Below are 243793 nucleotides of genomic sequence, written 5' to 3' on the forward strand. Positions count from 1 at the left end.
CAGCCCAGCCATCCATCGTTGCTCCATGGCGCCTAACTTGGCCGTTTCTAGATGAGTCAAGGGGTTATTATCAGTGAAGGCAGTGAACCTACTGGAGGCTAGGTAGTACTTGAACCATTCAGTGATGGCCCAGACCAGGGCCAGGAACTCCAACTTAAAGCTGCTATAGTTCTCTGGGTTCCTCTCGGTCGGGCGGAGCTTCCTGCTTGCATAGGCGATCACCTTCTCTCGGCCATCCTGCTTCTGACTCAGTACAGCTCCTAATCCTTCGTTGATGTAGCAGAAGCAAGAGAGCTTGTAAGGGAACTTCTACATGATGTTTCAAGGATGGAGAGAGACTGCCATCTGCTGGCCAGACACGGTCGAGTGGAACCAAGATATGCAAGGGAAGTTGCAGGGAGAGCAGATTTAGACGCTGGACCCGATCAGGTGACTTCCAGGAAGGAGTTCCGGAAGATAAGAGGCCAGCGTGCCAAACCTGAGGGGTCTTTGGCGCCAAGCAGCAGAAAGGAGCAGGCGTGTTCCCTGCGTGCTGAGAAACCCCGCTTGACAGGCCTAAGCCAGAGGCCTGTGAGGTGCCACAGCCGGGCACCGGTAGAAGAGCTCCGGATCCCGCACAGATGTGACCCGAGTGCTGTGCCTGATGAGGAGACTTGGAATCTGATTGCGGTGCTGAGTGAGTTCTTGGAACCCGACGTCACCCGCCGACAGACGAGGTCTGGACCCCCCTACGCAAGGCTTGAGAGATTGCCTCCAACAGCCAAGCAGAGAGGAGTCGAGAGACGGCTGCCCCAGGAAAGTCACGCCAGCGGAAGCAGAGGAGCTGCATACATGAACAGGGCCGTCACTTCTACTGTTCACCCACGGTACCGGGGACAATTGGGTTTAGGTACTCAGGTTGGGAGGGGAACGGTTGGGGCTAAAGAAGCTCAACGTGATCTAATTGAATTTATCCGAAAAAGACTTTCGGCCTAGCGGGAATAATCGGTGACCCCCGCTAGGGCCATATGCAGAGTTAAAGAACTCACGTGGTTTCCCCCATGACTGAGGGCACCACATTACCTTGAGAGACTTCGCATTTTGCTAATATTTCAAATTACTGTTTATTACCCTTGTTGCCAACCCTTTGTTCAGCGTACCTGTTATATATATATATATATATATATATATATATATATATATATATATATATATATATATATAAACTGTTTATATTCTACTCTTACTGTTCTCGCCTTGTGTCTCTGTGCATTGCATTCTGGCACCTGCATTACAGCTGGCATCAGTGTACAGCAGGAACGGTTGGCTGTAGTCAGGGTAGGCTAGGATCTCTTCGCCGGTCAGGATCTCCTTCACCCCCTTAAAGGATTCAGATTGCTCCTTACCCCACTGGAACGGGGGATTTCTGCCTCTGGGGGACTGTCCTACCAGGAGGTCTGGCAGAGGCACCTCTTTCTTAGTATAGTCCTTCACAAACCTCCGGTAATACCCGACTAGTCCCAGGAACTGACGTACCTCCTTGAGGCTCTTCGGCTCCGGCCATTTCTGGATGGCAGTGACCTTCTCCGGGTCTGGTGCTACTCCCTCTGGACTAAAGATGTGCCCCAGGTACTGTACCTTTCGCTTGAGCAGGTGGCACTTTGAGGGCTTCAGCTTCATCCCATACCGGGACAGCGACTCAAATACCTCCTCCAGGTGCTTTAAGTGGTCCTCATACGTCTTGGAGTACACTATCACGTCATCCAGGTATAGTAGTACGGTCTCGAAGTTGCGGTGTCCCAGGCAGCACTCCATCAATCTCTGGAACGTTCCTGGGGCTTTGCAGAGGCCAAACGGCATACTGTTGAACTCGCAGAGTCCCATCGCGGTAGTGAAGGCCGTCTTCTCCCGATCCTCCTCAGCAACAGCTACTTGCCAGTATCCACTAGTGAGGTCAAGGGTGGAGAAGTAATTTGTAGACTTTAAGGCAGCCAGGGATTCCTCTATACATGGTAAAGGGTATGCATCTTTATGTGTAATGCGATTTACTTGTCTGTAATCTACACACATTCTCATGCTTCCGTCATTTTTCCAGACTAGAACTAGGGGAGCTGCCCAGGGACTACAACTATCCCTTACTATCCCTGCCTTCTTCATGTCATGCAACATCTCCTTCGCCTTCTGGTAGTGTGCTGGTGGTATAGGCCTGTAACGTTCTTTGATGGGTGGATGGTCACCTGTGGGGATACGGTGTTGTAACCCTTTAATCCTCCCAAAGTCAAGTGGGTGCTTACTGAATACCTGCGCGTATTCCTGAAACACCCGGTGTACCCCCTTTTTTTGATGGACAGGGGTGGTGTCTGTCCCAACATGGAACTGTTGACACCAATCCTCCACCTGGGTTGCCGGGTCATTATCCTCTACTTCGTCTGGTGAGGTTAAGGACTCCGCCGTGTGTATGGAGTTGTTATTTACTGTGTACAATTTGGCAACAGTGGCATAGCGTGGTAATCTAACCTCGTCCTCCTCATAGTTCAGAAGACGGACGGGCACCCTCCCATTGCGTACATCCACTACCCCTCTGGCAGTTAAGAGTGTAGGTCTATGCTCTGAGCTAAGGGGCTCTACTACCGCCTGGTAGCTTCGTCCTTTGAGACCTTTTGCTGCTCTACACCAAATCAGCATTTTACTCATCGGGGGAATCACAATGGGTATCGGGTCTGTCACCCGTACATTACCAATTTCACCGCCTGTTAGCTTTACCTGTTGTTGATACATAAGGGCTCGGATCTCTTTCTGCAGCGCCCTTCTCTGCCCTGGTCTGGCAGTGTCCGCTATCTGTTGGAACAAGAACAACACTTCTCCCAAACAGTTACTAACAATATTTGTGCCAAGTACCATATACAAGTCTGTATCATCAGGATTAGTCTCTACTACAATTAGTCCCTGGTCCTTCAGTTCCACTCTTCCCACCTTTACTGCCACATCCTTAACCCCGTCCTGCTCTCCTCTTGAGACCTCAGTCCCCGGATAAACTGTTTCTTCAGCATTCTATTTTCATTATTGATGCTGGTTGGACTAACCTGTTTCAGAACTCCCAGGGCCCCTTGTAAACACCAGGCATAGTCCCGAACACTGTCCTCCGGTTTCTGAGAGCAGTTGTAGAACCTCATACGGAGGTCTGTCTCAGTACGATTCTCAAAGACAGTCTGTAACTTTTTAAAGATTGCGGACACTGACTCCTGGTCTGCGGCCGACCAGGTTTCTACTTCTCGCTCCGCAGCACCAGTCAATTGTCCCAATACAAGAGCGGCTCTTTGCTTGCCTGTCATAGAGTACATGTCCAGTATACCGCATATTTTCCTTTTGAATCCAGACAGGGTATCTGGTTTGCCGCTGTACTGGGGGAGTCACTTCGCTCCAGGGATGTACGGTAGGGCCATGGGTATGATAGGGGTTACAGGCCCTGCTGGTGGAGCCGCTGCTCTGGCCTGCTCGGCGCCGGGCGCGGGTTGATCATCAGGGCCGTTAACCGGTACTCTGGCGTTGTGCTGTTCTTCGGACATTCTGGCGCCCCCCTAGCGAACCGTGGCCTACCTTCTTTTCTTTTCTTCCGGTAGGCCGCAGCTCCGCAGGTGACGGTCTTCTTTCAGGACCTTGCGTCGCTTGCGTCCTACGTCAGAGCGCTCACCGGGGCTCCTTCCAGGACCTGGCGCTTCCTGGTTTGACGTCGAGGCGTGGGGCGTGTCCGGGGCTTCGCGCGCTTCAGCAGGTACGCCTCTCAGTTTCCCACGGTTACGCCCTTCTTTCCGCTCGGCGGCACAACAATGGCGGCGATCTTCGCCACAGTTAAATACACAGTTCTGATTAAAGGCGCACAGTACCCGGTGGCAACGGGCACAACACTCCGTCGTTGCAGCGGGCACGGAATCCTGTTCGCGACGCCAGGAAGAGATGACGCGCCCAGGGGATGGGGACGACTCGGTGCCCTGGCCTTGTTGTTGCCTGATCTTGGGGGATGTCACGGTGGTCGGCTCCCGGGCCCGTACCCTGGGGTCACTCTTAAAGGAAGGGGGGAAGTTGTATGGGATAGGGATGTTTGTGACGCCACCTGTGGTGTCTGGTGAGGATCACCAGCGCTGCGACAGTCCTCTGAGGCCAATGTTTAGGCAGCTTAGTTGGTGCGGCTCCCCACAGGTGGAGCGGGGCCTCAGGGCAGCGTAAGTGAGGGGATGCAGCACAGAGGGGACCCAGCCAGGTCAGAAGAAGAATAGGCACACACACGACTGTTCACTTCAGTACCTTTACTGGTGGTGTTTCAGGCACGATCCAGGGCACTTTAGGGTGAAGGGTGCATATCAGGACTCTCCCCAGTGAGCGGGTGTAGGGCCTCCTGTTCCTTGCCTTTCCTTGATAAGTTTCTGACCTGCCTGGAGCTAGGCCTAACTTGGTCTCTGTCTTGCACCTGCTGACCTGGTGGTAGGGCCTTCTGTTGGAGTTCACACTCCCTGGTGTCTGGGGCCTCCGTGACTCCTGACCCTGGTACGTAATCAGCTTTTGGTGTTCCTGGGACATATAGTTCGCCAGGGGTTCCGGTTGTTTCTGCTGGGTGTAAGGAATCCCCGCAGACGCGGACCCGGTGTACGGTAAATGGTTTTGGGGTGAGCTGGTTAAGCTCCTCTGCCCCCTATGTTACTCTCCTTCCACTCGCCTTTGGCCACGCTCGAGGCCCTCACTAGGCTTCACACTGCAGCAGGCAAGCTGCGCTTCGCCGCTCTTTTGGCGTCGGCACGCCCTAGGCTCACTAACTCGAGCTCTCTGAGTCTGGACTGAACTGACTGGGCTCCACTGCAGTCTAGCTTCTGCAGGAGCTCCTCTCAACAGCCTAACTCCACCCTCCAGTATATATATCCCTATCCGGGCTCCCTCTGGTGGTCTGAGGTGGTAGTGTGGAGGTGTGTGAATGTTATGAGGGCCTCTTGTGGAGAAGTCTATGCATGCACCCCTCTGGGATCTGTGGCACCAATGCGCAGCAGGGCGCCACACAGGCACAGCTGGAGACGGGCAGGAGCCTCTAGGTAGGCTGTCAGATGGTCACGGCAAGTGACGGGCAGGAGCCTCTAGGTAGGCTGTCAGGCAGGAACATCTGGAGACGGGCAGGAGCCTCTAGGTAGGCTGTCAGATGGTCACGGCAAGTGACGGGCAGGAGCCTCTAGGTAGGCTGTCAGGTATACACGGCAGGTGCAGGCTGGAGCCTCCAGGTGACAGGCAAGTTCTCCAGGTAGGCAGGCTAGCCTAGCCCATAGACAGACTGGCGGGTTTGACCGTAGGCAGACCGTCGGGCTGGAGAGTGTCCTTGGCAGGCGGAGACAGGCAGCAGGTGAAGGCTCCGGATAAGCGGACTGGCCAAGCCCATAGACAGACTAGCGGACTGGGCTGTAAGCAGACTGTCGGGCTGGACTGGTAATCAGGCTGGCAGACTGGACTGATAGTCAGACGGACTGGACTGGTAGTCAGACAGGCAGCAGGACCTGTGGGCCGAAGCAGAGTTTAGCATACACAGCAACAACCTTGCACGGGCACCTCCATATTGGAGGAGGTGCCTTTTATAGGGGAAGCCCTCCAGCCATTGGCTGGGGACTTTTTAGGACGGCGCGCGCGGCCCCTTTAAGAGGGAGGGAGCGCGCGCGCCCTAAGCACGGAACCTGAGTGCACCAGCAGCAGCTGCAGGGAGGCCAGAGGATGCTGGAGCAGGACCGCGGCGGTAAGGGGAACGGCGTCTCTGCTGGGCAGGAGGCAGAGACGCCGATGCTACAGTATCCCCCCCTTTACGCCCCCTCTTTTTCAGGCCAGCAAGACATTTTTTAAGGAGAGGCGGGGTGTGGATGTTCTCCCTGGGTTCCCAAGTTCTCTCCTCCGGGCCAATCCCCTTCCAATCCACCAGAAAAAAGGTTTTTCCTCTTACCCTCTTGGTGGCCAGAATGTTCTCTACCTCATAGATGTCCTCAGCGGAGACCGGAGCTGGGGAGGTACCTGGATTGTCGGTAAAAGAATTAAGCACAACTGGTTTGAGGAGAGATACGTGGAAGGAGTGGGGAATCCGTAAGTTGGCCGGGAGTTTTAACTTGTAGGCTTCTGGGTTGATTTGCTTGAGGACTTCAAATGGACCGATGAACCGTGGGCCCAACTTATAGGAGGGTATTTTGAGACGAACATGTTTGGAGGAGAGCCAAACCTTGTCTCCCGGACGGAATAGAGGTGGATCCAGACGTCTCTTATCAGCATGCTTCTTTATCCGCTCGGAGGTTTGAAGAAATGTGGATCTAGTGTCCTCCCAAATAGTGGAAAATTCACTGACCAGAGACTCCGCGTCCTGGTTGTCTACTGAAGTGGAAACAGGAAACGGAATCCGGGGATGTTGACCGTAGACCACAAAGAACGGGGACTTGAAAGAAGATTCGCTCTCATGGTTGTTGTAGGAGAACTCGGCCCATGGTAGGAGCTCCACCCAATCCGTATGGTGAGCGTTGACGAAGTGCCGGAGATAGCTGGTAAGGATCTGGTTGATACTCTCCACTTGGCCATTGGACTGCGGATGGTAAGCAGAGGAGAAATCCAGGGTGACATCCAGCAGCTTACACGTAGCTCTCCAGAAGCGCAAAGTGAACTGGACCCCTCGATCAGACACAATGTGGAGGGGTAAGCCGTGGAGGCGAAAGATGTGATCGATGAAGTCCTTAAACAGCACAGACGCAGACGGGAGACCAGGCAGCGGAATGAAGTGGGCCATTTTAGAAAAGTGGTCAGCGCCCACCCAAATGATTGTACAACCAGCAGAAGCAGGGAGATCCGTAATAAAGTCCATAGCAATGTGTTGCCACGGGGCAGCAGGTACAGGAAGAGGCAGGAGACGGTCGGCAGTAAGATGTCTGGGAACTTTGTTGCGGGTACAGGATGAACAGGCTATCTCATCCTGGCGCAGGGTAGGCCACCAGTAATGCCGGGTAATGAGCAGGAAGGTCTTCTTCTGGCCAGCATGGCCGGCTACTTTGGATGAATGACCCCAGAGAAGAACCTTTTTACGATCCGGAACTGCTACAAACGTCTTACCGGGTGGGAGACGAGACAGATCCAAGGGGGCCACATTCATTACTTTGGAGGGATCGATGATATGCATAGGCTCCTCCTCTTGATCGGAAGACAGGAAGGATTGGGACAAGTCGTCTGCTTTAACGTTCTTGTCCGCCGAGCGATAATGTAGGGTAAAGTTAAAGCAGGCGAAGAACAAAGACCACCAGGCCTTGAGTCTTTGGGCATTCTGTAGATATGCCAGGTTTTTGTGGTCAGTATAGATGACCACCGGGTGCAGAGTGCCCTCGAGCAGGTAACGCCAATCCTCCAGCGCCAATTTGATGGCTAGCAGTTCTCGGTCTCCTATGGAGTAGTTGCGCTCAGATGAGGAGAAGAGCTTGGAGAAGAAGCTGCAGGTTACCATTCTCCCGGATGGAGATTTCTGGGTGAGCACCGCTCCGGCTCCGGAAGAGGAAGCATCAACCTCCAGAAAGAATTGTTTGTTGTTATCCGGACGGTGCAGCACAGGGGCAGAAGAGAAGGCTTGTTTTAAAGAGCGGAAGGCCTCCTCCGCTTCGGACGGCCATTCCTTAGGATTTTCTCCCTTTCGGGTGAGCGCAGAGATGGGAGCAGTCCGGGAAGAGAAATGTGGGATGAAGAGACGGTAATAGTTGGCGAAGCCCAGGGATCGCTGAATCGCCTTCAACCCCTCCGGACGGAGCCATTTTAAGACGGCAGAGACCTTATCGGGGTCCATCCGTAGACCTGTCTTAGAGATAATATAGCCCAGGAATGGAAGAGAGGACTGCTCGAAGAGGCATTTCTCAAATTTTGCATAAAGGTGATTCTGCCTGAGCCTAAGCAGGACCTGACGAACATCCCTCCGATGTGTGGGAAGATCCGGAGAGAAGACTAAGATGTCATCCAGGTACACCACCACGCAAGAATATAAGAGGTCATGGAAGATGTCATTAACAAATTCTTGGAAGACGGCGGGAGCATTACAGAGACCAAAGGGCAACACAGGGTATTCATAGTGACCGTCCCGGGTATTGAATGCAGTCTTACACTCGTCTCCTTGGTGGATCCGGACCAGGTTATACGCCCCACGAAGATCGAGCTTGGTGAAGATATTCGCGCCTTTAAGATGGTCGAACAGCTCAGAGATGAGCGGCAGGGGATATTTGTTTTTGACAGTGATTTGGTGGAGTCCTCTATAATCGATACATGGACGTAGTGAACCGTCTTTCTTTTTAACGAAGAAGAATCCGGCTCCAGCCGGGGAGGAAGATTTCCGGATGAATCCCCTAGCCAGATTTTCTTCGATCTACTCCGACATGGCCCGGGTTTCGGCCAATGACAACGGGTAGATACGCCCACGGGGTGGAGTGGCACGGGGTATCAGGTTGATAGGGCAATCATATGGCCTATGGGGTGGCAGAGTCTCTGCCTCCTTCTTGTCAAAGACATCAGCATAGGACTAGTAGGGTGCCGGTAGACCAGGTAAATTAGTCGGAGTAGATTGGGGTCGAGCCGGGCGAACCGGAATCAGACAGGTCTCATGGCAATCCTGCCCCCAATGGAACACCTCACCGGATTGCCAATTCAGAACGGGTTCATGTTTCTGTAGCCAGGGTAGACCAAGCAAAAGGGGGTGAGAGAGTCCGGAGAGCACATGGAAGGAGATCCTCTCTGAGTGCAGCATTCCCACCTGCAGGGTTACGGCCTCTGTGACGAGCAAGATGGTCACCGGAAGGAGTCTTCCATCCACGGAAGCTACTGCCAATGGTTCTGCCAGAGGTTTGGTAGGAATCTGATACTTCTCTACAAGGGACTGGGATATGAGATTCCCAGCGGCTCCGGAATCCATATGTGCGGTTTCAAAGAAGCAGTTCTCTCCACAGGAAATGGAGACGAATAAAGTCAAGGACGGAGAGGATTTACTTTTGCCTAGGACGACCTCTCCGAGCGGTCCTAGACACTGGAGTTTCCCGGCTTCACCGGGCAGGAACGAATCAGGTGCTCCTTACTGCCGCAGTAGAAACAGCTCCCCTCGGCTCGGCGTGTCTCTTGGCGAGATTTAACCATCTTGGTCTGGTCGATCTGCATAGGTTCAGGCGAGCGTGCCCCGGGAGTTGCAGGTTGGGAAGCAGGTCTCTGGAAAGCAGGAGCAAGACGAGGAAATCTTCTCTCCCGGGTAGTCTCCTTAGCACGTTCCAGGAAACGGATGTCAATCCGGGTTGCTAGTGACACCAGGTCATCCAGGGTGGTAGGAACGTCCCGGCCGGCTAACTCGTTCTTGATCCGACCGGAAAGACCCTCCCAGAAGATGGATACCTGGGCCTCGTTGTTCCAGGCAAGCTCAGAAGCGAGGGTACGGAACTGGATGGCATATTGGCCCACGGTGAGACTCCCTTGGCGGAGATGTAGCAGAGAGGAGGCAGTAGAGGATTTTCGTCCAGGTTCATCGAAGACTTTCCGGAAAGCAGCGAGGAAAGACGACAGATCGGACACCAGGGGATCCCCTCTCTCCCACAGGGGGTTTAGCCAGGCCAATGCTTCTCCAGTGAGATGAGACATGATAAATGCCACCTTGGCCCGGTCAGAGATAAACTGGTGTGCCAGGAGTTCAAAGTGCAGGGAGCACTGGTTTATGAAACCCCGAGCTAAAGCGGGGTCGCCAGCAAAACGTGGGGGTGCCGAGAGCCGGGGTCCATAGCCGGATGCTATAATACGACAGGGTTGCGGTGCCGCGGGAGCTGGCGCCGCTTGGCCTGAGGCGGACACAGACGGGGCGGACAATGCGCCTAGGCGAGAGTTAACAGACCGCAGAAAGGACAGGACAGTCTTCTGTTGAACTCTCTGACGTAAGACCTCCTGGTGCAGGTCGAAGATCGCGGGGGTCTGCAGGTCACCGGGTTCCATGGCTCGTGCAAACTGTTACGGATCCGGGTGGTGGAACCTCTGTGCTGCGGTGCAAGGAGGGACCAGAGGGGCGTAACTAGGTATCAACTCGGACCGACCGAGGCCGTACGGCGGCTCAATCGACTCCGTGACCAGGGAAGGACCGAGCAGAGGGACCAGGTGCTACTCTGGGGACCGACCTTGTATGAGAGCAGGTGACTCCCACGGGTCAGAAGGCAGGGACTGACCGGTACAGCAGATGAGCATGGCAGGCAACAGGCAGGAGCCTCTAGGTAGGCTGTCAGGCAGGTACGGCAAGTGACAGGGAGGAGCCTCTAGGTAGGCTGTCAGGTGGTCACGGCAAGTGACGGGCAGGAGCTTCTAGGTAGGCTGTCAGGCAGGCACGGCTGGAGACGGGCAGGAGCCTCTAGGTAGGCTGTCAGATGGTCACGGCAAGTGACGGGCAGGAGCCTCTAGGTAGGCTGTCAGGCAGGAACGGCTGGAGATGGGCAGGAGCCTCTAGGTAGGCTGTCAGATGGTCACGGCAAGTGACGGGCAGGAGCCTCTAGGTAGGCTGTCAAGTATACACGGCAGGTGCAGGCAGGAGCCTACAGGTGACAGGCAAGTTCTCCAGGTAGGCACGCTACCCTAGCCCATAGACAGACTGGCGGGTTTGACCGTAGGCAGACCGTCGGGCTGGAGAGTGTCCTTGGCAGGCGGAGACCGGTAGCAGGTGAAGGCTCCGGATAAGCGGACTGGCCAAGACCATAGACAGACTAGCGGACTGGGCTGTAAGCAGACTGTCAGGCTGGACTGGTAATCAGGCTGGCAGACTGGACTGATAGTCAGACGGACTGGACTGGTAGTCAGACAGGCAGCAGGACCTGTGGGCTGAAGCAGAGTTTAGCATACAGAGCAACAACCTTGCACGGGCACCTCCATATTGGAGGAGGTGCCTTTTATAGGGGAAGCCCTCCAGCCATTGGCCGGTTACTTTTTAGGACGGCGCGCGCGGCCCCTTTAAGAGGGAGGGAGCACGCGCCCTTAGCACAGAGCCAGGGAAACTGCGTGCACCAGCAGCAGCTGCAGGGATGCCAGAGGACGCCGGAGCAGGACCGCGGCGATAAGGGGAACGGCGTCTCTGCCGGGCAGGAGGCAGAGACGCCGATGCTACACTCACAAGCGATATCTGCGCCATTTGGAAGTCATCGAACTGCTGAAGCCTGTGAATGGCTGCAGTGGTCAGAAGACTAGAATAGCGCATTATCAGAAGAACATCCGAGAACACCCTCTTCTAGAGATCTGATCGCTGCAGCCAATCAAAGGTTTCGGCGGTCCTGTGACTTCTGAATGGAGCGGATATTGCTTCCTGAGCCGGTGAGCACCTATGGAGTCAGGAAAGTAATTTAGACCGCTTTTTTACTCTTTTAGGGAATTCCCCTGGACAGTTCCCCTTGGCATACAGCTCTATCGTCTCACTGCTCTTACAGTAGAGAATATCCGTCTATGCCAGTGTAGGAACCTTCTTTCCATCGCATATAGGAAATGCTCCCTTGTTATAAATACAGTCCTGGGTGTAAAAAAGATTATTATTCAGTTCTCTATACTGACCAGTGATATACTGTATTCATTCACTCATTCATCCATCAAGTCACCATGGCTCGAGATAATGCTGAAGGCTGTTGAAAAAGAAAACAGATGTAAGGTAACTCCTCAGCCATCTTTTTTATATACAGTACATATATATGTATATATATATATATATATATATATATATATATATATATATACTGTACATGTATGTATATATGTGTGTTCTCACATAAATTCATATTACCTGTACATACACACAAAGGTATGAACCAATACAAATCCATGGACGGCTATATGTATATACTCCATATGTAGATGTATATGTACACAGGGGATTAGTATTTGCTCGGAGGAGAATATAGTTCCTGGATATAAGGGCATCTTTTAGCAGAGCCCCAGGGGGATTGTGGGAAGTTGTTTACGGTCTGGCTGGAGCCGAAGAGAAAGGTGGTGTGCGTGTTCTGTATCTCACAGAAGCGCCCCTGCAAGTGAAAAGGATTCAAGTCAGGAGTGATGCTAAGCACAGGTCAAGTAGAGTTCCTGAACTAGCAGCACAGAGTATTGTCAGTCAGAAAGATAGGGACTGGAAGAAATGGTGTCACAGGGATCATCTCCCTCAGCAAACCCTTCCCCCCTCCTCCATCTCACTGTGCTGTAAAGAATGCTGTGTTTATTAATGTGCCTTTGCATCATAACTGTGCTGTCCTGTACTAGTGGGAAGACTGTGAACTGCTGTGCCGCTAAGGAAATTGTACTGCTTGTCACTGGAGCCTGTTGCTCATAAGACTTAACTTACACTGGCTGTGCGGCTTCTTATTAAATGCTACTGTTGTACCGTTTATGAGGACTCTTGTCAAGTGTGTCTGGTCAGCAAGTGAAACAACCTACGTGTCTGTGCCTGAGGGTCAATACCCCTGTGTGCCTGAGAGAAGCTGCAGCACATGGTCTATGGTCGCCCTGAGTAATGGTTCCCCTAGGATTCCAAAGAATTCATGTAACCTGTCTCATCCCTATCTGAACCTAGCGGCATGCGTGTAACATTGGTGGCCTGTACGGGGAGTCCTGAGTGGGAATTAGCGTGTAGAGGGAGAAGAGGAAAAGTGTCTGGAAAAACACAGCAGCACAGCACTTCAACTCAACTCTGCTACACCAGTTAAAGAAAGGCTCTGCTCCTAAAATCACCAAAATTAGTCAGCTGAAGTTGGAGACCCCCAGTGGCCAGTCCGAAGATCATTATGGAGACCCTCCAGTGTCACCTCCGAGAGGGAACCTTAAATCACCAACAAAAGAGAGAACCGCCAGCGCTGACTGGGAGGAAGTAATAGGATAACTGTGAGCCGAGTTGATTGAGGTGAAAAAGTTAATTCATTCCAGGCCAGAACTTGTATCCCTCAGACCCAGGAGTGGGTTCCAAAACAGAAGATACCCGGCTTGTGAAGCGTGCCGTTCATCAAATCAGAGTGCGGTGTGTGTCCACTGTCTAAGATGTGGTGAGGAAGGATATTATGCCAAGGAATGCCAATGGTCAAGGTCATTTGGGTTAAAAGACAGGAGGTTGCCAGCGCGGGGCGACTGGCAACCGCGACACGGAGGAGGCCCCAGAAGCAAATCCAAATCTCATCAAACCCCAGAACGACGCATTAGGTAAAACGGCTGTGTCAGTACTATCCCCAAGTGTGTTCCTGTCTACAACAGCTGCAAGAGAGACAGGGGCATCAGTTACTTAATGCCCAGTGCGGAGGTCAAACGATGTACTCCTGGAAGGAGGATTCCTCGATCAGTAAAGATAGCCTCATCAGCCTAATCGGTGAAAGGTGCTTTATACAGTGCCAGCTAGATGGACTCCTGGTAAAAGCACTGTGGGACACAGGAGCCCAAGTGAGCCTTTTAAATGAAGAATGGAGAAGGCGCTACCTGACACATACCTGCCTTCGGTCGCTAAAAGAACTCTTAGGACCAGTGGAACTCCACGGCAAAGCCGTCAACCAGACCGAAATCCCTTTCATAGGCTGAGTGAAAGTGACTTTCCAACTCAGGGCCACGAAGAACAGCAACACCATTGAGCTTTTGGTACCTTTTCTCATGACCAGTGATCAGAACGTGGCAGAGGATCCTATCCTGGGTTATAATGTAATTAGTGAGGTCATCACGAAACACAAGTCAGGGACACTGGTGGTGGATGCAATTGCCACATCACTTGCCATACCCAACGTCGTGGTGGAAAATGTGATTCATAGAGTAAAGAAAGCACAGAATACAAAGGACCTAAAAGAAGTCAAGATAGGCTGGCGCCCAACCATCATCCCTGCAAACCAAATGGTGGGGGTGAGGTGTGGAGTCCAGGTAGAACCGGGAAGAAAAGTCCAGAAAAGACTGTTCTTGCCAAAAGACTCCTCAGAACTTCCGGAAGGCCTAGATCAAAGTGAGACTGTGCTTACGATTCCTACTGGTGGGTTTGTTTGAGTGACAGTACCGGTGATGAATACTACGAAACATGAAATTAGACTGCATTCAAATACTGTGTTAGGTCACATTGAAACCGTTAAAATGGTATATCCTGCCAGTGTGAGACCCGCCCAGGGGTCTACAGTGAATTCAGTCTCCCCACTAAGGAACAGGAGTTGCCCAAAGGAAGAAATTGCATGACCCACCTCGGAGTCCTGGGATCCCCCAGTACCCCTGGAACACTTGTGACGCGCCCCCTGGGCCGTGGGATATTCGGCAGCCCGGCCTCTTACGGATGACGGTATGGGGAATATCACGGTGGCTGGCCCGGTCCGTGACCCAGGGCGGTCAGTAAAAAGGGGGGGCTTCTATTTATATGGGGTTTTTGGAATAGTGTTCGTGACGACACCTGTGGAATGCGGCTAAAGGGTGCCGCCGCTGCGGAGCAGTCCTCTGGAGCTGGTGTTACGGCAGCAGAGATGGTGTGGCTCTCCACAGGTAGAGCTAGCTCCAGGGCAGCGTAGGTAGTATAGGTTGCGCTGGGCGTTGTAGTGCTGGGAGGGAGAGATGGTGCAGATGAAAGAAGGGACGGAGGCAGTGCGGTGCAGTCATCCGAGTTTTTACTCACAGTTCTTATGACAGTTCCACTGGTGCACTGTACAGGTGTCAGCCTCCCACGTTGCGCTGCGTTCACCAGGCAGGGGTTCAGCACTTCCTCAGGCAGATTAGGAGTACCTGACAGAACCCCACTTTCTTGTGTTCCTAGCTAGACCGTCTTCACGCTGGGTCTTTCTCCCTCCTGCCCTGCGCTTCCCACTCTCAATCCCGCTCGGGTGCTCTGAAGTCCCTCCTGTCTCGTCGGAGTTCCCAGACCTGCTTGACCCTCACGGAGATTAGAATGGGGCTTCGGCGACTGACTATAGAAGCCAGAAGCCTCCGGTTTTCCCAGCCGAGACCTGGAGCAACAAGGCTGGACCAGGGGCCAGTCCCCTTCTTGCGGCCTACGATCCCTCTGCCTTCTGACAGATTCGGGGCGTACGGGTGCCGTCCTGCACTCGCCGTACCCCCTGGGATCCCTTCTGTAGATCGGAGCCTACTCCTCTGCTCCCCACCTGGGCCTCTAGGACTGGGCCCTACTTGTGGAGCAGAGCTCCTAGAGAGACTCTGCTCCCTGACTGACTTGTCCTACTTACTAGCCTTACTGTCCTGTCACCCTAAGATGGCTTCCCTTTATATACCTCAATCTATAGTGCTCCCCTAAAATGCTTCCTCCACCGAAACCCACTACTAGTTCCCCCTACCTTTGGGTTCCCCCTACTCCAGCCAGGGACAGGGCTCAGCAGGAAAACACATTGCATCTTGCCCTTCCAGCCAGCCTGGAGCAGTGTAGTGTTGGATGCAGGTGTTGGGGTTCCGGGCAGCACTCCCTCCTTACCTGAGAGAAGGGGATACCACACCTCTGGGTGAGGTGCAGTACCTCTGTGGCGACTGAACCATCAGGGGCGCCACACTTGTGTGCTGAAGATCGAGCGGAAGCAAAACAGATGCTAAGAGAAGAGTGTCATGCATTCCCCAAAGATGACTCTGATATAGGCTGTATCCCATCGTTGCATTTGAAAATCAATTTGAAAGACACGACCCCAGTAACCAGAAGTTACATGTCTGTGCCGAAACCATTACACCGTGAAGTGAAAGAGTATTTACAAGACCTAATCAACAGAGGTTGAGTCCAAAAGTCAAAGTCGTGTTATTCCTCTCTTATTGTTTGTGTTAGGAAGAAGGACGGTACATTGAGACTCGGCTGTGATTACCGGGAACTAAACAGAAAGTCAGTACCTGATCGGCACCCAATACCAAAGATCCAAGATATGCTGGATAGCTTATCAGGAGATACCTGGTTCTCTGTCCTCGATCAGGGTAAGGCATACCACCAAGGGTTTGTCAAAGAGTCCAGTAGACCCTTGACAGCATTCATCACACCGTGGGGATTATATGAGTGGATCCGCATACCGTTTGGGCTCTGTTCAGCTCCAGCAGAATTCCAGAGGAGCATGGAGACATGTTTAGAAGGATTGAGGGATGATATCTGCCAGCTGTACTTGGATGACAATGTAGTACACAGCAAAACCTTCCGGTAGCATGTTAAACACGTGAGGACCGTATTACAGCGGTATCAACAACACAGAGTTAAGTTGACCCTAAACAAGTGTTAACTGTTCAAAAGACAAGTCCGATTTCTAGGGAAAATTGTGTCCGGAGAAGGATATACCATGGACCCAGCAGAAATCGCTCCGGTACTGGCCTTAAAAGACAAGCGGCCATCTACTGTCGGGAAGTTGAGGCAGATATTAGAATTCCTCTCCTACTATTGTACTTACCTTCAAAACTTCTCCAGGATTGCCGCCCCACTATACCTCCTCTTGGGGGGGACGACAGAGACAACAACACCCATGGAGAAAAAGAAGAACGCGGGTAGGACCGGGCTTAAAAGAAACAATGCCGTTTCATCCCAACAGCCCATTCTCTGGACAGCAGACCACCAGGAGGTATTGGAAGAACTAGTAGACTACCTGGTAAAACCACCCATCTTGGGATATCCTGATTTCAGTTTACCATTTGTTCTTCATTGTGACGCTTCTCAAGTTGGATTGGGAGCTGCCCTGTATCAGCATCAAGATGGAAAAATGAGAGTCATCGGTTACGGTTCTAGAATGTTGACAGACGCCGAGAAGAATTACCATCTACATTCCGGAAAATTGACGTTCTTGGCATTGAAATGGGCTATCTGTGAACGATTTAGAGATTATCTCTACTACAGCAAAGAGTTTGAGGTATACACTGACAACAACCCTTTGATCTATGTCCTTACTACAGCCAAACTGAATGCAACGGGTCAGAGAAGGGTCGCTGAACTAGCTGACTTCAATTTCAGCATCAAGTACAGGCCAGGAAAATGCAATGCGGATGCTAACGGATTGTCAAGAATGACACTAGAGCCTGAGGAGTTCATGCAAGAATGCTCGGAGGAAGTCAGTCTGGAAGCAATTGAGAGTACTACCCAAGCAGTACAAGCTCATCAGGAGGAAGACACGCCATTGTGGTGTCCGTTGACGTTGGAAACCACCGTGAAAGCGAGAGAACAAGATCACCCCCGGTCTATTCAATAACAGTTGGTACTACCCAGAGTATTCCGTAGGTTGGTCTTCAAAGAACTCCATAAAAACATGGGACACCTGGGAGTGGAAAGGACAACAAATTTGATCCATGAACCTTTCTTCTGGCCATACATGCAGAGAGATATTGAGAGGTACAGTACAGACCAAAAGTTTGGACACATCTCATTTAAAGATTTTTCTGTATTTTCATGACTATGAAAATTGTACATTCACACTGAAGGCATCAAAACTATGAATTAACACATGTGGAATTATATACTTAACAAAAAAGTGTGAAACAAATGAAAATATGTCTTATACTAGATGGTGGCCCGATTCTAACACATCGGGTATTCTAGAATATGTACAGTACAGACCAAAAGTTTGGACACACCTTCTCATTTAAAGATTTTTCTGTATTTTCCTGACTATGAAAATTGTACATTCACACTGAAGGCATCAAAACTATGAATTAACACATGTGGAATTATATACTTAACAAAAAAGTGTGAAACGACTGAAAATATGTCTTATATTCTAGGTTCTTCAAAGTAGCCACCTTTTGCTTTGATGACTGCTTTGCACACTCTTGGCATTCTCTTGATGAGCTTCAAGAGGTAGTCACCAGAAATGCTCTTCCAACAATCTTGAAGGAGTTCCCAGAGATGCTTAGCATTTGTTGGCCCTTTTCCTTCACTCTGCGGTCCAGCTCACCCCAAACCATCTCGATTGGGTTCAGGTCTGGCGACTGTGGAGGCCAGGTCATCTGGCGTAGCACCTCATCACTCACCTTCTTGGTCAAATAGCCCTTACACAGCCTGGAGGTATGTTTGGGGTCATTGTCCTGTTGAAAAATAAATGATGGTCCAACTAAACGCAAACCAGATGGAATAGCATGCCGCTGCATGATGCTGTGGTAGCTATGCTGGTTCAGTATGCCTTCAATTTTGAATAAATCAGTGTCACTAGCAAAGCACCCCCACACCATCACACCTCCTCCTCCGTGCTTCACGGTGGGAACCAGGCATGTAGAGTCCATCCGTTCACCTTTTCTGCGTCGCACAAAGACACGGTGGTTGGAACCAAAGATCTCAAATTTGGACTCATCAGACCAAAGCACAGATTTCCACTGGTCTAATGTCCACTCCTTGTTTTCTTTAGCCCAAACAAGTCTCTTCTACTTGTTGCCTGTCCTTAGCAGTGGTTTCCTAGCAGCTATTTTACCATCAAGGCCTGCTGCACAAAGTCTCCTCTTAACAGTCGTTGAAGAGATTTGTCTGCTGCTAGAACTCTGTGTGGCATTGACCTGGTCTCTAATCTGAGCTGCTGTTAACCTGCGATTTCTGAGGCTGGTGACTCGGATAAACTTATCCTCAGAAGCAGAGGTGACTCTTGGTCTTCCATTCCTGGGGCGGTCCTAATGTGAGCCAGTTTCTTTGTAGACACTTGGGGACACTTTCAAAGTTTTCCCAATTTTTCGCACTGACTGACCTTCATTTCTTAAAGTAATGATGGCCACTCGTTTTTCTTTACTTAGCTGCTTTTTTCTTGCCATAATACAAATTCTAACAGTTTATTCAGTAGGACTATCAGCTGTGTATCCACCAGACTACTGCACAACACAACTGATGGTCCCAACCCCATTTATAAGGCAAGAAATCACACTTATTAAACCTGACAGGGCACACCTGTGAAGTGAAAACCATTTCCGGTGACTACCTCGTGAAGCTCATCAAGAGAATGGCAAGAGAGTGCAAAGCAGTCATCAAAGCAAAAGGTGGCTACTTTGAAGAACCTAGAATATAAGACATATTTTCAGTTGTTTCACACTTTTTTGCTAAGTATATAATTCCACATGTGTTAATTCATAGTTTTGATGCCTTCAGTGTGAATGTACAATTTTCATAGTCATGAAAATACAGAAAAATCTTTAAATTAGAAGGTGTGTCCAGACTTTTGGTCTGTACTGTATGCGGCAGACCGGGCGCAATCAGCAAAGCTGTGTTGAAATTTGGCGACTATATCGCTGATTGGTCATGGCCGGCGGTCGCGACTAATCAGCAGAGCGGGGTTTAAATTTTGCGCCAATAATGCTGATTGGTTGCGGCCAGCGAACGTGACCAATCAGCAGAGCGGGGTTTAAATTTTGCGCCAATAATGCTGATTGGTTGCGGCCGGCGGTCGCGACCAATCAGCAAAGCGGTGTTTAAATTTGGTGCCAATAATGGTGTTTGGTCACGGCCACGACCATTCAGCAGAGCGGTGTTTAAATTTGGCGGCAATAATGCTGATTAGTCGCGGCCGGCAATTTGGCGCCAACAATGCTGATTAGTTGCGGCCGGCAACCGCGACCAATCAGCAGAGCGGGGTTTAAATTTGGCACCAAAATTGCTGATTGGTGGCGGCCGGCGGTCGCGACCAATCAGCAGAGCGGGGTTTAAATTTGGCGCCAATACTGCTGATTGGTCGCGGCCGGCAACCGAGACCAATCAGCAGAGCGGGGTTTAAATTTGGCGCCAATACTGCTGATTGGTCACGACCGGCAAATGCGACCAATCAGCAGAGCGGGGTTTAAATTTGGCGCCAATACTGCTGATTGGTCGCGGTCAGCGACCACGATCAATCAGCAGAGCGGGGTTTAAATTTGGTGCCAATAATGCTGATTGGTCGCAATCGCCGGCCGCGACCAATCAGCAGAGCGGTGTTTAAATTTGCGCCAAAATCGCTGATTGGTCGCGGCTTGCCACCGCGACCAATCAGCAGAGCGGTGTTTAAATTTGGCGCCAATACTGCTGATTGGTTGTGGTCGGCAACCGCGACCAATCAGCAGAGCGGGGTTTAAATTTGGCGCCAATACTGCTGATTGGTCACGACCGGCAAACGCGACCAATCAACAGAGCGGGGTTTAAATTTGGCGCCAATACTGCTGATTGGTCGCGATCAGCGACCACGATCAATTAGCAGAGCGGGGTTTAAATTTGGCGCCAATCTCGCTGATTGGTCGTGGCTGGAGTCCGCGACCAATCAGCAGAGCGTTGTTTAAATTTGGCGCCAATCTCGCTGATTGGACGCTTCTGGCGTCCGCGACCAATCGGCAGAGCGTTGTTTAAATTTGACGCCAAGCTCGCTGATTGGTCGTGGTCTGGCGTCCGCGACCAATCGGCACAGCAGTGTTTAAATGTGGTGGCAAGATCGGTGATTGGTCGCGGCCGCTATTTAAATGTGGCGCCCAAATCGGTGATTGGTCGCAGGCAGCGGCCGCGATCAATCAGCAGAGCGGTGTTTAACTTTAGCGCCAAGATCACTGATTGGTCGCGTGCGGAGAGCGCGACCAATCAGCGAATCGTATTGTTGAGGACCGGGGAGCAGAATCGTATTAGTGAGGACCGGGGAGCGCCGCTGCCTGTGCGGCTACTTCTGCTGCGAGAAGCCGGGAGATGAGCGACTGCTCGCAGCAGAAGTATCCCGACCCGCAGCGCCGCTCCCCGGTCCTCCCTTGACACCCTAGCCGCTGATGTCCCCACAGTATCCGCATGGTGTTACTAAGGTCCGGACATTTGTGTTAAAAATCGCTGATTGGTCGCTGGCGCTGCCCGCGACCAATCACCGATTTGGGCGCCAAATTTAAATATCGGCCGCGACCAATCACCGATCTTGGCTCCACATTTAAACACTGCTGTGCTGATTGGTCGCCGACGCTGGGCGCGACCAATCACCGATTTTGGCGCCACATTTAAATAGCGTCCGCGACCAATCAGTACAGCGGTGTTTAAATGTGGAGCCAAGATCGGTGATTGGTCGCGGCCGATATTTAAATTTGGCGGCCAAATCGGTGATTGGTCACGGGCAGCGTCCGCGACCAATCAGCACAGTGGTGTTTAACTTTTGCGGCAAGATCAGTGATTGGTCGCGGGCCAAGACCGCGACCAATCACCGATTTGTGCGGCACATTTAAATAGTGGCCGCGACCAATTGGATGTCAGCGCCACTCCCCGGTCCTCCCTTCACACCTTAGCCACATGGATGTCAGCGGTGCTGCCTGTGCGGATATTTCCACTGCGAGAACCCGGGACATGAGCGGGCGCTCGCAGCAGAAGTATCCTGACATGCAGCGCCGCTCCGCGGTCCTCCCTTCACACCCTAGCCGCATGGATGTTAGCGCCGCTCCCCGGTCCTCCCTTCACACCCTAGCCGCTGATGTCCCCACAGTATCCGCATGATGTTACAAAGGTCCGGACATTTGTGTTAAAAATCGCTGATTGGTCGCCGACGCTGGGCGCGACCAATCACCGATTTTGGCGCCACATTTAAATAGCGTTGGCGACCAATCAGCGATTTTTAACACAAATGTCCGGACCTTTGTAACATCATGCGGATACTGTGGGGACATCAGCGGCTAGGGTGTGAAGGGAGGACCGGGGAGCGGCGCTGACATCCAATTGGTCGCGGCCGCTATTTAAATGTGCCGCACAAATCGGTGATTGGTCACGGTCTTGGCCCGCGACCAATTACTGATCTTGCCGCAAAAGTTAAACACTACTGTGCTGATTGGTCGCGGACGCTGCCCAGACGCTATTTAAATGTGGCGCCAAAATCGGTGATTGGTCGCGCCCAGCGTCGGCGACCAATCAGTACAGCGGTGTTTAAATGTGGAGCCAAGATCGGTGATTGGTTGCGGCCGATATTTAAATTTGGCGCCCAAATCGGTGATTGGTCGCGGGCAGCGTCCGCGACCAATCAGCACAGTAGTGTTTACCTTTTGTGGCAAAATCAGTGATTGGTCGCGCGCCGGTCATCTCCCGGCTGCATCTCCGTCCCTCAGATGGGTCGCCCGAGCATCTCACTACTCGGAATGTTCTGCGAGCACCGAGCATTTCCGGATTACTCGAGCGGGAGCTCGGGTCTCCGCCCTGCATGTTTGGCGCTCTTTACAGAGCCAATGAACATGCAGGGATTGCCAGCCAGTCACTGTAATGCCGCAGCCATGTTGTTTGTGGGCATTACAGTGATTGGCTGGCCGCACAGCGTCACCTCGAGTATTTAAAACCGGGCGCCGCCATCTTGGACACAGTCGCTCCGGATTAGACAGTGTAGGGACAGCGCTGCTGAGCTAGGGAGAGATTTATCCTGCAAAATAGTTAGTGTAGGGTCTGTAAAGGCTGCCAGATCAAACAAACAGTCCTTCTCAGGACGAATATCCATCCCAGATATCAGGCAGACAGGCAGGCTGTATAGGAGACGCAGTGGGGTTATACCAGCAAACGCTGCATTACAGTCCTGTGTGCTCCTGTTACTGAAATTGCTGGACTTAGCTCCAGGTCTCGGGAGCCCGGAAAAATCAATTTTTTTCATCTAAATCCTCTTTTTTTTTTCCTCCTTCACACTGTCCAAATACCCGTCTTATTAACCTATTGGTGTCCCCCCCTCCCCCCAAAAAAAAGTGTGTCTCTGATTTTTCAGACACAAATATATCTGTTGAAAAGAGTCTGGTATAGACCACAGTAACAGAAGTGTGGTTTTGCAGTTCCACGGGTGAAATCTCTGTATTATCCAGTTTTGTGCCTTTTGTATCTAAAAAAAAACAGTTTGAGTGTGTCGCTCACTGTTCAGCCGCAAATATATATATATATTTTAAAAAGTCTGGTATACACCAGTAAATTATAACTGTGGTTTTACTGTTCCACGGTAAAAAATCTCTATTATCCTGCTTTTGGCATTTTTTGCCGTAAAAAATAAATAATAGTGTCTCCTGATTGTTCAGACACAAATAGATCTGTTGAAAATAGTCTGGTGTAGGCCCGAGAAATACAAGTGTGGTTTTGCAGTTCCACGGGTCAAATCTCTGTATTATCCTGCTTTTCGCAATCTTTGGCCGTAAAAAATAAATAATATTGTCTACTGATTGTTCAGACACAAATATATCTGTTGAAAATAGTCTGGTATACACCAGTAAATTATAACTGTGGTTTTGCTGTTCCACTGTAAAAAATCTCTATTATCCTGCTTTTGGCACTTTTTGCCGTAAAAAATAAATAGTGTCTCCTGATTGTTCAGACACAAATATATCTGTTGAAAATAGTCTGGTGTAGGCCCGAGAAATACAAGTGTGGTTTTGCAGTTCCACGGTTCAAACCTCTGTATTATCCACTTTTGGGCCATTTGTATCTAAAAAAAACAGTTTGAGTGTGTCGCTCACTGTTCAGCCGCAAATATATATATATTTAAAAAAGTCTGGTATACATACACCAGTAAATTATAACTGTGGTTTTGCTGTTCCATGGTAAAAAATCTCTATTATTCAGCTTTTGCTATTTTTTCCGTAAAGAAAAACAGTAATATTTTCTCCCTGATTGTTCAGATTGTTTAAAAGAGTCGGGTGTAGGCCAGAGAAATAGAACTGTGGTTTTCCTCTTCCACGGTTCTAATCTACTTTTTCTTACCCTTTTTCCATTGATAGTGCGAGTGTAAGCTATTTACAATGGGCAAGACGCGTGGCAAGGGACTTGGAAGTGGACGTTCTGGTGATGGTGCGTGCAGAGGACGGGGCCGTGGCCAAGGTGAAAATGTGCCACAACCAACAGCCACATCTTCTCGCTCCCACTTCTTGACTGAATTACTAGGGAAGCACAGAACAACACCAGTATTGCGAACTGATCAGTGTGAACAGGTTATTAATTGGATAGCAGATAATACTTCCAGTTACCTGGGCACCACCACCTCTGGCCTGTCTTCCACACGGTCGACTCTTAGTAGCCGTGAGTCTCGACCGCATACTCCTCCTCACCCTGATGCTCCTTCCTCCCACCATGCCGAGTGTCGTCAGACAGCAACTGATCCCACAGTTGGACACTCTGAAGAGCTGTTCACTGGTCCATTTCCAGATTTGTGCCCCTCGCCTGTTCCGCTTGAAGTGGTGGCAGAGGAGATCCCATGTAGCGATGCACAAATATTTGAACAGCCACGGCCACAGGAAGTCGACGCTGGCAATTTGTCACAAGAGGTGGACGATGACGAGACACAATTGCCAGGAAGTGAGGAGGAGGATCGTGGTGCGCAAGTGGAAGAGGAGGAGGTGGTGGATGATCTAGTAACTGACCCAACGTGGCAGGAGGACATGCAGAGTGAGGCCAGCAGCACACAGGGGGAGGGAGGCAGGAAGAAGCAGTGTGGTAGCCGCAGACAGAAGGCGGGCAACCGTTCCCCGTAACACCAACAACGAGGGACGTTGCCAGTACAAGCGGTAGGTCTTCCAGAGTCTGGAATTTTTTTAAAGACTCTGCTGATAACCCCAAAAAGGCCATTTGTACCACCTGCCATGCCAGCATCGGCAGGGGTGACAAAACTACCAGCCTGACCACCACCAGCATGATCAGGCACATGGCAGCAAAGCACCCCACTTTGTGGGGCGAACCCCAGGGTCCACGACCAGTGTCAGCGGGTGTCACCACTGCTTCTTCCACTGTTGTGCGTGCAATAGAACCCCCTATTGTGTGTGCAAGGCAATCCCCTGTCCATACTGCATGCAAAGATGCCCCCTCCACTCCGTCTTCACTTGTTATGGCAGTTTCTCAAGAAACAGCATCAACGTCCACGTCCCTCCGCAGCGTTCAATTGTCCATATCCCAGACCTTTGAACGAAAGCGCAAATTCGCAGCTAACTCCCCACAGGCCACAGTCCTAAATTCGCACATTTCACGACTGCTTGCGTTGGAAATGCTGCCTTTTAGGCTGGTGGAGACGGACTCCTTCCGCAGCCTTATGGCGGTGGCCGTCCCTCGGTACTCGGTCCCCAGCCGACACTATTTTGCCCGGTGTGCCATCCCCGCACTACACAAGCACGTGTCCCAAAACATCTGCCGTGCCCTCAACAACGCAGTTACTGGGAGAGTCCACCTGACAACGGACACGTGGACAAGTGCTTGTGGCCAGGGACAGTACATCTCCCTGACGGCACACTGGGTAAACATAGTGGAAGCCGTGACCCAGTCGGACTTTGGGACGGCACACATCCTCCCCACACCGAGGATTGCGGGCCCTATGTCAGTCAGAGTTGCCCCCACAGTGTACAGCTCCTGCGCATCATCCTCCTCCTCCTCCTCATGTTCAGCCTCCATCTCAGATATCAACACATCAGTTACAAGCTGGAAGCACTGCAGTACTGCCTCCGCCAAGCGGCAACAGGCTATGCTGAAACTCATAAGCTTAGGTTAGAAACCTCACACTGCTTGTGAGTTGTGGACAGCTGTGAAAGAGCAGGCAGATCTGTGGCTGAGACCGCTGAACCTACATCCAGGCATGGTCGTGTGTGACAATGGCCGTAACCTGGTGGCGGCTCTGAGGCGAGGCGAGATCACACACGTACCATGCCTGGCTCATGTGCTTAACCTCGTGGTTCAGCGGTTTCTTAAATCGTACCCCGAGTTGCCAGATCTGCTCGTCAAAGTACGCCGCCTGTCAGCTCATTTTCGCAAGTCGGCTACAGCTTCCGCCGCCCTTGCTGTGTTGCAGCAGTATTTGCAGCTTCCGTCACACCGACTGGTGTGTGATGTCCCCACACGTTGGAACTCTACCCTCCACATGTTGCAAAGGATTTGTGAGCAGAAGAGAGTAGTTGTGGAGTACCAGCTGCAACAAGGCCATCGATAATCAGGTCAGACTCCACACATAAGACCTCAGGAGTGGACCTGGATGTCTGACATCTGTACCATCTTGACAAACTTTGAGGAGTCCACCCAGATGGTGATTGGCGATGATGCCATCATTAGCGTCAGCATTCCACTTGTCTGTCTTTTGCAACGCTCTCTGCAGAGAATTAAAGATGAGGCATTGCAGCCAGAGTATGATGAGATGGATCAAGAAGCCGTAGCGGGCGATTACACACTGCCCAGCCTCATCTCATCCCAACGTGCATTGGGGGACAATGAGGGAGAGGAGGAGAAGGAAGAAGAACAGGAGCTTGTGTCATGCGCTGTAGACGGTAGTACCTGTACAACTGTCATACTGTCGGTTCAGCGTGGGTGGCCTGAGGACAGGGGGGAGGAGGAGGAGGAGGAGGAGAGCATGATCAGTCGTCATCTTGGTGAGGACATGGAAGTCTTGCCCGTTACCAGTCTGGCACGCATGGCTGACTTTATGTTACGCTGCCTTAACCGTGACCCTCGCGTTGTCAAAATGTTGGGTGACAGTCATTACTGGTTGGTGACACTTTTAGACCCCCTCTACAAGGAGAACTTTCACTCTCTTATTCCTGAGGTGGAGAGGTCTACAAAAATGGGGCAGTACCAGAAGGTCCTTGCTGCAGAACTGTTAAAAAAGTTCCCATCTGAACACGCTAGCGGCAGAGGTCACAGTTCGTTGACCAACCAAGGCGTACAAGCGAGAGAGAGGCAACTCCAATCCAGCAGAGGCAGGGGAACACTGTCAACGTTCTGGGACAGTTTTCTGAGACCCGCCCAGCTTACAGGCCCTGAGGCTCGGGGTACTCTCACAAGGAGTGGAAAGTTTCAAAAGATGGTGAGGGAGTACCTTGCCGACTGTACCAGCGTCCTCCGTGATTCCTCTGTGCCTTTTAATTATTGGGTATCCAAGCTGGACACTTGGAATGAACTTGCTCTGTAAGCCTTGGAGGTCCTGGCCTGCCCTGCCGCTAGCGTGTTATCGGAGCATGTTTTTAGTGCCGCTGGGGGAATTATAACTGATAAGCGCACTCGCCTGTCAACTGACAATACTGACAAGCTGACCCTTATCTAAATGAACAAGGGCTGGATTGGGTCAGACTTCTCATCACCACCAGATAACAGCAGAGTAACATAAAGTCAAATCCACTGTGTTTTTTCGGGAGGTGTATTCACATGCACCGCTTCACACCCACACATGGGTATACGCTTCCTCATTTCGGCTGTTTTATGTTCTTCTCCTTATCCTCAGCCTCCACCACCACTATACCACCAGGGTGACCGTGGTCCGTGTTGCCATTATTGAAAGTTCCTCCGTCCTTATTTTTGTCAGCTTTTTCTTGGAAGGCATAAGCAAAGACTGTGGGAGACCCACTCCCCAATAATGGGAATAATATTTTTAAGATGCTGTACTGTATGGCTCTTGTAAGGGGCATTGCAAGTTCCTCCATCCTAATTTTTGGCAGCTTTTGCTTGGAAGACATAAGCAAATACTATGGGAGACCCACTCCCCAATCATGGGAATAATGTTTGTAATATGCTGTACTGCATGGCTCTTGTAAGGGGCATTGCAAGTTCCTTCATCCTAATTTTTGGCAGCTTTTGCTTGGAAGACATAAGCAAATACTATGGGAGACCCACTCCCCAATCATGGGAATAATGTTTGTAATATGCTGTACTGCATGGCTCTTGTAAGGGGCATTGCAAGTTCCTCCGTCCTAATTTTTGGCAGCTTTTGCTTGGAAGACATAAGCAAAGACTATGGGAGACCCACTCTCCAATAATGGGAATAATGTTTTTAATATGCTGTACTGCATGGCTCTTGTAAGGGACATTGCAAGTTCCTCCGTCCTAATTTTTGGCAGCTTTTGCTTGGAAGGCATAAGCAAATACTATGGGAGACCCACTCCCCAATCATGGGAATAATGTTTGTAATATGCTGTATTGCATGGCTCTTGTAAGGGGCATTGCAAGTTCCTCCGTCCTAATTTTTGGCAGCTTTTGCTTGGAAGACATAAGCAAAGACTATGGGAGACCCACTCCCCAATAATGGGAATAATGTTTGTAATATGCTGTACTGCATGGCTCTTGTAAGGGGCATTGCAAGTTCCTCCGTCCTAATTTTTGGCAGCTTTTGCTTGGAAGGCATAAGCAAAGACTATAGGAGACCCACTCCCCAATAATGGGAATAATGTTTGTAATATGCTGTACTGCATGGCTCTTGTATGGGGCATTGCAAGTTCCTCCGTCCTAATTTTTGGCAGCTTTTTCTTGGAAGGCATAAGCAAAGACTATGGGAGACCCACTCCCCAATAATGGGAATAATGTTTGTAATATGCTGTACTGTATGGCTCATGTAAGGGGCATTAAAACCGTCTTGTTAAGCTACTGCGACCTCCACGTCTCTTCTGAGGGGCATTAAAAGCGTCTTGTTAAGCTACTGGGACCTCCACGTCTCTTCTGAGGGGCATTAAAAGCGTGTTGTTTTACCACTTTGACCTCCACGTCTCTTCCAAGGGGCATTAAAACCGTCTTGTTATACCACTCTGACCTCCACGTCTCTTCTGAGGGGCATTAAAACCGTCTTGTTAAGCTACTGCGACCTCCACCCCTTTTCCAAGGGGCATTAAAACCGTCTTATTAAGTTACTATGACCTCCACGACTCTTCCAACTGGCATTGCATTTCCTCCTAATTTTAGTCAGCTTTTGCTTTTCAATGCAAAGGCGAAAACTAACGGAGACCCACTCCCCAATAATGGGTAGAAGGTTTTTAGTACGCTGTATATCCACGTCTGTTTCAAGGGGCACTGCAGTTCCTCATAATTTTTGGAAAGCCTTCCATTCACTGCTTAGGCCAACAGTGTACAGGAGACCCAGTTGCTATAAATGGAAAAAACGGTTTAGTTAAGGCCCTCTGACCTCCATGTCACTTCCAAGGGGCATTTGAGTGCCTTGAAATGTTTGGTAGGCATTGCACTCACTGTATGCCCTATAACTATGTAGCAGAACCGCTCCTTTTGTTACAGAAACATATCCTACAAGACATGCGTGGTTGACTGGCCTGATATTGATGTGAATGGTCCCTGTTCCTCCTGCTCTTTCTCCTTTGCCACCACCTCATCCATCATTTATCACCTGAAGCTTTGTTTTAACAGGAGTCATAGAACTGGGATAGTAGCAGGAAAACATCCAGCAATCCTCGTAGGAGGTAGGATATGCGCCAAAACGCTGACCACCTCAGGCCTAGCCGCTACTACATACATGTGCTTGCATTCCAAGAAAACAAAGCAGATGCTAACTTCTATCATCATCATGCTCCTCACCTTGGCACTCTCAACTCCCCTGATGGAGAAGCCAGGGCCCACCGGAGGAATCTGGTTCTCTGGTGGGCTCGTCCAATGCTGCCCTAAAGCAGGCCAATCTAAGAAAAGTGTGTGGGTCGGTAACAGGAGAAATTGGGGCGGCTGGGAACTGAGTATGGATACCAGGCCGCCGACGCAGCCATGACATGGTGGCCGGCATCTGCCTCCACAAGCCTAAAAGGCCTCATTTCAAGTGCAAGCAAGCTAGCAGTATGGTATTGCAGCCTGGGGGGTGGGTGGGTGGCAGGCTGCACACTTACGTTTGCATTCCAAGAAAACAAAGCAGATGCTAACTTCTATCATCATCATCATGCTCCTCACCTTGGCACTCTCAACTGCCCTGATGGAGAAGCCAGGGCCCACCGGAGGAGTCTGGTTCTCTGGTGGGCTCGTCCAATGCTGCCCTAAAGTAGGCCGGGCTAAGAAAAGTCTGTGGGGATGTCCCGCGGAGAAATAGGGGCGGCTGGGGACCGTTTATGGACACCCGGCCGCCCCCATGCGGCTGGGGACCGTGTGTGGACAAGCGGGGCGGCTGGGGACCGAGTGTGGACACCTGGCCGCCGGGCGGCTGGGGACTGAGTATGGATAAAAGGGCCGCCAACGCAGCCATGACATGGTGGCCGGCGTCTGCCTCCACATACCTAAAAGGCCCAATTTCAAGTGCAAGCAAGCTAGCAGTATGGTATTGCAGCCTGGGGGTGGGTGGGTGGCAGGTTGCACACTTATGCTTGCATTCCAACAAAACAAAGCAGATGCTAACTTCTATCATCATCATCATGCTCCTCACCTTGGCACTCTCAACTGCCCTGATGGAGAAGCCAGGGCCCACCAGAGGAGTCTGGTTCTCTGGTGGGCTCGTCCAATGCTGCCCTAAAGTAGGCCGGGCTAAGAAAAGTCTGTGGGGATGTTCCGCGGAGAAATCGGCTGGGGACCGTTTATGGATACTCGGCCGCCCCCATGCGGCTGGGGACCGTGTGTGGACACCCGGCCGCGGGGCGGCTGGGGACCGAGTGTGGACACCTGGCCGCCCCCTGGCAGCTGGGGACTGAGTATGGATACCTCGCTGCCGAAGCAGCCATGAGGTAGTGGCCAGCTTCGGCCTCCTCAAAACTAAAAGGCCCCATTTCAAGTGCAAGCTAGCAGTATGGTATTGCAGCCTGCGGGTGGGTAGGTGGTTGGCTGCATATTTACGCTTGCATTGCAAGGAATGGGGGAGGTACAATTGAACACTGCCCGGGGACAAGGACTTGCATGGAGATAATTGCAAGTCTGCATCTTCTGATGCGGCAAGGATCACTTCTGATGGGCACACTTTTAGGCAGTGACCTGGGAGTCAGAGATGCTTCCAGGGGTCTTCCTCATGCTGTCCCCATGTCTTTTCAGCACTGTATGCATGTGTCACACAGCACATGGCCAGATAAGGTTGTAAAATGTTAAAATGACATTTCCTGTTGAATGCATTTGTCACAGTTGAAAGCAATACAAAAGTGCAAAAACACATAAAAAATGCTACTTGTGAACATAGCCCAAGGTGTGGAGGAGTATTTTTGTTTTTGGTTATTTATTTTACCTTATACACAAGTCTTTAACCTGGAAAAGAAATTCCTTAACATATTTCACAGGAAAAAAGTTTCACTTTCGTTTTTGAATGTTTTATTATGAGCCTGTAAAAGTGGCTTAATACCTCTGACCACGTTGTTGACAACAGTGACCTGGGGGTCAGAAATGCTTCCTGGGGCGATCCCCATGCTGTTCCCATGTCATTTGAGCACTGTCACTATCGTTTTGGGCACTTGTTAGGCTTTTAAAAGACTGCCGGGGGTGCCGCCACAAAAATGCTCGGGTCTCCGATAGACTAACATTGGGCTCGTTGCTCGGGTCGAGCACCCAAGTATCACGGCGAGCTCGGCCCGAGCTTCGAGCACCCGAGCAGTTTAGTGCTCGCTCAACACTAGTAGTCACCGGAAATGGTTTTCACTTCACAGATGTGCCCTGGCAGGTTTAATAAGTGGGATTTGTTGCCTTATAAATGGGGTTGGGACCATCAGTTGCGTTGTGCAGAAGTCTGGTGGATACACAGCTGATAGTCCTACTGAATAGACTGTTAGAATTTTTATTATGGCAAGAAAAAAGCAGCTAAGTAAAGAAAAACGAGTGGCCATCATTACTTTAAGAAATGAAGGTCAGTCAGTGCGAAAAATTGGGAAAACTTTGAAAGTGTCCCCAAGTGCAGTTGCAAAAACCATCCAGCGCTACAAAGAAACTGGCTCACATGAGGACCGCCCCAGGAAAGGAAGACCAAGAGTCACCTCTGCTTCTGAGGATAAGTTTATACGAGTCACCAGCCTCAGAAATCGCAGGTTAACAGCAGCTCAGATTAGAGACCAGGTCAATGCCACACAGAGTTCTAGCAGCAGACACATCTCTTCAACAACTGTTAAGAGGAGACTTTGTGCAGCAGGCCTTCATGGTAAATTAGCTGCTACGAAACCCCTGCTAAGGACAGGCAACAAGCAGAAAAGACTTGTTTGGGCTAAAGAACACAAGGAATGGACATTAGACTAGTGGAAATCTGTGCTTTGGTCTGATGAGTCCAAATTTGAGATCTTTGGTTCCAACCACCTTGTCTTTGTGAGACGCAGAAAAGGTGAACGGATGGACTCCACATGCCTGGTTCCCACCGTGAAGCATGGAGGAGGAGGTGTGATGGTGTGGGGGTGCTTTGCTGGTGACACTGTTGGGGATTTATTCAAAGTTGAAGGCATACCGAACCAGCATGGCTACAACAGCATCTTGCAGCGGCATGCTATTCCATCTGGTTTGTGTTTAGTTGGACCATCATTTATTTTTCAACAGGACAATGACCCGAAACACACCTCCAGGCTGTGTAAGGGCTATTTGACCAAGAAGGAGAGTGATGGGGTGCTACGCCAGATGACCTGGCCTCCACAGTCACCAGACCTGAACACAATCGAGATGGTTTGGGGTGAGCTGGAGCGCAGAGTGAAGGCAAAAGGGCCAACAAGTGCTAAGCATCTCTGGAAACTCCTTGAAGATTGTTGGAAGACCATTTCCGGTGACTACCTCTTGAAGCTCATCAAGAGAATGCCAAGAGTGTGCAAAGCAGTCATCAAAGCAAAAGGTGGCTACTTTGAAGAACCTAGTGTTACGCACACACCCGGACTAACTGGTGTGAGTATGATTAGTGATCCCACTGGACCATGAACCGAGGAGTGCCTGGAGGGGCGTGACTAAGTATCAACTCGGTCCGACCAAGGTCGCACGGCGGCTCAGTCGACTCCGTGAACCAGGGAGGAACCGAGCAGAGGGACCAGGTGCTACTCCAGGTCAGACCCTGGTCACAGCTGTTTACCCACACCGAGGAATGCAGGAACAGGCAAGTTAGGCTGGCATACTGACAGGTGGATACTGGCAGGCACGGCTGGTATGCAGACAGGTGGGTACTGACAAGCATGGCTGTTATGCAGACAGGTGGGTAGTGGCAGGTAGGAACACAGGTACGATAGGGACCAGTACAGACTGGGATACAGGAACAGAGCCGCAGGTGCGGCAGACAAGCAGAGCAGAGCAAAACCCGCAGATGCGGTAGACAAGCAGAGCAGAGCAAAACCCGCAGGTGTGGTAGACAAGCAGAGCAGAGCAAAATCCGCAGGTTCGGTAGACAAGCAGAGCAGAGCAAAACCCGCAGGTGCGGTAGACAAGCAGAGCAGAGCAAAAACTGCAAGTGCTTTAGACAAGCAGAGCAGAGCAAAACCCGCAGATGCGGTAGACAGGCTGAGCATAGCAAAACCGCAGGTGTGGTAGACAAGCAGGACAGAGCAATATCCGCAGGTGCGGTAGACAAGCAGAGCAGATGCACACTAGGTACTTACAATGAAGTAGCGAGTAAACACTAAACTCAAAAACAGAAGTACAGAGACAACAAATTGGAGTTAGGTGAAGGTTCAGACACTGCAGGAAAAGGGAAGATACGAACATAGAGACAAACAAGTAACGGGCTAGGACACTGTTCAGACAGGAACTGAACCAGGAACAAGATACAGGAACGAGCCTGGGAACTCAGCCAACAGGGTGGCGGAAACAGACTAGAAGTCACAGATACAGGTAACGGGCCTGGGTATACAGCCCCCAGGGTGGCGGAACAGACTAGAAGTCACAGATACATGTAACAGGCCTGGGTACTCAGCCCCCAGGGTGGCGGAAACAGACAAGATACAGGACAGGACCTGGCAACTCAGTTGCACAGAACACACTGAAAGAAAGTGTTGCTCAGGCACCTCCTACTGGGTGGAGGGGGTTTAAGTATCCAGTGACTCACAACAATAGGCTGGGGACGCATTAGGAGTGCGCACACAGTAGCTATAAGAATCAGACAGTAACGGCGCCGCCGCCCTAAGCAATCAGACAAGAGACATGCACACAGCAGGTACTGGAGCAAAGTGTGCAGTCAGGACACATAGGTAAGATGGCGGTCTTGCATGGTGGAAGGTGGTAAGCCATGCCAGCACGCCGCCAGGGATGTTACACCTAGAATATAAGACATATTTTCAGTTGTTTCACTCTTTTTTGTTAACTATATAATTCCACATGTGTTAATTCATAGTTTTGATGCCTTCAGTGTGAATGTACAATTTTCATAGTCATGAAAATATAGAAAAATCTTTAAGTGAGAAGGAGTGTCCAAACTTTTGGTCTGTACTGTACGTGACCAGGGAGTGTGGGTGTCTGAAAGATAAACATCCCAACACATCAACCCTGTCACCTATGGGCAACATCCAAACTACGTATTCATTTGAGATGGTCTCAATAGACTTTCTACATCTTGAGACGTGCATCTTTGTGGTGATGAACCATTTCACTCGATTTGCTCAAGCATATGCCACCACCAATAAATCAGGTCAAACTGCAGAAGAAGATTTTCAATGATTTTGCTTTGACCACGTTGTTGACAACAGTGACCTGGGGGTCAGAAATGCTTCCTGGGGCGATTCCCATGCTGTCCCCATGTCATTTGAGCACTGTCACTATCGTTTTGGGCACTTGTTAGGCTTTTAAAAGACTGCCAGGGGTGCCGCCGCAAAAATGCTCGGGTCTCCCATAGACTAACATTGGGCTCGTTGCTCGGGTCGAGCACCCGAGTATCACGGCGAGCTCGGCCCGAGCTTCGAGCACCCGAGCATTTTAGTGCTCGCTCAACACTAGTAGTCACCGGAAATGGTTTTCACTTCACAGATGTGCCCTGGCAGGTTTAATAAGTGGGATTTGTTGCCTTATAAATGGGGTGGGACCATCAGTTGTGTTGTGCAGAAGTCTGGTGGATACACAGCTGATAGTCCTACTGAATAGACTGTTAGAATTTGTATTATGGCAAGAAAAAAGCAGCTAAGTAAAGAAAAACGAGTGGCCATCATTACTTTAAGAAATGAAGGTCAGTCAGTGCAAAAAATTGGGAAAACTTTGAAAGTGTCCCCAAGTGCAGTTGCAAAAACTATCAAGCGCTACAAAGAAACTGGCTCACATGAGGACCGCCCCAGGAAAGGAAGACCAAGAGTCACCTCTGCTTCTGAGGATAAGTTTATACGAGTCACCAGCCTCAGAAATCGCAGGTTAACAGCAGCTCAGATTAGAGACCAGGTCAATGCCACACAAAGTTCGAGCAGCAGACACATCTCTTCAACAACTGTTAAGAGGAGACTTTGTGCAGCAGACCTTCATGGTAAATTAGCTGCTACGAAACCCCTGCTAAGGACAGGCAACAAGCAGAAGAGACTTGTTTGGGCTAAAGAACACAAGGAATGGACATTAGACTAGTGGAAATCTGTGCTTTGGTCTGATGAGTCCAAATTTGAGATCTTTGGTTCCCACCACCTTGTCTTTGTGCGACGCAGAAAAGGTGAACGGATGGACTCTACATGCCTGGTTCCCACCGTGAAGCATGGAGGAGGAGGTGTGATGGTGTGGGGGTGCTTTGCTGCTGACACTGTTGGGGATTTATTCAAAATTGAAGGCATACTGAACCAGCATGGCTACCACAGCATCTTGCAGCGGCATGCTATTCCATCCGGTTTGCGTTTAGTTGGACCATCATTTATTTTTTAACAGGACAATGACCCCAAACACACCTCCAGGCTGTGTAAGGGCTATTTGACCAAGGAGGAGAGTGATGGGGTGCTACGCCAGATGACCTGGCCTCCACAGTCACCAGACCTGAACCCAATCGAGATGGTTTGGGTTGAGCTGGAGCACAGAGTGAAGGCAAAAGGGCCAACAAGTGCTAAGCATCTCTGGAAACTCCTTGAAGATTGTTGGAAGACCATTTCCGGTGACTACCTCTTGAAGCTCATCAAGAGAATGCCAAGAGTGTGCAAAGCAGTCATCAAAGCAAAAGGTGGCTACTTTGAAGAACCTAGTGTTACGCACACGCCCGGACTGACTGGTGTGAGCATGATTAGTGATCCCACTGGACCATGAACCGAGGAGTGCCTGGAGGGGCGTGACTAAGTATCAACTTAGTCCGACCAAGGTCGCACGGCGGCTCAGTCGACTCCGTGAACCAGGGAGGAACCGAGCAGAGGGACCAGGTGCTACTCCAGGTCAGACCCCGGTCACAGCTGTTTACCCACACCGAGGAATGCAGGAACACGCAAGTTAGGCTGGCATACTGACAGGTGGATACTGGCAGGCACGGCTGGTATGCAGACAGGTGGGTACTGACAGGCACGGCTGGTATGCAGACAGGTGGGTAGTGGCAGGTAGGAACGCAGGCAGGATAGGGACCAGTACAGACTGGGATACAGGAACAGAGCTGCAGGTGTGGCAGACAAGCAGAGCAGAGCAAAACCCGCAGGCGCGGTAAACGAGCAGAGCAGAGCAAAACCCGCAGGTGTGGTACACAACCAGAGCAGAGCAAAACCCGCAGATGCGGTAGACAAGCAGAGCAGAGCAAAACCCGCAGGTGTGGTAGACAAGCAGAGCTGAGCAAAACCCGCAGGTACGGTAGACAAGCAGGACAGAGCAAAATCCGCAGGTGCGGTAGACAAGCAGAGCAGATACACACTAGGTACTTACAATGAAGTAGCGAGTGTAACGGGTCTGGGAGGTGGAACCTCTGAGCAACTATACAAAGGGGCAGTCCTTGTAAGGAAGCGGGTGGCTCCCAGGGAAGGCGGGCAGGTAGTCACGGCAAGTGACAGGGACAGTCTCTGGGTAGAAGGGCAGGAGGTCACGGCAAGTGACAGCAGGGAAAGAGTCTCTAGACGGGCAGGTGGTCACGGCAAGTGACAGCAGGGAAAGAGTCTCTAGATAGGCTACCAGGTAGGTAGCAGGTGAGCGCTCCCAGGTGAGCGGGCAAGAGTTTCTGGACAGGCAGGTGGTCACGGCAAGTGACGGCAGAGCCTCCAGGTAGGCTAGCAGGCATGTAGCAGGTGAGCGCTCCCAGGTGAGCGGGCAAGTGTCTCTGGACAGGCAGGTGGTCACGGCAAGTGACGGCAGAGCCTCCAGGTAGGCTAGCAGGCAGGTAGCAGATGAGCGCTCCCAGGTGAGCGGGCAAGAGTCTCTGGACAGGCAGGTGGTCACGGCAAGTGACTGCAGAGCCTCCAGGCAGGCTAGCAGGCAGGTAGCAGGTGAGCGCTCCCAGGTGAGCGGGCAAGAGTCTCTGGACAGGCAGGTGGTCACAGCAAGTGACGGCTAAGCCTCCAGGTAGGCTAGCAGGCAGGTAGCAGGTGAATGCTCCCAGGTGAGCGAGTAAGAGTCTCTGGACAGGCAGGCAGGTATCAGGCAGGTATCTGGCAGGTACTTCCTGGTCCGCAGGCGGACTGATCCATAGACAGACTGGCAGGTGCTGGTAGGCAGACTGTCGGACCACAGGATAGCAAGCAGGTAAGCAGATATCAGGCAGGTATCAGTCAGGTATCAAGCAGGAATCTGGCAGGTGACTGGCAGGTAACTGGTAACGGGACCTGAGGGCTGAAGCAGAGTTGAAAGGCTTTGCAACAACATTGCTCGGGCACCTCTATTTTGGAGGAGGTGCCTTATATATGGTGAGGTCCTCCGGCCATTGGCCGGGGACTCCTTAGGACGGCGCGCGCGGCCCCTTTAAGAGAGGGGGAGCGCGCGCGCGCCCTAAGCACAGAGGCCGGGAAGCAGCGCGCGCTGCCAGCAGAGCGATAGGAAGCCGCCGGGCACGGAGCGGAGAGGTGAGGGGAACGGCGTCCCTGTCTGGCAGGAGGCAGGGACGCCGACGCTACAGCGAGTAAACATTAAACTCAAAAACAGAAGTACAGAGACAACAAATTGGAGTTAGGTGCAGGTTCAGACACTGCAGGAAAAGGGAAGATACGACCATAGAGACAAACAAGTAGCGGGCTAGGACACTGTTCAGACAGGAACTGAACCAGGAACAAGATACAGGAACGATCCTGGGAACTCAGCCCACTGTGTGGCGGAAACAGACTAGAAGTCACAGATACAGGTAACGGGCCTGGGTATACAGCCCCCAGGGTGGCGGAACAGACTAGAAGTCACAGATACAGGTAACAGGCCTGGGTACTCAGCCCCCAGGGTGGCGGAAACAGACAAGATGCAGGACAGGATCTGGCAATTCAGTTGCACAGAACACACTGAAAGAAAGTGTTGCTCAGGCACCTCCTACTGGGTGAAGGGGGTTTAAGTATCCAGTGACTCACAACAATAGGCTGGGGACGCATTAGGAGTGCGCACACAGTAACTATAAGAATCAGACAGTAACGGTGCCGCCGCCCTAAGCAATCAGACAAGAGACATGCACACAGCAGGTACTGGAGCAAAGTGTGCAGCCAGGACTGATAGGTAAGATGGCGGTCTTGCATGGTGGAAGGTGGTAAGCCAGGGATGTTACACCGAGAATATAAGACATATTTTCAGTTGTTTCACACTTTTTTGTTAACTATATAATTCCACATGTGTTAATTCATAGTTTTGATGCCTTCAGTGTGAATGTACAATTTTCATAGTCATGAAAATATAGAAAAATCTTTAAGTGAGAAGGAGTGTCCAAACTTTTGGTCTGTACTGTACGTGACCAGGGAGTGTGGGTGTCTGAAAGATAAACATCCCAACACATCAACCCTGTCACCTATGGGCAACATCCAAACTACGTATTCATTTGAGATGGTCTCAATAGACTTTCTACATCTTGAGACGTGCATCTTTGTGGTGATGAACCATTTCACTCGATTTGCTCAAGCATATGCCACCACTAATAAATTAGGTCGAACAGCAGAAGAAGATCTTCAATGATTTTGCTTTGAGGTTTGGGTTCCCTATGAGGTTACACCACGACCAAAGAAGGGAATTTGAGAACCAGCTTTTTGCCAAGCTAGGAAAGTACTGTAGAATTCAGAGATTCCACACAACGCCCTATCACCCAGAGGGTAATGGACAAGTGGAACGTTTTAACCGGACATTATTGTCGATGTTGTGCACTTTAACCCTAGAACGCATGACCATAAAAATCTACACTTTCACATACCTGGCGCCTTTTAGGCCCGTGTGCAAATAATAAATAAATGACCAACTGGAAATGACAAACAACTATATACCTGAGGAATACCTAGAGTTTCAAAATTTTAACTAAAGAAATCTTGCAGAAAATAGAAAACAATTAACAGGGCGGGCCTGCGAGGCCCCAGGTATGCGTTCTAGCGTTAACAGCTGAGGAGAAGAAAGACTGGAAGAGTTCTCTGTCAAAAGTGGTACATGCCTATAACTGTACAAAGAGTGATGCAACGGGTCACTCACCCTTTTTCCTATTGTATGAACGATCGCCAAGACTGCCAATTGACATCATGTTCGATACTCCGATGTTAGAGACTTACAGAACGTATCTGGAGTACGTTCGGAAATGGAAGGAATGGATGGCAGAGGCATAAAACATAGCGTCCAAAGTGGTTACGCAAGGACAGAGCAAAAGTAAGTAGTACTATGATCGAAAATGTTATGCAGCATTATTGACACCGGGAAGCCGGGTGCTAGTCAAGAACGTACGTGAGAAAGGAGGTCCAAGAAAACTTTGGTCATACTGGAAAGACAAGGTGTATGTGCCCGCTCTGTCTGCAACAAGCTCCATTTTGTCCACGACCTCTTTACCTCTTTCAATCTCTTCTTCCTGGGCATCACAGAGACATGGCTGACACACTCCGACACTGCCTCCCCTGCTGCGCTGTGTTACGGTGGCTTGCACTTCACCCACACTCCTCGCCCTGGTAACAGACATAGTGGAGGAGTGGGTATTCTCCTCTCTAACAACTGCACCTTTAGCCCTACTCCTCCTCTACCCTTCCTTATTCTCCCTTCTTTTGAAGTCCACTCTGTCCGCATTTACTCTCCCTCCAACCTCCAAGTGGCTGTCATATACCGACCCCCGGGCCCGATCACTGCCTTTATTGACCAATTCTCCACCTGGCTTCTTTACTTTCTCTGTGCTGACATTCCCACAATCATCATGGTCGATTTCAACATCCCCACTGACACTCGCCAGTCAGCAGCATCCAAACTTTTGTCGATTACTTCATCCTTTGGACTTACTCAGTGGTCCTCCTCAGCCACCCACACTGACGGACACACACTTGAACTCATCTTCACCCGACTCTGCTCCCTATCTAACCTCACAGCCTCCCCCTATCTGACCACCATCTACTCACTTTCTCATCCCTGTCCTCCTCACCTGTCACCCATGTCCAGCAACTAGCACACCCCCACAGAAACCTTGCACATCTAGACACCCACACACTCCCTGACTCTATTCTACCACTGACATCCATATCTTCACTCCATGACACGGACAGCGCCACTGCTTTCTACAATGCCACTCTGGCATCAGCTATTGACTCGGTCGCCCCTCTTATGCATGACAGAGCACGTCGAGTCAATAGGCAACCCTGGCACAACAACCTCACTAAACAGCTTCGACAAACGTCCAGGGTTGCGGAGAGGCGTTGGAAGAAAACACATTCTCAAGATGACTTCACTGCATTCAAACAAGCAACACTCACATTCAAATCAGCACTCACCTCTGCTAAACAGGCCTACTACACAACCCTCATATCTTTCCTATCCTACAACCCCAAACAGCTATTCAACACTTTTAACTCTCTCCTCCACCCTCCACTACCCCCTCCGACCTCAGTCATCTCTGCTGAGGAGTTTGCCACACACTTCAAAAACAAGATTGACCAAACACGGCAAGTCTTTACTGCCCAACCACCACAACCCCTTTGTTTTCCACAGCATTGCCCTTCCCCATAACCTCCCTTCCCAACATCACGGAAAGAGACCTTACTCGTCTTCTCTCCAAATCACACCTCACCACTTGTGCACTCGAGCCCATCCCATCTCACCTCCTCCACAACCTCACCCCCACACTCATCCCATCCCTAACCCATCTCTTCAACCTATCACTAACTTCTGGTACCTTCCCCGCTGCCTTCACACATGCCATAATCACACTCATCCTCAAAAAGCCATCCCTCGACCCAACCACCTTGTCCAGCTATCACCCCATATCGCTGCTCCCATTTGCCTCCAAACTCATTGAGCAACATGTTCACGCTGAACTTTCCTCCCACTTCCCATCTAACTCTCTCTTCTACAACCGACAATCTGGCTTCCGCCCCGACCATTCCACCGAAACTGCCCTTACCAAAATCACCAATGACTTACTTACAGACAAAGCTAACTGACAATTCTCTGTACTCCTTCTTTTTGACCTGTCCTATGCTTTCGATACAGTTGACCACTGCCTCCTACTACAGATCCTCTCTTCCTTTGGCGTCAAAGACCTTGCTGTTATGCACACGCCCGGACAGACTGGCGTGTGCATGTTTAGTGATCCCACTGGACCATGAACCGGAGAGTGCCTGGAGGGGCGTAACTATGTATCTGCCCGAACCGACCAAGGTCGCATGACGGCATACGACGCCAGTGCACCAAGGAGGAACCGAGCAGGGGGACCAGGTGCTACTCCAGGTCAGACCCCGGACACGGCTGTTGACCCACACCGGGGAATACAGGAACAGGCACACTGACTGGTGGGTATAGGCAGGCAAGAGCAAAGCAGGGTGAGACAGCCGGAGCAGTGAGCAAGAGCAGAGCAAGACCGCCTGGAGCGGTGAGCAAAGGCAGAGCAGAGCGAGGCCACCTGGAGCGGTGAGCAAAGGCAGAGCAGAGCGAGACCGCCTGGAGCGGTGAGCAAAGGCAGAGCAGAGCGAGACCGCCTGGAGCGGTGAGCAAAGGCAGAGCAGAGCGAGACCACCTGGAGCGGTGAGCAAAGGCAGAGCAGGCAGAAACCGTGGGAGTGGTGTGCAAGGCAGAGCAGGCAAGAACCGCCAGAGCGGTGAGCAAAGGCAGAGCAGGCAGAAACCGCGGGAGCAGTGAGCAAGGCAGAGCAGGCAATAACCGCCGGAGCGGTGAGCAAGGTAGAGCAGGCAAGAACCGCCGGAGCGGAGAGCAAGGCAGAGCAGGCAAGAACCGCCGGAGCGGTGAGCAAGGCAGAGCATGCAAGAACCACCGGAGTAGTGAGCAAGGCAGAACAGGCAAGAACCACTGGAGCGGCGAACAAGGCAGAGCGGGCAGAAACCGCCGGAGCGGCGAACAAGGCAGAGCGGGCAGAAACCGCCGGAGCGGCGAACAAGGCAGAGCGGGCAGAAACCGCCGGAGCGGCGAGCAAGGCAGAGCAGAGGGGACAGGGCTCTGTTCACACGGAACAGACTGGAAGGGAAAGGCAGAACCAGATACACACAAGATACTTGCAATGAAGTAGCGAGTGGACTCTAAACTCACAAACGGAAGTACAGCGACAACGAGTAGGAGTTAGGAGCAGGTTCAGACTCTGCAGAAAAAGGGAAGGTACGGACATAGAGACAAACAGGAAACAGGGTAGGAGACAGTTCAGACAGGAACTGTTACTGCAACAAATACAGGAACGAGCCAAGGTAAAGCCAAGTGCTGGTTCAGACAATGCAGGAGAAAGGGAAGGTACGGACATAGAGAGAAACAGGAAGCAGGTTAGGAGACAGTTCAGACAGGAACTGTTACTGCAACAAAATACAGGAACGAGCCAAGGTAAAGCCAAGTGCTGGTTCAGACAATGCAGGAGAAAGGGAAGGTACGGACATAGAGAAAAACAGGAAGCAGGTTAGGAGACAGTTCAGACAGGAACTGTTACTGCAGCGAGATACAGGAGCGAGTCTGGGTATGCGGCCCCCAGAGGGCGGGACGAACAGGCTAGGAGTGTGTTCAGACAGGCCTGGAAATACAGCCTCCAGGAAGGCAGACAGGCAGGCAAGAAAACACAGAATAGGACCTGGCACATTCAGAGTGAAAGAGCACACTGTATTAACACATTGCTCAGGCCCCAGCTTCCAGGTGAAGCTGGTTTAAATATCCAGTGACGAACAGCAATAGGCTGAGGACGCATTAGGGGTGTGCCCACAGCAGCTACAAGAAGTAGGAAGAGATCGGGCGCCGCCCTTAAGCAGCCAGAACAGAGGCAAGCAGACAGCATGGAAAGAAGCCAGGCTAGCAGACTGGACTGGTGATCAAGTTTGCGATCTTGCATAGTGGGGGATGGAGCACTATGCAAGAACGCCACCAGGTATGTTACACTTGCCCTATCTTGGATCTCCTCATCCCTTTCTAACCGCACATTTAGCGTCTCCCACTTCCACAGTACCCTCACCCCGCCCCCCTCTCTGTTGGAGTCCCTCAAGGCTCTGTCCTAGGGCCCCTACTCTTCTCAATCTATACCCTTGAAAAACCTACGAGAAGCAAAATGAACAAAAACCCTGCTGTAAATAAATAAATAGCAAGTGCATTTAAATAACATAGGGTTCTTAGTAACACTGTTTTTGATCAAAATAGTATATAAGCCATCCTACCATCGACAAGGTGAACCTGTTTGGGACGGTCCTACGCTGTCTAATATTAAAAACCTTACCATGTGTCAAAGTTGACTTCAATGTGTAAATAAGGGCAGACAAAGGACTGAGTCCCAAACTGTGAGCACCAGCCTAGGGAAGCTTTAAATGTATTATCCAGCTCTAGACAGGAAGGCCACACCCAGGCTTGTACAGAAAAAAAACACAAAATCCTTGGCCTGGGACAGCTCATAAAATCCCATGGCTTAAAGTACCATCGGTACGCTGATGACACCCAGATCTACCTCTCTGGCCCAGATGTCACCTCTCTGCTGTCCTGAATCCCAGCATGTCTAGCCTCCTTCTTCTCCTCCTGCTTCCTCAAACTCAATGTGGACAAAACTGAACTGATCATCTTTCCCCCATTTCGCATATCTTTCCTGCCTGATCTTTCTATCACAATAAATGACATCACTCTTTCCCCTGTACCGACAATCCGCTGCCTCAGAGTAACCCTTATACTCTTCCCTGTCCTTCAAACCCCACATCCAAGCTCTCACCACCTCCTGTCGCCTCCAGCTCAAAAATATTTCCAGAATCCGTACTTTCCTCAACCCTCAATCTACTAAGCTGCTTGTGCATGCCCTCATCATCTCCCGCCTCGACTACTGCAACATCCTCCTGTGTGGCCTACCTGCTAACTCTCTCACACCCCTCCAGCCCATGCTTAACTCTGCTGCGCGACTGGTTCATCTCTTGTCTCGTTACTCCGCTACTACCCCCCTTTGCAAAACCCTTCACTGGCTCCCAATTGCTCAGCGTATCCAGTTCAAACTACTAACACTGACCTACAAAGCCATCCATAACCTCTCTCTTCCGTACATCTCTGAACTAATCTCCCGATACATTCCCTTACATAATCTCCGGTCTTCCCAAGACCTCCTTCTCGCCTCCACACTTATTCGTTTCTCGCCCAATCGCCTCCAAGATTTCTCCCGAATATCCCCCATCCTATGGAATTCTGTGCCTCAACACATCCGATTATCCGCCACACTTGGATCCTTCAGACGGAACCTGAAAACCCATCTCTTCAAACAAGCTTACAGCCTGTCATGACCTTGCCTGCTGCCACCTCAACAACACAGGTGCTACTGCAACTCCCCCAACCTACTGCCTCCTCCCCTGTTCCAGCAGAATGTAAGCCCGCAAGGGCAGGGTCCTCTTCCTTCTGTACCAGTCTATCATTGTTAGTTTGTTTACTGTAAGTGATATCTGTATTTGGTATGTAACCCCTTCTTATGTACAGCACGATGGAATCAATGGCGCTATATGAATAAATAATAATAATGTGGTCATAAGGAGGAAAGCTGATGACAGTCCAGTGTATGAAATCCGATTGGAAATGGGAGACAAGAAACTAGAATAGTCCATCAGAATTTACTGCTACCGTGTGATTATCTCCCACCACAACAAGACTTCCAAGAAGTAGACCAACATCGTTCGAGATCAACTAAGAGACAACCACAGACTGAATCTCCGGAGGTGTATACTGACCTTGAAAGTTCCGATGGAGAAGAACACACCGTTGTATTTCTGGGACCGGCAAGGAGAGGGATGTACCATCCTCAGGAGAGTGAACTAAGTCCTGAGGCTCCAGAGTTCGTACCAAGGAGTACATATGAAGTCTAATTCAGATATGATGATTGAACACTGGCCCCTGAAGAGACTGATTGACATTCAGGAGGAGCGGAATTACCAGACCGTGGGGAAACAAGCGACTCAGGAGAAGTACAGGAACTTACAGAGGCCGGTCCAAGAGCATCTGAGGAAGCATGGGAAATGAGTGCGGCAGAAGAAACTTCTGTGACCGAAGAACCCGTGGTCTCTGAGGAACAATCCACCAGGAGGATGTCGACTCGAGAAGTGAGGAGGCCCGTGATGCTAAAGTATGAGACACGTGGTGAACCGAGTCAAGTGCCAAGTTCTGGCGACTGGAAACAGGTATCTCTCCCTGTGTACCAGGTAAGCCCACTTGAGTGGTATTCACCACCAAGAGGCAGTATGGAAGATGTTGCCTGGTGAAAAGACTTGTTTTAATGCTTTTATTTTCCTTAAAAGACTTTGTAGAAACAAAGAACTGTTAAAGCATAGAGAGAGAAAGCTGGTTGAAGATGTATGAAAAGCTCCAACTGAAGAGATGCTAATTGTTTAAATTGTGTTAATTGTTTATTTCTTACAGGCATCCTCCAAGAAAAAGGTCATAAGATTAGGTTGTTATCAATGTTTATGAACGTTATACCAATTTCACAATGCCAATTTGTATATAAAGTTAGCCAACTTTCACCACTGTCTCAGAATTGGTTAGATTGACCAATTAAGATGAATGTCGAGGACGACATTCAAAAAGGAGGGAAGAGTGTGACATGCAGAAGTAGTGCTGTTGCTTTAATAGCATTCAGCAACTATTAGAAGTAACACAAGCACATGAGACAGGAAGTGTTGTGCTCCAGAAGCATCCAGCAACTAGAGGGGTTAACACAGTCACAGGAGAAGAGGAGTGTTTTAGCAGAGCCCCAGGGGGATTGTGGGGAAGTTGTTTACAGTCTGTCTGGAGCCGAAGAGAAAGGTGGTGTGTGTGTTCTGTATCTCACAGAAGCACCCCTGCAAGTGAAAAGGATTCAAGTCAGGAGTGACGCTAAGCACAGGTCAGGTAGAGTTCCTGAACTAGCAGTGCAAAGTATTGTCAGGCAGAAAGATAAGGACTGGAAGAAATTGTGTCACAGGGATCATCTACCTCAGCAAACCCTTCCCCCCTCCTCCATCTCACTGTGCTGTAAAGAATTCTGTGTACATTAATGTGACTTTGCATTATAACTGTGCTGTCCTGTACTACTGGGAAGACTGTGAACTCCTGTGCTGCTAAGGAAACTGTACTGTTTGCCACTGGAGCCTGTTGCTCATAAGACTTAACTTGCACTGACTGTGCGGCTTCTTATTAAATGCTACTGTTCTACCGTTTATGAGGACTCTTGTCAAGTGTGTCTGGTCAGCAAGTGAAACAACCTATGTGTCTGTGCCTGAGGGTCAATACCCCTGTGTGCCTAAGAGAAGTTGCAGCACAAAGTAATGAGTAATGGTTCCCCCAGGATTCCAAAGAATTCATGTAACCTGTCTCGCCCCTATCTGAACCTAGCGGCGGGCGTGTAACAAGAGTACACCCTGAGAATTTAGTGCATGAGGTCTGACCCGAGAGAGAGAATGAGGCACCAGGAAGAGTGCTACACCGCAATATGCTTTGTCCCTGTGTGTCTGATGGGAAGAAAGTAACAGAGTTTCCACCAGAACAGAAGAACCCTGCACCACCAGTATTTTGCGGATGATGAAGGAGAGGGGTGGGTAGTACAGGCTGTCCCAAGAGAGGTGACACTACCACCTCCAATTGATCCAGGGATTAGATCAGGGGTTGAACCCAGGAAAGGAGTATCAGAAGGCCAAAGTGCTTTGGAAGAGACAAGCCAAAAGGGGCCTCGCAGAACTGAGTGTGCCAACGATGGTGTCCCACCCACGAGTTATGCAGAAGATGATTTCATCTGGCAATATATTATGTGATAGACACAGGAGTGTGCACGTATATTAGCAACGCTGGCGCTGCCCCCAAGGAACATATAAAATCTAAAGTTATCCTTCTCACCCGAGGACCGGCAAGTTTAAAGAAGAGAGGAATGTAAGGAGATGGACAGATGGAAGATTTCCACAGTTAATGCATAACACAACATCTGCAAGTAAGCACCACCACCTACTTGTCAAAGATTGTAGGACAAGAGAAAGTGGAAAGAACTGCATCAGCAGGAACTGTATAATGAAGAGCATTGGTTCCTGAGGGGTAGAGATTGGAGGAGGTGATAGCTGTGTCACAGATAGTAATTATAAAAGGCCCTGGAGTGCAGTGGAGGGGATGAGTAGGCGCCTGAACCTGTAGCAGGACAGATGTGTGGTGCAGCGAGGTAGGCTTACAGCCACCATTACGAGTGACCAGATACAAGTGGAGAACCGAGTGACTAGACCAGAACCGAGTGAGGGATCAAGTGACCGGATCCTAGTGAAGGATCAAGTGACCAGATCTGAGTGGAGAACTGAGTTACCAGATAGGAACCAGAACCGAAAGAAAAACTGAGTGACCAGACCCGAGTGAAGGATCGAGTGACCAGATCCGACAGAAGGATCGAGTGACCAGATCCGAGTGAAGAACGGAGGGACCGAGACTGGAGCTAAGTGAACGGAGCCAGAACCGAGTTAGTGGGACCAGGGCCACGAGAAGCAAGTAGACCGTGTTAGAGGGATATTTGTGAGATCTGTGAAATGAGGTGCAGAAGTATGGTATACAGGGTGCCAGGGCCACACTTCAGGGGACAGAGGCAGCCAGCGTAACGTGTGCTAGAAGTGACTCACCAAGAAGGGACTTGCGGCCTAATGGTGTAGTAGCATAGACTCCCATTAGGGCCTGGACGGCGTGTGTCATTACCACCAGAGTGACAGGGTAACAACGGTGACGGGTACAAGGCTGACTGTGACGCACCATAGGACAGAGTAATAGAATAGAGACGCTTGTATCTATTGTAAATGTTTAGTGCTTTGTATGATAGAATTTAATTGTTATAACTGCTACCGCTGCTTCTATACAAAGAAGTGACCTATGTTTAAATTGTAAAACATTTTATTGCACTCTAATAATCTGCTAACCTTGTTCAATTATGTATCCGAATCGTTCAAATTGCTGTGATAGAGTAATAAATAATCTTTGGTTAAGTTACCGCTGTGTCCTTGTCTTCTGCGCTGTTGCATCCCAAGCACCTGTTTATGCAATCTTGAGAACGTGACCTCAGAACTGGCCTCTGCAGAGTCCCCATTTTGAAGGGAGCAGAGGTGCACTGTTTCCGGCAATCACATAGACAATTAATGGAGCGGAGGCTGAACTGGATTTCAGAGCCCTGTTCTCAAGGATCACTGGGGGTCTCAGCTAATGATGGGTTGTTCGTGAACAAGTTGGCTCGAAAACTATTGTGTTGACCTGTGTGAATAGGGATCCACTTGTGATCTAAAAAAGCCATCGCTTTTTAGTGAGTGGAGTCAAATGATCCAGATCAGATTTTTCAACTGTAACAGTTTTGTGGGGCTACCTCAACGGTGGCTCAAAAATGATAGTGTTGCCCCCCTCAAAAATAATCTGGGTGAAATGGTGGAAGAGGATGAAAGGACAATATTTAAAAAGCCTTTTTCTCTGCAATATTTACACAATAAAATCCCATGACAGACAACATGATGTGGGATACCATAAATTCTCGATGAAATGCCACCTGCTTAACCCAGTTGCAACTACCTCAAAATCACTTACCGTAAGTAGACAAATCACTGGGCCTGGATGGCATACACCCCAAAATACTGAAGGAATTGTGCTGTGATAGACAGACCATGATTTCTAATATTCAAGGATTTCATAACAACAGGGTCTGTACCACAGGACTTGGGGCATAGCAAATGTGGTGCCAATATTCAAAAATGGGACAAAATCTGAGCCTGGAAATTATAGGTCAGTAAATGTAATTCTTCTGTGGGCAAAATCCTTTCAGGTTTTCTTAGAGATGGTGTGCTGGAGTATCTTGATGAGAATAACCTCAGGACTAGTGATGAGCGAGCACTAAAATGCTCGGGTGCTCGTTATTCGGGTTGAGCACATTCGAATACTCCGGCGCTCGACCCGAGCAACGAGCCCAATGTAAGTCTATGGGAAATTCGAGCATTTTTCAGGCGGCTCCCCCCGGTGGTCTGCAGAGGGCCTAAAAATTCCCCAAGTAGATGGGAACAGTGCTCAAATGACATGGGAACAGCATGGGGAAGACCCCTGGAAGCATCTCTGACTCCCAGGTCACTGCTGTCTACAACATTGTCAGAGGTATTACGCCACTTTTACAGACTCACAATAAAACATACAAAAACTAAACCAAAATGGATTTTCCTGGGAAATATGTTAAGGAACACCCTTTCCAGGGTAATGACTTGTATATAAGGCAAAATAAATAACCAAAAACAAAAATGCTCCTTCGCACCTTGGGCTATGTTCACACGTAGCGTTTTTGATGCGTTTTTGCACTTTTGCATTGCTTTCAACCAAGACAAATGCATTCACTGGGAAATGTCATTTTAACATTTTACAACCTTATCTGGCCATGTGGTGTGTGACACATCATCAGACACATGCATAGAGTGCTGAAAAGACATGGGAACAGCATGGGGAAGACCCCTGGAAGCATCTCTGACTCCCAGGTCACTGCCTAAAAGTGTGCCCATCATAAGTGATCCTTGGCACATGCGAAGATGCCTCCCGCCATGCAACTGTCATTGCAGACTTGCAGCAATCACCGTCCACGTCCTCGTCCCAGTGCAGCGTTCAGTTGTCCCTACCCCATTCATTGGAATTCAATACTATACTGCCAATTTTTTTACAGCTGCTTGCACTTGAAAGGCAGTGCTGCAGTGCTTTCAGCTTGAGACTGATGTGGTCATTTCGGAGATGGAGGAGGAGGTGCAGGAGCTGAACAATGTAATTACATTGAAGTTACATTGGTGACTCTGTTTTTTATACTGAAGAAAGATCCTATTTTTTTTTTTTTTTTTTAACGTTATTTCTTAAGACAAATGCATTCACCGGGAAATGTAATTTTAACATTTTACAACCTTATCTGGTCATGTGGTGTGTGACACATCATCAGACACATCCTGTTTCATTTATGAAGGAAGGACTCTGAAAGTCACAAAGCCTATTTTTATAGGGCCATCAGGCGGCCCTTACTATTCTTAAAGGGCCAGCAGTCGGCCCTCGCTATTGTTAGAGAGCCATCAGCCGGCTATGCTTTGTTGCTCTCATTATTAACGAGTGGGTCTCTTATACTGTTATTGTGTATGTAGTGACTGCAAGGGCTGCCAAAAATTCGGACGCAACCCAATACCCCTTTGAAGAGACATAGAGGAGGGTCTCAGTAAACAAAATGTTCCCATTATAAAGGAGCGGGTCTCCTATAGTGGTAATGCCCATGCTGTGACTGCAAGGGCTGGCAAAATTTGGGAAAAACCCCACTAACAATTTAAAGACACATAGAGGGTCTCCCATACTGTTTGCTTATGCAGTGAAGCAACGGCTGCCAAAAATTTGAAGGAACTCCAATGCCCCTTGCAAGAGATGTAGAAGTCGGAGAGCCTCCTAAAAACAATGTTCCCATTATTAGGAAGTGGGTCTCCCATAGCGTTGGCCTATGCAATGAATGCATAAGCTGCCAAAAATTTGGAGGCACTCCAATTCCCCTTGGAAGAGACGTAGAGGTCAGAGAGCCTCCTAAAAACAATGTTCTCATTATTAGAAAGTGGGTCTCCCATAGTGTTTGCCTATGCAGTGAATGCAAGGGCTGCCAAAAATTGGGAGGCACTCCAATGCCCCTTGGAAGTGACGTGGAGGAGGGCCTCATAAAAAATTGTTCCCATTAGAAAGTAGCGTGTCTCCTATACTTGTAATGCCCATGCACTAAGTGTATAGGCTGACAAACATTTACCCCTGGGGGTATACATGAACATACTGTATAAATTTTTTTTTTTTTACGGGCATCATAAACACCCTTTAAAAAAATTATGTGGATGTTGCATCACGGACCACGGTCACCCTGGTGATATGGTGGTGGAGGATGAGGAAGAGGAGAAGGAGGAGGACAAGAGCAAATAGCCAAAATCAGGAAACGTATACCCATGTGTGGGTGTGAAAAGGTGCAGGGGAATACACCTCCCAAAAAAAGACACTGGATTTGAGTTTATGTTACACTGCTATCATTCGGTGGTGTTTGGCCCAATCCAGCCCTTGTTCATTTTTATAAGAGTCAGCTTGTCAGCATTTTCAGTTGACAGCCGGATGCACTTATCAGTTATAATTCCACCAGCGGCACTAAAAACCCGCTGTGATAAAACGCTAGCGGCAGGGCAGGCCAGGACCTCCAAGGAATAGCGAGCCAGTTCTTTCCATGTATCCAGCTTGGATACCCAATAATTCTAAGGCATAGAGGAATCACGGAGGACGTTGGTACGGTCGGCAAGGTACTCCCTCAGCATCTTCCCAAACTTTGCACTCCTTGCGAGAGTACCCTGCGCTTCAGGGCCTGTGCGATGGGAGGGGCTGAGAAAATTCTCCCAGAACTTTGACAGTGTTCCCTTGCCTCTGCTGGATTGGAGTTGTGTCTCTCTCGCCTGTACTCCTTGGTTGTACAACGAATTGTGACCTCTGCCGCAAGCGTTTTTGATGCGCCCCCTGGGCCCTGGGGTACTCGGTGCCGGGCCGGTCATTGCTAGTGGAGATGTCACAGTGGCGGTGATCCGGTCCGTGACCCAGGGCGGTCAATAAAAGGGGAAATTTACAGGGGGTTATAGTTTTTATGAAATGTTTGTGACGCCACCTGTGGTATGCGGCTAAAGGGAACTGCCGCTGCGGAGCAGGTCCTCTGGACCTGGTATTAATGCAGCAGAGTTGCTCTAGCTCTCCACAGGTAGAGCTTAGCTCCAGGGCAGAGTAATGGGGATGTAATAAATGTTGTTGTTACAATGTAGTGCAGGCAGGTGATGGCGCAGCCATTCACAGAGACAGTGAGGTGCAGTCGTCAGGATTTTACTAACAGTTTGCCAAGATTCCAGGTTACAGTTACCGGTGTATAACCTCCCACGTCGTCCTGTGTCTACTCAGGGAGGGGTACAGCATACCTTCAGGTAATTCAAGAGCACTTAGCGGGACCCCGTTCTGTGTGCCTTTTCTGGTCTACTTCCTGCGCTGGCTCTCACCTTCCTGCCCTGCGCTTCACACCCAGCGTCCCAAGCCAGTGACCGCGGACCGTGTCAGGACCGCGGACGTCTTCTCTCTCCCCTGGGCCCTCTATGGCCTCCTTTTTCGCGATTAGGTGTGGCTGTTGGCTGCAGCACCTGAAATGCTGCACCCTCCGGTTATCTAGTTGAGACTTGAAGAACTCTGCTAGTTTAGGGGCCGGTCCCCTCTCTGTTGCCTGATCCTTCCACTCCTGGTGGGTTCGGGCGCACGGGTGGCATCCGCACTGCCCGTGCCCCTGGGATCCTTTCTGTTCTGGAGCCTTCCTTCCTGCTCCTCTCCTCTCTTCAGTCTGTCCTGGGCCTCTCTCACTAGGCCCTCCTCCCTGAGCAGAGCTCCTGCTCCACACACTCTCTGAATGAACACACTCCACTCACTGACTTGCCAAGATGGCTTCCCTTTTTATATCCTCCTTCTCAAGTGCTCCCCTGATCTTCTTCCTCCACCCACACCCACTACATGGTTCCCCCTCTCTTGGTTCCCAACACTCCAGCCAGGGTCAGGGCTCAGCAGCGCAGCAATGCATCTTGCCCCTCCTACTGATCTGGAGTAGTGTAGTGTTGGATGCAGGTGTTTGGGTCCTGGGTAGTACTCCATCCTTACCTGAGAGTGAGATACCACACCTCTGGGTGAGATGCAGTACCTATGTAGCGACTGAACCCGCAGGGGCGCCACATAGCCCCCTAGTAAAACACAGCACGTCCGCGGGCTGGAACAGAGTAAAAAACACAGCAATTTAAAGACATGCAAAATTTTTAGATGCATCACTTAGAAGAATTTTCAAACAACTTTTCTTCCCTTTATGGGAGGCACATTTCTTAAACGTTACAGGTTTCTTATTAACTTATAAAACATTTTAACGCTTTCTCCAATAAAATTCTCTTTACATTTATAAAACACTTTTTCTCATAAAATACATCTTTCAACTCAACACAGTGAGATCCATAACTGGGTGTACATCTCACTGGAGAAGGTGCAATCTGATGAACATGAGGGACCCGCCCGAAAACCCTCAACGTAGGCCCTGGGAGTGGCTGCAGGACATAGGTGATCCAGCTGTTGGACCACGTCTTCGGCCACGCCAAATGGGTTTTGGTTCAGTGATCTTTTTTTAATATAAAACCAATAAGAGGCACTTTAATAACTACATACAGTTTAAACGTTTTTGGCTACTCACAGTCCTCAGCCTGTCAGTTTGTATACCCTTACCGGGTAATTATGCACACAAAACTTTTTAGTTAACTCAAACAAGGATGTACCCTTCCGGGTAACTATATGTAACGGGGCCGGGTGGTGGAACCTCTGTGCCTTGGAACAAGGAGGGACCCCGAGGGGCAGGTGTTATACTGGGGACGACCTTGTAATAGAGCAGGTGGCTCCCACGGGTCAGGTAGCTGGGACTGACCGGAGTAGCGGGTGAACACAACAGGTAGGTAGCAGTCTCTGGGTGAGTAGGCGGGTGGTCACGGGAAGTGACGGAAGAGCAGGTAAGAGTCTCTTGGCTGGCAGGCAGGTGGTCACGGCAAGTGACGGCTGAGCGGGTAAAAGTCTCTTGGCTGGCAGGCAGGCGTTCACGGCAAGTGACGGCTGAGCGGGTAAGAGTCTCTTGGCTGGCAGGCAGGCGGTCACAGCAAGTGACGGCTGAGCGGGTAAGAGTCTCTTGGCTGGCAGGCAGGCGGTCACGGCAAGTGACGGCTGAGCGGGTAAGAGCCTCTTGGCTGGCAGGCAGGCGGTCAGGGCAAGTGACGGCTGAGCGGGTAAGAGTCTCTTGGCTGGCAGGCAGGTGGTCACGGAAAGTGACGGCAGAGCCTCCAGGTAGGCTAGCAGGCGGGTAGCAGGTGAGCGCTCCCAGGTGAGCGGGCTAGCAGGTACGGCAGGTAGCAGGCAGGTAACTGGCAGGTTCTTCCTGGTCCGCAGGTGGACTTGCCCATAGACAGACTGGCGGAAGCAGGAGACATACTGTCGGGCTGAAGAGAAGACAAGCAGGCAGACAGGACTGGTAGTCAGGCTGGCAACGGGACCTGAGGGCTGAAGCAGAGGTGAGTATGCTTTGCAACAACTTTGCTCGGGCACCTCCATTTTGGAGGAGGTGCCTTAAATATGGGAAGTCCTCCGGCTATTGGCCGGGGACTCCTTAGGACGGCGCGCGCGGTCCCTTTAAGAGAGGGGGAGCATGCACGCGCCCTAAGCACAGTGCCTGGGAAGGAGCGCGCCGGCAGCAGCGAGGGAAGGAGCGCTGGAGGACGCCGTGCGATGAACAGGAAGGTGAGAAGGACGGCGTTTCTGCCTAGCAGGAGGCAGAGACGCCGATGCTACAGTACCCCCCCCCCCCTTTAGGCCCCCCCTTTTTTAGGCCAGAGAGAAATTTCTCAAGTAGAAGCAGAGCGTTGATGTTCTCCCTGGGTTCCCAAGTTCTTTCCTCAGGACCAAACCCCTTCCAATCCACCAGAAAAAAGGTTCTCCCTCTTACCCTCTTGGTGGCCAGGATACTCTCCACTTCAAAGACGTCCTCAGCAGAAACTGGAGTAGGAGGAGTACCTGGATTGTCGGAAAAAGTGTTAAGGACAACGGGTTTGAGGAGGGATACGTGGAAGGAGTTGGGAATGCGTAGGGTGGCCGGGAGTTTTAATTTGTAGGCCACTGGGTTAATTTGCCTGAGGACTTCGAAGGGTCCGATGAATCGAGGGCCCAACTTGTAGGAGGGTACTTTGAGCCGCACATGTTTGGAAGAGAGCCAAACCTTGTCTCCCGGACGGAATTGAGGCGGATCCAGACGTCTCTTATCAGCATATCTCTTCATCCGTTCGGAAGACAGAAGAAGAGCGGACCTGGTACAAGAGACTCCGCGGCAGGGTTGTCCACAGAAGCGGAGACAGGAACTGGAATCCGGGGATGTTGGCCACCGACTATAAAGAACGGGGATTTGGAAGAGGATTCGCTCTCATGGTTATTATAAGAGAATTCGGCCCATAGTAGGAGATCCACCCAATCCGAATGGTAGGCATTAACGAAGTGCCGGAGGTAGCTGGTCAGGATCTGATTGATCCGCTCCACTTGAACATTGGACTGTGGGTGGTAAGCGGAGGAGAAATCCAGGGTGACGTCTAGTAGCTTACATGTGGCTCTCCAGAAGCGTGAGGTGAACTGAACCCCACGATCCGTCAGGATGCGGAGGGGTAGGCCATGGAGACGGAAGATGTGGCGGATAAAGTCTTTAGCCAGCTCGGGTGCAGGTGGGAGACCAGGCAGGGGAATGAAGTGGGCCATTTTAGAAAAGCGGCCAGCGACCACCCAAATGACTGTACAACCGGCAGAAACAGGAAGATCGGTGATAAAGTCCATAGCAATGTGCTGCCATGGAGCAGCAGGTACGGGAAGGGGCAGGAGATGGCCAGCTGGTAGATGTCTGGGAACTTTGTTACGGGCACAGGATGAACAGGCCGCGACGAAGTCTACAACGTCCTTACGCAGGGTAGGCCACCAGTAATGCCGGGTAATGAGCTGGAAGGTCTTCTTTTGGCCAGCATGGCCAGCCAGTTTAGAAGAATGTCCCCAGCGAAGAACCCTCTCCCGATCTGGTACTGCTACAAACGTCTTACCGGGTGGAAGACGAGTCAGATCCAAGGGGGCCACATTCATCACCTTGGAGGGGTCAATGATGTGCGTAGGCTGCTCCTCTTGATCGGAGGACAAGAAGGACCGGGACAAGGCATCAGCTTTGACGTTCTTGTCCGCCGGGCGGAAATGAAGTATGAAGTCGAAGCGGGCAAAAAACGACGACCACCCGGCCTGGCGAGGATTAAGTCTTTGAGCATTTTGAAGATATGCCAGGTTTTTGTGATCCGTGTAGATGGTCACCGGGTAAAGAGCCCCTTCAAGCAGATAGCGCCACTCCCCCAGTGCCAATTTGACGGCTAGTAATTCACGGTCTCCTATGGAGTAGTTGCGCTCAGACGAGGAGAAGATTTTGGAAAAGAAGCCGCAGGTTACCATTCTCCCGGTAGAAGATTTTTGGCTGAGTACCGCTCCGGCTCCGGAGGAGGAGGCATCAAACTCCAGGTAGAATTGTTTATTGCAGTCCAGATGGTGCAGGACGTGGGCAGAGGCGAAGGCTCTCTTTAAGGAAAGGAATGCCTCCTCGGCTTCAGGCGACCATACCTTGGGATTTGCCCCCTTACGGGTAAGCGCAGATATGGGAGCAGTCCGGGACGAGAAGTGTGGGATGAAAAGACGATAGTAATTGGCGAAGCCCAGGAATCGCTGTATCGCCTTCAATCCCTCTGGACGGGGCCATTTTAGGACGGTAGAGAGCTTCTCGAGATCCATTTGCAGACCAGTCTGGGAGATAACATAGCCCAAGAATGGAAGGGAGGTCTGGTCGAAGAGGCACTTCTCGTATTTGGCATAGAGGTGGTTCTGCAGGAGCCTAAGCAGGACCTGACGAACATCCCTCCGGTGTTTGGGGAGATCCGGAGAGAAGACCAAGATATCGTCCAGGTATACCACTACGCAGGAGTACAGGAGGTCACGGAAGATGTCGTTGACCAGCTCTTGAAAGACAGCGGGGGCATTACAGAGACCAAAGGGCATCACAAGGTAGTCATAGTGACCGTCCCGGGTATTGCATGCTGTCTTCCACTCGTCTCCTTGACGGATAAGGACCAGGTTATATGCTCCTCGTAGATCCAGCTTGGAGAAGATCCTGGCGCCCTTGAGACGGTCAAACAATTCGGAGATGAGCGGCAGGGGGTATTTGTTTTTTACAGTGATTAGATTGAGTCCTCTGTAGTCAATACAGGGACGTAGCGAGCCATCTTTTTTTTTGACAAAGAAGATCCGGCTCCAGCCGGGGAGGTAGATTTTCTTCAATGTATTCAGACATGGCCCGGGTTTCGGCCGCAGACAACGGGTAGATACGCCCACGGGGAGGAGTGGCGCCAGGTACCAGGTCGATCGGGCAGTCATATGGCCTATGGGGTGGCAACGTCTCTGCTTCCTTTTTACCGAAGACGTCTGCATAGGGCCAGTATGGAGCCAGGAGACCGGGTAGATTAGCTGGAGTAGGCGGAGGGCGAGCTGGGCTGACCGGAACCAGGCAGGTCTTATGGCAGTCTGGACCCCACCGGAGTACTTCACCGGATCGCCAGTTCAATACGGGTTCATGTGTCTGGAGCCAAGGTAGACCTAGCAACAGGGAGTGAGAGAGTCTGGATAGCACATGGAAGGAGATCTTCTCTGAGTGCAGCATTCCCACCAGCAGAGTTAAGGGTTCAGTGACGAGCAGGATGGGTACTGGAAGGAGTCTACCATCCACGGAGGCAACTGACAAAGGTTCAGTGAGAGGCAGTGGCGTACCGCCAATGGCGGCAGACCATGCCACTGCTATGGGGCCCGCTGCCGGAGGGGGCCCGTGAGGGCCCCAAGCAGCGTGGGAACGAGGAGGATAGGTGAGTAGGAGGTTGCGGCGGCAGAGGAGCGGGTTGCGGCAGTGCAGGAGCGGGGCACACGCTGTAGCCGTTGCTGCAGCTACCACGTGTGCCCGCTGCTAAAGGGACATGAATATTCCCTCTGAGGCCACTCCCATGGGCGTGGAGAAGACGGAATATTCATTCTCTTTAGTAGCGGCACGGAGGAGCGCTGAGCTCCAGCTCCTGCTGTCAGTGCAGAGGAGTGAATGTGCTGGCAGCAGCTCACCTCTGTGTCTGAGAGCGCGTGCTGCTCAGATGCCGACATGAGCTGCTGCAGACAGGACTCAGCGCTGGAGCAGAGGTGAGGAAGGAAGGTGAGTATACGTGTTTATTGTTTTATGTGTGCAGTGATTGGGGGGATGAGGAGGCCACACATACCAGGAATGGGGGATTGAGGAGGCCACACATACCAGGATTTGGGGATTGAGGAGGCCACACATACCAGGATTTGGGGATTGAGGAGGCCACACATACCAGGATTTGGGGATTGAGGAGGCCACACATATCAGGATTTGGGGATTGAGGAGGCCACACATACCAGGATTTGGGGATTGAGGAGGCCACACATACCAGGATTTGGGGATTGAGGAGGCCTCACATACCAGGATTTGGGGATTGAGGAGGCCACACATACCAGGATTTGGGGATTGAGGAGGCCACACATACCAGGATTGTGGGATTGAGGAGGCCACACGTACCAGGATACTTGGATTGAGGAGGCCACACGTACCAGGATTGGGGGATTGAGGAGGCCACACGTACCAGGATTGGGGGATTGAGGAGGCCACACGTACCAGGATTGGGGGATAGAGGAGGCCACACGTACCAGGATTGGGGGATTGAGGAGGCCACACGTACCAGGATTGGGGGATTGAGGAGGCCACACGTACCAGGATTGGGGGATTGAGGAGGCGACACATGCCAGGGATTGTGGGATTGAGGAGGCCACACATGCCATGGATTGTGGGATTGAGGAGGCCACACATACCAGGATTGGGGGATTGAGGAGGCCACACGTACCAGGATTGGGGGATTGAGGAGGCCACACGTACCAGGATTGGGGGATTGAGGAGGCCACACATACCAGGGATTGTGGGATTGAGGGGGCCACACATACCAGGGATTGTGGGGGCCACACATACTAAGGATTGTGGGATTGTGGGGGCCACACATACCAGGGATTGGGGGATTGAGGAGGCTACACATACCAGGGATTGTGGGGGCCACACATACCAGGGATTGAGGGGGCCACACATACGAGGATGGGGAAATTTACCAGTAGCTGCTGCATTTCCCACCCTAGGCTTATACTCAAGTCAATAGGTTTTCCCATTTTTATGTGGTAAAATTAGGGGCCTCGGTTTATATTCGGGTCGGCTTATTTAAAATATACGGTATTTTAAAATCAGTGAGTACGTGGTGCTCATAATACTGCAGGACTGTGGCGTGCATTATACTATATGGGGGCTGCATTTTACCCTATGGGGTGTGTAATATACTGTATGGAGGACTATGGGGAGTGCATTATATTCTATGGAGGACCATGGGAAGTTCATTATACTATATGGAGGATTATGGGGGGCGCATTATACTATATGGAGGTTTATGGGGGGAGCATTATACTATATGGAGGATTATGGGGGCGCATTATACTATATGGAAGATTATTGGTGGTGCATTATACTATATGGAAGGCTATGTGGTGTAGCGCCGGCGTCCCTGCCCTCTGCTAGGCAGGGACGCTGTTCCCCTCACCTCTCTGCTCCGTGCCCGGCGTCCTCCTCCCGCTCTGCTGGCAGCGCGCGCTCCTTCCCGGCCACTGTGCTTAGGGCGCGCGCGCGCGCTCTCCCTCCCTCTTAAAGGGGCCGCAAGCGCCGTCCGAAGGAATCCCCGGCCAATGGCCGGAGGACTTCACAATATATAAAAGCACCTCCTCCAAAATGGAGGTGCCCGAGCAATGTTGTTGCACTGTTCACTACTCTGCTTCAGCCCTCAGGTCCCGTTGCCAGTTACCTGCCAGATACCTGCCAGATTCCTGCCAGCTTGCTGTCTTATTCCTGCCTGATTATCTGCTACCTGCCTGCTAGTCTGAGGTCCGACGGTCTGCCTTACTACTCCTGTCAGTCTGTCTAAGGACCAGCCTGTCCGCTCACCTGGGAGCGCACTTCAGCCACCTGCCTGCTTGCCTGAGGTCCGACGGTCTGCCTTCCAACTCCTGTCAGTCTGTCTATGGACCTGCTTGCCTGCTCACCTGGGAGCACACATCTGCTACCTGCCTGCTAGCCTACCTGGAGGCTCCGCCGTCACGTGCTGTGACCACCTGCCTGTCCAGTGACTCCTGCCCGCTCACCTGGGAGCGCTCATCTGCTGCCTGTCTGCTAGCCTACCTGGAGGCTCTGCCGTCACGTGCTGTGACCACCCGCCTGTCCAGAGACTTCTGCCCGCTCACCTGGGAGCGCTCATCTGCCGCCTGTCTGTTGGTCTTCCTGGAGGCTCCGCCGTCACATGCTGTGACCACCCGTTCATCCAGAGACTCTCGCCTGCTCACCTGGGAGTTCACGTCTATCATCTGCCGCCACAGGTCGTACCAACCCTTTACCCAGAGACTGCCCCGGTCACTTGCCGTGACCATCTGCCCGTTCATTCAGAGACTGCCCCGGTCACTTGCCGTGACCGTCTGCCCGTTCATTCAGAGACTGCCCCGGTCACTTGCCGTGACCATCTGCCCGTTCATCCAGAGACTGCCCCGGTCACTTGCCGTGACCTCCAGCCCGTTCACTCAGAGACTGTCCCGGTCACCTGCTGTGACTTCCTGCCCGTCTTCCCTGGTCGCCACCCGCTCCCTTACAAGGACCGCCCCCTTGTATAGTAGCTCAGAGGTTCCGCCTCCCAGACCCGTTACAGTTTGCTCGGGCCATGGAACCCGGTGGCACCCAAGCTCCCTCGCTCTCGGACCTGTGTCATGAACTGTCCCATCAAAGGTCCCAACAGGAGTCCATCCTGGGTCACCTGCGGAATGTCAATACTCGCCTGGACACTCTGACTGCTCCACCAGCAACCTCCGCCAGTGCCATGTCTCGCAATCCGGCAGCTCCGCTGCCCACTAATACCATGGTATCCTACCCCGGACCCCGGCTTTCTGCACCTCCTCGCTTCGGAGGCGACTCCGCCCAGGCTCGGGGCTTCATAAATCAGTGCACCCTGCACTTTGAACTATTGTCCCACCAGATTAACTCCGACCGAGCCAAAATTGCATTCATCATGTCCCATCTCACCGGGGAGGCTCTGGCCTGGCTAAATCCTCTATGGGAGAGAGGAGACCCCCTGGTGTCCAACTTGCCTGCTTTTCTCACGGCTTTCCGGAAAGTCTTCGACGAACCCGGACGGAAGACCTCATCCGCATCATCACTGCTACGCCTCCGTCAGGGAAGTCTCACCGTGGGCCAATATGCCATACGGTTCCGTACCCTTGCCTCGGAGCTGGCCTGGGATAACGACGCTCTGGTATCCGTCTTCTGGGAGGGTCTGTCCGGCCGTATTAAAGATGAACTTGCCAGTCGGGACATCCCTACCACTCTCGATGACCTAATAACTCTTGCCACTCGGATTGACCTACGGTTCCAGGAGCGTGCCAAAGAGGTCACCCGTGAGAGGAGGTTACCACGTCTAGCTCCTACTTTTCAGAAACCCGTCACTCCCTCCGTCTCTACCCAGGTACACTCTCCTGAGCCTATGCAGGTCGACCAGACCAAGATGGTCAAAACCCGTCAGGACTTACGCCGTGCCGAGGGGAGCTGCTTCTACTGTGGCAGTAAGGAGCACCGGATCCGTACCTGCCCGGAGAGGTCGGGAAACGCCTGTGTCTAGGTTCGCTCAGAGAGGTCGACCTAGACAAGAATAAATCCTCTCCATCTCTGCTGTTGTCAGTCTCAATCGTCTGCGGGGAGAACCGTTATTTCGAACTAGCTCAACTTGACTCTGGAGCAGCCGGGAATCTTATTTCACAGTCCCTGGTAGAGAAATACCGCATCCCCACCAAACCTCTGGCTGTACCCTTGTCTGTTGCTGCCGTGGATGGGGGTCTCTTACCACGCCCCATCCAACTCATCACCGAATCCATTACTCTGCAGGTGGGAATGCTGCATTCTGAGAGTATCTCCTTTCATGTTCTGCCTGGACTCTCCCACGCCCTCTTGCTAGGTCTACCTTGGCTCCAGAGACATGCACCCGTGCTTGACTGGCAGACCGGAGAAGTCCTTCGCTGGGGACAGGACTGCCATAAGACCTGTCTGGTTCCCGTCCATCCCGTCCGTCCTTCTCCTACCCCAGCTAATCTACCTGGACTTCCGATTCCTTATTGGTCTTATGCTGATGTCTTTAATAAAAAGGAAGCAGAGACACTACCCCCTCATAGACCATACGACTGCCCTATCGACCTGTTACCTGGTACTACTCCTCCCCGTGGGCGTATTTATCCATTATCCGCTGCTGAGACCCGGTCGATGTCCGAATATATTGAGGAGAATCTGGCCAGGGGATTCATCCGGAAATCTACCTCCCCGGCGGGAGCAGGCTTCTTTTTCGTCAAAAAGAAGGACGGCTCTCTCCGTCCCTGTATAGACTATAGAGGCCTTAACCAGATCACGGTGAAGAATAAGTACCCCCTTCCGCTCATTCCGGAGTTATTTGATCGTCTGAGGGGGGCTAGAATCTTCACCAAACTGGACCTCCGTGGGGCGTACAACCTGGTTCGTATCCGTCAGGGGGATGAATGGAAGACGGCATTCAACACCCGGGACGGCCACTATGAATATCTGGTAATGCCCTTTGGTCTCTGTAACGCTCCTGCCGTCTTTCAAGAGTTGGTCAATGACATCTTCCGGGACCTTCTCTACTCCTGCGTAGTGGTGTACCTGGACGACATCTTGGTCTTCTCTCCGGATCTCCAGACTCACCGGAGGGACGTTCGTCAGGTCCTGCTCAGGCTCAGGCAGAATCACCTCTTCGCTAAATACGAGAAGTGCCTCTTTGAGCAGACCTCGCTTCCGTTTTTGGGCTACATTATTTCTCAGACCGGCCTACGAATGGATCCAGAGAAACTGTCTGCCATCGAGAAATGGCCTCGACCGGAGGGGTTGAAGGCCATTCAGCGATTCCTGGGCTTCGCTAACTACTACCGCCTCTTCATACCACACTTCTCTTCCCGGACTGCCCCAATTTCCGCGCTCACCTGTAAGGGTACTAATCCCAAAGAGTGGCCGCCCGAAGCAGAGGAGGCCTTTCTTTCCCTAAAACAGGCCTTCTCTTCCGCCCCGGTGCTGCATCGCCCGGACGGCAACAAGCAGTTCTTCCTGGAAGTTGACGCCTCCTCCTCTGGAGCCGGAGCGGTACTTACTCAAAAATCATCTTCCGGGAGAATGGTAACTTGTGGCTTCTTCTCCAAACTCTTCTCCTCTTCTGAGCGCAACTATTCCATAGGAGACCGAGAGTTATTGGCCATCAAGCTGGCGTTGGAGGAGTGGCGTTACCTACTCGAGGGGGCTCTTCACCCGGTAATAATTTACACTGACCACAAGAACTTGGCTTACCTCCAGCATGCCCAGAGACTTAACCCGCGCCAAGCCCGGTGGTCCTTGTTTTTTGCTCGCTTTGATTTTGTTCTTCATTTTCGCCCGGCTGACAAAAACGTCAAAGCAGACGCCTTGTCCCGATCCTTTCTGGTGTCTGATCTTGAGGAGGAACCGAAACACATCATCGATCCCGCCAGAGTAATGCAGGTGGCTCCCGTGAGTCTAAATCGTCTCCCTCCCGGTAAGACGTTTGTTTCAGTACCTGATCGGAAGAAGATCCTACACTGGGGCCATTCGTCTAAACTAGCTGGCCACGCCGGTCAGAAAAAGACCCTCCAGCTTATTGCCCGGCACTACTGGTGGCCTACCCTACACAAGGACGTAATAGACTTTGTTTCTGCCTGTGTGTCCTGCGCCCGCAACAAAGTCCCGAGACACCTGCCAGCCGGTCGCCTCCTTCCGCTTCCTGTGCCTGCTGCCCCCTGGCAGCATATTGCTATGGACTTCATAACTGATCTCCCCGTCTCCGCCGGTTGTACGGTCATTTGGGTGGTCGCTGATCGCTTTTCCAAGATGGCTCACTTTATTCCCCTGCCAGCCCTCCCGTCTGCACCCGAGCTGGCTAAAGACTTTATCCGCCACATCTTCCGTCTTCATGGCCTGCCCCTCCACATCGTGTCGGATCGTGGGGTACAGTTCACCTCACGTTTCTGGAGAGCCACTTGTAAACTGCTAGACGTCACCCTGGACTTCTCTTCCGCTTACCACCCACAGTCCAATGGTCAAGTGGAGCGGATCAATCAGAACCTGACCAGTTACCTCCGGCACTTCGTTAATGCCCATCATTCAGACTGGGTGGATCTCCTACCATGGGCCGAGTTCTCTTATAACAATCACGAGAGCGAATCCTCCTCCAAATCCCCGTTTTTTGTAGTCTTCGGTCAGCATCCTCGGATTCCTTTTCCTGTCTCCACCTCTGTGGACAACCTGGCTGCGGAATCTCTCGTTAGCAAATTTTCCTCCATTTGGGAGAGTACCCGATCCGCACTCCTTCAGTCGTCCGAACGGATGAAAAGACACGCTGACAAAAAACGCCTGGATCCTCCACAATTTCGTCCTGGAGATAAAGTCTGGCTCTCATCTAAATATGTCCGACTCAAGATACCTTCTTACAAGTTAGGGCCTCGGTTCATCGGTCCTCTGGAGGTCATCAGTCAGATCAACCCGGTGGCCTATAAATTGAAACTCCCGGCCAACTTACGGATCCCTAACTCCTTCCATGTATCTCTCCTCAAACCTGTGGTACTTAACTCTTTTTCCAAGTCTACAGGTACGCCTCCTGCTCCGGTTTCTGCTGAGGACGAGTTTGAGGTAGAGAACATTCTTGCCACCAAAAGGGTAAGAGGAAAGACCTTTTTTCTAGTAGATTGGAAGGGGTTTGGTCCTGAGGAGAGAACGTGGGAGCCCCGGGAGAACATCCATGCCCCTCTTATCCTAGCTAAATTTCTGTCTGGCCTAAAAAAGGGGGGGCCTAAAGGGGGGGGGTACTGTAGCGCCGGCGTCCCTGCCCTCTGCTAGGCAGGGACGCTGTTCCCCTCACCTCTCTGCTCCGTGCCCGGCGTCCTCCTCCCGCTCTGCTGGCAGCGCGCGCTCCTTCCCGGCCACTGTGCTTAGGGCGCGCGCGCTCTCCCTCCCTCTTAAAGGGGCCGCGCGCGCCGTCCTAAGGAGTCCCCGGCCAATGGCCGGAGGACTTCACCATATATAAGGCACCTCCTCCAAAATGGAGGTGCCCGAGCAATGTTGTTGCACTGTTCACTACTCTGCTTCAGCCCTCAGGTCCCGTTGCCAGTTACCTGCCAGATACCTGCCAGATTCCTGCCAGCTTGCTGTCTTATTCCTGCCTGATTATCTGCTACCTGCCTGCTAGTCTGAGGTCCGACGGTCTGCCTTACTACTCCTGTCAGTCTGTCTAAGGACCAGCCTGTCCGCTCACCTGGGAGCGCACTTCAGCCACCTGCCTGCTTGCCTGAGGTCCGACGGTCTGCCTTCCAACTCCTGTCAGTCTGTCTATGGACCTGCTTGCCTGCTCACCTGGGAGCACACATCTGCTACCTGCCTGCTAGCCTACCTGGAGGCTCCGCCGTCACGTGCTGTGACCACCTGCCTGTCCAGTGACTCCTGCCCGCTCACCTGGGAGCGCTCATCTGCTGCCTGTCTGCTAGCCTACCTGGAGGCTCTGCCGTCACGTGCTGTGACCACCCGCCTGTCCAGAGACTTCTGCCCGCTCACCTGGGAGCGCTCATCTGCCGCCTGTCTGTTGGTCTTCCTGGAGGCTCCGCCGTCACATGCTGTGACCACCCGTTCATCCAGAGACTCTCGCCTGCTCACCTGGGAGTTCACGTCTATCATCTGCCGCCACAGGTCGTACCAACCCTTTACCCAGAGACTGCCCCGGTCACTTGCCGTGACCATCTGCCCGTTCATTCAGAGACTGCCCCGGTCACTTGCCGTGACCGTCTGCCCGTTCATTCAGAGACTGCCCCGGTCACTTGCCGTGACCATCTGCCCGTTCATCCAGAGACTGCCCCGGTCACTTGCCGTGACCTCCAGCCCGTTCACTCAGAGACTGTCCCGGTCACCTGCTGTGACTTCCTGCCCGTCTTCCCTGGTCGCCACCCGCTCCCTTACAAGGACCGCCCCCTTGTATAGTAGCTCAGAGGTTCCGCCTCCCAGACCCGTTACATGTGGGGCCATTATAATATTTTGAGGGCTATGTGGGGGGCCATTATACTGTATGAAAGCAATTATACAGTGTGAAGGTTTGTGTGGGGTCATTATACTGTTTGGAGGGCTGTGTGGGGGCCATTATACTGTTTGGAGGGCTGTGTGGGGGCCATGAGAGTGTATGGAGGGCTCTGTGGGGTTCACAGTTGGGGGATTATACTGTGTTAGGGTCACCATACTTTGCCGTGGGAGTTGAAGTGGGGTACAATAGGGTCATTATACTGTGCATGTGGAGGAATGCACCATAGGGGTATCATACTGTTTAGGGGGCACTTTTGTTGGCATCATACTTTATGGGAGCAATGAAGGAGGAATCTACGACTTCAGAAGGAGGTAAATTACTATGCAAAGGCTGGAAAGTTATGAGATCTGCTCTTCTGTGACACAGACAAATATTTATTTTTTGTAGGGGGGGGGGGGGCCCAATTAGAGCTTCTGCTATGGGGCCCCATGACTTCTATGTACGCCCCTGGTGAGAGGCTTGGTGGGAATACGGTATCTCTCTACCAAGGACTGGGAGATGAGGTTCCCAGCAGCTCCAGAGTCCAGGTGGGCGATTTCAAAGTGCCGATCCTCTCCCCAGGAGAAAGAGACAGACAAAGTCAGGGAGGGAGAGGACTTACTTTTGTCTAGGACGACCTCTCCGAGCGATCCTAGACACCGGCGTTTCCCGGCCTCTCCGGGCAGGAACGGATCAGGTGCTCCTTGCTGCCACAATAGAAACAGCTCCCCTCGGCCCGGCATGACTCCTGGCGGGATTTGACCAACTTGGTCTGGTCGACCTGCATGGGCTCGGGTGAATGCGCCCGGGGAGTGACTGAAGAAGAGACAGGTCTCTGGAAGTTAGGAGCAAGGCGGGGAAAGATTCTCTCACGGGTGGTTTCCTTGGTACGTTCCTGGAACCGGATGTCAATCCGGGTAGCAAGTGACACCAGGTCGTCCAGGGTGGTAGGGATGTCCCGACCGGCAAATTCATCTTTAATCCGACCGGAAAGACCCTCCCAGAAGACGGACAGCAGGGCCTCGTTATCCCAGGCAAGCTCAGAAGCGAGGGTACGGAACCGTATGGCATATTGGCCTACGGTGAGACTCCCTTGGCGGAGATGTAGCAGAGAGGAGGCTGACGAGGTCTTTCGTCCCGGTTCATCGAAGACTTTCCGGAAAGCAGTGAGGAAAGCTGACAAGTTGGATACCAGGGGATCCCCTCTCTCCCACGGGGATTTAGCCAAGCCAGTGCCTCCCCAGTGAGATGGGACATGATGAAGGCCACTTTGGCCCGGTCGGTGGTAAAGTGATGTGCCAAGAGTTCAAAGTGCAGGGTGCACTGGTTAATGAAGCCTCGAGCCAAGGCGGGATCTCCACCAAAACGAGGCGGTGCTGAGAGCCGGGGACCCGGACCGGGTACCATGGCATTGATGGGCAGCGGCGCTGCCGGGGCCTGAGTCGTACGACTGGAGGCAGGTCCAGGTGGAGCAGTCAGTGAGTCCAGGCGGGAGTTGACATTACGCAGGTGGTTCAGGATGGATTCCTGTTGGGATCTCTGACGGGAGACTTCGTGGAACAGGTCAGAGAGCGAGGGAGCTTGGGTGCCACCGGGTTCCATGGCCCGAGCAAACTGTAACGGGGCCGGGTGGTGGAACCTCTGTGCCTTGGACCAAGGAGGGACCCCGAGGGGCAGGTGTTATACTGGGGACGACCTTGTAATAGAGTAGGTGGCTCCCACGGGTCAGGTAGCTGGGACTGACCGGAGTAGCGGGTGGACACAACAGGTAGGTAGCAGTCTCTGGGTGAGTAGGTGGGTGGTCACGGGAAGTGACGGAAGAGCAGGTAAGAGTCTCTTGGCTGGCAGGCAGGCGGTCACGGCAAGTGACGGCTGAGCGGGTAAGAGTCTCTTGGCTGGCAGGCAGGCGGTCACGGCAAGTGACGGCTGAGCGGGTAAGAGTCTCATGGCTGGCAGGCGGTCACGGCAAGTGACGGCTGAGCGGGTAAGAGTCTCTTGGCTGGCAGGCAGGCGGTCACGGCAAGTGACGGCTGAGCGGGTAAGAGTCTCTTGGCTGGCAGGCAGGTGGTCACGGCAAGTGACGGCTGAGCGGGTAAGAGTCTCTTGGCTGGCAGGCAGGTGGTCACGGCAAGTGACGGCAGAGCCTCCAGGTAGGCTAGCAGGCGGGTAGCAGGTGAGCGCTCCCAGGTGAGCGGGCTAGCAGGTACGGCAGGTAGCAGGCAGGTAACTGGCAGGTGCTTCCTGGTCCGCAGGTGGACTTGCCCATAGACAGACTGGCGGAAGCAGGAGACAGACTGTCGGGCTGAAGAGAAGACAAGCAGGCAGACAGGACTGGTAGTCAGGCTGGCAACGGAACCTGAGGGCTGAAGCAGAGGTGAGTATGCTTTGCAACAACTTTGCTCGGGCACCTCCATTTTGGAGGAGGTGCCTTAAATATGGGAAGTCCTCCGGCTATTGGCCGGGGACTCCTTAGGACGGCGCGCACGGTCCCTTTAAGAGAGGGGGAGCGCGCGCGCGCCCTAAGCACAGTGCCCGGGAAGGAGCGCGCGCCGGCAGCAGCGAGGGAAGGAGCGCTGGAGGACGCCGTGCGCTGAACAGGAAGGTGAGAGGGACGGCGTCTCTGCCTAGCAGGAGGCAGAGACGCCGATGCTACACTATATACAATAGAGTTCCATTTGACTCAATAGTGGTGCTCCCTCATGGTAGACACCTGTCCTGCATAGGCTGGCCCAGCCAGGTCATCAGCCTCTGACGGCAGGGGCATGCTCTCCTCCTCCTCCACTACTCTACGTACATGGAGGGCATACCAGCCCCGCTCACCTCGGTGCCTGGTGTAGGTGACTCGGTCACCTGGGTACAGATCTCGGTCAGGATGTCCTTGCTGGAGGTGGGACTCCACGTCCCTCCGGTTAACAAATAGATCCGTCGCGGCTTGTGGCTCTCTGATGAAGCCCCACTCGGCTGTAACACAGGTACTTTAGATGCAGTGACACAGAAACACAGAGCAACCAGTACAGGGTTAATAAACAAGGGGGGTTTACTGTAACAAGATCAATCTCCACGCAGGGAGTAACAGGGGAAATATGGGGAAATATGGGGAGAAGCAGGTAACAGGCTATAAACGACAATTCACAGTTTGGCTAGATGTAGCAGGGTCGACACGGTTGTAATTGGCAGTTTTACACTTAGCTGACTTTTGTTCCCAACAAGGAAAATGCCGGCTGATGCTGGTGTTGTTTTCTTCTGGCTTCCCCGCCTAAACAATGCTCTGTCTTATGGTGGCAGCGGGCGGTTTTCGGTTTGACCCGCTGAGCCCCTAGTCCATAACACTGCACCTCACTTGCTCGGCTCCACGTCTTCTGGCGGCAGCGGGCGGTCTCCGGTTTGACCCGCTGAGCCCCTAGTCCATAACACTGCACCTCACTTGCTCGGCTCCACGGACCCTGCGTCTCTTCTCCCTCTAGTCGGGCTTGACTCCCACAGTCAACTGCCTGCTTTCCCGCGCAAAACTCCTTTTTCTCCCTCTTCCTAGACACGCTTCCAGCTCTCCGGTCAACTGACCCCTGAGCTCTGGCTTTTGACACGCCCCCAGCTTCCTGGTCACATGACTACTGTGCTCGCAGTCTGTCTTCCCCCTGCAACCAGAGGCATGGCCCCGGCAGTTCTGGATCCCTTGCTCTGAAAGTACTTACACCCCAGTCTTCCCCCTTACACGGCGTCCAGGTTGAACTTCACGACAGTCCCTTCTACGCGGGGACTGGGTGTGGCCGTTTTTGCTTTGCGGGCCCGGGTCTTTTCTTCCATATTAAGGGCCTCCATTCTCTCCCAGTGCACCTGCCGGATGCACTGCTCCTTCTCTAGCTGCAGGTGCTCCCACCGGCAATGCTCCTCCCAGCGTTCAGCCTCCATACGGCTCTCCCGGGGACAACCCATGAGGTCCCCTCCCGGGTTATCCCACAGGAATTGATCTCCTTCTTCCTGGTGGGCGGCTGAGGACTCAGGAGTGGGCAGCAAAAGGGAAGCTCTGGTCTTCCACCTCCGCGGACCAGTCCCAGGGCGTGCATCTGTACACCCATTCGGGTGTAGGGGCAGGTGGCTCTAGCTGGGGGCCCAGGAGCAGGTCCGCCTCACTAGTGCCCGGGGTTAACGGTTCCGGGCCCAGGAGCAGATCTGAGGCGTGAGCGCCCGGGGACGGATGTTACTGCAGGGGGACCAGGGATGGAGCAGCGTCAGCCGCGTCCAGGACAGGGACTTCACTCCTAACTGCTCCCGCGACCGCTTCCGCTCGGCCTGACACCTCCCGGTTGTTACGCAGCTCCGCCAGGGCTGGGGCGCTGCCAGTCACACGCAGCGCCGACTGCTGCCGTGTCACCAACTTCTCCAGCAACTCGCTTCTCCATATGGCGACGGCAGCTTGCTGGGCCTCCTCCATTCTCCTGCCCAGTTCTTGCATCTCATCCCGGATGAAGCTGGTGGCCTTCAGGGACAACTTTGCTAGCATTCTCTCCAGGGTGAGGGGTTCTGCCGCGGGTTGCAGACCACAAGACGGAGCTTCAGGCTGACCTCTATCCATCTTGCCTGCCGGGTGCGGTCTGTCTAGACTGCTGGAGACTCAGCCCAGTCTCCCAGGTTTCTTCTCTCCTCTCCCCTTTCTGGGGTGGTCCCATGGCTGCTTGCTGTCGGCCACACCCGGAGGCGGCTTCCCCAGACTGATGGACAGGTCCAGGTATATGGCCACAGGCGCATGGGGCGGGTTGCGCTTTTTGCGCCATTCTGGGACCTGGCCCACGATGGGAGGTTCTTTGTTGTCCTTGATAACGCACATAATGGCGCCACATTCAGTATAGAACACAGTCTCTATGTGCACAATACCCGGTGATAACGGGTGGGTTCATATCCTGTTCGTGATGCCAAAATAATGACGCGCCCCTTAGGCCGTGGGGTGCTCGGTGACGGGCCGGTCGTTGCTAGGGGAGATGTCACAGTGGCGGTGACCCGGTCCGTGACCCAGAGCGGTCAATAAAAGGGGAAATTTACAGGGAGTTATAGTTTTTATGAAATGTTCGTGACGCCACCTGTGGTATGCGGGTAAAGGGAGCCGCCGCTGCGGAGCAAGTCCTCTGGAGCTGTGGTTCAGCTCTCCACAGGTAGAGCTTAGCTCCAGGGCAGAGTAATGGGGATGTAATAGATGTTGCTGTTACAGTATAGTGCAGGCAGGTGATGGCGCAGCAATTATTCACAGAGACAGTGGGGTGCAGTCTTCAGGGTTTTACCCACAGTTTTCCAAGATTCCAGGTTACAGTTACCGGTGTATAACCTCCCCCGTCGTCCTGTGTCTACTCAGGGAGGAGTACACCATACCCTCAGGTAATTCAAGAGCACTTAGCGGGACCCCGTTCTGTGTGCCTTTTCTGGTCGATTTCCTGCGCTGGCTCTCACCCTCCTGCCCTGCGACTCACACCCAGTGTCCCAAGCCAGTGACTGCGGACCTTGTCGGGCGAAGTCTTCTCTATCCCCTGGGCCCTCTATGGCCTCCTTTTTGGCGATTAGGTGTGGCTGTTGGCTGCAGCACCTGAAATGTTGCACCCTCCAGTTATCTAGTTGAGACTTGAAGAACTCTGCTAGTTTAGGGGCCGGTCCCCTCTCTGCGGCCTGATCCTTCCACTCCTGGTGGGTTCGGGCGCACGGGTGGCATCCACACTGCCCGTGCCCCTGGGATCCTTTCTGTTCTGGAGCCTTCCTTCCTGCTCCTCTCCTCTCTTCAGTCTGTCCTGGGCCTCTCTCACTAGGCCCTCCTCCCTGAGCAGAGCTCCTGCAGAGCTCCTGCTCCACACACTCTCTGAATGAACACACTCCACTCACTGACTTGCCAAGATGGCTTCCCTTTTTATATCCTCCTTCTCAAGTTCTCCCCTGATCTTCTTCCTCCACCCACATCCACTACATGGTTCCCCCTCTCTTGGTTCCCCCCACTCCAGCCAGGGTCAGGGCTCAGCAGTGCAGCAGTGCATCTTGCCCCTCCTACTGATCTGGAGTAGTGTAGTGTTGGATGCAGGTTTTTGGGTCCTGGGAAGTACTCCATCCTTACCTGAGAGTGAGATACCACACCTCTGGGTGAGATGCAGTACCTCTGTGGCGACTGAATCTGCAGGGGCGCCACATTTTCAGATGGGAATTTTTTTAATAGTTCCACAACAAGGGCCTTCTGGTACTGCCCCATTTTTGTAGACCTGTCCACCTCAGGAATAAGAGATATAAAGTTCTCCTTGTAGCGTGGGTCTAGAAGTGTCACCAACCAGTAATGACTGTCACCCAAAATTTTGAGAACGCGAGGGTCATGGGAAAGGCAGCATAACATAAACTCAGCCATGCGTGCCAGACTGCTAACAGGCAAGACTTCGGTGTCCTCACCAAGAGGATGACTGACCATGCTCTACTACTTCTCCTCCTCCTCTCTGTCCTCAGGCCATCCACGCTGAACAGACGGTATGACAGTTGTGCACGTAGTGCCATCTGTAGCGCATGAAACTAGCTCCTGCTCTTCCTCCTCCTCCTCCTCCTCTTCCTCATTGTCACCCAATCCACGTTGGGATGAGATGAGGCTGGGCTGTGTGTAATCACCCTGTATGGTTCCGTGCTCCTTCTCATCGTGCTCCGCCTGCAATGCATCCTCTTTGATTGTGAGCAGAGAGCGTTTCAGAAGACAGAGAAGCGGGATGGTGACGCTAATTATGGCATCATCACCTGTCACCATCTTGGTGGAGTCCTCAAAGTTTTGGAGGATGGTACATATGTCTGACATTCATGTCCACTCCTGAGGTTTTATGTATGGAGTCTGAACTGAATACCGACAGCCTTGTTGATGCTGGTACTCAACAACTGCCCTCTTCTGCTGACAAATCCTTCCCAACCACTGCAGTGTAGAGTTCCAATGTGTGGGGACATCACACACCAGTCTGCGAGCCGGAAGCTGCAAACGCTGCTGAAATACGGCAAGGGCGGCGGAAGCTGTAGGTGACTTTCTAAAATGGGCACACAGGCGGCGTACTTTAACAAGCAGATCCGGCAGCTCCGGGTAGGATTTGAGAAACCGCTGAACCATGAGGTTAAGCACATGGGACAGACATGGTACGTGTGTGAGCTTGCCTCGCCTCAGAGCCGCTACCAGGTTCTGGCCATTGTCACATGACGCGCCCCCTGGGCCGTGTGTGGAGAAATACCCGGAGCCAGGTATCTGTGTAATGCTGGGGGTTGTAGTCTCCGTGGTGGCGACACGGTCCCGTGGCTCAGGGTGGTCAAACCAGTGGCGGACCTGTTTATTTGGTTTTGCAATGTTTAAATGTCCGACCACGCCACCCGTGGACTGCGGTCACTGAGAACCGCTGCTGCGGGGCAGACCGCTGAGGCTGATTTTGTGTGCGCAGCAGAGGGTAGCATAACTCCCCATGGGAGGAGTATAGCCTCAGGGCAGCGTCTATAGATGGTGAGGGTTGTGGTGCGTGGGCGCAGCAGAAATGACTCAGAGTCCGTGTGGTGCAGTTCAGGGTCTTTACTGTTGGTAATGAAGAAGGCCCTGCCGGGAGTACTGGCTAACATTAGAGGCCTGGTCAGTCTGTGAGCGAACAAGAGTCCCCCTGGCCAGGTGGAGGTGTAGGCCTTCCCGTCTGACTGCCCTCTTCCTGGCTACCCTGCTGTAGTCGTGTAGTAGCCCACGTCCCTGAGTGTACCGTGTGGTGCTCACCCGTATGGCTGGTGACTTGGGGTCTTTGGTTCCTTCGGTGTGACTGAGCCTCCGGGCTTTCTATGGCCAGAGGACCTGAAATCCCCTGCCAGGTGGTTTCTGCTGCTGGATGTAGAAATCCTCACAGCCTCGGACTCCGGTGTCCGGTTCTCTGCGTCTTCTGCCAGGATGAGCTCTATCAGCTCCAATCCCTGGCTTTCAGCTTCTGGCTCCTACAGAGCTCCTTGCTGCTGCTCTGTCCCTTCCTCTGGAACTAGACTCACTAACCCCGCCCCAGATCCAGTTTATAAAGGGCAGGTTCCTCCCCTCCCTGGACTGGGGCAGGAAGCGTTGCATGCAAATGTGCTCCTGACCAGGAAAACCCATGCTCGCTCTCAGACATGGTATTTCTACCACTGTGGCAACCAGACCCCTGGGGTGCCACATTCCCCCCTAGTAAATTTTAGTACTCCGGGACTAAACATATTTTATGAAAATATACATAACAGGGTATAAGCAATAACACAACAACATATGTACAAGAAGTTCAGTCTTTATAGGTCACGGCGCTTCCGTAACCAGGTGTCCATGTCACCCAAGATGTATTTTGAGGGACCCGTCCGAAACCCTCCACGTAGGCCCTGGGGTGGCTACAGGGCATCGATGATCCAGCGTTGGACCACGTCTTCAGCCACCTCCACGGGTTTTTGTTCTGTGGTCTGGCACAAAAGGGCACTTAACTGGTGCAACTATTTACAAGGTACAGTTCCGGTTATTCATTGTCCATAACCTGTCAGTCCATAAACCCTGTCGGGTAACTTGAGAAACATAATTAGTATTCAGGTAACAAACACAAAACATTCCAACATTTGCAATATACAGGTATACAGTATATATCACATTTTAAATTCTCCAGCGAGCGGGCTTCTGACCTCTAGTGCTCCTGGTGGACCTACGTAACACACTATCTGGTGGTGTTCTTTCTGGGTCCCCTGTTTCCACCCCTTGAGTAGTGGACTCGCTAGTGTCTATACTACAGGTGTTTGGAGCTGTTACGGGTAGGTTGGGCAGCTTTCTGCGTACTCTTTGGCTTACCACGGGCACGGCAGGCTCACTACTAGCAGAGGGTTGATTCTCCTGGGCTGCTGGTATGGAATGTTCTGCCTCTGGGGCCGGTTGCTCTTCCAACACTACTTGCTCTTCTGTAGGCCCTTGAGGGGCTGGCTGGAGAAAGGTAAGGACGGGTACCACAATAGCGTTGTTAATTTGTGTCAAGGACCGGGGAAATTCTCCGAGTACTGTACTGACCATTTCTTCCCTTTCCACTGCGGGTTGAGGGCTATCTTGGTCTTCCTCGGTGCTTTGCAGCTGCTCGGGACACTTCTTCAGGTGGTCTCTGGAGACAGTGGCTGTGGTCTCTCCTCCATCCTTACTGATAATGCATACTTTCGGATTTTCATGACTTGAGGGCAGTACTGTGTACGGTTCTTTCTCCCACTGGTCATCCAACTTATGGAGCCCCCTCTTCCTCTTCAAGACCTGCTCTCCAGGTGCCAGGGATACAGCGGGAGCATGCTGGTTGTAAGTCCTCTCTTGCCTTTCTCTTGCTTGAGACAGACTTCTCTCAACACTCTCCTGCACTTTCCGGTACTGCTGCTGCCGTTCTGTATCCCAGTCTGCCTTTGGTGAGGTGTCCTCGGGTGTCAGGACTCCCATATCCAGGTCAATAGGCAGCTTACCAGGTCTTGCTCTCATTGGGTAAGCCGGGGTGCAGTTGGTGGAATTTACTGGGATGTGGTTATACAAGTCCACCAGATCGGGCAGTTTTTCAGGTCACAGACTGCGTTCTTCCAGGGGCAACGTTTTCAGCAAGTCTATCACTACCTGGTTCATCTTCTCGCATAAGCCGTTGGTTTGGGGGTGATAGGACGTTGTCCTTATCTTCTTGCAGCCATACAGGTTGCAGAACTCTTGGAAGACCTCCGCTTCGAAGGCTGGACCTTGGTCAGTCAACACTTGGTCCGGATACCTGTGTGGACGGCAGAAGTGCTGCTGGAAGGCTCTAGCTGCTGTCTGAGCTGTTAAGTCCTTGACAGGGACCACCACCAGGAACCGGGAGTAGTGGTCTACGATGGTGAGGGCGTAGACGTACCAGGACCTACTTGGAGCCAGCTTCACATGGTCCAGGGCTACCAGTTCTAGTGGCTGCTTGGTGATGATGGACTGCAGGGGAGTCTTCTGGCTGGCACGGTCCTTTCTTCTCAGGTTGCACGGGCCGCAGTCTCTGCACCATCTCTCAATGGCCCCTCTCATGCCTACCCAGAAGAACCGTTCACACAACAGGAACTCCAACTTCTTCCATCCAAAGAGCCCTGCTCCGTCGTGGTATGCCTCCAGGACCATAGCCGCGTCTCGTCTCGGGACCACTACCTGCCAGGTCAGCTCATGTGTCCGGGAGTTGACAATTCACCGGCACAGCTTCCCCTTGTAGAGAAACAGCTTACTCTTCTCCTTCCACAGCTGTTTGGTCTCTTCCAGAGCGTCTCGGTCAAGGCGGGCATCAGCCTGTGTCAGCATCTCCTTTACCAGGTGGATGGCTGGGTCACTGTCTTGCGTCTCCGCCCAGCTGTAGTGGGGTAAGGGATTGAACGTGGCAGAGTGCCTGTCCCTTACACGGTGGGAACACTGGGTAATCCCACGATGGTGGAACGCAGGGAGTTCAATCTCTTCCAGTTCTTCTGGATCTTCCCCTCCGTCCAGCAAGTTCGGCATCCTGGACAGGGCGTCTGCGTTGGCATTTGCGTGTCCCGCCCGGTATTTGATGGTGAACTCATAGTTGGATAGGCGGGCCATCCATCTCTGCTCCAGGGCACCAAGTTTTGCAGTGTCCAGGTGTGTCAACGGGTTGTTGTCCGTGTACACGGTGAACTTGGAAGAGGCAAGGTAATGTTTAAAGCGCTCTGTCACTGCCCATACCACCGTGAGGAACTCTAGCTTGAAGGAGCTGTATTTTCAGGATTCCTTTCTGTGGGCCGGAGCTTCCTGCTGGAATAAGCGATTACCCGTTCTCTGCCCTGTTGGATCTGGGACAGCACCGCCCCTAGCCCGATGTTGATCGCGTCTGTGTGGAGAATAAAAGGCTGGCCGTAATCAGGGTACGCCAGGATTTCATCCCCTGTGAGGGCCATCTTCAGCCGGCGGAAAGACTCATCCTCCAGCTTGTCCCATTTGAAGGGCGGCTTCTGGTTTTTGGCCTTCCTGGACTGGCCTATCAGGAGGTCCTGCATAGGAGCTGCCATTTTGGTGAACCCAGAGATGAATCTTCGGTAGTAGCCTACCAACCCGAGGAACTGCCGCACTTCCTTTATACTGGAGGGTCTTGGCCAGTCCTTAATCACTTTGATCTTATCAGGGTCTGAAGCTACTCCGTCAGCACTCACCACGTGTCCCAGGTACTGTACCTTTGGTTTCAGTAGATGACACTTGGAGGGTTTCACCTTTAGGCCGTAGCCTGCCAGGGCGTCAAACACCTCTGCCAGGTGTCTCAGATGGTCCTCGTATGTTTTGGAATACACGATGAAATCGTCCAGGTATAGCAGGACCGTCTCGAAATTCCTGTGCACCAGACAGCACTCCATCAACCGCTGGAAGGTCCCTGGCGCATTGCAGAGCCTGAACGGCATACAGTTGAATTCGCTGAGACCCATCGGGGTGGTGAACGCGGTCTTCTCCTTGTCTGCCTCTGCTACAGGAACCTGCCAGTACCCGCTAGTAAGAGCCAAAGTGGAGAAGAAGTTAGCAGACTTTAATGCAGCTAAAGATTCCTCTATCCTAGGTAACGGGTACGCATCTTTGTGTGTGATACGGTTAACCTTTCTGTAATCTACACACATTCTCATGGTGCCATCTTTCTTTTTCACAAGAACTAGTGGAGCTGCCCAGGGGCTACAGCTGTCCCTGATTACCCCAGCCTCCTTCATTTCTCGCAACCTTCCCTTGGCATTCTGATAGTGTGCAGGGGGTACAGGTCAGTATCTTTCCTTTATGGGTAGATGGTCTCCTGTGGGGATGTGGTGTTCTACCCCCTTTACTTGCCCAAAGTCTAGCGGGTGTTTGCTAAAGACTCTTTCGTACTCCTGCACCACCCGGTAGACTCCCTGTTTTTGGTGTGAGGGAGTGGAGTCGGTGCCCACATGCAGCTTCTGACACCAGTCCCCCATTTGTTTCTTGGAGCCGTTACCCTCCTCTGGTTGAGATGGAGGCAAGGGTTCCACGGCCTTTACAGAGTTTTGGTTAATGGTGAACAATTTGGCTAGAGTGGCATACCGGGGCAAGTATACTTCTCTCTCCCCAATGTTTAGGATGCGGATGGGTACCCTCCCATGGCGTACATCGACCACCCCCCGTGCTGTCAAAATGGTGGGCCTACTTTCTGAGTAGACGGGTTCTACCATGGCTTGGTAGTCCCTTCCTCTTAACCCGATTGCAGTTCGGCACCAGATCATCATCTCACTTTTTGGGGGCACGGCGATAGGGAACAGGTCACTCATCCTTACACTACCAATCTCACCACCAGACAGTTCTACCTGTTGCCTTTCATCAGGGCTCTGATCTCTTTTTGTAGGACACGCTGCTGGCTGGAGCTGGCCGCAACCTGCTGTAATATGAGAATTATCTCTGCAAGACAATTTTCAATAACATTAGTACCCAAGGTTATCTTAGGGTGGCTTTCACGACGGTCAATGTCCACAATAATCAGTCCTTGCGCTGGCAGTTCAACCTTACCAATTTTGATGGTCACCTCTTTGAATCCCACCTGTGGTACGGGCTGACCATTGCTGGCGATGATGCTCAAATCGTCGTCTGGGTAGCGGGTAATATCCGAGTCATTCCAGTACCGCTTAAAAAGCACATAGGGGATGGTGGTTACCTGTGACCCGGTGTCCAGTAGTGCACTCATAGGAATGCCATCCAATACCACCGGCAAGACCAGTCGTCCCCCTAGGTACTTATCATGCCAGCTCGATGGGCCTGATAGTCTTACGCCTGGGGGTCGGCCCTCTGCCCCAGGTTGGGCCCGTTTAAATAACAGTACCTTGCCATATGTCCTGGTTGGTTGCAGCGGCGGCAGATGGGTTGTCCGTCCTGGTTGTAGCGGTCGCTGGGCCTTCCTCTGGACGATGGGATCCTCCTCTGTCGACTCCAAGGGACGTCCTCCAGACTGGAAGCCAGCTGGATCTTTCCTGGGGAAGACACCTGTAAAGACTGCACAGTTCTGGTTAGCACGGCAACGCTTTTGGTCAGTTCTTGGACCTGATGGTGCAGGTCTGCAGCCGGGTCTTTGTCCAAAGCCTGTGCATCAGCTCCCACAGGCTCTGCAGACAAGGGCGCCGCCTCCTGGTGATAGGTGATAGCTGGGCGCCTGTGGGTTACAGCGCCACCTGGTGCCGGTTCTCGGAGCACACGGATGGCCCTGTCTTTGAACTGCGCAAAGTCCAAATCAGGGTTCTGCAAGGCCATTACACGCAACTGGGTTCGGTGGGCGCTGGACTGTAGACCCTCAATGAACTGTTCAGTCAACAGCTTATCCTCATTCCGCACGCTGTCAGGGTCTGCCTGCTTAATGGCTCTCAGGGCCTCCTGCAAATTCAAAGCATAGTCCGTATACTGTCTTGTGCCCGCTGTTTGCATCCATAAAATTTTAGTTTAATCTCTGCTGAGGTGCGGGTATCAAAAGTGTCCTTTAGACGGGCCAGTATTTCCTTTACAGTCCCCTTTTCCCTGGCTGACCAGGACTTCACTTCTCTTTGGGCTGCCCCGATTGCAGGATTTGGGAATGTTTAGCTTGCAAAAAAGAAGACTGAGAGGAGACTTAATAGCTGTCTACAAATATGTCAAGGGCTGTCACATTGTAGAAGGATCATCTTTATTCTCATTTGCACAAGGAAAGACTAGAAGCAATGGGATGAAACTAAATGGGAGGAGACACAGATTAGATATTAGAAAAAACTTTTTGACAGTTAGGGTGATTAATGAGTGGAACAGGCTGCCACGAGAGGTGGTGAGTTCCCCTTCAATGGACGTCTTCAAACAGAGGCTGGACAGACATCTGTCTGAGATGATCTAGTGAATCCTGCTTTGAGCAGGGGGTTGGACCAGATGACCCAGGAGGTCCCTTCCAACTCTACCATTCTATGATTCTATGATTCTATGATTAACTGGCCTGTCAGGAGGCTCACTTTTTGTTCCTCGGACAGGGGGTATACTTTGAATAGGCTATACAGTCTTTCTTTAGTCGCTCAGGGTATGCGTCTCCCCTGAGTACTGGGGTAACCATGCCGCTCCGGGGATATACGGCATTGTGAACGGCATCACTGCAGCAGCAGCCGCGCTGGCGGTGGGATCTCCCTCCATTCCTGGCGTCTTCCTCCCCCCTAGTTAACCGTGGCCTACCTTCCGTTGCTTCTTCTCTGTAGGCCGCGGCTCTGCAGGCGATCGTCGGGGTCGAGGACCTTGCGTTGCGCGCTGGTGACGTCAGCGTCCGCTGGGCTCCTTCCAGGACCTTGCGCAGCGTCAGTGCGTAAGGCGGGGCTTCAGCTCTCGCGCGCTTTTGGCGTCTACGCCCCTCTTCTTCCCGCGCGACGTCCCAGAAATCGCGCCGCAATGGCGGGAAAATGGCGGCGGATGGCGGGAAAACGGCTGCGGATGGCGGGTAACTTCACCACGGTAAATATCACAGTCTTTCTTCAGGCACGCAGTACCCAGTGGTTGCGGGCACGAAATCCTGCCGACTACGCCAAAGTTGACGCGCCCCCTGGGCCGTGTGTGGGGAAATACCCGGAGCCGGGTCTCTGTGTAATGCTGGGGGTTGTAGTCTCCGTGGCGGCGACCCGGTCCTGTGGCTCAGGGTGGTCAAACCAGTGGCGGACCTGTTTATTTGGTTTTGCAATGTTTAAATGTCCGACTACGCCACCCGTGGATTTGCGGTCACTGAGAACCGCCGCTGCGGGGCAGACCGCTGGGGCTGATGTTGTGTGCGCAGCAGAGGGTAGTATAACTCCCCACGGGAGGAGTATAGCCTCAGGGCAGCGTCTATAGATGGTGAGGGTTGTGGTGCGTGGGCGCAGCAGAAATGACTCAGAGTCCGTGCGGTGCAGTTCAGGGTCTTTACTGTTGGTAATGAAGAAGGCCCTGCCGGGAGTACTGGCTAACATTGGAGGCCTGGTCAGTCTGTGAGCGAACAAGAGTCCCCCTGGCCAGGTGGAGGTGTAGGCCTTCCCGTCTGACTGCACTCTTCCTGGCTACCCTGCTGTAGTCGTGTAGTAGCCCACGTCCCTGAGTGTACCGTGTGGTGCTCAGCCGTATGGCTGGTGACTTGGGGCCTTTGGTTCCTTCCGCTCCTCGATGCGGTGCCGGTCCCTTGCGTGTGACTGAGCCTCCGGGCTTTCTATGGCCAGAGGACCTGAAATCCCCTGCCAGGTGGTTTCTGCTGCTGGATGTAGAAATCCTCACAGCCTCGGACTCCGGTGTCCGGTTCTCTGCGTCTTCTGCCAGGATGAGCTCTATCAGCTCCAATCTCTGCTTTCAGCTCTTGACTCCTACAGAGCTCCTTGCTGCTGCTCTGTCCCTTCCTCTGGAACTCAACTCTTCTCTGCTCTGACTGGCTAACCCCGCCCCAGATCCAGTTTATAAAGGGCAGGTTCCTCCCCTCCCTGGACTGGGGCAGGAGGCGTTGCATGCAAATGTGCTCCTGACCAGGAAAACCCATGCTCGCTCTCAGACATGGTATTTCTACCACAGTGGCAACCAGACCCCTGGGGTGCCACACACACATGACCATGTCTGGCAGTAGGTTCAGCGGTGTGAGCCACAGATCTGCCTGCTCTTTCAGAGCTGTTTATATACAGAGCTAGTCAAGTGTACTAACAAAGCCTACAGATCTAGGACTTAACCTTAGCCTATCTGGCATTGCTTCATACCCCCCATCCTCTGCCCTAAACAAGGGCTGGTCACCATCGCCAACTCCCCAGTGCCTACAGGAGGCCACTTTACCAAAGTGGATTTTGTGAGGGGATGTTGCCGGTTTTGTATTGCCTCCTCTGAGACTATCTGCTGGTGGGCCTCAGGAATTCTACAGGGCTTTATATTGAAATAAGTTGGAGGCTTTTGTAACTCCAAAACCCTGCCCCTATTTTTGGTACCAATTTCTGGCCATATTGTCTTTGGGAAGGTGACAAATTTCCTGCTACTCTGACATCCGGAACGTTGATTTCTAACTGGTCTAACGAGAGAGGGGGTTCTAGAGTGTCCCTATTCTTCCAGGGGTTTAGCAGGTTGCCATAATATATGGGAAAGGACTTCCGTTTCCCTGGTCGGTGTACTTTTTAGTTTACCTCTCCCACCTTTTCTACCACCTTATAGGTCCCCTGCCACTGGTTAAGGAACACGTTCTCCCCTGTGGGCACTAACACAAGTACCCGATCCCCTGGCTTAAATGGTCTCACTCGAGCCGACCGATTATACCCCTGGATTTCTCCTCTTGGCCTTGAGGAGGTGCTCTTTTACCTGTTCTTTCACTTTGTCCCCACAACACAATATATCATTAGGCCTGGCCCCTTGCGGAAACCGACTATTGGCTCCCGTCTCCTGGGGATTCCCATTTACATTTTCCTTGGCACCTTTTACTGTTAAGACTATGAGCTGGGCAGTCCCAAAGTTGTCCAGGACACCTCCAGGTCAGGGATGTTGGTTTTAAGGGAATTCTTCCTCAACATCCTCTCTAGCCAGTACAGTGAAAGGAAATTCACAGTTTACTTCATGTGACTTTGTTACCATAGCCGACTCTTGGAGGCATTCTGGACTGCTGGGTGCTACAGCTTTAGCCCATAAGTCCCAGAACAAAGGAAAATCTTGACATAACAATAGCATTCAACAAGTCTTTGACCACTCCCTTTTGGTGGGAAATGGAACCACTGTCGACCTGGGCCATTGGATAGTTCTTGTCATCTCCATGGATACACCTTACCCCACACCCTTCCCAGGGACTAGCACATGCGGAAGTGTGGCCCTTGCCAGGGTCACCAAACTCCGGAGTCCAGAAGTCCCATCACTTGGACACCGTTCACAGTCACCTGGCATTCCTGATGCCCTTTGCCAGGGTCAGAAACAGCACTGCAGATAGGGTAGGCGAAGTAGGAGTAGTGCTGGACTGTGCTGCAGTCCATCGGCTCCGAGATCAAGGGACATACGGTTGATATACAGTACAGACCAAAAGTTTGGACACACCTTCTCATTTAAAGATTTTTCTGTATTTTCATGACTATGAAAATTGTACATTCACACTGAAGGCATATATATGTCTTATATTCTAGGTTCTTCAAAGTAGCCACCTTTTGCTTTGATGACTGCTTTGCACACTCTTGGCATTCTCTTGATGAGCTTCAAGAGGTAGTCACGAAATGGTTTTCACTTCACAGGTGTGCCTTGTCAGGTTTAATAAGTGAGATTTCTTGCCTTATAAATGGGGTTGGGACCATCAGTTGTGTTGTGCATAAGTCTGGTGGATACACAGCTGATAGTCCTACTGAATAGACTGTTAGAATTTGTATTATGGCAAGAAAAAAGCAGCAAAGTAAAGAAAAACGACTGGCCATCATTACTTTAAGAAATGAAGGTCAGTCAGTCCGAAAAATTGGGCAAACTTTGAATGTGTCCCCAAGTGCAGTTGCAAAAACCATGAAGCGCTACAAAGAAACTGGCTCACATGAGGACCGCCCCAGGAAAGGACGACCAAGAGTCACCTCTGCTTCTGAGGATAAGTTTATCCGAGTCACCAGCCTCAGAAATCGCAGGTTAACGGCAGCTCAGATTAGAGACTAGGTCAATGCCACACAGAGTTCTAGCAGCAGACACATCTCTTCAACAACTGTTAAGAGGAGACTTTGTGCAGCAGGCCTTCATGGTAAAATAGCTGCTAGGAAACCACTGCTAAGGACAGGCAACAAGCAGAAGAGACTTGTTTGGGCTAAAGAACACAAGGAATGGAAATTAGACCAGTGGAAATCTGTGCTTTGGTCTGATGAGTCCAAATTTGAGATCTTTGGTTCCAACCACCATGTTGGTGAACGGATGGACTCTACATGCCTGGTTTCCTCCGTGAAGCATGGAGGAGGAGGTGTGATGGTGTGGGGGTGCTTTGCTGGTGACACTGTTGGGGATTTATTCAAAATTGAAGGTATACTGAACCAGCATGGCTACCACAGCATCTTGCAGCGGCATGCTATTCCATCCGGTTTGCGTTTAGTTGGACCATCATTTATTTTTCAACAGGACAATGACCCCATACACACCTCCAAGCTGTGTAAGGGCTATTTGATCAAGAAGGAGAGTGCTGGGGTGCTACGCCAGATGACCTGGCCTCCACAGTCACCAGACCTGAACCCAATCGAGATGGTTTGGGGTGAGCTGGACCGCAGAGTGAAGGCAAAAGGGCCAACAAGTGCTAAGCATCTCTGGGAACTCCTTCAAGATTGTTGAAAGACCATTTCCGATGACTACCTCTTGACGCTCATCAAGAGAATGCCAAGAGTGTGCAAAGCAGTCATCAAAGCAAAAGGTGGCTACTTTGAAGAACCTAGAATATAAGACATATTTTCATTTATTTCACACTTTTTTGTTAAGTATATAATTCCACATGTGTTAATTCATAGTTTTGATGCCTTCAGTGTGAATGTACAATTTTCATAGTCATGAAAATACAGAAAAATCTTTAAATGAGAAGGTGTGTCCAAACTTTTGGTCTGTACTGTATGTGGAGTCGGGAAGCAATTTTTCCCCCTAATATGGGACAATTAGAATGTTACCCCCGTATCCTATGGACAGGGGATAACTTGCTATTTTGGAAATAACCCTTTAAACCTCAATTGACACATAGGATTATCTACAGTTTTTCCCATCCATGACATGCCTCTTGTTCTTGTTGCTTGCAATCGATTCTCCGGAGCATGTGGTAGCGTTTATATGCAAAGCTGACAGATCGGCCATCATCAGCCTCGATGCTCATTTTGGGGCAGACTGTGCACAAAAATCATTTTCAAATCTACGACTTGCGAAAATAATGCCCATCTTAGTTATGATGATTGATGGGCATTGACCTTTCCCGATACATGAAGTATCATTATTTCATGTAGCGAGTGTATGGAGTGGAGCTCAGTCCATACAGGGAAGGCGCCAACTGTGCTATACAGCCAGCACCTGCCTCTAACAGCAGTAACTAGAGCGGTTTAACCCTTCAAAATCTGCAGTCAATCTCTGAGAGTGGCATTAAAGTTGTGCAATCCTGGCAAAGCGTTCTTTTGGACACTCTGCATCTTGGGACTCCTGCGTAACCAAGTTACAGGCTGATTATCATAGGAAACAGTGATTTCTCCAATATACTGCAATACTGAGGTTTTGTTGTATATACAGGTGCATCTCACCAAATTAGAATATCAACAAAAAGTTAATTTATTTCAGTTCTTCAATACAAAAAGTGAAACTCTTATATTATATAGAGTCATTACAAACAGAGTGATCTATTTCAAGTGTTTATTCCTGTTAATGTTGATGATTATGGCTTACAGTCAATGAAAATACAAGAGTCATTATCTCAGTAAATTAGAATACTTTATAACAACAGCGTGAAAAATGTTTTTAAAATCTGAAATGTTGTCCTACTGAAATGTCTGTTCAGTAAATGCACTCAATACTTGGTCGGGCTCCTTCTGCATCAATGTGGTGTGGCATGGAGGCGATCAGCCTGTGGCACTGCTGAGGTGTTATGGAAGCCCAGGTTGCTTTGATAGCAGCCTTCAGCTCGTCTGCATTGTTGGGTCTGGTGTCTCTTCTCTTCCTCTTGACAATACCCCATAGATTCTCTATAATAGATTCTCTATGGGGTTAAGGTCAGGCGAGTTTGCTGCCAATCAAGCTCAGTGATGCTGTTGTGTATAAACCAGGTATTGATACTTTTGGCAGTGTGGACAGGGGCCAAGTCCTGCTGGAGAATGACATTTCCGTCTCCATAAAGCTTGTCGGCAGAGGGAAGCATGAAGTGCTCTAAAATGTCCTGGTAGAAGGCTGCGCTGAGTTTAGTCTTGATAAAACACAGTGGACCTACACCAGCAGATGACATGGCTCCCCAAACCATCACTGATTGTGGAAACTTTGCAATAGACCTCAAGCAATTTGGATTGTGGCCTCTCCACTCTTCCTCCAGACTGTGGGACCTTGATTTCCAAATGAAAATTGGAATTCTGGGACCTTGTGGAGGGTGTCAATGACTGCCTTCTGGACATCTGTCAAGTCAGCAGCCTTCCCCACGATGGCGGAGCCTACTGAAACAGGCATTAACAGAAATAAACACTTGAAACAGATCACCCTGTTTGTAATGACTATATATATGAGTTTCACTTTTTTGATTGAAGAACTGAGATAAATTAACTTTTTGATGATTATCCTAATCTTGTGAGATGCACCTGTAGTATAAGCAACATAAAAAAGTGTAAAATAAAAGAAAAATTTACAAAATATTTTTTAAAGTTTTAAAAATAAAGCATAAAAATTAAAGATCCTGGCTTTTACCCAGTCAAGAAATAAAAATTAATATAGTTGGTATCTCAGCATCTGCAAAAGTCCCATCTAACAAAATATTAAATTAATTTAAACCATTAGGCAAACATAGAGAGGAAAAAAGACAAAACATAACAACTGCCAATTTCCAGTTGCTGCATCTGCGCAAAAAAAGCAATAAAAGGCGATGAAAACATCATACACGGCATAAAAGTTTATAAAAACATCAGCTCTCCATGCAAAAAAAACAAAATTAAAAAAACAAGAAATAACACAGCAGCTCTAGCAAGTTTTGTCCGAGGGTGGTGGGGTGGCAGGGCTTCGTCAGCGGGTGGCAGGGCTTTGTCGGCGGGTGGCAAGGTTTCATCCTTTAGTGGCAGGGTTTTGTCTGCGGGTGGCAGCGTTTGGCATCTGTGGGTGGCAGGGTTTCATCCGTCGGTGGCAGGGTTTCATCCCTTAGTGGCAGGGTTTCGTCCGTGGGTGGCAGTGTTTGGCATCCGTGGGTGGCAAGATTTCATCCCTTGGTGGCAGGGTTTCATCCCTTGTTGGCAGGGTTTTGTCCTTGGTAGCAGGGTTTCATCCCTTGGTGGCAGGGTTTCACCCTTTGGTGGCAGGGTTTCGTCCGCGGATGGCGGTGTTTGGCATCCATGGGTGGCAGGGTTTCATCCATTGGTGGCAGGGTTTCATCCATTGGTGGCAGGGTTTCTTCCGTTGGTGGCAGCGTTTCTTCCTTGGGTGGCAGGGTTTCACCCCTTGGTGGCAGGGTTTCGTCCGTGGGTCGTGGTGTTTGGCATCTGTGGGTGGCAGAGTTTCCTCAACAGGTGGCGGTGTTTGGCGTCCGTAGGTGGCAGGGTTTCACCCCTTGGTGGCAGGGTTTCGTCCGTGGGTCGTGGTGTTTGGCGTCTGTTCGTGGCAGGGATTCGTCCGCGGGTGGCGGGGTTACATCCTTTGGTGGCGTGGTTTCGTCTGTGGATGGCAGAGCTTCATCCCTTGGTGGCAGGGTTTCGTTCGTGGGTGGCAGTGTTTGGCATCCATGGGTGGCAGGGTTTCCTCAACGGGTAGTGGTGTTTTGAGTCCGTGGGTGCAGGGTTTCTTCCCTTAGTGGCAGGGTTTCTTCCTCAAGAGGCAGGGTTTCACCCCTCGGTGGCAGGCTTTCGTCCATGGGTCGCGATGTTTGGCGTCTGTTGGTGGCAGGGTTTCATCCCTTGGTGGTAGGGTTTCGTCAACGGGTGGCAGCGTTTGGCATCCGTGTGTGGCAGTGTTTCATCCCTTAGTGGCACGGTTTCGTCTGCGGGTGGTGGGGTTACATCCTTTGATGGCGGGGTTTTGTCCGCGGGTGGCAGGGTTTCATCCCTCGGTGGCAGGGTTTCGTCCGCGGGTGGCAGTGTTTGGCGTCCTTGGATGGCGGGGTTTCGTCAATGGGTGGCGGTGTTTCTCTTAGTGGCAGGGTTTCTTGCTCAGGTGGCAGGGTTTCATCCCTTGGTGGTAGGGTTTCATCAACGGGTGGCGGTGTTTGGCATCCGTGGGTGGCAGGGTTTCATCCCTCGGTGGCAGGGTTTTGTCCGTGGGTCGCGGTGTTTGGCATCCGTGGGTGGCAGTGTTTCATCCCTTAATGGCAGGGTTTCGTCCGCGGGTGGTGGGGTTTCGTCCGCGGGTGGCAGGGTTTCATCCGCGGGTGGCGGTGTTTGGCATCCGAGGGTGGCGGTGTTTGGCGTCCGTGGGTGGCAGGGTTTCTTCCCTTGGTGGCAGGGTTTCTTCCTCGGGTGGCAGGGTTTCACCCCTTGGTGGCAGGGTTTCGTCTGTGGGTCGCAAGGTTTGGTGTCTGTTGGTGGCAGGGTTTCATCCCTTGGTGGCAGGGATTCGTACGCGGATGGCGGGGTTGCATCCTTTGGTCTCGTGGTTTCGTCTGCGGGTGGCAGGGTTTCATCCGTGGGTGGCAGTGTTTGGCGTCCGTGGGTGGCAGGGCTTCTTCCCTTAGTGGCAGTTTCTTCGAGTGGCAGGGTTTCACCCTTCAGTGGCAGGGTTTCATCCGTGGGTTGCGGTGTTTGGCGTCTGTGTGTGGCAGTGTTTCATCCCTTAGTGGCAGGGTTTTGTCCCCGGGTGGTGGGGTTACATCCTTTGGTGGCGGGGTTTCGTCCGCAGGTGGCAGGGTCTCATCCCTCGGTGGCAGGGTTTCGTCTGCGGGTGGCAGTGTTTGGCGTCCGTGGGTGGCGGGGTTTCGTCCGCGGGTGGCGGTGTTTTGCATCCTTGAGTGGCAGGGTTTCTTCCTCGGGTGGCAGGGTTTCACCCCTTGGTGGCAGGGTTTCGTCCATGGATCGCGATGTTTGGCGTCCGTTGGTGGCAGGGTTTCATCCCTTGGTGGTAGGGTTTCATCAATGGGTGGCGGTGTTTGGCGTCCATGGGTGGCAGGGTTTCATCCCTCGGTGGCAGGGTTTCATCCCTCGGTCGCGGTGTTTGGCGTCCGTGGGTGGCAGCGTTTCATCCTTTAGTGGCAGGGTTTCGTCCGCGGGTGGTGGGGTTACATCCTTTGGTTGCAGGGTTTCGTCCGCAGGTGGCAGGGTTTCATCCCTCGGTGGCAGGGTTTCGTCCGCGGGTGGCGGTGTTTGGCGTCCGTGGGTGGCAGGGTTTCATCCGCGGGTGGCGGCGTTCGGCATCCGCGGGTGACGGGGTTTCATCCTCGGGTGGAGGGGTTTCAGCAGCGTCAATTTAATTTTTAATAGGGATCCATTTAGGATCCAAAAGAGCCAGCTCTTGTTGGTGAGCGGAGCTAAGTGACCCAGATCACTAAAAAGAGATGGACTGCCTGTCATTAATAAAAACATCCCCCTTCCCCCCAAAAAACACAAACAAAAAGAAAAACAACAAAAACGTGTAACTGCATTTTTTCCTTCTGCTCCTTCTGGTTCTCGTAGGAAGGGCGGGAAAATGAAAGTGGAAAAACAATTATCAGGCAGAAGCGCGGTGACGGGCGCTTGTCTATCGATCATTCTGGGGGTTAGGACCCCCAAATCTCTGTGCCATTTTATAGGGTTCCATTCTCACACAAATGATTGATTTTATTACTTTTTTTATTAAATAAAAAAAGTCCAGTTGTATCAGCCTTCTTACTGGGTATATTGACATGAGGAGTTTATTATTAGGACGCTAAAAAGCGCTTCACAGATACAACGAGCCCCCCAAAAAATGTCATTACTGTCCGTCTCCTCCGCCCTCTCCTCACACATCTACGCTCTGGGCGTCGCCAAGCGGCTATATGAACGAGATGGGCGTGTCCCAATGCTCCAAAGGCGTGTCTGGCCACGCCCCCTCAGAGTACGTGCGCTCTCCCGCTCCATTCTCCATAGTTGTACGTGCCCCCCTCTCCCTCTCCCGTACGTGCTGCGTGGCCACGCCTCTCCTCCCGCCGTCGTAGAAGAGAGGAGGAAAAAAAAAAAAAAAAAACTTTTTTTTTTTAATTGAGGAATCAACAGCCGCCATCTTGTCGCGGCTCGGTCAGCGCCGGAGATCTCCGGGGCCCCTGCGAGGAACCTAGGGGAGGAGAGGGCTGCCGGCCGGGACAGCGGGGACTCCGGAGGCAGTTTGGGGGGCAGCTCCTTATTCTCCCGGAGGAGGCAACTGATTTATATATTTTTTTATCCGCCCGTTTTGGTGGCGGCTGCTTCATTGTTTTCCCTCCCCTCACGGAGGAGGAGGAAGCGTCGAGCGCACGGTTGCGTGGGCGGGCGGAGAGCACCGAGCAGGGGGAGGGGAGCAGGGACCGAGGCCTGACGCAACCTCCCCACAGCGCGGCCTAGGCCGGCACCCGGCACTTGTGGGGCAGCAGCCCCGGGGTTTCTCGCCGTAGGTTCGGGGGCTTCCCGATCGCCGCTCGCTGGGGGAGTCACCGGCAGGGGGCGCTGCAGTTTGTGGGGCGCAGTGATTTCTGGGCTCGGGGGGCTCAGTCCGGGCCCCCCCTTCGGGATGCAGGACTCGGGGGGCTGCTGAGGGTGGTGGCAGCGGCGGCAGGGCCGGGGCACCCCTCCTCCTCCCCCGTGCACCGCTCCTCCTCCGGGGAGGGAGTCTTGTCTGTCTTCGGTGACCGATCAGAAAAGGGGAGAAGATGGCCGAGAACCTGCTGGACGGGCCGCCCAACCGGAAGAGACCCAAACTCAGCTCGCCGGGCTTCTCTGCCAGCGCGGACAGCACAGGTAGGAAAGGCCGCGGCGCCGGCATCCAGCAGGCCGGGGATGGGAGGAGGCCGGGACCGTGCGGCCGGGAGCGGGGCTGCCTGCAGAGTACAAGGGGCTGCTGCCTGCACATCACACGTTACACGGGGCTGCCGCCGGCAGAGTACACGGGGCTGCTGCCTGCACATCACACGTTACACGGGGCCGCCTGCAGAGTACACGGGACTGCTGCCTGCACATCACACGTTACACGGGGCTGCCTGCAGAGTACACGGGGCTGCTGCCTGCACATCACACGTTACACGGGGCTGCCGCCTGCAGAGTACACGGGGCTGCCGCCTGCAGAGTACACGGGGCTGCTGCCTGCACATCACACGTTACACGGGGCTGCCGCCTGCAGAGTACACGGGGCTGCTGCCTGCACATCACACGTTACACGGGGCTGCTGCCTGCAGAGTACACGGGGCTGCTGCCTGCAGAGTACACGGGGCTGCTGCCTGCAGAGTACACGGGGCTGCTGCCTGCAGAGTACACGGGGCTGCTGCCTGCAGAGTACACGGGGCTGCTGCCTGCAGAGTACACGGGGCTGCTGCCTGCAGAGTACACGGGGCTGCTGCCTGCAGAGTACACGGGGCTGCTGCCTGCAGAGTACACGGGGCTGCTGCCTGCAGAGTACACGGGGCTGCTGCCTGCAGAGTACACGGGGCTGCTGCCTGCAGAGTACACGGGGCTGCTGCCTGCAGAGTACACGGGGCTGCTGCCTGCAGAGTACACGGGGCTGCTGCCTGCACATAACACGTTACACGGGGCTGCCTGCAGAGTACACGGGACTGCTGCCTGCACATCACACGTTACACGGGGCTGCCTGCAGAGTACACGGGGCTGCCTGCAGAGTACACGGGGCTGCCTGCAGAGTACACGGGGCTGCCTGCAGAGTACACGGGGCTGCCTGCAGAGTACACGGGGCTGCCTGCAGAGTACACGGGGCTGCCTGCAGAGTACACGGGGCTGCCTGCAGAGTACACGGGGCTGCCTGCAGAGTACACGGGGCTGCCTGCAGAGTACACGGGGCTGCTGCCTGCACATCACACGTTACACGGGGCTGCCTGCAGAGTACACGGGACTGCTGCCTGCACATCACACGTTACACGAGGCTGCTGCCTGCACATCACACGTTACACGGGACTGCCTGCAGAGTACACGGGGCTGCTGCCTGCACATCACACGTTACACGGGACTGCCTACACATTACACGGGGCTGCTGCCTGCACATCACACGTTACGCGGGGCTGCTGCCTGCACATCACGCGTTACGCGGGGCTGCTGCCTGCACATCACGCGTTACGCGGGGCTGCTGCCTGCACATCACGCGTTACGCGGGGCTGCTGCCTGCACATCACGCGTTACGCGGGGCTGCTGCCTGCACATCACGCGTTACGCGGGGCTGCTGCCTGCGCGTTACGCGGGGCTGCTGCCTGCGCGTTACGCGGGGCTGCTGCCTGCGCGTTACGCGGGGCTGCTGCCTGCGCGTTACGCGGGGCTGCTGCCTGCGCGTTACGCGGGGCTGCTGCCTGCGCGTTACGCGGGGCTGCTGCCTGCGCGTTGCGCGGGGCTGCTGCCTGCGCGTTGCGCGGGGCTGCTGCCTGCGCGTTGCGCGGGGCTGCTGCCTGCGCGTCACGCGTTGCGCGGGGCTGCTGCCTGCGCGTCACGCGTTGCGCGGGGCTGCTGCCTGCGCGTCACGCGTTGCGCGGGGCTGCTGCCTGCACGTCACGCGTTGCGCGGGGCTGCTGCCTGCACGTCGCGCGGGGCTGCTGCCTGCACGTCGCGCGGGGCTGCTGCCTGCACGTCGCGCGGGGCTGCTGCCTGCGCGTCACGCGTTGCGCGGGGCTGCCGCCTGCGCGTCACGCGTTGCGCGGGGCTGCCGCCTGCGCGTCACGCGTTGCGCGGGGCTGCCGCCTGCGCGTCACGCGTTGCGCGGGGCTGCCGCCTGCGCGTCACGCGTTGCGCGGGGCTGCCGCCTGCGCGTCACGCGTTGCGCGGGGCTGCCGCCTGCGCGTTGCGCGGGGCTGCCGCCTGCGCGTTGCGCGGGGCTGCCGCCTGCGCGTTGCGCGGGGCTGCCGCCTGCGCGTTGCGCGGGGCTGCCGCCTGCGCGTCGCGCGGGGCTGCCGCCTGCGCGTCGCGCGGGGCTGCTGCCTGCGCGGTACACAGGCCGCCTGCACATCACACGTTACGCGGGGCTGCCGCTTGAACATCACATGTTACGCGGGGCTGCCTGCACGATACACAGGCCGCCTGCACATCACACGTTACGCGGGACTGCCTACACGGGACTGCCTGCGCGTCACACGTTACGCGGGGCCGCTGCCTGCGCGTCACACGTTACGCGGGGCCGCTGCCTGCGCGTCACACGTTACGCGGGGCCGCTGCCTGCGCGTCACACGTTACGCGGGGCCGCGGCCGCTTGTGGGTCACAAATAGTACATGGAACTGATGTACATTGTGTGGGACTGACTAACCTATTACATGGGGATAATTATGCTCATCATTCATTATGTGGGGCTGACTACAACATCATACGTTATATGGGGCTGAGAATAATGCACATTATGTGTTGCATGGGGCTGCGGCGTGTTGCATTGTTCTGTACATTTTATTTTCCTCACTTATATAGCGCCATTAATTCCACAGCGCTTTACATACAGCTGATAATATAATAGTGTGGACTAGGATACAGCAATTACATAAGACTTGCGGAAACTTGTCAGTCCTATGTAAAGTGTGCTGGGCAGTCCTGAGTGACTGATGCGTTGCAGGTAATTTGCTGATATGTTACATAGGACTGACAGAATCACAGCATAGTATATAGGGCTGCACTCACACCTCCATTGTAGACGTCTGGCCCGTGAGACTCTGCGCGTCCGCTTCATTCTCTGTCATTAGTCTAGAAGGATCGGTTTCTGCAGGGAACCTGAAGACTTTCTTCCTCCAATTTTACGTCGGTGCATAAAACCGTTCAGTCTTCCTGCTTCAGTGTCTAAAAAAAACTATGTAAACCGGGTGAGACGGGAGAAAAGCGTCCGCATTGATGGATGGAAAAATGAAAACAGATGTGTGAATTTCGCCATAATGGGACGTCCAACAGTTTTAAAAAGTCGCCAAAAACCAGGGGAGACATAGAAGTAATGGAACAACGTCCTCACTGATTGTGACCGTACTGCTGTCTGACCATGTCCATGTGACCGCTGCAGCCAATCACTAGTCTGTGTTCTTGTGCCAGCTGTGCACCGGCCCACGTGTGTTGCCGTCCGCACCCCCGTTGGCCCACCATCTCCTCTCCCCCGCGCAGCACAGTCGCTGGCCCACCCTCGCCGCCCACCCGTCACACATGAGCTGCAACACCCCCCAATGTGGCTTCCATTCCCTCCCACCCCCCAATGTGGCTTCCATTCCCTCCCACCCCCCAATGTGGCTTCCATTCCCTCCCACCCCCCAATGTGGCTTCCATTCCCTCCCACCCCCCAATGTGGCTTCCATTCCCTCCCACCCCCCAATGTGGCTTCCATTCCCTCCCACCCCCCAATGTGGCTTCCATTCCCTCCCACCCCCCAATGTGGCTTCCATTCCCTCCCACCCCCCAATGTGGCTTCCATTCCCTCCCACCCCCCAATGTGGCTTCCATTCCCTCCCACCCCCCAATGTGGCTTCCATTCCCTCCCACCCCCCAATGTGGCTTCCATTCCCTCCCACCCCCCAATGTGGCTTCCATTCCCTCCCACCCCCCAATGTGGCTTCCATTCCCTCCCACCCCCCAATGTGGCTTCCATTCCCTCCCACCCCCCAATGTGGCTTCCATTCCCTCCCACCCCCCAATGTGGCTTCCATTCCCTCCCACCCCCCAATGTGGCTTCCATTCCCTCCCACCCCCCAATGTGGCTTCCATTCCCTCCCACCCCCCAATGTGGCTTCCATTCCCTCCCACCCCCCAATGTGGCTTCCATTCCCTCCCACCCCCCAATGTGGCTTCCATTCCCTCCCACCCCCCAATGTGGCTTCCATTCCCTCCCACCCCCCAATGTGGCTTCCATTCCCTCCCACCCCCCAATGTGGCTTCCATTCCCTCCCACCCCCCAATGTGGCTTCCATTCCCTCCCACCCCCCAATGTGGCTTCCATTCCCTCCCACCCCCCAATGTGGCTTCCATTCCCTCCCACCCCCCAATGTGGCTTCCATTCCCTCCCACCCCCCAATGTGGCTTCCATTCCCTCCCACCCCCCAATGTGGCTTCCATTCCCTCCCACCCCCCAATGTGGCTTCCATTCCCTCCCACCCCCCAATGTGGCTTCCATTCCCTCCCACCCCCCAATGTGGCTTCCATTCCCTCCCACCCCCCAATGTGGCTTCCATTCCCTCCCACCCCCCAATGTGGCTTCCATTCCCTCCCACCCCCCAATGTGGCTTCCATTCCCTCCCACCCCCCAATGTGGCTTCCATTCCCTCCCACCCCCCAATGTGGCTTCCATTCCCTCCCACCCCCCAATGTGGCTTCCATTCCCTCCCACCCCCCAATGTGGCTTCCATTCCCTCCCACCCCCCAATGTGGCTTCCATTCCCTCCCACCCCCCAATGTGGCTTCCATTCCCTCCCACCCCCCAATGTGGCCACCAGGTCACCCTCGCCTCCTCTACCTTTTACCCCTCCATATGGCTGCCAGCTTCCCCCTTTTCTATTCCCTCCTCTCCCCCTTGTGCAGCCACTGGCCCCAGTCGCCTCCACCTGTGCGGCCGCATTAAACACCAGCTCCCCTCCTCCTCACCAGGCGGCCGACAGCCCACCTCCGCCTCGTACACAACCCCAACCCCTCTCGTCTGCTCCCCACCCCTCTTGCTGCTGACGGTCCCTCTTGTGTAGCTGCTACCCACCCCTGCACCTCCCTTTTTGCCACTTTTCCACCATTACGAATAGAAGATTTATATGGCGGACATTCGGTGATTGTATGGCGTCCATCACACAACAAGCGTAGACTGATCCTGTCAGTTTCTAGCTTACCTTTTCTGGGCGCTGGGGTATTTGTTGTTTTTGCAGTGTTTTCTTTTTAATGGTATCTGCCCCAAACCTTTGGGATGGATATTCAGTCACCAGAGATTTCGGCAGCATGCGAGTCCACCCATTCATCTGAGTGTGTGTTTCTATAGGTTCCCTCTAGATGTATAGGACGGTGTCAGAAATGCAAACAAAACTGCAGCGTGTGAATAATCAGCAGGGATCGTATCCACACAGCGGATGTGCTGCTGATTTACAGGCAGAAAATCCACAGCGTATCCGTCATACGCAGCCAGAAAAATCCACAGCAGGAATCGACTGAGGTGTGGGTTTTATATCCGCTGCATGCAGATTCACACTGTGGATTATCACTGCTGATTTTTCACGATCTGCAATGCAAATCTGTCGTGATTCGATATAAATAATTTTCTTTAGGTTTCGGCTGATGTGAAGCAGAATTTGCAAAGTAGAATTTAGTCAAGGAAATGGCGCAGATTGGCAGCAACATCCTCACTGTAAATGATTACGATTTTTCCCCACTGCTATCAGTTGGCGCTACAGATTTTTTCCGCCATTGATTGGTCCTGATGACATTGCGCCGTCCAGTTCACCAAGATGCCGCTGGGGAGTAATTAGTAGCCGTGGCAGAATATGGCTTATGAAGGTCCAGCGAGTGAGCAGCAAACTGCAGATTTTAATGCAGATTCATTCCCCTTTCTACATCAAAATAAGTGAAAGCTGCTGTGAAAATCCACAAAAAATTCACGTGCAGCAGATTTTAGGGCTCATCTACTGTACATGCCTGGCTCTGTAGTCTGCGGCGGATTTTAGCCACACAGATCCAACCGGAGAACCGTGCACCATTTCTGTCCTTGACATCAACGGGAGCTGAGCTGCAGTACCCGAGAACGGCCACTAAGCAGCTGATTGGTGGTGGTGGGGGGATGTCTGACAATTGGGACCACCACCAATCTGATACTGAGGACCTAGTCTACGGATCGGTCATTAATATCGTAAGCCTGGAGAACCCTCCTCAGGAGTAAGAGGAACATATGGAAGACATCAGTGTAGATAGGTGAGAAATAAAGGTTGGCTGGACCCTGGTCTCCAGCGGCCACATCCGTAGCCCCTGCGCACCACGCCACGATGATGTCGCGCTGGTCATTCTGGCTGATAGGTGGTGGATCACAGGGCTCTCACCCCGACAGCCACGGGCTAATGTGGGCACAAGTTCCTGCAAATGGATCTGCTCATCTCTATCGCTGGAGCATCTTTACATTCATCTCTGCATTGTGCCATTTATTCATCTTGGAAATGTACAAATTGGTAACTGTTGCTGTTCCCCATGTCCATAGAAGCAAAAAGAGCCCTGGTCCAGTGTTCGCTTTGGTACTTCCGCGGCAGCTGGGCCTGGGCTCCTGGAAACTTCCTTGGCGGCACTCAGATGCCGTAATCCTGGGCATCTTGGGCTTTTACCAAGCCCCTAATACATCATTGAGGAGCCCAGGATGCCAGCGTTCAATTGTGCAGGACCCTGGTCCGACTGTCGTGGATCCTTGACCAGGGTCCTGCAACTCTTTTTTGCTCAGCTCTGGTCCCTACATGCTGCCAGCATCTGATCATTACCTTTTTGACAAGGAGTATGGTAACAACGTCATGGATTTCCAGGAGGCATAAAGTTCTAAGAAAAGATGCCCCAGAGTTGTTTCATGGGGGATATAAGAAAGTAATAGTGTGGACATGTCTGGAGGGAGGAGGGGCTCTGGCGATCATGGTTTCTCCTCGCTGATTTACAGCGGTCGTGGCTTTTACTTGACTTTCTTCCAAATAGTAGAGTTCCTCTGTCGTGGTCTTTGTTGTGAGCGTCGCTCTCGCCGGAGCCAAGTGCCGGTTACCTAGCCGTCCCTCCACACGTTCTGATTTCAGTGGTCTGCTGGTAACCGTCCTCCTGCGAGTTCCCCCTCCAGAGCCGCAAATGATTCGTTGTGATTTCTGTCACCGACTTCGCACAATCAGATTCACCCCCCATGAGCTGACGGATTCTTGATCCTTGCGGCCGAAGAGCATAACCCCAGTTATGGAGAGGGAACACTCCCAATATTGTGTTTTTTATTTTTCCTACAACTTGCATCTCTCCAGCTGTTGCAAAACTACAACTCCCAGCATGCCCCGATAGCTGCAGTCTTGTTCCAGGATCTCAGGGTACGTGCCAGCAGTGATGCCAACATGTGTAGTGTCACCTGTTGCTAAGCAACAGCTCAAACTTGTCTGTGCTGCGCTTAGCAACCATTGCAGGATATTTTTTTTATATATATTTTTACCTCCATTTTAGTAAAAGTTAGGAAATGCATTAAAGAGGTTGTCCAGTGGGTACATTTGTTACTTTTTTTTTTTTTTCAAAAGGCTCACAATGGACCCTTAATAAAAAATAGCAATACTTATACAGGAATTGGCTGCAGGGTTAAGTCAGATGGCCACCGTGGGCAGCGTATAGTATGGTTGTGGACTGCTGCAGACTGGAGCCTTTAATAGAGTGCTGTCTGGATGTACAGCTACATACCCTTAGGCCTTGGCATCGATAGTTGCGCCTGGCATGAACCTGGGTGTCCTAATGCCTGTAAATACATTTACCTTACGGTGGAGATTCTGCCAAGTGCGGGATGTCATCGGCAGCTTTACACTTTCCTCTTCCTTTTTCATCTTCTTGGCATGGGCTGTGATCATAGACGTGGGCGCGTTACCCCTGCCAGGTGCCAGTGGGCTGTGGAGTATCCGCCGCTTTAGATTCACCCCAACTGGCAACACCCAGCTGTTATTGCATTCCTACATTTCCAGGCGGAATAATGGAGGAACAGCACAATGCAGAGTGTTAAGAAAAATATTCTTTAGAATTGTTATATTGTAGTGATGCTGGCCCACCCGTACGCACATCGGATGGTCAGTCCGTCCTGTCAATGTTTGCCAGCATCAGTCTTGTGGTCATGGCTGCTTTTTTAGCGGAATGCAAATAGTTATCAGCAGATCCAGAATTTAAAGGAGTTGTCCACTACTTTCACATTGATGCCCTATCCATAATGTATGATCGACCGGGGTCTTGCACACGGCACCCCCGCCAATCAGCTGTTATCAGTGGTCGTCGGCTGGAAGTCCTTACCTGCGGTGTGTGGCCGTCATCTGTAGTGGCCGCCGCATGGTACTACACATCCGCCTCCCATTGAATTCAATAGAAGTGGATGTGCAGTAACAAGCTCCGGCCACTACAACTTGACTGTCAAGCATCGCAGGTAGGGACTTCCGGCCGGCCCCGATAACAGCTGATCGGCGGGGGTGCCCCGTGCAAGACCCCGGCCAATCATACATTGATGCCCAATCTTACGTGAAAGTAGTGGACAACCCCTTTAATGGTCTGTGGAGCTCCTTCCATCCCCAGCAGATACAGGCCGATTTTTATATAGCCGGTATCTGTCTTTAACCATTTAAATGCCGCTGTTAAGTTGTGATCATGGGGGGACCGAAGGGTTACTTTGACTGTAGGGGTCTGCTGAAGACACCCCCACTCCACCCCCGTTTTGTCATCTCAGCTATAGGTGGAGCACCATAAGGTACCGGAATTTTCATTATATTCTGCAATACTATGGTATGGTAGATATAGCACAAGCAATCGGACTATCGCAGGTTGCAGTCCCCTAAAGAGGCTAACAAGTAATGTAAAGGATAAAGACATTTTTTTCTTGCTAATTTAAAAAAAATTCTCATCGCCCCTTTTATCGCCCGTGAAAAAGAAAAGGTGTAAACAAAACCTATTTGGTATCGATGCGTTCATAAAATTCTGATCTATTAAAATATGGAATTAATTAACCCGATCGGTAAAAGACACAAAAAGAAAAGTCAGAACGCCAGAATTGCAATTTTATTTTTTTGGTCAAATCACCTCTTTAAAACAAAAAAAGTAACACAATGCTTTATGTACACAAAATTGGTATCAAAGATATCAGCTCACCACACAAAAAACAAGGAAAATATTTTTTTTTTCAATATTCCGAATTTCCGATTTTTTTTTTTTTTCATTTAAGTAGAGAAAAAAATCAATGTTTGTCCACGTCAGTCCGATTAGTGATATCCATCGTGTTTCTGGGACATTTTTACTGCACAGTGAACGCCGTTAAAGCATAACCCCCCAAAATTGGCAGATTTGCACTTTTTTTTTTAACCACTTCCATCACACTTTTTTTTTTCCCCCTGTGTGTCAGAATGGGGGGCTGTGAGGCAGAGCGGTCAGCCCACAGCTCTATAGCAGGTGATTGCTGGAAGATGGCGGTGCGGCCGTGAATGCATTTTTCCTGCCGGCCTTTGATCTGTCCTGCCCGGGCTCCTCGCCTGTCTGCTTCCTGAGTTTTGTACTACAGGGCTGCGCGTGTTTCCATCTAATCTCGATGTCGGGGGCTGGTAATTATTTGGGGGTAATAAGCCGGGGGTCTTGTACTTCCCTTGCCTTTTTGATGGATTAGGAAACTGCTCGCTCTCGAGGGTTCTTTAACTTTTTTGTCGTCTCCTATAAAGTTTGCCGTTATTGCATTTTTCTGAACATCAGAGCTGGTTTTGCTGCCAAGGACTATACAGGGAGCGGGGCTCACATACGATGAACAGGCCTTATCCCTAATTCACCTTTGGAAGTTTCCTGAGGTCATCACGTCTGGTTCCTTCAAGAGCCGATGATTTAATGGCAGCTCAGGAAGTGAGGAGATATACTACACCCCGAGCCTTTGTGATAACTTGTACCTTTTTTCTTTTTTTTTCTGCCCTCCTTTTTGAGGATTATCAAGAAATTCTTTTTTTTTTTTTTTTTAATATATGGACTTCATGAGACCTGTACTTGTTACTCTGTAGATCAGATTTTGCAAGAAGTTGTAATTTTTGGAAAGTTTTCCAAACTCGCCCCCCCCCCCCCCAATGTCCTGTGATTGGCTGCAAGCCGGGAATGATGGGAAAGTCCAGCCCTTGTATATAAGCCAGTATTTGGGGTCAGCGCTAGTCATTTTTTTTTTTTTTAAGAGCCAATGGTCACGAAGGTGCGATCCAAGGAAAGGATTAGTATCTAGAGACCTGAAGTTGCCCGCACTATAGCTGCAACATATTCCGCAGCGCTGTGCTGAGATTCATACCGTTCACATTAGCCTCTGTAGCCAGAAAGGGACAATTTCATGCTCTTGGGAGAGTGTGACGAAACCCAGAAAAAACGGTGGAAATATGTCGTCCTTTATTAGATTCATACCTGGGTGCCAGAACTAGGATACAGCAGTGCGAACCCTTAATTTTTACCCCCTGTTTCCCACAAAATTGGACCTCTGCCAATAACAGGGGTCAACAGCAGGGCTGTGGAGTCGGTAAGCCAAACCTCCGACTCCTCGATTTCCATGACACCGACTCCACGACTCCGACTCCCTCATACATGGCTCATGTGTAAGTGATAAATTTACTGTAGCACAGATTCATCTCAGCTAAAAGTCTAGACCCTTAGATCAGGAATAGGACAGACATATATATATATATATATATATATATATATATATATATATATATATATATATATATATATATATATATAGGACATTTCATAATTCTCCCAAATTCTAATAAAAAAATATTCCCCACAAACTGCATTGTACTACAGTACTCAATTTATTATATATTTTAGGAGTCGGTTTTGGTGCATTTTATTCTAACTCCACGAAGATGGGCTCCCACTCCGACTCCACCATTCTTCTCATAGGACTTTGAGTACCCTGTTTTGGACCTGTGCCTCACATACACTTATCACCTATCCACGCATTTAGCTCACATGCTTAAAATAAAAGTTCCTAAATGTTTGTAAAAACAGGCTACTTTATCATTTACTCGTTTTCCAGAGCAGAGTTATTTTTTATGTATTCTATAGAGTACACATTTCCTAGGTTAATGACCACCTCTGCAGTAGTTTGTCTCCAAGGCAAGAAGCGGGCGCTTACAGGCTTGGTTATGCAAGCTTGTAAGCGCTGGACGGATCGCTGCTCTCCAATGATGCTGAAGAGCTAAAGCTGTCAGCAGCCTGGGGGAGAGCTCAATTTGGACTATGCCACAAGTCTGAACAGTCAGCGATTTTGGGAACAACACTTTAATTGTCAAAAGGTGTCATAGACCCCACAGACAGCAGCCAAACACGTGAGCGAGGCACGTGCTTATGGAAGGAGAAAGCTGATGGCGAACTTGATCCATTAGGGACACATGCATGCTCAGCCGAGCCCAGCAGCGCCCCGCTCTGGTAATGACGGCTTTCGCGTGTATTGTGGGATGTCCGGATGTTGGAAGTGACGTCCTAACCATACATTTGCGGTTGTTTAATCTTCACTCGCTCTCGCGATTCTTAATCTCTGGGTTTGATTTAAGATTAGGGAGGTGGAACTTGCAGTCTGATATTATGATGGAGATCACATTAAGGGCTGTACACAGCCCCAACATTAGTAACCACCAAGGATTATGGAAGCGCTCAGCTGCCAGAAGTAAGATCCAACCTGCTGCGATCCCAATGTCAGAACGGAGAGGTGGAAATAGCTGGAACTAAACTTTCAGAAACCCTCTAAACACCTTGTAGATTGGTGGGCTGGGTTGTAAAACCACAGTGCAGTGAACAGAAGGTCTATGGATTCATATCCTGAAGATGAGTGGCTTAAAGGGTTATTCCTCTCTTCATAGGTGGAAATAACTCTTTAAGCGATCGATGAGGGTCTCGGGACCCAGTGATCGTGTTTTTAGTTTGTATCGGTCAGGGCCTTACCTGGATATTGTGTGTATTCACAGCCTGTGATGGAAATGTCCCATGTAATGTAGGATCTTCGTGCTGGAACGTTGCCACTTCCTCCGAGCGGCTGCCGGGAACCACATGTGGGGGGAGGTTTCAGCCGGCCGTACGACCGAGAGCTCGTAATTACTGCACAGTCGTCGCTCCCCGCGTGCCGGGCTCCTCGTTCCTCTTGGCTTATTCACGAACATGCAGATTTTATATTTGTGGTGTTTTTTTGTTTTTTTTTGTCCACGATGGCTTCAGAAAACAAAACAAATAATCGGTATAGGAAGGAAGACATAAGTGTCGAACTCGCCAAGCAGGATTTGCCATCACTATTTGATCACTGGGGGTCCGACTACCATTCCATTCTTTTTTTTTTTTCCTGTTATGTTTTTTGTCAATGTGGGAATGTTATGTACGTTAGATATTTTGGCTCAAATTTAGCAAAAGTTTATTCCTGGAACATACGACTTTTAGTGCTAAGGAGTCACAACGCGTTAGAAATAAAGGGGCCTTTTTTATTTTGCGCAAAGTTCATGAATCGCTGACGCCAATATGTGGAATTTGCAGAAAAAAAATGTCAACGAAAACCACAAGACAACCTCCTCCCCTCCCCTAAAAAACCAAAAGCCGCCAATGAATGAATATTAAGCAAGATAGTTAAAATATAACATTTATTAGATTGATATTAAAATTTCTCTTTTTTTGAGTAAAAAAAACCCCTAATGGGCCAACTTATGAACCCTGGGTCTTCTGAATTACCATATATAGTTTATAATTGTGTACACATGCAAACCACACCTCCAAATGCCAAATACCAAGTATGTAGGGTTTAGAAAAAAACAACCTCAATTCATCCAGAGCATTGAGGATCATACAATTAAATATTACCCTTACTAGTATTGGTTAACATTGATTAATAACAATCATATAGAGATACCATGTATGCGCTCAGAAAATTAGGTATACAATGAAATCCCACATGCCCTTAAACAAAAAAAGGGTACCATGGACTATACAGTAAAATCCCACATGACCTCTATTCAAAAAGGTAAAGGGTCAGGGAAAATCAACAAAGCCTCACTGAAAGATTCCTACCCAATCCTAAAGTGCATCATGGCTTGATTCATCCTGGTGTAATGTCATCCTATTATTCATGACCAAAACATATTGGAGGTATCCAGCTCCCAACGCGTTTCCTCCTAAAATAGATTAATCAGTGGAGACTGAAAGAGGGGCTGAGGGTCTCCACCATTCCAAGCAGCCCATATCCTCCTCTCAAAAGACCCAGGGTTCCACCTGTCACCTCCTACACCATGTCTCCTTTAAACTGCCGCGCTGAACAACACGCCGCTACGTCACTTCCGGTCACGTGGGCTAGTATATCCGGTACCTGGAATGCAAACCATCGGGTGGAACGCATATGTGATCCCGCCGACTTCGCATCCGGTGACGCCCTTCCTGTTTCCGGTTACTGGAATGCATGTATGCATCAATGAAGCGCATCTCAGGCACTCACACTAGCGCTTCAAAAAAACAAAAACCGCCCATCCTAAGCTAATTTTCTGAGCGCATACATGGTATCTCTATATGATTGTTATTAATCAATGTTCACCAATACTAGTAAGGGTAATATTTAATTGTATGATCCTCAATGCTCTGGATGAATTGAGGTTGTTTTTTTCTAAACCCTACATACTTGGTATTTGGCATTTGGAGGTGTGGTTTGCATGTGTACACAATTATAAACTATATATGGTAATTCAGAAGACCCAGGGTTCATAAGTTGGCCCATTAGGGTTTTTTTTACTCAAAAAAAGAAATACATTTTAATATATATCTAATAAATGTTATATTTTAACTATCTTGCTTAATATTTGATTGATCTGGTGGTTACCCCGATAGCTTGTTATTTATTTGCCAATGAATGAAGCATAAATCTTGCGCGTTTCGCTCCTTACCCGCCTGTTACCCCCAGAGGGAGGTCGGATTAGTAGCAGCTCTGATATAGGATTTCCCTTTCATACTGGTGGCATGTACTAGCAGTGGGATTAACTGTTTATGTAGAAGGTGGTGCAGGGGACAGTGTGTATTTTGGTATCGTGGATGCGACGTCCCATCGTTACTGATGCAATTTCTCTTCTGTCTTTCCAGAATTTTCTTTCTTCGATTTGGAAAACGACCTCCCAGACGAGCTGATCCCTAACGGAGATCTCAGCCTCTTGAACACCGGCGGGGGACTAGGACAGGATGCGACTTCCCAGAACAAGCCCCTCTCTGACCTTCTCCGCGGAGGGAATCCAGGATTGGGTGCCGGCATGGGAAGAGGGGGCTCAGGCAGCCCTGTACAACAAACTATGGGCGGTCAAAGCCAGCAAAACAGCCCAGGCCTCGGCAACCTGGGGGGCCTCAATAAGAGTCCCCTGAACCAAGGACTGTCAGCGACTCCTCCATCTGGATTAAACAAGCCCACACCGGGCACCCCTGGTTCATCTGTTCCCACCTCACAATCTCAGAAACAAGTTGGCATGATGGCGGGCAGTCCTGCTGCTCAACAGGCGTCTGCGGGTATCTGCATGAACTCCAACTTTAGCCAAGGGCATCAAGCACTGATGAATAACAGCTCTGGGCACACACTAATGAGCCAAGCCCAGCCGTCACAGGGACAGGTACTGAATGGCTCTCTGGGGCCTGGAAACCGAGGTCGAGGGGCAGGTTTACAGTACAACTCGCCCACCATGCAAGCTAACCCCGGGAGCGTGCTCGCCGAAACTTTAACACAGGGGACGGCGACTATGCCAGCTCACACAGGAATGACAACCACCCAGCCGGGGCCCATGGCAAAGGTAGGTTCAGGCGTACAGTGCCACTTCTGTATATTCTACGTATATACTCTGATACATAGTAAAGCTGTGTTGTGCATTTCCAACCGTTGAAAAACTACTGCTCTCGGCATGCGGCGGTCAGAGTATGCTGAGAGTTGTTGTTTTGCAGCAGCTAGAGGTTTGCGAACACTGCATTAAAGGAATTGTCCCATCTTGGACAACCACTTTTAATGTGAGATCTGCTGCGAACCCCAGCAAAGAGCTGTCTCTGCCAGAGATGTTCATTTCTCCTGCAGCGACCATTAGAGGTGAAGTGTAGTATTGCAGGCGATCAGACATCACGGACTTGAGTGTAATACAAGGACGCATCAGACTTGTTTTAGCTAAGATGAATGGGAGTGAACACTGGCTTAAAATGTCTGCAAAACCCGACACTGCCCAGGAGTCGCGCTGTTTCTGGTCTTTTCTTCAGGTTCCCTCATTAGTTCAGACTTTTGCGCTGCTGTCGCTTGGGCCTCTCGGCTTTGCCTTGTCTTGTGGTTTTTACAGCTTTACTAGTTTTGCATTGAAGTCTTTACTTGTGTGTTCCCTTTTCCCGCAAAATGAGCTGTTGAACGGATGACATGTTGTCCACGCTTCCAGTATTTGGCGTAGGCAATGTCTACCTCTGATGCCCACGTACGTGATACTCCAACTGTCAGGAGCCCACTTCACCAATCTGTGTAAAAAAAAAAAAAAAAAAAGTTAGATGCCAGTTAAACCTGGCTTAGGAATTCAATGAAGAATACACTAGTTTATAGCGCTCTATTAAAGGGGTATTCCCATCTCCGATACGGAACATGCCATAACGGTCTGGTAGCTGCGGACTCGGGGCCCATCTCCATTCACTTCTATCTGCTATAATTTAGGAACACCCTTTTAAGCGCTGGCATATTACTTGACCTTGATAAAAACCGGCAGAGATAGGGTTTCGGCATAGCAGGATATTCGCTAGGGTCCTTAGTGCCTCCTCTGATTAGTAAGCCTGGCACATCATCATGTGGGCGTCACACCGGACCTACTAATCAGAGGAGGCACTAAGGACACTGGCGAGTAGGTGAAGAATGCTGGTGGGTATCCTGCTATGCCGTGGTAATGCCAGCCATCGCTCCGCATTCATGTACAAGTGTTGTGTATTGCTGCTCCGTACGAAGACTTGCGTTGCCCAACGCCATCTGTACGGTGACCTCTTATTGCATTTTTGGAGGTTGCACATGTGCCGATCACTTGACACTTTGCATTTTTTTTCTCCTGTAGATGGGACTCCAAGGCAACAACGGCCCTTTTGGACAAATATTCAACCAATCACAGGCACAACAAATTCGAGCCCAGGGGGTTAATCCTCAGCTTCCCACCAAGCCCACCATGGCAAACAGCCTCCCTCCATTTTCTTCTGACATGAAAAGCTCGCCTGTGGCCAGCGTTCCCAACATGGTAAGCGTTCATAGCGTGCACGTGAGATCGAAACAAATATCGGAAGCAGGAGTCTGACTTTTTTTTTTTGCAGTCTCCTTTGCAAGCGCAAGTTCAACAAGTTGGCATCGGGGCTACCCCGTCTATGGGAACCGGCCCCACCGCCGACCCGGAGAAACGCAAACTCATCCAGCAGCAGCTGGTGCTCCTGCTGCACGCCCACAAATGTCAGCGGCGCGAGCAAACCAACGGCGAGATGCGGGACTGCTCCCTGCCCCACTGCCGCACCATGAAGAACGTGCTGAACCACATGACTCACTGTCAGGCCGGAAAAGCCTGCCAGGGTAATCGCCTCTCTGGCACATTTAGGAGTTGTATGGGTTTTTTTGTTTGTTTTTTTTGTTTTTGTTTTTTTTTTACAAATTTTTGTTTTCTTCCCATAGTTGCCCATTGCGCTTCCTCAAGACAGATCATTTCTCACTGGAAGAACTGCACGCGGCACGACTGTCCGGTCTGCCTCCCTCTGAAGAATGCCAGCGACAAAAGGAACCAGCAGCGTGAGTAGTCGCATCATGAAAAAAGGAAAAAAGTTTAAGGCTGGTCGTACTAATATACTAAGATGAACGCAGGCAGGACCGGCATTTGATGTATATGAGGATTTGTTCGGCTAGGGGTGACAGATTGGATTTCCAGCTATCTAAGATGTTTGGGTATCTGGAAAAAAAAAAAAACACCGCTTGCTGTTCTGGGCCACTAGGTCTGGTATTAGACTCACATGTCTTGTTCTGTACATGGGACTTTCCAGCAGTCTTATTATCATCACAGGATTTCAGTGACAGACAGAGAACCTTTAAGTGTTGGGATTACTCTTGCTCTTTGGTCTTTTCTTGTATATATGATCTTGTCACCCCTGGGAAGCACAGACTCACATGTTCCTCTCCTTTTTCAGCTCTCCTCGTGTCCCCTTCCAGCGGAGTGCAGAATCCTATCGGGACAGGTGGAGGAGCCCAGCAAACGGCTCCCGCCCTCAGCAGCCCAAATCCTATCGACCCCAGCTCTATGCAAAGGGCGTATGCGGCGCTGGGTCTTCCTTACGTTAACCAGTCTCAGGGCCCCGGGCAGCAGCAGTCTCAAGTCCATCAGATTCGTAGCCTCAGTGGACTGAGTAAGTGGTGGTCACTAAAGTGATAAGCAGACAACCGGCTGCAACTTTCTATAGTATAATCCTAATCTGATGCCGTCCTGTAATCGCTCGTTTTCGCTTACCCACCCAGCTGCTAATTCCATAAACCCCTCCGCTGGAGGAATCTCAACGGAACAACAGACCAGCCTGATGAATGAAGCATCACTTCCCGCCGCCCTGGCGAACACAAAGTAAGTGGATCCCTCTATTAAATGTAAAATCCACGGGTGGCGAGGGACGGCTGTAGCAACGTATAAGGCGACGTACGTTCCTTTTGGATTAATTGGCACATTTTCTCGTGCAGCTCCTTGTTGGGCGATGGTAACAATCCCAGCTCTGTTGGCAACATGGGTACCATGCCGACAGCGGCACCACCTTCTTCGACAGGGGTTAGGAAAGCCTGGCATGAGCATGTGACCCAGGACCTCCGAAACCATCTAGTCCACAAATTGTACGTAAAGCCGGCAACGCTTTATGCTGTGCACCCGATAACAGATCACCCAAATATTTATGGCTAATTTTTTCTTTTTTCTTCTCTTGCAGAGTCCAAGCAATCTTCCCCACTCCTGACCCTGCGGCCCTGAAAGATCGGCGGATGGAAAATCTGGTGGCATACGCCCGGAAAGTGGAGGGCGACATGTACGAGTCGGCGAACAGCAGGGTATGCATGGATAAATCACCACAAGCATCCTGTAATGGTAGGGTATATCGCTAGGATAGGGTGTAATCTCTGCGCCCCCCCTTGATGATCGTGAGGTCACTTTGGCATTGCTGCGCATTACCGATCTGGGTTGTGCTGCACTTCCCCTGCACAGGAAAAAAAATGCAGAGTGTGCCACGGTGCATAACTAATGCTGCCGCACCTTTGCTCTGCTATTACATGGCCACGTCTATAGGAGGTAGCTTGTATGAATTAAGTCTCCAGTGTTGGCATTGATGGCACAGCAGTGGAGGAATCTGATGTGACCTTATCGGCTTTACTAAGATGTTTTTGGTTGTTTTTTTTTCCCAGGATGAATATTACCATTTACTCGCTGAAAAAATTTACAAAATCCAAAAAGAACTGGAAGAGAAGCGAAGGTCACGTCTGCAAAAACAAGGCATCCTAGGCAACCAGACGGCTCTGCAGACACCTGGCACACAGGCGCCAACCCTTCCACAGGCGGCTGCTGCCCTTGGCCAACCTCAGCCCGTTCGGCCTGCTAGTACGTTCCTATGAAGCTTGCTAAACTTCTATTGTACTAGTCATATCCAAAGTATTTAGATGGATTGCTAATAATTTTTTTTATTTATTTATTTTTTTTTAAAGATGGTCCTCTCCCAATGTCTACAGTTCCTATGAGTAGGATGCAGCTGCCTTCAGGTAAACAAGACATAATATTGTGTAAGACTGTGTTTCTTTTATCTTGGGGTATGTGCACACCCCAAGACGTTTTTGAGACGTTTTACATTTTTTGACAAGTATTTTGGAGAGTTTCCGCTCCAAAAAAATCCTTGAAGACCTAGATTTATTTCCCCATCGATGACGTTTGGCAGGTCAGGTCCCTTAAATTTTAAATTTTTTTCTTTTCAGGAATGAATCAGTTTAATAACATGCCCATTGGAAATGTCCAGATTCCTTCCGCTCCTATGGGACCTCGGGCAGCGTCTCCCCTCAATCACCCCACACAAATGAACAACATGGGATCGGTGCCAGCTGTAAGTAACGTGTACACCAGGGTGCGTATTTTGGGGCTGTTTTTCTTCTATAGGGTTTATGGTTATTTCTTCCCATAGATGGCAATGTCTCCATCTCGCATGTCCCAACCTCAGACCATGATGGGGGCACACAGCAATAATCTAATGGGTCCAGCACAGACTCCGAATCAGTTCTTGCAGCAAGGGCAGTTTCAGACCAATAATGGCGGCTTAGGAGTGACATTGGGGCAAACGGGCGCAGCGGCTGCAGTGTCACAGGTAAGAGGTCCTCTCTGTATAATATGAAAGAACCCTGCTGTATAAAGATGCAGAAATAACTTTTTTTTACCTTTTCTAGCAGGGACAAGCACCCACCGCATCTTTGCCAATCAGTAACTCCATGAACATGTTGGGCCCTCAAACTAGTCAGCTTCCAAGGCCAGCGCTTTCCCAGTCTCCCCTCCATCAGACCCCTCCTTCGGTTACTGCTGCTGCCACCACTATGCCTCCTGTTCAGCACCCAACACCAACTGGCATGACTCCACCACAACCAGCAGCGCCAGCCCAGCCATCCACTCCGCTGCCACCGGCTGGACAGACCCCCACTCCCACGCCCGGCTCCGTCCCTAATGCCATGCAGACGCAGAGTACCCCGACGGTGCAAGCAGCCGCTCAGGCCCAGCTCACTCCACAGCCTCCTACTCCTGTGCCCAGTCAGTCTGTGCCCACCCCACAGCCATCTCAGCTGCAGCCGTCATCTGTGCATGCAGCAGCCCCCGGCACTCCAGTAAGTATAAGGCTCCTATATACTTTACGCGGTTAATACTTGCATGTCCTCTGTGGGTATGAACATTGACTAATAGCTTGTTGGACGCGTTTTCAGCTTTCCCAGGCAGCTGCTAGTGTTGATAACCGTGTGCCTACTCCTGCATCGGTGGCCAGTACCGACAACCAGTCAGCTCCTGATCATCCAGTGATCGATGTCAAGCCGGAAGTGAAAACTGAGGAGCCAGAGCCTTGTGAGATCCCAGCGGAGCCTAAAACCGAGGTAATTTCCTGCAAGAGGATTGGCTAGGGTATGTTTTTTTATGGCAGATGGCAGGGTTGACGAGCTCTGTAAAGTTGGTAGCAATAGGATCTAGGCCTTAAAAATTATCTCGTACGTCTCAATGCTGTAAGTAGTCTCCAAGTTGTGGCTGACAGGGCATGCTGGGAGCTGTAGTTTCCTAATTGCTGGTCATAAAGGGTGTCTAACTAAAGAAGTTGCTGGTGGGAATATAAAAATATATTTCATTCCTAATTTACAAACATATACTTTCATAGGTGGAAGAAGAGGTACCCGCTCAAGTAAAGGAAGCCCCAGCGGAAGAAACGGAGACCAAAACTGAACCCATGGAAGTTGAGGAAAAGAAGCCAGAAGTAAAAGTTGAACCAAAGGAAGAGGAGGAAAATGCAAGTAATAACACTACCCCACCGTCCACATCACCTTCTCAGCCTCGGAAAAAGAGTAAGTGCAAGGAGTACATGTGTTTTTTTTTTTTTTTTTCTTTTTAATTAGTGTAATTTAGATCTCTCATATGTTTAATTTCTCTCGCTTCAGTATTTAAACCAGAGGAACTCCGCCAAGCCCTGATGCCGACCCTGGAAGCACTATATCGGCAAGATCCGGAGTCCTTGCCTTTCCGACAACCGGTTGATCCACAGTTGCTGGGCATACCGGTGAGTACGACATGTTTTTAAAGGGGTTTTAAAAATGTTTCCGGTAATGTAAAATAACAAAGCAGTGATCGGCCGCAGTGGTGATGTGAGCCGTCACTGCTGTAGCCAAAACCGATGGAAGTAGCAGGGGGGAAAGGTGGGCACTGTCAGTTTATTTTACATTACAGGAAATGTTTGTGGTTCACTTTAACCTCTTCAGATCAATCCTGATACTAAGAAGTATCAGGGATGGTTCTCATAGTATAGTGAGGTTGTTGATCACTTTGAGGCCATTCAGCTTCAGAGAGGGGTTTGAAAGAAACGACTAACGCCCCCAAACTTTCTATTTTAGGATTACTTTGATATTGTGAAGAATCCCATGGACTTATCAACCATAAAGAGGAAGCTGGACACGGGGCAGTACCAAGAACCGTGGCAGTACGTGGACGACGTGTGGCTCATGTTTAATAATGCCTGGCTGTATAATCGCAAGACTTCCCGGGTTTACAAGTACTGCACCAAGCTCGCCGAGGTGTTTGAGCAGGAGATCGACCCCGTTATGCAGTCACTGGGCTACTGCTGCGGACGGAAGGTAAGAGGTGGACTGAAGCTTTCTGCTTTAGTCGACTTGAGGAGGAACCTCGTGTCTTAAATATTTCTTCTCCTTCGCTCCCCTAGTTTGAGTTTTCACCTCAGACATTGTGCTGTTACGGGAAGCAGCTATGTACGATCCCTCGCGATGTCGCCTACTTCAGCTATCAGAACAGGTAACCTCCAGACGTCCATCTGATATTGGTGGCTTATCCTAAGGATAGGTTAACAACCTTAGATAACTTTGGGCCGAACGCTCGTTCATCCGACAGCTGTCGCTCCGGACTCCTCCAGACACATGAACACGCAGGTCGGCCGGTCGTAGTAAACCACTGCCAGTCTCATTTGGCTTTGGCATATCTGCAAGCAGAACTAAAGTGTCGAGAGATCGAGGTCCAATATCTCTGGGAGGGAGAGTCAGTATGTCTCCATACACATTAGGTGGTCGACCGAAATCTGCTTATTCAGCCAAGTTTTATCTTATGTTTATGAGGCCCTTAAGTACCAGTAAGCGCCAACTAGTTAGTGAGGTTTTCATAAAGTTCTTACTAACATAATGCAGTGTTGACCCCGGGAATATTTTGATCCTAATGAGCATTTAATTCTTTTTCACTTTAGGTATCACTTCTGTGAAAAGTGTTTCACTGAGATTCAGGGGGACAACGTCACTCTAGGAGATGATCCTTCCCAGCCTCAAACGTGAGTTATATCACTTCTTACTTTGTCTTATTGCGCTTTCAGACATCCGTGCAAATCAATAGGAGATCAGATCGCAATGCACAGACTGATCATGGGTCTCCGAACCCCAGCGTGACCGCATAATACACTGCTCAAAAAAATAAAGGGAAGACTTAAACAACAGAATATAACTCCAAGTAAATCAAACTTCTGTGAAATCAAACTGTCCACTTAGGAAGCAACACTGATTGACAGTCAATTTCACATGCTGTTGTGCAAATGGAATAGACAATAGATGGAAATTATTGGCAATTATCAAGACACCCTCAATAAAGGAGTGGTTCTGCAGGTGGGGACCACAGACCACATCTCAGTACCAATGCTTTCTGGCTGATGTTTTGGTCACTTTTCAATGTTGGTTGTGCTTTCACACAGAGGCCACACACAATACCGAGCCTCATTTTGACTTGTTTTAAGGACATTACATCAAAGTTGGATCAGCCTGTAGTGTGTTTTTCCACTTTAATTTTGGGGGCGACTCCAAATCCAGGCCTCCATTGGTTAATAAATTTGATTTCCATTGATGATTTTTGTGTGATTTTGTTGTCAGCACATTCAACTTTGTACAGAACAAAGTATTCAATGAGAATATTTCATTCATTCAGATCTAGGATGGGTTATCTGAGTGTTCCCTTTATTTTTTTGAGCAGTGTATATTCCTATGCATTTGTCACACTCTGGTCAGGAAAGCCGCGGCCAGTCCGTGCATTACTGTCCGATCATGGACCAATTTGTACGGATGTCTGAATGCGTTCTTAAGGTGATTTCAAGCAGGTCTATTAAAAGTATGCAGGATGATGAGTGATGATGAATACGAGATGCTTGGAGCTGTGTGAATGAGGTCTGACTAGATGCACAAAGGTAACGGGGGCTAACCCGTCATTATTTATTTTTTTTTTAGGACAATCTCCAAAGATCAGTTTGAGAAAAAGAAGAACGACATGCTGGATCCTGAGCCGTGAGTATCACAGCTGCAATCTGCTGACGTTCCTATGCTTCCTTGCAGCTTTTATAATCTCTTGCTCTTGTTCCCAGGTTTGTAGATTGTAAAGAATGTGGGAGGAAAATGCATCAGATTTGTGTGCTGCACTACGACATCATCTGGCCGTCTGGGTAAGTTCAGATCTGAACATATTGACATATAGGATGTTTCTCCATTCGAGCACGGGGGTCCACCTGATCTCGCTCGAGCGCCCAGCAGTCTTATCTATCATTATGCCGTTTTGGACATTTCATGATTTGATTCGCTCCTTATCTCAATCTTTCGCCTTTCCAGATTCGTCTGTGATAACTGTTTGAAGAAAACCGGAAGGACGCGGAAGGATAACAAATTTTGTGCAAAAAGTGAGTGACTTCAGATTTTTGTCCCCTTTTTAAAGCGATGAATGAATCCAAAATGCCGCTATTATTTCTAAATAAGGCATTACCACTATAATTTTTTTTTTTCTCCCCCCTTTAGGACTCCAGACCACTCGGCTAGGATGTCATCTAGAGGACCGTGTAAATAAATTCCTTCGGCGGCAGAACCATCCTGAATCCGGAGAGGTGTCTGTCCGGGTGGTGGCCAGTTCTGATAAGATAGTGGAAGTTAAGCCCGGCATGAAATCCAGGTATAACTCGCCATCACATTATTGTGAATAAGAAGCAGAAGGACATCGGCCTGTAGATAATTTTACATTATATTGTTAGTTTTCTTGTCACTGATCCATTGTGTTTTATTTCTTCCCTTTTGTTAAGGTTTGTTGATACAGGCGAGATGCCAGATTCCTTCCCTTACCGCACAAAGGCACTTTTTGCCTTTGAGGAGATAGATGGAGTAGATGTGTGCTTCTTTGGCATGCACGTGCAAGAATATGGATCCGATTGCCCTCTTCCTAACACCAGGTAAGCAAAACTCCTCCGTCTGGCTCTTTGTACCATCCATCGGATATGGATTTGCAGCGCGATCGTATGGGCACGACTTCCCTGCTAGTTTTTGTTTCTTTCATCATCTTTTGTGATTTCTCTACAGACGTGTGTACATCTCATACCTGGACAGTATTCACTTCTTCCGACCACGTAGCCTTCGAACAGCGGTTTACCACGAGATACTAATCGGCTATCTGGAATACGTAAAGAAACTTGGGTAACTTTTCCATTGCACCGCACATTAATGGGAATATAACAGGGCGTCCTCACTGCCCAGACCCCAAATGATCGCCGGCAGGGAAATCTGGTACCACGGTGTAAAATGAAGGATTGCTTTGTGCTTAATAAAATAAGTGGGCTTGTATGAAAGGGCAGATCCTCTCTGATTTGGCTAATTAGTGGTGTTTTCATATGAAGGACCCATCAATTAGATATTTTCCATTTTATAAAATGGGATCTGATTTTACTTTGATTGTGGAAGGATCAGATCCCTGAGACACCCCCACTGATCACAAAGGGAAGGCATAACTTGCTAGGAATTTATGAATACCCCTTATATCTTTGGAATGGCATAAATTACTTTCGATGTTCCTACGAGTTCTAAAATTATTTAATTTTTATTTTTTTTCCCTCCATCCATTTCTTCAGCTACGTCACAGGACATATCTGGGCCTGTCCTCCTAGCGAAGGAGATGATTATATCTTTCATTGTCACCCGCCGGACCAGAAAATCCCCAAACCTAAGCGTTTACAGGAATGGTACAAGAAGATGCTGGATAAAGCTTTTGCAGAACGTATAATACATGACTATAAGGTACGCAGAACACGGATTGGTGTTTTAGAAGGGTTTTCTATATAATAACCTTTTCATTTCGATTGCCTTAATATATAATAACCCTGAGCTTCAATTAGAGCAGCCAGACCCTTCAGGCCTAATTATAGATCGGGTGGACGTACCCTAAAGCCCCCGTCTCACATAGCAAGATCGCTAGCGAGATCGCTGCTGTGTCACGGTTTTGGTGACGCAACAGCGACCTCACCAGCGATGTCGCTATGTGTGACACTTTGCAGCGATCAGGCCCCTGCTGTGAGATCGCTGCAGAATATCCTGGACCATTTTTTTGTCTTTGCCCTCCCGCTGGTCAGCACACATCACTGTGTGTGACCAGCGGGAGCAGCGATCAGGCTGGTAACCATGATAAACAGCGGGTTACTAGGGGCGCACGTGCACTTAGTAACTCGCTGTTTATCATGGTTACCACTCTGCTACGGTGAGCGGTAACCTCCCGCTCACTGTAGCAGAGTGGTAACCATGATAAACAACAGGTTACTAGGTGCGCGTGTGCCCCTAGTAACGCGCTGTTTATCATGGTTACCAGCCTGCTCCTGCTTCAGCAGGCTGGCAACCAGGAGCAGGACAACGTGGAAAGATTCTTTCCACGATGTCGCTGCTCCCCTGATCGTTGGTGAGCCTGCCTGTTTGACAGCTCACCAGCGACCACATAGCGACGCAGCAACGATCCCTGACCGGTCATATCGTTGTCGGGATCGCTGTAGCGTCGCGAAGTGTGAAGGGGCCTTAAGGCTATGTTCACACATTGCGTTTTTGCTGAGTTTTTGTATGCAAATTAAAAGCTGCTTTTTACACTACCAGCAAAAGCTATGAGATTTCAGAAATCTCATGCACACATTGTTTTTTTTTTTCCTGACTGAATTGGAAAACTGCTTTTTTTTTAAAAACTGCAGCATGTCACTACTTTCAGCGTTTTTTCACCCATAGAAAGCAATGAGTAAGTGCAAAAAACGGAGCAAAACCTGCTTTTTTACTGCCAAGAGATCAGGTTTTGGCTGCAGAGTAAAAAGTTGCAAAAAAAGCAACGTGTGAACATAGCCTAAATGTTTGTTTTTTTTCCCCCCACCGGAAAATCCTTTTTATTACGTAGCTTAGTTCTCAACACATCTCCCTGTATTTTTGCACACAGGACATATTCAAGCAAGCCACCGAGGATCGTCTCACCAGTGCCAAGGAGCTTCCGTATTTTGAAGGGGACTTTTGGCCTAACGTACTAGAAGAAAGCATTAAAGAACTAGAGCAAGAGGAGGAAGAGCGGAAGAAGGAGGAGAGCACGGCGGCCTGCGAGACCCCGGAGGTAGAGGTCCTGTCACAAACTTTTAATTGGGTGGTGGAGGTCTCTTGGAGACTATGGGATTTTTAAGACTGTAATCCGTAAAATTTCTAAAAGGCCTTTTGTAACTTCTTAGGGCTGCCAGGGTGACAGCAAGAACGCCAAGAAGAAAAATAATAAAAAGACCAACAAGAATAAGAGCAGTATGAGCCGGTCCAGCAAGAAGAAAACCAGCATGCCCAACGTGTGCAATGATCTGAGCCAGAAACTTTACGCCACCATGGAAAAGCATAAAGAGGTACGGGGTGAAGGATCTCTATTCTAGAAAGTTTTGAAGCGGCCGTGCAGCTTTATTGTTGCTCAATGGTTTTAATTTTTTCCTGTAAGTTTGTCCATAATTTACCGACTTCTTCTTTTTGCAGGTGTTTTTTGTGATCCACTTCTACGCGGGTCCGGTAATCAACTCCCTCCCACCCATCGTGGATCCGGATCCCCTTCTGAGCTGTGATTTGATGGATGGACGGGATGCATTTCTGACTCTGGCCCGGGACAAGCACTGGGAGTTTTCTTCGTTGCGTCGCTCCAAGTGGTCCACGCTGTGCATGCTGGTGGAGCTGCACACCCAGGGACAGGACAGATTTGTGTACACCTGCAACGAGTGCAAGCACCACGTGGAGACGCGCTGGCACTGTACCGTATGCGAGGTGAGCGGGGAGCCTTGTGTGTACTGTATGCAAGGTGCACTTACATTGTCTGCGGTGGTGGGTTAACGCTTTCACTCCTTTTGCAGGATTATGATCTGTGTGTGAACTGCTACAACACGAAGAATCACGAGCACAAGATGGTCAAATGGGGTCTGGGTCTGGATGACGAGGGCAATAGTCAAGGAGAAGCCCAGTCCAAGAGCCCTCAGGAATCCCGGCGACTGAGCATCCAGCGGTGCATCCAGTCACTGGTGCATGCCTGCCAGTGTCGCAATGCCAACTGCTCGCTTCCTTCGTGTCAGAAGATGAAGAGGGTGGTTCAGCATACAAAGGGTTGCAAGCGCAAGACGAATGGAGGGTGTCCTGTCTGCAAACAGCTTATTGCATTGTGTTGCTACCATGCGAAACACTGCCAGGAGAACAAGTGCCCGGTCCCTTTCTGTCTCAACATCAAACAGAAGCTGCGGCAGCAACAGATCCAGCACAGACTGCAGCAGGCGCAGCTGATGAGGCGGCGTATGGCCACCATGAACACGCGGACAGTTCCTCAGCAGCCGCTACCTTCCCCTACACCGGCAACTCCTGGAACGCCCACCCAGCAGCCCAGCACTCCGCAAACCCCACAGCCTGCTCCTCAGCCGTCTCCTGGAGGAATGGCCTCGCCAGGCTTCCCTAACGTGGCCAGGACTCAGCCTACCAACGTGGCATCGCAGGGAAAACCAACCAGTACGTTGCCTGTGGTTTCTCCTCAGCCCACTGTACAGCCTCCTCCCGCCGCAGTTGCAGCTGCCCGGCAGATCACGCTGGAGGCCCAGCAACAGCAGCTATACCGGGTTACCAATATTGATGGCATGCCTGGCGTACGCCCGGGTATGGTGAGTCCAACAGTCGGACCGGTAAATCCTTTGCAGCAAATGGGTATGAATGTGCCACGCCCCGGTCCGATCAACGCCCCTCCTATCATGCAGGGCATGCAGCCAGGACAGTGGGCTACCAATCCAATGCCTCAGCAGCCTCAGTTGCAGCAAAATATCCCACGTCCGGCCGTGATGCAAATGGCTGCCGCTCAGCAAGCAGTGGCAGGTCCTCGAATGCAAGGGGTTCCGCAGCAGCCACGCAACATATCGCCCAATGCATTGCAAGACCTCCTACGCACCCTCAAGTCTCCCAGCTCTCCCCAGCAGCAGCAACAGGTGCTCAATATCCTTAAATCGAACCCTCAGTTAATGGCTGCTTTCATTAAGCAAAGAACTGCGAAATATGTGGCCAATCAGCCCGGTATGCAGCCGCAGCAGGCACCGCAACAGCCGCAGCAGCAACCCGGCATGCATCCTCAGCCCAGTCTGCAGAACATGAATCCCATGCAAGTCGGGGTGCAGAGGCCCAACGTCCCCCAGCAACAGCCGGGAATGAGCCCGCAGGGCCAGAGCATCGGCCTCATGAATTCAGGTCACAATCCCAATTTAGCAAATATTAACCCACAGTATCGAGAAATGTTACGGCGGCAAATCATGCAGCAGCAGCAACAGCAGAGCGGAGCGGGCATGGCAGGCGGGATGGCAGCTCACGGGCAGTTCCAGCAGCCGCAAGGAGGATACCCACAGTCTCAGCAAGCCCTTCAGCAGCAACGTATGCAACACCTCTCCATTCAGAGCGGCCCCATGGGACAGATCCCACAGATGGCACAGCAGGGGTTGGGCACGGATGGCACGCCGCCAAGCATCCAGCAAGCATTGCGGATTCAGCAGCAGCTCAAGCAGCAGATCGCTTCCTCCGGCCAGCCTAACCCCATGAGTCCTCAGCAACACCTCCTGACCGGCCAGCCCCCCAATACTCACCTTCCTCCCGGCCAGCAGATCGCCACCTCCCTTAGCAATCAGGTGCGCTCACCTGCCCCCGTCCAGTCGCCTCGCCCTCAGTCGCAGCCTCCACATTCCAGCCCTTCGCCTCGTGTACAGCCGCAGCCTTCTCCTCACCACGTCTCTCCGCAGACGGGCTCACCCCACCCAGGCCTGGCTGCTTCAATAGGAACCTCCTTAGACCAGGGCCACCTGGGAAACTCCGAACAGAGCGCCATGCTTCCCCAGCTAAACCCCCCCAATCGCGGCGCCCTGACGAATGACTTGTCTCTTGTCGGAGATACTTCAGGGGACACCTTGGAAAAGTTTGTGGAGGGGTTGTAGCATCCACAGAACGGCAGCGAACTGGAGAACTGTGGATGGGATGGCGGCGGGAGGGTTTGCTGTCCCTCCCCCCTCTTTGTTATATATATAATTATAAATATATAAATATCTATCCCTCCCTTTGTCCCCCCCACCTGATTTCCTGCCACCCCTCCCCCTTTAATGGACATTTGTTTTAATTTTTATTCGCCTGCTCATTGCTGGTCTGCACATCAGGGACACAGGGTCTCGGTCTGGACTGAGACCACCGCCCATTTGCCAGATACAAAGCCTGCGGAGAGGATGTCAGAGCGCTGCTGAGCACCGCCTTCACCTTCCTCCTGCATCGTCAGTGGCTGCTCTGAGTTTTCAACACAATTGAACCTATTGGGGAATTTAGTTTTTTTTTGAGATGTCATAATTTCCATCGTCTGGTCTGACAAAGGGGGCAACCGGCCCGGGAGCGCGATAGAGGAACTACCCTTCTTCCATCCTCACTCCTCTACGGGGAGGGGGATTCCTCTCCTCTGCCAGATTGGCGCCGAGCTGCATCTGGCAGTGAAGGGGTTGAAATTTTTTTTTTTTTTTTTTATTATTACGCTGACGTGTGTAATTCTATTCATTCTTCTATTTTTGAGGACTTGTCTTATAGTGGGGGGATGTTCTCCTACAGCTACAAGAGAGCCTAAAACAAAGTGTGGTGTAAGGTGGGGGTTTCACTGTTGCCACTTGTAACTACATCAGTCTTTTCCAAACTGGGATTATCTTTTTTTTTTGTAAAAAAAAATAAATAAGGGAGGGAGGTTAAGGGTTAAAGATGCTGTAAAGAAAAACAAAAAACTGTCATGGTTTACTTAACTTTTTTTTTTTTTTTTTCTGGAAACCCCAGACTTCAGAAAGCTCTTCCACCAAATGTTCCCAGCATTATCCCCCCCACCCCCTTCCACTCCTCCTTTTTTCCTCCCTTTCTCGTCTTGTACAGTCTTTTTTTTTTTTTTTTTCCCCCGATTTCACCATCCTAGGAAAAAAAAATCCCTTATTTTATTATTACTTTTATTTTTATGTTTTTTTCTGTTTAAAACGGCCGGGGCATGAAAGAAGATGGAAAGCGGCTCCCTCCAAACGTTGGAACTGTGTATTTAAAATAAAAACTATGGAGAGAATTGAGAAATCCAAGCAATCAAAAAGTGAAAATCATGCTGGTTCTTACCCCCCACCCCACCCCACCCCACCCCACCCTTATTATTATTATTATTTTTTATTATTTTTTTTTTAAAATAGGTGCAAAGAATAAAAGGTGGGGGGAGAAAAACAACACACAACTTACAAAAAAAAATAAAACCAAGAGACTGAATCATTGTACAGAATGGCAGAGCGCGCGTCGATACGTGGGAGCATTTCTTAACCTATGACATTGTGTTAGCCACTTTGCTGTCAGGAGGGAGAGGTGACTTTCATCCCTCTGGCAGGGAAGGGGTGGAAATACTGTCTTGACAGCAGCTATTTTCATGCTGAGTAAAAGTGTACATGGTATTAAAACTTCAGTGTTCTGGGTTTTTTTCCCTCTTTTTTTTTTTTTTTTCTTCTGAAGATGCTGTTTCTGAACATTGTAAGCTGGACTATGCATGTGTTTTTTTGTTTGTTTTTTTTTGGTCTTTTTTTTTTAATTGTATATAAAGTATTGCTTAAAATCGATATAAATTACTGAAATTTTTACCCTGTAGTTTATTCCTTACACCCACCTCCCCTGAGCACACACCGTGCCTTTAAGAGCTGACACTGTGCCTTTAAGTATTTATTAAGACTGATATGACAAGAGGGCGGACGAGTCCCTTTTCGAATAGAAAACACGTTGAGCGCAGATGGGGGACAGTCGTGTCCTATAAATGGCTCTCGAGGTCTGGGGGCAGGAGAGTCGCGCTCTAAATAACGCTCTCGTTTTTATGCCTTCACAAACTGAAAGGAAATGTCATCAGGAAGTGTCCCATTGTTTTTCTTGCTGAATATTTTTCTCTTTGAGGTTTTTTAAAGGTCATTGTGAGGGGAGAAGGTGAGCTGTGATATCGCCTATTAATGGTGGATCCTGTGTTATCTACTGTATATAGAGGTTCTGTCATTGTACAGGAGGAGGTGAGCTGTGATATCACCTATTAATGGTGGATCCTGTGTTATCTACTGTATATAGAGGTTCTGTCATTGTACAGGAGGAGGTGAGCTGTGATATCACCTATTAATGGTGGATCCTGTGTTATCTACTGTATATAGAGGTTCTGTCATTGTACAGGAGGAGGTGAGCTGTGATATCACCTATTAATGGTGGATCCTGTGTTATCTACTGTATATAGAGGTTCTGTCATTGTACAGGAGGAGGTGAGCTGTGATATTGCCTACTAATGGTTGATTCTGGGTTATCAGTCATTGTACAGGAGGAGGAGGTGAGCTGTGATATCACCTATTAATGGTGGATCCTGTGTTATCTACTGTATATAGAGGTTCTGTCATTGTACAGGAGGAGGTGAGCTGTGATATTGCCTATTAATGGTGGATTCTGGGTTATCAGTCATTGTACAGGAGGAGGAGGTGAGCTGTGATATCACCTATTAATGGTGGATCCTGTGTTATCTACTGTATATAGAGGTTCTGTCATTGTACAGGAGGAGGTGAGCTGTGATATTACCTATTGTTAATGGATGGTAGATCGTGTGTTATATAGGGGTATCAGTCACTGTACAGGAGGAAGTGAGCTGTGATATCACCTATTAATGGATGGTAGATCGTGTGTTATATAGGGGTATCAGTCACTGTACAGGAGGAGGTGAGCTGTGATATCACCTATTAATGGATGGTAGATCGTGTTACATACTGTATATAGAGGTGTTATCAGTCATTGTACAGGAGGAGGAGGAGGAGGTGAGCTGTGACATCACCTATTGTGAATGGTGGATTCTGTGTTATCTACTGTATATAGAGGTGTTCTCTATCCGTTCCATCCTGTCTGTGATAATGAAATAGCTGACAGGTCTTCTGTACACAATAGAAAATGTGAGTATAATATTATGCTTGGAGCTCGGTGTGAACAATCCAGGGTTTGTTTTTTGTGTGAAACATTCGCTAGATTTTAAAAATCTTAAAACCCTGATTTAAACTGTTATTTTCTGAGGTTTAGAAATCTGTATTAAAGTATAACTCCGGTATTTATTTTTTATATCACATCCGGAGAGTCTGTTCTCTGCCCCTCTAGTATTATACTGACTGGCTGCCATCTTCTGCTCTTCCCGGTGCCCCTCCGGTCCTGTGCCGCCATCTTATGGCTACTCTCAGTAGAAGTCTTTGAGATCCTCATTCTGCCTCTCATAGACTTACATCAGGAAGTGACCTACGGCTCGCCCCCGGCAGACCCTGGAGCCATCCGGCAGGTCACAACCAGCAGAAGGCGACCGGAGCGTCAACGAGGACAGATGAAGATGGCGAAAAAAAACATCGGAGTGGTGCTTTAATAGCTGACTACTTGTCACCACGGTGGTCACTTCTCAGCTGGGACTGCAGGTTTACGTTTTCTATAGTTTATTATCGAGGAGGTGCGTCCTTGAATGTAGGTGGTCCGGAGGAAACACCCGTGCATGGATGTAGCCAGTCCTCCGCAGCAGAGGCCATGGTTGATTGCCTCCTCGTTGATTCTGGAAGGCTTCCTATGAACAGAAGACTTTCTGGCCAAAGGAAACATCTTATGTTGAGGACCCTGGTTGGTGGGAAAACTCTTGACAAAGGTTCTAGTTTGCATCGAGATCAAGAAGTAATTTAGGATTAATGTCCTAGCAGACGTGGAGGAAAAATCCTCCCAATATTGACCTGGAACATTAAGGTGAAGGGCCCTTTTCAGATCAATGGTTCTTGGCTTAGAACGGCAATGAAAGTTGGGTTTCACCTAAACTTAAAGCTCAGCCGTGCCGTAGAAGAGCATGGGCTCGTGTCCTTAATCCCCCGCAAGGACAACCTACTTTTGGTGCACATATCAGTTTATGATGTCCTGGACCTGTCCACACGAGTGATGGCCGCATCAGACAGGTGGTCCGTCTTCAGTAGTGGTGGCTTGGGTTCATTGTTTAGTTTTCCGATCTTGTTAGGAATATTGTGAGAGCCCCTCTGCCTGGAGGAGAGGGTGGATGGCAAGTTACAGATCATGAGCATTTTGGACTTGCCCCAAGCAGAATTACTTTTCGAACTACATTGGCTGTAATTGATCTATCTAGACTTCGGTGACGTCCCCAAACAGCTTGTGGACTTCAGACAATGGTTACCGGCCACAGCGCCATGTTTTGCTTATTTTTTTTGGGGGGGGGGGGTTGTTTGCCATTGGGTGTGTGGGATTTATTTTCCTGATGTTTTCAGACACTTTTTTTAAAGGAGCACTCCTCCTCCCATCAAAGTTTTTATCCTCTTAATATATTGCAATCATCATATTATACAGCACTATACTTACAATTGCTTATTTTGCCTTTCTACCCAGTTAATTCTTTTCCATTAGGTCTATGACATCACGTGATTAAAAACTGACCAGCTGCATCCTTCTAACCTCTATGTAGAATCAGGAGGTCAATTTTCCCTGTATGAGTCATAAGTCACTGCAAAAGTCCCTGGGAGGGGGAACAGCTGGGTCAGGAAGTTGAAAGGAGATGACTCATGCAGGGAAAAGAGACTTGCTGTTTCTACATAGAGCTTAGAAGGATTCAGCTGGTCAGATTTTCACGTGATGTCTGAGACCTAATGGAAAAGAGAAGAATTATCTGGGTAGAAAGGCAAAATGAGCAATTGTAAGTACACAGTGCTGTATAATATGATGACTACAATATACTAAGAGCATAAAAATTTTGATGGGAGGAATGCTTCGGAGGAAATGTACTCCAGTCCCGTTCTTCATGGATTATTGTAATTTTATATTGCATCTAAAAATATATATTTTTTTTTTTCATTTGACTATTGTGTACCATGCAGAGTTGAAACTAGTTTGAGCACTGACTTCAATGGGCTAAAAAGGTTCATGTTCATATCAGTAAGACATGCTGCATATTGAGGAAAAAATAGTTATGGGTATAAAAAAAGTGAGTAATACTGATAAAAAAAAATCCAGTAAGTGTGAATAAGCCCCTAGGCCAAATTTAAGCTTTTGGCTTATTTGGAACATTTTTTTTTTCCCTCTTGTTGACAGTTATGTAAAATTCTGGCAATTTTAACACATTTTTTTTGAAAGTCATGGAAAAAAAATGCACCAGGCACGCATGGTGTGAACACAACCTTATTGCAATGTAAATGATCTGCATGCAAGTTTGCATTGGAAATCTGCAAATACGCATCATGTGAAAACACCCTAATTGTGCAACTTTTTTATTTTTAATTCATAAGGTTTTTGTTGCAATTTTTGTAACACATGCTGCAGACATATTTGCTGGGAGCCGATAGAAGTAGCAGAGCAGACAGTTCTGTGTTTTTTGGTGTGGAAGCCCGTGGGGAAAAAAACAGCAGTTTCTGCACAAAGGAACAAGCCCTAAAAGATCAACCAGGACGACACCCTTTTCTAAAGCAAAAATGTAGTATTAAAGGGGTGGTCCAAAGTAAATTTGCTTTTCAATATCTATTTAGTGCCATAATCAAAACTATTTTCTAATATACTTGAATTAAAAATTCCTTATTTTCACAAACTGCTTTCTATCCATATATATTTTATTTTTTTAATTTTTGATGTTTTGTTTGAGAATCCCAATGCATTCTGGGATACTCAAATGAAGCGTCATCAGGGGGCAGATGTAGTGGTCACTTGACGCAGCCTCTTTCCCATCTCTGAAATGAAGCGTCATCTGTGATGCTCGTTTCAGGGGCTGGGCTAGTCCCTGCTCTGTATCCTTGCGTGGTGTGCACAATGACAGCGCGCGCTCTCTTGCCGGCTAAGATCAGCAGTAACCAGCTGGCAACACACAGCATTGTGAGAATACCTGGCGTGCAGAGTCCAGCGCCGTCTCTGCAAGTGATGTCACTGGTCTCTGCACGCCGGGTATTCTGACAACGCTGTGTTGTTGGGTTTGAGAGAGCGCACGCTGTCATTGTGCACATCGACTGGCCCAGCCCCTGAAATGCACTGGGTTTTTCAAATGAAACGTCATCAAAACAGAAGTGAAAAAAAAATAAATGAAAAGTAGTTAATTTTTAATTCAAGTATATTAGAAAATAAGTTGAATTATGGCATTAAATAAAGATTTAGGAGAAAAATTACTTTGAACTTGAGACTGCCTCTTTAAGGCTTGTTCTTACATAGAAAAAATTTTTTGCAGAAATTGCATTATACACACATTTTATGCAGAAAAAAAACCCAAAACTTATGAAAAATATTTTGTGCTTGTTTGGGTGCACAAAACCTCGTCAACAAATTATGGCCATGCCTGGCTCTGTGTACTTGTCTGTATAATAATAGATAATAAAAAGAACGGACGGGTGCGAGAGCTGCCTCCTATTAACGTGCACTAGTCTGGTCTGTGAAACAGAAAAGATTAGCGTGTGCGGTGCTGTTTTGTTTTTTCCCCCTCCACAAGTTCACATGAGAAATTACTGGAATGTACAGGCACACTGGTTATTGGATTGATCCGTTGTCTGTCAATCACATGGGCCGAGGATCTGCTCGTCTGAATGAGCCCCTAAAGGTTCAATGAATGACTTGATTAATAAAAGTCTTTGAATAGAGAAAAATGTCTGCATCATTTAATGGGCTACTTGCTGTAATTTTGATAAAATCCGCTTTCTCTGCTGCAGATGTAGCAGTTCTCTGAATGCTGATCCCTGTATAACTCCGCTCACACCATTGATTGACAACTTTTTGTGTACACTGCATAGGCAGAAAGCTGCCAATTGGTAGTGGGGGCAGGGTTATACAGAGCTCATGAATATGGAGGACTATATGGCAGCAGGATTACTTGTCCTCTAGTGATAATCTGCTGATAAAAGTGTTATGCTTTTTTTCCAAAACCACAGCAAACAGCCCTTTAAGTGACACATTGCTGAAATCAGGGTCTCTGCCCTCAGCTCATATTAGGTGGCAAAACCAGGTGACAGATTCCCTTTAAAAAAAAAAACTGCTTCAAATCTTCACCCAAAATGCATCAAATAAAGGGGAAAACGCATTAAAAAAATGGAATAATCAGAGAAGATTGTTGTATACATATGTTGGTGCAGACAACTGCAAATAAAAAGCCGCAGGGAAAAAATGCAACATTTACTCTGTGTGAACAGTCACATGTGTTTTTTTTAAGATAAAAACAAAGAGTCATAATTTTGTTTTTTGGGAGTGTGTGTGTGTGTGTGTGTGTGTGTGTGGGGGGGGGGATTATGGTGTTTTAATTTTTTTCCCCAGAAAAACCCTTCCGGGAAAACAATACATGTGCTGTGAATCCGGCCAAAAATACTGGACCCAATGGCGAAAAGCAAACAGACTCCATTCTAGACCGAGGTCTGTGTGGCCCTTGTCGTGCAGCCGGACAGTTCTTCCTATTTCTGATTCTAAAGGTGGAAGTGACACAGGTGTGAACAGCACTTAAAAAAAAGCTCACAAGAACCATGAAAATCAGGATTTTTTTTTACATGGCAAAAGGCTATAATATATATATATATATATATATATATATATATATATATATATATATATATATATATATATATATATACAGTACAGACCAAAAGTTTGGACACACCTCATTTAAAAATTTTTCTGTATTTTCATGACTATGAAAATTGTACATTCACACTGAAGACATCAAAACTATGAATTAACACATGTGGAATTATATACTTAACAGAAAAGTGTGAAACAACTGAAAATATGTTTTAGATTCTAGGTTCTTCAAAGTAGCCACCTTTTGCTTTGATGACTGCTTTGCACACTCTTGGCATTCTCTTGATGAGCTTCAAGAGGTAGTCACCGGAAATGGTTTTCACTTCACAGGTGTGCCCTGTCAGGTTTAATAAGTGGGATTTCTTGCCTTATAAATGGGGTTGGGACCATCAGTTGTGTTGTGCACAAGTCTGGTGGATACACTGCAGATAGTCCTACTGAATAGACTGTTAGAATTTGTATTATGGCAAGAAAAAAGCAGCTAAGTAAAGAAAAACGAGTGGCCATCATTACTTTAAGAAATGAAGGTCAGTCAGTCTGAAAAATTGGGAAAACTTTGAAAGTGTCCCCAACTGCAGTTGCAAAAACCATCAAGCGCTTCAAAGAAACTGGCTCACATGAGGACCGCCCCAGGAAAGGAAGACCAAGAGTCACCTCTGCTTCTGAGGATTAATTTATCCGAGTCACCAGCCTCAGAAATCGCAGGTTAACAGCAGCTCAGATTAGAGACCAGGTCAATGCCACACAGAGTTCTAGCAACAGACACATCTCTTCAACAACTGTTAAGAGGAGACTTTGTGCAGCAGGCCTTCATGGTAAAATAGCTGCTAGGAAACCACTGCTAAGGACAGGCAACAAGCAGAAGAGACTTGTTTGGGCTAAAGAACACAAGGAATGGACATTAGACCAGTGGAAATCTGTGCTTTGGTCTGATGAGTCCAAATTTGAGATCTTTGGTTCCAACCACCGTGTCTTTGTGCGACGCAGAAAAGGTGAACGGATGGACTCTACATGCCTGGTTCCCACCATGAAGCATGGAGGAGGAGGTGTGATGGTGTGGGGGTGCTTTGCTGGTGACACTGTTGGGGATTTATTCAAAATTGAAGGCATACTGAACCAGCATGGCTACCACAGCATCTTGCAGCGGCATGCTATTCCATCCGGTTTGCGTTTAGTTGGACCATCATTTATTTTTCAACAGGACAATGACCCCAAACACACCTCCAGGCTGTGTAAGGGCTATTTGACCAAGAAGGAGAGTGATGGGGTGCTACGCCAGATGAACTGGCCTCCACAGTCACCAGACCTGAACCCAATCGAGATGGTTTGGGGTGAGCTGGACCACAGAGTGAAGGCAAAAGGGCCAACAAGTGCTAAGCATCTCTGGGAACTCCTTCAAGATTGTTAGAAGACCATTTCCGGTGACTACCACTTGAAGCTCATCAAGGAAATGCCAAGAGTGTACAAAGCAGTCATCAAAGCAAAAGGTGGCTACTTTGAAGAACCTAGAATATAAGACATATTTTCAGTTGTTTTACACTTTTTTGTTAAGTATATAATTCCGCATGTGTTAATTCATAGTTTTGATGCCTTCAGTGTGAATGTACAATTTTCATAGTCAAGAAAATACAGAAAAATCTTTAAATGAGGTGTGTCCAAACTTTTGGTCTGTACTGTGTATATATGTATATATATATATATATATATATATATATATATATATATACACACACTGCTCAAAAAAATAAAGGGAACACATAAACAACAGAATATAACTCCAAGTAAATCAAACTGCCCACTTAGGAAGCAACACAGATTGACAATCAATTTCACATGCTGCTGTGCAAATGGAATAGACAATAGATGGAAATTATTGGCAATTATCAAGACACCCTCAATAAAGGAGTGGTTCTGCAGGTGGGGACCACAGACCACATCTCAGTACCAATGCTTTCTGGCTGATGTTTTGGTCACTTTTAAATGTTGGTTGTGCTTTCACACTTGTGGTAGCATGAGACAGACTCTACAACCCACAGAAGTTGCTCAGGTAGTGCAGCTCATCCTGGATGGCACATCAATGCGAGCTGTGGCAAGAAGGTTTGCTGTGTCTGTCAGCGTAGTGTCCAGAGGCTGGAGGCGCTACCAGGAGACAGGTCAGTACACCAGGAGACGTGGAGGGGGCCGTAGGAGGGCAACAACCCAGCAGCAGGACCACTACCTCTGCCTTTGTGCAAGGAGGAACAGGAGCAGCACTGCCAGAGCCCTGCAAAATGACCTCCAGAGGGCCACAAATGTGCATGTGTCTGCACAAACTGTTAGAAACCGACTCCATGAGGGTGGTATGAGGGCCCGACGTCCACAGATGGGGCTTGTGCTCACAGCCCAACACCGTGCAGGACGCTTGGCATTTGCCACAGAACACCAGGATTGACAAAGTCGCCACTGGCGCCGTGTGATCTTCACAGATGAAAGCAGGTTCACACTGGGCACATGTGACAGACGTCACAGAGTCTGGAGACGCCGTGGAGAGCGATCTGCTGCCTGCAACATCCTTCAGCATGACCAGTTTGGCAGTGGGTCAGTAATGGTGTGGGGTGGCATTTCTTTGGAGGGCCGCACAGCCCTCCATGTGCTCGCCAGAGGTAGCCTGACTGCCATTAGGTACCGAGATGAGATCCTCAGACCCCTTGTAAGACCATATGCTGCTGCGGTTGGCCCTGGGTTCCTCCTAATGCAGGACAATGCCAGACCTCATGTGGCTGGAGTGTGTCAGCAGTTCCTGCAAGATAAAGGCATTGAAGCTATGGACTGGCCCGCCCGTTCCCCAGACCTGAATCCGATTGAGCACATCTAGGACATCATGTCTCGCTCCATCCACTAATGTCACGTTGCACCACAGACTGTCCAGGAGTTGGTGGATGCTTTAGTCCAGGTCTGGGAGGAGATCCCACAGGAGACCATCCGCAACCTCATCAGGAGCATTCCCAGGCGTTATAGGGAGGTCATACAGGCACGTGGAGGCCACACACAATACTCAGCCTCATCAGGAGCATGCCCAGGCGTTGTAGGTAGGTCATACAGGCACGTGGAGGCCACACACAATACTGAGACTCATTTTGACTTGTTTTAAGGACATTACATCAAAGTTGGATCAGCCTGTAGTGTGTTTTTCCACTTTAATTTTGGGGGTGACTCCAAATCCAGGCCTCCATTGGTTAATAAATGTGATTTCCATTGATGATTTTTGTGTGATTTTGTTGTCAGCACATTCACCTTTGTACAGAACAAAGTATTCAATGAGAATATTTCATTCATTCAGATCTAGGATGTGTTATTTGAGTGTTCCCTTTATTTTTTTGAGCAGTGTATATATAATGAGTAAGAATAGAAGGAAGCGGCCATGTGTGGCCCTGTCACTGGGGGGCACTATTGGTTGTCACCGGCTGCCATGTGTGGTCTGGGCACTGGGGGGCAGTATTGGTTGTCACCAGCAGCCATGTTTGGCCCTGGCACTGGGGGGCGGTATTGGTTGTCACCAGCTGCTGTGTGTGGTCCTGGCACTGTGGGGCAGTATTGGTTATCACCAGCTGCTATGTGTGGCCCTGGCACTGAGGGGGCAGTATTGGGTGTAACCAGCTTCCATGTATGGCCCTGGCACCAGGACAATAGTACTTGTCACCAGCAGCCATGTGTGGCCCTGGCACTGGGGGGGCAGTATTTGTTGTCAGCAGCAGCCATGTGTGGTCCTGACACTGGAAGCAGCTAGTGACAACCAATACTGCCATGTGTGGTCCTGGCACTGGAGGGCAGTATTGGTTGTCAGCAGCAGCCATTTGTGGCCCTGGCACTGGGGGGCAGTATTGGTTGTCCGCAGCAGCCATGTGTGGCCCTGGCACTGGGAGGTGGTATTGGTTGTCACTAGCTGCTATATGTGGTCCTGGCACTGGGGGGCAGTATTGGTTGTCACCAGCTGCCATGTGTGGCCCTGGCACTGGGGGGCAGTATTGGTTACCACCAGCTGCCATGTGTGGCCCTGGCACTGGGGGGCAGTATTGGTTGTCACCAGCTGCCATGTGTGGCCCTGGCACTGGGGGGCAGTATTGGTTGTCACCAGCTGCCATGTGTGGCCCTGGCACTGGGGGGCAGTATTGGTTGTCACTAGCTGCCGTGTGTGGTCCTGGCACTGAGGGCAGTATTGGTTGTCACTAGCTGCTGTGTGTGGTCCTGGCACTGGGGGGGCAGTATTGGTTGTCACTAGCTGCCGTGTGTGGTCCTGGCACTGGGGGGCAGTATTGGTTGTCACTAGCTGCTGTGTGCGGTCCTGGCACTGGGGGCAGTATTGGTTGTCACTAGCTGCTGTGTGTGATCCTGGCACTGGGGGCAGTATTGGTTGTCACTAGCTGCCGTGTGTGGTCCTGGCACTGGGGGGGCAGTATTGGTTGTCACTAGCTGCTGTGTGTGATCCTGGCATTGGGGGCAGTATTGGTTGTCACTAGCTGCCGTGTGTGGTCCTGGCACTGGGGGGCAGTATTGGTTGTCACTAGCTGCCGTGTGTGGTCCTGGCACTGGGGGGCAGTATTGGTTGTCACTAGCTGTCGTGTGTGGTCCTGGCACTGGGGGGCAGTATTGGTTGTCACTAGCTGCTGTGTGTGGTCCTGGCACTGGGGGGCAGTATTGGTTGTCAGCAGCAGCCATGTGTGGCCCTGGCACTGGCGGGCAGTATTGGTTGTCACCAGCAGCCATGTTTGGCCCTGGCACTAGGACAATTGTGGTTGTCACCAGCTGCCATGTGTGGTCCTGGCACTGGGGGGCAGTATTGGTTGTCACCAGCTGCCATGTTTGGCCCTGGCACTAGGACAATTGTGGTTGTCACCAGCTGCCATGTGTGGTCCTGGCACTGGGGGGCAGTATTGGTTGTCACCAGCTGCCATGTTTGGCCCTGGCACTAGGACAATTGTGGTTGTCACCAGCTGCCATGTGTGGCCCTGGCACTGGGGGCAGTATTGGTTGTCACCAGCTGCCATGTTTGGCCCTGGGGGGCAGTATTGGTTGTCACTAGCTGCTGTGTGTGGTCCTGGCACTGGGGGGCAGTATTGGTTGTCACCAGCTGCCATGTGTGGTCCGGGCACTGGGGGGCAGTATTGGTTGTCAGCAGCAGCCATGTGTGGCCCTGGCACTGGGGGGCAGTATTGGTTGTCACTAGCTGCTGTGTGTGGTCCTGGCACTGGGGGGCAGTATTGGTTGTCAGCAGCAGCCATGTGTGGCCCTGGCACTGGGGGCAGTATTGGTTGTCACCAGCTGCCATGTGTGGTCCTGGCACTGGGGGGCGATATTGGTTGTCCCCAGCTCTCCTCCACCACCAGCAGCCGCCATAGAGCTGGGAACAGTCAGACACGCCCAGCAGTGACGTCACCGCAGTCGGCTTTCTCGGTCGCGGACTAGTGACGTCACTGACGTGCGCGCGTCCCTGAAGAAACATGGCAGCTGCAGCACTGTTCCGAGGACACCTAAGCCGGGCGCTGCGATCGTGGAGCCGAACCGGAGCTTTCACATCAGGGCGGAGCCTGAGCGGTGAGTCTGACGTCACCACCAACCAGCCTGATGTCATACGTAGCTTTTAAGGATTTTTATTTGGAGCAGAGCTGCCATCCGCACGTGGTGCCGGCGATCACTGTGCCCTCTAATGTCCTCTCCAGGGTGGCCAGACAGCAGGGTAAGGCTTCACCTGCAGCGTCCAGCGCCGAGAGCGTCACATGACCGGAGCGGCATCCTCTTGAATCACACAACTTTCTTGTTCACGTCACCTTGACAATATATATATATCATCTATATCCCACCGTACACACATGTGCTGGTGGTGTTCATGTCTTCTCTGTGGGGAGAGGAATTAGCTGGACACTGCTGCCCTGAGACTCAAAGGATCGGGCATATTGAAATCCAATATGCCCAATCCTTTTTTTTTTTTCCCCTCTTGTATCCTCCGGAGTCAGAAGGCCCCTGTTCACATTAGATGGACAGCTGTTTAATCCGTAAGGCCTCCTTAAAGGGATTATTTTCATTTTCATAAATATATACTGTTGAATATCGCTGATAAATACAAGCAATTTTGCAATTTGCTGCTTATTAAAATTTTCCGCCGTTCTTGATTTGATAAACCTTTGTTTACAGCTCGTTGCCTCGGAGACCAACCATCACTGTTAGCAGGGGTTACAAGCTCTTGGTTTGAAGCTATGGATTGCTGAAGCACCCCTTTACCTCCTAATCCCAGCCAGCTTCATTGCAGTGCTTACAAGTTAGACAGTAGGGGTGGTCGGTCTCCAAGGCAACAAGCTGTAAACAAAAGAAAAGTGTTAATATCTCAAGAACGGCTGCAAATTTTAACAAGCCGTAAATTACAAAAGTGTTTGTATTCACAAGCTCTATGTAAGGGAGAGAAAGAAACTCTCGGCAACAAAAGGGTTATAGTGCAATGTCACCGAGGACACAGGTCCTGTATAGTAGGAGACAGTCTGTGTGGACCTGCAAATATTGCATCACCCGCTGACCCCAGTCAGGAGAAGATCAAGAGCGTTATAACCTAGCGAGGGGCTTGTGGCCTCGGGATCATTTTCATTCTTATACACTTACCTTAAAGGGATCATCTCATTTTAAATGGGTAAAATTGCAAAGTGCTTGTAAAAACAAAGCAACTTTACATCTTAGAAATCCTCTCCGTTCTCAGGAACAGAGGGATCTTTAATTTTTATAGTTTGCAACCCGTTGCCTAGGTTACCGGCCACCGCTGCAGTCTGTTAGCAGAGGCGCTGTGACTAAAAGGGCTTTTATGGTGAGGTTACAAGTGGTGTTCAGAAGTTTCTTCATCCCCCGTGTGCTCTGCTGTCAGCACAGATCAGCAGCGCAAGTATGGTCCGAACTGTCAGTCATCCGCAATCAACAACGCACTGCCCCGGAAAACAGGAGGTCGGGAGGCGGAGGAGCGGCCGTTTCTGAAGACAGTAGATGTACAAGCCTTTTAAAGTGTCTGCATCCTAGACCTCCCCTTTATAGGAATTGAAGAAATAGCGCCTCTCTTGTCGCTGGGACGTATGTGGTATTGCAGCTGTTTTCTGAAATGCTACCTGATCTTTTCTAATTTTGGTAAACCCCTTTATTTGTAAGCTCTCTGGTGTTTATCCCGGCCACCCCCCATCCAGTCCAAATCACCGCCACCGGGAATCACCATATTGCAGGGTATTAAAGGGGTTTTCCGGCTCCACTTACTTTTGCATTGGGAAGGGAGCGGACCTGACTGCAGGAATTGTTCACCATTCTGATGAATAGGACTGGTGCACGCAGGCAACACACAAGACAAGCGGTGACGTGACTTCGGCAGCACCGCCCACCTGCCGCTGCGAAGCTGAATTACCCCGTTAAAAAGAGAATCTTCTTCAATCCAGAAACAATCTGTTTATATACCCTCCTCAAAATATGATTGTGGCTTTCAGGGCACACTGAGGGTTGTAGTTCTGCTACAGCTAAAGAGCCGCAAGTCCCTATTCGCCATCATCTGGAGCAGAGTAATATTTACCTATGTCGTACCGATAAGGTTAGTGCAATGCAGGAGAAATCTGGAAAGCCCACATAGCAGACTTATGGCAAAATTTGTGTTATGGTGGTCCCTGTACACATAGTTACGACTGGAAGGCTGTGGAAAACAGAAGTCGGCTGGGGTTTAGATGTCAGACGTCTGTTTGCTAAGGGATGTTTTTTTCAGGTTGCGTCTCCAGGTACCAGCAGTCTCCCTGGCATTCAGTGCCCACCTCCAGGAAGAGCCTGCCCACACTGAGCAGTATAACCTACCGGGGATATACCACGCAAACCGCGGAGAGCAAGGAGGAAGAGCCCGCGCTGCACACAATCATCTCCGACACTGAGAGCGTACAGGGTGAGCGCTCATCTGACATTATGTATAGTTCCATGCATGTGGCTGGGCACCAGTCGGTTTCCTGTGGCTCTAAAGGTACAATTGCCGGCATGTCCTGACAGCACACTAGGTGTTGGAGCATGGAGATGCATCTGTTATCTAAGGAATCTGCTTCCTATTGCTAAACTACAATGCCCAGAAGGCCCTGATGGCACGGTGAGCATGCAAAGTCATTTGTAGGCCTGTGATCCCCAATCTGTGGCTCTTATATGCCATCATCCTTGGGGATCCGAGCTCTAGTCGTACCGAGAATGAAGGGGCTGCAGCACCGATCTGACACTTCACTGCGTCCCCTTGTGCAGCAGGTGGAGGCCGGGATGTTGTTGAAGGGACCACAGTGCTAAACCAGCCCTTCATTCTCAGGATAGGTGGTGGTCCCAGATGTCGGACCCCCACTAATTTGCTAATGTTATCACTTTATAAAGTGGAAATGCAAGGGTGAGATTCAACATAACCCTTCTAACTGGTTACTTGCCTTCCTTGAGGGATTCTAGATGCAAGTTTTATAAATGTTTCCACGATTTTCCAATAATCCAGAACATCCGATAATCCAGGAACCTGTAATATTGTGTTAAAGTAAGATCACAACGGCTTCACAGATCGTCTGTAAATGTCTCACAGGTGTCGCCTCTAAGCACGAATTTCAGGCCGAGACGAAGAAGCTCCTGGACATTGTCGCTCGCTCGTTATACTCAGAAAAAGAGGTGAGAGCGGAGTTTATTTCCTTTTATTTGTTTTATTCTCTATTGATCTGCAAATAGATGGGAAAGACACGTCTGTAAATGAGAGAGATGGTGCCGTCTCGGCAATGAGGAAATGTGGCTTCAGATGAGCCCAGTCTGTCCGACGCTGTTGATATCTGTCTGATGCCGTCTGTCACCAGGTTTTCATCCGGGAACTGATCTCAAATGGTAGCGATGCCCTGGAAAAGCTGCGTCACCAGCTCTTGTCTCAGGGGACCGGCCTGCTGGAGATGGAGATCCACCTGCATACGGACAGCGAGAAGGGCACCCTCACCATCCAGGTAAGAGGAGTCTGGTACTGTGGACATAAATCCCCCCTGGGGCCCCCATTGATAAGCGCTGGATCCACGATCAAGATGTTACCGCCGCTCCCCCCCAGCACCGTCCTCTTCTGTGCTGGTGATGGAAGCATTTAGCACCAGTGCAGATACGGGCAGCAAAACCTGCATCTGCACCGGCCAGGAGAATGGAGGGTGACCAGGCGCGTCCCAACGGTCTCTGTCTAACTGTGCCATCATTCCCATAGGACACCGGAGTGGGGATGACACAGGAGGAGCTCATCTCTAATCTGGGCACCATCGCACGTTCTGGATCCAAGGTAATCCTGCAGACCGGGCTGTTTTCAGGCTCTTCGTACCCAATGGGACTTATGTCTGTGATATGTTTTGCTCTTTTTTCCCGCAGGCCTTTCTAGAAGCTCTGCAGAACCAGACTGACAGCTCCGGGAAGATCATAGGTCAGTTTGGCGTTGGCTTCTACTCCGCATTTATGGTGGCTGACAAAGTGGTCGTCTACTCTCAGGCTTCGGAGCCCGGCAGCCCTGGATATTGCTGGACGTCTGACGGGTCAGTACAGAATTGAGAACGCTGAGACCATCCTTTATATGCAACTGCATATACTATACTATAGCACCGGCCCCTACTATAGCACCGGCTCCTACTATAGCACTGGCCTATATTATAGCACTGTACAGGCATACGGCTCATTATTCACTAAATTGACATCTTTCCTCCATAGATCTGGAGTCTTTGAGTTGGCAGAGGCCGGTGGTGTGAGGCCAGGGACGAAAGTTATCATTCATCTTAAAGATGACTGTAAGGAGTTCGCCAGTGAGGACAGAGTAAGAGGTGAGTCCCCACCATTCACCCCCTGGTAGCACCCCGGCTGTTGTATCGGTCATTTATATATGAATTATCCTAAAATTAATAGACTTTGAGATGGTTAAATTTACTTTGGAGACCTACTGCGGTCTGTGCTGTTTGGTTGCTATTAGCATGTATGACTTGTCCATGTTTTAACCCCTTTCTGACATAGGATATGCCAATACATCCTATGGTCGGGCTCGGGAGCTGAGCCTGCTCAATGTATAAGGCAGCCGGCACCTGCTTCCAACAGCAGTGATCGGAGCTAGCTCTGATCTCTTCTGCTTAACCACTTAAATGCTGATGGGAGGATTTAAGTAGCGTTTGCTGACATATATTTACATCAGTCAGGGTGCGGGTGTAAGAAGCTAGCGCCGATTGCTGCCATTTAGCCGCTTAGATTCTGCTGTCAATCATTGACAGCGGCATTTCAATGGCCCATTTGCAGAAGTATCGACTCCCATCGGCCTCCCTGCAACACTAAAGCCAGATGTCCATGGCTTCCCATGGCTGATGCGGGCCTATGTGGAAGCCATGTTGGTCCTCCTATGAAGTGTATAGTATAAGCAATCAAATACTGCTGATACAAGTTCGAAAAAGGAAAAAAATGGTTAAAGAAAATAAATGGTTTAAAACGCCCAATTAATAAAATTAATAAACATGAAATAAAATAACCCTATTCAGTTTTGTCTTGTTCGATCTATAGAATTATTTTAAATCTGTTACACACCAAAAAAAAGAATAAAACATCTAAATTCCCTAATTCTTCTGCACAAAAGCACAAAAATTATTTTTTTTGATATTTCAGAGGTGGTGACAAAATACAGCAACTTTGTCAGCTTCCCCCTGTACCTTAATGGCAAGAGGATCAACACTCTGCAGGTAGGAGGCAAACCCTCCCTCCCCCCGTCTTCGGGATTCCTCTCCCCTCCTCTGACTTTTATAGGGTCTCTCTTCAGGCTCTCTGGATGATGGACCCCAAAGAGATCGGAGAATGGCAGCACGAGGAGTTCTACCGATTTATCGCCCAGGCTTATGATAAACCGCGCTACATGCTTCACTACAAGGCAGACGCCCCTCTGAATATTAGGAGCATCTTCTACGTGCCGGAGATGGTAAGCGCCATCTATAAAGAGCGGACTCCAATCTGCCCGGATGTAATGATTATTTGTTGTGCATAGAGGGGAGTAGTGAGCGCCGGCCGCTGCTCGCTGTAATGGACGCAGTGTGATCTTTTTTGCAGAAACCTTCTATGTTTGACGTAAGCCGAGAGCTGGGGTCCAGCGTGGCCCTGTACAGCCGCAAGGTCCTCATCCAGACCAAGGCCACGGACATCCTGCCCAAGTGGCTGCGCTTCCTGCGAGGTGAGAACTTCATGTACGATCTCCCCATCGGCAGTACAGCTATGCTTGCCCTGGTTGACATTGCAGCCCTAGACCATCCAACTTTCACGGCCCATGTACAGACCGGCCGCAGGTCTAACATATATGAGGCTGTTGAATTTGGCTCAGGAGACCAGCGGCATGTCCTACACAAAAACCATCACAGGCCTTAAGTTGTCCACATTTGGGAACAATTCTTTTTTTTTTTTTTTCCTTTTTACTTAAAAGCTTGAAATCATTTTTGCAATTGGGTTTCATTAAAAATGTTACACCATTTCCCTTCTAAATCCTCTGGGATTCACTTGCTTCATAATGAGTTAATGGAGAATCCATCAGTGAGCTCGTTTTGACATCTGACGGGGAGTTTGTAACTCTTCTAGCTGTGCTTTTTCGGAGCTCCTCTCTGCTGATTTATGACCACATCAAAGTTGAATGTGCGGGAAAGAAAAAAACCTGTAAAAGCAAAACAGTTGAACGTTTTTAATGTAACCCAATAGCAAAAATGATTTTTTTTAAGTCAAAATACATTCATTTAAGTTAAGAAAAATTGTACCCAAAGATGGACAAAGCCAACGTTGCTACACCAGCACAGGGATCGGCAACCTCCGGCTCTTCGGATATTATTAAACTACAACTCCCATCATTCCCTGACTCTGACAGTTATGTTTTTCTGCTCTCTGCAGGGGTTGTTGACAGTGAGGATATTCCCTTGAATCTCAGCAGAGAATTGCTGCAGGAAAGTTCCCTCATAAGGTGAGAAAAGGAGTATCCGGCCAGAAGCGTGTCATTCATCCACCCATCAGCGCCCTTGTCACATGATCGCGGGGCACCGATGGGTTGTAATGACAGCTGGGGGTCTGCAGAAGACCCCTGTGCCTGACATTGTGAATCCTCTGTGAACGCCGGCTCGTGGCTGGTATTAGACTATGTTCACACTTTGCGTTTTTGCTGGTTTTGTTCCTGCTTTTTTAATGCAAATTAAAGCTGTATTTTACAGCACCAGCGAAAGTTATGAGAGTTGAGAAATCTCATGCACACACTTGAATTTTTTTCCTGACTGAATTGGACACTGCAGCATGTCATTTCTGTGAAACCTATTTATTTTTGTGATTTTTCCAAAGTTGAAACCATAATATCTTGGTATAATCACATGAGCATGAATGTTAGTATTAGTACAGTTTAATTAAAATCAGTAATATGTGTAAAAGTAAACAATGTCCGACCAACTCAATGTCCTACCAATGTCTGAAAGTAAACAATACCCAACCTACTTAATGCCCTACCAATGTGTTAAGTAAACAATGCCCGACCAATTTAATACAATACCAATGTGTGAAAGTAAACAATGCCTGACCAACTCTATGTCCTACCAATGTCTGAAAGTAAACAATACCCAACCTACTTAATGCCCTACCAATGTGTTAAGTAAACAATGCCCGACCAATTTAATACAATACCAATGTGTGAAAGTAAACAATGCCTGACCAACTCTATGTCCTACCAAAGTGTTAAGTAAATAATGCCCGACCTACTCAACTCAATGCCCTACCAATGTGTCAATCCTGACCTACTCGATGTCCTTATCAATGTATGAAAGAAAACGATGCCCGACCTATTCAATGTCCTACCAATGTATTAAGTAAACAGTGCTTGACCTACTTGATGCCCTACCAGTGTATGAAAGTAAACAATGCCCAACCTACTCAGTGTCCTACCAATGTGTTAAGTAAACAATTCCTAACTGACTCAATGCCCTACCAATGTGTCAATCCTGACCTACTCGATGCCCTTATCAATGTATGAAAGTAAACAATGCCCGACCTATTCAATGTATTACCAATGTATTAAGTAAACAGTGCTCGACCTACTTGATACCCTACCAATGTGTCACATAAACAATGCCTTACCAATTCAACTGCCCCTTGCTGCTTTTACATAAAAAAATGTTTTATGGTTTCACATACATCTTGTATTGCTGGCCTAATATCTTGTATTGTTCGCTTCACACTTGTAATTTAGAAGCAAAGCTGCACTTTGGTATCCTGAAAAACAGCAAAAAAAAAGGCTGCAAACCTGAGTTTTGTCTGCAGCTTTTTTACTGCCAAGAGATCAGGTTTTGGCTGCAGAAAAAAAGCAACGTGTGAACATGGTCTAAGGATCCTAGTAGTTACTTGTAAGATTGTGCTCTGTATATGGAATCACCTAAGAAGCTCACCGAGCACAAGAAGGAAATCCTCATTGTGTCTTTAGTCCTTTCCTGGAGATAACCTAGAGGAGTGTTTCCCAACTTGTGGCTCTCCTGTTGTTTCAAAACTAGTCGGTGGCTCTCATGGCATGATGGGAGTTGTAGTTCTGCAGCTGCTGGAGATCCACAGGAGGGGGAACACTGTCCTAGAGGACGTTTCCAAAGGCTTTCAGTATCTGAGCTCCTGCGACTCAGATGTGATGTCTGCGCTCGTACAGGACCTGGGATTGATAAATGAAGTATTTTTTTGATTCCCTTTTTAATCAGGAAACTACGCGATGTGCTGCAGAGACGACTCGTCAGATTTTTCCTCGACCAAAGCAAGAAGGATCCAGAGAAATACAAAAAATTCTTTGAGGACTACGGGCTTTTCATTCGAGAAGGGATTGTGACCACCCAGGAGCAGGATGTGAGGGTGTGTAGCGCACAGGGTGTGTAGCGCACATTGTGCGCACTGAGAACTGCTGACATCCGGGTTGATCTTGCAGTGATGTGAGCTGGACAGGGGATAATAAACCTGCTCCATATTGGATTTTTAACCGTTTCTTTTATTTCACATCCATCATTACTTTTGCAGGAGGACATTGGAAAACTTCTGCGTTTTGAGTCTTCCTCCCTGCCGGCAGGAGAACAGACCAGCCTCGCCGACTACGCCACTCGGATGCCAGCGGGATCCCGCAACATCTACTACTTGTGCGCACCCAACCGCCACCTTGCAGAGCACAGCCCTTACTATGAGGCCATGAAACAGAAGCAGACCGAGGTGCTCAGGTTCTCCCCCATTTTGTATACTCTTCTGCGCCCCCTTTTCTTGCCCTGACTTCCCCGTGGTCTTTGTCTCTCCAGGTCCTCTTCTGCTACGAGCAGTTTGATGAGCTCACCCTGCTGCACCTACGGGAGTTTGAGAAGAAGAAGCTCATCTCGGTGGAGACTGACATCGTGGTTGATCATTACAAAGAGGAGAAGTTTGAGGACGGCCGTGCAGGTAGCTGCCATTCCATTGTGGGCTGGTTGAGGTGAGGAGATGACTTTGGCCACTTACACCGAGTCTTGCTTCTCCTTCAGCTTCTGATAAACTGAGCGAGAAGGAGTCTGAGGATCTAATGGCCTGGATGAGGAACGGTTTGGGGACTCGAGTGTCCAATATCAAGGTATGTGCACACCCTAAGTATACAGAGTGATCTTTATACCCTATACTGGATTAGTAGTGTTTGTCTTCATGTAGGTGACACCACGTCTGGACACTCACCCGGCCATGATTACTGTGTTGGAGATGGGGGCGGCCCGACATTTCCTGCGCACACAGCAGCTTGCCAAAACAAATGAAGAACGAGCTCAGCTCCTGCAGCCCACTCTGGAGATCAACACTGGGTGGGTTTCTACATTCATAAGGCCTAACAGACAGTAGCTGGACCTGCCCTGGAGCTCTACTGGCGAGGTCTTGCAGGTTTTGCTGTTGTTGGTAGTGCTGGCTTGGCGACAGGTCAACTCTCCTACACCACTTGTCCGACGCTTGGCATTGTGCTTGGTGATGTTCAGCTTCTCAGCCATGAAGCTCCCGGCGGGGGAGGAGGTCTGGACTCTGCAGTTATGGGGTCAGCAGAGCGTTGGTGACTTTTCTGCCCTCTGCTCCTCAGCACTCGGCCCCCCGCTCTGTAAAGTTACGGGGTCTTCACTTTGTGGCTGAGTTGCTGCGGTTTTTTCCACTTCTCAATAATATCACTCACAGGTGATTGGCAGATTTAGGAGGAAGAAATGTCATGAACGGACTTGTTACCCCGGTGGCTCCTATTACAGGACCGCGCTGGTATCAGTGAGCTCTGCACCACCGGCCGTTCTGTCACATGTTAGTAAAGGCTGACGGCATGGCGGGGAGCCGGAGGTTATACCCTGGGGGGGGCGGACTTTCTACTTTGGGGGGCGAGGGGCCGGATGTTATACACCAGGTATAACACCGACGTGTAAATTATGGATTTTAAATCCATTTATTAAGATGCTCTGTCACTGTGCCCCCTAGTGGCAGAACATTTTCTTTTAAATCGACTCATTCTGTAAGCCAGAAATACTTTTTATTCTGCAGTAACGAGCTACGAATTACTAAATCAGTGTATGAGGAGTATCAGCCGCTTGTATAACACAGCTCCGTCTAGATTTAAAGGGACACAGCTGAAACAATCCACGCCCATAACTACTTTTTGTGACCGCCCCCCCTTGATCTGACATTATTCTAGGCATCCTCTTATTAAGAAGCTCGGACAGCTGAAGGACACGGACCAAGACCTGGCCAAATTGCTTCTCGATCAGGTGAGACACAAGCTGGAGCCGCAGTGGAGCGCTGGACGCGGCACAGACAGTGATTCTTTGCACCTTTACTCACTGTGAATTTTTTAAACCTAAGCACAGATATATTTTGTATGGCATTAGTAAACTGCATAAGTAATGGCGCCCTAAAATATCTGTATTGTTCTACCCAGATCTATGAGAATGCCATGATCGCTGCCGGGCTGAACGACGACCCCCGGCCCATGGTAGGGCGTCTCAATGAGTTGTTAACGAAAGCCCTGGAGAAGCATTGAACACCTCCACCATCATCATCCTCCTGTAAGATCTGCTCCCGGGAACGATGGACCCCACATCCTGGAGGACAGGAAACGTTTTGGGTTTCTGCACAAGGAGTATCTGACACAGCCGCCATGTTTCCTATGGAAAGAGAGACCGAAAAGATATAATGTGGATGTATTTATTGGACAGTCCCCGCACGTCGGCCCCAGGGTTCCCCAGTGTACGGCCGTGCAGTAACGCTCGCTCATTGTTGTAAATGTTACACTTATAACCAAGAGATATTAAAGATGTCACTAATTTGTATAAAGTCACCTCGTTTTTTATTTCTCTAATATTTATACTTGTCGCTACCTAGACAGCACCCGAGAGTAGTTCAGGATTCCTGTTTTTTTTTTAGCACACAAAGAAAAACGTCAGCAACATGGAGGATATTACACAGTGGTAGTGATCAGGGTATATGTGAATCCAGCTCTGAAATGAGTTAAAAGACTTACTAGAGAGCTCACGGCGATCTTTCTGTGCCTCCCTCTGCCTGTTTCCTCTCCCTTCTCCGTTCTATAGAGTATAAAGGGCTGTGTCACATAAGCCTGCAGTAAAGACAGATTTGAGTTCAAGGGGGAGAGGAAGAAGTGGCTCATAAGTGGGGAAGGAAACCGATTTCTCTGATAAGACATATTACAAAGTTTCTTATCTTTGCCTGTACTGTTAGTTTATGCAAAGTTTGTTTAATGTACAGTTCCTTTTTAAGAGGCTGCAAATGGAAGAAGATGTCCCTTCTAATGCTTATCACCACACCACGCAGGATGATTGAGGAATGCCAATGGCAATGTTATAGCTGCTGGGGGGCTACTGAAGACCCCCGTGTCTGCCATGTTTATACACCTATGAAGCTGCTTAGCCTGTCTCCATAAGCGATCGGTGCTTTCACAATACACTGTAATATCGCTGTATAGCAATGTATTGTACAAGCAACTTCAGGCCCAAGTCCCCCAGGGGGGGACTAAATAAAATGGAAAAAAAAAATATATGTATTAAAAAAAAAAAAAGAAATAAATATATATATACAGTACAGACCAAAAGTTTGGACACACCTCATTTAAAGATTTTTCTGTATTTTCTTGACTATGAAAATTGTACATTCACACTGAAGGCATCAAAACTATGAATTAACACATGTGGAATTATATACTTAACAAAAAAGTGTGAAACAACTGAAAATATGTCTTATATTCTAGGTTCTTCAAAGTAGCCACCTTTTGCTTTGATGGCTGCTTTGCACACTCTTGGCATTCTCTTGATGAGCTTCAAGAGGTAGTCACCAGAAATGGTCTTCCAACAATCTTGAAGGAGTTCCCAGAGATGCTTAGCACTTGTTGGCCCTTTTGCCTTCACTCTGCGGTCCAGCTCACCCCAAACCATCTCGATTGGGTTCAGGTCTGGTGACTGTGGAGGCCAGGTCATCTGGCGTAGCCCCCCCATCACACTCCTCCTTGGTCAAATAGCCCTTACACAGCCTGGAGGTGTGTTTGGGGTCATTGTCCTGTTGAAAAATAAATGATGGTCCAACTAAACGCAAACCGGATGGAATAGCATGCCGCTGCAAGATGCTGTGGTAGCTATGCTGGTTCAGTATGCCTTCAATTTTGAAAAAATACTCAACAGTGTCACCAGCAAAGCACCCCCACACCATCACACCTCCTCCTCCATGCTTCATGGTGGGAACCAGGTATGTAGAGTCCATCCGTTCAACTTTTCTGCATCGCACAAAGACACGGTGGTTGGAACCAAAGATCTCAAATTTGGACTCATCAGTCCAAAGCACAGATTTCCACTGGTCCAATGTCCATTCCTTGTGTTCTTTAGCCCAAACAAGTCTCTTCTGCTTGTTGCCTGTCCTTAGCAGTGGTTTCCTAGCAGCTATTTTATCATGAAGGCCTGCTGCACAAAGTCTCCTCTTAACAGTTGTTGAAGAGATGTGTCTGCTGCTAGAACTCTGTGTGGCATTGACCTGGTCTCTAATCTGAGCTGCTGTTAACCTGCGATTTCTGAGGCTGGTGACTCGGATAAACTTATCCTCAGAAGCAGAGGTGACTCTTGGTCTTCCTTTCCTGGGGCGGTCCTCATGTGAGCCAGTTTCTTTGTAGCGCTTCATGGTTTTTGCAACTGCACTTGGGGACACTTTTAAAGTTTTCCCAATTTTTCGAACTGACTGACCTTCATTTCTTAAAGTAATGATGGCCACTCGTTTTTCTTTACTTAGCTGCTTTTTTCTTGCCATAATACAAATTCTAACAGTCTATTCAGTAGGACTATCAGCTGTGTATCCACCAGACTTCTGCACAACACAACTGATGGTCCCAACCCCATTTATAAGGCAAGAAATCCCACTTATTAAACCTGACAGGGCACGCCTGTGAAGGGAAAACCATTTCCGGTGACTACCTCTTGAAGCTCATCAAGAGAATGCCAAGAGTGTGCAAAGCAGTCATCAAAGCAAAAGGTGGCTACTTTGAAGAACCTAGAATATAAGACATATTTTCAGTTGTTTCACACTTTTTTGTTAAGTATATAATTCCACATGTGTTAATTCATAGTTTTGATGCCTTCAGTGTGAATGTACATTTTTCATAGTCATGAAAATACAGAAAAAACTTTAAATGAGAAGATGTGTCCAAACTTTTGGTCTGTACTGTGTATATATATATATATATATATATATATATATATATATATATATAATATAATATCCATATCACTCTCCTTTTGCCAGGACATAAAAAAATGGTAACATTTTGGTATCGCCATGTGTGTAACTGTCCAAAATAATGAAATATCAGATTACTTCTCCCATACGGTGACTGCCAAAATGGAAATGGCAGAATCGCTGTTATTTTTATCACTTCACCTCCCCCAAAAAAATGGAATAAAAAGAGATCAAAAGTTGTATGGACCTCGAGGTTGTAACAATAAAAATTCCGGCACGTCCCACAATGAAACAAGTCCTGATAAAACAACCGACCGGAAAATAAAACATTAGAAAAGCTCATGGAAGGAGAGAAGGAAAAATCTACAGCTTGAAGAGGCCTCAGTCACAGGCCCACAGAGATCTGGGGTTGAAAGGTCTACATACCCTTTAATGACCAATGTTAAGGGGTCCTTTTATTTTTTATAAAGGTATAGAATATGTTTTATGTATAGGTAACGTCTGTTTATATGGTTTATGTACAGGTACAAGGAAAAGCAAATTCCGGCACACACGTGTTGGTGGTTAATTCGTTTATTCCACAACTTCAAAAAAAAAAAAAAGCATTTCAGCCTGTCCAAGGCTTTTTTCAATTGAATAAACAAATTGACCACCAACACGTGAGTGCCGGGATTAACTTTTCCTATAACACTACTCTCCACGTGTGCCACCCCAGCTACAGGCTGTCTTTATGGTTTACTAGATGGTGGCCCAATTCGAACGCATCGGGTATTCTAGAATAGGTATGCGGCCGACGGGGCGCAATTAGCAGAGCGGCGTATAAATTTGGCGCCCAAATCGCTAATTGGTCGCGTTAGGCAACTGCGACCAATCAGCAAAGCGGTGTTTAAATTTGGCGGCAATATCGGTGATTGGACGCGGGCGGCGGCTGCGACCAATCTGCGAACCGTGTTAGTGAGGAATGGAGAGCGTGTTTAAATTTGGAACCAAAATCGCTGATTAGTCGCGACCAATCAGCAAAGAGGTCTTTAAATTTGGCGACAATACTGCTGATTGGTCGCGGCCGGAGACCGCGACCAATCAGCAGAGCGATGCAGAGCGGGGTTTAAATTTGGCGGCACAATTCCTGATTGGTCGCCGGCCGCGACCAATCAGCAGAGCGGTGTTTAAATTTGGCGCCAAAATCGCTGACTAGTCGCGGCTGACGGCCGCGACCAATCAGCAGAGCGTTGTTTAAAGTTTGCGCCAATACTGCTGATTGATCTCGGCCAGCAACCGCGATCAATCAGCAGAGCGTTGTTTAAATTTGGCGCCAATCTCGCTGATTGGTCGCGGACGCCAGACGCGTCCAATCAGCAGAGCGTTGTTTAAATTTGGCGCCAAGCTCGCTGATTGGTCGCGGCTGGCGTCCGCGACCAATTAGCACAGCAGTGTTTAAATGTGGCGGCAAGATCGATGATTGGTCGCGGCCGCTATTTATATGTGGCGCCCAAATCGGTGATTGGCTGCGACCAATCACCGATCTTGGCTCCACATTTAAACACTGCTGTGCTGATTGGTCGCCGACGCTGGGCGCGACCAATCACCGATTTTGGCGCCACATTTAAATAGCGTCCGCGACCAATCAGTACAGCAGTGTTTAAATGTGGAGCCAAGATCGGTGATTGGTCGCGGCCGATATTTAAATTTGGCGGCCAAATCGGTGATTGGTCACGGGCTGCGTCCGCGACCAATCAGCAGAGCGGTGTTTAACTTTAGCGCCAAGATCACTGATTGGTCGCGTGCGGAGAGCGCGACCAATCAGCGAATCGTATTGGTGAGGAGCGGGGAGCGGAATCGTATTAGTGAGGACCGGGGAGCGCCGCTGCCTGTGCGGCTACTTCCGCTGCGAGAACCCGGGACATGAGCGACTGCTCGCAGCAGAAGTATCCCGACCCGCAGCGCCGCTCCCCGGTCTTCCCTTCACACCCTAGCCGCTGATCTCCCCACAGTATCTGCATGGTGTTACAAAGGTCCGGACATTTGTGTTAAAAATCGTTGATTGGTCGCTGGCGCTGCCCGCGACCAATCACCGATTTGGGCGCCAAATTTAAATATCAGCCGCGACCAATCACCGATCTTGGCTCCACATTTAAACACCGCTGTGCTGATTGGTCGCCGACGCTGGGCGCGACCAATCACCGATTTTGGCGCCACATTTAAATAGCGTCCGCGACCAATCAGTACAGCGGTGTTTAAATGTGGAGCCAAGATCGGTGATTGGTCGCGGCCGATATTTAAATTTGGCGCCCAAATCGGTGATTAGTCGCGGGCAGCGCCAGCGACCTATCAGTGATTTTTAACACAAATGTCCGGACCTTTGTAACACCATGCTGATACTGTGGGGACATCAGCGGCTGGGGTGTGAAGGGAGGACCGGGGAGCAGCGCTGCGGGTCGGGATAGTTCTGCTGCGAGCGCCCGCTCATGTCCCTGGTTCTCGCAGCGGAAGTATCTGCACAGGCAGCGCCGCTCCCCGGTCCTCCCTTCACACCCTAGCCGCTGATGTCCCCACAGTATCCGCATGGTGTTACAAAGGTCCGGACATGTGTTTAAAATCGCTGATTGGTCGCTGGCGCTGCCCGCGACCAATCACCGATTTGGGCGCCAAATTTAAATATCGGACGCGACCAATCACCGATCTTGGCTCCAGATTTAAACACCGCTGTGCTGATTGGTCGCGGCCGATATTTAAATTTGGCGCCCAAAACGGTGATTGGTCGTGGGCAGCGCCAGCGACCAATCAGCGATTTTTAACACAAATGTCCGGATCTTTGTAACACCATGCGGATACTGTGGGGACATCAGCGGCTAGGGTGTGAAGGGAGGGCCGGGGAGCGGCGCTGCGGGTCGGGATACTTCTGCTGCGAGCAGTCGCTCATCTCCAGGCTTCTCTCAGTGGAAGTATCCGCACAGGCAGCGGCGCTCCCCGGTCCTCACTAACACGATTCCGCTCCCCACTCCTCACCAATACGATTCGCTGATTGGTCGCGCTCTCCGCACGCGACCAATCAGTGATCTTGGCGCTAAAGTTAAACACCGCTCTGCTGATTGGTCACGGCCGCTGCCCGCGACCAATCACCGATTTGGGCGCTACATTTAAATAGCGGCCGCAACCAATCAGCACAGCGGTGTTTAAATGTGGAGCCAAGATCGGTGATTGGTCGCAGCCGATATTTAAATTTGGCGCCCAAATCGGTGATTGGTCGCGGGCACCGCCAGCGACCAATCAGCGATTTTTAACACAAATGTCCGGATCTTTGTAACACCATGCAGATACTGTGGGGACATCAGCGGCTAGGGTGTGAAGGGAGGACCGGGGAGCGGCGCTGCGGGTCGGGATACTTCTGCTGCGAGCGCCCGCTAATGTCCCGGGTTGTCGCAGCGGAAGTGCCCGCACAGGCAGCGCCGCTGACATCCATGTGACATCTTGGCCCGCGACCAATCACTGATCTTGCGGCTAAAGTTAACCACTACTGTGCTGATTGGTCGCGGCCGATATTTAAATTTGGCGCCCAAATCGGTGATTGGTCGCGGGCAGCGTCCGCGACCAATCAGCACAGCGGTATTTAACTTTTGCGCTAAGATCAGTGATTGGTTGGGTCCGAAGACCGCGACCAATCATCGAATCGTCTTGGTGAGGACCGGGGAGCGGCGCTGCCTGTGCGGCTACTTCCGCTGCGAGAACCCGGGACATGAGCGGGCGCTCGCAGCAGAAGAATCCCGACCCGCAGCGCCGGTCCTCCCTTCCGCATGGAGGTCAGCGACGCCGGCGGTCCTTCCGCTGCTACCGGCCGGGACATGAGCGCCTCGCGCCGCTCATCTCCCGGCTGCATCTCCGTCCCGCAGATGGGTCCGGCGGTCGGGGTCCTTCTGCTGGTACCGGCCAGGAGATGAGCGCCTCGCGGCGCTCATCTCCCGGCTGCATCGCCGCTGACCTCCGTCCCGCAGATGAGCCGCTAACGGCCGCCATCTTTTTTCTGAAATCCCGCGGCACTGATTGGCCGCTGCCGGACCAATGAGCCAAGTGGGATTTCCTGGACAGATAGACAGACAGACAGACGGGCTAAGACAATTATATAGTAGATGTACAGTCTTTAAATGTTTTATTTGCCAGTGGTTTGGTCACTGCCCACAATACAAGGCTCTAGTCTCTGGTGAGGACATTTGGAGCTCTGCATTTGCTGTGAGCTGAGAGAACGCGGCCGCCATTTTGTCGGAGACTCATTAGTCCAGGCGCCAGTTTCCAGTTTGAATCCGTCGTCATGGGAACAGCCGAGCGCTCGCGCAGGTCGCCTTTGCGCGGTGACGTCATGTGGAGTGTAACTTCCGGGTCCCTTAACGTACGAATGGCCAGAGGTAGGTGAGATTCTGTGGGGGAAACACAATGACGTGAACCGGCGGCTGCACGGGACAATGACGGACACGGCCGAGTCCTATCTAGGCAGCTGGTGGTAGCGGAGAGAGATCTCCCAGCATTCCCTTACACCCTTAGCTTGCTGATGTAGAACTACAAGTCCCAGCCAGGCAGTCTGCTGTATCGGATAGTCTGGTCTGATCTCAATCTGGAATCCATTAGTCTTCCTGGCTTTTTATACAGAGCTGTATATGATGCTTAAAGGGGTTGTCCATTTTTGATTTTTGGGGCCAATATATATATATATTTTTTTAACTTATTTCCTGTATTTGGGACTAAAAATGATTTTTGCCTTTTGGGTTTTATTAGAAACTTTGCACCATTTGGCTTTTCCAGGCCTTTTTTTCCTGCACTTTCAACTTTGCTGCGGTCATAAACCTCAGAAAAAGCCAGATAAAGCAGTCACTGACTCTCCTCGGACCCTCACAGTGGGGCTCACTGACAGATTCCCAGTTGCCTCCTTCTGCAGCAAAAGACAGTGCAACACGGAGGCCGTAGGAGGCAAACGGTGCAAGATTTTTAATGAAACCCAAGTGCAGAAATGATTTTTATCCAGAAATACCTGCATTAAAGTAAGAAATAAATAGTTATTATCCCAAAGGGGTTGTGTGGGGATAAAGCAAATGTCCCGATCTATGCATCGACTTACTGGTGTGAAGCTGCCGTCACATAAGTGCAGGGTAGATGTCCCTTTAATGATCTTGAACTACAAGACCTCGGGTTGATAAAGTCTCACCTCCAGCCCGTCCGAACCAGCATCATCATCAGAGACATTGGACCTGATTCATTATTGCATTTGTGCCTTTTTTGTCTATTTTTTAGCCTATTTTTAATTTCCGCCTTATTCTTCTCTTAATTTGCGCCTTTTTTAAATGCTGCATTATAGGGACACAATGAGACTTGAGTGGAAATGTTTCCCCGTCCCTTTATCAGAGCAGTCCAATAATCTGGTGCCCATTCTCAGGAAGTGTTCAGTTTCTGTGCAGCGCCCCTGCAGGAAGAATGAAGCATTAATTCACTGATTGAGGACCTCAAGACTCCCAAGAAGTCAAATCCACTATACTAGTAAATTCACTGACTGAAGTGGACTAACTATGTTAAAAATCTACCTATATTTTAATTTATTAAAAATATATATTTCCATATCCCCCGTGTTTTTTGCAGTCTATCCGTCATGGTCCTTTTGTTTTACGTTCAGATCATATTGTATTCGTATTAGATCAGGGTTCTTGTCTTCTTTTCTGAACGAATCTGGTGCAGGGAATTCAGAAAACAAGAACCCTGATCTAATACAAATACTGCAGTAATAAAATAGGGGCGATCGATTATTCACCTGATGTGTAGCAGTAGCTTAAAGGGGTATTCCCATCTCCAAGATCCTATCCCAATATGTAGTAGGTATAAAAATATTAGCAAATACCTCCAATTAGAAATGTAGTATAGTTCTTCTGATTCGCTATGTCTCTTTTCTCATGTGCAGGCATTGCAGGACCTTAGATATAGCCATAGTTACGACCACTGATATAGTGACAGCTAGTTGCTAGTGGTCGTAACTCTGGATACCTAAGGTCCTGCAATGCCCTACATTTGCGGGAAGAGGCATAGCGAATCAGAAAAACTATACTACATTTCTAATTGGAGGTATTTGCTAATATTAATATTACACCAACTACACTTTGGAATAAGATCTTGGAGATGGGGATACCACTTTTAATTTCTATATGGACAGCATTTAAAGGGATCCTGTCACCAGTTTTGACATATATGAACTCTAACTATGACTTTATTCAGCGCCTCTGCTGCACTCCATAAATGCTTATATAACCCATGAAATTGAACAATGCCTGAGCATCTCAAGGGCCGACCAAAGTGTAAAGGTATGTGCTCATGATGCAGAAAATTTCTGCAGCGTTTCTGCAAGTTCTTGGCAGTCAAAAACGCTTGCGGTTTTTGCAGCGTTTTTACATGCGGGTTTGACTTGCGTTTTTTAAGCGCATTGGGACCTCAAATCTGCATGCAGAAATGCACAAATAATGGACATGCTGTGGATTTTTCCGCAAGGAAAATTCCGAAGCATGGGCACAGAACATGCAGATTTTCATTGGGGATCATGGGGCACGGATTACCAAGCGTTTTGCAAGCGTTTACGCGGTGGAAAATCCGCATCAAAAACACTTGAAAAACGCAGAGTGGGCACACAGCCTTAAAGTAAACAGTGTCCTACAAACTCAATGCTCCGCCAATGTCTTAGGTAAACTATTCCCGACCAATTCACCTCCCCCCATTTGTAATGTGTATTTTTTCATGAACGTGGTGGAAGCAAAGCTTAACTTTCAGATTCTGAAAAACCCAACAAAAGCAGCTTCTTTACTGCCAAGACATCAGGTTTTGCCTGCAGAAAAAAAGGCAACGTGTGAACATAGCCTAAGAATTTTAGTGCTCGCTATAATGTTAAACTGAAGGCAAAATGCAATAGAAAGTTATTGTTTATATTATAGGCAGAGAAAAGTAGGGGTGAACAAATTCTCCTAATGATGATACATTGGGAATAAATGCACGAATGTCATGAGGAGAGTGCTGGTATCATGATATCTGTGGTGTACAAAGTGCTGCCTGAAGAGTGATAAATACAACACATCACAACTGACACAAAGAAGAGTAGTATACACAGTGTTCTTTTCATTGTATTATGTTAGTATGGGTTTTGTAATCAGACAACTGCTTTAATGACTTTTCTCACCATTTTTCCAGCTGCGGATATTATGATGGAGAGGTGAGATGTTACGCCTACCTCCCCTCCCCCGCTGATTTAACCATCGCTCCAGAGACGACGTCACTAATGGTCGAGTCGGATGATGAATTCGCTGAACTCTGCTCCAAACTCTTGAAACGGGTTAGGAAGAATAACAACCCCATAGAAAGTCAGAATGTCCCCAAAGCCAGCACTACGGCACGGGGGAAAGTCAAGAGGACCAAACCGCCTGCGAGCAAGAAGCAGAAAAAAGATGGGGGCAGCAGAGAGGCCGAAGTGGGTGTCATATCGGGACCTGACGGAGACCGACCAGAGCAGAGGAATCGGACGGCGTGGAGCCACCTTACTAATGGCCTCCAGGACGGTAATAAGAGGCGTCGTATTATGTGCATTTATTTCTGCTCACTGCAAGGACCGCCACAAATCAGATCATAATTATTTCAATAGTAACTGAGCTGCAGTACCTAGAAGCGGCCATTATGCAGTATCCAGCTCTGTGGTGGTCCAGCCTCTAGGTATCTGCCGGGTGTCAGACCCTGACCAATACCTGTCCTAAAGATAAGTCATCTTGGACAGCCCCTGTAACCACAGCTGTAAATTCCATTTTAGCAGATGGTGGCCAAGGAGAAGACCCCAGACCCCTCGACCATGTGAATGTAAGAGATCTTGTCTTGGAACGGATGCAACAGTTCAAGAGGACGGTCCCCAGCCGACTGAAGTTGGACTCCGCAGAGATGAGTGAAGCCCCCAGTGAGATCGCAGCATCATTATCATGTGCGTCTTTCTCCGTCTCCCATCTCTTCATCATTTACAGTGCTAGAATCCTAGAATGTTAGAGTTGGAAGGGACCTCCTGGGTCATCGTGTCCAACCCCCTGCTCAATGCAGGATTCACTAAACCATCTCAGACAGATATCTGTCCAGCCTCTGATTGAAGACGTCCATTGAAGGGGAACTCACCACCTCTCTTGGCCGCCTGTTCCACTCATTGATCCCCCTCACTGGCAAAAAGTTTTTTCTAATATCTAATCTGTATCTTCTCTCTTTCAGTTTCATCCTATTGCTTCTTTTGTTTCCATGTGCAAATGAGAATAAGGATGATCCCTCTACACTGTGACACCCCTTCAGATATTTGTAGACAGCTGTTAAGTCTCCTCTTAGCCTTCTTTTTTGCAAGCTAAATATTCCCAAATCCTCTAACCGTTCCTCGTAGGACATAGTTTGCAGTCCGCTCATCATTCTGGTCACTCTTCTCTGAACTTGCTCCAGTTTGTCTATGTCTTTTTTAAGATGTGGTGCCCAGAAGTGGACACAGTATTCCAGATGTAGTCTGACCAAGGAGGAGTAGAGGGGGCTAATTACTTCACGTGATATAGACTCTATGCTTCTCTTACTACATCCCAGAATTGTTTGCCTTTTTTGCTGCTGCATCATACTGTTGACTCATGTGCAGTCTGTGATCTATTAGTATACCCAAGTCTTTTTCACACGTGCTGTTGCTTAGTTCTATTCCTCCCATTCTGTAGATGTAATTTTAGTTTTTCTTGCCCAGATGTAGAATCTTGCATTTCTCCCTGTTAAATACCATTCTACTAGTCACTGCCTATTGTTCAATCTTATCTAGATCCTTCTGAATCCTTTCTCTGTCTTCTCTAGTGTTAGCTATCCCTCCTAACTTTGCATCGTCTGCAAATTTGATTAGTTTACCTTCAGTTGCCTTATCTAGATCATTTGTAAAAGTGTTGAACACTAGGGCCAGGACAGAGCCTTGTGGTACACCACTTGAAACACTCTTCCAATTGGATGGTCAACCATTTATTACCACTCTTTGAGTATGATCACTGAGTCAGTTATGAATCCACCTAACTGTAGCCTTGTCAATCCCATATTTGGTCATTTTTTCAATAAGGATAGTATGAGATACTTTATCAAATGTTTTGCTGAAGTCGAGCTATACTATATCTACTGTATTTCCCTGATGCACCAAGTCAGTGATTCCATCATAGAAGGAAATTAGATTAGTCTGGCATGACTTGTTTGATACAAACCCATGCTGGCTCTGGTTAATTACTGTATTCTTATCCTTCCTTCTCTCTCACTCTTTTAATGTGTCCTTCTTGTAGTCGGACCTCCTATGGCAGGACCGAGCGTGCAGAACGGTGGAGCCCTGGTGATGCCTCCTTCGGTAGGACTAAGCGTGCAGAGTGATGGAGCTCTGGCCCTGGCGATGCCTCCTACAGCAGGACCGAGCGTTCAGAATGGTGGAGCCCTGGCGATGCCCCCTACGGCAGGACCGAGCATGCAGAGTAATGGAGCCCTGGCGATGCCTCCTACGGCAGGACTGAGCATGCAGAGCGATGGAGCTCTGGCCCTGGCGATGTCTCCTACAGCAGGACCGAGCCCGCAGAGCGGTGGAGCCCAGGCGATGCCTCCTACAGCAGGACCGAGCCCGCAGAGCGGTGGAGCCCAGGCGATGCCTCCTACAGCAGGACCGAGCGTGCAGAACGGTGGCCCTCTGAAGATGCCTCCTACAGCAGGACCGAGCGTGCACAGCGATGGAGCTCTGGTGATGCTAATGGATGTCAAAGAGAAGCCACCTAGCTTGGAAGACCAAGGACTCTTTTTTTGCCAGTTGTGCCAAAAAGACTTGACTGCCATGACCGGTGCCCTGAGGGAGCAGCATGTGAACAGGTAAGGGGGACATTTGCCCAAGTCGCGCTCCATGGCTCACGTCTGGATACGTCTACATTGGTTCCTCCATCTCTTCAGGTGCTTGGACCAGGTGGAGAGTTTAGGAGGAAACGCCATCACCCCTTCGGTTCCTAGTTGTCCTTTGTGCGGGAAACCTTTTAGCACAGAGAAGAGCCGGGCGTCTCACCTAAAACGCTGCGCTGCAAAACTGGATGTTCCTGCTCAGACCTTGCTGCAGGCAGTTCAGAGACAGGCGGCTGAGGCGGGATCGGAGGTGCCACCGCAGTAAGATTCAGACTCTTTTATCTCACAGTAAAAAGTTGCACACATTCTAGATAGACCTGATGAGGCCGGTGTACTTACCTTGAAAATCCGTGTCCAGAATGGCCGTATAATCCTGACAGTAAAAGGAGCATCTTACATGGACTCTCAATTGCGCATCTTAATATCAGGATGATACAGCCAATCTGATCAGATATTTTCAAGGTAAGTACACTGGCCTCATCAAGGACTAAGAAATCAATTTAATACTATATGCAGTTTTGTATTGTGAAATCTGGTGCCGGTTATTTAAAGTTCCCATGCTTCATCTCTCCAGGGTGGTCAGCGGGAAGAGAAGAGGGGTGACAAAACAGAAAGAACCCTCCAAGAAAAGGAAGATGGGCCAGACTGGTGCGGAGATGGAGGATCTGATGGTCGCTATGGCATTGTCCCGATCAATACAGGAAGACAAGAGGGCGCAGACTGCAGCTAGTGGGCAAGTCCCCCTGGAGCTGCCTGCTCGAGGTACTGCGCTGAGATTGGGGCAGTTGTCTGTTTAGTTGGGCACCTCCATGGCGACTGCCATTTGTCCAGCTCTATGGTCGTCGGCCAGCCTTCTTCAGTGGAGAAGTAATTTAATAAGAAAGGCTTTTCTTACTGCAGTCATAAACTAAAGGTGCACCAAATTTATCTAGAGGCATTGACCCTTTAATAAATTTGGAGCACCTCAGACTGTCCAGACGCCAACTTTGAGCAGGCATAGATTTTCACTTTTATTTAGGCCAGTCTTTCAGACCATGGCCCCTTGGCTTAACGGGGTCTTCCACCTTTTTCCCGGCTGCAATTTATTACAAAAACTGATTTACTCACCCTCCCCAGGTCCGGAACTGAGTCTCAGGTGTCTGTTATTGTCTGCAGCTGTAACGTCACATTGACAGCACTGCAGCCAGTCATGGAGCTCAGCAGCTTTGCCCAAAATGACAGCACTAGTCACTTAGAGCCACAGGGGTCATTGATTGGCTTCAGTGCTTAGGACTTGACGTCAGCGCTGCAGACTATAACAGCACAGGGGACTCAGTTCAAGACCTGGGGATGTTGAGTAAGGCACGGTTTGTTTGTTTTTTTTAAATCCCGGAAAACCTCTTTAATCACACACTCGTTTCTAAGCACTATGAAAAGTGACGTGAGAGATGCGAAACGTCTAAAAAAAATGTCCTGCACCCCCCGTTTTGTTATAGAGAAGAAAAGTCGTCGGAAGCAAAAGGATAAGCCCACCCCCCTTCTGCTTTTCCAAGCCCCCGAGGAGACCAAGGAGAAGCTGCAGAAGAGACTGTCCATGCTACTGACCGAGGAGGCTGCGGAGAACAGGGTCCTCACATTGCCCCCGAGCCATTTCTGGTCAATAATGGAAGAAGAGAAAGAAAACTGGAGACTGCGAGGAGGAAAGAGATGTGTCCTGTGGGGTATCAGTAATATGATGGAGAAAAGAGACCCCCAGAGCTACTACACCGCTGAGCTAATGCCCCCCATAACTCCATGGAAATCTCCTGTGAAGGTGAGAAGAGCACACGTACACGCAAGAGCAATATCGGCACTGGATGGAAATTGTCACCGTTTTTCTTGCTTCAGAAGTTGCAGCGTTCGCAGAAAAGTGTGAACACAACCGTACTGCATCCTGAAAAACTACAGAGTCAGACGACCGGTGACCAGGATCCCGAGTCCTGTGAGGATAAAAACCCACTATCCGACAGTCAGAAGGCATTGCTGGACCTGGCTGACCTGGCCGGAGAGGGGATGACGCTCACTCAGTGGAATGGTGGTGTCGGCACTGATCACGAGTGTACAGGTAACATGGCTCCTCAGCTCCTCCGTACAGTACTCCCGTCCGTATACCGTATACTAATGACTCTATTGTACGGCAGGGCGAGAGTCACCGGGCAGTATCACATCGAGCGGATTCATCGCGGCACAAGAGGAGAAGAGCAGAAACGAGGTCCGCGCTCCTGATAATAAGGTACGACAGGAATGATCAGGCTCCTGAGGCTTCGCTGACACCTTTTACTGGTAGCGTCCACTTATGTCTCACTTATCTGTCCTTTCTTTGTGTGTTTTAGCTCCCACTGCTTGTTCTGTCATCCGATTTCATGGAGATGGTGAACAACCCCCATCTGAGTGACGCTCAGCTGCAGACTGACTGCGGGGAGGTGCTGCATGCTCACATGTTTGTGCTGTATGCACGCTGCCCCCTGCTGGTTGAAGCCGTAAGTGAAAGAAGGTCTTATAGATTTTGCATTGATGGCCTATTGTTGGGATATATTTTAAATGCTCGAGTGCTCAGCACCTCGTCCTCAACTGGACTTATTTTACTAATATTTTTCTTTTATCTGATCCTCACTTCTAGATCCACTCTGAAGGCTTCTGGGTAGATGAATCCGGCATGGGACGAGCTCGACGCATCCTACTGAACGATGTGTCTGCGGCGGCCACCCTCTGCTTTCTCCAGTTTATATATTCAGCCACCACGGACATTCCCAGTGGTTGCCTACCGCATGTTTGTGAGCTGGCGCGCAGGTATGTGATATACTGAGGACAGAGGAAACGTTCAGCACATCCCTGTGTGTCTGCCAGTGTCGGTGCACATTTCCTACCTTATTGATCGTAAGATATACCGTATATACTTGAGTATAAGCCAACCCGAATATAAGCCGAGGCACCTAATTTTACCACAAAAAATTGGGAAAACCTATTGACTCGAGTGTAAGCCTAGGGTGGAAAATGCAGCTGCTACTGGTAAATTTCCCCATCCTGGTAAGCATGGCACTCCTCATCCCCCAATCCTGGTATACATGGCCTCCCTCATTCCAATCCTGGTATGCATGGCACCCCTCATCCCAATCCTGGTATGCATGGCACCCTCATCCCAATCCTGGTATGCATGGCACCCATCCCTATCCTGGTATGCATGGCACCCCATCCCTCATCCTGATATACATGGCACCCTCATCCCTATCCTGGTATGCATGGCACCCCTCATCCCCAATCCTGGTATGCATGGCACCCCACATCCCAATCCTGGTATGCATGGTTCCCTCATCCCAATCCTGGTATGCATGGCACCCCTCATCCCCAATCCTGGTATGCATGGTTCCCTCATCCCAATCCTGGTATACATGGCACCCCATCACTGCACACATGAAAAAAAATAAACACTCCTACTCACCTTTCTTCCCTCTGCTTCAGCGCTGCGTCCTGTTATGCCAGCAACAGCTCACCTCGCATCTGAGCAGCATATGACGTCAATGCCATGCGCCCTCAGACGCCGAGGTGAGCTGCTGGAATATTCACTCCTCCCCACGCCAGGACTATGGGCGTTGAGCGGAGTGAATAGTCATTCTCCTTACTAGTGCAGTGTGAATCACAGCTGCCGTTTCCTGCAGCGGCTCAGGAATCCTCTGTGCCCGCTACTAAAGAGAATGAATATTCACTGTTCTGTATGCCCATGGGAGTGAGGAGGAGTGAATATTCATACTCTCTAATAGCGGGCACAGAGGATCGCTGAGCAGCTGCTGGAAGCGGCAGCTGCGACTCACACTGCGCTATTAAAGAAAATGAATATTCACCCCTCTCCACTCCATGGGCGTGGAGAAGAGTGAATATTCATTTTCTTTAGCAGGGGGCACACGTGGTAGCTGCTGCAGTGGCTACTGCCTGTGCCCGCTCCTCCGCCGCCGCATCCCCTCACCACCACCGGTATATACTGTATATATAAGTATATACCGGAGTATAAGCCGAGGGGGGCTTTTTCAGCTTAAAAAATGTGGTGAAAAAGTCGGCTTATACTCGATTATATACGGTATTCTATTGCAAGCAACTTTTGAGACACTTGTTGAGTAGCAGAAAGTATAAACTTCCTATTTTTACACTTTCATAGATCCAAAAAGTTATAAAAGCCGGTTACATGGAGGCCCGATCGCTAGGGTCACCCACCAATTGTGAAATTTGTGAGACCCGGAGAGCAAAACAAGCATGCATTGTCCCGTTTCCAGCAGCCCTATGGTTAATAATATATCAGTCCACTGTAGGTGCCGCAGCTCCCCCTAGTGGTGGGTGAGTTCTGCATGGGAAAATTTTAATACTAAGTTGCTTAGTCAAGATTTTTCAAGGGGGGTCCCTTGTATATCACAAGATGTCAGCACTTTGTGCAGAGGTCGTGGTCACTGCTGCAATCAGCTGATTACTCCAGTTGCTGCTTCTGGCTCCCATGACAAGCGGTGCGTGCTGATAAGGCAAGCGGCAGCCGCCGGAGGGAGAGTGTAGGGGTACACAATGGTCATCCAGATGGTGGAATAAGTCTGCCAGAATAGCAGCTGCTTCATGGGGTGTTTGAGCAGAGGGACAGAACTAGTCCAGGGTCTTAGGGGCTGGTGCACGACACAGTGATTCTATCTGGTGCTTCCTGCACTAGGGAAAATACAGGGTATTAGCTTTGCCTTAAAGTGAACCTGTCCGATACAGTCCAGTCTGCAGGCGGCAGGTTATAGAGCAGTAGGAGCTGAGCGGATTGATACTTTTGTGGTTAAATATTCATTATAACTTCTATTCATTGAAATCCCTGCTCTGGGGTTAGGAGTCCAGTGGGCGGTCCTACTGTGTGATGGGCAGAGCTGTCGGTCACTGATTGGGCCTTTCAGTCCAGTGGGCGGTCCTACTGTGTGATGGGCAGAGCTGTCAGTCACTGATTGGGCTTTTCAGTCCAGTGGGCGGTCCTACTGTGTGATGGGCAGAGCTGTCGGACACTGATTGGGCTTTTCAGTCCAGTGGGCGGTCCTACTGTGTGATGGGCAGAGCTGTCAGTCACTGATTGGGCTTTTCAGTCCAGTGGGCGGTCCTACTGTGTGATGGGCAGAGCTGTCGGACACTGATTGGGCTTTTCAGTCCAGTGGGCGGTCCTACTGTGTGATGGGCAGAGCTGTCAGTCACTGATTGGGCTTTTCAGTCCAGTGGGCGGTCCTACTGTGTGATGGGCAGAGCTGTCGGTCACTGATTGGGCCTTTCAGTCCAGTGGGCGGTCCTACTGTGTGATGGGCAGAGCTGTCAGTCACTGATTGGGCTTTTCAGTCTAGTGGGCGGTCCTACTGTGTGATGGGCAGAGCTGTCGGACACTGATTGGGCTTTTCAGTCCAGTGGGCGGTCCTACTGTGTGATGGGCAGAGCTGTCAGTCACTGATTGGGCTTTTCAGTCCAGTGGGCGGTCCTACTGTGTGATGGGCAGAGCTGTCGGTCACTGATTGGGCTTTTCAGTCCAGTGGGCGGTCTTACTGTGTGATTGGCAGAGCTGTCTGTCACTGATTGGGCTTTTCAGTCCAGTGGGCGGTCCTACTGTGTGATGGGCAGAGCTGTCGGACACTGATTGGGCTTTTCAGTCCAGTGGGCGGTCCTACTGTGTGATGGGCAGAGCTGTCGGACACTGATTGGGCTTTTCAGTCCAGTGGGCGGTCCTACTGTGTGATGGGCAGAGCTGTCAGTCACTGATTGGGCTTTTCAGTCCAGTGGGCGGTCCTACTGTGTGATGGGCAGAGCTGTCGGACACTGATTGGGCTTTTCAGTCCAGTGGGCGGTCCTACTGTGTGATGGGCAGAGCTGTCAGTCACTGATTGGGCTTTTCAGTCCAGTGGGCGGTCCTACTGTGTGATGGGCAGAGCTGTCGGTCACTGATTGGGCCTTTCAGTCCAGTGGGCGGTCCTACTGTGTGATGGGCAGAGCTGTCAGTCACTGATTGGGCTTTTCAGTCTAGTGGGCGGTCCTACTGTGTGATGGGCAGAGCTGTCAGTCACTGATTGGGCTTTTCAGTCCAGTGGGCGGTCCTACTGTGTGATGGGCAGAGCTGTCGGTCACTGATTGGGCTTTTCAGTCCAGTGGGCGGTCTTACTGTGTGATTGGCAGAGCTGTCTGTCACTGATTGGGCTTTTCAGTCCAGTGGGCGGTCCTACTGTGTGATGGGCAGAGCTGTCGGACACTGATTGGGCTTTTCAGTCCAGTTGTCGGTCCTACTGTGTGATGGGCAGAGCTGTCGGACACTGATTGGGCTTTTCAGTCCAGTGGGCGGTCCTACTGTGTGATGGGCAGAGCTGTCGGTCACTGATTGGGCTTTTCAGTCCAGTGGGCGGTCCTACTGTGTGATGGGCAGAGCTGTCGGACAATGATTGGGCTTTTCAGTCCAGTGGGCGGTCCTACTGTGTGATGGGCAGAGCTGTCAGTCACTGATTGGGCTTTTCAGTCCAGTGGGCGGTCCTACTGTGTGATGGGCAGAGCTGTCGGACACTGATTGGGCTTTTCAGTCCAGTGGGCGGTCCTACTGTGTGATGGGCAGAGCTGTCAGTCACTGATTGGGCTTTTCAGTCCAGTGGGCGGTCCTACTGTGTGATGGGCAGAGCTGTCGGTCACTGATTGGGCCTTTCAGTCCAGTGGGCGGTCCTACTGTGTGATGGGCAGAGCTGTCAGTCACTGATTGGGCTTTTCAGTCTAGTGGGCGGTCCTACTGTGTGATGGGCAGAGCTGTCGGACACTGATTGGGCTTTTCAGTCCAGTGGGCGGTCCTACTGTGTGATGGGCAGAGCTGTCAGTCACTGATTGGGCTTTTCAGTCCAGTGGGCGGTCCTACTGTGTGATGGGCAGAGCTGTCGGTCACTGATTGGGCTTTTCAGTCCAGTGGGCGGTCTTACTGTGTGATTGGCAGAGCTGTCTGTCACTGATTGGGCTTTTCAGTCCAGTGGGCGGTCTTACTGTGTGATTGGCAGAGCTGTCTGTCACTGATTGGGCTTTTCAGTCCAGTGGGCGGTCTTACTGTGTGATTGGCAGAGCTGTCTGTCACTGATTGGGCTTTTCAGTCCAGTGGGCGGTCCTACTGTGTGATGGGCAGAGCTGTCGGTCACTGATTGGGCTTTTCAGTCCAGTGGGCGGTCTTACTGTGTGATTGGCAGAGCTGTCTGTCACTGATTGGGCTTTTCAGTCCAGTGGGCGGTCTTACTGTGTGATTGGCAGAGCTGTCAGTCACTGATTGGGCTTTTCAGTCCAGTGGGTGGTCCTACTGTGTGATGGGCAGAGCTGTCGGTCACTGATTGGGCTTTTCAGTCCAGTGGGCGGTCCTACTGTGTGATGGGCAGAGCTGTCGGTCACTGATTGGGCTTTTCAGTCCAGTGGGCGGTCTTACTGTGTGATTGGCAGAGCTGTCTGTCACTGATTGGGCTTTTCAGTCCAGTGGGCGGTCTTACTGTGTGATTGGCAGAGCTGTCTGTCACTGATTGGGCTTTTCAGTCCAGTGGGCGGTCCTACTGTGTGATGGGCAGAGCTGTCGGTCACTGATTGGGCTTTTCAGTCCAGTGGGCGGTCCTACTGTGTGATGGGCAGAGCTGTCGGTCACTGATTGGGCTTTTCAGTCCAGTGGGCGGTCCTACTGTGTGATGGACAGAGCTGTCGGTCACTGATTGGGCTTTTCAGTCCAGTGGGCGGTCCTACTGTGTGATGGGCAGAGCTGTCGGTCACTGATTGGGCTTTTCAGTCCAGTGGGCGGTCCTACTGTGTGATGGGCAGAGCTGTCGGTCACTGATTGGGCTTTTCAGTCCAGTGGGCGGTCCTAATCTGTGATTGACAGCTATCCCTCCATGCACAGTTGTACAAGTAAGACTCGGTAGGACCGCCCACTGGACTCCTAGGTCTCCTAAGCCAAGATTGTGCAGGGATTTCAAGGAAAAGCTATAATGATTCTTTACCACTACGCTATATTAATCTGCTCTCTAACCCGCCGCCTGCAGATTTTTCTGCTTTTCGGTGTGACCTTTTGCCATACATCTGTTTAATTCTGATTTGTGCGACGATTACGTTGAGGAAACTTGTAATACTCAAGAATTTGTCTTTTTTCTAGGTTTGATGTGAAAAGTCTGATAGAAGCCTGTGAATCTGTAATCGCTGGGACGCACAACTCCGAAGGTCAGATATCCACAGAAGAAGAGGAGGGTGATGATGGAGGAGAGCGAGCAGAGACCTTCCAGGAGTTGTTGAAGTCCATGTGGCTGGATGAAGGTGAAGACATCTTTGAAGATTTGAAGCCGGAGGACAAGGAGAAGCCGGATGGTAGTGGCGGTGTAGGAGAGGGAGAGCTGGAAGAGATCTATGAATTTGCTTTGACTCAACGTAAAATGTTAGCGGAGCAAGAATCCAACAGTGAAGAGGAAGACCAATCAGAAGACGTCTCTCCAAAGTCTAAAAGTCTTACTCTAGACGAGGGAGAAGGAATGGATTTGGTAATCGCTGCTCCACCTAAAGTGTCTCCAAACACGAAAGTCATGGACAGTTCTCCCAGAAAATCGCCTGCGTGTTTTCTGTCTCACAGCCCTGAATATTCTGTGGTTCCTCCCATAGCTTCTTCTGCCAAGTCCACAATAGAGCAGTCATCTTCTTGCTCTGATGTTCACGTTAATGTTTCAGGGACTTCTCCAACTAAACAAGTCATTTCCTCTGTCATTTCTCTGATCTCCCCAAACAGAGAAGACGACCCCGAGGCCGATATGTTTGCTCCTCACAGTCCTCCACCTCTTGATGATAGTTACGACCGCATGTTCTCACAGACGTGTGGTGAATACGGGGAGCCGTCCGGTATGGGGGAAAGCAAATCCCAAATAAATCCAGCTAGTCCTCCTGATCAGCAACCTGTGCTTACCAGCTCACCTACCGCCATGCCGTATCCCACCCTCGGGTCTTCTCCAAATATCCGGTCACGTTCATTTCCAGACCGGCCTTCGTACTCAAGTGAACATGAAAAATCCCTGCACTCCAGTGTCAGAGATTCTCTTCATCGTACAGCTTCTCAGAATGGAAAAGAGCCTTCTCCCAAATCTCAAGATGCCGACATCATCCTGATCTTGTCCTCAGATGAAGAGGCCGAGTCCAGCAATCAGTCTGCTGCACCGACCAGAAGTTCATGCTTTGCTGCGCCCGATATAGCTAAGGCCATTAAAGATTCTCCGGTTAGTTTTACACAAGGGAGAAGAAGCGAAGGGCTTTCCCGTCTGGAAATGAGCAGTAGCTCAGAGATGTCTTGGTTGGTGCCCGCTACACCCTTACCCCAATTAGCAAGCTCCAGAATTTCCCCATTGCAGACATCATGTATACCTCCGACCACTCAGTCTTTACAGAAGACGTCCCACGCAACTCAGTCACCTCCAAATTCATGGAATATGTCCCACACCGCTCAGTCACCTCCAAAGTCCAAGGTAACGTCCCATGCAACTCCGTCACCTCCAAATTCATGGAAGACGTTCCACACCGCTCAGTCACCTCCAAAGTCCAAGGTAACGTCCCATGCAACTCCGTCACCTCCAAATTCATGGAAGATGTCCCACACCGCTCAGTCACCTCCAAAGTCCAAGGTGGCGTCCTACGCTAATCAGTCCTCTCCAAACTCACGAAAAAAATCCCACACCGCTCAGTCCCCTCCAAACTCATGGAAGACGTCCGACTCAACTAATTCACCTCCAGACTCGAGGAAAACATCTCACACCACTTGGTCACATTCATACTCTCAGAAGTCTCCTCCAACCTCCCGCGAGAGATCATCATCTCAAACATCTAGAAACTTTGACCTTGATGTTTCTTGTAAAAGTTTGGTTTCTCAGACTCAGACAAGCCCAGTGTCCCTTCCATCGATGTCTCCAAAGACTTCTCGGTCACTGCGACCCTCCATACAAGAATCCCTTGAGGCACAGTCTAGTGAGCGTAGTAAAGCCCCTTCTTCCCCATCGATTTCCATTGCTAGCAGCACTGTGTTTGAGGTTGGGGACAGCGAGGACGAGGCCCCTGTAGCAGAGCCCCCGGCCAATATCAGCAACTACAGCTTCCAGTTTGACTATGATGAGCCTCCTATCCCCATGGAGGAAGATTTATGGGGCAGCGTGAACGAGACGCCAAAGAAGCCTCATTCCCCTCCTTCTCCGCCTTTACATTTGAATAAGACACCAACCAAAACCTTGAATTGTAATGTGAACAGTCCTTCAACAGCGAAAAGCGGAACACCAGCAAATATCGAGGGATCTCCACCATACGCAGCCTCTCAGAGCAGCCGTCAGAGCTATCTCAACTCCAGGTTGTGGGAGGACTGGGAGGATGAAGACCCCAAGCTGACAGCTGTCCTCCCTCTGTCTCAGAGACTAGGTAGTGCCCCAGGGATGCAGAAGGAGCTGAGGACTCCAGGTAAGGCACGCTCTGTATCCAGGCGGTTGTGCACCTTAAGGGGTTTATCGTGTGACAAACATTTATCACAAATCCATGGTATTTGGGCGTTTAACATGACGACTTGGCCCAATGTAGGACTCTTCTAACAAACTGTGTGTTTTTTCCGTAGTTTCTATCGTGCGTAGAAGAGAACTTGCTCCCAAGGTTCCCATCACTCCACTGCCTGACTATTCGGACTTGGACACTCCAGTCCTAAAAAAAGAGCTAAGCAAGTAAGTTCTCTCCATGTGCCCCTTTTACACTTGTGTTACTCGCTTATGGCAGAATTGTCACCATTAATTTGCTGCCCTTTTTCAGAAAATTTATCTAGTTTTTCCCAGACCATCCCTTTGTCACCTACCTGTAGGATAGGTGATAACTTGTTGATCAGAGGGGGGTCCGACCGCTGGGATCCGGACCGATCAGCAGAACAAGGCGCTGTTATCATGTCTGACCGCAGCTGCATTCGTTCTCTATGGGGCTGGCGGATAAAGCGGAGCACAGCGCTCGCAGCACCATCGGGGATGAACGGAGTGGTGTCTGAGCGTGCACACTGTGCTCCATTCTAAGGAGGACAAAAGCGCCATGTTCAGCCGATCGTTGCGGGTTCCAGCGGTCGGACACCCACCATTCAATTAGTTATCACCTTGGATTTGAAAGATGATGCAGATTTCATAGCGCAGTTCTTGGGATTGGCAGGGGTCCCAGCAGTCCAACTCCTAGGGATCGGCAAGTCACCTATCCTGTGGATAGCTGATAACTTGCCCAGGCAATAACCTTTTGACCACTTTTTGACATTTGGCGTACATGTATCGTGCATGTCAAGTGTGGGTGTATGGATTGGGATTAGTAGCTGAGCCCAATCTACACACAGCAGGTGCTGGCTGCATTATACAGCTAGCACCTGCTGCTAACATCAGTGACTAGAGCCAGTGCCAATTGCTGCTGTTTAACTCCTGAAATGCCAGTGTCAATCACAGACAATAGGCATTTAAGTGGCTCCTGCCGGAAGGGAAACACAAGTGCAAAAATGAAAATTCAGCACCGAACAGTGTTAAACTTTTTTTTTATTCTATTGTATCTTTATGGATTGCTGTAATCTCTCTCTGCTGTTTAGGTTTGGCGTACGTGCTCTCCCCAAAAAGAAGATGGTGCTAAAGCTGAAAGAGATCTTCCGCTACACCCATCAGGTGATGAGCTCCGAATCTGAGGAGGACGTCCCTTCATCCCAGCCCCATCGAAGCAAAGGCTGCGGCGTAGCTCAAGTGCTGAAGAAACCTCCTGAAGGCAAACAGAGGAAACAAAACAGTACCATGGGGTCCAGCAGCTCGCACCTGGGGAGAAAGGGGACCTCTGTGTGCGCAGTGAATGAAACAGACCCAGGAGACGATCAACCACTGACTGCATCTCAAGAGACTACTATGTCCTCTCTGGCTGCAAGCGATACCTCCTCCTTATCCCAAAGGTAACGAGAGCCACCCGCACTGTATGATTGACAGCGGTAGGGATCATAGGCTGGAGTGGGAGGCAGTGATTGCACCAATGCTGCCCCTTCAACTACGTCTCCTCCGTGTGTCCTGTCGCTTGTTTCTGTATCCTGGCTCCATCTGGACGGACATGCGGACAGTGATCGGCAGCAGAGGTCACATGTTTGTCCAGGTGGAGCAGATCATACAGAGGCCAAATGACTTCATGTAGCTGCCGTTGGGCAGAATGCACCTGTGCACTTCCGGGCGTTTCGCTCCTCACTCAGGGGTTTCTTTTTCACGTCTTTCTGTAGCTCCAACACCAATGAGTTTGAGACGGCGTTTGCAGATGAAGATGACAACGACGACGAGGCACTTCCAGCCTCACAAGCCGCCAACAAAGAGGCTCTGACAGCGGAGGCTGTGAGAAGCTTCATCGAAACGCATCCCGAATTACATAAGCGGATCTTACTCTATCAGCCCCTGGACCTGGCCGCGCTGCAGGCTGAGCTCAAGCTGAACAACATCAAAATTGCCTCTGGGAAACTGCTGGACTTTCTGGATTCGCACTGCATCACTTTTACTACCGCTTCCACACGCAAGGAGAAGAAGAGCCGCACACGGAGGAAAGCAGGGAAGCGCCACTGAGACCGCTTCAAGGGACACTCTACAAGAAGGTTGCCTAGCGACAATGGAACTTTGTTTTTTGCCACTTCTGTGTTGTAGTCACAGAAAGTTCTCAGCTGTGTATAATGGTTTGTGACAATGTTATCCACGGCCTCAGGAGCTGCAGATGACTGCTGTTGCCTCCATTAAAGGGGGACCTCTTTAAAGCCTCTCTTTAAATTAAATGGAAAATAATGGTCATTTCCTTCAAAAAGTTGTAGCAAGGAGATCCGGCTGCAGAGATAACGGTACGGCACTCTTGCTGGAGAGGTATCAGACGTGATATGGTTACTTGAAGGGGTGTTCTGGTTTCAGAAAACTACGTCCTCCGGCTGAAAAACAAACAAACTCCACTTTACTCACCCTCCCCGGGTCCAGCGCCAAGTCTCCACCTCTGCTCCCAGTGTCTTATTGGCTGCAGCACTGACATCACGGTGCTGCAGCCAATCAGAGAGCTCAACAGCTTGTGCCATGAACTCAGGGAGAGCCGCTGAGCTCAGTTATTGGCTGCAGCGCTGTCAATGTGACATCAGCGCTGCAGACAATAATAGACACCGGGAGACTCGGCGCTGGACCAGAGAAGAGGCGAGTAAAGCGCAGGTTTTTTTTTTTTTTTAATAAACTGCAGCTGGGAGGTGGTGCTTTCCTGGTTTTGGAAAACCCCTTTAAAGCAATGGTATCTACCGCGCAGTCAGCTGCTTCTTGTGCTGCCACTTTTGGGGTTTGTTCCCACATTGTGAATATGCAGCAGATTTTCTGCTCGCTTGGGAAGTAAGGAGACAAGGGAGGAATTACTGATCAGTGTATGTATGTGACATCTCCTTTGTATGTTTTAAAGTAACAAAAAACAACATTTGTAAATTATGTATTTTCAGTTTAATTTAATTTGTAATAAATATATAAAAAGTCAATTGTCTAGTATTTGATTAGGACATAGATGAAATTTAGTAATAAAGGGGTTGTCTCAAGATGAATCTTCAGGAGCACACTGCTCCTCTGTCTCAAGGGGGTGACTAATCTTCAGGTGCGCACCGCTCCTCTGCTTCAGGTGGGTGATGAATCTTCAGGTGCGCACCGCTCCTCTGCTTCAGGTGGGTGATGAATCTTCAGGTGCGCACCGCTCCTCTGCTTCAGGTGGGTGATGAATCTTCAGGTGCGCACCGCTCCTCTGCTTCAGGTGGGTGATGAATCTTCAGGAGCACACTGCTCCTCTGACTCAAGTGGGTGATGAATCTTCAGGTGTGCATCACTCATCTGCCTTAGGTGGGTGGCGAATCTTCAGGAGCGCAGCGATCCTCTGCCTCGGGTGGGTGATGAATCTTCAGAAACGCACCGCTCCTCTGCCTCGGGTGGGTGATGAATCTTCAGGAGCGCAGCAATCCTCTGCCTTGGGTGGGTGATGAATCTTCAGGAGCGCACAGCTCGTCAGACTCAAGTGGGTGATCAATCTTCGGATGTGCACCGCTCCACTGCCTCGGGTGCGTGATGGTTCTTCAGGAGCTCACCGCTCCTCTGCCTCAAGTGGATGATGAATCTTCAGGAGCGCACCGCTCCTCTGCCTTAGGTGGGTGATGATATGAAGAGGAATACAGACAGATCTGCTCAGTAGTCTGTGCTGGAGAAGTCTTTAAGCCTCATTTTTTTGCCAGAGTAGATGCAGAGAGCGTCTCTCGCTCTGGAGAACCTGTCCTGTCCTACATTACACGTACAATCCGTTGACTTTAGTGAGAACAGTGTAATACTGCATGTCACCACTGGTGGCGCTGCAGGAACATTGAACACTTCCAGATTTCCCTATTGATTTCAGCTAATCGCTGGGGGACTGTGTGACAAATATTTTTTGGGGAACCCTCCTAATGATATGGATTAACCCCTTAGTGCATAAAACAAGGTAGAAAGATGGCAAATTCTCAAAATGCTTCGAAGACTAAGGAACAGGGCGGCCGTGGCCATAGGGTTGTGGATAAATCCAACCCTCCATGATAGGTGATGCCAGCAAGCAGGTAGCTGTCCCCAGCCACCATACGCAGCAGTGTTGGGACGCCTCCAGACTTTGCAGCGTTTACGCTCACATGTAGGTCTGTCTCCTTCCTCGTGTGGTTTGCTACATCCTGAGTGTGACCTGTGTCAGCCGCGCAGATATTCTTCTTCTATAATTATATAAATGCAAAAAGACCCAAAACATCAGAACCTTCCCCCTGTGCACAGCAGGTAAAGATTACCACCAGGATCATCCCCCGGAGCATAAACCTGCAGCACGGACGCTCGGTGATGGCCATACACCTTTAAATCGATGTTGGGTAAATCCGCAGATTTCTTTTGGACTGGTTGACCAGCAGATGTGCTTGATGGGGATGTACTAACTTTCCCCATATGGCAAATGGCCAGACACCATCAGTTACTCCTCCAGGCCCATCATACACATGACACTCAGTAAGGCCAAGTGTACATGTGCTGTCATTAGTGAGAGGGGTAAACTTCAGAAGAAAGGATTGGGCATATTGAAATTCAACTTGCGTGATCATTTTAGCAACATAATCTGTTGTGAGAGTGATTTTATTAGGCCCCCCATACACACGTGCTACCGAAAATGGCAGGTTTGGCCAATTTCACTCATATATTAGCAGCTTTAGATTTCATCTATCGATATATCTCATATCTATATTATCTATCTCTTCCTAAAACGACACCAGTCACCAGATTTCACAATACACACTCCATGAATTACTTACACCTATTAGACTTGGTGAGACTGGTGTCTTTACTATGAAAATCCATGTCAGAATGGCTGTATAATCCTTTGTTAAATGTTTCCCTGGCTAGTATTAAAATTAGCATTTTTATCAGTCCCGCTGTATCAGAAGTCATAAAATGCTGACATTAAGGGGTTATTCCCATCTCCAAGATCCTAGTATAGTAGGTGTAATAAAAATAATATTAGCAAATATTTCCAATTCGAAATGTAGTATAGTTTTTCTGATTAGCTATGTTACTTACCCCTTGCGCAGGACATTGGGTATCCAAGGTTACGGCCGCTAACAAATAACTGCCACTATATGAATGGTCAGAACCATGGATACCTAAGCTACTGCACGACCCTGCATATGAGGTAACCGAGAAAGCTAATCAGAAGAACTATACTACATTTCTAATTGGAGGCATTTGCTAATGTTATTATTATTACAACTACTACATATTGGGATAGGATTTTGGAGATGGTTATACCCCTTTATCGTCGGTTATAAACATATTTTGATGTGGAGCAGTTCTTTATGCCCCTTGTTTCAGATATAGGGGGTTGGAGGCATTCTAAGTTGGACATTTTAGTCTCTGAAACCCCCACCTCAGTAGCTGCCCCAAAGGTATGCACACCCCTGGTTTACAAACAATTGGTTACAGATTTTCTAGATGATCAGATTCCGGATTACAGGAACTATACGGTATTTCATTTATTTCTAGATGAATCCTCGTCCCTTCTCCTCTCACTTACAGTAAGTGTTTCTCTTTGTGAATTGTCTCCAATGAGAAGCTGATCTTTATTTTCTATTCTTCTAAGTTTAGTTTCAAGACCTGAGACAGGAAGCCTGAGAGGGCGAGACGCCGAGGCGGAAGAGGTGAGATGCTGAGATCAGGGGACCAGACGGAGAGCACAGGCGCATAGCAGAGCTTAGAAGGTGGTCACAAGGCTGGAGGGCTGGGGAGAGGCACCAGGAGCTGTCAAGGAGGACTGGTGACAGGTAACGGAGGTACTGCCGGTCTGAAGCAAGGAGACCGAGATCAGCGGTGATGATACAACACCGCCACTCACCCTAGCTCAAGACAATGGGTATAACAATGGGGCTGATCCTCGTGGATCCGTTTGCGGTAGAGTGATAGTGTCCGTTGCAGAGGGCAATGGGATCCACTCAGGGTCAGTAGCAGAGGGCCAGCTCTGGGATTATATGAGCCTTTGGGTGACAGTGTCCCATTGGGCCCCTCTCTTTCCAAAAGCTATAATTTTTTTTTTTGTTGTTGATATCATTGTACGAGCTGTAGTTTTATTAACTTTTATTGGGGTCAACAGAACATATTTTATTCTATCTATTTTTGTTAATTTTTTTTTGGAGAGTTGTAGATTTAGATTGTGTCTTTTTCCTTTTGGAGTCAAACGTATGGGATAAGTATTATATTTTATTAGTGAAGACATGCAGGTGGCAATAGCAATTGTGTTATTTTTTTTACATTTTTTTTAGATTTTATTATTTGGGAAAAGTACTTTTTAATTTTCATTTAAATAATATTTTTAATTTATTTATTTTTATTGTTCTCCATAGGGAACTTGCGATCACTTGATTGCTTCTACATTGTAATACTGCTATGTCAATGCTGCCTAGTTGTGTAAGAAACCGATGGGCATCAGAAGGGACATCTTCCCCCATTTCCAACCTCTTAGATGCTACTTGCACAGAAGACAGCAGCATCTAAGTGGTTTCATTGCTTTAATACGAGCAGTTAGAAAAAAGTATTTGCCCCCTTTGCAGAGGTCTGCATGAAATGGTCTTCACGAGGGTTCCTGTTTCTGTTCTGGTCCTTTAGATATAGGCAAAGTCTCAGGTTCATTGGGGGATGGGATTCATTTTGGTTTGGACTTTTTGTAATATTTTTTTTCGCATGCTGTTTCCCTCTTAAATCGGAACTAAGTCGACAAATTCATGTTTAAATTAAATGAGAAAAATAGTCGTCATCACAGGGGTTTATTTTCAGCATTTTCTGCCTGATTCTGAGAAGGTCAGTCTTTTAGATAATCCTGCAGAAAACACAGGGGTTAATCTCCCACAGAAGATCAGTGTAATCTTTGCTTGGTTTAAGGGTGTGGAGATTATTGCTCTTTAGTCCTAGCAGTGGGGGGAGGCTCCTGCTGCAGTCAGTTGTCTTACAGCCAGACATCAAATAAAGAGGAGGATGTAGCTGAACTCTTCAGACACAGAGAAGATTTCTTTATCATTTTTTAGTTTCCATAGTAAAACAAGAAAAAAAGGATAAAAATAGAAGATATAAAGCATGCTAGGTTAGACTTTGACTTTTTTAACTGAAGGTTTTAATAATCAAGGTGTTTTGAGTTTATTATATGAATGTTTTTTGTTTTTTATTCCATGTCCGGACTGGCCTAAATTTAGTTTTATTACTTCGATACAGAGTCAGCGGGCTTTATTCTACCTTCAGCATAGATGAAGAGATGACATGGACCGTGATCACGCCTGGAATACTGGAACTTCGTGTTATTTCAAAATAATGACATGGAAGGTTTGTAAATGGCCTTTTAGACACTATATGCTTTGTGCTGTTCAAGGGTACATGTCCTTAGCCCACCTTTTTAAAGTCTTAACCCACTGTGGCTCTGTACACCTCCTGGTAGTAAAGTTATTTAGTAGAGTTCCTCTCTTCTAACCTACTGTGGCTCTGTACACCTCCTGGTAGTAAAGTTATTTAGTAGAGCTTGTCTTCTAACCTACAGTGGCTCTGTACACCTCCTGGTAGTAAAGTTATTTAGTAGAGCTGGTCTTCTAACCCACTGTGGCGCTGTACATCTCCTGGTAGTAAAGTTATTTAGTAGAGTTTGTCTTCTAACCCACTGTGGCGCTGTACGCCTCCTGGTAGTAAAGTTATTTAGTAGAGTTTGTCTTCTAACCTACTGTGGGTCTGTACACCTCCTGGTAGTAAAGTTATTTAGTAGAATTTCTGTCTTCTAACCCACTGTGGCTCTGTACACCTCCTGGTAGTAAAGTTATTTAGTAGAGTTTCTGTTTTCTTACCCACTGGGGCTCTGTACACCTCCTGGTAGTAAAGTTATTTAGTAGAGTTTCTGTCTTCTAACCCACTGTAGCACTGTACGCCTCCTGGTAGTAAAGTTATTTAGTAGAGTTTCTGTCTTCTAACCCACTGTGGCTCTGTACATCTACTGCTAGTAAAGTTATTTAGTAGAGTTTGTCTTCTAACCCACTGTGGCTCTGTACACCTCCTGGTAGTAAAGTTATTTAGTAGAGTTTCTGTTTTCTTACCCACTGGGGCTCTGTACACCTCCTGGTAGTAAAGTTATTTAGTAGAGTTTCTGTCTTCTAACCCACTGTAGCACTGTACGCCTCCTGGTAGTAAAGTTATTTAGTAGAGTTTCTGTCTTCTAACCCACTGTGGCTCTGTACACCTCCTGGTAGTAAAGTTATTTAGTAGAGTTTGTCTTCTAACCCACTGTGGCTCTGTACACCTCCTGGTAGTAAAGTTATTTAGTAGAGTTTCTGTTTTCTTACCCACTGGGGCTCTGTACACCTCCTGGTAGTAAAGTTATTTAGTAGAGTTTCTGTCTTCTAACCCACTGTAGCACTGTACGCCTCCTGGTAGTAAAGTTATTTAGTAGAGTTTCTGTCTTCTAACCCACTGTGGCTCTGTACATCTACTGCTAGTAAAGTTATTTAGTAGAGTTTCCGTCTTCTGAAGTATTTGACTCCAGTATTGTACTTTATTTGAGGAAGCTGCTCAGCCACCAATATGGTGGGCATTTCTTGTAAATTCATGTTTATTAGGTGATTACACAGATTTGGCATTTTGGGATCCTAAAAATAAATATACCGTAAATCCAAAGAGTTTGACTCTTTGACCCAGAATGAAGGGAAATACACGTCAAGATTTTTTTCATTTGTCCGTGGTTTATGTTTTATTTCCTTGGATTTTTTAGCTATTTAGGCATTGCTTACCTGGTAGTAACTACTTCTCTCTGTTGTGGTTAGGCCTATGGATTCTCCGGTACAGGAGACAGCTGGTATCCAGTGCCTGTCCGGAATCGCTCCAGGAGATCATGACAAAGCTACAAGATCTGCAGATGTTGGCTGCAGACGAGGTGAAACGTCTTCAGGAATTACCATTGCCCAAGAGGGCAGAGACTCTTATGGACACTGTAGGTGGGAAGGGCAGGATGCCTCTCCAAGCTTTCCAACACTGCATAGAGAAGAGTCGTACCTGCCTTTATCTGCGGATGCGCCATTTTGGTCAGTGATGTCCTATACGTGAGCTCTAGGGTTTGTCTAAACTTTATTGAAAAGTTTGGACACACTTGTTCACACAATGTTTTTTGTTCTTATTTGAATGTGCACATTATAGATTCAGACTTATGGCAGCAAAACCACAAATGAACAGATAAGGAAACAAACAGTAAAGAACAAACCAGAACATGTGTTAAATCTTATATTCCTCATAGTACTCCGCCACTCTGATGACAGCTGTACATCCCTTTGGCATTCTCTCCAGCAGCTTCATCAGGTCATCGCCGGAATGACTTCCAAAGACCTCATTTGTGGAACCGGCCTTCAAAAAATGTTTGCGACTATCAGGTGTGTTTTACAGAGGTAGAGTTGGTGCACAGATCCATAGTTTACAACTCTAAGCCAAAATATGGCAAGAACCAATGAACTAAGTACAAAGAAAACGACAGTCCATTGTTACTATAAGACATGAAGATCAGTCAGAAAATTACTAGAACCTTGAAGAAACCCTCAAGTGCAGTCATGAAAATAATCAATCACTATTATTAAACTGGCTCTCATGAGGACTGCCCCAGGGAAAGAAGACCAAGAATTACCTCTGCTGCAGAGGATAAGTTCATCAGAGTTACCGTCCTCAGAAACCCCAAATTGACAGCACCTCAGATAACAGCTCTCATAAATTATGCACAGACATCAAGTGGCAGACAAATCTCACCGTGCACTGTCCAGAGGAGACTATGAGAAGCAGACTTTTATGACTGAATTGGTGCAAAGAATCAGATACTGAAAACTGCAAAGAAGAAGAGACTTTTTTTGGGCCAAGCAGCACAAGGTCTGGATATTAGATAAGTGGGAATCTGCACTGTGGTGTGATGAGTGAAAATATGAGATTTTTGGTACCAACCTCCATGGCTTTATGAAGTGCAGAAAAGGTGAGCGGATGGCTTCTAAAAGTGTGTTGCCCTCCGTGAAGCACGGAGGGGGAGGTGTGATGGTGCTTTACTGGTGATTTATTCCAAATTCATGGCACACTTAACCAGCATGGTGACCACAGCATTCTCCACTGACATGCCATCCAATCCTGTTTCCATGTAATGAAACCATCATTTGTGCTGCAAGAGGACAATGTCCCAAAACGCACCTCCAGGCTATGTAAGATCTATATGACTAAGAAAAGGAGGGATGAAGACTGCGTTAAATGACATGGGCTCCACCATCACCTGACCTGAATCAAATTGAGATGGTTTGGGATGATCTTGACAGCAGAATAAAGACAAAGCAGCCAAGAAGTGCTCAGCACAACTGGGAACTCATTCATAATGGTTGGAAGCCATTCTTGGTGATGACCTGACGAAGCTGCTTGAGAGAATGCCAAGGGGGTGTAAAGCTAACATCAAAGTAAAAGAGGGGTACGATGAGGAATCTAAGGATTAACACATATTCTGGTTTGTTTCACAGGCATTTCTTTACTCTTTGTTTCCATATGTGTCCCTATGTGTTTTTTTGCGGAGTTCAGTCTGAATCTACTACGTGCATATTCAAGTAAGAACAAGGAAAAGCATTGCGTGAATAGGTGTGTCCAAACTTTTGACTGGTCCCGTACTTCAACCACATTTGTCTTTTTATAGATCCACTGGTGCGGAAACATTTGGACAATGTGGAATACGATGATCACCAGCCACTTTTGGCACAGTTAGACTCCGTTCTGATGGTGGAAGGTCTCAAAGATGCCCAAATTCAAGAACATGACGTTGGACAGCTAGAACTAGAGCAGACAGGACGAGCAGGCTCTAAGTCGTTGCCTCTTGAAAAAATGCTAATGCCATTGTCACGAGTCAGTCTTCCCCCACGTATCACCCTAACTGTGGGGGTGGCAGGGGCTGGTAAGAGCACTCTTGTTCGACTGTTTGTGGAAAAGTGGACCCGCGGCAAGTTGTGTACAGATATTAAATCTGTGTTGTCTCTGAATCTGTGGGAGCTAAATATTTATGATCGCCTATCTGCAGAGAAGATGGTTCGTATTGCTTGCCCTGGCACTTCCACTCTACCGCCAAGTTCTCTTCTCATTTTGGATGGCTTGGATGAATTACGAGCACCACTCGACTTCTCAGACTCTGTTGGCAGCATTGACCCCCAGAAAGAGCTTTCTCCCGAGTGTCTCATTACCAATATTTTACGGGGTAACCTGCTGCCAGATGTCACCGTGTGGATTACATCAAGACCAGGAGCAGCTGCAAAGATTCCTGGTGGGCTTGTGGATCGTATGACAGAAATTTCTGGTTTAGGGTCAAATGACATCAGGGATCTTCTAGATCATTTGATACATGACACCAATGGCACCCTGGAGAGGGTCTGGGATCATCTACAATGTCATCGTGCCTTGAAGGCCCTTTGTTCTGTGCCCACCTTGTGCCATATTATAGGACTTTCTCTAGGGTTTACATTGCATGCTCAAGACTCAACACATCAACATTTACCAGATACGTTGTCGGACATATTTTCCTGGTACTTAAAAGCCCAATTCTGTGACTCAGAAGGGATAGAACAACCAGCAAATTCCAGGAGAATGGTTGGCAATTTGGGCAAACTGGCATTCCAGGGTCTGCTTAGAAAACGGACCGTTTTCTATGAGTCAGATCTGAAATCTTGTGGGATCGAGACCCCAGTTCTACCCGGCAGCTTAGGTTCACGATTGCTGGTTTCTCAACACTCTCCCTCCTGTTCATCTTTCGCCTTCTCCCATCTTTTGCTGCAGGAGTTCCTGGCAGCCGTCCACTACCACTCTGCTGCCAAACGTGCAATCTTTGACCTGTTTGCCGATGGTGGAGTTTCTTGGCCCAAGTTGGGCTTTCTCAATCACTATAAAAATGCCACCCAGCGCGTTTTACAAGCTGATGGAGTACAGCTGTCTATTTTTCTCCGTTTCCTATCTGGACTTCTTTCACCACAGGTCCCGCGTGTCCTAGCCGGATGTCTTCCAAGTAAAGAGGAACCAAGCAACCATCGTGGGTCGGCTATAGATCACCTTCAGAGCTTGCTCAGTGCGGGAAAGACGATCTCTGGAGGGATGGTGAACTTGGTGTGCTGCCTTTACGAGATGGGTCATACTGAGCTGATCAGTGCGGTGGATGAGGCTCTGAAGACGGGGACTCTTAGGGGTCAACTGAACCCATTGACAAGTTCTGCTCTTGCATATTTGTTACGTGTGTCAGGCAGCTGTTCCCAAGAAACGAACCTCAACCAATGCCTGAATTATGGACTAGTCCAGAACTTCCTCCCTCAGCTCCAGTACTGCACCAACCTCCGGTAATTACTACAAGTCTTGGGACTATCCAAGACATGGTATTACATGTGCGATATGGGGAGTTTGCATCTCATATACATTTCTTTGTACAGAATGGAGAATAACAACTTTAAGGATGATGTTATGGAACTGTTGGCCACCATCCTGCGCGCTAAAGACTGTACCATCCAGAAAATCAGGTGAGTAGCCCATGAGCAAATATCTGTCTGTCCTAAAATACAGGTAATATGAGTAGAGGTCTTGGGTTCATGGAGACGCAATCTATCGCCAGTGAATAAATCTGCCTTTTCCCGATGTTCTTTATTTCCAGCCTTGCAGAGAACCAGTTGGGTAATCGTGGTATTAAAGTGTTGGGCAAAGCTCTCATGGTGAACCGGACTCTATCATCTCTTGAGTGAGTCTCCATGAATCAGAGGGGAACTTGTAGGATGTAATTGCGGTATGAAGCCACGACGCTTGACCGGGGGGGGGGGGGGTTTGTGAGCCACGACGTTTGCCTGGGGGGGTCTGTGAACCACGACACTTGTCTGGTGGGGTTTGTGAGCCACGACGTTTGCCTGGGGGGGTCTGTGAACCACGACACTTGTCTGGTGGGGTCTGTGGGCCACGACACTTGCCTGGTGGGGTCTGTGGGCCACGACACTTGCCCGGTGGGGTCTGTGAGCCACGACGCTTGCCCAGGGGGGGTCTGTGGGCCACGACACTTGCTCAGGGGGTCTGTGAGCCACGACGCTTGCCCAGGGGGGGTCTGTGGGCCACGACACTTGCTCAGGGGGTCTGTGGGCCACGATGCTTGCCTGGGGGGTCTGTGGGCCACGACGCTTGCCCAGGGGGTCTGTGGGCCACGACGCTTGCCCAGGGGCAGTGGCCTACAACGCTTGCTCTAGTGCCACCTATTGGAGGTAGCTACCCTGTACATCATTTGAGACATAAACATACTATTAATTGCCTGCATTTTATGCCACAGCCTGCACAGCAACATCATTGGACCCAATGGTGCCCGAGCCTTGGCGGAATATCTGAGGAATAATCAAGTACTTTCGAGTCTCGAGTGAGTAGACTGTACTGGGTCACACCGACGCCTCCATCATCTGTTACAACAGTCATACATGAAGAAGAAAAAATTGTCTTTGTTGGCCCTAGAAACGAATCAGAGCTCAGCTATAATTTCTTAAACTGACTTGGTAAAATGAAAGCTGCGTTGTGATTGGTTGCTATGAGCAACAAAAAAAAAGACTGTTTCTTTTAGGTAGTTTTGATAACTCTGCCCTAACAAATGCCTCGCTGTAGTGCTCACTGCCAGTACTAACGAATGTGATCTACAAGATCTCCCAGTCTGCACTTAGCAGATGTGTCACTGCCAGTCACAGTCATCTGTAGCCAGCACTGGCCTTACATTGCTTTGTGCCCTGGGCTGCTCCTTCCAGAGGTGCCGTCTACATGGGGTATAGAATAATAATACTTCCATACAGTTGTTTAAATAAATACTGCAACACAGTACTTATATAATACTGCCTTATAGTGCTTATAAAATAATGGCATACAATGACCAAATAATACCACCTAATAGTGCTTATATAATACAATCATAAAGTGACCAAATAATGCCACCTAATAGTGCTCATATAATACCACCATAAAATGACCAAATAATACCGCCATATAGTGCTCATGTAATACTAACATACAGTTACTAAATAATACCACATTGTGGTGCTCACATAATACCGACATACAGTGACCAAACAATACGACTTTATAGTGCTCATTTAATACCGTTATACTGTATCCAAATAATGCCACCTCACAGTTCTCATGTAATACTAACATATAGTGACCAAATAAAACCAACATATAGTGCTCATATAATACCGACATATAATGCTTATAATATTCCCATACAGTGACCAAATAATACCACCTCACATTTCCCATATAATACCAACATAGTGACCAAATACCACCATATAGTGCTCATATACCGACATATAATGCTCATATAATATCCCCCATACAGTGAGCAAATAATACAACCTTATAGTGCTCATATATTACCATTATACAGTGACCAAATAATACCACCTCACAGTTTTTATATAACACCGACGTACATTAACCAAATAATATTCCCTCATATATTGCGCATATAATACCAACATGTAGTGTTCGTATATCATGATAGTGACCAAATAACAGTGCTATACAGAAGTATGGCACTGTACAATGTATAAATAATTCTGCTATACAATTAATGTTAAAATTTGTGTTGGTCACAATATTTGGCCGCTAGTCCATCAGTGGGGCCCCCTACAGCACGGACGGCTGATGCACCTCATACACAGAGCATTTCCCTAATGCCAACCCTTGGCCAACTTCGATGTATTAATGAGGTGTTTTTCCTTGTTCCATGGAAGCTTCATGTACAACCGGAGACCTGGCCCTCCACCCTAGTCCAGAGTCTACTTCTCAGATTCTCGGTAATTGGGGTTGTGCCTTTATCTTTCTTACAGTCTACAAAACAACCGCATCAAATCGGAGGGGGCCGAGCACCTGGCGCAGTCTCTACGGAAGAACCGCAAGCTGAGGGCCCTGAAGTAAGTGGATGCATGTCACATATGTGATGCTTCAGCGTAACGTCAAGATCCTGGACCCCACTGCCAAATCTGTAACCTGGACCTACCATGGGCCATCTGTAATACTACTGGCTTATGTGGTCGAGCAGCATTTGGCCCCTGCAGGCACCAGGTGTGACTGCTTCCTCTACACCCCCACAAATTATCCATTGGGGTCCCATATTAACCCCTTTCCGACGTAAGATGTAATAGTACGTCCTGTAATGGGTGCGGATGTATGGAGTGGACTCAGGAGCTGAACTTGCTTTCCACTGTGCAAGCGCAGGCTGTGTTATACAGTCAGCACCTGCCTCTAACAGCAACCACAGGAGCTAGCTCTGATCGCTGCTGTTTAACCATTTAAATGCCAACCTCAATCTCTGACAAAGGCATTTAAATGGCACGATTGAGTGGCGCAATCATTCCAGCATCCATTGCTCCACTTCCCGCTAGGAGATTGGGGAGAAGATAGGTTGCAATTGTAGCAGAGGGTCTACTGCCGCTCCTTCACCACAATCTTGGTGCTCCTATGGGCTTCATAGAAGATCGCTTGCCCTATGTACTGCATAACAATGGAGTCCCCCAAGGGGACTAAAATAAAATATACAGTAAAAAAATTAAATAAATAAATATATATACATATACAGTACAGACCAAAAGTTTGGACACACCTCATTTAAAGATTTTTCTGTATTTTCATGACTTTGAAAATTGTACATTCACACTGAAGGCATCAAAACTATGAATTAACACATGTGGAATTATATACTTAAAAAAAAAGTGTGAAACAACTGAAAATATGCCTTATATTCTAGGTTCTTCAAAGTAGCCACCTTTTGCTTTGATGACTGCTTTGCACACTCTTGGCATTCTCTTGATGAGCTTCAAGAGGTAGTCACCGGAAATGGTCTTCACTTCACAGGTGTGCCCTGTCAGGTTTAGTAAGTGGGATTTCTTGCCTTATAAATGGGGTTGGGACCATCAGTTGTGTTGTGCAGAAGTCTGGTGCATATACAGCTGATAGTCCTACTGAATAGACTGTTAGAATTTGTATTATGGCAAGAAAAAAGCAGCTAACTAAAGAAAAACGAGTGGCCATCATTACTTTAAGAAATGAAGGTCAGTCAGTTCGAAAAATTGGGAAAACTTTGAAAGTGTCCCCAAGTGCAGTTGCAAAAACCATCAAGCGCTACAAAGAAACTGGCTCACATGAGGACGGCCCCAGGAAAGGAAGACCAAGAGTCACCTCTGCTTCTGAGGATAAGTTTATCCAAGTCTCCAGCCTCAGAAATCGCAGGTTAACAGCAGCTCAGATTAGAGACCAGGTCAATGCCACACAGAGTTCTAGCAGCAGACACATCTCTTCAACAACTGTTAAGAGGAGACTTTGTGCAGCAGGCCTTCATGGTAACATAGCTGCTAGGAAACCACTGCTAAGGACAGGCAACAAGCAGAAGAGACTTGTTTGGGCTAAAGAACACAAGGAATGGACATTAGACCAGTGGAAATCTGTGCTTTGGTCTGATGAGTCCAAATTTGAGATCTTTGGTTCCAACCACCGTGTCTTTGTGCGACACAGAAAAGGTGAACGGATGGACTCTACATGCCTGGTTCCCACCGTGAAGCATGGAGGAGGAGGTGTGATGGTGTGGGGGTGCTTTGCTGGTGACACTGTTGGGGATTTATTCAAAATTGAAGGCATACTGAACCAGCATGGCTACCACAGCATCTTGCAGCGGCATGCTATTCCATCCGGTTTGCGTTTAGTTGGTCCATCATTTATTTTTCAACAGGACAATGACCCCAAACACACCTCCAGGCTGTGTAAGGGCTATTTGACCAAGAAGGAGAGTGATGGGGTGCTACGCCAGATGACCTGGCCTCCACAGTCACCAGACCTGAACCCCATCGAGATGGTTTGGGGTGAGCTGGACCGCAGAGTGAAGGCAAAAGGGCCAACAAGTGCTAAGCATCTCTGGGAACTCCTTCAAGATTGTTGGAAGACCATTTCTGGTGACTACCTCTTGAAGCTCATCAAGAGAATGCCAAGAGTGTGCAAAGCAGTCATCAAAGCAAAAGGTGGCTACTTTGAAGAACCTAGAATATAAGACATATTTTCAGTTGTTTCACACTTTTTTGTTAAGTATATAATTCCACATGTGTTAATTCATAGATTTGATGCCTTCAGTGTGAATGTACAATTTTCATAGTCATGAAAATACAGAAAAATCTTTAAATGAGAAGGTGCAACCAAACTTTTGGTCTGTACTGTATATACACATTATATATATATTAAATGTAAGATAATATAAAAATTGAAATCCCCCCTCTCTCAATTATAAAATTAAGAAATTAAAAACAAACATATTTGGTATTATTGTGCCTGTAAAAGTCCATTTTACAGTCGCTCACCCCCTCCAAAAAAAAAGCTGTAAAAAAAAAACAAGTCCTCATATGGCTATTTCCACTGAAAAATGAAGTATCAAAACTCCATCTTGCCTTACAACAGTATTAAGAAGAACTGCATTGAAGCTGCGGGAGCGGAGGGCCTGGCGTCCAGTCTGAAGGAGAACCAGGTACTCCAGGAGCTGTGGTGAGTGATCTGCTCTGTCGTGTTCCTGACCAATCAGGCCACCGCACGGCGTCATAAAGAGGAAGTTCTCGTGATTTCACATCCTTCGGGTGGGTTTCTTGCAGGTTATCAAGCAACAGCCTGGGAGACCAGGGAGCCGCGGCCTTGGCTGAAGCTCTCACTGCAAACTCAAGTTTAATCACCCTGGAGTAAGTCGTCTCTTACATCTATGAATGGGGGGTCGGAGGGATGGAGAACAGGTCAGGACAATGTGGGACCCACTGATTGCCTTGTTCCCCGTTTTTACCTGGTTCTCCCCCCTGGCGGTAAGACTGAGGCCAGAAAAAGTTAAACGGACCGGCAGGTTGCACATTCGCCCGGACGTTTCACCAAATCTGCACTTGGCTCTATTCGTATTATCAGCGCCCTAGATTTAGTTAACACCAGGAGAGACTGGAACACCCCTTTAAGTAAACAGTTGCCATACAAAATCTAGGACCTCATGCAGCCCTATTACGGCTCCATGTTATATGGATGGTGGCCATAGACAGCTGTGGGCCCGTACCGTACCTGATTTTTTACAGACACATCGGATTGTTTCTCACAGTTGCATATTATGCGGGATGACTAATCTCTGTAATAATATATCAGTATTTATTTCCTCTTTGTGTCAGTGCAGTTCCTTATCCTTCAGCTGAAGTGCACATCCTACCTGTGAAAATCAGGAAAGAGGGACATATAGTGTGGGCAACAGCACTTTCTATTTTACACTATTTCCCTTACCTCGCCTAATCCTTTATATGTACCCACACAGAAATATTGCTCCCTGAAGCCCATTAGTATTCCCACACAGAACAGTACAGTACCCCTTTCATGGCCGCCACAGCCTATGTACGCACACACACAAAGATGTCCCCACCGCACATTCCCCCACACACAGTATGATGCCCCCACAATACATTCCCCCACACACAGTATGATGCCCCCACAATACATTCTCCCATACACAGTATGATGCCCCCACAATACATTCCCACACACACAGTATGATGCCCCCACAATACATTCTCCCATACACAGTATGATGCCCCCACAATACATTCCCCCACACACAGTATGATGCCCCCACAATACATTCCCCCACACACAGTATGATGCCCCCACAATACATTCCCCCACACACAGTATGATGCCCCCACAATACATTCTCCCATACACAGTATGATGGCCCCACAATACATTCCCCCCACACACAGTATGATGGCCATACAATACATTCCCACACACACAGTATGATGGCCCCACAATACATTCCCCCACACACAGTATGATGCCCCCACAGTACATTCCCACACACACAGTATGATGCCCCCACACTACATTCCCACACACACAGTATGATGCCCCCACAATACATTCCCACACACACAGTATGATGCCCCCACAGTACATTCCCACACACACAGTATGATGCCCCCACAGTACATTCCCACACACACACAGTATGATGCCCCCACACTACATTCCCACACACACAGTATGATGCCCCCACACTACATTCCCACACACACAGTATGATGCCCCCACAATACATTCCCACACACACAGTATGATGTCCCCACAATACATTCCCACACACACAGTATGATGTCCCCACAGTACTTCCCCTTACACACAGTATGATGTCCCCACAATACATTCCCACACACACAGTATGATGGCCCCACAATACATTCCCCCACACACAGTATGATGGCCCCACAATACATTCCCCCCACACAGTATGATGGCCCCACAATACATTCCCCCACACACAGTATGATGGCCCCACAATACATTCCCCCACACACAGTATGATGGCCCCACAATACATTCCCCCACACACAGTATGATGGCCCCACAATACATTCCCCCACACACAGTATGATGGCCCCACAATACATTCCCCCACACACAGTATGATGGCCCCACAATACATTCCCCCACACACAGTATGATGCCCCACAATACATTCCCCCACACACAGTATGATGGCCCCACAATACATTCCTCCACAATACATTCCCCCACACACAGTATGATGTCCCCACAGTACATTCCCCCACACACAGTATGATGTCCCCACAGTACATTTCCACACACACAGTATGATGCCCTATAGTACATTCCCACACACACAATATGATGCCCCATAGTACATTCTCCCACACACAGTATGATGGCCCCACAGTACATTCCCCCCACACAGTATGATGCCCGATAGTACATTCCCACACACACAGTATGATGCCCCATTGTACATTCTCCCACACACAGTATGATGGCCCCACAGTACATTCCCCCCACACACAGTATGATGGCCCCACAATACATTCCCCCACACACAGTATGATGGCCCCACAATACATTCCTCCACAATACATTCCCCCACACACAGTATGATGTCCCCACAGTACATTTCCACACACACAGTATGATGCCCCCACACTACATTCCCACACACACACAATATGATGTCTCCACAGTACATTCCCCCACACAGTATGATGCCCCATAGTACATTCCCACACACACAGTATGATGCCCCATAGTACATTCTCCCACACACAGTATGATGGCCCCACAGTACATTCCCCCCACACACAGTATGATGGCCCCACAGTACATTTCCACACACACAGTATGATGGCCCCACAGTACATTCCCCCACACACAGTATGATGTCCCCACAGTACATTCCCACACACACACACACAATATGATGTCTCCACAGTACATTCCCCCACACAGTATGATGTCCCCACAGTACATTCCCCCACACACAGTATGATGTCCCCACAGTACATTCCCCCACACAGTATGATGTCCCCACAGTACAATCCCTTACATACAGTATGATGTCCCCACAGTACATTCCCTTACATACAGTATGATGCCCCATAGTACATTCCCCCACACACAGTATGATGTCCCCACAGTACATTCACCACACATAGTATGATGTGTACATACTCCCACAAACAATATGATGCCCCCACAGTGCATTTACCCACATAATTCACGTCCCTATAGCCACTCTACACAGAATAGTGCCCCAACTGTCCCCCTCATGCTGTTTCATATGATCCCCCATACAGTATGATGCTCTAAGTGTCCACCCACACATGCAGTATGATGCCCCCCACACAGTATGATGACCCCTACAGTCCCTCCCACACAAGCATCACATTTGCCTGTCACACCCCTGCTCGCTGCTCCTGTGCAACTGAACTGGTCTCTGCTGAGTCTAGATAGAGCTTGAAAACCTGCCAAGACCTTCAGGACATGTCACATTCTCAGGTCACGTAACCTGAGGGTCCTTGCAGAACCTTCAGGCTCTGCCTAGACAGAGTTTTAAGAGGTAGAAGGTCCCTTTAAAATGAATGACTATTACTTTTTTCTTCTTCTATAGATGGTGGGATTTGTAGATTTCCCATTTCTGCAGAAGTTTTTTTATGCATGTTCACACTGCGCTTCTTTCTGTTCAGCCTGCAGAGTAATTCCATCAGTAATCATGGCCTGAAGTTCCTGACCGGTGGCCTGAGCCAGAACCGCGGTCTCAGACATCTGAAGTGAGTCCTCAGCGTTTCCTATAGACGGTGATAGGTTCAAATACCGCATATATTATATATTTTTTTGCTGTTTTCCTCTATTTCGCAGTTTGCGGGAGAACTCCATCAGCATTGAGGGCGCCCAGGCCCTGGCACGGTCTCTCCAAAAAAATACCACTCTGACACATTTGGAGTAAGTATAGTCAAACTTAAAGGGATATTAACACCTACCTTCCACTAGTACAACTGCTTGGCTCAGCTAAACCTGCTTAAAGGGGTGGTAAAGCCTCGCCTCTTGTTATCCCTGTCATTCTTGCAATGGTGACGTGACTCACATCAACATGTCTGCTGCAGCCATGTACTGGCCATGGTGGTCCTGTCGCACACATGCCAAGGCCAGTGATTGTCAGCAGTGGTCACATAGATATAAGGCATGTTACCACTGTAGAAAGATCAGCAGACATGTATCAGATGCTGGGGCAGCAATTTAAGAGGTTAAGGTTATGCTTCTTTAATTTTACCAAATTTACAAAATTTCTTAAAATCCAGGACCACCCCTTTAATTGTTACCAGGAGGGGCAAATGTTAAACAGCATATGTACTGCTTCCAAAAAAAGCCATGTAAATGTGATATAGTTGACCTGATAAGGGGTACAGATGGTTACTTTCCACTCAGAGCTGCAATAAGTGGCAACCATTTTCAACCATACTGGATTCTATAACGTTTGGTCACCCGGTCACCGAGCATGCGCCTTACCAGGATTATATGTTACAGCAATGTGGCAACTTCTGACTGAGATGCCATATAGTAACTCAGTATATTTATGACCCCCTCAGTCTGACGGCGAATCTGCTGCACGATGAAGGCGTGGAGGCTCTATCCGGAGCGCTGCGGGAGAACCGGAGCCTGGAGACTCTACAGTAAGTTCTCACAACGGACGACAGCCGTGAGTCGGCCTTTCTTTTTTTCTGATTTTTAGTAAACGGTAAAGATCAAAGCTGTTAAAGGGGCTGTCCAATCAGAAATACGGCATATTGATATCGCGGACGCCGACTCTGTACTCTTTTGTGAGTCAGAGCGGAAAGCCACGTAGCAAGAGCAATGGTGACCTCCAGCAATGGCCTCCCCCCCCAGCACACACAGAAAAGGCCAGGGCCACTACATCCCCCATGGTCTATGGGATGTCAATCAAGCCAGTGAGACGCTCCTGAGAAACCGCCCACAGGACTACTTAACCCGCTCACAGGACTACTTGAAACATCCCTGGCAGCGTGCTGGCATGGCTTACCACCTCCCACCATGCAAGACCGCCATCTTACCTATCAGTCCAGGCTGCACACTTTGCTCCATTACCTGCTGTGTGCATGTCTCTTGTCTGATTGCTTAGGGCGGCGGCGCGGTTACTGCCTGATTCTTAAACTTACAGTGTGCGCAGTCCTAATGCCTCCCCAGCCTATTGCTGTGAGTCACTGGATACTTAAACCCCCTCCACCCAGTAGGAGGGGCCTGAGCAACACTTTCTTTCAGTGTGTTCTGTGCAACCGAGTTGCCAGGTCCTGTTCTGTATCTTGTCTGTTTCCGCCACCCTGGGGGCTGAGTACCCAGGCCTGTTACCTGTATCTGTGACTTCTAGTCTCTTCCGCCACCCTGGGGGCTGTATACCCAGGCCCGTTGCCTGTATCTGCGACTTCTAGTCTGTTTCCGCCACCTTGGGGGCTGAGTTCCCAGGCTCGTTCCTGTATCTTGTTCCTGGTTCAGTTCCTGTCTGAACAGTGTCCTAGCCCGTTACTTGTTTGTCTCTATGTTCATATCTTTCCTTTTCCTGCAGTGTCTGAACTTGCACCTAACTCCAACTCGTTGTCTCTGTACTTCTGTTTGTGAGTTTAGAGTCCACTCGCTACTTCATTGTAAGTACCTTGTGTGTATCTGCTCTGCTTGTCTACCGCACCTGCGGGTTTTGCTCTGCTCTGCTTGTCTACCGCACCTGTAGGTTTTGCTCTGCTCTGCTTGTCTACCGCACCTGCGGGTTTTGCTCTGCTCTGCTTGTCTACTGCACTTGCGGCTCTGTTCCTGTATCCCAGTCTGTACTGGTCCCTATCCTGCCTGCGTTCCTACCTGCCAGTACCCACCTGTCCATATACCAGCTGTGCCTGCCAGTATCCACCTGTCGGCATACCAGCTGTGCCTGCCAGTACCCACCTGTCGGCATACCAGCCGTGCCTGCCAGTACCCACCTGTCAGTATGCCAGCCTAACCTGCCTGTTCCTGCATTCCCCGGTGTGGGTCAACAGCTGTGACCGGGGTCTGACCTGGAGTAGCACCTGGTCTCTCTGCTCGATTCCTCCCTGGTTCACGGAGTCGATTGAGCCGCCGTGCGACCTTGGTCGGACAGAGTTGATACTTAGTCACGCCCCTCCAGGCACTCCTCGGTTCATGGTCTAGTGGGATCACTAACCACGCTCACGCCAGTCAGTCCGGGCGTGTGCGTAACACTACTTAACCCGCCCACCGAAGTACATAACCCGCCCACCAGAATACTGAACCACCTGCCGGACTACTTAACCTGCCCATGGGACAACTGAAACCCACTTTCCGGACTACTTAACACACCCACAATACTACTGAACCCGCCCACAGGACTACTTAACCCGCCCACCGAAGTACATAACCCGCCCACCAGAATACTGAACCACCTGCCGGACTACTTAACCTGCCCATGGGACAACTGAAACCCACTTTCCGGACTACTTAACACACCCACAATACTACTGAACCCGCCCACAGGACTACTTAACCCGCCTACCAGAATACTGAACCCGCCCACGGGACAAGTGAAACCCACTTGCCGGACTACTGAACACGCCCACAATACTACTGAACCCTCCCACAGGACTACTTAACCCGCCCACAGGACTACTTAACCTGCCCACCAGGCTACTTATCATTAGGTCACTGTCCTGGATAACTTTTTGGTGGCACTTTAAGGGAGGGGAGGGCTAAATCACCATGACATGTTCACCATGTTAACACCATCTACTTCCTCTCCGTCAGTCTCCAGTGGAATTTTTTACGGGCGGGCTCGGCACGGTCACTTGCAGGAGCCCTTCGTGTTAACCAGTGTCTGCGCCTTTTAGAGTAAGTATAAACAAAATGTGGGTATATAAGAGGTAAATAATATAAGGCCACGTTTCATACTCATGTCTAATATTCTGTGCTGAATAATTTTCTAATTTATCCTTGTACTGGTTGGTGCTCCAAATCCCCATAGATAGAGGTAGAGTAAATTCTATCTCCCTGCAGCCACCACTAAGGGGAGCTCAGGGAGTTAAATCCTATTTATTGAATTCAATGTATACAGTAAGCTCCTGAGCTCCCTCTAGTGGTGCTGCAGCCAGACAGAATTTATTCTACACAAGCACTAAGTACTGGATACGAGATAGAATATACACCTGAAAAGTTATAAGTTCCAGTTTTTGAATAATAAACGGTATAACTATTCCAATCTGATTAGTTTACAGGAAAATGCCATTGGAGACGAGGGAACGTGTGCGCTGGCTAGCGCCCTGCAAGATAACTGCACGCTTTCTGCTCTTTGGTAAGTCATTCAGTGGACCCGTCATGTGGAAGTAGTGGGGAGATTATGGAAGAATGAATGAAACAATGGCAGATGAGCATAAGAAGGATGAGGAGCACACAGAGATGGCAAGAAGACCTAAGTGGGAGAAGTTGGAATAAGTGCCTGAAAATGGGGGAAAATTGGCAAATGTAGCATTCACTGGGGTTAAAACACAAATACAGACCTGAGAAACAGGAATCACCTGGGGTGTGATGATTTATGTTAGCTGCAAGGAATGGAAGTTGACAGAAAAGTCACCATAAACTGATATCGCCATACTGGCGGAGTATAACCCTGCCCGCAATGACCGAGGAGCGGCAGGAAAGCTACATACGGAGTATTCTCGGTGTGTGTAGTCTCTAGCAGAAGAATTGAGCAGTCATCAGTCAATAGATCCATCTCCTGCTAATGATGAGAGGTCTCTGCTGACTCTGTCCCAATCTACAAAGCAAAGCTGGAAATTAAACTGCAGAAAACAGGAAATATCAACTTGGTGCTGCAGTACCTGATGTGAAAACTGTAATAACACATCGATTCCAATACATGAAAGTACATTTCAGCCCAATACATTCCTCCTGTATCTGATTATGGTTTATTATGTCACAGTCTGCAGGGTGCAGCCGTCGGACCTCCGGGAGCACAGGCTCTAGGAGAGGCTCTGATGGTGAACAAGACTCTGACCGCACTGGAGTAAGTACCTTGCACAGATGTAGCAAAGCTAATTTTGTCATATTGCAGATAAACCTGTTGTAGTGATTATATACAGAGTTGAATGACACGTTCAGCTCTGCTACATCTATAGATCTTGATGATTCATCCATTTTTTGCCTTTCTTTAGTTTACGAGGGAACAATATTGGCCTTCGAGGCGCTAAGGCTTTGGCGGCTGCGCTGAAGGTTAATGGCGCCCTGCAGATTCTAAAGTAAGGACCACACATGGGAAGGTCTATAATGTAATGCAGGCAGATACCTAACAGCCATCTTGTTCTCCCAGCTTGCAGGAAAACTCCATCGGTTTGGACGGTGCCATCTGTCTTGCCAATGCAGTGTCTGGGAACTCTTCTCTGGTCTCCCTTAGGTATGTCTTCATTGCCCACAACATCCAGGTGAGCCCTAACCCTCCCCTTTTAGTAAGAGACCCCCCATTCATGTCTCTTACCTAATAGTGGGAGGGTGACCCTGCATTACAGCCTATTGATGTCAGTGGGAGTGATGTAGTACTTAGTTTTTCCTGAGGTGGCGCTGCAAGGAAATTGAACACTTTAAATATTCAGTTTGCAGGGAAACCACATTGGTCAATCCGGAGCCAAAGTGATTTCAGATACGTTGAAGAATGACGCCCCGCACTGCCAGGTGAACTTGTGAGGAGCCTTCATGCTGCTCGGTGGACCAGGGGACGCTGGACAGAGCACAAGGGTGTCAGACTCATAATGGATATTGGGGAAACCATAAATCGGGCGATGCTACCGTGTGGTCTCATTAAACTATTACTTATAAAGTTTTGGGTGTTTCCCTTTACATTATTCACACACAAAAAAAATTGGGGGGAGATGAATGCTTAGAAGACACAACAAGCCCTCTATCCTCTGATAAAAGTAATAGGACCTCCCGTCACAACATAGAAGGATGTATATACAAAGTGGGGGTGAGCAGAGATACCCCCCTGTAACCACATATATTACCCACAGGGGGCGTGCAGGGGTCGCAACTACTCCCAGGAGCAGAAACATAAGGGGGCCCGAAAAGTTCAGCAAAATGTTATGTTTGGTAGTTTTGATCAGTGGGGGTCCGAGACCTGAGAACCCCCCATAGACTTACTATGGCTGAAGCTGGGGGCGTCTTCCGCCCCTTGTGGGATCAATGGGAACATCAGCGCCCGTCCCCCACTGATCAACACTACGAAAACTTTTTTTTAAAAGTTTAGTTCCCCTTTACCATCTTCTTCTTTTATGGTTTTGTTTTGAACCGCAGATACCAAAAAAAAAATTATATTAATTTATTATTTGTTTTTATTTTTATACATAGATTTAGATTATGTAACAAAAGGTGTAAAAATGTGAAGCGATAAGGGAAGAATAAATACAAGAGGAGGAGGAGGGTTAGAAGTCATTGTCACTCTCCACAAATGATTCATTTTGTCGCAATCGTCTACTAGGTTTACCCAGTCCTCTCTTGGGTCCCCTTGCCCTTACGTTTTCTTCCTCATCATCATCGCCGTCATCATCTTCTTCCTCATCATCATCTTCATCCTCCACATCCATTTCACTGTCTTCTAATGCATCCTGTGTAAAGGAACGACGACAAAATATTAGTACGAGGTCCCTCCATGATGCAATGGTCCGAGCCTCATCTGACACCATTGCCGCCTCTACCATGTCCTGCGGGTAAGGGGCTTGTACCAACCTGCTGGTGGCTGCTCAGAGCCTCAGTGTTAATTATAATGGCAGGACTGGCTGCCGCCTCCACGTAATGACAGCAAGGAAATAAAAAGGAGACATGAGATATGAGGAGGAGGAGGAGGAGGAGGAGGAGAGAGCGCGAGAGTAAAACACCAGCCAAGAATGAACAGGAATGAAGAATGGAATGGGGAATGGATCGAAAAAAGCAGCTACCGGTGCAGTTCCCTTGCTTGGCCACTAAGCTGCAGTAAAGGTTACACTATGTAATATCCCGATTCTTCATTGCACTTACGACTTTTTTTCCTTCTAGTGTTTGGGGTTTTTCATTTGTGCCCCTTTTTAAAGTGTATTATACATGTGTGTGATTGTTTTTTTTTTACTGGTGGCCATTATGGGCGATCTTTGAGATTTCCAAATGCTTTCATCTGAGTCACCAATGTTATCAAAACAGTCTCAAATGTGTCGTCGTCCCCCCAACCCAAAAAAAATGATTTCATGTACATGTGATTTTTTTTTTTTTAGGAGTACATACCCTTTTTAGAGAACAAAAAAAAAAAAGGAAAATTTTTGGTTTTGGGTAAAATTTATGAACCACGTGCACTAGCCTGAAGACTTTGGAGCAAAAAATATCATTGTATACCACAAGAGAAAAAAGAAACTTAAAAACTATCGCAAATGATGATTTGGGGCCCTAGTGTCGATTTCCGGGATTAATAGACACATCCGTATAGTAGTCATCCTCTGCTGCGGTCACTTACCTCGTCGCTGTCGCCTCCGTGCATGGTCCCCACAATACGGCCTCCCCTCCCTGTAACAACACACATTTGTTAATCACGTTCACTGCGAGACACTTCTGCCTTTTATTGCAATCAAAAAGAAAGGGTTAATGTTCCCAGATGCCGTGACACACCACATACTGGAGAGCAGTACCTTGCATGCTGCGCCCCATCTGGAACCTGCCGAGTCTTCTCTCCTCGTCCTCCATCTCGTCAGAGCCGTCGTCCTCCTGGATTTCACTGTCCGAATCTTCATTACTAACTAGAGAGCAGATAAAACCGTGAGGAACACCGACAACCTGGTGCTAATCATGTAACTGACCTGACACTGCGAGAATGACAGGCAGCGGAGGTTGTACGCGGTGACGGGCGGCGGAGGTGGTACGCGAGGACGGGCGGCGGAGGTGGTACGCGAGGACGGGCGGCGGAGGTGGTACGCGAGGACGGGCGGCGGAGGTGGTACGCGAGGACGGGCGGCGGAGGTGGTACGCGAGGACGGGCGGCGGAGGTGGTACGCGAGGACGGGCGGCGGAGGTGGTACGCGAGGCGGAGGTGGGACGCGAGGACGGGCGGCGGAGGTGGGACGCGAGGACGGGCGGCGGAGGTGGGACGCGAGGACGGGCGGCGGAGGTGGGACGCGAGGACGGGCGGCGGAGGTGGGACGCGAGGACGGGCGGCGGAGGTGGGACGCGAGGACGGGCGGCGGAGGTGGTACGCCAGGACGGACGGCGGAGGTGGTACGCCAGGACGGGCGGCGGAGGTGGTACGCCAGGACGGGCGGCGGAGGTGGTACGCCAGGACGGGCGGCGGAGGTGGTACGCAAGGACGGGCAGCGGAGGTAGTACGCAAGGACAGGCAGCGGAGGTAGTACGCAAGGACGGGCAGCAGAGGTAGGCAGCTGTATGTGGATGATCAGGGGTCCGTCCTACCTGCGGACTTCTGCAGTCTGTTCTCCTCCTCTCTCAGTTTGCTCTGCATTAGCCTGAGAGTATTTTCCGCCTCCTATGGACAAAGCACGTCAGTTATTCCCAACACAGTCTTACACACGTATCTCTCTCCTGGAGCAGAACTTTTCATTTTGGCCTCACATGTAGGTACAGTTAAGAAAACTGAAGATGAAATGATCTCTAAAAGGCCTAAAGTGAAAGATGACACATTACCTTTGTATTTTAGGCAAAAAAAAAAAATTATATATATATATTTTATATACACATATACATACACACACATGGTTTTTGCAAGTATCACAGCTTGTAAATGCTTTTTGTAGCCAGACAAGAGTCTTTCAATTCTTGTTTGAGGGATTTTCATCCTTTCTTTCTTGGAGAATTCTTCTAGTTCTGTGAGATTCCTGGGTCGTCTTGCATGTTCTGCTATTTTGAGGTCTAGCCACAGATTTTCAATGATGTTCAGATCAGGGGACTGTGAGGGCCATTGTAAAACCTTCAGCTTGCGCCTTTTGAGGTCGTCTATTGTGGATTTTAACGGGTGTTTAGGATCATTATCCATTTGTAGAAGCCATCCACTTTTCAACTTTATCTTTTTTACAGATGGTGTTATGTTTGCATCAAGAATTTGTTAAAATCTCATTGAATCCATTCTTCCCTCTAACCGTGAAATGTTCCCCGTGCCATTGGCTGCAACACAACCACAAAGCATGATTGATCCACCCCCATGCTTAATGGTTGGCGAGATGTTCTTCTCCTGAAATTCTGTGCCCTTTTTTCTCCACACATACCTTTGATCATTGCGGCCAAAGAGTTCTATATTAACCTCATCGGTCCACAGGACTTGTTTCCAAAATGCATCAGGCTTCTTTAGATGTTCTTTTGCATTCTTCTCACACTAAATTTTAAGGTGAGGATGCAAGAGAGGTTTTCTTCAGATGACTCTTCCATGGAGGCCATATTTGTGCAGGTGTCTCTGAACAGTAGACAAATGTACCACAACTCCAGAGTCTGATAAATCTTTCTGAAGGTCTTTTGCAGTTAAGCGGGGGTTCTGATTTGCCTCTCGTGCAATCCTACGAGCAGCTCTCACTGAAATTTAGCTTGGTCTTCCACACCTTATCTTGACCTCCACTGTTCCTGGTAACAGCCATTTCTTAATTACCGTATATACTCGAGTAGAAGTCGACCCGAGGTACCTAATTTTACCCAAAAAAAAAAGGGAAAACGTATTGACTCAAGTATAAGCCTAGGGTGGGAAATGCAGCAGCTACTGGTAAATTTCCCCAACCTGGTACGCATTGCTCCCTCATCCCCGATCCTGGTACGCATGGCACCCCTCATCCCCAATCCTGGTACGCATGGCACCCCCCCTCATCCCCCAATCCTGGTAAGTATGGTCCCCTCATCCCTCAATCCTGGTACGCTTGGCCTCCTCATCCCCCAATCCTGGTATGCGTGGTGCGTGGCCCCCTAATCCCCCAATCCTGGTATGCCTGGCCCCCTCATCCCCCAATTTTGGTTTGTGTGGCCCCCTCATCCCCCAATCTTAGTTTGCGTGGCCCCCTCATCCCCCAATCCTAGTTTGCATGGCCCCCTCATCCCCCAATCCTAGTTTGCATGGCCCCCTCATCCCCCAATCCTAGTTTGCATGGCCCCCTCATCCCCCAATCCTAGTTTGCATGGCCCCCTCATCCCCCAATCCTAGTTTGCATGGCCCCCTCATCCCCCAATCCTAGTTTGCATGGCCCCCTCATCCCCCAATCCTAGTATGCATGGAACCCCTCATCCCCCAATTCTGGTTTGCATGGTCCCCTCATCCCCAATCCTGGTATGCATGGCCCCCTAATCCCCAATCCTGGTATGCATGGCCCCCTAATCCCCAATCCTGGTATGCATGGCCCCCTCATCCCCCAATTCTGGTATCCATGGCCCCATCACCACACACACAAAAAATAAACACTTATACTCACCTTCCTTCTTTCCTCACCTCTGCTCCAGCGCTGTGTCCTGTTCTCCTGCAGCAGCTCATGTCAGTATCTGAGACCGCATGGAGTCACACCCATGTTCTCTCAGACGCTGATGTGAGCTGCTGTTGCCGGCATATTCACTCCTCTCCACGCCGGGACTATGGGTGTGGAGCAGAGTGAATATACATGCTCTTTAGTAGAGGGCACTGTCAGCAGGCACTGCGGCTCAGCGCTCCTCTTTGACCGCTACTAAAGAGAATGAATATTCATTCTTCTCCACGCCCATGGGAGTGGAGAAGAGGGAATATTCATGTCCCTTTAGCAGTGGGCACACGTGGTAGCTGCAGCAGTGGCTACAGCGTGTGCCCCGCTCCTCCGCCGCTGCAACCCCCCCCACCACTACACACCACCAACAGAATTTCTATATACTCAGGTATATACCTGAGTATAAGCCAAGGGGGGCTTTTTCATAACAAGAAATGTGCTGAAAAACTCATCTTATACTCGAGTATATACGGTACATTTTGAACTGAACAAAGGGCAACTTGAAAACGCTTTGCCATCTTCTTATAGCGTCTCCGGCTTTGTGAGCCTCCACCATTTTCATTTTCAGAGTGCCCGGCAGCTGCTTAGAAGAACCCATGGCTGCTGTTTTTTGGCACAAGGTTAGAGGAGGCTGGTTTTTATAAATCTGGGAAATTTGCATCACCTGATCTTTCCTAATGATGATAGTGAACAAGCCATAACCCTAACAGGCTAATTAAGGTCTGAAGCCTTGGTCAAAGTTATCGGAGCCACAAATCTCCAAGGGTGCCCAAACTTTTGCATTGGCCCATTTTCCTTTTTTGGAATTTTTAAAATAAGAGATCATTTTACCTTCAACTGATCACAATAACAGTAATTTTGACCAGGGGTGCCCAAACTTTTACATGCCACTGTATATGGTATTCAGGATTTCAGCGGCACAATGAGGGCTCATGGCAGGTTTTGTACATTTCCCAAGTTATTTCACATTGACGTGAAGGGTCCTGAGCAGATGCTGAAGCCCCAGAGGCCGGTGACACGGCTGATGTGGACAGGTCTGTGATCAGCAGATGTGCGGGGGATGGGGGTGAGCGATGCTCGGCCGGCTGGGAGGGTATAGGATGCGACAGGTTTATTCATCTGGAGAAGATTCCCAGCACTTATCATCCGCCCGGGACAGAAAGAGAAGCAGCCGCATGGCATCCTGAATCTCAGCGGGCACCGACAACACGACGGGCTTCTTCCTGTAACCCATATATAGCTGATAATACACCACGGGCAAGAGAAGTCACAGGTGAGAGGGACCAGAGACAGACTAATGGGAGTGGAGCTGCAATACCTGAAAATGGCCACTACACATGTACAGCGCTGTGCTGTTCTGACTCAACATATACGTAATAAAATAAAATGGGAGGGGGGGGGGATTTACTTGACAGGAAAAGGTACGTCTCAGGCACTTCATCCGTCCAACAATCCCATGAACAGTGCCGTCCCTCTGTTACTCCTCCTCGAAATGTATGAATAAATTGACACTTGTGTTACCAGTATCAGACGATCCAAGGAAGAATCGAGTTGTCAATGTATTCATGTCTCCAGGAGGAGTAACAGAGGAACGACACAATGCAGGATTCTAAGAGTTTTTAAGGGAATACTCCGAGCAAAACGGATACACCATGTTATGTTTTATCCATTGCATCACCTAGGGGGCGCAGCAAGATCTGAGCTTCCTGTGTAACGCCCCACCCCCGCAGGGCCTTGTATTAGACATAACACGGTATCTCACTTTTACCTGTTCCTTTAAGACATTGCAGCACTGCAGAAAAGCCGGTGCTCCCTTTATTCCGGCCTGTTTATTCCCCCGATGCGCCGGCACATTAGAGGACCCGTCAGCAGCATCTCCGCTTCCACTCGTCCTACTTTCAGCTACAGATGAATAGATACCTGCACCGTATTGATCCCTTTTTCCCCGCACAGCAGTTAGCGCTCATGTGAAGAGGACGGCGAGATGTGAGCTCCGCTAAACTCCATCATTTCAGCAATGAAGACAAGACGGGAGCGAAGAAGAAACGTAAAAAAGGGATCAATAGTAAACATCCATGTATGACACGCAGCGGTCCGCGCTGTGCTGTAGGAAAGTCCCTCTGCTTAGCGGGGTCCCTACCGCTCCGTTCTGGCTCCCCACCGCTCCCGTGCTGGCTCCCCACCGCTCCTTGCTGGCTCCCCACCGCTCCCGTGCTGGCTCCCCACCGCTCCCGTGCTGGCTCCCCACCGCTCCCGTGCTGGCTCCCCACCGCTCCCGTGCTGGCTCCCCACCGCTCCCGTGCTGGCTCCCCACCGCTCCCGTGCTGGCTCCCCACCGCTCCCGTGCTGGCTACCCACCGCTCCCGTGCTGGCTACCCACCGCTCCCGTGCTGGCTACCCACCGCTCCCGTGCTGGCTACCCACCGCTCCCCCTAGTGGTGTCTGAAGGCAGTCAGAATTTTCTCATGGAACTGTATGAAACGGACGTTAGGGATTTGCAGCTCCAACTGTGAAGAATACATCTCCGACAATATAAAATATATTAAATTAAATTACAATGTACATTTAAAAAAAAAAACATAGCTGCTTTCCTCAAAAAAAAAAAAGAGGGCCACACCTGTGTACAGCTTGTGTTTGGTACTCAGCTGCAGTACCAGAAGCAACCTATGGACAGATGTGGTGCTGTTTTAGGTAAAAAGAAGCATTCCTGGATTCAGACGAATAGGAGGCCTTGTAATAAAAGCTTGCACCGAATCCGCCGGAGGTAAGGTCACTATGTAGCGGTATTCTGCTCTGGGGGGCTCTGAATGCCAGACCACCCTTTGTCAATATGCCATAATAGGCCATAGGTGCAGGGGCCAGAACGATCAGGAGGTGATCTCTATGGAACCAGTCAGTTATTCCAGGCTCAGAAATAACTTTATAATTGCTGCATTTATTCATTGCCTTAATGCAGCGGGTGACTGGATGGATCAGGCGTGATTGACAGCCTCATGCGGAGAGTGTGTGCTCCCGGAGTCGGGCGGATGAGCTCCTGGGCTACTGCAGAATAACATATTACAGGCACGTAGTCAGTGACAGGCCGGGAGAGGGACGGCGGGAGCCGGGAGGACGACATCTACAGGAATTGTATCTGTATTATTGAGAGATGGTGCCAGGAATAATAATCAGGGATGGGATCTATGAATACGATATACGATGGGCCACTTGGGGGAATACACTCATTCCCACCACAAAAAATAAACTTGAACTCATGAGAATTCTCTGCAGAATGAAATGATAAAATTGTGTGTACCAACAGCCACCACTAGAGGGAGCCGAAGAACGTACTGCATACAGTTCATGCATAGTACTGAGTAACAATCCTGTATGCAGTGTGCTCCTAAAGCTCCCTCTAGTAGTGGCTGCAGAGAGAGAGTTTATAATTTACAGAAAATCCACCGACTCTTGATATGTCCGGATTAGAAAACACTTGCTCCAATCTAACTTTTCTCCTTCACGTCAAACTCCATAAGCTCATCCGGCCAAGCTGACATATTGTAAATTCTTGACATGTCCATCAGTGAGTTAAAGCAGATCTGTCCGTTTTCACCGCACAAGCTGTATACATTATTTTATAGAGCTCTTAGACCTGATGGGGCTGGTGAACTGACTTTGAAAATCTATATCAGAACAATTCTGTAATCCTTTTGTTAAAAATGTTCCCACCTAAAACCCAGGAGAGCTGGACTAGTAAAACGCTCATCTTAAAGGGATTATTCGATAGTGTAATAACATTTTATTTTTCAGGCCCGTGAAAGTGCGGCATACTTACCTCTAAGAGCGCCTTCCCCCCGTAAGGATCCAGGGCAGGCCACTCGGAGGTCTGCACCAGGTCCGGAAGCTGAGTTTGCAGCAGTAAGGTGACGACAAGACAAGAGCGTCTGATCAGAGAGTCTCCTCCATCAGAAATCAGAGGACCGCTGCAGCCTGTGATTGGCTGCAGCGGTCCTCTGATTTCTGATGGAGGAGACTCTCTGATCCTTCGGAGAGTCCGTCACTGATTCCATGGGGGATGTATCTCGCAACCAGCTCCGGTCCTCACCTCAAAGCGCTCCTGCTCCACCCGATGGTGGTCCTCCAGCTGCTGCTCCAGGAAGCAGAGGTTCCGGTACTTGTTCATGTAGATCTCATACTGCTTTTGTAGCTCTTCCTCCAGCTTCTCATACTCATCCATAAAGGCGGGTCTGTACAGACACAGAAGAGGCCCGTTATAACCCTAAATTGGGACCGTGGCCTCCAATAGTCACGAATTGTGCAGGAGAAGGAGCCAACCTGACGCTCTGCAGGGTCTGGAGTCTTGCTCGATTCCTCTCCAGCTCCTTTTTGCGCTTTTCAATTTTGGACTCCAGGTTCACCTCGTCCGACGAGCCATTGGTTTGGAAATCTCTCATTTTCTGACACTGTTCCTGAAAGAGAGGGAATGACCGGGATAAAGGGGTCGCTCCAACCCTTAATAATATCAGACACACTGTATGACATTTCAACCACATTGCTGCACTTTTCCACAAAGGGCGCCACTCTTTTCTGCAGGACATGTCTGGTACTGCATTAGTCTCTTAAGTGGCTGAGTTGCAATACAATCCATGACCAAGAGTGGCGCTGTTCCTGGAGGAACATGAAATAGTCCCGCTCTATCTAACGATACATTCTACAACAAATTTTTATTAGAAATGATCCTTAAGCCACGTTCACACATTCAGTATTCGGTCAGTATTTTCCATCAGTATTTGTAAGCCAAAACCAGGAGTGGGTGAAAAAGTGCAGAAGTGGTGACGAGTTTCTATTATACTTTTCCTCTGATTGAGGCCACATTCACACGTTCAGTATTTGTAAGCCATAATCAGGAGTGGAACAAAGAGAATCTGTTTTTGCTATTTAATCTGAGAGCAGCATGATGTAGGGGTTGAGACCCTGATTCCAGCAATGTGTCACTTACTAGGCTGTGTGCTGTAAGTTTGAATACAATCAGTGATTTATCAGCAGATTATCACTGCAGGACTAGGTGTCACGAGTCAGGAAGTCCAGCTAATCGGTGTAACCCCGCCCCCAGACACTGATTGGCAGCTTGCGGACAGTGTACACAGGAAGCTGCCAATCAGGGGCGTGGGCGGGGTTATACACAGCGCAGTATTCACAGCACTGGTCGATCTACAGCAGAGAAAACAAGGATATCAAAATGACAGCAAGCAGTCCAGTAAGTGATACATTGCTGGAATCAGGGTCTCTGCCTCTACATTATGATGATCTCAAATTACATAGCAAAATCCTGCCGACAGATTCCCTTTACAATCGCAGGACTCCAAGTGCTGTATCTTCCACAAAGGCCTGAAACTAAGGTTTTTGCTCACCGGTAATTCTATGCACCAAGTATGGCTTTATAGTGTCCAGATCTGGAGCCACTTCTCCAGAGCAGGTAAGTAGCAGGAAGACAAAATAGTCACAAAAAATATCCCAGTAACTCTTGGTTAAATCTTCTCTTCCTCATATTGCAATTAAAAATCGGAGAAATATATAACAAAATTTTCTCTGTGTGTCCCATGAGGTCAGACATGGCCCCTTGTCATCTGCCTATATGCCTTGAGTCTGGCTGTAGGACAACTGGCTGCAGCAGGAGCCTCTCCCCTCTACTCTGCCTGCAGTAGTAGCTCCTCCCCCTTGTGTTACCTCCACCCCATCAGCTGCTCAGATGGAGATAAACCCGTCTTCTCTGCAGGGTTTTCTACAAGACAGTTTCTGGAACTTGAAGAAATGCGGCAGATACCGACGGCAAGGTTATCATTTCTTTCCTTGTGGTATTCAGATATTCAACATTGATGGCACATCTACAAGATATTCCACAAGTGGCTGATAGATGGGATTTTCAAAAGTGGGACCCAAATCTATCTCCAAAACAAGCATCTCCTACTCCAGTCATGATCGCCTCTAAGGAAGTTGTGAAAGCAGCAGAGCATGTTCCATAACTTCCATAGACGTGTATGGAAACGTCTCTGTCTATTCACAGCAAAAAGAAAGGTCGGGGGACTTCTGATCTACGGTCTTTATCCTGCCCACTGATAACCTACAGATCTGATAATCACATCTACCATATAATGATTTCCATGGCAGCCTCCTAACCCAGCAGGTATCACGTATCGTTCCATCAATGATCACGGAATGTTCAGGGGATGTTCCGTATTCTAAGTACATAAATATGAAGAGGACGAGCCCACTTCATGGTCACCTTGACGGAGGCATGTGAACGTCTCGTTGTGAGCAGCCCGAATCTGCCGCAGTATATATAGCCACCTGTAATCCCCCTGCATGATCAGAGGTTGAGCGATCAATCAACTGTTTCCAGGACAAGTAGGAAGAGAAGATCCTTTCATGCCACACATGACTATTACATGCGGCAGCTGAGAAACCATCCGCTAAAGAGTCAGACGAAGAGTCCTGATTATAAGCAGAGGAAATTGTAGCTCCACAAGAGAGAAGAAAGGAAGGTGTCATAGGCCGGAGAGAGGAGGGGGTGCAGGAATTCAGCAGGATGGCTGCGTACATTTTCATAATCTCCATAATGCACAACAAGGTGATTACACTGAAGAGAACTGCGTCACCGAGAGCCGCCGCTAAGTATATGTTGTAAGGCTGGAATTCAAGCAGAATATATATATATATGTAAATATACACTCTCAATCTATGGAGAAAAGTATGTGCCCCTCCATATTACACCTCTAGGAGCTTTTCTGACCTCCCATAGACATTAATATGGAGTAGCCCCTCTGCAGATATAACGGCCCCCGCTCTTCAGGGAAGGATTTCTACAAGATATTGGGAATTTTTGTCCCTTTGCCCAGAAGAGCATTAGTGAGGTCAGATACTGATGTTGGGGAGAGGCCGGGATCACAATCTCTGGTCTACCTCATTCCATAGGTGTTAGATGGGGTTGAGGTCAGGACTTCTCACCAAACTCCCCCCATGTCTGTATGGAGCTTGTGCACTGGGTGCAGTCATGGGGAACAGATAAGGGTCTTCCCCAAACTGTTCCCACAAAGATGGAACTACAATTGTCCACAATGTCTTGTACTGAAAATTAAGATTTCTCTTCACTGGCACTAAGACGCCGAGGCCGCCCCCTGATAACAGTCCGTAGCATTATCCTCCTCCACCATCTGTACAGGGGGCACAATGCAGTCAGGGGGTAACGTTCTCCTGGAATCACCAAACCCAGACTCCTCCATCAGACGCAGATAGAGAAGTGTGATCCGTCACTGCACAGAACATGTCTCCTACAGAATCCAATGGTGGCGGCTTTACACCACTCCATCCGACACTCGGCATTGTGCTTGGTGATGTACGGCTGCATGCAGCTGCTCGGCCATGAAGCTCCCGGCGGGGACGCTGTGTTTGTGATGATACCAGAGGAGGTCTGTACTGGAGTTATAGGGTCAGCAAAGCATTGGTGACTTTTCTGCCCTCTGCTACTCAGCACACCGAAGGCGAGGGGCCGGATGTCATACACCGAGGGCGAGGGGCCGGATGTCATACACCGAGGGCGAGGGGCCGGATGTCATACACCGAGGGCCCGGATGTTATACATACGCCGAGGGCGAGGGGCTGGATGTCGTACATCGAGGGCGAGGGGCTGGAGGTTATAAGGATGGACAAATTGCTGGAGCACGCTGATAACTCCTGATCCCGGCCAGCTACAGTGCTCCTCCAATGCTGCACAGGTAAAGCTGCCTCTGCTTGAGAGCGCGCAGTGTGGGTCAATCAAGTAGAAACACCCCCAAAAAGTGCAAAATCGGGAGGCCGGGTAGCGGCACATTGTGCTCCTGAAGAAAGAAGACATCCCCTTTAAATACCTGTGTCATGCTCCACCTCATCTGTAATAGGCACAACACAGCCGATCAGATTTGCCTGCCGTGTCCCTTTAACACCCATCACTATTATTCTCCTGAATTTTATTTAAAAATAAATATGACTACGAGGACACCGAACCATGAATCATCCTGCACTTCTCCTCTGAATGTGGGAGGATTTCTCCTGCCAGTTCACAGGCGAACAACATGGCCGCGTCCTGGCTGCACACTGACAGGCCTATAAAATATTGATTAGAAGTGCGCACCACATCATTTTCAAGCACCGAGCGGAGGATATGAATTACATCTTACTCCCACCCTGCAGAAAAGTGGAGGCCGCCTGATTGAACGCTGCAATGGCTCCTCTGGTGAACATTGTATGAATGTACGAGGAGCATAATGGAGAAAATCAGCTCCGGCGGGGAGCGGTGGCAAAATCCGGGATTGTAGCTTGGCACAGAGTTGCTGTTCTATGTCTTCTGTACAATATCTCAAAGCGTGGGCAGATGTGAGGTGGAGTAATATAGGTCATCCAAGGTCCCTATAAATGTTGAAAATATAAGGCGACCTCAGCAGGAGCATGTGCGACCACCGGACTATTCACGGACCATAGGAGTGGTGGTCGCACATGTGTACACAGGACTTTGGAGTCAGTGGGGGTCTCATCCGCTGGATCCCCAAAGTCATTATTTAATAATGGATATAGTTTATGGGAAGAACCCCATTAAAAATGGGGATGTCATAAATGTCGGAGTTGGGAGCTCGGATGGCTGGGTGATGGTATCACCATGCACTTACCAAAACTTCTCTGATGGACATCCTCAGCACCTTCTCCGTCTCATTAATTTCCAGAGGACGGGCGATAGCAGCTGCTCTCAAATCCTGCAAAATGACAATGAATGTTATTATAAAGACTCGGAGGAGGGTCACAATCCCCACATCTCGTTCTGCAACCAGCTCAAAAATCAATTATGTAAATGCTGTGGAAAAGCTGTGTAAATGCTGTGGCGTACAAAAGGCGACATGTCCTGGTCAGCGAGCAACATGCAGTTTGGCAAAGAGCGATGAACACTTCACTGGCAAACAGGTCGCCTGACAATGCGGGGAAAAAAAGAACTCACAGCACAAAGAATTAAGTGCTTGTTCCGTACGGGCGCAGCGAGAGGTGTCACTCACCGCCGCTATTTTCTGGCGCGCAAGATTATGATAATTAAGGAATAGCCGACATGAGCGAGAGAAGACCGCGCACTGACATCTGCAAGACAACAAACGGCGTATCGATACCTGGAGCGCTCCGCGGATGAGCTGTATTACACCTCCGGCTGTGGTTCCAGTAATGTATATATACCCTATTAGAAAATCCCAAATACTCTGTTTAGGATCTTCAATGGGGAGCACTGGAGGACCTGTCCTACCCTGACAATGATATGAATGGGTATGGTGTAATACTTTATGTCCCCTGCGGGGGATCTGCAGCAAAACAAAACACTTACTGCCAAGTTTATCTCTTAGATTACTGCTGATCGCTCGGGATTTGTGACAGGGAGACACTTTATGATCAGTTGATTAACAAGGGACCCTTCTACCAAGTAGTTATTGTTCAAGGTGGAGATCCCCTTTAAAGGAATATTCCAGTTCCAGCATATCATATATATATTTTTTGTATATTGGTTTTCAAGATTTCTACGTATCCACGTATTGTGGGAAAGGACAGCCACTAGGGGAGCAAACTAAAGAAGGTGACTAGTACAGTATTTAGGTCTATAAAAAAATCAGTCTACGCAGTGCTCCCCCTAGTGGCGGTCTCGTTCTGAAGAAATATAGGTCTTTGTATAGAGTGAAATATTTTAGTCTGTAGTTGACGTGGATCAACGCAACGAGGTTACTAGACTAGATGCTATTGTAGCAAACTCTCAGCTGTATGTGACCTTTCATTATAGGTTGTTTAACCCTTTAGCATCAGAGTAAATTCTATGGATGCACTCCATACACAGTGGGTGCTGTCTGTGTTACACTGCTAACACACACCTGTCACTCCTGCAGCAGGTCAACCCCTGAGACGTAACATCAGAGCATCTAAGGGGTTATATGACAGAAATGCTGTTTTTTTCTTTTTTCAGTCACTTCATCTCCAAATAGAAAAATGCATAAAAAGTTGTGTATGTGCCAAGAGTTTACTGGTAGGCATTACAACCTAAAACCTCACAACACCCCATGCAACTTTTTTTTTCAGTTTTTTTTTGTTTTAAAAGTAGTAAAAAAATATATAAAATTAAGAAAATATATTAAATAATAATATAGCTTCATTTTAATGCACAGAGGTAGTCATGAAATTAAAAGGCATTTTTCCATTTAACCATATAAAAAAAGCGATTTTTTTTGCCCATTTTACAATGTAATATGGGGTAAATTAAATGGCGTCTCAAAAAAAAATAATAAATAAATAAAAAAACAAGCCCTAGGTGAATGGGAAAAAAAAATTATGTCTCTGAAGAAAGGGCAGAAAAAAATGAAAGTGCAAAAATAAAAGGGGTTAAAGGGATGTATTATACCCAATAAGAATCATGCGAAGGTCTCATTAACCTGAATAGTACTCATGTATGATATTCACTGAGCAAGGGTACGCCTGGACAGCCCCTTTAAGTATTAATTTTCAGAAAAGAGGAAGTCAGGCAGAATTTGGACACAATGAGTTTTATCTGCAGTCGTGTTATATACATACAACACATTACCGACCGGCCGGTCCGCTCGCCTCTGCACCTACAGATCTCATTACAGATCTGTCACTATTTGTTCTGGAATATATTCAGATTCTGTAGGGAAAGCGCGGCAGAGATGATTCATAAAGGATGGCTTCAGAGCTGAAATTAGGTGAAGCCGTCCCCGGCCACGCATCCGACGCTGCGTGTAAAAATAGCACTTATTCCCATATGTGCCAAAACCCTAGAAATGAAATGAGCAAGAATAAAATATGAGCAAACTAAATATACACACCACATACTGGCCGAGCTGCGGCCATTAAACCATTCATTTCGCCCCGCAGCCTGGCACTTGTAGGAATAAATAGGATTGTATTAGTTTGTTATTAACAGATGGCGCAGACGCACTGTAAAGAGACGGGCAGATGGAGAGCTGGCTGTGCCGGCCTCAGGGTGCGTGTGTTCACCGTGAGCTCATGAGCGCCTCCGCCGGGCCGTCTGCTTTATTACCGTGATCTAATAGCAAACTGGCTACTAGATAAACCTTTGTGGGAGCTTGTGCCCTGTGATAGAAAGTGTGCCACGGCGAGAACAGGCAAATGTTAGCGGCTGTCAGTAACTCATATGTCACCTACAAGAATTATCATTACTACCCTGTACTGATCCTGAGTTACCTCCTGTATTATACTCCAGAGCTGCACTCACTATTCTGCTGGTGCAGTCACTGTGTACATACATTACATTACTGATCCTGAGTTACATCCTGTATTATACTCCAGAGCTGCACTCACTATTCTGCTGGTGCAGTCACTGTGTACATACATTACATTACTGATCCTGAGTTACATCCTGTATTATACCCCAGAGCTGCACTCACTATTCTGCTGGTGCAGTCACTGTGTACATACATTACATTACTGATCCTGAGTTACATCCTGTATTATACTCCAGAGCTGCACTCACTATTCTGCTGGAGCAGTCACTGTGTACATACATTACATTACTTATCCTGAGTTACCTCCTGTATTATACTCCAGAGCTGCACTCACTATTCTGCTGGTGCAGTCACTGTGTACATACATTACATTACTTATCCTGAGTTACATCCTGTATTATACTCCAGAGCTGCACTCACTATTCTGCTGGAGCAGTCACTGTGTACATACATTACATTACTGATCCTGAGTTACATCCTGTATTATACTCCAGAGCTGCACTCACTATTCTGCTGGTGCAGTCACTGTGTACATACATTACATTACTGATCCTGAGTTACATCCTGTATTATACTCCAGAGCTGCAGTCACTGTTCTGCTGGTGCAGTCACTGTGTACATACATTACATTACTTATCCTGAGTTACATCCTGTATTATACTCCAGAGCTGCAGTCACTATTCTGCTGGTGCAGTCACTGTGTACATACATTACATTACTTATCCTGAGTTACATCCTGTATTATACTCCAGAGCTGCAGTCACTATTCTGCTGGTGCAGTCACTGTGTACATACATTACATTACTTATCCTGAGTTACCTCCTGTATTATACCCCAGAGCTGCACTCACTATTCTGCTGGTGCAGTCACTGTACATGCATTACATTACTGATCGAGTACTGATCCTGAGTTACCTCCTGTATTATACTCCAGAGCTGCACTCACTATTCTGCTGGTGCAGTCACTGTGTACATACATTACTTTACTTATCCTGAGTTACATCCTGTATTATACTCCAGAGCTGCAGTCACTATTCTGCTGGTGCAGTCACTGTACATACATTACATTACTGATCGAGTACTGATCCTGAGTTACATCCTGTATTATACTCCAGAGCTGCACTCACTATTCTGCTGGTGGAAGATTTCAGCTCTGAAGCCAGAATTGTGAATACTGAGCATCAAAAGGCAAGCAATGTATCTACAAGGTGACTTAAAGGACCACTAAATTGACTGATGAGTTGACGTTTCTCCCCTCCCTTATGACCTTCACAGGTCCCAAGAGCAAAGCGGCCAAGGTGTCGTAAAGTCAAAGAATCAGTGGTGGGTCCTGTCAGTCTCACCAATTTAGTCCATGCCTTTTTGCAGATGATAATATCCCTTTAAGTATTTAAAGATGGCGTCTATATAGAGGTTGTATAACCCCATAAACCCAGAAGTGAGATCTAACGTATATATAGGAGGATAATAAATATGGATGCCTTCTTTAATTATATCCCTGGATGTGATAGATGGAGGACCCCAGATAAGCAGAGAGACTTGTGGGATAAGGAGATTTATTACATACAGTGCCTACAAGTAGTATTCAACCCCCTGCAGATTTAGCTGGTTTGATAAGATGCAAATGAGTTCGAGCCTTCAAACTGCAAACGAGAGTAGGTTTTATGAACAGAAGCATAAATCTTACAAACCAAAAAGTTATGTTGCTCAGTTGAATTTTATTAAATTTTAAACATAAAAGTGTGGGTCAATTATTATTCAACCCCTATGTTTAATATTTTGTGGAATAACCCTTGTTTGCAATTACAGCTAATAATCGTCTTTTATAAGACCTGATCAGGCCGGCACAGGTCTGTGGAGTTATCTTGGCCCACTCCTCCATGCAGATCTTCTCCAAGTTATCTAGGTTCTTTGGGTGTCTCATGTGGACTTTATTCTTGAGCTCCTTCCACAAGTTTTCAATTGGGTTAAGGTCAGGAGACTGACTAGGCCACTCCAACACCTTGACTTTTTCCCTATTGAACCAGGCCTTGGTTTTCTTGGCTGTGTGCTTTGGGTCGTTGTCTTGTTGGAAGATGAAATTACGACCCATCTTAAGATCCTTGAGGAGCGGAGGTTCTTGGCCAAAATCTCCAGGTAGGCCGTGCTATCCATCTTCCCATGGATGCGGACCAGATGGCCAGGCCCCTTGGCTGAGAAACAGCCCCACAGCATGATGCTGCCACCACCATGCTTGACTGTAGGGATGGTATTCTTGGGGTCGTATGCAGTGCCATCCAGTCTCCAAACGTCACGTGTGTGGTTGGCACCAAAGATCTCGATCTTGGTCTCATCAGACCATAGAACCTTGAACCAGTCTGTCTCAGAGTCCTCCAAGTGATCATGAGCAAACTGTAGACGAGCCTTGACATGACGCTTTGAAAGTAAAGGTACCATACAGGCTCGTCTGGAACGGAGACCATTGCGGTGGAGTACGTTACTTATGGTATTGACTGAAACCAATGTCCCCACTGCCATGAGATTTTCCCGGAGCTCCTTCCTTGTTGTCCTTGGGTTAGCCTTGACTCTTCGGACAAGCCTGGCCTCGGCAGGGGAGGACACTTTCAAAGGCTGTCCAGGCCATGGAAGGCTAACAGTAGTTCCATAAGCCTTCCACTTACGGATGATGCTCCCAACAGTGGAGACAGGTAGGCCCAACTCCTTGGAAAGGGTTTTGTACCCCTTGCCAGCCTTGTGACCCTCCACGATCTTGTCTCTGATGGCCTTGGAATGCTCCTTTGTCTTTCCCATGTTGACCATGTCTGAGTGCTGTTCACAAGTTTGGGGAGGGTCTTAAATAGTCAGAAAAGGCTGGCAAAAGAGATCTTTAATCCACACATGTGAAGCTCATTATTCTTGGTGCCTGAACTACTTCTTAATACTTTAGGGGGACCAAACAGAATTCTTGTGGTTTGAGGGGTTGAATAATAAATGACACTCTGAATTAACTTTTAACGTTTTTTTTAAAAAAAAAAAAAAAAAAAAAATTAGCTGCAGTGCATTTCCCACTTCCAGGCTGATCTACAGTACAAATGTCACAATGCCAAGTTAATTCCGCATGTGTCAACCAGCTAAATCTGCAGGGGGTTGAATACTACTTGTAGGCACTGTATATGCGGTTTCATCCTTGTATGTTCCAGCAGATTAATGGTGGAATCACACAGGAGCTCCTTGTGGGACGGCAGCAATTACTCCACTGCCATACTGTGTCATACATGACGGAGAGACATATATTGCGGTCAGTAATCTAGGCCGAGCTCAGGACACCGGAGCTGGATTACTGCATGTTCTGTAAGTACACCCTGATAGTGTCACTTGCTTTATGATAAAAGGCCTCGTGCATAATTAACAGAGTTCCATTAAATACTCTGTGCTGCATTTATAACTATGACCTAATTTGTCAATGCTGGAATGATATCTGATCACCACTGTGGGGTTACAATATTATTACATCTCTCACAGTGTAGTTTGTGCCCAGATGGTTCACTTTTGTGGGCCAATGCAGCAGTGATGAGCACACGCTGGGCCCAAACACCGCACATAGGAGATTTCCTTTTAAAGGGGACCTCCCCCTTTGTTCACACCTGACATCAGTCAATTGACATCAGACTCGGGCAGCAGAGATAACCAAGATGGATTTCAGGAAGTGGCCGTTTATTTTTCCTCTCTACAGAAGTGGGGGCGGGTCTTTTTCATCTATACAGGAAGTGGGCGTGTCTTTCATCTCTACAGGAAGTGGGCGTGTGTTTTCCCACTGTACAGGAAGTGGGCGTGTCTTTCCTCTCTACAGGAAGTGGGAGTGTCTTTTTCCTCTCTACATAAGTGGCGGAAGGTCTTTTTCCTTTCTACAGGAAAAGTGGGCGTGTCTTTTTCCTCTCTTCAGAAATGGGTGTCTTTTTATCTCTACAGGAAGTGGGCGTGTCTTTTTCCTCTCTACAGGAAGTGGGCAGGTCTTTTTCCATCTCTACAGGAAGTGGGCGTGTCTTTCCCCCTCTCTATGGGAAGTGGGGGCAGGTCTTTTTCCTCTCTACAGAAGTGGGGGCATTTTTTTGTTTCTCTACAGGAAGTGTGTGTGGAGGTTGTTATGTCTCTCTGCTCCTGCTCTTTGTACGTTAAATTGTAAACAGGCATAACAAAGAGGCAGGATTTCACGTCATGACACTGCACAATAACAGAAGCAATGCATACTGGGAAAATGATGGAAATGAAGTTCCAGCTCCTACAGTGCTGGCAGAATGCCGTTGAAAAGAAACCCCACTTCAAAAAAAAAAATTAGGTGGCAAGTTACATGGCAAGAGAATCCCTGGACATATTAGACTGGTATGCACACCAAAAGCAGTTTTGCCTTGCTGTGAGGGATGAGGGCAGCAAGACCAGGATTTATTAATGTTTTTGTGTGTATTATGTGTTTATGTAATCATTGTGCTGACACAGGAATTGGAAACTGCACAATTATGTTGTCATCTCTCCTGGATCCAGCATTGGAAGCTGCGCATTCCTCCTCTCTGTCCCTCAGTGCATCAGCTTGCCATGGAACACATCACTCTTGACAGACTTATAGGTCGGCTCAGGCAGTAGATAAATGCCTGAGTATTGGGGTTGTTGGCATTCGCACCATTACTGCTTGCTTGCACCAGCTTTGCATTAAACTCTGAGACAAACCCAGCTCTACCGCTGAGTCAGCTCTGCTACACTGCTGTGACAATTTTGCTTTGGACTCTCTGACAAACCCAGCTCTGCTATTCTGCTACGTCAGTTCCACATTGCTTATGTTGCAAAGTCAGCTCTGCTATACCGAGATATTAGGATTCTGCAATCTCAGTTCAACCACATTACTGAGTCTACCCTGTGGCGCCTGCGAGAAGATCAGCAGGTGAAATCTCCAGGGGAAGGGGGATCTTTCTCTGACGTTCTGCAGGACTAGTTAACGCATGACAATGGCTATTTAAATCTCCTGAAGTTTAAAGAATGGGGGTGAATGTCGCAATGGCGGTGACGGTGAGCACTGCCATCCATCACGCCGAGGTGCAGCTCATTAGCGGCGGTGAGTAATGGGCTCGCGGTGGCGTCATGGCGGTCTGTGTGCACATTGGCTGCCACTTTGCTTCCTATTCCAGTCTCAGATTTCTAATTATACCCATCGTGTGTCACCGGCGACCACGTTTCTCGCCTGCGTCACCTCAGGAGGCGCAATAAAAGAGAAAAAAATTTTTAATTGTGCTCAGCACGGTGGACGGCCTGGAGAACTGCAGCAGGGAAAAACAAAAGATGAAGATCTGCAGACCCTCATTAACAGGATCGTGTGGGGTCCCAGGGATCAAACTATTACTAATCTGATGGTGATGGCCTATCCCAGTGATATGTCAGCACCTTATAAGATGAGACAGACGCTGTAAATGGTCGCTGTCATTTCAACAAACCTTACGTAGATCAATAGTACAAGTGAATATAAGAAACTTTCTGATTTATCAACAAAATTTAGCTTTTCTACACTTATGAGCCACTTCTCCTCTGCCGCCTGAACTCATCATTCACTATGAAAAAACGCTCAAATCTGTCTAGGTCTAAACAAGATGGACTGCCAGCTCACTGAGGGATCAGAAGTCAGCTGCCTATTGAAGTCTAAGGAGAGGGGAAATGGAGAGGAAAAAGACTGAGCATGCTGCAGCTTTCTAGTAAGTGTTTTATCTTACGCGAGTGCTGGATTGACAGCTATACTGCTCAGTACAAAGGTATAATGTCCCCCATGTGGCTGCTGTTTCCAAACATGAGCTAAGTAGAAACAGGACAGCAGGAGTCCCTCATGTCTGTGTGTGCTGTGTTTGAGCTTAAGTGAGTGCTGGATTCACAGCTACACTGCTCAGTACAGCTGTATAATGTTCCCTATGTGGCTGCTGTTTCTGAACATGAGCTACACAGAAACAGGAGTCCTTCATTCCTGCGTATGCTGTGTTTTATCTTACGCGAGTGCTGGCTTCACAGCTACACTGCTCAGTACAGATGTAGAATGTCCCCCCATGTGGCTGCTGCTTCTGAACATGAGCTACATAGAGACAAGAGAGAAGGAGTCCCTCATGTCTATGTGTGTATGGTCGTCTGCACCCATTCCCATCTCAGACAACCCCTATAACAATCCCTTTACTTACTCTCAGGTCCGCTTCGTTGCCCAGGATGTCATACAGCAGGGCTCCCTTCGAGGTGATTTCGGATGCGAGCTGTCTGGCATTCTTCAAGTCAGTAATCTGGAAAATAAAGGCAACTGGCAAAATTAACAGCCGCAACTCCGTAGAGAAACAGCACTATAATGACGTGGAGATAACCTTAAAGGGGTGTTCCGCTATTGGAAACCCTTAGGCTATGTTCACACATCATGGTTTTTCCAGCGTTTTTTTGCTGCAGATTTTTATACAAATTTTCAGCTGCTTTTTGCAGTACCAGCAAAGTCTGTGAGAAACCAGAATTTTCTCTTCACACGTCATGGTTTTTTTGTTGTTGCGTATTTTGTGCCTTGCAGCCTTTTTTGGAAAATAGAGAATGTCACTTCTTTCAGCGCTTTTTTTACCCTTAGGAAGTAATGGGTGATGAAAAACACTCTGAAAAAAAAACACAACAAAATTTGCATCGGTGTTTTTGATGGCAAAATAGAAAGGGGTTCTTTTTTTTTCACAGAACTTTATGTACATGCATAAATAAAGACATAAGCACAGTGAAAAAAAACGCAGAAAAAAAATCTGAAAAAACGCACCAAAAACGCATCAAAAAGCAAGAAAAATGCTGAACAAAATGCTCCTGAAGATAAAGTTTTGCTGCAGATTTGTGACGCAAAAAAAAACATGATGTGTGAACATAGCCTTATACTCAAGATGCAGTTTGTTTTAAAAAAAAAAACAACAACAACTATTCTTTACTTGCCCTCCCCAGGTCCACCACAGAGTCTCCGCTGCTGCTCCCAGTGTCTGTAATTGCGGACAGCGCTGCGGGCAATCAATCAGCTCAATGGCTCATGCAGGTTTTTTTTTTTCCTGCAGCGCTGTGGATGTGATCTCAGCGCCATAGGCAATAGATCACGGGAGCAGCGGGCTAGACTCAGCACTGGACCCGGGAAGGGCGAGTAAAGCACAATTTAATTTATTTTTAAAACTAAGAGAAACTGCAGCTGGGGTACAGGGATTTTCCCAAAATGGAAAACCCTTTTAAAAAGTACATGTTCCCATGTAGGAAATATACAAAAGATTTTCAGCTGCAGCTCAGCATGGCATCATATCACAGTATCGGTATTTTGGATGAGGTTTTACCAAACACGGGGCAAAAAAAAAATCTGCAGATTTCACCCTTTAATTCCACCCCCTATATCGGCTGCTGCAGGAATATTGGGTTTAAAGTCGGATCATCCGAAATAAAAACATGCAAAGGTTTAGAGGGGTCTTCATCAACCCCCTCCAGAAAGACTGGAAATCCTGCACCACTCACTTTAGTTCCCAAGTCAAACTTGAATGTGGAAGTGTCTTCCTCCCCGATCTGGGTGCTGTCGATGCCCTTGGTCTTCATGGCGTTGTACAGCACGGTGGTGACCTTCAGCAGCTCCTTCACAGAGTAGCCGTCCGCCTGGTACAGCTTCTTGGTGTTCAGCTTGATGTGAGCTTTAGTGGCCTGAAATAACAATTGCAGAAGGTGAAACCTTATTGTAACTTTCTAACCTGCAGCAATTATTCTGATATTCGGGCAGAGGACTGCAGGGCAGCTCCATTGAAGTAGATGGGGCCGGCTCAGATGGCAGGGAGATAACCAATACAAAAAAGGCCTCATCAAGAACCGTGGTTATTAGCCAGCAGTTAAAGAGGGATGTCTCATCAGGAAATAAGCTATTGTTTAAATCAGGTTTTTACATTAATTTTAGTTTTGTTTTTTATAATTATATATATATATATATATATTACACACACTGCTCAAAAAAATAAAGGGAACACTTAAACAACAGAATATAACTCCAAGTAAATCAAACTTCTGTGAAATCAAACTGTCCACTTAGGAAGCAACACTGATTGACAATCAATTTCACATGCTGTTGTGCAAATGGAATAGACAATAGATGGAAATTATTGGCAATTATCAAGACACCCTCAATAAAGGAGTGGTTCTGCAGGTGGGGACCACAGACCACATCTCAGTACCAATGCTTTCTGGCTGATGTTTTGGTCACTTTTGAATGTTGGTTGTGCTTTCACACTCGTGGTAGCATGAGACGGACTCTACAACCCACAGAAGTTGCTCAGGTAGTGCAGCTCATCCAGGATGGCACATCAATGCGAGCTGTGGCAAGAAGGTTTGCTGTGTCTGTCAGCGTAGTGTCCAGAGGCTGGAGGCGCTACCAGGAGACAGGCCAGTACACCAGGAGACGTGGAGGGGGCCGTAGGAGGGCAACAACCCAGCAGCAGGACCACTACCTCCGCCTTTGTGCAAGGAGGAACAGGAGGAGCACTGCCAGAGCCCTGCAAAATGACCTCCAGCAAGCCACAAATGTGCATGTGTCTGCACAAACGGTTAGAAACCGACTCCATGAGGGTGGTATGAGGGCCCGACGTCCACAGATGGGGGTTGTGCTCACAGCCCAACACCGTGCAGGACGCTTGGCATTTGCCACAGAACACCAGGATTGGCAAAGTCACCACTGGCGCCCTGTGCTCTTCACAGATGAAAGCAGGTTCACACTGAGCACATGTGACAGACGTGACAGAGTCTGAAGACGCCGTGGAGAGCGATCTGCTGCCTGCAACATTCTTCAGCATGACCGGTTTGGCAGTGGGTCAGTAATGGTGTGGGGTGGCATTTCTTTGGAGGGCCGCACAGCCCTCTATGTGCTCGCCAGAGGTAGCCTGACTGCCATTAGGTACCGAGAGGAGATCCTCAGACCCCTTGTGAGAGCATATGCTGGTGCGGTTGGCCCTGGGTTCCTCCTAATGCAGGACAATGCCAGACCTCATGTGGCTGGAGTGTGTCAGCAGTTCCTGCAAGATGAAGGCATTGAAGCTATGGACTGACCGCCCGTTCCCCAGACCTGAATCCGATTGAGCACATCTGGGACATCATGTCTCGCTCCATCCACCAACGTCACGTTGCACCACAGACTGTCCAGGAGTTGGCGGATGCTTTAGTCCAGGTCTGGGAGGAGATCCCACAGGAGACCATCCGCAACCTCATCAGGAGCATGCCCAGGCGTTGTAGGGAGGTCATACAGGCACATGGAGGCCACACACAATACTGAGCTTGGATCAGCCTGTAGTGTGTTTTTCCACTTTAATTTTGGGGGTGACTCCAAATCCAGGCCTCCATTGGTTAATAAATTTGATTTCCATTGATGATTTTTGTGTGATTTATATCTTGCAATTTTGTTCTGGCCATTAGGCATTATAACAGACTCATACTTCCTATTTTGCATAGAAGACTTTTCAGCAGTCTCATTATCACCACAGACAATATTAGAATGAAAGGTAAAATCTCTATATACAGTAGATAAGACAGGATCCACCATTCATAATAGGTGATGTCACAGCTCACCTCCTCCTCCTGTACAATGACTGATATCTACTGCATATATAAGTGTTATCACAGGATCCACCATTCACAATAGGTGATATCACAGCTCCCCTCCGCCTTCTGCACAATGACTGATCACACCTCTATATACACACAGGATCCACCATTCACAATAGATGCTATCACAGCTCACCTCCCCCTCCTCCCTTCGCCTTTGCTCTTATGAGAGGATAGATCTGTCCAGAGACAGCAGAGTATTTCCACTCCGTATCTGTAGTGATTCCACACCACATTCTGAAGGTGCCACACGCAGATTTTGCAGCTGATTTTACCCCCTTCTCATCATTATATTATTTTCCATGGTGAAAAAAAAATCCTAATTCTATGAACAAGACTAGAAAACCGGGTAGATAAGAGCACCTTTACAGTAACGAAAAAGCCATTCGAGGATGATATTTCAACCTGGGATTTGCTTGAAAGGAGAAAGTTTAATGCACAGAACATGTCAATTTGCAGACATAAAAGGAGCGAGCGGGATCCCGCTGCCCCCTGATCAAGAGGCACTGCAGTAATGACTTTCAGGAGGGACGCGCACCCCGCCAGGAAACCCCAACCTTCAAAGCAAATTGACCCGCTTTTCCCTGTCCGTAATTGTGCCGGAAGGCTCGGCTTAATTGCACATGTCTTGGGGGAGGTGGAGGGGGGTAATATAGGAAAAATATAAAAAAGTAGAGTCTACAAGTGTTCCTATAGAAAGTTAGCGTAGGTAATTACATTATATATATCCAGGCGGTGACTTGTCATGTGTGACAGAAGAATATCCTTTTTTCCCCCTTTCTCCGATCTGTGTTACACGTTTTAATAAGCCGCATAGTTAGGATGACAAAGCCGCCTGGGACACAAGTGTTCGGGATCTAAAAGCGCCGGCATCATTACGTTGGCTCGTAATCCACTGCAGGAATGTAGGAAAAAAATCCCCCCCCAAAAAAAAAGTCCAATTATGTGTCAGAGAATTGGTAAGATTCCAGCGTGACGGTAGAAAACATTGAGCGTCAAGAGCCTAACCAAAGGTCAAAAAGTCTTGAGACTTCCGAAAGGATTTGACCCATGTAGGGACCCGTAGGCAATCAGAAGATCCAGCAGCCGCCGCCGCAGGAGAAGCGCGATGCTTCACCATTCCCCTTCTTGTTTCTATGCTCTTTCGTTTTTTCCTCCTTAGAGTCACAGTAACGCCATCTCCTGAGCAATTCTGATGTTTTCCCACTTGAAGACTTTCCTCCATCTTTCATCCTTGATATGGAGCCTGCGATTCTCTTCTTGAGAGCTGGATTCTTCCTGGTACAGATAATTCATCTAAGCAGATAAGAGCCGTCATCACCGTCAACTCCAAAGTTATCTGGACCCCTCGCTCTTAACCCTTTGCTGATGGAAGCAGTTTTGGTGGAGACGTTGACCTTCCGAGAGCTAGAACTTTTGGATTTTGATCAAGGCATCGTTCTAATGAGAAGGGATTGTCCAATGCGGAGAACACTTTACTGGTAAAGGGAAAATATTCTCAGTGCAATCATTAATATGTTATAAAGTTGTCCGGGGGCGGCCAAAGACTGATGGGCATCCTTCTCAGGTTTTACACTGATTTCTGTACATTGATAAGTAAAGAATTTGCCATCAGAAAATTACCTCTTGTTTAACATTAGGTTTTTATGCTAAATCTTTTTTTTTTTTAATTTTCCATATCAATCCAATCCAAATCATATATCTAAAATTGGAAAATCTTGCTATTTTCACACTGGGAACACTTCAGGTTCTGAACTGAAGACTTTTCAGCAGTCTCATTATCATAAGAGACCGGATTACAATGACTGAGAACACCTCTATGTACAGTAGATAACACAAGATCCATCATTTACAATAGATGATGTCACAGCTCACCTCCTCCTCCTTCTGTACAATGACTGATTACACCTCTATACACAGCTAATAACACAGGATCCACCATAGATGATGTTACAGCTCACCTCCTCCTCCTGTGCAATGACTGACAACACCTCTAAATAAAGTAGATAACACAGGATCCACCATTCACAATAGGAGATGTCACAGCTCACCTCCTCCTCCTGTACAATGACTGATAACACCTCTAAATAAAGTAGATAACACAGGATCCACCATTCACAATAGGAGATGTCACAGCTCACCTCCTCCTCCTCCTCCTGTACAATGACTGAGAACACCTCTATATACAGTAGATAATACAGGATCCACCATAGGTGATGTCAATCATCTTGGTCACACTAGGGGTGACAAGTAAAAGGCTATTGCACCACTACCCGGTCCGTGTGACTGCACAGATTTATAGGATATCACTTTCAGCCCACTTACAATGCCCACAATTACCATTAATCTTAGACGGCGGCTTTGGGTCATTTACAGGAGATTATTACCAGATGCGGTTGGAATTAATGGCATCGAACGCAAACAACTGTACTACGATCTCGCGCCTCAATGTGACTGATGGGCGCTGTCACTAGAAGACGACAGTCCTCATGTCTCCGATCTCAGCACCTCGCTTCTTCATTTCTGAAGACGTAAAGATTGACTGGTAATGAGATTTCTTCACGTCGCTGTGTGGAGGCTTTATTCATAGGCTTCCCATGTGAGTCATTCTGTACCAATAATCCTCGCGTCATGCATCTTGATTTATTGCACATTATATACATATACACACATACATACACATCCAGTGCTCAGCATAAATGAGTACACCCCCTTTGAGAAGTAAGATTTTATTCAATATCTCAATAAACACAAGAACAATTTTCTAAATACATTTTGACAGGGCCAAGTTTCATAGAACATTTTTTAACCCGTAACATGAAAGCAAGATTAATGGTATAACTTTCACTACAAAGTCTTCTAATTTAAGTAAAACTGTTGATGCAAAAATGAGTACACCCCGCATCAAAAACTACTACATCTGGTATTGTGTATGACCTCCATGATTTTCAAGGACAGTACCAAGCCTTCCAGGCCTGGGATGAACAAGTTGGCGACATATTGCAACATTTATCTTTTTCCATTGAAGAATGAGCTCTTTTAGAGGCTTGATGCTGGAAGGAGATTGAGGACAACTTGTCTCTGCAGAATTCCCCATATGTTTTTGGTTGAGTTCAGATCAGAAGACACTTGGCCGCTGAATCACTTATACCCAATTCTTCTTCAAAAATGCAGCAGATGTATTCAGCAGAAATTGTTCCAGAAGTTGTCCACTTCTAGCCAGACATCTCTGAACCATAGATGAGTGTAGACATTTCCCACAGGTTGCTGCCATTTCTGAATTGATGGCACTGCTGAACATCTTCCGATTTCTAAAGGAAGTAACATGATGCGCCTTTCGTGTGCTGCAGTAAGATTCCTTGGATGACCACTGTGTCTACAACCCTCAACGCTGCCCAATTATTGGCAATTCATCAAAGGAGCTTGAACAGAAAATCTTGAAACCCCAGTCTGCTTTGAATTTTTTTGCCTTGGAGAGACCTTGCTGATGCAGTATAACTACCTGGTGTCTTATTCCTTTGCTCTGCTTACCATGGTGTATGACCTGTAACATGAAACTGTCTTCTACAACCTCACCTTTGTAGCATAGTTTGTTTGTTCCTTACCCAGTTGTGAGCCTCCCACAGATGTTTCTGTTTCAGTTAATGACTGTTTCAATCTACATATGAAAACAATCATCATTCGTTTTTTTATAATTGGTCAATAATACACCTGACGATAATCCTACAACATCCCTGGCTGTTTGCAAGTGTAACTAGAAGAACTGATGCTGTTTTGAAGGCAATGGGCGGTCACCAAATATTGATGGGATTTAGATTTCGCTTTTGTTCATTCACTTTCCACTTTGTTAACTGCTAAAAATTAACGATTAACACCTCCATCTTTGAAAACATTCTTACTTTCTAGCATGTTTTTCCACAGCTGCCTAAAACTTTTGCATTGTTTTTTTATATATACAGTTAGGTCCAGAAATATTTGGACAGTGACTGAGTCTTCGTGATTTCAGCTCTGCAGGCCACTACTTTGGCTTTAAAATTAAACGGCTGAGATGCAATTGAAGTGTAGATTTTCAGGTTTAATTAAAGGGGTTGAACAAAAATATCCTGTGAAATATTTAGGAATTTCAACCATTTTCCTACAAAGCCTCCTCATTTCAGAGGCTCAAAAGTTGTTGGACAAATTAACTTTACCATAAATAAAATGTTCATTTGTAATACTTTGTAGAGAATCCTTTCCAGGAAATGAGGGCCGGAAGTTTGGAAGCCATGGACCATGTGACCATCACTGGGTTTTCTCCTTTGTGATGCTTTGCTGGTCTTTACTGCAGCTGACTTCAGTTGTTGCTTGTTTGTGGCTCTCTCTGCCTAAAGTTTTGTCTTAAGTATGTGAAATGCTACTCGATGGGCTGAGATCTGGTGATGACTCGGCCATTGCAGAATATTCCACTTCTTTGTATGTTTTGGGTCATTGTCCATCTGTACTGTGAAGTGTCGTCCAAAGCAACCTTGCTGCATTTGGTAGAATCTGAGCAGAAAGCCTCGCCCGGTACACACAGAATTCATCCGGCTACTTCAGTCATCAGTCTCATCGTCAATGAACACTAGTGACCCGGTGCCATTGGAAGCCATGCCTGCCCGTGCCATCACACCACCTCCACCGTGTGTTACAGAGGATGTGCTGAGCTTTGGATCATGAGCCGTTCCAAGTCTTCTCCAGACTTTCATTCTGGTACAGGTTGATCTTCGTTTTGCTTTTCCAGATCTGGGCGGCTTCTTTAAATGTTTTTTTTGGCAAAAGTCTAATCTGCCCTCTCTATTTTTAAGGCTGATCATGGTTTGCACCTTGTGGTGAACCCTCTGTATTTGCCTTCATGAAGTCTTCTCTTTATGGTAGACGTAGATACCAAGACACTGACTTCCTGGAGAGCGTTCTTCACTTGGGTGGATGTTGTGAAGAAGTTTTTCTTCAAAGAATTCTACAATCATCCACCACTGTTGTCTTCTGTGAAAGTCCAGGACTTTTTGAGTTCCCAAGCTCACCAGTGTGCTTTTTTTTTTGCAAAATGTACCAAATTGTAGATTTGGCCACTCCTAACATTTCTGCCATCTCTCTGATGGATTTCTTCTCATTTTCAGCCTAATGATGGTCTGTTTCACTTCCATTGAGAGGTCCTTTGACCGCATGCTGTGGGTTCACAGTAACAGCTTCCAAATGCCACACCTGGAATCAGATCGAGACCTTTTACCTGCAAAATTGATGATGGATTAACGAGGGAATAGCCCATGCAGCTCATTTATGAGCTTTTGAGATAATTGTCTAATTACTTCTGGTCCATTTAAAATGAGGCAGGTGCATATTAAACAGCTGTAATTCCTATATCCTTACCAATTGAGATGTGAATGCCCTCAAATTAAGAGTCTGCACTTCAGGCCAATATTTATTATACAACTGTATCTTGAATAGGTTTTTGTTAGAACTCTCCTGTTAGGTTTTTTCTAGTTTGCTGGTCACATGACCATTTTTGCCTATTTAATCTGGCTCTGCCCTCCTGGCCTTGCTGGACTTCATTGTATTTACTACTCTTGAGCTAGCTTGGTGCTCTGTTACCGTTCTCTGTTAGTTTTGCTAGGTCTTCGGACCTCTATGTTCTTTGTTGCGTGTTTGTCTTTGACTGCTACAATTTCTGCTAGGAGGTGTCCAACTTTATCCCAGTCCCTAGTTCTTGTAGGGATCCCTCCCTTGCATCTATAGGTCTTCGTACAGACTAGCCGAGGACTTTAGCGGGTCTGATCGCAGGATCAGGTTCCCCGTTACATCGTATGGATCTAGCTTAGTTCTATTGTAGGGACAGATCTCCTGTCTTTCCTTAGTGCTTGTAGCAGATCATAACAGTTTTTGATAACAGCAAAAATGACATTTGCAGCATTACAGGACTAACAGCTCATTTACTTCATACTGAATATGTATCCAAGCTACATATAACAATCATGTGAAAAAGACTATAGGCTGAACCGGCACCACATCATAGGAAATGCCGAGACTGCTGTATAGACATCCCATAGGGTACGCTGAGACTGCAGTATAAGCGTATCCTATGGGATGTAGAGACTTCTGTATATACATCCCATAGGATACACAGAGACTGCTGTATATACATCCCATAGGGTACACAGAGACTGCTGTATATACATCCCATAGGATACGCTGAGACTGCTGTATATACAGTACAGACCAAAAGTTTGGACACACCTTCTCATTTAAAGATTTTTCTGTATTTTCATGACTATGAAAATTGTACATTCACACTGAAGGCATCAAAACTATGAATTAACACATGTGGAATTATATACTTAACAAAAAAGTGTGAAACAACTGAAAATATGTCTTATATTCTAGGTTCTTCAAAGTAGCCACCTTTTGCTTTGATGACTGCTTTGCACACTCTTGGCATTCTCTTGATGAGCTTCAAGAGGTAGTCACCGGAAATGGTTTTCACTTCACAGGTGTGCCCTGTCAGGTTTAATAAGTGGGATTTCTTGCCTTATAAATGGGGTTGGGACCATCAGTTGTGTTGTGCAGAAGTCAGGTGGATACACAGCTGATAGTCCTACTGAATAGTGTAACATACCTGGTGGTGTGCTTGCATAGTGCACCACCTCCCACTATGCAAGACCACAATCTTACCCATCAGTCCAGCCTGCAAACCTGGCTTCTTGTCTGATTGCTTAGGGCGGCGGCCCGGTTACTTCCGGATTCTTATAGCTGCTGTGGGCGCGCTCCTAATGCGTCTCCAGCCTATTGCTGTGAGTCACTGGATATTTAAACCCCCTCCACCCAGAAGGAGGTGCCTGAGCAACACCTTCACTCAGTTTGTCTTTTCAACTGAATTGCCAGGTCCTGTCCTGTATCTTGTCTGTTTCTGCCACCCTGGGGACTGCATACCCAGGCCTGTTATCTCTGACTTCTAGTCTGTTTCCGCAACTCTGGGGGCTGTATACCCAGGCCTGTTGTCTGTGACTTCTAGACTGTTTCCGCCACCCTGGGGGCTGTATACCCAGGCTCGTTCTTGTATCTCGTTGCAGTAGCAGTTCCTGTCTGAACTGTATCCTAGCCTGTTACCTGTTTGTCTCTATGTCCGTACCTTCCCATTTCCTGCAGTATCTGAACCTGCACCTAACTCCAACTCGTTGTCTCTGTACTTCTGTTTGTGAGTTTTGTGTCCACTCGCTACTTCATAGTAGCCTTCCTCCATATCCATCTCTTGTATTCTAGCCATCTTCCAGCATTTTCCAGTCTGTTCCATGTGAACAGAGCCCTGTCCTCTCTACCTGCACCTTCAGCCCTGTTCTGTTCTGCCTTGTCCATCGCACCTGCGGTTTCGCTCCGCTCTGCTTGCTCACCGCGTCAGTGGTTTCCCTCTGCTCTGTCTTGCCCACCGCTCCGGCGGTTCCTCTCTACTCTGCCTTGTCCACCGCACCTGCGGTTTCGCTCTGCTCGGCTTGCTCACCGCGTCAGCGGTTTCCCTCTGCTCTGTCTTGCCCACCGCTCTGGCGGTTCCTCTCTACTCTGCCTTGTCCACCGCACCTGCGGTTTCGCTCTGCTCGGCTTGCTCACCGCGTCAGCGGTTTCCCTCTGCTCTGTCTTGCCCACCGCTCTGGCGGTTCCTCTCTGCTCTGCCTTGTCCATCGCACCTGCGGTTTCGCTCCGCTCTGCTTGCTCACCGCGTCAGCGGTTTCCCTCTGCTCTGTCTTGCCCACCGCTCCGGCGGTTCCTCTCTGCTCTGCCTTGTCCACCGCACCTGCGGTTTCGCTCACCTCAGCTTGCTCACTGCGTCAGTGGTTTCCCTCTGCTCTGTCTTGCTCACCGCACTAGCGGTTCCTCTCGGCTCTGCCTTGTTCACCGCTCCGGCTCACCGCACCTGCGGTTCCTCTCAGCTCTGCCTTGTCCACCGCTCCGGCGGTTCTGCTCTGCTCTGCCTTGTCCTCCGCTCCGGCGGTTTCGCTTTACTCTGCTTGTCTACCGCATCCGCGGCTCTGTTCCTGTCTCCCAGTCTGTACTGGACCCTATCCAGCCTGCGCTCCAACCTGCTAGTACCTCCCTGTCTGCTCCCCAGCCATGCTTGCCAGTATCTCCCTGTCTGCACTCCAGCCGTGCTTGCCAGTACCCACCTGTCTGCATTCCAGCCGTGCTTGCAAGTGCCCACCTGTCTGCATACCAGCCGTGCTTGCCAGTGCCCACCTGTCTGCATACCAGCCGTGCTTACCAGTATCCACCTCTCTGCATACCAGCCGTGCCTGCCAATACCCACCTGTCTGTATGCCAGTCTAACCTGCCTGTTCCTGCATTCCCCGGTGTGGACCAACAGCTGTGACCGGGGTCTGACCTGGAGTAGCACCTGGTCCCTCTGCTCGGTTCCTCCTTGGTTCACGGAGTCGACTGAGCCACCGTGCGACCTTGGTCGGATCGGGTTGATACTTAGTTACGCCCCTCCAGGCACTCCTCGGTTCATGGTACAGTGGGATCACTAATCACGCTCACGCCAGTCAGTCCGGGTGCGAGCGTAACAAATAGACTGTTCGAATTTGTATTATGGCAAGAAAAAAGAAGCTAAGTAAAGAAAAACGAGTGGCCATCATTACTTTAAGAAATGAAGGTCAGTCAGTCCGAAAAATTGGGAAAACTTTGAAAGTGTCCCCAAGTGCAGTTGCAAAAACCATCAAGCACTACAAAGAAACTGGCTAACATGAGGACCGCCCCAGGAAAGGAAGACCAAGAGTCAGCTCTGCTTCTGAGGATAAGTTTATCCGAGTCACCAGCCTCAGAAATCGCAGGTTAACAGCAGCTAAGATTAGAGACCAGGTCAATGCCACACAGAGTTCTAGCAGCAGACACATCTCTACAACAACTGTTAAGAGGAGACTTTGTGCAGCAGGCCTTCATGGTAAAATAGCTGCTAGGAAACCACTGCTAAGGACAGGCAACAAGCAGAAGAGACTTGTTTGGGCTAAAGAACACAAGGAATGGACATTAGACCAGTGGAAATCTGTGCTTTGGTCTGATGAGTCCAAATTTGAGATCTTTGGTTCCAACCACCGTGTCTTTGTGTGACGCAGAAAAGGTGAACGGATGAACTCTACATGCCTGGTTCCCACCGTGAAGCATGGAGGAGGAGGTGTGATGGTGCTTTGCTGGTGACACTGTTGGGGATTTATTCAAAATTGAAGGCATACTGAACCAGCATGGCTACCACAGCATCTTGCAGCGGCATGCTATTCCATCCGGTTTGCGTTTAGTTGGACCATCATTTATTTTTCAACAGGACAATGACCCCAAACACACCTCCAGGCGGTGTAAGGGCTATTTGCAAAAAAAGAAGCATGGACCGCACCTCCAAAAATCATACATTTGATCTAATGCCTCTCGGCAAAAATATATATAACTGAACATGAGGTTCTTAGTTTAACATTCTGATCAGACTGTATGAAGCCCACTGCCACGTCACGGCAAACCTCGTAGTGGGTCCTAACATTTCCTACCTGAACGGGAGCGGAGCTATGCGCCAACCACCGCCACAGCGACAATGCACCAGCAGGGCGGGCGGCCTGGTGCCTCACAGCACCCATGCTGCAAGACCGAGTCCCCATGACTCCAGGCCACGCCGCCCCACATGCACAAAACCACAGCAACAATGGCCAACACACTGCACCAACCCACATGAAAGGAGCATTGTGACTCACCTTCCTCAAACTCTCAAGTGAGAGCAAAAATAGGCTAGACCCTCTTTGCTGTGGTTTTGTGCTTGTGGGGCGGCGCGGCCTGGACTCATAGGGACTCGGCCTTGCAGCATGGGTGCTGTTAGGCACCAGGCCGCCCGCCCTGCTGGTGCATTGTCGCTGTGGCGGTGGTTGGAGCACGGCTCCGCTCCCGTTCAGGTAGGAAATGTTAGGACCCACTATGAGGTTTGCCGTGACGTGGCAGTGGGCTTCATACAGTCTGATCAGAATGTTAAACTAAGAACCTCATGTTCAGTTATATATATTTTTGCCGAGAGGCATTAGATCAAATGTATGATTTTTGGAGATGCGGTCCATGCTTCTTCTTTTTTTTGTAAGGGCTATTTGACCAAGAAGGAGAGTGATGGGGTGCTACGCCAGATGACCTGGCCTCCACAGTCACCAAACCTGAACCCAATCGAGATGGTTTGTGGTGAGCTGGACCGCAGAGTGAAGGGAAAAGGGCCAACAAGTGCTAAGCATCTCTGGGAACTCCTTCAAGATTGTTGGAAGACCATTTCCGGTGACTACCTCTTGAAGCTCATCAAGAGAATGCCAAGAGTGTGCAAAGCAGTCATCAAAGCAAAGGGTGGCTACTTTGAAGAACCTAGAATATAAGACATATTTTCAGTTGTTTCACACTTTTTTGTTAAGTATATAATTCCACATGTGTTAATTCGTAGTTTTGATGCCTTCAGTGTGAATGTACAATTTTCATAGTCATGAAAATACAGAAAAATCTTTAAATGAGAAGGTGTGTCCAAACTTTTGGTCTATACTGTACATCCCATAGGATACACAGACCTGCTGTATATACATCCCATAGGGTAAGCAGAGACTGCTGTATATACATCCCATAGAATATGCCGAGACTGCTCTATATACATCCCATAGGGTACGCAGAGACTGCTGTATATACATTCCATAGGGTACGCAGAGACTGCTGTATATACATCCCATGGGGTACGCTGAGACTGCTGTACATACATCCCATGGGGTACGCCGAGACTGCTGTATATACATCCCATAGGGTACACCGACACTGTAGTATATACATCCCATAGGATACGCTGAGACTGCTGTATATAAATCCCATAGGAGAGACCGAGACTGACGTGTACACATCACAGAGACACAGAATGCAGTATACACATCACATAAGATACACAGACTGCTGTATACACATGACATAGGAGACACTAAGACTCCTGTATATATGAAAGCAGTGATAGAGTAGATGAGACCAAGAGAGGATGAACCGGCACCACATCATAGGATACGCTGAGACTGATGTATATACATCACATAGGAGACATAGACTGCTGTTTATACATCACATATGATACATTGAGACGGATATAGTTTTATATATATATATATATATATATATATATATATATATATATATATATATATATATATATATATATATATATATATATATATATATATATATATATATATATATACATATATATACACACACACACACACACACACACACATCATATAGGATATACAAAGACTGCTATGCACATATCACAGGGCCACTGCTCTAATTTTAACTCCTGAGGTGCTGCAAGCCCACAGCATACTCAAATGAGCGGTATTATCGTATCTTGAAAGCACAAGCAGAACTTATATATAACACCATGCTACACTATATTAATACATACATTCATGCATGAATATAATCAAATAAACAAAAAGGGATTAATGTGGTATTATAAAAACCTATTACAAACCAGAAAAATATAATTCAGCAGACAGAAATGGACTGAAGAGGCCTCACCACAAACATTACTCCATTATGTTTCACAGTATACTATATATGGCAACAATCTGCCCAATATATAGAACAATAGGGACAGATCGGAGAGACCAGAGTGAGGCCATCCAGATGAAAAAGCTCATACATTTCTCATTTGCAAAGCCTACAAAATCTCCGCATAAGATTTTTCAATTCTTTCTTGGGGGGGGGGGGATGACCTATTAAGAGACCAGAATTACTCTGCTGTTCCATCACACAGTGCCTTCACACACCATGATTTACCACCACATGCTAACTCACGCGTCCTACATACTGGAGGAGGTATATCACATCATCATTTCCACAATTTAAATATTCCTTAATAGCAAATTTTTCCCATGATCGTATGATCACTCACAGGAGGATAGATTTTTTTTTTTGTGAATAAGATCAGGAGAAAATTTTGAAGATCAGGCGAGACCAGACTAGTCCGATGGCGTTCCTGACAGGCTTTTCCCGCACTGCTCCAGTTGTGTAAATCAAGACGCTGGGAAGAGCCGGCCAAGAGCAGAGCCGGACTAGTTTTGCCTCCTCCTATGGCTCCGGTCTGGATCTTCAAACTATATTTTCTCTGAAACGCCAGAAAAATATACCATATATGAATCAGTGATAAACATCTTTCATGGGCACGGACCCTTTAAAATTCTTACCATGAACTGCGCAACTGCCTTGATGAAGAAGACCCTGTCCTGCTCCGTGTCCACATCCACAGGTAAGGTCATGTTAGGTTCATACCTGGAGAGGAGGAAAAAAAAAAAAAAGAAAAAAAAGTTATGAAGATGCTGATCGTACATCACAAACAGGCCGGAATAGTGTCTGACGTATAATAAATGGATACATTTTACCTTTTCACCAACCAAATGAGAACTTCTGAGACCAGAGGAAAGTTGGGGCTGCGGAAATTCTCCATGGATATGAGGCGAGGGTAGCCGAGCGCCCGCATCATTTCTGTGAAATCTGAGGACAGAGAAGGACACAATTAGATTATACAGAGTAATGGTGGACGAAAGAGAAAGGGTCTGGTCCCCCTCACTGGCCGGGGATGTAACCTCAACATAGAATACACCACAGGAAAGATAAATGTATCAACTGCAGCAGCCGGGAAACATAGAAAACCCTAAAAGTTATGTTCACACATTGCGTTTTTTCAGCGTTTTTTTTCCTGCAGGAAAACCTGATCTCTTGCCAGGAAGGTTTGTTCAGGAATTTGCTTGTTTTTTTTCCTTGTTTTCTTGCTGCGTTTTTCAGAATCCCAAAGTTCAGCTTTGCTTCTACCACAGAAGCATGAACACAGGTCACCAATGCAAGACATATGTGAAACCATATTAACCAGAATTACAAATGTAACAGTGGGGGGAGGTGAATTGTTCAGGAATAATTTACAAAAGACACTGGCAGTGCATTGAGTTTGCAGGACAATATTTATTTTCACACTATGGTCTGCCATTGAATTGCTCAGAGATTGTTCAATTTCACACCTTCCTGGGCCACAGGTATTGTTCAATTTCACACCTAGCTCAGCCAATGTTTACATCACTAATTTAATTAAACTGTCCTAATCCAAACTGCCATCTCAGGTGGCTAAGACAAGATGGTAAAATCAAAATAAATGAGTTTCACATACGGCTCTACTTGCTTTTTTTCACTAAAAACACAGAAAAACCTGTTAGCAATGTTCACACAAGGCGTTTTTTAACCACTCATTACTTCTAATGGGAGAAAAACACTGAAAAACGTTGAAAGAAGTAACATGCTCTATTCTGCAAAAAAACATGCAAAGCACAAAATACTGATCAAATAAAAAACAAAGGTGTGTGCATGAGATTTCTGGAATCTCAGACTTTGCTGGTACTGTAAAACACAGCAGAAAATTTGCATATAAAAAAAAGCAGCAAAAACGCAATGTGTGAACATAGCCTAATACCGAGAGTAGGTCTCATGAACAGAACAGGCAATGTGAGGGGGTTAGGTGCCCCCCTTAGGCCCTTAAGGGGAGTCTGTCAGCACAAAATGGCTATTCAAACTAAGCACAGCAGCTTGTAGGGGAAGCAGGAAAGGGTCTTTGCCTCGCCACAGGAAGCGGGCCCTCTGTCTCCCTCTCTCCCGACGGGAAACGGGGGCGGCCCTTTGTCTCTCTCTCTCTACGGGAAGCGGCCCTTTGTCTGTCTCTCTCTCTACGGGAAGCGGCCCTTTGTCTCTCTCTCTACGGGAAGCGGCCCTTTGTCTCTCTCTCTCTCTCTACGGGAAGCGGCCCTTTGTCTCTCTCTCTCTCTCTACGGGAAGCGGCCCTTTGTCTCTCTCTCTCTCTACGGGAAGCGGCCCTTTGTCTCTCTCTCTCTCTCTCTACGGGAAGCGGCCCTTTGTCTCTCTCTCTCTCTCTCTCTCTCTACGGGAAGCGGCCCTTTGTCTCTCTCTCTCTACGGGAAGCGGCCCTTTGTCTCTCTCTCTCTCTACGGGAAGCGGCCCTTTGTCTCTCTCTCTCTCTCTCTACGGGAAGCGGCCCTTTGTCTCTCTCTCTCTCTCTCTCTACGGGAAGCGGCCCTTTGTCTCTCTCTCTCTCTCTACGGGAAGCGGCCCTTTGTCTCTCTCTCTCTCTCTCTACGGGAAGCGGCCCTTTGTCTCTCTCTCTCTCTCTACGGGAAGCGAGGGCGGCCCTTTGTCTCTCTCTCTACGGGAAGCGAGGGCGGCCCTTTGTCTCTCTCTCTCTACGGGAAGCGAGGGCGGCCCTTTGTCTCTCTCTCTCTACGGGAAGCGAGGGCGGCCCTTTGTCTCTCTCTCTCTACGGGAAGCGAGGGCGGCCCTTTGTCTCTCTCTCTCTACGGGAAGCGAGGGCGGCCCTTTGTCTCTCTCTCTCTACGGGAAGCGAGGGCGGCCCTTTGTCTCTCTCTCTACGGGAAGCGAGGGCGGCCCTTTGTCTCTCTCTCTCTACGGGAAGCGAGGGCGGCCCTTTGTCTCTCTCTCTACGGGAAGCGAGGGCGGCCCTTTGTCTCTCTCTCTACGGGAAGCGAGGGCGGCCCTTTGTCTCTCTCTCTACGGGAAGCGAGGGCGGCCCTTTGTCTCTCTCTCTACGGGAAGCGAGGGCGGCCCTTTGTCTCTCTCTCTCTCTACAGGAAGCGAGGGCGGCCCTTTGTCTCTCTCTCTCTCTACAGGAAGCGAGGGCGGCCCTTTGTCGCTCTCTCTACGGGAAGCGAGGGCGGCCCTTTGTCGCTCTCTCTACGGGAAGCGAGGGCGGCCCTTTGTCGCTCTCTCTACGGGAAGCGAGGGCGGCCCTTTGTCGCTCTCTCTACGGGAAGCGAGGGCGGCCCTTTGTCGCTCTCTCTACGGGAAGCGAGGGCGGCCCTTTGTCGCTCTCTCTATGGGAAGCGAGGGCGGCCCTTTGTCGCTCTCTCTACGGGAAGAGAGGGCGGCCCTTTGTCGCTCTCTCTACGGGAAGCGAGGGCGGCCCTTTGTCGCTCTCTCTACGGGAAGCGAGGGCGGCCCTTTGTCGCTCTCTCTCCGGGAAGCGAGGGCGGCCCTTTGTCGCTCTCTATCCGGGAAGCGAGGGCGGCCCTTTGTCGCTCTCTATCCGGGAAGCGAGGGCGGCCCTTTGTCGCTCTCTCTCCGGGAAGCGAGGGCGGCCCTTTGTCGCTCTCTCTACGGGAAGCGAGGGCGGCCCTTTGTCGCTCTCTCTCTACGGGAAGCGGGGGCGGTCCTTTGTCTCTCTCTCTCTACGGGAAGCGGGGGCGGCCCTTTGTCTCTCTCTCTCAGTAATCATTTAAGCATGGAGACTGTCAGGCGCTGTATCCGTACACCACGACGCGCATTTTGCCTTGCTTCTTCCAGGTACTTCTTGCAAGAAGGGACACAGGAAACACCGATTACTGCCACTATAGGTAATATGTACTTACTTTTTCAGATATTATTGGCATTATGATTATTGATGACCCTGCTTTGAAAGACGTGCAACTATCATAGATTAGAAATGTTGCACAATCTCCCCCCTCTGTTGTTACACTATGTTATACCTAGAATGTTCATTCTATTGATGTTAGGAATTTAGTGTTTTGCTCTTTTCTGGGGCATTCCCTTTTTTTAAGCAAATATCTATATAAACAAACTAATTTGTATTTTAAACATTTAAGGATCTTCTATTCGCTGGGTAAGGATGTATACGTTAGAAAAATGGGCTAGTATATTGTTGACTGAAGCACCATATCTTTCATTTATTTTGGACATTTTTTTTTGTAATAGCCTTCCATACAGTATAATGGGCCCCACATAGTCCTCCATACAGAATAATGGCAACATAAAAAAAAGTAAATACTGACTTCTCATTCCCCGCTGCTCCGGTCTCTGCAGCGCATATTCTGATCCTCTGCACTGCTGGGCACAGCGGGAGTGTTGTAATGAGACATCAGACACAGAGGGAGAATGATGACTGTATCGACATGATGCTCGTTCCGATAAAAGTGCGATACCGGATGGGGGGCCCGCCCAGCATCTCAGGCCGAATAAAGTCACCCTGCAGCCCAGAGTTTGACATGTGAGGTCTACAGGAAGTGTGGGCGGGCCTTTGTCTCCCTCTCCCTACAGGAAGTGTGGGCGGGCCTTTGTCTCGCTCTCTCTACAGGAAGTGTGGGCGGGCCTTTGTCTCGCTCTCTCTACAGGAAGTGTGGGCGGGCCTTTGTCTCGCTCTCTCTACAGGAAGTGTGGGCGGCCCTTTGTCTCCCTCTCTCTACAGGAAGCGGGGGGCGGCCCTTTGTCTCCCTCTCTCTACAGGAAGCGGGGGGCGGCCCTTTGTCTCCCTCTCTCTACAGGAAGCGGGGGGCGGCCCTTTGTCTCCCTCTCTCTACAGGAAGCGGGGGGCGGCCCTTTGTCTCCCTCTCTCTACAGGAAGCGGGGGGCGGCCCTTTGTCTCCCTCTCTCTACAGGAAGCGGGGGGCGGCCCTTTGTCTCCCTCTCTCTACAGGAAGCGGGGGGCGGCCCTTTGCCTCCCTCTCTCTACAGGAAGCGGGGGGCGGCCCTTTGCCTCCCTCTCTCTACAGGAAGCGGGGGGCGGCCCTTTGTCTCCCTCTCTCTACAGGAAGCGGGGGGCGGCCCTTTGTCTCCCTCTCTCTACAGGAAGCGGGGGGCGGCCCTTTGTCTCCCTCTCTCTACAGGAAGCGGGGGGCGGCCCTTTGCCTCCCTCTCTCTACAGGAAGCGGGGGGCGGCCCTTTGTCTCCCTCTCTCTACAGGAAGCGGGGGGCGGCCCTTTGTCTCCCTCTCTCTACAGGAAGCGGGGGGCGGCCCTTTGTCTCCCTCTCTCTACAGGAAGCGGGGGGCGGCCCTTTGTCTCCCTCTCTCTACGGGAAGCGGGGGGCGGCCCTTTGTCTCCCTCTCTCTACAGGAAGCGGGGGGCGGCCCTTTGTCTCCCTCTCTCTACGGGAAGCGGGGGCGGGCCTTTGTCTCCCTCTCTCTACAGGAAGTGTGGGCGGGCCTTTGTCCCTCTCTCTCTACAGGAAGTGTGGGCGGGCCTTTGTCCCTCTCTCTCTACAGGAAGTGTGGGCGGGCCTTTGTCCCTCTCTCTCTCTCTATAGGAAGTGTGGGCGGGCCTTTGTCCCTCTCTCTCTCTATAGGAAGTGTGGGCGGGCCTTTGTCCCTCTCTCTCTACAGGAAGTGTGGGCGGGCCTTTGTCCCTCTCTCTCTACAGGAAGTGTGGGCGGGCCTTTGTCCCTCTCTCTCTACAGGAAGTGTGGGCGGGCCTTTGTCCCTCTCTCTCTCTCTATAGGAAGTGTGGGCGGGCCTTTGTCCCTCTCTCTCTATAGGAAGTGTGGGCGGGCCTTTGTCCCTCTCTCTACAGGAAGTGGGGGCGGGCCTTTGTCTCAATACAAGAAGTGGGGGCTGTCTTTGCCTCTCTGCTCCTGCCTACCAACCTGCATACAGACAGAGCCTAGAAACTGTAATTCAGTCCGCAGCAGGCAAGCCATTGAAAATGGCAAGAGCAAAACATGTTGGGAAGTGAGGAAAAGGACAGTCCAGCACCTATAGCACTGGTAGAATGATAATAAAGAGGAACCCACACACACACACACACACACACAAAGAGTGGGCAGCAAGTTACAGAGGAGGAGAGTCAGGCCAGTCCCCAGCCATATTAGATGGGTATGTGCAACAAAAGCAGCTGTACCTTGTTGTGGGTGATGAAGGCGGCAAGATCATGCTTGGTCTACAGGATTTTGTTCAAAGGTCAGATACGCCAATACAGCTCAGAAAGCCCCCTAAGTTTTAATGTACTCAACATAATGAATGGAAATGTACAAATTAATGAATTGTCCAGCACTACAGAACACGGACGCATGTGAGAATTGTGTAAAGTGCTTTTCATCCGCGTCAGGTGCCGCTTACACCCATAACTCACGCACGGCCTTCATATTCTGCATTAACTATGACTGGCACTCATAACCTGCTATGTACTTTTAGTCTGTGGCCATTACCTTAAGTATGGCCATTAGCTGAAGTATGAGAAATTAGAATTAATCCTGATTAATATGATGCATGCAGACTGTACCTTACCTGCCACCACCGCACTCTAATCAACATCTGTTTATCCATTCCTCTTACAGGTATGTGACCCAGCTTTCCCATCTTGACTTCCATGCAGATTTGTCTATACTTTTCTACTCTTATTTCTTAATGATATGTGACCCAGCTCCCCCCACTTTAATTTATGACCTTGTTTACGTAGTCTTTGAGTATCCAGCATCTGGCTCTGCCTAATCAGCTGATCAAGATGAGCACAGACCACTCCCCCCTGGTTCACAGCTGAATGCATTCTGTTACAAATATATTGAGAGCCATGAGTCTGTGTCAGACTTTAGTCTGTGGCCATTACCTTAAGTATGGCCATTAGCTGAAGTATGAGAAATTAGAATTAATCCTGAATTGAACCTGAAGGGAACTGGATACTAAATCACAGTAAACAATGTTTGTCTTTGTTTTCACTCTCACCCCCTTAATCCTTCACTTCTTACAACCACCCCTAATCCCTACACCTAGTAAGGAACTCTTCATCTCTCCCTCCATTCTCCCTACCCACCTCACCTCCTCCTCAGAGCTATTCCTCAACATACAATCCTTTGTCTCCAAACACAGACAGCCACCTCATGCCCTCTCCTGCTCCCACCTGCTAACGCTTTCTCTGCTCCTCCTTACTGCTGGCGACATCTCTCCTAATCCTGGCCCTCCTCACCACATCCCTACAATCACTTCCACCTCCTACCCACGATCTACCCCAAACTCTCGTAACCCTTCTAACCTTATACCTATACGCCCAGCCCCTGCTTCCCCAATCCCCCTAATTGGAGCTCTATGGAACGCTCGCTCTGTCTGCAACAAACTTTCCTACATTCACGACCTCTTCATCACTAACAAGCTTTCCTTCCTCGGCATCACTGAAACCTGGCTCACCCACTCTGACACGGCCTCTCCTGCTGCACTTTCGTACGGCGGATTCCACCTCTCCCATACCCCCCGCCCCACCGGCAAGCACGGTGGAGGAATAGGTTTCCTCCTCTCAGATAACTGCTCCTTCACCCATATCCCACTGCCACCCTCAATTACTCTACCCTCTTTTGAAGTGCACTGTGTGCGCATCTACTCCCCCTCCAACCTCCAACTGGCTGTCATTTACTGCCCCCCAGGATCAACCACCACTTTCTTTGACCACTTCACCATTTGGCTACTTAATTTCCTCTCCGTTGACATCCCCACTATCCTCATGGGTGACTTTAACATCCCCACTGACACTTCCCTCTCAGCTGCCTCTAAGCTTCTATCCCTCATTTCCTCCTTCGGTCTTACCCAGAGGTCTTCCACACCCACCCACAAAGACGGCCACACGCTGGACCTCATCTTCACCCGCCTCTGTTCCCTATCTAACCTCTCTAACTCACTTCTCCCTCTCTCTGACCACAACCTACTTACATTCTCTACCCTCTCCTCTCCAGGTCAACAATCCCAACTCCACAAACTTGCACACCCTCGCAGAAATCTCAGACACCTTGACCTACACTCACTCTCTGAATCCCTTCTTCCTCTTACAGACATTAGTTCCTTACATGATGCAGATGTTGCTGCCACTTTATACAACACCACAACAGCTGCAGCTCTCGATTCGGTCGCCCCCCTAACACATACCAAAGCTCGCACAAACAACAGACAACCCTGGCACGCCAGCCTAACTAAAGAACTGCGACGGGCCTCCAGGGTTGCCGAGCGTAGATGGAAAAAGTCCCACTCCAATGAGCACTTCATTACATTCAAACAGTCCCTCACTACCTTCAAGTCCACACTCACTGCAGCAAAACAAACATACTTCGCATCCCTCATATCCTCCCTGTCTCACAACCCTAAACAGCTATTCAACACCTTCAATTCTCTCCTCCGTCCCGCAGTGCCTCCTCCCTCTCCTCTTATTTCAGCCGAAGACTTTGCTTCATTCTTCAAGCAGAAGATTGACACCATCAGACAAAGCTTTTGCCTAAAGCCCCCACAGCCCCTCCCCACACCTACTCAACCCTCTTCCTCCAAAACCACTTTCTCCACCATTTCTGAAGATCAACTTTCCTCTTTACTCTCCAAATCACACCTCACCACCTGTAAACTTGACCCAATCCCGTCCCACCTCATCTCAAACCTTATCACTATCTTCATCCCAGGCCTAGCCCACCTCTTCAACCTGTCACTAACAACTGGTGTCTTCCCCTCATGCTTCAAACATGCCTCAATCACACCCATCCTCAAAAAGCCCTCCCTTGACCCATCCTCTCTGACTAGCTATCGCCCCATATCACTTCTCCCCTATGCCTCAAAACTACTGGAACAACACGTCCATTCTGAGCTGTCCTCCCACCTCTCTTCCTGCTCCCTCTTCAACCGCCTACAATCTGGTTTCCGACCGCACCATTCTACTGAAACTGCCCTGACTAAATTCACCAACGACCTACTAACCGCCAAATCCAAGCGACACTACTCTGTCCTCCTCCTCCTAGACCAGTCATCTGCCTTCGACACAGTGGACCATTCCCTCTTACTACAAACTCTCTCATCTCTCGGCATCACAGACTTGGCCCTATCCTGGATCTCCTCATACCTAACAGACAGGACATTCAGTGTCTCCCACTCACGCACCACCTCCTCATCTCGCCCCCTATCTGTCGGTGTCCCCCAAGGTTCAGTCCTAGGACCTCTGCTCTTCTCCATCTACACCTTAGGCCTGGGGCAGTTCATAGAGTCCCATGGCTTTCATTATCACCTCTATGCTGATGACACACAGATCTACCTCTCTGGACCCGAGATCTCCTCCCTACTAACCAAAATCCCACAATGTCTGTCCGCCATTTCATCCTTCTTCTCTGATAGATTTCTAAAACTTAACATGGACAAAACAGAATTCATCATCTTTCCGCCATCCCATTCACCCCCCCCCCCAACTGACCTATCTATCAATGTCGATGGCTGTCCACTCTCCCCAGTCCCACAAGCTCGTTGCCTTGGAGTAACCCTGGACTCTGAACTCTCCTTCAAACCACATATCCAAGCCCTTTCCACTTCCTGCCGACTCCAACTCAAAAATATCTCCCGGATCCGCACATTCCTCAACCATGAATCTGCAAAAACACTAGTGCATGCCCTCATCATCTCCCACCTCTACTACTGCAACCTCCTGCTCTGTGGCCTCCCTTCTACCACTCTTGCACCCCTCCAATCTATCCTAAACTCTGCTGCCCGACTAATCCACCTGACCCCCCGCTATTCCCCGGCCTCTCCTCTCTGTCAGTCAATCTCTTCACTGGCTCCTCATTGCTCAGAGACTCCAGTTCAAAACCCTAACCATGGCATACAAAGTCATTCACAACCTGTCTCCTCCATATATCTCTGACCTAGTCTCCCGTTACATACCCGCACGCAACCTCCGGATCCTCACAAGATCTCCTTCTCTACTCCCCTCTTATCTCCTCCTCCCACAATCGCATACAAGATTTCTCCCGTGCTTCCCCCCTACTCTGGAACTCTCTACCCCAACACATCAGACTCTCGTCGACCGTGGAAACCTTCAAAAGGAGCCTGAAGACCTACCTCTTCCGACAAGCCTACAACCTGCAGTAACCACCGCTGCATGACCAGCTCTACCCTCACCTAATGTATCCTCACCCATCCCTAATAGATTGTGAGCCCTCGCGGGCAGGGTCCTCGCTCCTCCTGTACCAGTCGCTGTCACATTGTGTTCAAGATTATTGTACTTGTTTTTGCTATGAATACCCCTTTTAACATGTAAAGCGCCATGGAATAAATGGCGCTATAACAATAAATAATAATAAAAAAAATGTACAAGCATAGAGACACTAAAGTGGAGTTGTCACCAGACTTCACAATGCAAGCTGCATACATTAATGAACAGATAATAGTCCTGATGATGCAGGTGTACTTACTTTGAAAATCCATATTAGAACGGTTGTGTTATCCTGATATTAAAATGAGCATTTTATGAGTCCAGCTGAACAGTGAGAGAGCCGAGTCCGATGTATTCAGCCTCTGCCCACCCAGCCTGACAGCTGCAGCCTGTACTGAGCAGTGTGGGGAGGAGGAACATTGGGGAACTGTCAATCAAGCGAGGTGGATGGAGCTGGAATCTAATATTATGCGGCACTGTAGCACAATGTAACATGCTATTATAGGGGTTTTCCCAGAAAAAAAACATATAAAATATATCCCCAAGGGTAGGTGATGAATGTATGATCAGAGAAAATCTCTCTATGCCACTACGTCACAGCACAATGCAGGCAAATGGGGTCGCATTTCAACCCACAAGGCAACACCACTGTGACAAGCAAGTGGCAAAAGATCCAAATGGTTCCAACTTTCTGTGAATTGCTTATGGCACCTGTGGGTCAGAATGTGCACCATTCACTTGAATTATGCTGCTTGAACAGAACATAGCAGAGGATTATCGTCTGCCATATGCATCAATATACCGTATTTTTCGGACTATAAGACGCACCTAGGTTTTAGAGGAGGAAAATAGAAAAAAAAAAGTAAGCAAAAAATGTGGTCATGATGCCCTGTTAAGGGGTGGGGGACTGCTGCTGACACTGTTATAGGGGTAATGTCCCCCAATTCTGTTAATATCCCCCATCCTGGTATATATGGCCCACTCCTTCCTGTTATACTTGGCCCTCATTCCCATCATGATATGCATGCCCCCCCCTCACACCCATCACTGTATGTATGGCCCCCCATCATCCCTGTATGTATTGCCCCCACATCATCCCTGTATGTATGGCCCCCACATCATCCCTCTTACTGGTATGTATGGCACCCTTCATCCTGGTATGCTTGGCACCCCCTGATCCCCGTCGCACTGCACAGAAAAAAATAAAACAATTATAATCACCTCCTCTCTCCTCCAGCGCTGTGTCCCGCTCTGTGCTGGAATAGTCACTGCTCCCCACGCCGGGACTGCGTGCGTGGGGAGCAGTGACCATTCATTCTCCTGCTGCACTCGGCTGTCAGCGTGCCCGCTATTAAAGTCCATGAATATTCACCACACCCATCATCAAGCTCTGCTGATGCATATGGCAGATGATAATCATCTACCATGTGCTTCAACAAAATGGCATTTTCATATTTACAACATTGATCTGTAGAGAGAGAAGAGAAAAAAAGAGAAAGAAAGAAAGAAAGAAAGAATCTTCCAGCTCCAAAGTTCAGGTTGCCATTGACTGGGGTTCAGGTACTGTTCTGGTACCCGAACTGAACTTTGGACTAGACTAAAGTTCAGTCGGGTACCAGAACCCGAACTTCCATGGGTCCGCTCATCCCTAGTCAGGAGCACACAGGAGAGGTAGGCAGGGGCCTGAAGCACGGAAGAGAAGCAGGGTGCTTCTGGGAAATATAGTTTTGTAACAATAGGACCACCCATTCAGCTATGTGAAGCTGGATGCACAGAGGGGCAAATGGAGATTTTTAAAAAAAAAAGAGATACAAAAAAGGTACAATAAAAGAAACGTTAGGTTGAGCTTGATCTGTATATTAACAATAAGCATATACTGCACTTTGGCGGCTGCTTATGACGCATGCACTTTACATGTGATCTGGGGGAACCACGTCTGGCGACATGTTGTGAGGGCATCGTGGTCCCTCTGAGACCCCCACTCACAGGGGCACTTTTTTAGGCTGAGAGGGTTGCACTATGGGGGGCCAGTTTCACACATTCGCCATTCACAGTACAAATAAACACCGCCATGTCTGAACCGGCTGAGGGTCTCCTAGGCAAATAAGAGGCCATCAATCCGTATGTGCCCCCCAAGTAAAACAATAACACCTATACTCCCCTCCGGTGTCGGCGCTGGCTCTCCCAGGGTTTGCCAGCACATAATGTCACGCTAGTCCCACCGCAGACATCGCTGGACCGCTGCTGGCACCGGAGGGGGGTATAGGTGTTATTGCTTTACTTGGGGGGCACATACGGATTGAGAAGTTGTCCGAGTAGTGGACAATCCATTTAACTTCAGATCAAGAACCCCGTGCCTGGTCCAGACATGGTGGGGTGTACTCAGACTATGAATGTCGCTTGAACCTCAGGATATTAACCCACAATATCACGATGAGGTGGTAACTGGTTAGGACAATTCTACTACAACACGACAAATACACTATGACGTCATCTTCATGTTTACAAGCTGTGATGTCATTTAAAAAAAAAAAAAACAATCACAATACAGGAATTAGATCACAACCTGAGCTGCTGCCCGCATCAACCAATCACATCACAGCTTGTGTGGTGCAGGTTAGAGACCAGCGATCTGATAGGTTGTCTCCCTTTTGAGGTGACGTCATTAAAACTGCGCTCCTGCGCTCTATATATAAGGCATACAGACTGATTTATCGTGAGGAAGAGATGAGGCGAAGACCAGAGCTCTTACTTCTTAGGTCCCGGTAAGACATGGCGCAGAGTCCCGCTCCACGACTGCTCACCGACGAGATTAGGCCGTTACCAGGCGGAGGAGTTTCGTTGCCATGACAACTGCTGCTTGTACGGAAGCTCGCTCAGACCATAAAGGAGACGTGCGAAGCTTGGAGCATGCGCAGTGTGCAATTTTTTTCAAGCTGCAGGAAAGCCTCTAGTTTATCATGACTCTAATGGACAAGCACTTACTGATGGGAAAGATATGTTACAGCTCCCCTCAGTGCTCCCACAACAGAGGCTGCTGCATTCACAAAAGTCTAGCAGGGCTTTGGTCATATTTGCCTTAAAGGGGTTATCCACTTTATGGCTAAAAATCTGCTAATGACCTTGTAAATCACACCCCACTGTGGAAATAAATACCCCTGGATGCTCATATTTTGATGCAGAGCATCGCAGCTATGACAGAAAGGTGTCAGGATACGCAGAGCATCGCAGCTATGACAGAAAGGTGTCAGGATACGCAGAGCATCGCAGCTACGATAGAAAGGTGTGAAGACACGCAGAGTATCGCAGCTACGATAGAAAGGTGTGAAGACACGCAGAGCATCGCAGCTGTGATAGAAAGGTGTGAAGACACGCAGAGCATCGCAGCTACGATAGAAAGGTGTGAAGACACGCAGAGCATCGCAGCTGTGATAGAAAGGTGTGAAGACACGCAGAGCATCGTAGCTACGATAGAAAGGTGTGAGGACACGCAGAGCATCCCTGTTGTGATAGAAAGGTGTGAAGACACGCAGAGCATCGCAGCTGTGATAGAAAGGTGTGAAGACACGCAGAGCATCGCAGCTACGATAGAAAGGTGTGAAGACACGCAGAGCATCGCAGCTGTGATAGAAAGGTGTGAAGACACGCAGAGCATCGCAGCTACGATAGAAAGGTGTGAAGACACGCAGAGCATCGCAACTGTGATAGAAAGGTGTGAAGACACGCAGAGCATCGTAGCTACGATAGAAAGGTGTGAGGACACGCAGAGCATCACAGCTGTGATGGGAAGGTGTGAGGACACGCAGAGCATCCCAGTTGTGAGAGAAAGGTGTGAAGACACGCAGAGCATGGCAGCTACGATAGAAAGGTGTGAGGACACGCAGAGCATCGTAGCTATAATAGAAAGGTGTGAAGACACGCAGAGCATCGCAGCTACGATAGAAAGGTGTGAAGACACGCAGAGCATCGCAGCTACGATAGAAAGGTGTGAAGACACGCAGAGCATCGTAGCTATAATAGAAAGGTGTGAAGACACGCAGAGCATCGCAGCTGT

At 49.0% G+C, this 243793-nt stretch overlaps 5 protein-coding genes across 8 annotated transcripts; 4 read left to right on the forward strand and 1 right to left on the reverse strand.

The window, feature by feature from the left end:
* The first annotated feature begins 89591 nt into the window (after positions 1–89591).
* CREBBP (CREB binding protein) lies at positions 89592–120895 on the forward strand. 2 transcript variants are annotated; one of them, XM_073648258.1, is made up of 31 exons: positions 89592–90345; positions 104339–105030; positions 106306–106482; positions 106556–106805; positions 106905–107018; positions 107411–107626; positions 107736–107835; positions 107949–108095; positions 108188–108305; positions 108657–108849; positions 108954–109007; positions 109218–109342; positions 109421–109600; positions 109680–110108; positions 110205–110369; positions 110645–110828; positions 110922–111040; positions 111372–111611; positions 111698–111786; positions 112229–112309; positions 113250–113306; positions 113384–113461; positions 113625–113692; positions 113808–113958; positions 114086–114232; positions 114360–114473; positions 114905–115070; positions 116239–116412; positions 116519–116680; positions 116805–117086; positions 117173–120895. In XM_073648258.1, exons 1-31 carry the CDS (start codon positions 90258–90260, stop codon positions 119267–119269), a joined length of 7257 nt encoding a protein of 2418 aa, XP_073504359.1. In that variant the 5' UTR covers positions 89592–90257; the 3' UTR covers positions 119270–120895. The 2 variants fall into 2 exon arrangements, with proteins under 2 accessions (XP_073504359.1, XP_073504360.1); XM_073648259.1 differs by having other exon boundaries at positions 116239–116406.
* Positions 120896–132323: 11428 nt separating this feature from the next.
* TRAP1 (TNF receptor associated protein 1) lies at positions 132324–143246 on the forward strand. The gene is made up of 18 exons (XM_073648260.1): positions 132324–132473; positions 134656–134826; positions 135487–135569; positions 135749–135889; positions 136135–136206; positions 136293–136453; positions 136626–136735; positions 137559–137632; positions 137710–137865; positions 137994–138114; positions 138816–138885; positions 140645–140792; positions 140955–141140; positions 141224–141362; positions 141443–141528; positions 141603–141748; positions 142609–142681; positions 142852–143246. The coding sequence occupies exons 1-18, from the start codon at positions 132380–132382 to the stop codon at positions 142951–142953; spliced, it is 2133 nt and encodes a 710-aa protein (XP_073504361.1). The 5' UTR covers positions 132324–132379; the 3' UTR covers positions 142954–143246.
* Positions 143247–149940: 6694 nt separating this feature from the next.
* SLX4 (SLX4 structure-specific endonuclease subunit) lies at positions 149941–169015 on the forward strand. Of its 2 annotated transcripts, none has more exons than XM_073648262.1 (15): positions 149941–150040; positions 152850–153214; positions 153460–153624; positions 154973–155540; positions 155619–155825; positions 156139–156326; positions 157040–157356; positions 157431–157647; positions 157724–157815; positions 157916–158062; positions 158203–158372; positions 163723–166046; positions 166198–166300; positions 167185–167532; positions 167848–169015. In XM_073648262.1, the coding sequence occupies exons 2-15, from the start codon at positions 152938–152940 to the stop codon at positions 168179–168181; spliced, it is 5457 nt and encodes a 1818-aa protein (XP_073504363.1). In that variant the 5' UTR covers positions 149941–150040; positions 152850–152937; the 3' UTR covers positions 168182–169015. The 2 variants fall into 2 exon arrangements, with proteins under 2 accessions (XP_073504363.1, XP_073504364.1); XM_073648263.1 differs by having other exon boundaries at positions 153463–153624.
* Positions 169016–171792: 2777 nt separating this feature from the next.
* On the forward strand, positions 171793–192404 carry NLRC3 (NLR family CARD domain containing 3). The gene is made up of 19 exons (XM_073645957.1): positions 171793–171936; positions 173375–173482; positions 174961–175218; positions 176841–178518; positions 178609–178695; positions 178827–178910; positions 179484–179567; positions 181027–181110; positions 183638–183721; positions 183826–183909; positions 187228–187311; positions 187400–187483; positions 188128–188211; positions 190343–190426; positions 190803–190886; positions 191514–191597; positions 191746–191829; positions 191901–191984; positions 192181–192404. The coding sequence occupies exons 2-19, from the start codon at positions 173476–173478 to the stop codon at positions 192269–192271; spliced, it is 3213 nt and encodes a 1070-aa protein (XP_073502058.1). The 5' UTR covers positions 171793–171936; positions 173375–173475; the 3' UTR covers positions 192272–192404.
* Positions 192405–192990: 586 nt separating this feature from the next.
* Positions 192991–242638, reverse strand: CLUAP1 (clusterin associated protein 1). Of its 2 annotated transcripts, XM_073645958.1 has the most exons (13): positions 242492–242638; positions 230395–230506; positions 230200–230284; positions 215846–216025; positions 214522–214617; positions 205722–205805; positions 201358–201491; positions 201128–201269; positions 195011–195083; positions 194236–194343; positions 194064–194113; positions 193310–193366; positions 192991–193188 (listed from the first exon to the last, which is right to left on the reverse strand). In XM_073645958.1, exons 1-13 carry the CDS (start codon positions 242511–242513, stop codon positions 193006–193008), a joined length of 1326 nt encoding a protein of 441 aa, XP_073502059.1. In that variant the 5' UTR covers positions 242514–242638; the 3' UTR covers positions 192991–193005. The 2 variants fall into 2 exon arrangements, with proteins under 2 accessions (XP_073502059.1, XP_073502060.1); XM_073645959.1 differs by lacking the exon at positions 193310–193366.
* Positions 242639–243793: the final 1155 nt, after the last annotated feature.

Source organism: Phyllobates terribilis, unplaced genomic scaffold, assembly GCF_046119375.1.
Source record: "Phyllobates terribilis strain yellow unplaced genomic scaffold, ASM4611937v1 Scaffold_9__5_contigs__length_417890890, whole genome shotgun sequence".
Classification (NCBI taxonomy): domain Eukaryota; kingdom Metazoa; phylum Chordata; class Amphibia; order Anura; family Dendrobatidae; genus Phyllobates; species Phyllobates terribilis.

Coding starts and splice junctions, on each gene's coding strand:
- TRAP1 (XM_073648260.1), top strand. CDS start 132,380: ATGGCAGCTGCAGCACTGTTCCGAGGACACCTAAGCCGGGCGCTGCGA. Junction 134,827..135,486: donor CGACACTGAGAGCGTACAGG/GTGAGCGCTCAT, acceptor AATGTCTCACAG/GTGTCGCCTCTAAGCACGAA. Junction 141,749..142,608: donor ACTCTGGAGATCAACACTGG/GTGGGTTTCTAC, acceptor ACATTATTCTAG/GCATCCTCTTATTAAGAAGC.
- SLX4 (XM_073648262.1), top strand. CDS start 152,938: ATGGTCGAGTCGGATGATGAATTCGCTGAACTCTGCTCCAAACTCTTG. Junction 157,648..157,723: donor CACTGATCACGAGTGTACAG/GTAACATGGCTC, acceptor ATTGTACGGCAG/GGCGAGAGTCACCGGGCAGT. Junction 166,301..167,184: donor CTAAAAAAAGAGCTAAGCAA/GTAAGTTCTCTC, acceptor TCTGCTGTTTAG/GTTTGGCGTACGTGCTCTCC.
- NLRC3 (XM_073645957.1), top strand. Junction 183,722..183,825: donor CAGGTACTCCAGGAGCTGTG/GTGAGTGATCTG, acceptor GGTTTCTTGCAG/GTTATCAAGCAACAGCCTGG. Junction 191,598..191,745: donor AAGACTCTGACCGCACTGGA/GTAAGTACCTTG, acceptor GCCTTTCTTTAG/TTTACGAGGGAACAATATTG.
- CREBBP (XM_073648258.1), top strand. CDS start 90,258: ATGGCCGAGAACCTGCTGGACGGGCCGCCCAACCGGAAGAGACCCAAA. Junction 107,836..107,948: donor GCCGCCCTGGCGAACACAAA/GTAAGTGGATCC, acceptor TTTCTCGTGCAG/CTCCTTGTTGGGCGATGGTA. Junction 116,681..116,804: donor CCATGGAAAAGCATAAAGAG/GTACGGGGTGAA, acceptor TTCTTTTTGCAG/GTGTTTTTTGTGATCCACTT.
- CLUAP1 (XM_073645958.1), bottom strand. CDS start 242,513: ATGTCTTACCGGGACCTAAGAA. Junction 214,618..215,845: donor AGTTTGACTTGGGAACTAAA/GTGAGTGGTGCA, acceptor TTTATTTTCCAG/ATTACTGACTTGAAGAATGC. Junction 195,084..201,127: donor TGGAGCAGGAGCGCTTTGAG/GTGAGGACCGGA, acceptor CTTTGTCCATAG/GAGGCGGAAAATACTCTCAG.